The sequence below is a fragment of the Pseudophryne corroboree genome, chromosome 2 (genome assembly GCF_028390025.1).
Source record: "Pseudophryne corroboree isolate aPseCor3 chromosome 2, aPseCor3.hap2, whole genome shotgun sequence".
NCBI classification, from domain to species: domain Eukaryota; kingdom Metazoa; phylum Chordata; class Amphibia; order Anura; family Myobatrachidae; genus Pseudophryne; species Pseudophryne corroboree.
Genome location: NC_086445.1, coordinates 315626310 through 315914667, shown reverse-complemented (window position 1 = coordinate 315914667; position 288358 = coordinate 315626310). Strand labels below are relative to the sequence as shown.

At 46.4% G+C, this 288358-nt stretch overlaps 1 protein-coding gene and 1 long non-coding RNA gene across 2 annotated transcripts; both read right to left on the bottom strand.

Moving 5' to 3' along the window:
- Window positions 1-81919: 81919 nt before the first annotated feature.
- Window positions 81920-238890, bottom strand: UCHL3 (ubiquitin C-terminal hydrolase L3; the record flags this gene model as incomplete). The annotated part of the gene is made up of 9 exons (XM_063952949.1): window positions 81920-82265; window positions 87436-87494; window positions 89043-89118; window positions 111501-111574; window positions 144319-144436; window positions 167852-167899; window positions 182182-182267; window positions 182908-183064; window positions 238756-238890. Coding segments are annotated over 9 exons (837 nt in total), but the record flags the coding sequence as incomplete, so codon positions are not given.
- Window positions 104230-105127, bottom strand: LOC135050763 (uncharacterized). The gene is made up of 3 exons (XR_010241797.1): window positions 104948-105127; window positions 104677-104817; window positions 104230-104415 (listed from the first exon to the last, which is right to left on the bottom strand). It is a non-coding gene; the product is annotated as an uncharacterized LOC135050763 (long non-coding RNA).
- Window positions 238891-288358: the final 49468 nt, after the last annotated feature.

The following is a 288358-nucleotide window of genomic DNA, read 5'->3' as shown; positions in this document are numbered from 1 at the left end:
TGATGGCACCATTGTTTAACACCACGCCGGACATTGCAAAGTTATTTCTCTCTTACCACAGGGATGTTTATAAGTCTCGGCTGGCATGCTCAGATGAGGACCTATGCCTTTACTTGAAAAATATAACTCTACCCAAACTCTCATCTGAGGCTTGCGACTTCCTAGACATGCCTATAACTTTGGACGAGGTGACTGCGGCAATAGGTTTGTCTCCAAAACGTCAAGTCCCCATGTTGTGACGGAATCCCCACTGAAGTATACAAACAACATGTTGACTTTTTTGGCCCCAGGTTGCATAATATGTTTTTAGATATCTTTGCTGACAATCAATTTCCCCCTTCAATGTCTGAGGCTATAATTATAGTGCTGCCGAAACCCGGCAAGGATCCCATGCTTTTAGCTTCTCATTCCCACCGATGCTAAGATCCTGGCAAAAATGTTGGCGATTTGGCTTAACACGGTTATTTCTTACATAATTCACAAAGATCAATCTGGCTTTATGCCTGGAATGATCCCCTCTATTAACCTGCGCAGACTGCAAGCCCCACATGACTTCCTCTCAGACTCGTCGTGGTCTCTTTGGACGCGGCCAAGGCATTTGACAATCTGGAACGGTCTTACCTGTGGGAAGTCATGAAATGTATGGGCTTCGGCCCTAACTATATACAATGGACCAAATTGCTTTACCAAAATCCAAGTGCCAGGATCTCAGTAAACGGATATATTTCTTTCACTTTGTCCCGGGGCACCAGACAGGGATGCCCACTTTCACCCACATTGTTTGCCATAGCTATTGAGCCTTTGGCTTGTTTGATAAGATCACATCCAGACATTATAGGAATTGCTACAGGTCCTCGGATAGACAAGATTGCCCTTTGCACAGATGACCTGCTGTTGTTTCTGCATGACTATACCACATCTATGCCTATTCTATTACAGGTCATTGAGGACTTTGGCAGCTTCTCTGGCCTCCATATAAACTGAACCAAGTAATTTATCATGCCTGTCATTGGCCCCCCTCTCACTGTTCCAAAAATTTCTCTGCCGCTTTGCTGGACAGACCAATTTAAGTACCTCGGTATCCAAATTACGAATAACCCTTCTGACTTTATACCTCTGAACCTTGACCCGCTTATGTAACTGATTACATGCAAATAAAAACTTGGTGTAAACTCCCGTTAACAGTGACCGGCAGGGTTAGCCTCATTAAAATAATATTGTTGCCAAGAATTTTGTATATTATTTTGCAGTCTCCAGTATATATTTTCCTGACATTGTTTAGGAAATTGAATAGCATATTATCGTCTTTGATATGGGCCAATAAGAGACCTAAAATACAGTTGAATATCCTCCAGACAAAAAGATGATGGTGGATTAGCTTTACCCAATTTTCAATTGTATTACTATGCTGCTCAGTTGTCACACATTAGTACTTGGATACAGGATGGTGATGTTGGCTCTCTACAATGGGTGTTTCTCCAATGCTACTATCCAGGCCTTTCTCCTACTGAGCGGGAATATATCCCAGTTTTCACCTCCCATTGTCTTTCAGGCTACAAAAATTTGACTTGCCCTAAGGGTTCTTCTCAAATTTGACAGCCTGGACCCAGATACTCCCATCTGGTACTCTGCTTGGCTCCCTGAATTGAAAACTCTTGAGGAAAGGGAGGTTTGGGCTTCTAAATCAATAGTCTCCATATCCCAATTGTATAGTGATGGCACTTTAAAATCTTTCCAGCAATTGAAGGACAAGTTTAATTTACTCAACTCATACTTCTATAGATACCTACAACGTTGGCATGCCCTACAGTCTCAGTTCAAGAATTCACCCCCTGTAGTCCTCCCATTTCCCATTAAAACCTTTGTAAGCACACTGGGTAGAGTCAAGGCGATTTCTTTCACCTACTCATACTGTACATACTTACTAAACTTCATACAGACTCTCTCGTCTCCATGAGAAATGGTAGGGTGATTTGGGCCCCATAGACAAAGAAGACTGGGAATTTGCCCTGGAGTTTCCGTGTATGGTCACTAAAGTCCCCTAAATTTCAACAGATACAGCTTTTTATTGTACATAGAACTTACATGACACCAGCCAGGCTGGCTAGGTTTGGGGCTGGTCACTTGGATGTTTGCCCTAAATGTGGGGTTGCTGGAGAGGACAGGGATATCTTGAAGCGTGCTTACCCCAAGGTTTTGTCTCTTGGGAATAGGAGGCCCTGACTCCTTGTCTAAATGGGAGAGCCTGTATGCTCGTAATATATGCGCCTTGGCTAAGGTGTGTCTTGCGAGATTGTGGATGGCTTCTACGTGTCCTTAATTAGCTGCTTTTAAGGCCTTGGTGAATGACTCTAATTTCAAAGACCGTTACATATATATGAAAAACAATGCTATTTCTAAATTCGAGAAAATCTGGCCCCCTTGGCTCGAATCTTCATACTCCTCCCCTGACCTTACACTATAGAGGGCAATGAAAGCCTATAACGAACTGTGCCCTGGGTTGATGCCGTGCTCGGTGTACTCTATAAATGCAATGCTACTTCACGTTCTCTCTTCCCTTCTTTCGCTCAATTTTTTGAGTGGTTTTATTTCTTCTATTGTCATTGGGTTTTATTTAGGTTTGTTAGTTAATTGCAAATGCAAATTAAAGGGGAACATTTTTTAATGATGACTACTATAATGCTTACAGATTTCGCTACCTCTTTACATTGTATGTATTTGCCTGCCAACACGGGCAACTATAGATATGGTGCCTATTTCTTTTTTTGATATGGGATGACTTCCCAGGCACATTGCTTCAGATGTATTATATTACATTTTATACAGTATTATATGCTGGCTATGTTATGTATATGTTCCAAAATCTTGTAATACAATTGTGTGCTGCATTTGTTTTCATGTGAAACATGCGATACTGTATCTGTATATGACTATCTATTTTGAATTAAAAAAATTACTCTATTTAAAAAAAAAGGAGACTGTGCCGAAGACTGAATCCACGGTGGCGCTGCTGTAAACAAATGGGCCACCTGCGCAGGTCTGGCACTAACTGCAGGCACAAAAGAGGACGCACTAACAGGGGTGGTGGATTGTGGATCAGACAGACGGTTTACCAACTGAAAAATTATCTGTGTCAACGTATCAACCCCAGTGGGTTCCTGAGAAGTTGATGCAGCAGAAGTGATTCCCGAGTAGGAGCAGTGAATCAACAGACACACAGGCCCTTGTCGTCTGGATCTGCGGAGAGAGAATATTGACACAAACTCTGCAAGTGCGAGGTACTGGAGTAGCATCCTCCACGGTAGTTATTCGTCTGGAAGACATATTAACACAATCTAACAGAGACCACCCCACACTGGGCTGCAACACCAGAGAGTGATGTGAGGCAGTGTAAGAGAGTCTTACCTGAACTACAAGTAGTGGGGTAGCAACAGAAGATCTATAAGCAATGCACAATAATAAGATTTTACTTACCGGTAAATCTATTTCTCGTAGTCTGTAGTGGATGCTGGGGACTCCGTAAGGACCATGGGGAATAGACGGGCTCTGCAGGAGACATGGGCACTTTAAGAAAGAATTTAGATTCTAATGTGCTCTGGCTCCTCCCTCTATGTCCCTCCTCCAGACCTCAGTTAGAGAAACTGTGCCCGGAAGAGCTGACAGTACAAGGAAAGGATTTTGGTAATCCAGGGCAAGATTCATACCAGCCACACCAATCACACCGTATAACTTGAGATAAACATACCCAGTCAACAGTATGAACAACAACAGCGCAACAGGTCAACCCTGATGCAACCTTAACATAACCCTTATTTAAGCAATAACTATATAGAAGCATTGCAGAAGAAGTCCGCACTTGGGACGGGCGCCCAGCATCCACTACGGACTACGAGAAATAGATTTACCGGTAAGTAAAATCTTATTTTCTCTAACGTCCTAGTGGATGCTGGGGACTCCGTAAGGACCATGGGGATTATACCAAAGCTCCCAAATGGGCGGGAGAGTGCGGATGACTCTGCAGCACCGATTGAGCAAACACAAGGTCCTCCTCAGCCAGGGTATCAAACTTGTAGAACTTTGCAAAAGTGTTTGAACCTGACCAAGTAGCCGCTCGGCAAAGTTGTAATGCCGAGACCCCTCGGGCAGCCGCCCAAGAAGAGCCCACCTTCCTAGTGGAATGGGCCTTAACTGATTTTGGCAGCGGCAATCCAGCCGCAGAATGAGCCTGCTGAATCGTATTACAGATCCAGCGAGCAATAGTTTGCTTTGAAGCAGGAGCACCAAGCTTGTTGGAAGCATACAGGATAAACAAAGACTCTGTTTTCCTGACCCTAGCCGTTCTGGCTACATAAACCTTCAAAACCCTGACCACATCAAGCAACTCGGAATCCTCCAAGTCATTAGTAGCCACAGGCACCACAATAGGTTGGTTTATATGAAAGGATGAAACCACCTTCGCAAGAATTGTGGACGGGTCCGCAATTCTGCTCTATCCGCATGGAAAACCAGATAGGGGCTTTTATGTGACAAAGCTGCCAACTCTGATACACGCCTAGCCGAAGCCAAAGCTAGCAGCATAACCACCTTCCACGTGAGATATTTCAATTCCACCGTTTTGAGTGGTTCAAACCAGTGGGATTTCAGGAAACTCAACACCACGTTAAGATCCCAAGGTGCCACTGGAGGCACAAAAGGGGGCTGAATATGCAGCACTCCCTTTACAAACGTCTGAACTTCAGGTAGAGAAGCCAGCTCTTTTTGAAAGAAAATGGATAGGGCCGAAATCTGGACCTTAATGGAACCCAATTTTAGGCCCAAATTCACTACGGACTGTAGGAAGTGGAGGAAATGGCCCAGCTGGAATTCCTCCGTAGGAGCATTTCTGGCCTCACACCAGGAAACATATTTTCTCCATATACGGTGATAATGTTGAGCTGTCACGTCCTTCCTAGCCTTTATCAGCGTAGGAATGACCTCCTCCAGAATGCCTTTCTCCGCTAGGATCCGGCGTTCAACCTCCATGCCGTCAAACGCAGCCGCGGTAAGTCTTGGAACAGACAGTGCCCCTGCTGCAACAGGTCCTGTCTTAGAGGAAGAGGCCACGGGTCCTCTGTGAGCATTTCTTGCAGATCTGGATACCAAGTCCTTCGTGGCCAATCTGGAACAATGAGGATTGTTCGCACTCCTCTTTTTCTTATTATCCTCAGCACCTTGGGAATGAGAGGAAGAGGAGGAAACACATAGACCGACTGGAACACCCACGGTGTCACCAGGGCGTCCACAGCTACCGCCTGAGGGTCTCTTGACCTGGCGCAATACCTCTGTAGCTTTTTGTTGAGGCGGGATGCTATCATGTCCACCTGTGGCAGTTCCCACCGCGTTGTAATCTGTGCGAAGACTTCCTGATGAAGTCCCCACTCTCCCGGGTGGAGGTCGTGTCTGCTGAGGAAGTTTGCTTCCCAGTTGTCCACTCCCGGGATGAACACTGCTGACAGTGCGCTTACGTGATTTTCTGCCCAGCGAAGAATTCTGGTGGCTTCCGCCATCGTCACCCTGCTCCTTGTGCCGCCTTGTCGGTTTACATGAGCCACTGCGGTGATGTTGTCTGATTGAATCAGAACCGGTTGGTCTCGAAGCAGGGTCTCCACTTGATGTAGGGCGTTGTATATGGCCCTTAGTTCCAGGATGTTGATGTGAAGGCAAGTCTCCTGACTTGACCACAGACCTTGGAAATTTCTTCCCTGTGTGACTGCGCCCCAACCTCGGAGGCTTGCATCCGTGGTCACCAGGACCCAGTCCTGAATGACGAATCTGCGGCCCTCGAGAAGGTGAGCACTCTGCAGCCACCACAGGAGCGACACCCTGGCCCTGGGGGATAGGGTGATTAACCGATGCATCTGAAGATATGATCCGGACCACTTGTCCAGTAAGTCCCATTGAAAGGTCCTCGCATGGAACCTGCCGAAGGGAATGGCCTCGTACGATGCCACCATCTTTCCCAGGACTCGAGTGCAGTGATGCATAGACACCCGTTCTGGTTTTAATAGGTTCCTGACCAGTGTCATGAGTTCCTGAGCTTTCTCTATTGGGAGATAAACCCCTTTCTGGTCTGTGTCTAGGATCATGCCCAGGAAAGGCAGACGAGTCGTAGGGACCAACTGCGACTTTGGAATATTTAGGATCCAGCCGTGTTGCTGTAACACTTCCAGAGAAAGCGCTACGCTGATCAGCAACTGCTCTCTTGATCTCGCTTTTATGAGGAGATCGTCCAAGTATGGGATAATTGTGACCCCTTGCTTCCGCAGGAGTACCATCATTTCCGCCATTAGCTTGGTAAATATTCTCGGTGCCGTGGAGAGACCAAACGGCAACGTCTGAAATTGGTAATGACAATCCTGCACCACAAATCTGAGGTACACCTGATGAGGTGGATAATAGGGACATGAAGGTATGCATCCTTTATGTCCAGAGACACCATAAAATCCCCCCCTTCCAGGCTTGCGATGACCGCTCTCAGCGATTCCATCTTGAACCGGAACCTTTTCAGGTACATGTTCAGGGATTTTAAATTCAATATGGGTCTGACCGAACCGTCCGGTTTCGGGACCACAAACATGGTCGAATAATAACCCCTTCCTTGTTGAAGGAGGGGAACCTTGACCACCACCTGTTGAAGATACAATTTGTGAATTGCAGTTAACACTAATTCCCTCTCGTGGGGGGAAGCTGGCAGGGCCGATTTGAGGTATCGGTGAGGGGGCATCTCTTCGAATTCCAGCTTGTATCCCTGAGACACAATCTCTATTGCCCAGGGATCCAACTGGGAGTGAACCCATTTGTGGCTGAAATTTCGAAGACGCGCCCCCACCGGGCCTAGCTCCACCTGTGGAGCCCCAGCGTCATGCGGTGGATTTCGTAGAGGCCTCGGGAGGACTTTTGTTCTTGGGAACTAGCTGTGTTGTGCAGCTTCTTTCCTCTGCCCCTGCCTCTGGCAAGAAAGGACGCACCTCGGACTTTCTTGTTTTTCTGAGATCGAAAGGACTGCATTTGATAATACAGTGCTTTCTTAGGCTGTGAGGAAATATATGGCAAAAAATTTGACTTTCCAGCAGTAGCTGTGGAGACCAGGTCCGAGAGACCCTCCCCAAACAATTCCTCACCCTTGTAAGGTAAAACCTCCATTGCCGAGTCCACACGACCCTTCTGGCAGAAATCCCAGGGTCATTAATATAGTATCCTTGTCTAAGGTATCAAGTTCCTCAGACAAGGTATCCGTCCATGCTGCTACAGCGCTACACACCCAGGCCGACGCGATTGCCGGCCTCAGTAAGGTACCTGAATGTGTATAAATGGACTTCAGGGTACCCTCCTGTTTTCTATCCGCAGCATCTTTGAGGGAAGCCGTATCCTGTGTCGGCAGGGCTACCTTCTTGGACAGGCGTGTTAAAGCCTTGTCCACTCTAGGGGAGGATTCCCAGCGTAACCTGTCCGTTGGCGGGAAAGGATACGCCATAAGAATCCTTTTGGAAATCTGCAGTTTTTTATCTGGAGATTCCCAACCCTTTTCACATAACTCATTTAGCTCATGTGAGGGGGGAAAGGTTACCTGCGGCTTCTTTTCCCCATACATATGAACCCTCCTGTCAGGGACTGGGGTTTCGTCTGTGATGTGCAACACATCCTTAATTGCTATAATCATATAACGGATGGATTTAGCCAATTTTGGCTGTAACTTTGCATCATCGTAATCGACACTGGAGTCAGAATCCATGTCGGTATCCGTGTCAACAATTTGGGATAGTGGGCGCTTCTGAGACCCTGACGGCCTCTGCGACACAGGATCAGGCATGGGTAGGGACCCTGACTGTCCTAAGGCTTCAGCTTTTTCTAACCTTTTATGTAAGGAATTCACATTATCATTTAAAACCTTCCACATATCCATCCAATCAGGTGTCAGCGCCGTCGGCAGAGACACCACATTCATTTGCTCCCGCTCTGCTTCCACATAGCCTTCCTCATCAGACATGTCGACACAAGCGTACCGACACACCACACACACAGGGAATGCCCTTTTTGAAGACAGTTCCCCCACAAGGCCCTTTGGAGAGACAGAGAGAGAGTATGCCAGCACACACCCCAGCGCTATAACCCAGGAATAACACAGTAACTTAATGTTAACCCAGTAGCTGCTGTATATTGTGTTTTTTTGCGCCTAATTTATGTGCCCCCCCTCTCTTTTTACCCTCTTCTACCGTGAATCTGCAGGGGAGAGCCTGGGGAGCTTCTTCTCAGCGGAGCTGTGGAGAAAAAATGGCGCTGGTGAGTGCTGAGGGAGAAGCCCCGCCCCCTCGACGGCGGGCTTCTGTCCCGCTCAAATATGCATTTTCTTGGCGGGGGCTCATACATATATACAGTGCCCAACTGTATATATGTGTACTTTTGCCAAAAGAGGTCCATATGCTGCCCAGGGCACCTCCCCCTGCGCCCTGCACCCTTACAGTGACCGGAGTATGTGAGGTGTGTGGGAGCAATGGCGCACAGCTGCAGTGCTGTGCGTTACCTCAGTGAAGAACGGAGTCTTCTGCCGCCGATTTCGAAGTCTTCTTGCTTCTCATACTCACCCGGCTTCTGTCTTCCAGCTCTGCGAGGGGGACGGCGGCGCGGCTCTGGGATCGGACGGCGAGGGTGAGATCCTGCGTACGATCCCTCTGGAGCTAATGGTGTCCAGTAGCCTAAGAAGCAGGACCTATCTTCAGAGAGATGGGCTGCTGCTCTCCCCTCAGTCCCATGATGCAGCGAGTCTGTTGCCAGCAGATCTCCCTGAAAATAAAAAACCTAACAAAATACTTTCTCACAGCAAGCTCAGGAGAGCTGACTGAACAGCACCCAGCTCGTCAGGGCACAGTCTCAAATTGAGGTCTGGAGGAGGGACATAGAGGGAAGAGCCAGAGCACACCAGAATCTAAATTCTTTCTTAAAGTGCCCATGTCTCCTGCGGAGCCCGTCTATTCCCCATGGTCCTTACGGAGTCCCCAGCATCCACTAGGACGTTAGAGAAATAATATAATTTATTATTATTATTACTACTACCAGTTATTTATATAGCGCGCACATATTCCGTAGCACTTTACATTGAATATTTGTCCATTCACATCAATACCTGCCCCAGTGGAGCTTACAATCTACATTCCCTACCACATATACAGTACATGCACACACATTCACGCTAGGGTTAATTTTGTTGGGATCCAATTAACCTACCAGTATATTTTTGATTGTGGGAGGAAACCGGAGTACCCAGAGGAAACCCAGGCAAGTACATGGAGAACATACAAACTCCACAGTTACGGCCATGGTGGGATTCAAACCCATGGCCTCAGTGCTGGAAGGCAATAATGCTAACCATTACACCATCCATACTGCCCACATAATAATATAATATAACAGGCACCAACCAAAGGTTGTTCATATAAAGTGAGAGGCTGACTAGGGGGGTAATTCAGACCTGATCGCTCGCTAGGGTTTTTTTGCAGTCCAGCCTTTGCATAGTCGTTGCCCACCGGGTAGTGTATTTTAGCTGTGCAAGTGTGCGATCGCATGTGCAGCCGAGTGGTACAAAAAGAGTTTGTGCAGTTTCTGAGTTGCCCAGAACTTACTCAGCCGCTGCGATCACTTCAGCCAGTCCGGGCCCGGAATTGATGTCAGACACCCGCCCTGCAAACGCTTGGGAACTCCTGCGTTTTTCCAACCACTCCCTGAAAACAGTCAGTTGCCACCCAAAGACGTCTTCTTCCTGTCAATCTCCTTGCGAACGGCCGTGCGAATGGATTCTTTGCACAAACCCATCGCTGAGCGGCGATCCGCTTTGTACCTGTGTGACGTGCCTGCACATTGCGGTGCATACGCATGCACAGTTGTGTCCTGATTGCAGCACTGCAAAAACGCTAGCGAGCGATCAGGTCTGAATTACCCCCAAGGGCACAAGAATTTACAAATGCACATAAAATAGTGGCCAATAAATACTCAACCTTTCCATGCTATGTACAGCAGAAAGGAGACAGCGGCCTAGCCTCCCTCTGTGTGTAATGCTGTAGCAACCAGTAAATACAGCCAGCCTGGGATCCAACACCTGCCCTTCAGTTTGTTAGGCAGGTACATTACCACAAGTCTAAGTGGTCTGCTGCTTAAAATGGCTGCCCCGCGTTCAGATAGTGAGGGAGAAGTTACCCTGAGACAGGCAGTCAATTGTGTTTACAGCAAGCCTCAGTGGCGGGGGAGAGGCTGTAGGCTTGGCTTACCTCCGCCTCAGGTGCAAAAACCACCAGGGACCTACCGTTCATGCCCTAGTGTCCAATGGGAAACACAGAGTCCTGGGCACCCACCGCACCTCCCCCCCACTGTCTCCCACCAACTGGGGGGATTGCAGCAGTGTCGCGGCTCCCTGCAGGTTCGGGAATGGGTGCTAATAGTGCAAAAAAAAACTAAGCGTGATGTGGGTTGCTTGCTCTGCTGGTGGGCCTCCTGAGCCGCAGGGCCCGATAGCAAGCGTACCCCTTGCACCCTCTATAGTTACGCCAGTGCTTTTGAGTGAATGGCACACGGTACACTGATCTATATAATGTAAGTGCCAAGTTTTCACTGTATATGTATATATATATATATATATATATATATAAACAGCAGGAACTCTGCACCCACATTATATACAGTAGATCAGTGTCCCCAGGTGACATCCACTCGGAAGGATTAATAAACATGTATATAGTCTGTTCCACTTGGTTGGTGTGTGAGGTGCTCTGTGCCTTGAAAGAGCCCTGGCTTAGGACTGAAACGTCAGATAATGTAATGTATACTGGAGGCATGTAGATAATAAATTACACTACTTTTTGCATGGAGAGAAATGGTGAGTGTCTCCCTTCTGCTTTACATAATATATAAACAGTTTATCTAATCTATCTATCTATCTATCTATCTATCTATCTATCTATCTATCTATCTATCTATCTATCTATCTATCTATCTATCTATCTATCCAGAGAAAATGTGAAAGTCATCAATAGGGAACCAGTAGATGCTGATAACAGGCTTATGGCCCTCTGCAATGAGCTCTTGTACCAAGTGACTAAAAGGGGTGACGATGTAGTAGAATAGCTCGTGGTTCCCTTGCCGTATAGGAGAACAGTGTTGGACCTAGCTCATGGTCACATCACAGCAGGACACTTAGTAGCTGCAGTTGTTCTTTTGGCCCGGGGTGTATAAAGATGTGTCTGAATATTGTTATTCCTGCCCTGAGTGCCAGTATGATGCTCCTAGGCCCCATTTCAAAAGCCCTCTAGTGCCCTTACCTGTTATAGAGGTTCCATTTGACAGAATAGCCATGGATCTGGATGGAATCTTGTTAAAGTCCGCTCGGGGTCATCAGTATATTCTCGCAATAGTGGATTATGCTACTCCATATCCTGAGGCAATCCCTTTGCAAAATATGTCAACCAAGACAATAGCAAGAGAGCTGGTGCATGTTTTTAGTAGGGTGGGAATACCAAAATAATTTTTGACTGACCAAAATACCCCTTTTATGTCTAGAATTATGAAATAATAATGTAAATTGTTTAAAGTTACTCACCTGAGAACCTCAGTTTATCATCCCCAGACGGATGAGTTGGTAGAGAGGTTTAACTAAACCTTAAAAAGTATGCTGAAAAAGGTTATTGATAAGGATGGAAAAAAACAGGGATTACTTATTACCATATTTGATGTTGGCTCTTAGAGAAGTACCTTAGTCTTCTACGGGATTCTCTTCTTTTGATCTGTTGTATAGGAGACATCCCAGACGGTTTACAGATGTTGCTAAAGAGACATGGGAAGGGCAGCCCACACCCTATAAAAGTGTAATTGAACATCTATCGCAGATGTAGGACAGAATTGTGGCAGTGGCGCCCACAGGTGGAACTGCCGGAGACAATGGAGTCGTACGCCGCCGGGCGTCAGCCCTGAAGGGGGCACTTCCTCCATTGTCCCCTTTTCCGCACGTAGCCTGCTATTCACCTGGGTCCCCCTTCCTGATCTGTTCTCCTTATTCACTTATGCAATTGCAGAGGAGTCAGGTCCCAGGGGACAGATGCAGCGGCTTCCAGCGGAGGGCAGAGGCGGCGGGTCCCAGGGCACAGAGTTTGCGGCTCCCGGCGGAGGGCAGAGGTGGTGGGTCCCAGGGACAGATGCAGCGGCTTCCGGCAGAGGGGCAGAGGCTGCGGATCCCAGGGCACAGAGGCTGTGGTTCCCGGCGAAGGGCAGAGGTGGCGGGTCCCTGGGACAGATGTAGCGGCTTCCGGCAGAGGCGGCGGATCCAAGGGCACAGAGGCTGCGGCTCCCGGCGGAGGACATAGGCGGCGCGTCCCAGGGGACAGATGCAGCGGCTTCCAGCGGAGGGCAGAGGCGGCAAGTCCCAGGGGACTGAATGCCGCGGCTCCCGACGGAGGGCAGAGGTAGCAACTGTGGCTCCCGGGGAAAAGAACCTGCACGGTACCTGTAAGACTGACTCACTGGAGGAGAAAAGTACCCTCACTGCATGGTGCAGCCTGCCCAACAGGGTACTCTGCGGCATTTACTAGGCTACCCCTCTGCACTGTTATGTCCTGGACATAGTGTGTGACATAAGCAGGAATGCCAAAGCCAGTATGGCAACTCAATCATAAGTATGTGACCCACTGTACTGTTAGGTACCCCCAGGGATGGTTAGGGTTAGGTTGTGGGGGGGAGGGGGGTAGGTTTAGGCTGCTAGGAGGGGGTTAGGTTTAGGTACCACAGGTGAGGGTTAGTGTTAGGTTGCAGGGGATGGGAGGGTTTAGGTTTAGGCACCCCGGGTGAGGGTTTGGGTTAGATTCTCTCCTTTGGGATGCTGCGTCGGTCTTCTGACCGCTAGCATCACAAATGCCGGTAAAGCGTATCACACCCAGCGTATATGTGTGTGTGTGTGTGTGTGTGTGTGTGTGTATATATATATACATGTGTGTGTATGTGGGGACCCCAGGAGACTGCAGCATGTATCAATTCATAAAAATGTATCAGAAATCCAGGGAGGGGACACTTCCTGACTTTCGCCTCCGGGCGCCTGGTATGAACTTACGCCACTGGTGGCGCCCATTATCAAGGAACATATGGAGCAGGGCCAACAAGCTCAACAGAGAGTGTATAATCGAAATGCACAAATACGTACATTTGCCCCCAAGGATAGAGTTCTTGTTGATACCCACAGTAAAAACATACGTTATGGTAAGAACTTACCATTGATAGCGGTATTTCTCCTAAGTCCACGGGATCCACAGGATAATGATGGGATATGATGAAGCGACAGCGGATTTGCACCAATCGGTCAAAGCTTTTCTGGCCTCCCAGCATGCAATGGGCCAGTCCATATATTCCCAGCTCCTTGCTCAGGCAAAACAGTTGTATTCCAAAGCTCAAGGCAGGAGCATCATAGATAGCCCTAATCAGGCGATAAGAACACACATGCACACCCTTCCGTACAAGAAGGAAGAGGTTAGTGAGTAAAAGGATCCTCATATCAGGTGTGTCAGGGTGGAATCACTGTATATCCTGTGGACTTAGAAGAAATACCGTTATCAACGGTAAGTTCTTACCATAATGTATATTTCTCCAGCAGGGTCCACAGGTTATCCACAGGATAAGGAAGAAAAGATTGGTCTTAGGTGGCGCACTAATACAAATGATTTTACATTTCAAATATAACTTTTATTTCATATACTTAAAAAGCCTGTAACTGTGAAATATTAAAATAAATTAAAGGACAAGTGAAAGACAAAATGCAACCTGTGATTATTAAAAAACCACACACTACACCCATTATGCTGTGCAATGTCTCTTTATAAAATACTTCAATTATTGGTGGTCATTCCGAGTTGTTCGCTATTTCTTTCGTTCGCACAAGGTATGCGCAAAATTGCGAACATGTTGCAAAATAGCGAATATCTGCCTCAAACGTATTTTTGCTAATTCGTCCGCAGTATTACACAAAGTGGGCGTATGCCAAATGACATCGCACTAATGCGAACCCATCGCAATACCACAAACCTCATCGTAAAAAACCTAACTTCTCGTAGATTTACACATTCCTCTTAAAATTGCACACGTTTTTGCTAAAAAACGCACAGCAATGGTTTTTTTTTCACTTTTAAGTTAAATAAGGCTCCACAAGCCTTCCTCAATTACGAATCCAATTAGTGTAATGATTGTTAATGGTCATGACCAATGAAGTCTACAAATAATACCTGAAGAACACTTTGTAGGCATAATAAGCCTTTAACATTGTAAATAAGTTATTTTTAATATAGATGTGGGAAATGTGGCTTGTTTTTTTTTTGTTTTGTTTTTTTTTGTAGAGGTGTAGTGTGTGAATAAATGTGTTAACATGTTTTTAAAATCAATAAGCTCATAACTATTTTTAATGTTTATTTTCGGTATAAATTTTAAATTCACATTCTTAAGTTACATGTCAGAAATGTTTAAGCTAACCAATTTCTGCTAGGAAATCTGCAGTTCCTTTATTGCATAAATAAACACAACACCCGATTAACTTGAAACAAAAATGTTTATTTTTTGTTTTTGTTTTTTTAAACAAAATTTTTATAATTGTTTTTTATTTTTTTAAACACATTTTTCCATCAAATCCACAGTGGCCAGTAAATGTTGTAGTTGCTGGCGCATGCTGCCCAGAATTTCGCCCAAACTTGTGGGATCTCCAACCGCAACATCTGAAATTAAGATGCAAAATAAACATTAATAACTTCCTCACATTACCTATTATACAAACAAGGCACAAAGCACACTTTAATGCAGGCATGTCCAAACTGCGGACCTCCAGCTGTTTGTAAAATACATATCCCAGCATGCCTTGACCCAGTTTTGCTGTCCGAGAATGCAAAAGCTGTGTCTGGCCATGCTGGGATGTGTAGTTTTTCAACAGCTGGAGGGCCGCAGATTGGACAGGCCTGCTTTAATGGCCAAGTAACTACATCATGGATGTTTTAATGAGAAAACATTAGCAGAATAACACACAAGCCTGCTCAGCATGGTATTTTATTTTTTACTTAAACAAAGTGTACGACACCATGGGGTACCAACAGTAATATGGGAGTTATATTGTAGATGGAATGTTACCCATAGCAACCAATCAAAATCAACATATTATCTTGTAGAAGGTGCAAAATAATGGAAAAGTATGATCTGCTTGGTTGCTATGGCCAAAATTCCAAATTAAATTGTAATACCATTTTAGTAAATGTAGCCTCATGCAGGGATTCATTCACATCTGGAGTGAAGCAGTCTTTTCTTTTTTGTTTTTGGCCCTGCATCATCACACTGCATATCCACATCTTCAGAAGGACCACATATCGTAGCATGCCCACACTCCATGAAAGCCTGCCTTACAACATAAGGTCTAACAGCTTTCTAAATGTATAAATCCTAAATAGTAGGAGTGTAACTTTAACAACACAAATCACTGTGTCCTTAGCCTGCCTAACAAACTGACTCCTGCGACTTTAATGAGAAAATATTGCAATACCCAGGCACAATTGTAAAAGTAAAACCACACAAAAAGTACCACTCAGGTCTAAATGTTTGGCATATAATGTATCACATACAAACCCTGTTGTGCAGCCAAACCTGTCGACATAGTGATTGGCGACCCAGAGTGGGCATCCTCAACATTGCAGATGTAGAACTGTACATATAATATTCCTCACACAAATGTAAATGCATCATCCATACCATGATGAAGAAGACAAGCATTTAACCTTGACAAAAGATTTCCCACAGTACAACACTGCATTTATTTGAATTTGTGGTATTTTTTTTAAAAACAATAAAAAAATGAATGTGTGTGAACTTACTCTCCTCTGCCACTTGCTCACCTCCCTCAAGTGGCTCCGGGGCCTCTGCTGCCCACTCGGATGGTGGCGAAGGTGGCTGGCTGGGGGATGTACACTGGATTGGTGTTGTTGGCTGGATGGGCGATGTGGGCTGGATGGGGGAAGAAGGCAGGATGGGGGAAGGAGGGTCTATTTCTGTAAGAGGATGGAAGGGGGAGGACCACACAGAGGGGGTTTGAGAATGATAGGGTGAGGGTGGTGGAGAGGATTTTTGGGACACAGAGGGGGAGGGGGGCAGAGAGGGGAATTGTGAAAGATAGGTGTATTGGTCCGGAGAGGGTGATTGGTCGGGAGAGGGGGATTGGGAAAGAGAGTGGGATTTGGCCGGAGAGGGGGATTGGGAAAGAGTGGGATTGGGCCGGAGAGGGGGATTGAGAAAGAGAGTGGGATTGGGCCGGAGAGGGTGAGGTGGCCGGAGAGGGTGAGGTGGCCGGAGAGGGGGTGTGGACCGGAGAGGGGGCCTGAGAATGGGCGTGGGAAGAAGAGGGGAATGGGGCAACAGAAGGGGAGGGGGCCTGAGAATGGGCGTGGGAAGAAGAGGGGGATGGGGCAACAGAAGGGGAGGGGGCCTGAGAAGGGGCGTGGGAAGAAGAGGGGGATGGGGCAACAGAAGGGGAGGGGGCCTGAGAAGGGGCGTGGGAAGAAGAGGGGGATGGGGCGACAGAAGGGGAGGGGGCCTGAGAAGGGGACTGGTGTGGGCTCCCAGCAGCATCTGCAGCTTGCCGTTGTGCTCGCCCTAGAATGACATATGTAATATTTAGGTTGTAGCATATAAATTTATAACATCAGCATATTCCTATTACTCTGTTCTGTCCCATGTTAAAGAGACAGGGGTAACATTAATATTTTTTTTTTAATGTTAAAACTGGTGATGTTGGCCATAGCAACCAATCAGATTATACGTAACATTTATTAAGCTGCTTCTATCAGATAATATATAGAATCTGATTGTTTGATATAGGCAACATCACCAGTTCCAAAAACCTCCCACATTAGAAAATTAAACCCACTGAGCAAGTTATTGGGTTTAAGTTGACAGGCTGTGTAGCAACTCTGCACAACAACATTCACTTTTGCAGAAGCACCTTGCTACACAGTCAGTACTGCTTGCCCTACCCACACACACTGTGTCATGTTTATTCTACAATAGTCTAGTGTAATTGTGCAAAATTTCACACTCTCAGTTAGTGAAAGTATGCAAAGTTTGTGCTAAAATTCTGTGTTATATACTATAATATTTTACTTACTGCGCCTACATAAGTCACGGATTTGTTGGCGGAGCTCCGCCAACAGGTCCGGCGTTCGCCTGCGGAGGTCGCTCCAGCGCCTCTCCAGTTGAATGATGGTCCTCCTGCTGCGGACGCGGGATCTCAATATGCGGCGGACCTCCGCGTAGGTCTCACGCTTTACCCTATTTGGGATAAAGGGCCTGCGTGGCCTACGCGGCGGTCCATTACTGCAACAAGAACGCGCAGCTCCCAGCGGGTAAAAGCTGCTGCACGCATGATGGCAATGGCGTTTTCCATATATGGGCTTATATTTATAGTGTGTGGTGGCATGTGATTGGTTGTAATTGCATGGTGTCATCTGTAATAAACTTTATTGAAATGTGTACATTAATGTGCAGGACAGTTTGTACAGTTCTCATGGGCGGAGATTCGCACCCGCGGACACACACACACACACACACACACACACACACACACACACACATACACACACATATCATTGAGATATGGCTTCAAATCATAAACATATTAGTCTTCACAGATATATATAAAAAAAAAATTATAAAAAAAAAAACATTGTATACAACAATCTTACACAACATACATGAAAAGAAGAACATTACATAAAAAAAACTGTACTGAAACAATATAAAATACTCTCAAAACTCACTCAGAAATGTGCTCACTCAGAAATGTCCACCTTGCTTCAGTAATTTTCAGCATACACACACACACACACACACACACACACACACACACACACACACACACACACACAGGCTGCATGCAGGGCGTTTATATAGCCAGTGCAACAATTACTGGACAAATTTGCATAATATACACCTGCGCGGATTTTCGCACCGGAAAACACACGCAGCTATAAATAGATAGACACTCGTGCATACACACATGCCACCAGCAACATGGCTACTCGTGAGCACATGGCAGCAGAGATGGACGAGGTGCAGAAGCAGATAGCAGCTTTGGCACATAGAAGCTTAGCACTGCAGAGGCAGATGCTTGACTTTAGGAATGCTGAGTTAGAAATAGCAGGACCCAGTACTATACAAACTCCATCTTCTGATACCCAGGAGTTAGGAGTGAATCCCCTGCCAGACATAGCTAGTGGGGAAACTGAGGGTGATTCCAGACTAGCAGCTGAAACACAAACTACACAAGCAGCTAGTGAAGAGGAAGATGGTGAGGAAGGTCAGGACGATAGCTCACAGGCTACTTCCAAAAAAAAGAAAAGACAGCCCGCCTTCACTAAGAGGGAGTTACGGGTTTTGGTCACACAGGCCATGCAAAAAATACATCGAGGACCCAAAAACATGGGTGCTGCAACCAAAGACAGAATTTGGAGGGACATCACTGATTCTGTTAATGAAGTCGGCTCAATAGTCCGCACCTCGCAGGAAGTTCGAAGACGGTAAGTGTATATTGCCAGTCCATTTTCTGTGCCAAGTATTCTTAAAAAGTTACTTAGATGTGATGTTGCCTATAGCAACCAAATGCATAACATGTGTACTATATATTAAAGCAGGTTTTCATCATTTAACACTACCTTGCCCCTATTTTTTACCACATATGTAGTTGGGCCGACTTCAAATCCCGCCTGAAGGGCAAGAGGTCTGTGGAGTGGAATGCCTCGAGGGCAACAGGGGGAGGTCCTGCTGCCACTGTGGAATACACAGATCTTGATGAGATAGCGATGGACTGTGTGAGCTACGAGGAGGGGGTTGGGGTGTCTCATATGGACACGGACCTGCCTGAAATACTCCATGCACATGACTTGCCAGGTAAGTTTACACACATATTTGTATTTTAATGTAGAGGGAGAAAGGGGATATGGGAAACTTGAGCACAGGTGGTGAAATATGATATGACACTAAATGAATTGGAAAAAACCACAGTAGTTTAGAATTTAATTCTTCATTGAAGGATACTATAGCAGTAACTCATGTGGAGGTGCACCCCTGAGAGTGAACACTAGTATACCAAAAAAGAAGAGGAAAAGACTCTCGTTTTTTGGGGGGCACTCATTGAAAAATATTGCATAAAATCTAACTTTTATTAATTACCATTAAAAGCTGTTGCCACCAACCAGGACTGGGACAAAAACATACACACATAAATACAAAAATGACAAAACAATAGAAAACAACAAAAAAATGACAAAAAAACCACACCTAGGTTTGCGTGTGGTATGAACACGCCATGGGGAGATATGCCTGACGCAGTCAGGGCCAATATGATAAATACTGACACTAGTTCCTGCAACAGTTAGCCTTAACAGTCCCCTAACAGAAGGAGACAAATAGTGGGCTGGTATAGTCGGCTAACACAGGAAACAGAAACACTGTAGATAGATTTACCATCAATACTTATATACTTATATATTGATAGGGAATGGGAGACTAATATTGACACCTGGACGTAATGCACACACCAGGTCTCATCAGGCACCAGCACAGTCTAAATTGATAGCCACACACCTTTGCTCCTGATTGGATATTACCTAGTTATAAACAACTCCAACACCCGGTTACAGGGTGTCTCACTGAGGAAGCCAGAAAGCGAAACAGCTGTCTGAGGAGACTCAGTGCAGTGCAGCCAGAGCCGGAACCACACACCCTGATATCTACGCGCAATCTTAGGTACCTTTCCATTCAAGTGACAGCCGGCGGGTCCACATGGTGGGTAACGGATCCTGCAATACCCTGCGGCATCAGGACCGTTACTACCATTAGGGTCCCAGCACTGTTACCAAACTACTTTCTTCCAGGCACTATAGGCAAAAAAGAGGTACCGCTCACCTTGCATCAATGTATTTACACATGCAAGGAAGCAGCATACACTCATAAGGGGATTGGTGCTCTTTATTTCATCTTACTGATAACATGTATCTTTAAATCACCCTTTTTTCAATGCTCTCTCATTGTCGCAAGGAGAACTCAGAGGACATCCTGCGCTGTTACATCAGGGTGCCCGTGGGTGATCTTTTCAAAAGCAGAAGCATTCTACCTGTTTCTAACCCTTAGGTGCAGATGGGACACGCTCATTCACTGTATTAATGCATGTCACACGGTGAACAGTAGCCACCCCACTACATCTATGATAGGAGTGCCTTTTTCTTCCCCTTTTCTGCAATCTGCAGCAGCTAATTTGCTCTTCACCTCTCTAACTCACCAATATGACACATGTGTCAGAGGATAGATTGGATATTTACCCTGGTTACATTGATTCCTGCATATTGAAATGATGGATATATATGAAGAGCAATAGTGATATATATATATATTTTTTGCTACAGCTTGTTTTTGAGGCATACTAGATACGTCTGCCCAGACAACTTCAATTAGTAATAGCCTGCCTGTACCTGAGATACGGATCAGGGTGTTTTTTATAGTGGATACTCGATACCAAGAAATTATTTACTAATATAAGGCTTACCGGTTTACTGCACTGAGAAAATTAACAGTATTTGCACTGTAACATTTACAAGATTATTATCATATTTTTCAATGAGTGCCCCCCAAAAAACGAGAGTCTTTTCCTCTTCTTTTTTGGTATACACATATTTGTATTGTAAATTTTTTTGGTATCCAAAAGTCGCATATTGTTTTTTTCTACTCTTTTTCCACTCATTCTTCTATTTGCTTTGAACATAACATAGCACAGGGGGGTGAGCAGGTAGAGTCACAGGAGGGTTATGTGGCTGAGGCTGAGGTGGAGGGACCTAGTGTCTCTGGCACTGTGGGACCACAAATCCCACCCATCCAGATTCCAACTAGCCCCCCCACCCAACCCTCTGCTATCCCAGAAATCCTGACTGAAATAGCCAGGTATGGTGAGAGCCTGAATGCTTTTCAGGACAGGATGCTCCGGGAGGTAAGCCAGATACCTGTCCGGCTCACTGAGCACAGAACCAGTGTGGAGCAAGGTGTAGCTCAACTCTGCCAAGGTCTGGCAGAAATCAGGCAGGGCCAAGATCAACTCGCCTCCTTCTTCCAAGAACTTGCCAATTCGATTCGGCAAGGGCTCCAGGACATCGCTGTCTCCCTTGCCCACAGTGGCAGAGAGCCAGCCACATCGGCTCCCTCCCCTCCCCCTGCCCAGGAAGAACATCCCACTGGGCAGGGCCCTCGAAGGTCGCTCCGCAGACCAAGCCAAGAAGAACTACATCAGGCGGGGAAAAAAAAGAGAAAGTGATGTCTCTCCAGATGGGCAGCACCCATGTTTTACATGTTGCCTCAATGTATTTTTTTATTTTGGCTTGTGTGGCCAGAATGTAGAACTCCCTCAAAGTGAAAGGTTTTCTTTAAATTGTAGCCTGTGAGTTATTTGTGCCTACACCTGAGCCATCTTCCTCTTCCTACCGTGCTGTGTATGTTTGTGTTTGTGTGTTTGTTCCGGAATCTACCTCAGTTCCCCTAAAAGTTTAGTCTGGCTGGGGGTTCACTTACTTAATTTAAAACATCATATTTTGTCAGAAGATGGGGATACCATAGTACTGGGTTCTGCTATGTGCATTTGGCCAATGCCATCTGCTTGCTGCTATGTCCATCTCTGTATGTGATGCTCATTTGTAGCCATGTTGTGTTGGTGAATTTGTTCTTTTTTTGAAGTAAAAAAAAAATTACTTTACAATTGTTTGTGTGTTTTATTAAAGGATATGCACTCATGAAAACTGTGCCCTGTAAACTTGAACATGGCATATTGACATTTGTGGAACAAGGGAACAATCAGAATATTAAGACAAACATTGCATAGTGTAATTTTAAATCTGTATGCCTTGCACAACACTTAATTGGCCATATAAAAAACCTAAAAATAAAAAAAACTTGGGTTACTAGGGGCAACATGCCATAGTATTAGATATGGACACATATTCCCCCCAAAAAACTAACACAAACATATTAAGACACATTAAATGTAGGCTGCATTATGGTGCTCATGTTATTTGGTATGTACAAAGGAATATGTCTATGTCGAGAAGATTTAGCTGATGTAGTTTATAAGTTTGTTTAGTCAAATTTGAGATTATTAAACAAATAATTAAAACATGCATTTAACATCAGTTAATTTTTATTTGTCCAAAAAATACAGTGCATTATTTGTGAGTGTCATATTTATTTGTGGTAACAATACAAATATTAAGTGGCCATATAATTGCTGTTTGTATTATTTTGTAAGAGCAGTGTTTGGCGAGTAATTGCTCACCAGGTGAATTCAGTTGCTAATTAATTGCTAATTAGAGCAGACACACACTTGTAACAGTACTTCGCAAGTGCTGAGTAGCTGCAGACTTACTCTTCGGCTGCATTAAAGATAGCGAACATTTGATATGTACTTTTAACATAGGATACGCATTTTTGCCAAAAACACGCCTACTGCTGGATGCATACTCCCACACTAGCCGCCCACTTTCACGCCCATTTCGTAGGATTGCGAAGCCGTGCCTCTGCCACGCCTCCGTCACTCCCTGTTTTCGTTTGTGTATTACGAGCAGATTTTTGTATAGGAATTCTGCACAAGTGTCGTATCGCTAGCTTTGCGCATGCGTATTTCCGCTTTTGCGCATGCGCAGTTTGAGATTTTTTTGCCGTTTGCGATGCGATGATCTGCTGCGAACAACTCGGAATGAGGGCCATTGTGTACAATGACCTCGAATATGAATATGCGTGCTTATCAGAGAAACAAAAGTTCCACCTAAGTGAACCACAATTCTGTCAATCAATTTAATATGATATGGTCTCCTTAAGTGTACTGTAACATGTATGTTATTAGATGTTAGATCTGATAGGATAGACCGGATAAACTCAATATGTCCCAATTAGCTCCTTGCCTGTCAAAATTGTGACTACATCATCCGATGTTCCCACAATATTCGCTATACCACTATCCTTCTTGATACTAATTGATCTCTTTATATTAACACATAATGCTGTATCACCACTGATGAGCATCAATCAAATTTGTACTGACAATTATATAAAAGTATAATGTTGGTCAGCATTTCCAGACTCTGCTGTCAGTGCTGTCCCATATGGTACATTGTACTGTATTGTAGAGTGCTGTTCTTGTAATTTCCTTCTACAAATAACTATTGGAAGCTTGCCCAACCGTATAGATAATCTGGGGACAGAACTATTGTACCTGGCTAGCGTTCTCATTCTCTGCTGTCAACGCTGCCTCATGCAATGCAATTGTACTGGTATAGCACACAATACGTAACTTTCAGTGCCCTCTTGTTAGTTGCTGTTGGCAAATTGCCTATTCAAACAGCATGAATGTAATAAAAATTCCTCATGTGGCTAGCATTCTCAATCTCGGTTGTCGATGCTGCCTAGTATAGCGCTATGTATCCATCTGGGCACAATAATTCTGGTTAAATCCCCTCTTGTTAATTACTGTTGGCAAGTAACCTGTTAATACAACTTTATCTGGGAATACAGATCAAAAATTAATAAATTGTCAGTATTCTACTCAATTTCTTATTAACAGTGAGAGTTGTCCTAGTAAATAGTAATGTGGGAGTAATGTGTTTTAGTATCAATGCATTTTAGATCAGGTTCAGGAGCTAATTAGGATATTCCATACACAAGAGATGCACTAAAAAATAATATTGTGAAATAAGCTTAAATAAGCTTTATGTGCTAAATACCCCTCCTGTATATCTGTATATATATGATTTCAATCATCATAGTTGACAGAATCCAGGCCAGCAGCTTACTGTTATCAGAACTAACGTCTAATAACATACATGTTACAGTACACTTAAGGAGCCCATATCATATTAAATTGATTGACAGAATTGTGATTCACTTAGGTGGAACTTTTGTTTCTCTGATAAGCACGCATATTCATAATCGAGGTCATTGTACACAATAATTGAAGTATTTTATATAGAGACATTGCACAGCATAGTGGGTGTAGTGTGTGGTTTTTTAATAATCACAGGTTTCACTTGTCCTTTAATTTATTTTAATACAGGTTGAGTCTCCCTTATCCAAAATGCTTGGGACCAGAGGTATTTTGGATATGGGATTTTTCCGTATTTTGGAATAATTGCCTACCATATTGAGATATCATGGTGATGGGACCTAAATCTAAGCACAGAATGCATTTATGTTTCATATACACCATATACACACAGCCTGAAGGTAATTTTAGCCAATATTTTGTATAACTTTGTGCATTAAACAAAGTGTGTGTACATTCACACAATTCATTTATGTTTCATATACACCTTATACACACAGCCTGAAGGACATTTAATACAATATTTTTTAATGACTTTGTGTATTAAACAAAGTTTGTGTACATTGAGCCATCAAAAAACAAAGATTTCACTATCTCACTCAAAAAAGTCCGTATTTCGGAATATTCCGTATTTCGCAATATTTGGATATGGGATATTCAACCTGTATTTCACAGTTACAGGCTTTTTAAGTATATGAAATAAAAGTTATATTTTAAATGTAAAATCATTTGTATTAGTGCGCCACCTAAGACCAATCTTTTCTTCCTTGTTCCAAAACCTATCTATATATATTGGCAACAATATATGTGTGGCAGCACCCCCAGTTGATACATAAGACAAGGAATTGTTATGAATTGTAACAATGGGGTTTCTTCATTGTTCAATTTAGAATACGGTACTAGTGCAGTAGTTTACCCATCCCCCCTTTTCCTTTGTAAAATTTATCCACAGGATAACAATGGGATTTCCCAAAGTAATTTAGCGGTGGGGAAGCTCCTGATTGGACAGGAGAATTCTTTGCCCTAATTCAGTGTCATGAGAGGCAAAGGTATCCAAGGCATAATGTCTAATGAATGTGTTAATGGAAGACCATGTGGCTGCCTTACATATCTGTTCTGCTGTAGCACCACGTTGTGCTGCCCATGATGGACCTACCTTACGAGTAGAGTGAGCAGAGACATTAGCCGGAATAGGAAGATCAGCCTGAGAATATGCTTCTAAAATCGTCATCTGAAGCTATCTTGCCAGTGTCTGCTTATCAGCAGGTCATCCTCTCTTGTGAAATCTGTAGAGAATAAAGAGAGAATCTGTTTTTCTGATGGCACTGGTACGATCCACGTAGATCCTTAATGCATGGATCACGTCCAGCGATGCATCTCCCGCAGAAAGGCCCAGTACCTGGAAAGCCGGGACTACAATTTCTTAATTAAGGTGGAATTTAGACACCACCTTCGGAAGATACCCAGATCTAGTTCTGAGAACTGCTTTATCGGGATAAAAAAATAGGATTTTAATTACCTACCGGTAAATCCTTTTCTCGTTGTCCGTAGAGGATGCTTGGGTCCACATTAGTACCATGGGGAACAGACGGGTCCACCAGGAGCCACTGGCATTTTAAGAGTTTGAAAGTGTGGGCTGGCTCCTCCCTCTATGCCCCTCCCGAGGAGACGGACAACTTCGAGAGAAGGATTTTACACAGATAGTGGCGAGAGTCACACCAGCTCACACATACAAGGCAAACCAAGCTAACCAGCTTGAAAAATCAGCAACAGCTGAACAAGAGATTACTTAACCAAGTAACAAAACAGTACTTAACCAAGAACGAAGCAGTACTGAGTTAAACAACCACTGCAGGATCACGAAGCGCTGGGCGAGCGCCCAGCATCCTCTGAGGACTACAAGAAAAGGATTTACTGGTAGGTAATTAAAATCCTATTTTCTCTTATATCCTAGAGGATGCTAGGGTCCACATTAGTACCATGGGGATGTACCAAAGCACCCAGAACGGGAGGGAGAGCGCGGAGGCTCCTGCAGAACTGATTGAAACTTCAGGTCTTCACAAGCCAAAATATCAACCTTGTAGAACTTAGCAAACGTGTTCAACCCAGACCAAGTAGCCGCCCGGCAAAGCTGTAAAGCCGAGACACCCCTGGCAGCCGCCCAGGAAGAACCCACCTTACGAGTAGAGTGGGCCTTAACAGACGTAGGACACGGTAATCCTGTCGTGGAATACGTATGCTGGATAGTGAACCCGATCCAGCGAGATATAGTCTCTTAGAAGCAGGACACCCAATTTTCTTGGGATCATACAGGACAAACAGAGAGTCCAATTTTCTGTGATGAGCAGTCCTCTTCACATATATTTTCAGAGCCCTTACAACATCTAAGGACTTTGATGAAATTGAGGAGTCAGTAGCCACTGGCACACAACCTTCGGAAGAAACTGCTGACGTGTCCGGAGCTCAGCCCTATCTTCATGGAAAATCAAATAGGAGCTCTTACAAGACAAAGCCCCCAACTCCGACACACGTCTAGCAGAAGCTAAGGCCAACAAAGTGACAGCCTTCCACGTGAGAAACCTGACCTAAACCTCCGGTAGAGACTCGAACCAATCCGATTGGAGGAACTGCAACACCACGTTAAGATCCCAGGGTGCCGTAGGTGGCACAAAGAGAGGCTGGATGTACAGAACCCCTTTCAAGAAAGTCTGAACCTCAGGGAGGGAAGCCAGTTGTTTCTGGAAGAAAATGGATAGGGCTGAAATCTGTACCTTTACGGATCCCAACCTAAGGCCCATATCCACACCTGCTTGCAGGAAAAGGAGAAACCGTCCAAGTTGAAACTCCACCGTAGGAAACTTCTTGGATTCACACCAAGAGATATACTTTTTCCAAATGCGATGGTAATGTTTAGACGTTACTCCTTTCCTAGCCTGTATCAGGGTAGGAATAACCTTGCTCGGAATGCCCTTCCGAGCTAATATCTGGCATTCAACTTCCATGCCGTCAAACGTAGCCGCGGTAAGTCTTGATAAGCGAACGGCCCCTGTTGCAGTAGGTCCTCCCGAAGAGGAAGAGTCCTCGGAACTTCCAGCAGAAAACCCAGAAGATCCGCGTACCAAGCCCTTCTTGGCCAGTCCAGAGCAATGAGGATTGCCTGAACTCTTGTTCTCCTTATGAGTTTTAGAACTCTTGGAATGAGTGGAAGTGGAGGAAACACGTAAACCCCACGGAGTCACCAGGATGTCCACCGCCACGGCTTGCGGGTCCCTCGACCAGGAACAATACCTCCGAAGTTTCTTGTTGAGACGGGATACCATCATGTTTATTTGAGGTACACCCCAAAGGTCTGTCACCTCCGTGAACACCTCCGGATGGAGTTCCCAGTCTCCTGGATGGAGATCGTGTCTGCTGAGGAAGTTCGCTTCCCAGTTGTCTACTCCCGGAATGAAGATTGCTGACAGCGCCACCGCGTGCTTTTCTGCCCAGAGGATGATTCTTGTTACCTCTGACATTGCAGCTCTGCTCTTCGTTCCGCTCTGTCGGTTTATGTAGGCCACCGTTGTTACATTGTCCGACTGCACTTGAATGGCTCGATCTCGCAGAAGATGAGCCGCTTGGAAAAGATTCTTAGTTCCAGAATGTTTATTTGAAGACTGGATTCCAGGCTTGACCACCTTCCTTGGAAGGTTTTCCCCTGAGTGACTGCGCCCCAGCCCCGGAGACTTGCATCCGTGGTAAGAAGGACCCAGTCCTGAATCCAGAACCTGCGGCCCTCCAGAAGGTGAGGCATTTGCAGCCACCAGAGGAGTGAAATCCTGGCTTTCGGTAATCCTGGTGCATGTGTAGGTGAGATCCCGACCATTTGTCTAGGACAGACATGTCCAAACTGCGGCCCTCCAGTTGTTGTGAAACTACATATCCCAGCATGCCCTGACACAGTTTTGCTGTTAGAGAATGCTAAATCTGTGTTAGAGCATGCTGGGATGTGTAGTTTCCTTCCAACTGGATCTCCTAGACATGCCTGGTCTAGGAGATCCAGTTGGAAGGACCGAGCATGAAACCTTCTGTACTGTAGAGCCTCGTAGGAGGCAACCATCTTTTCCAGAAGGCGAATGCACTGATGAACTGATACCCGGGTTGGCTTCAGGATATCCCGGACCATTGTTTGAATCACCAACGATTTCTCCTTCGGCAGAAACACCCTCTGCACCTCCGTGTCGAGGATCATCCCCAGAAAAGACAATCTCCTTGTAGGCTCCAAATGTGACTATTGAAGGTTCAGGATCCAACCGTGTTCCCTGAGCAGATGAGTCGTGAGAACAATGGACAGCAACAACGTCTCCCGGGACGATGCCTTTGTCAGCAGATCGTCCAGATATGGAATTATGTTCACCTCCTGTCTGCGGAGAGCCATCATCTCCGCCATCACCTTGGTGAACACCCTCCGTGCTGTGGAGAGGCCGAATTGCAGTGCCTGAAATTGATAGTGACCGTCTAACAGTGAAAATCTGAGATAAGCCTGGTGCGGCGGGCAAATCTGAATTTGAAGGTACGCATCCTTGATATCCAGGGATACCAGAAACTCTTCCTCCTCCAGACCTGAAATCACTGCTCTGAGATACTCCATTTTGAATTTTAACACCCTCAGGTAAGGGTTCAATGATTTCAAGTTCAAAATTGGTCTGACCGAACCATCCGGTTACGGTACCACGAAAAGGTTTGAATAATAACCCTTGTTTTGCATATGAGGTGGAACTGGGACAATGACCTGTGACTTTTCCAATTTTAGGATGGCTTCCTGTAGGATAGCCCTGTCTGTCAGCAACGCTGGCAAGCCTGATTTGAAGAATCGGTGAGGCGGGAGTTCTTGAAACTCCAGTCTGTACCCCTGGGACACAATATCCTGTACCCAGGGATCCAGGCCGGACAATACCCACCACCCCGTCCTCCAGGCTGTGCGGTCCACCGTCATGCTGAGGATTTTGAGGAACCTGAAGCAGGTTTCTGGTCCTGGGAGCCTGCGGGTGCAGGCTTTTTGGATTTTGCACGACCACCTCTAAAGAAAGTGGTAGAAGGCTTGGACTTTTTTGCCTTAGCGGTCCGAAAGGACTGTGACACAGCTGAAGAAAATGGTTTCTTCGTAGGTGTAGCAGAGGGAAGGAAAGGACTTACCCGTGGAACCCGTGGAAATCCACGCATCCAACTCTTGCCAAAATAGAGCCTGACCTGTGTAGGGTAGGTTCTCCACACTTCTCCTGGATTCCGCGTCTGCAGACCATTGGCGTAGCCAAAGTCCCCTGCGAGCTGAGACCGACATGGAAGATATCCAGCATACCCAGGTCCATCATAGATTCCACCATGAACCCTGCAGAATCCTGTATGTTATGTAAAAACAATTTAATGTCACTTCTATCCATTGTATCCAAATCTTATAGTAATGTGCCTGACCACTTTTACTATGGCTTTAGAAATCCATGCACAGGCAATAGTGGGCCTAAACGCCACTCCTGAAGCAGTGTATATTGATTTGAGCGTAGTGTCAATCTTACGATCAGCCGGTTCTTTTAACGTGGTAGATCCAGGGACAGGTAAAACCACCTTCTTTGACAGTCTGCAGACAGATGCGTCAACTATGGGTGGGTTTTCCCATTTTTTCCTATCCTCCTCAGGGAAGGGAAAAGCAACCAGAACCCACTTTGGGATCTGGAGTTTTTTCTCCGCGTTTTCCCAGGATTTTTCAAATATAGCATTCTATTCTTTAGATGCAGGGAAGGTTAGCGAGGCTTTCTTGTTGTCAGTGCAGTAAGCCTCCTCAACCTGCTCAGGTGTTGTCATTAATGTTTAACACATCTCTAATGGCCTCAATCATGAGCTGCACCCCCTTTGCAAGGGATGTCGCCCCCCTCAGCACGTCCCCATCACGTCTGCTGTATCAGAGTCGGTATCCATGTCATCTTGAATAATCTGGGAAAGTGCACATTTCTGCAGGAACATACTAGGGGAGTTTGCAGGAATAGGAACAGAACCTGACCAAACTGCCAAGGAATTCTTTAATACCCGAGTTTCAGTCTCAGTATGAGCTACCTTAGTAGAGATCTTAGAGATCATACCCTTAATAGAGGTTAACCACTCAGGCGCATTAATGTACATGGAATGGATTCCTCCTGAGAGGAAACATCCTCTGCAGCATATGACACAGAGTCCCTAGACATGGCTATATGAGACAACAAACACCCACAAACACAGGGAAATGTCAGACACAGTTTCCCCCCAAGTATGCCACAGAGAGACACAGAGAGTGGAGCCAAACCACACACAGCGCTTACTGAGGTAGGTATAATACAGCTACCTAGCGCTTATTGTGTACCTTAATAGACTACACAGTATTTACACAGCCTCCCCCCCTTCTGCAGCCCCCTGGTATCACACAGGATAGCTGGAGTTGCTTGGAGGGACAGCTCTCCCTGTCAGCATCTCTGTACCGGATCTGCAGGCAGGAATATGGCGCTGAACGCTGCTGGGTCCGCTCTGAGGAGAAGCTCCACCCCCTAAATATGGCGCTGCTTCCCGCTCTTCATTTCTTTATACTGGCCTGAGGATTTCTGCTGGCAGTGTCACTGAGGTCCCAGACAGACTTACTGACCTGTGTAGGGCATCAGCACTGGCTCAGGGTGCCCCTCACAGCACCGCACTATTTTACCGCTGAGCCTCCGGAGCGCAGTTAATACTGCGCTCCCACCCTGTTGCCTCCATCTTCACACCGGCTCCCCGCTTGCTGAGGGGGCCGGTGACTCACTCGCCACTGGAATCATCTGGCTCTGTTAGGGGGTGGCGGCATGCTGCGGGAGTGAGCGGGCGCCTGGGCTAATCACCCTCAGGAGCTAATGTCCTGTCAGAGGAGATAGTGGCTCAAAACCCCTCAGGGAGGACACTACTCCCCCCCTAAGTCCCACGAAGCAGAGAGGCTGTTGCCAGCAGCCTCCCTGTGCCTATCTGAGAAAAATAATAAAACTAAAGAAGCTCTAGGAGCTCCCCTAGCTGTGACCGGCTCCTCCGGGCACATTTTCTAAACTGAGTCTGACAAGAGGGACATAGAGGGAAGAGCCAGCCCACACTCTCAAACTCTTAACGTGCCAGTGGATCCTAGTGGACCCGTCTATACCCCATGTTACTAATGTGGACCTCAGCATCCTCTAGGACATAAGAGAAATCAGAAATGGGGAACGACATGCTAATGCCCCTAAATCTGATACTCTTCTAGCTGACGCCATAGCCAGTAGAAAGAGAACTTTAGCTGTCAACCATTTAAGATTCACTTTATTAAGTGGTTCAAACGGGGCAACTTGAAGGGCTTTCAGGACTAGTCTTAAGTCCCAAAGCACTGTAGGAGGAACAAAAGGAGGCTGAATGCGCAGAATTCCCTGGAAAAAAGTACACACATCCTGTAAATTAGCAAATTTCTTTTGTAACCATACAGTCAATGCCGACACTTGCACTCTCAAGGAAGCCACCTTCAAACCTTTATCCATTCCTGCCTGAAGGAATGCTAAGACCCTGGAAACTCTGAAAGCCTTAGGGTCCATTTTCCGTTCACTGCACCAATGAATATAGGTTTGCCATATTCGGTGATAAATGCGAGCTGAGGTTTCCTTGCTCTGAGCATAGTTTGAATTACCTGTTGTGAGAATCCTCTTGTCTTCAGGATAGAGGTTTCAAGCGCCACGCAATCAAAGACAGTCGATCCAGATGTCTGTGATAACAAGGACCCTGCATCGGTAGATCTGGACGTTGAGGGAGCAGAAGTGGAACATCCATCGACATCCTCTGCAGATCTGTGTACCAATGTCCTCTGTTTCAAGCCGGAGCTATTAGTATCACGGCACTTTTCCTTGCTTTATCTTTCTCACCACCCTGGGTAATAGGGTGATTGGAGGAAACACATAAGCCAGATGAAAGTCCCATCTCACCGACAGGGCAGCCACAAAGATCGCTCTGGGATCCTTTGTTCTTGACCCGTATGCAAGAACTTTCTTGTACAGACGGGACGTCATGAGATCTATCTCTGGCAATCCCCACTTGTCTACTAGAGTCTGGAAGACCTCCGGGTGTAGAGACCATTCACTTGCCTGAATGGCGTGTCGACTGAGAAAGTCCGCTTCCCAGTTTAGGACTCTCGGAATGAACACTGCGGACAAGGCTGGATGATGAAGTTCTGCCCACTTTAGTATGTGACTTACCTCCTTCATCGCTTTTCGGCTGCGAGTTTCTCCCTGATGGTTGAGGTACGCTACTGTCGTCGCATTGTCCGAGCAGATCTGGACTGGTTTTCCCCGAAGAATGTCCTTTGCCTGAATCAATGCCATGTATATGGCCCGAAGTTGCAATATATTTCTTGGCAGGCAACTTTCTTCCTTGGTCCATTGCCACTGAAAACACAACCTTCCTGACACTGCTCCCCAGCCTGGAGACTGGCATCTGTCATCAGAATTTCCCAATCTGATATCCAAAGGGGTCTCCCCTTGTCCAGACGGAATGTCTGTAGCCACCAGGCTAATGACCTTCTTACTTCTATCGTAAGAGACATAGGGGCAGATGTATTAACCTGGAGATGGCATAAGGAAGTGATAAACCAGTGATAAATGCAAGGTGATACACGCACCAGCCAATCAGCTTCTAACTGTTCATTTACATATTGGAGCTGATTGGCAGGTGCATGTATCACCTTGAATTTATCACTGGTTATCACTTCCTTATGCCTTCTCCAGGTTAATACATCTGCCCCATGGTCTGTGTTTTTATCATCTGATGCAACCCATTCCATTTGGCAAGAATCAGACGTTGCAGAGGCCTCGAGTGGAATTGTGAATACTCCACCATGTCGAATGTTGACAACATCAAACCCATCACGCGCATTGCTGTGTGAATGGATACCTTTTGACTGTGTAACAAGTCCTGAATTCTTGACTGGACCTTGGTTATCTTGTTCAGAGGTAAACTTACTCTCTGAAGACCTGAATCCAGTACAGCCCCCAAGTGAGTCATCCGTTGTGACGGAACCAGAGACGATTTTGCCCAGTTTATGAGCCACCCGTGGTTCTGCAGACACGTTATTGTCTGTTGCAGATGACATAAGAGCAAATCCTGCGTCTGTGCCAGGATTAAAAAATCGTCGAGGTATGGAAAAATTCTTATCCTCTGCTGGCGGAGATAAACTGCCATTACCGCCATAATCTTGGTAAATACTCTGGGAACTGTGACTAACCCAAAAGGTAGGGCCTGGAACTGAAAATGCTGTTGGAGGATAGCGAACCTGAGATAGCACTGATGGGACAGTGCTATAGGAACATGTAGGTAAGCATCCTGTAAATCCAGGGATACCATATAATCCCCTGGTTCCATGGCCAAAACGATGGATTGTAACGTCTTCATGTGAAACCGAGGTAACCAAATGTATTTGTTCAGTACTTTGAGATTGAGAATGGCCCGAAAAGACCCATTTGGCTTCTGAACTAAAAACAGGTTGGAGTAAAAACCCTGTCCCGGTTGTGTAGGATAAACTGGAATGACTGCTCCTGAGTGAAGCAATTTCTGAACTGCCTTTAACAAAGCCCTGGCCTTCGTCTCTACCCGAGACGGACTGGTACAAATAAAACCTTCGGGGAGGGTGCTTCTTGAAGGCAAAAGCATAACCTAGAGATACCGCTTCCTGCACCCAGGCATCTGTTGTAGACTGCTGCCAGATCTGTGCAAACTGAAGAAGTCGGCCCCCCACCCTGGGGTCCCCCAGGTGGAGGCCCGCACCATCAGGCTGATGGTTTATTATCTGTCTTCCCAACCGGTCCTCTAGTAGCCCAATGCTTTTTAGTCTTACCAGACTTGTTGTATTGGGCCTGCTTGCCATCACTTTTACCTTTAGCTTTTCCTTGAGACCGAAAGGGCCGAAAAGCCGTAACTTTAGGTTTGAAATTGTATGTGGAAGGAAAGTTGACCTTCTTGGAGTCTGCTTCTGACTCCAGAATAGCTGTCAATTCTTTACCAAAATGAATATCTCCAGAAAGTTAATGATTCCAAAACCTTCTTAGATTCTGAATCAGCTTTCCATGTACGTAGCCAAACTGCTCTGAGAGCAGCTATTGTTGAAGCTGATGCCGTGGAGGCAATAGTATCCATATCCAATGCTGCTTCTTCCAGGAACATTGCAGCCTGTTTTATATGAGCTATATGGGAACTTTGCTATGTAGAAGCTATAGAAAAATCCCCCTCCAATGCATCAGCCCAGGCAGCCACTGCCTTTGCCATCCAAGCTGAAGCCATGCCCCAGACAGGGCAAAAATGTTTTTTTAGAAAACCATTCACTCTCCTATCCGTGAAATCATTTAATGATGTTGAAGGCAAAGTTAATGTAGATTTTCGCACTAATCGAATTACATGCATATCTACTTTAGGAGCCACCTCCCTTTTTAAACAATCCCCAGCTGGAAGAGGATAATTGGAATTCCATTCATTGGGAATACTAAACTTCTTATTGGGCATAGCCCATGCCTCTTCCATAATTTCTATCAGCTGATCTGACCCTGGAAACTCAGTCTTAACTGTTTTGGGATGTTTAAACACAGGTGCCTTGGTTTTTAACACAGGCTCTGCTGAATCCTCTAAGGATAGAATGGCTTTCATTGCTTTAATTAACTCAGCTATATCCACTGAGTTGAGACCTTCCTCCTCCTCTTCGTATGCCGAAGTAGAATTAATTGATCTTTCATCTTCCGATGAATCCTCATCTGAATCATGTGTAGCCTGTGAAGGTGAAGATTTACTTACCACCAGTTTATCAGCTTGTTTCTTTTTAGAAGCTGCTGCTGGAAGTGATACACCATAGGTGGGGAGCTGCATGTAAGGGTTAATAGTGTAACCTATCCCTGGTACAGGAGTTGGAGGAATTATCTGTTCAGCTATACTGGATAAAGTCTGTGCAAACATAGCCCAATGTGGATCCATCTGTACCTGAATCTGCCTTGTATTTTTAATTAACGCCTGATGAAAGCTAAAAAATTTGCACATAAACCATCTGCACCAGATCCTGAGAGGATAACACAGCTTTGCAAGACAAACATGATATGAGTGTTGGTATTGCTGTGAGTGTACATTCCTCACCTTTGCCGCTCTTAGACATGATAAATAATCTACACTTCCACAGTGTACTACACAATTTGTGACTGTAATCACTTTAAATTTCTTAAAGTGATACACAATCAGACCCTACCCATGCACCAGCATTGAGGATCGGAATAAACAAACGAACAGAAATATAGTAAAGTCAGCAATCACACTAGCAGTCACTCATATGTTATACATTAGTATATGAAACAATATGAGCACATCATCAACTGCATTTTAAGTATGTAGGAGAACATATTACTGCATCATGTTTAAACAGATCTAACGTATTCAGATGCAAATGCGAAAAAAACAACAGTAAATGTATACAGACTCATATGCAATAGGCACTTATCTAACTATTCGTACTCAAAAGGTAGAGACTTTAGTGCTGTATAACCCATACTCAGTAGAGTGGGATACAGGGAGACTCACCTCGCTTCAATGATCGATCAATATGTATAGCGAATACTGAGTGGATTCAGATGCTACTAGTGTACACTGCCGCTCCATTAACCTATAGTGAACACAGCTGCCTATGCTGCGACTGGGTCCCCTACGTATACAGCGTCTGAGACGGAAGCGGGAAACAGTTCATGGTGGGAGACTCAGCGGAAACTGGTCATGAACCGGGGTGAGGGGCGACCAGTAGAGCGTCTGACTCCCCACTACTGACATCAACCCTAGGGATTGCGGCCTCATACTTATCCTGGAGCCTCTGATCCCTAAGGCCTAGCGCTGGTGCACCCGAGGTGGCAGCTGCGTCAGCGACTGTTTGGTGGTCACAGTGCGGCTGTGTCCGTATTCCCCTTCTAAGCGGAATCGATGCCTTACCTTCTCCCCGTGCTCTGGCCACAGCCTGGTAACGTCTGCTGGACCTGCTAGTATATCAGGACGCCCCCCAAAAAGCACTGTACTCGTGAGTAAGCATTGTCGCGACCCGGCGATGAGTTGTTGGAGCGACTCTTTCTAAGGTATGTATAAGACGCTGTTTAGAAAGATCACTCAAAAAAAATAGTAAGACTATAAAAATAAAATAAGAAAGCTTAGGGCTGCTGAAAACCAGCAGCCCCCTGACTATGGTCCGGCTCCTGCCGCACCAAACAAAAAACGGATTTGCCTGAGCAAGAGGCGGGGATATATGGACGGGCCCATTGCATGGTGAGAGGCCGGAAAAGGTTTGACCGATTGGTGCAAATCTGCTGTCGCTTCTGTCATGATCCGTGCCATATATCCTTTCTGCCTCTAGGTGTCACTCTCTGCCTCCTGGTCTGTCTAGCAGTTCCCACTCTGTGACCTGGCAGCATTGATTATCTAGTTATGTGCAGCTGTGGTTTGCACCTGGGAAGCTGCTATTTATCCTCTGTTCACAAGCACTCCTGTGCCAGTTCATCAAGTCTATCTTTGAGGCTGCAATATCTCAGCTCATAGTTAATGGGCTACTGAGCAGCTGACCGGCATTCTCCCAGTACTCAGGTAACCTGTATTCCTTCAGCTTGTTGTTAAAGAACTGAGTAGCTGGCCTGCATTCTCCCAGTACTCAGGTAACCTGTATTCCTTCAGCTTGTTGTTAAAGAACTGAGTAGCTGGCCTGCATTCTCCCAGTACCCAGGTAACCTGTATTCCTTCAGCTTGTTGTTAAAGAACTGAGTAGCTGGCCTACATTCTCCCAGTACTCAGGTAACCTGTATTCCTTCAGCTTGTTGTTAAAGAACTGAGTAGCTGGCCTGCATTCTCCCAGTACTCAGGTAACCTGTATTCCTTCAGCTTGTTGTTAAAGAACTGAGTAGCTGGCCTGCATTCTCCCAGTACTCAGGTAACCTGTATTCCTTCAGCTTGTTGTTAAAGAACTGAGTAGCTGGCCTGCATTCTCCCAGTACTCAGGTAACCTGTATTCCTTCAGCTTGTTGTTAAAGAACTGAGTAGCTGGCCTGCATTCTCCCAGTACTCAGGTAACCTGTATTCCTTCAGCTTGTTGTTAAAGAACTGAGTAGCTGGCCTGCATTCTCCCAGTACTCAGGTAACCTGTATTCCCTCAGCTTGTTAAAGAACTGAGTAGCTGGCCTGCATTCTCCCAGTACTCAGGTAACTTGTATTCTCTCAGCCTATGGTTAAAGAACTGAGTAGCTGGCCTGCATTCTCCCAGTACTCAGGTAATCTGTATTCTCTCAGCCTATGGTTAAAGAACTGAGTAGCTGGCCTGCATTCTCCCAGTACTCAGGTAATCTGTATTCTCTCAGCCTATGGTTAAAGAACTGAGTAGCTGGCATGCATTCTCCCAGTACTCAGGTAATCTGTATTCTCTCAGCCTATGGTTAAAGAACTGAGTAGCTGGCCTGCATTCTCCCAGTACTCAGGTAATCTGTATTCTCTCAGCCTATGGTTAAAGAACTGAGTAGCTGGCCTGCATTCTCCCAGTACTCAGGTAACCTGTATTTCCTCAGCTTGTTGCTATCCTGTGATCCAGCTACCATAGTGCAATCCTGGCATCCCGTGTATTCACAGTCTCCTGGTATCCTATGTGCCCTCAGTTTTCCCTTTCTTTTTGAGTTCTCTAGTTACTCCTGGTTTATATTTATTGTTTACAGTTGTACAGTGCTTAATAAACTTGCTATTATACCATGAACATCAGTCCCTGCTAACATGTTCTCACAATGGGAGATCCAAACGGATTCTGACAGCTTCATCATATCCCATTGTTATGTGGATAACCTGTGGACCCTGCCGGAAAAAGCCAGTTTTTGGCTAAATGGTAAGGTCCGTTTGAGATCAGGGAAAAAGTGAATGAGGTTAACTATATACCAACCAGGCAAAAGAAAGCTTGAACAAATTTACAATGTTTAACCTGATTAAACCTGGGAAGGATAGGGCAGCCCTGTCAGCTGAACCTTGCCCACCTGTAACTTCAACCCCCATTGTTCCTGAATTAAAGATGTCAGAGACACTGTCAGCTATTCAAAAGAACAAGGCTAAAGAATTCCTCATTAGGAACAGGGATATGTTCTCAGTGCTGCCTGCATAAATGCCCATAATAATGGATGAGATCATAGTCACAGAACTAGGGGTCAAGGTCAACATAAAACCATATTGAATTCCTGAAGCACAGCAAGTGGCTGTCTCTAAAGAGATTAAGAATATACTAGGACTTTGTGTCAGAGGAGTCTAACAGTAAATGGTCCAACTCCATAGTTCTAATTACGAAACCAGATGGCAGCCTACACTTCTGCAGTGATTTTCATAAGTTAAATGCAGTGTCCATGTTTAATGTGTACACCGTACCGTGTGGAAGAGTTGACAGAAAGGCTAAGAACTACTAGATATCTAACCACACTGGACCTGACAAAAGGTTACTGGCAGATCTCATTAACAGATAGGACGACAGAAAAAACAGCTTTTGTTGTTCCAGAACAGCTGTTTCAGTACAGCATGTTGCCTTTTGGGTTGCATGGGGCACCAGCAACCTTCCAACAAGCAAAGGGTAGAATTTTGAAGCCTCACAGGTTGTATGCAGCATACTAACTGGATGATGTGCTAATCCACAGTCCAGACTGGGAGTCTCATTTACTGTATACCATTTTTATATTGAAATGCCAAGTTGCACCGCAATTAGTTCATGGCTCCTTGACGGGTGCTACTCAGCTGAGATCTCTTTCAGATAGGTGGCCCAACCAGGCAATATGCCGGATTGGCGACGTCCCCTCCAAAGCGTGCAGAGGTTTAAATGAGATTAAATGATATTGTAAACGTTGATTTACATACAGGACTAAAAGCAACACTTTGAAAACACAGTAAATACACTTTAAAATGGATCCGCTGCGGCCGTTTGTGATCAACCTTAGCCTACGTACTTTTTACACCATTAGCGTACAAAGCCCCGTACCGTGTACGTACTTTGCGTACAAACGCCGCGCTGGCCATACAAAGTACACGCAGTGCGTACACACCTAAAGACACGCCGTGAGCACTCTGCAGCTACACGTGTGACTGAAATACACTTATAACCTTAGCAGGGAAAAGAGACACGACACCAGTTTGTATTTAAGATGCTGGGTTCCGACACACCAACATATTATTGCTGAAAGGGGGTTACAATAACAACAATACAATACAATAGAAAAATGGCTACAGTCAATGGTACATACGTTTGGTTTCGCCAGCGCCACGCAGTCCCAGTGCTCTGGTCTATCAGGCAAGATGACCCTTCAGAGAGAGAGATTACCATCCGGCTAGGCAGCTTGGCTTTTTATACAGTGGATCAAAACATAATACAATAGACACTGTGTGCTCTTCTTCCATTGGTTCGGAGGTGGAACATATCCTGTGCACCGGGGATCATTGGTCAGCTCAAGAGGTGGGCGATGGCTAAGACTTGAGATGTGATTTCTGTTGTTTGCATCTGAGATCCCGCCCCATGACCAGTTAAACCCAGCACATTAATCAGACATAAATCTGGTATTATTAATAACTTAATGTTGCAATATGTGACAATATTCTTATACCCACCAGATTAATGCTTATGTGACTTTGAACAATATGATCCCACACATATGATTATCTATTTCCATCCTCAAGATATACGTATATATATATATATATATATATATATATATACACACACTCCTGCTATTACAATTTGTTAGGAAATTATATATATATATATATATATATATATAGAATACTAAAAAATCCCCTTGACGCGCTCTAAAAATGAAAGATGCTACAAATTTAACATTGTCAAAGTCGAAAAATATTGTAGTACATACATTACGTACAAACTATGCACAGATGGCCTCCGCACGTGTACTTGTTCTGCTGTGCGTGCACATATCCGCAATTTGCGTTTGGTCGCTCCCGCGGTCCTGCGCATTAGCGCGTGGTATGAGTATTTACGGTAGAGTTTGTGAACGCATGGAAAGCTATCAAAACACATTACATATTTAATCCAGATAGTGCACACTGTACACATAGTCTCCCTGCACCACATCAGAAAGTAACAGCAGTTTAAATGGTAACAGAACAAAGGGATTCACCTTTACAGGATAGGAGGGGACAGAACAAGGTTATAAGGTGGTGTTTGGTATCCAGCTGTAGGGTATTTTAAGGGTAACATTCCAGTGTTGGTTTGAGGAAGATCGCATGTTCCTGCGGATAGTTATGTGCAGGAGCAGAATATAGATAAAAACTGTATTTACTGTACATTATGTATGCGGCGGGAATCCAGAGGAGACCACCCACAAGAGCAGTTGGAACAGACATCGCCCACCTATTCAAACCGACCTATGACCTCTCCTGTACTGTAAATTACCATCCCTGTGTCCAATGGACAAAGAGATTACAGTATCCATTGTAAGTTTTGGATAAATTGTATAAAGAGAGCCTGCTGCAGGCCTGGTTAGACACCAGACTCACAAAGTTATCTATTAGATGACCGAGGACCGGACCGGGTAGCGCGGCGAATGCAATCAGTATGAACCATTGAATGTAGCCATTATTCTGTTGTATTGTATTGTTTATATTGTAACCCCCTTTCAGCAATAATACGCTGTGGTGTCAGAACCCAGTGGTTTGACTACAGACTGGTGTTGTGTCTTTCTTTCCCTGCTAAGGTTTAAAGTGTAATAGCATCGCACTGCATTGCTGCACAAGGTTTAAAGTGTATTCATTGGATGTGTACGCGCTGTGTGTACTTTGTACCGTCAGCGCGGCGTTTGTACGCAAAGTCCGTACACGGTACGGGACTCTGTACGCTAACAGCGTAAAAGGTGCGTAGAGTGTGTATTAAGTTTAGCAGCCGCAGTGGCTCCATGGTAAAGTGTATTTAAAGTGTGTATAAGGCATAGCTTTTTCATTCCTGTATATAAATCAGCATTATCAATTGGGGGCTCCGTCCGGTTTTCCACATACTCACAGCCTAACAGGTCACAGCAGACTTAATCTATCAGCAAAAGGGTGGACAGAAAGTATCCTACGTATCCTTTTCCTGGTCGATGGATACACTGAAAACCCTACTTATTTGCTGATTAGATGGCGTCTGCTCTGTATGGTTTGTAGAGATGCTGGTAGAACCCGTAAGGTAAACAGAAAAAAGCTATTTAAAAATCTGTGAATTTTTTTTTGGCGCCAAAAGCGTACACAGCACCCATACTCTTTGTATACCCTCACATTGTTGCCATAACACTCAGATTGCTAGATTCATTTAGATCTGTGTGAAACCGGAGATATTTGTTGCTATAGTTAAAACTAAAATAAATATTTGAGGAAGTAAGCGTAAGGCACAAACGCAGTCTGGCCTAGTTGTAAAGGTTTATACAGAAAGAAACTGTGTTGTGTTTAGTGGGCAATAGTAGTTTATTGCTCACATTTATAGAGTTGTATGATTTGTGTTATTGCGGACGTACGGTTTTGTACACGTGTCTCGGACAAAGTACGGAACACGGTCGCGTGTTTACGCAAATTGCGTAAGAGTACGGGCGCTAAGTACAAATTACACAATAGTTCATTTAGTTTAAAGGTGGGACAGTAGCCACGCTACAATAGCACAAAACTACCCGGTTTCTAAAAAAAATTTTAGTATAAAAAAAAACACAAAATTTAGTATAAATAATTTTTATTTAAATTGCCTCTGGGGGGTAAAGCTGCCAACCTGAATGAATCCAAATTTTCTGTACAGAAAAACAAAGTATATGTGAGTGAGCGAATGTAAGAGTGAACGTATTGAACTCCGGAAATCGGGTCCCATGGTACATCAAGTAAGTAGAGGCTTGGTGGCGTGAGGCGGCTGACTCACGTTAATATAAATTGAAATACGCAAATCGTGAGGTGATTTGCAAAGGAGCGTGATAGTGCATAAGTATTGCGAAGTATTGAAGTAAAAAGGTTTTTGTATTACGCTTCGGGCTGAGGGTTGCAGTTTGTACATCGACCCGTGGTTGTAAGGCAGATAGGTAACAAGTACCTATACGCTGTGCGATTGGACCGCGCATTTGTGGGTGCAATATATATAGCGCAACTGGATACCCCTTTACGAGCTTTTGCGTAAAATCGCGGTACCATTAGCGCTGTATAGAGCATACGCAAGTGTGATTTGTGTATAAGGTTATAGGGAGTTTTCGCTGGTCTCTCTCAGGAGAATCTCCAGCGGTGTATATTTACTGGAATAGGTAAGTCACTCCTAAACACTTCCAGTAAATAGAAACCAGATAGGGCCTCGCTGGGTACGCAGTGTTCACTATTGGAGTGAGTCGTGGTACTCAGTGGAGGAGCGAGTGAAAGCGCTAGGTGTCTTTCACCGTTTATCTGCGGTGTGCATTGGGGATTGCGTTTATTGGCAAAAAGTCCGCGATGGGATCCAATTGCACAAGCAGTGGGCATTCAGTAGCCAGGGTTCAGGCTGAAGAAGTGGGACCGAAAAGGTCAGATTTGCGACCGAGAGGGTCAGCAAGGTTTATTATGTGTGAAAAGTATGGTTCACACACGGAGGCTTTTTGCAATGAATGGGTATGTATGACTAACAAAGATAGGGAACCATTCCCTAGGGTGGGCAGCTTTGAACCAGAGGTATTACAGAACTTAAGGATTAGGATATGTCTGATAAAATCCAAGAAACAAAGGATTAGACATACAGATTGTTTAAATTTATGGCAACAGGAGGGGGATATGCAAAGGGAATTAGCTCGCGCAGCAGGTTCCAAACCTAGCGGGAAAACAATGGTGACCGCACCACCACCACCATATATTGTGGGGGAGAAAGTAGCTACAGACAATTGTACATTGGTACAGGATAGGAGAGTAATTGATAAATGTACTAACGCTAACCATTGCCAGTTGTATCCCATTTTAAGTTTTCCCCAGGACTGCGAGTAGGAAGATGAGCCCAGCATGATATCGGCACTCTCTCTAGCAGCCACCATACAAGACACTCAGGTGGGCACGATCCAACCAACAAGAGCAGTAGTCAGGCCCCCTAGCGGAGGGATAAGTGAGGTTGTGTCCACAGGTAAGTATGGTACCGTACATTATGCAGAAACAATAGCACCTCACATTGTAGAATCAAACCAGAATGATGTAATTGAATTAAATCCTGTCAGGGTGATTGCAGTCCCCAATGGGAAGACTGACGCTCAGGGAGTCACTCCCATCAGGAACATTGCCATGCATTGTCCTTGGTCCCGAGCAGAGTTAAAGTCAATTATGTCAGAATTTCCCGATCCCAGAAAAGATCTAGTCGCATGCCAGAGGTTCATTAAAGAGTTAGGTAATGCCAACGAACCCACGAACAAAGATTGGCGAATAGTGGTACGGGTATGTTTACCCTCAAATATTGACCCCGCAAAATTCATAACCGATTGTAAGTTAAACGCAGAAGTACCTCTCACTGATGAATACATTTAGGAGAATGTACGGCAAATCAATCTGCAATTAGAAGTATATTTCCCTACTGTTGTCAAATGGAAAAAAATCTTTTCCATAAGACAAAAGGAAGGTGAAACGGCATCCGAATATTTCCATCGAGCACTGCAGGAAATGTCTAGATACACTGGGATCCAGGACATAAAAGATAATGTGCATCACAGGGAGGTAGCTGTCACTGTATTAATGGATGGGTTAAAGGAGGCATTAAGAACAAGGGTACAGACCTCTCTACCAAACTGGAAAGGTATCTCGGTGGCTGCATTGAGAGAGTCCGCTGTCGAGCATGATAGGAACATCATTAAGCACAGGGAGTTACAGGGGGAAAGGCTGATGACAGTAAGTATAGACGCACTTACAAAAAAGCCATATCAGCCGAAACCCCAGACCCCTGATGGTAAGTCACGTGTAGTAACATGCTATACTTGTCACAAGGTAGGACATTTTGCAAGGGACTGTAGGAATAAAGGTACACATAATGTATACCGACCCCCTAGACCAGGATATGAACCACACTACAAAGCACATAATTGGGATCAGGGACCACCTAGGAGAAATTATGAGCCACATACAGGGGAAACAAGGAGGTACCCACCAAGGAGAGACTGGCAGGCCTCTGAAAATTCTCAGCTACCCCCTCACATATTGTAGCTGCCAATGCGCTGCGGGGGGGTCTCACCACACAATAGGGGTTGGGCCACACCTGTAGTCTGCAGCCAGTGAAGTTGATTGCTAGCCTTGGTAGCGAACCTGAGGTCACAGTTGATGTAGCTGGTGTACCATTACCTATTCTTGTAGATACAGGGGCGGCCAGGTCAGTGTTAAATTCGACAGTAGGCATAAAAACCACGGGTAAAACAATTTTGGCAATTGGAGTAACAGGAACTGTGCAACAATACCCTTTGAGTAGACCTGCAGAGATTACGATAGGGCTCTTGCAAACCAAACATTCTTTCCTGTTGGCTGCATCGGCTCCGACTAATCTACTCGGGAGAGATTTATTGTGTAAAATGCGGTGTGTCATATACTGTACTCCTGAGGGTGTCTTCTTGGATATACCTGGGAACCACGCTCAAGAAGTACAAGATATATTAGACACCCCTCAAAGGCTAATGTCGCATTCTACTGTTATAGACAAGTGTCCATCAAAGGTAGAGGAAATGATCTCACAAATACCGGGTTCCCTTTGGACCAAAGATGGACAAGACACTGGATTGATGGCGAATGTAGCTCCAGTAATAGTGCAAGTTAAAGATGGTAGGATAGCTCCAAAAATCCCTCAGTATCCTCTGAAGCCAGAGGTAGAATTAGGAGTGTACCCCGTCATAGAGCGGTTGCTACAACAGGGCATCCTAGTCAGGATGTCCAGCACTGCCAATAGTCCCATCTTCCCTGTGAAAAAGAGTGGGGGAAGGGGTTACAGGCTAGTGCAGGATCTAAGGGGGATAAACAAGATAGTTGAGAGCCAATTCCCCGTAGTGCCCAATCCAGCTGTCATCCTCATGCAAATTCCCTCTACTGCAAAATTCTTCACTGTCACCGACCTCTGTTCTGCCTTCTTTTCTGTCCCTTTGCAGCCTGACAGCCAATATCTTTTTGCTTTTACATACAGGGGAGTACAGTACACCTGGACTCGTCTCCCCAAAGGTTTCATTGACAGCCCAAGTATTTTCTCCCAGGCCTTGCATGACTGTTTACAATCCTTTCAACCTGAGAGTGGATCAGTACTAATACAGTATGTCGATGACTTATTGTTGTGTTCTGACTCACTCGAATCGTCCTTGAAAGACATGAAACAGCTTCTGTTTCATCTTTCCCAAACGGGACACAAGGTTTCAAAGGATAAGTTGCAGTTGTGCAAGACCAGGGTAAAATATTTGGGACATTGCTTGACTCAAGGACTTAGACACCTCACCGCTGATAGAATACAGGCGATTCGCGACATGACTCTGCCACAAACGCAGCAACAGATCCGCACTTTCCTTGGAATGTGTGGGTACTGTCGAAACTGGATTCCAGGGTTCTCTATACTGGCTTTACCTTTGCAAGAAATGGTCTCTTCGAACAAACCAGAATGGGTCTCACACACAGATGAGTCCGAACTGGCATTTGAGAGACTCAAACAGTGCCTATAACAGGCACCTGCATTAGGTATGCCAGATTATGAGAAGCCCTTTGAATTATATGGTACAGAAAGTGCCGGGTGCGCGGCAGGATTTTTAACCCAGAGACATGGTGCTGCCAGCAGGCCGGTAGCTTACTACAGTGCACAGTTGGACACCGTAGCGCGGTCTCTCCCCACATGCTTGCGAAGTGTTGCAGCAATAGCTTTGCTAGTAAGTAAAAGTGAGGACGTAGTGTTAGGACACAAACTGACCATCCATACACCTCATGCAGTATCAGCCTTATTGAACGCCGCCCAAACCAGACATGTCTCATCTGCTCGGTTTACAAAGTGGGAATTATCACTGATGGCCCCTGTAAACAACACCATTAAGAGATGCAGCTCACTAAATCCTGCAACTTACTTGCCAAGTGTGCCTGGACAGGCACAAAGGGTGGAGGATGAGAATGATGGTGAAGGATGATTTAGTGCAGACACTGATAAGCATGATTGTATGGAATACCTGAATCAGACTTTCACTGCGAGGCCTGACATCAGTGACAACCCACTGGAAGGAGTAGACTTTACCTTCTACACTGAAGGTAGTTGCCACAGACAGACGGACTCAGGAGACCTGTGTACTGGATATGCAGTTGTAGACGACAGAGATATCATAGAAGCTGAACCCCTGGGCCCACCGCACTCAACACAAGTTGCTGAGTTGGTCGCCCTAACCAGACCGTGTGCATTGGCCAAGGGTAAGTCAGCTAATATATACACAGATTCTAGGTATGCCTTTGGAGTGGTGCATGATTTCGGGGCCCTATGGCACCTCAGAAATTTCATGACGGCAGCTGGCACACCTGTAGCGCATGCGTCCCACATAAAAAGGCTTCTAACAGCGATACGGGAACCAGAGTGGCTGTTATCAAGTGCAAAGCACATACTTACAACCAAGACCCAATTTCACTTGGTAACAGCCGGGCAGACGAAGCTGCTAAATCAGCAGCCAGCACCCCCGTACAAACGAACATCACACCACTGATGACATTTAACACGATCAACACACAACAATTAATTGAAATGCAAGATTTGTGTTCTTTACAGGAAAAGGCAGTCTGGAGGTCAAAGGGATATGGCCAGGCATCCTCAGGACTGTAGACAGGTGGACAAGGTAAACCAGTGGCCCCCAGAGCATATCTTCCAAGCCTAGCTGAGGCGGCACACGGTCTGACTCATCTGGGTAAAGAGGGTATGTGTAAGCTGGTGAGAATGCAAAAAAATTATATAACAAGTATATAATAGACAGGCGCTGAAATGAGTGGCGCTGTAATTTTTATATCCTTTTGTAAGCTGGTGAGAGCCTACTGGTGTGCGCCAGGATTCTCTTCTCATGCAGGTAAGAGAGCAACGACATGTTTTACTTGCTTGAGGAAGAATATTGGAAAGTCAATACCAACAGAGCCATCCCACATCCCTCCAACAGACGGACCTTTTCAGGTAATACAAATCAATTTCATACAGTTACCACCCTGTAGGAATTTTAAATATGTGTTAGTTTGAAACAATGTATTTTCCAACTGGGTAGAAGCGTTCCCTGCTGCCACAAATACTGCTACGTTCACTGCAAAGAAAATTGTGCAGGAATTTGTGTGTAGATATGGTATCACTGGAATAATTGAAAGTGATAGGGGTACCTATTTTACAGGTGAAGTCTTTCAGGTGACGTGCAAGCTCATGGGAATTAATAGCAAGCTGCATACTCCGTACCGTCCACAGGCGAGTGCAAAGGTGGAGAGAGTGAATAGCACTATTAAGAACAAGCTGAGCAAATTAATGGCTGAAACTGGATTGTCGTGGCCAGAAGCTTTGCCACTAGTGTTGTACAGCATCAGAACCACTCCCAGGTCTCTCCTTAACCTATCACCCTTTGAAATTCTTTTTGGTCGACAACCTCATGTAATGATAGACCCCCAGAATGATTTGAAATGTAATAATGAAGTGACTGTGAAATATTTGGTTGGGATGAGCCAGCAGCTGAGAAATCAACAAAGAAATCTAAAGCTGGTGATTCCTGACCTACCGAACAGTAATTGTCATGACATTGAACATGGGGATTATGTGATGATTCAAAATTTCTTACGCTCAGGTTGCCTCATAGACAGGTGGGAAGGACCATATCAAGTCTTGTTAACCAGCACAATAGCATTGAAGGTCGCCGAAAGAGAGACTTGGATCCACTCGTCCCACTGGAGGAAGGTCGTTGACCCGGAGAGAACTCGTGACAAAGAGCAGAGTGTAGAGAATCTCGTATCACTGGAGTGTCTGTTCCGGGAAAGTTGAGAGGCAGGACTGTTGAAAGGCATCTGAGCACAGAGAGTAACAAGAGCTAGAACGGTTGTCGTACCACTTTCTTTTTTTCACCTTCCCCTGCATTTTTCCTTTCTTTTCTCCTTCTTATTTTCCTCCTTTCCCCTAACGAAATGGATCGATCACAAGAGACTGCGTTTCGGGTTCTGTTAGTAATTCTGGTTTTGATAAGGACAGTTTGTTTTGGTGAGGGTCCCAGAGGGGTCGAGCAGGGATCTGGAATGGGTTCTGATGGCAAGTATGAATTTGTAGGATCTCAGGATCAGCGCATCACTTTAGTAAAGGCTGGCATCAGTAAGCGCTCTGGTAGTCAGGGAGCTCTGAGGCACTGTGAGGGGTTATTGTCTGATGAATATTGTATTTGTAGGAATTGTGAGAATATAGTTGAGGATGGGTGCATCCAGAGATGTCAGTCCAACCTTAATATCGACATGGACCGTCATCCGTTGAGTGATTACCACTCACCTAGTGGGTAAGGTCTTAAACCAGACAGAATGCTGGTTGTGCTCACAGGTACATCAAGGTCAGAGCAAATCAGGATTAGTACCGTACCCTTTAGCAATAGATGAGGTACTCGAATTACGGGGTGGGAGACTGGTGGACAAGAAATTCAATATCTCTAGGCCCCCTAGTTTGAAGCTTCACTAGTATCATGTAGATAGGTCCTTATTGTGTTTTAATATTTCCAATTACCGAAAACTGGGAAATTGGGAAGTGACGTGGAATAACCAATGACCTTTTCACACAGAGCTGATAGGATACCCATAGACTCTGAACTTGTACACCAAATAGCCAACAGTGGGAGGTATTTTCGGTATAGGTATACTCATGGAAGCAATACCATGTGGGTTGGAAAAGTATCACCAGGGTATTGTGCTCATATCATCCAGCCCGATACTTGTACTGAGCAGATGGGAGAACTAGGGATTGGTTTCTTCACTTGGAAAGTTTGTAATATGGTGATGTTATATTTTGTCCCCTATGTTCTCCCAGATGATGCCTATTTCATATGTGGGAGGAAGGCGTACAAGTGGCTTGCCCCGAGCTCAGAGGGATTGTGCTATATTGGGAGAGTACTGCCAGAGGTCATGACCATAACCCATGATAAGATGAAAGACGTTCACCGCAGTGCTCAGGCTCCTTATACTCATACTCACTATGAACACATCAAGAGACACCTCATAGATAGGACAGAGCAAGCAGCCTCTGATTTCATCCACGAATCCACCGGGATTCAATTCCTTCTCGCATTAGACATCACCCGTACTGCCAGAGGAATTATAAATTATAGGTATATCCATGCGCTAGCGAACTTGATAGATAATATCACTGAGATGTATGACGACACCTTCAGGTATACGGGAAGGGAGTTACAAGCTTACAAGAAGGAACTGATTCAGCACAGGATGGTCCTTAATCATATCACAGCCGTGACAGGTGGGTACTGTGTTACTCTGGCAACTCAATATGGTGTGAAGTGCTGTACGTATATTAAGAACTGCACTGACGACCCCACGGAGATCATCGATCAAAAGATGGACGATATCTTGCAGTTGAAGTGGGAGTTGAGGAGGAAACACAACCTTACCTTAGCGACTGTGAGTAATGAACTGACCGGCTGGGTCTCATGGTTGAACCCACGAAATTGGTTCTCAGGTTTAGGAGAATGGGCTCAAAATGTTATTATGAGTGTAGGGAAGCATCTCCTTTGTATCCTGGGAGTCGTCATAATTATTGGTTCGATATTTAGGTGTGTTTGAATTCTGACGCGGCGCAAGCACGGCACAAAGTTGATGAGTCTAAGGAGCGAGGGCGATGTTATAGCAGCAGAATTAATTTATGACCCATCCATAGAGACAGTGTTATGATAAGGACTGCAAATGAATTTCATGGCCTGTTTCTTTCACCCATTTTTCTTTTGTTTCCCCCTCTGACCAGATACATCCATCCGGAAAAGACATCAGCCCTACCCAAAATGTTTATGTGAATGTATTTTAGATGTGTCCTATCTTCATCTCTGCAACCTCCAGTTAACAGCACACATAGCCGACAGGTGGTATCCACATATACTAGCACTCACATATGTTCCCCCTCCATGTATCATTAACTAAATGTGCACCCCATTTGTTGGAACAAGAAGCCGAAAAGAGCTCGGTAGTGTTTGTTGGCCCATTTACAGACCCTTAGTACGGGATGAGAAGGATTTAATGTATACTTCGCAGTACCTCGAAGCTGATTTAGAACATATACGGCACGATGATACATGCCCCTCAGACATGGATTCATACATACATGCTTTTTACTATCCCACTAGGTCATACATTTCCCACCTACAACTCTCCCCGATCATCAAAGCTTCTGTAGATATTGTATAGATATTTTTCTGTTTAGTGATTAGATAGTAGCAGTTATTGGTGACTGCCAAAGGGTGGACTGTCAAAGTCGAAAAATATTGCAGTACATACATTACGTATAAACTACACACAGATGGCCTCCGCACGTGTACTTGTTCTGCTGTGCGTGCACATATCCGCAATTTGCGTATGGTCGCTCCCGCGGTCCTGCGCATTAGCGCGTGGTACGAGTATTTACGGTAGAGTTTGTGAACGCATGGAAAGCTATCAAAACACATTACATATTTAATCCAAATAGTGCACAATGCACACATTGTCTCCCTGCACCACATCAGAAAGTAACAGCAGTTTAAATGGTAACAGAACAAAGGGATTCACCTTTACAGGATAGGAGGGGACAGAACAAGGTTATAAGGTGGTGTTTGGTATCCAGCTGTAGGGTATTTTAAGGGTAACATTCCGGTGTTGGTTTGAGGAAGATCGCATGTTCCTGCGGATAGTTATGTGCAGGAGCAGAATATAGATAAAAACTGTATTTACTGTACATTATGTATGCGGCGGGAAACCAGAGGAGACCACCCACAAGAGCAGTTGGAACAGACATCGCCCACCTATTCAAACCGACCTATGACCTCTCCTGTACTGTAAATGACCATCCCTGTGTCCAATGGACAAAGAGATTACAGTATCCATTGTGTTAAGTTTTGGATGAATTGTATAAAGAGAGCCTGCTGCAGGCCTGGTCAGACACCAGACTCACAAAGTTATCTATTAGATGACCGAGGCCCGGACCGGGTAGCGCGGCGAATCCAATCACGTATGTACCATTGAATGTAGCCATTATTCTGTTGTATTGTATTGTTTATATTGTAACCCCCTTTCAGCAATAATACGCTGTGGTGTCGGAACCCAGCGGTTTAACTACAGACTGGTGTCGTGTCTTTCTTTCCCTGCTAAGGTTTAAAGTGTAATAGCATCGCACTGCATTGCTGCATTAGGTTTAAAGTGTATTCATTGGGTGTGTACGCGCTGTGTGTACTTTGTACCATCAGCGCAGCGTTTGTACGCAAAGTCCGTACACGGTACGGGACTCTGTACGCTAACAGCGTAAAAGGTGCGTAGAGTGTGTATTAAGTTTAGCGGCCGCAGCGGCTCCATGGTAAAGTGTATTTAAAGTGTGTAGAAGGAATAGCTTTTTCATTCCTGTATATAAATCAGCATTATCAACGTGTATTAATTTCTCTAAACCTATACCTTAATTGATGGGCAAGCATTCACACAGAGATAATCCCCCGTCGAAAGAGACCAATAATAAATAGAAACAGAATGTATCTCTGTGGAGCGCACTTAGTGTAATATATTTTAATGTAAAACTATCTGAAAATTCAATTTAATATTATATTCGGTTGCTGATGAAGAGAGGATAACTGTACAAAAACACCTTTTTTTCTTCAAAACACTTATTTTTTATTGCTAAAAATTATTTAAGATTTTCATCTCATTAAAATAAGTTGATAAACATTTTCACAATATGTTATTGTTCATTATAAATACAATATTAAATTTCAACTTTTCCAAACAATAAAGCATGTATTTTCACCCAACGCGTTTCGTCTTATAAAGACTTCTTCAGGGGTGTTTTTTTTTTTTTTATAGATAACGGATAATTATTTAATTTGAAACGGCTGTTTTTTCATGAAAATCAAATATGGTCCATATTAAACTGGAAGTTATTAAAAAAACTCCCATAAATTTAGCTGTATATGTAGAGCTTTCTATTTGAAACCACTGAAAATTTGTATTATTCTTTTAAATGACTTAACTGACTTTTTATTTATAATCTTCCCATAATTTTTTCATATATCAATAAAAATAAGGATCCCGAAGTGAACTGAATATTATTAGGCTTCTTTTAATTACCAGCAGCTCTCATATATGACCGCATACATAGGGATCCAAAAATGGAATGAGCTAAAAAAAATTGTGGGAAGATTATAAATAAAAAGTCAGTTAAGTCATTTACAAGAATAATACAAATTTTCAGTGGTTTCAAATAGAAAGCTCTACATCAGGGGTGGGGAACCTTTTTTCTACCGAGGGCCATTTGGATATTTATAAAATCCTTCGGGGGCCATACAAAAATTCTCAACTTAAAAAATTACCCTGCCCCCCCAGTAGGTCTGCCCCTTAGAGGTACTGTGTGTGCGCGTTAGAGGCGCGCACGCGCCAAAAAATTGTGTGTGGCCAGTTAAAATGGGACGTGATACACATATGCCCCCAATAGTGCGGTGCCAGATCCACAATTGCCCCCACAGTGCCAGGTATACAGATGCCCCCACAGTGCCAGGTATACAGATGCCCCCACAGTGCCAGGTATACAGATGTCCCCACAGTGCCAGGTATACAGATGCCCCCACAGTGCCAGGTATACAGATGTCCTCACAGTGCCAGGCATACAGATGTCCCCAAAGTGCCAGGTATACAGATGCCCCCACAGTGCCAGGTATACAGATGCCCCCAAAGTGCGAGGTATACAAATGCCCCTCACAGTGCCAGGTATACAAATGCCCCTCACAGTGCCAGGTATACAGATGCCCCCACAGTGCCAGGTATACAGATGCCCCCAAAGTGCGAGGTATACAAATGCCCCTCACAGTGCCAGGTATACAGATGCCCCCACAGTGCCAGGTATACAGATGCCCCCACAGTGCCAGGTATACAGATGCCCCCACAGTGCCAGGTATACAGATGTCCCCACAGTGCCAGGTATACAGATGCCCCCACAGTGCCAGGTATACAGATGCCCCCACAGTGCCAGGTATACAGATGTCCCCACAGTGCCAGGTATACAGATGCCCCCACAGTGCCAGGCATACAGATGTCCCCACAGTGCCAGGCATACAGATGTCCCCAAAGTGCCAGGTATACAGATGCCCCCACAGTGCCAGGTATACAGATGCCCCCACAGTGCCAGGTATACAAATGCCCCTCACAGTGCCAGGTATACAAATGCCCCTCACAGTGCCAGGTATACAGATGCCCCCACAGTGCCAGGTATACAGATGTCCCCACAGTGCCAGGTATACAGATGTCCCCACAGTGCCAGGTATACAGATGACCCCACAGTGCCAGGTATACAGATGCCCCCACAGTGCCAGGTATACAAATGTCCCCCTCCCCTCCGTGCTGCTTACCTTGCTCCTTTCGGCGGAACACGGAGGAGAGCGCGGCTATGTTGGGCGGCGGCGGCATGTAGGACTTGAAACCAGCCGCCGGTTCGAGAGCCAATCAGAGCTCGCGGACCGGCAGCCGCGGCTCCTGATTGGCTGCCGGTCTGCGAGCTCTGATTGGCTCACGGACCGGCGGCTGGTTTGAAGTACTACACGCCGCCGCTCCCACCCGACAGCCGCGCTCTCCTCACTGTTCTGACAGCTGAGACACGCTGCCGCCGGACTGAGCGGCGTGTCTCACTGACACAAGCTGGTGGGCCGGACCAAACGACTTTGCGGGCCGTATACTGCCCGCGGGCCGGAGGTTCCCCACCCCTGCTCTACATATACAGCTAAATTTATGGGAGTTTTTTTTAATAACTTCCAGTTTAATATGGACCATATTTGATTTTCATGAAAAAACAGCCGTTTCAAATTAAATAATTATCTGTTATCTATAAAAAAAAAACACCCCTGAAGAAGTCTTTATAAGACGAAACGCATTGGGTGAAAATACATGCTTTATTGTTTGGAAAAGTTGAAATTTAATATTGTATTTATAATGAACAATAACATATTGTGAAAATGTTTCTCAACTTGTTTTAATGAGATGAAAATCTTAAATCATTTTTAGCAATAAAAAATAAGTGTTTTGAAGAAAAAATAAGATTTTACTTACCGATAAATCTATTTCTCGTAGTCCGTAGTGGATGCTGGGACTCCGTCAGGACCATGGGGAATAGCGGCTCCGCAGGAGACAGGGCACAAAATTTAAAAGTTTGACCACTAGGTGGTGTGTACTGGCTCCTCCCCCTATGACCCTCCTCCAAGCCTCAGTTAGGATTCTGTGCCCGGACGAGCGTACACAATAAGGAAGGATTTTGAATCCCGGGTAAGACTCAAACCAGCCACACCAATCACACCGTACAACTTGTGATCTGAACCCAGTTAACAGTATGATAACGTAGGAGCCTCTGAAAAGATGGCTCACAACAATAAACAACCCGATTTTTTTTGTAACAATAACTATGTACAAGTATTGCAGACAATCCGCACTTGGGATGGGCGCCCAGCATCCACTACGGACTACGAGAAATAGATTTATCGGTAAGTAAAATCTTATTTTCTCTGACGTCCTAGTGGATGCTGGGACTCCGTCAGGACCATGGGGATTATACCAAAGCTCCCAAACGGGCGGGAGAGTGCGGATGACTCTGCAGCACCGAATGAGAGAACTCCAGGTCCTCCTTAGCCAGGGTATCAAATTTGTAGAATTTTACAAACGTGTTCTCCCCTGACCACGTAGCTGCTCGGCAGAGTTGTAATGCCGAGACCCCTCGGGCAGCCGCCCAAGATGAGCCCACCTTCCTTGTGGAGTGGGCCTTGACAGATTTAGGCTGTGGCAAGCCTGCCACAGAATGTGCCAGTTGAATTGTGCTACAAATCCAACGAGCAATCGTCTGCTTAGAAGCAGGAGCACCCAGCTTGTTGGGTGCATATAGTATAAACAGCGAGTCAGATTTTCTGACTCCAGCCGTCCTTGAAATATATATTTTCAATGCTCTGACAACGTCCAGCAACTTGGAATCCTCCAAATCGCTAGTAGCCGCAGGCACCACAATAGGCTGGTTCAGGTGAAACGCTGATACCACCTTAGGCAGAAAATGAGGACGCGTCCTCAATTCTGCCCTGTCCGAATGGAAAATCAGATATGGGCTTTTATATGATAAAGCTGCCAATTCTGACACTCTCCTGGCTGAAGCCAGAGCCAGTAGCATGGTTACTTTCCATGTAAGATATTTCAAATCTACCGATTTGAGTGGCTCAAACCAATGGGATTTGAGAAAATCCAAAACTACATTGAGATCCCACGGTGCCACTGGGGGCACAACCGGGGGCTGTATATGTAGTACTCCTTTTACAAAAGTCTGAACTTCAGGAACTGAAGCCAATTCTTTCTGGAAGAATATCGACAGGGCCGAAATTTGAACCTTAATGGACCCTAATTTGAGGCCCATAGATAATCCTGTTTGCAGGAAATGTAGGAATCGACCCAGTTGAAATTCCTCTGTCGGGGCCTTCCTGGCCTCACACCATGCAACATATTTTCTCCAAATGCGGTGATAATGTTGTGCAGTCACCTCCTTCCTGGCTTTGACCAGGGTAGGGATGACCTCTTCCGGAATGCCTTTTTCCCTTAGGATCCGGCGTTCAACCGCCATGCCGTCAAACGCAGCCGCGGTAAGTCTTGGAATAGACACGGTCTCTGCTGAAGCAGGTCCCTTCTTAGAGGTAGAGGCCACGGATCTTCCGTGAGCATCTCCTGAAGTTCCGGGTACCAAGTCCTTCTTGGCCAGTCCGGAGCCACGAGTATCGTTCTTACTCCCCTTTGCCGTATAATTCTCAGTACCTTGGGTATGAGAGGCAGAGGAGGGAACACATACACTGACTGGTACACCCATGGTGTTACCAGAGCGTCCACAGCTATTGCCTGAGGGTCTCTTGACCTGGCGCAATACCTGTCCAGTTTTTTGTTGAGGCGGGACGCCATCATGTCCACCATTGGTCTTTCCCAATGGACCACAATCATGTGGAAGACTTCTGGATGAAGTCCCCACTCTCCCGGGTGAAGATCGTGTCTGCTGAGGAAGTCTGCTTCCCAGTTGTCCACTCCCGGAATGAACACTGCTGACAGTGCTATCACATGATTTTCCGCCCAGCGAAGAATCCTTGCAGCTTCTGCCATTGCCCTCCTGCTTCTTGTGCCGCCCTGTCTGTTTACGTGGGCGACTGCCGTGATGTTGTCCGACTGGATCAACACCGGCTGACCCTGAAGCAGAGGTTTTGCCAGGCTTAGAGCATTGTAGATTGCTCTTAGCTCCAGTATATTTATGTGAAGAGACGTTTCCAGGCTTGACCACACGCCCTGGAAGTTTCTTCCTCGTGTGACCGCTCCCCAGCCTCTCAGGCTGGCATCCGTGGTCACTAGGACCCAGTTCTGTATGCCGAATCTGCGGCCCTCTAACAGATGAGTACTCTGCAACCACCATAGCAGAGAGACCCTTGTCCTTGTCAACAATTTTATCCGCTGATGCATCTGCAGATGCGATCCGGACCATTTGTCTAGCAGATCCCACTGAAAAATTCGTGCATGGAATCTGCCGAATGGAATCGCTTCGTAAGAAGCCACCATTTTTCCCAGGACTCTTGTGCATTGATGCACAGACACTGTCCCTGGTTTTAGGAGGTTCCTGACTAGTTCGGATAACTCCCTGGCTTTCTCCTCCGGAAGAAATACCTTTTTCTGAACAGTGTCCAGAATCATCCCTAGGAACAGCAGACGTGTCATCGGGATCAGTTGGGATTTTGGAAAATTCAGAATCCACCCGTGCTGTTGGAGCACTACTTGAGTTAGTGCTACTCCGACCTCCAGCTGTTCTCTGGATCTTGCCCTTATCAGGAGATCGTCCAAGTAAGGGATAATTAATACGCCTTCTCTTCGAAGAAGAATCATCATTTCGGCCATTACCTTGGTAAAGACCCTGGGTGCCGTGGACAATCCAAACGGCAGCGTCTGAAACTGATAATGACAGTTTTGTACCACGAACCTGAGGTACCCTTGGAGTGAAGGGCAAATTGGGACATGAAGGTAAGCATCCTTGATGTCCAAGGACACCATAAAATCCCCCTCTTCCAGATTCGCTATCACTGCTCTGAGTGACTCCATCTTGAACTTGAATTTTTGTATGTACAGGTTCAGAGATTTCAGATTTAGAATAGGTCTTACCGAGCCGTCCGGCTTCGGTACCACAAATAGCGTGGAGTAATACCCCTTTCCCTGTTGTAGAAGGGGTACCTTGACTATCACCTGCTGAGAATACAGCTTGTGAATGGCTTCCAATATCGTCGCCCTGTCGGAGGGAGACGTTGGCAAAGCAGACTTTTGGAACCGGCGAGGGGGAGACTTCTCGAATTCCAACCTGTAACCCTGAGATACTACCTGCAGGATCCAGGGGTCCACCTGCGAGTGAGCCCACTGTGCGCTGAAATTCTTGAGGCGACCCCCCACCGCCCCTGAATCCGCTTGTAAGGTCCCAGCGTCATGCTGAGGCCTTTGCAGAAGCCGGGGAGGACTTCTGCTCCTGGGAAGGGGCTGCTTGGTGCAGTCTCTTACCCTTTCCTTTGCCTCGGGGCAAATATGAATGTCCTTTTGCTCGCTTGTTCTTATAGGAACGAAAGGACTGCGGCTGAAAAGACTGCGGCTTTTTCTGTTGGGAGGGGACTTGAGGTAAAAAGGTGGACTTCCCGGCTGTTGCCATGGCTACCAAATCCGATAGACCGACCCCAAATAATTCCTCTCCTTTATACGGCAATACTTCCATATGCCGTTTGGAATCCGCATCGCCTGACCACTGTCGTGTCCATAGACTTCTTCTGGCAGATATGGACATCGCACTTACTCTTGATGCCAGAGTGCAGATATTTCTCTGTGCATCTCGCATATAAAGGAACGCATCCTTTAATTGCTCTATAGTCAATAAAATACTGTCCCTATCCAGGGTATCAATATTTTCAGTCAGGGAATCCGACCAAGCCACCCCAGCACTGCACATCCAGGCTGAGGCGATTGCTGGTCGCAGTATAACACCAGTATGTGTGTATATACTTTTTAGAGTATTTTCCAGCCTCCTATCAGCTGGATCCTTGAGGGCGGCCGTATCAGGAGACGGTAACGCCACTTGTTTGGATAAACGTGTGAGCGCCTTGTCCACCCTAGGGGGTGTTTCCCAGCGCGCCCTAACCTCTGGCGGGAAAGGGTATAATGCCAATAACTTCTTTGAAATTAGCAGTTTTTTATCAGGGGTAACCCACGCTTCATCACACACGTCATTCAATTCCTCTGATTCAGGAAAAACTACAGGTAGTTTTTTCAGACCCCACATAATACCCCTTTTTGTGGTACTTGCAGTATCAGAGATATGCAAAGCCTCCTTCATTGCCGTGATCATATAACGTGTGGCCCTACTGGAAAGTACGTTTGTTTCTTCACCGTCGACACTGGATTCAGTGTCAGTGTCTGGGTCTGTGTCGACCGACTGAGGTAAAGGGCGTTTTACAGCCCCTTACGGTGTCTGAGACGCCTGGACAGGTACTAACTGGTTTGCCGGCTGTCTCATGTCGTCAACCGACTTTTGTAGCGTGCTGACACTATCCCGTAATTCCATAAACAAAGCCATCCATTCTGGTGTCGACTCCCTAGGGGGTGACATCACCATTACAGGCAATTGCTCCGCCTCCACGCCAACATCGTCCTCATACATGTCGACACACACGTACCGACACACAGCAGACACACAGGGAATGCTCTGATAGAAGACAGGACCCCACTAGCCCTTTGGGGAGACAGAGGGAGAGTTTGCCAGCACACACCCAAGCGCTATAAATATATATAGGGACAACCTTAATAAGTGTGTTCCCTTTATAGCAGCTCAAATATTATAAATATCGCCAATAAGTGCCCCCCCTCTCTGTTTTTACCCTGTTTCTGTAGTGCAGTGCAGGGGAGAGTCCTGGGAGCCTTCCTCGCAGCGGAGCTGGGCAGGAAAATGGCGCTGTGTGCTGAGGAGAATAGGCCCCGCCCCCTTTTCGGTGGGCTTCTTCTCCCGTTTTTTTTGGAACCTGGCAGGGGTTAAATACATCCATATAGCCCCAGGGGCTATATGTGATATATTTTAGCCAGAATAGGTATATTACATTGCTGCCCAGGGCGCCCCCCCCCAGCACCCTGCACCCTCAGTGACCGCTGGTGTGAAGTGTGCGGAGAGCAATGGCGCACAGCTGCAGTGCTGTGCGCTACCTCATGAAGACTGAGACGTGTTCTGCCGCCGGTTTCTGGACCTCTTCTCTATTCGGCATCTGCAAGGGGGTCGGCGGCGCGGCTCCGGTGACCCATCCAGGCTGTACCTGTGATCGTCCCTCTGGAGCTAGTGTCCAGTAGCCTAAGAAGCAAATCCATCCTGCACGCAGGTGAGTTCACTTCTTCTCCCCTAAGTCCCTCGTTGCAGTGAGCCTGTTGCCAGCAGGACTCACTGAAAATAAAAAACCTAACAAACTTTTTCTAAGCAGCTCTTTAGGAGAGCCACCTAGATTGCACCCTGCTCGGACGGGCACAAAAACCTAACTGAGTCTTGGAGGAGGGTCATAGGGGGAGGAGCCAGTACACACCACCTAGTGGTCAAACTTTTAAATTTTGTGCCCTGTCTCCTGCGGAGCCGCTATTCCCCATGGTCCTGACGGAGTCCCAGCATCCACTAGGACGTCAGAGAAAAAGGAGTTTTTGTACAGTTATCCTCTCTTCATCAGCAACCGAATCCAATATTAAATTGAATTTTCAGATAGTTTTACATTAAAACATATTACAATAAGTGCGCCCCACAGATACATTATATATATATATATATATATATATATATATATATATATATAATCTCCAAGAGTTTAGACTATGAATGTTATTGCCTCAGATTTCTAAATTTCTGGTTTGTAATTTGTTAGCTATTACTAATTGAGTTTCTCTTCAGTCAACCTAGGTTCCTGGATATTGTCTTTTTGTTTGTCCTGTCTTCAGATAAGACAATAACAATCCAGTATTTATTGACTTCGACAGATACTGGACAAGTCTAGAATAGGGGTAACCAAAGGTATTTGCCTTCTTCATAGGATTTCAAAGCTTTGCGTAAATAAGGCCATCTGGTACATTTATTTGAGTTTCTTGGAGGATAATTTATGTGCGAACTATCTTCATGCTATTAGAAGGATGAGCAGACAGTGGGTGATTTATGCAATATATATGATATTTCTTTGTGGCTTTTCCATGCGAGTACAAATGCCTCCGTAATTACTCATACCACGCGCTAACACGCACGACCGCGTGAGCGATCATACGCAATTTACGAATGTGCACGCACGGCCGAATAAGTACGCGGACCGAGGCCATCTATGTGGTGTTTGTTCGTGATGTGTGTACTGTAATATTTTCCGACTTCGACAATATCCAAGCGCCGCCTCTTCCAATTCAGTGAACGGGTGCTGGGTCACAACGACCCGGTTTATCTGTTTACACTGCACCACAACCCAGGTCCTTCCCAGGACCAACCCTGCAAGCTAGCCGGGTTGGATTCCCAGGTCACTGGACCCAGGTAAACCCTTTTACACAGTCACAACCCAGATTAATCTGGCAATAACCTGGGGCAAAAGCTCAGTATAAAAGGGATATTAGTGAGAGCACAGGCAGTGTTGGACTCAATCTGAATGGCAGCTAACAGCCAACCCAAAGAAACGCTGGTAAGCGATAGTTTACCACGTGTAGAGGTCTGATTAAGCCTCAATTGAACAAAATTGAGCTATCCAAAACTGGCCCCGTCCAGTAAATAAAAAAACAGGTGAGAGCCTTCTTTGGGATCACCAGGTTTTGCCGACAGTTTATTTCCAATTTTGCTACCACTGCAGTTCCTTTATCAGATCCAGCAGTGGATGATGGATGCCTGGGATGATCTGCTTTTTGGTATTATCACCTGATGTGTAGTTGCTTTATATAGCCTCCTGAGGAAGGCCCGTTGAGGGCCGAAAGCGCTTGAGGATACTATTCAAGTGGATTATGTAACGTATATCATAACAAACGGGAACTTTTTTTGCATAGTTGTAAAATCTGGAGAGTGCCTCTATCAATTCATTCTCTCTCTCTCTCTCTATATATATATATATATATATATATATATATTCCAATAAACGGCACTCTTCACAGAAAATCAAGCAGTCAGCTTCATAAGCAACGTTTTGGGTTTAGTGCCCTTTTTCAAGCGGCATTGGTTCAGGTAATAAACCCAAAACGTTGCATATGAAGCGGACTGCTTGAATTTCTTTTAAGAAGAGCGCCGTTTATTGGAAAATAAATTTTATATATATATATATATATATATATATATATATATATATAAAATGAGATTTATGGTAAGAACTTACCTTTGTTAAATCTCTTTCTGCGAGGTACACTGGGCTCCACAAGGATAGACATTGAGGTGTAGAGTAGGATCTTGATCCGAAGCACCAACAGGCTCAAAAGCTTTGACCTTCTTCCCAAGATGCATAGCGCCACCTCCTATATCACCCCGCCTCCATGCACAGGAGCTCAGTTTTGTTAACCAGCCCAATGCAGTAGCAAGTAAAAGAGACGACAACTGCAAGTTGCCACAAACACCACACTCTCCCAACAGGAGAAAGTGTCAGCGGCTATAGCCACACCAACCCAAAGAAGCCAAGTGCGTCAGGGTGGGCGCCTTGTGGAGCTCAGTGTACCTCACAGAAAGAGATTTAACAAAGGTAAGTTCTTACCATAAATCTCGTTTTCTGCTGCGGGGTACACTGGGCTCCACAAGGATAGACATTGGGGATGTCCTAAAGCAGTCCCTTATGGGAGGGGATGCACTGTAGTGGGCACAAGAACCCAGCGTCCAAAGGAAGCATTCTGGGAAGCGGCAGTATCGAAGGCATAGAACCTTATAAACGTGTTCCGAGGACCACGTTGCCGTCTTGCACAATTGTTCAAGGGTCGCACCACGGTGGGCCGCCCAAGAAGGTCCAACAGACCGAGTAGAATGGGTCGTAATGTGAGCAGGAGCTGACAGACCAGCCTTCACATAAGCATGTTCAATCACCATTCTAATCCATCTGGCCAAAGTCTGCTTGTGAGCAGGCCAGCCACGTTTGTGAAAACCAAACAGAACAAAGAGAGAATCAGAGTTCCTAATAGAAGCAGTTCTCTTCACATAGATACGGAGAGCCTGTACCACATTCTCTTTGGGAGACAAGTCAGGAGAGACAAGTGCCGGAACCAAAATCTCCTGATTAAGGTGGAACGAAGACACCACCTTAGGTAAATATCCGGGACGAGTCCGAAGAACCGCCCGGTCACAGTGAAAAATCAGATATGGGGAACTACAAGACAATGCACCCAAATCCGACACTCTTCTAGCGGAGGCAATAGCCAGCAAAAACACCACCTTAAGGGAAAGCCACTTAAGGTCACCTGGGCCAAGAGGTTCAAATGGAGACTCTTGTAACACCTCCAAAATCACCGAAAAGTCCCAAGGAGCCACAGGCGGGACCTAGTGAGGTTGGATACGCAACGCACCCTGATTAAAGGTATGAACATCAGGTAAGGTTGCAATTTTTCTCTGAAACCACACCAACAAGGCAGAAATATGAACCTTGAGGGAGGCCAGACGCAGTCCTAAGTCTAGGCCCTGCTGAAGAAAAGCCAAAAGCTTGGCTGTACTAAACTCAGAAGCGTCATAATTGTTAGATGCACACCAAACAAAGTAAGAATGCCAGACCCTATGGTAAATCCGAGCAGAAGCCGGTTTCCGTGTCCCGCAACATAGTTTGAATGACCGCCTCAGAAAACCCTTTAGCCCTCAAGACGGAAGCTTCAAGATCCACGCCGTCAAAGACAGCCGGGCCAGGTCCTGGTAGACACAGGGGCCCTGAACGAGGAGGTCTGGGCGTTGTGGAAGTAGAACTGGACACTCTAACGAGAGGCCCTGGAGGTCTGAGAACCAGTGCCGTCTGGGCCACGCTGGAGCTATGAGGAGCAGGATTCCTCCTTCCTGCTTGAACTTCCGAATTACCCTGGGCAGGAGTGACACCGGAGGGAACATGTACGGCAGCCGAAACCTCCATGGCACCGCCAGCGCATCCACGAATGCTGCGTGAGGATCCCTTGTTCTTGCTCCGAAGACCGGAACCTTGTGATTGTGTCGAGACGCCATCAAATCCACATCTGGAAGGCCCCACCTTTCCACTAGGAGTTGAAACACTTCTGGATGGAGGCCACACTCTCTGGCGTGTACGTCCTGACGACTGAGAAAGTCCGCTTCCCAATTCAGGACTCCCGGAATGAATATTGCCAATATGGCCAGTAGATGGCATTCCGCCCATTGAAGAATCCGTGAGACTTCCTTCATTGCCAAGCGCCTTCGAGTGCCGCCTTGATGATTTATGTAAGCCACTGTGGTGGCGTTGTCCGACTGTACCTGAACAGGACGGTTCTGTATTAAATGCTGGGCCAGGTTCAATGAGTTGAAGACCGCCCGCAATTCCAGAATGTTGATCGGGAGGAGAGACACCTCTTTGGTCCACCGACCCTGAAGTGTTGCTCCAGCACCGCGCCCCAACCCCGTAAACTGGCATCCGTTGTTAACAGGACCCAGTTGGGTATCCAGAAGGGACGACCCCTGCACAATCGTTGGTCCTGGAGCCACCAGCACAGCGACAGACGGACCTCCGAAGTCAAAGAGATCATGCGAGACCTGATCCGGTGAGGCAGGCCATCCCACTTGGCCAGAATCAGCCTGGAGAGGGCGAGAATGGAATTGAGCATACTCCCCCATGTCAAATGCTGACACCATGAGGCCCAGCACCTGCATCGCCGAATGTATCGACACTTGCGGACGAGAGAGGAATCAACGAATCCTGTCCTGAAGCATCAGGACTTTCTCCTGAGACAAGAACAACCGTTGGTTGTGAGTGTCCAATAGTGCTCCCAGGTGCACCATGCACTGAGCAGGGACCAGGGAGAATTTCTTACAGTTGATGAGCCACCCGTGGGCTTACAGAAACCAGACAGTCAGATCTAGGTGACGTAGGAGAATTTCTGGGGAATTTGCCAGGGTCAACAAGTCGTCCAGATACGGTAGGATCCTGACCCCTTGACAGCGGAGTACCGCCGTCATTACCGCCATAACCTTGGTGAAGACTCGCAGAGCCGTGGTTAAACCAAAAAGTAAAGCCCGAAACTGGTAATGGAGGTTGTCAACTGCAAACCTCAGGTATTGCTAATGTGACACTGCTATAGGGATATGCAGGTAAGCATCCTGTATGTCCAGGGAGACCATATAATCCCCAGGTTCCAAGGCCAGAACGATAGAGCGAAGGGTTTCCATACGGAACTTGGAGATTCTCACAAACTTGTTCAATGCCTTGAGATTGAGAATGGGCTGGGAGGACCCATTCGGTTTCGGGACTAGAAACAGCGGAGAATAATACCCCTGGCCTCTCTGAGCAAGAGGCACCTGTACTACCACTCATGTGTCCAGGAGGGTCTGTACCACCGAATGAAGAGTCTTTGCCTTTGTCTGGTCCGAAGGGACTTCTGTCAGGCAAAATCGATGAGGGGGACGGTTTTTGAAGATTATGGCGTAACCTCGAATGACGACTTCCCGTACCCAGGCATCTGAAGTGGTCTTCAACCATTCCTGGGTATACCCTAGAAGCCGGCCCCCCACCCTGGGGTCCCCCAGGGGGAGGCCTGCCCCGTCATGTGGCAGGCTTATCGGTCTTGGAAGCTGGCTGACGGGCAGTCCAGGCTCTTTTGGGCTTTGGCTTACCAGGTTTGGAAGTGTGGGCCTGTTTGTGGTACGCCTGACCTTTTGCTTTACCTGAAGGACGAAAGGGACGATAAGAAGTACTTTTAACCTTCGTCACAGAAGGAGCAGTACTTGGCAGACAGACTATTTTGGCAGTAGCCAAATCAGCCACTATCTTACTTAAGTCCTCTACAAACAGGATATTTCCCTTAAAAGGTAGTACCTCCAGGGTTTTTCTGGAAACCAGATCCACAGACCAGGATCTCAGCCACAATATCTGGCGAGCCAGGACTGACGTAGTAGAAGCCTTGATTAGAAGCATGTAACGAGCGCTACTGTTTATAAAAATATATAAAATGTATATTTGTCATAGAAAATATATATATATAAAATATATGTAAAAAGGTATGTAAAAAAGAATAGTGGCACCTGTAAAGAAAGAATTTTCTGTTAGTTTAGCGATATGTTTACAACTCCTTTTGGAGTAAGTGGTTTGAGCTCAGTCCGTTCCGGTTCACAGTTTGAATTGTGAAAAAACTAACTGTCCCTACCTCCTAGTCAGTCCCGTGCACAAGTAGATGTTGTGGTCCTTCAACCTCAACCCGCTGCGTCCAGCGGTAGAGGATCACGGCTTGTGATCGGGTCGCGGCTCGATGACGTCACGCTGCGGCTAGGCGTCGGGAAGTTCGGGCCGGGAAGATGATGGTCTGTAGCTCTATGCCTCCAACGCGTTTCGTGCGTCCCAGCGCACTTAATCATGGATGGCATATCCATTTCCTGATCCTCTATTTATATTAAAAAAACTTTATTGTTCATTGTTAAAAAAAAAACGGAAGTACGTACAGGAAGTTGGATAAAACAGGCGGCAAGCATGTGCTCCTGTTTATATATATAAAATATATTTCTTTTTTCTTTTTTTGGTGCCACTTGTATATAATGTAAAGAAATTGTGTTTAAAATGACAAATAACTTGTATATATTATAAAAAAGCGTTTAATTCGATGTCAATATTAAGTCCCTGAGGTATTAATGTTTTTATTTCAAATATCCATCTTGTTTCATTTTTCAATAAATCTGTCACGATATTTCCCCCTCTCCAATTGTTTGGAACTTTTTTTATTCCCAAGAATTTTAAACCACGTGGATCTTTATTATGAAAATCAAGGAAATGTTTTGACACACTATGTGTGACAAGTCCTCTTTTTATGTTGTAAATATGTTCGGCCAATCTTATTTTAATTTTTCTTTTTGTTTGGCCGATATATTGTAGCCCACAAGGGCATTCAATGAGGTAAATCACTTTGTTCTCTTTGTTGTTCTTATTCCTCCTCTTCGTCCTCTCTTTCTTTTTCTCTGGCGAAGTTCTCCCTGTATTTTTTGTTCGGGATTCTTTTGTAATCCGGAGGTTTCTGTGAACCCTGGTTGAAGTCTAAAAAAACCAGCTGACAAAGGTGGAGGTATCGTCATCTTGAATAAGGAACAATATGAAAGAGAGGTGACACGGCTCCTGGAAGACCAAGATACATATGAAATACTGGATCAAGACCCCACCAGTGTTTATGAAAATAAACTTCGAGAACAAATCCAAGAAGGTTTAGAATTGGGAATTATTACCATGAAAGAATTCAATTACATAATGGAAAAAAATCCTAAAATTCCAACCTTTTATTGCTTACCAAAAATGCATAAAGACCCCATAAATCCGCCTGGACGTCCCATAGTGTCAGGAATTCAATCCATTACTTCAAATCTATCCAGATATACCGACTTCTTTCTTCAAGACATCGTAAACTCACAAAGAAGCTACCTCAAAGATACCATCCACATTATACAGATTCTTTCAGAAACACAATGGAAAGATCATTACACTTTGGGAACTTGCGATGTCAAATCATTATATACATGCATTAATCACGAAATAGGTTGTGAACACACTGAATTCTATTTGAATAAATCCAATCTTCCTACCCGACAGGTGAACTTCATCATGGCAAATATTGATTTCATTTTGAACCATAACTATTTTTGGAACAACGGTCAATTCTATCGCCAAAAGTGCGGAACAGCGATGGGCACATCATTCGCGCCCAGCTACGCGAATTTGTTCGTAGCAAGGTGGGAGGACCAAAATATTTGGACAAATAATCCTTTCAAAGAGAGCCTAATTTGTTGGTATAGATTTATCGATGATATCTTCTTCATTTGGGGAGGAACCAACATAGATCTGGAGAAATTCAAACTGCACATAAATAATAACAACATCAACCTTGTTTTTACAATAAATACAAGCAAAGATGAAGTAACCTTTTTGGACCTGGAAATTTTCATTAAGAATAATCAAATCAACACCAAAACACATATAAAGGAAGTCAGTGGTAATAACATCTTACCGAATTCAAGTAACCATCATAAAAACTGGAAATCAAGCATACCATCAAGTCAATTACAAAGAATTAAAAGAAACTGCAGCCAACATGAAACTTATGAAGAACAGAGTAAAAATATGATGCAAAACTTCATTCAAAAAGGATATAAAGTGGAGGAACTGAACAAACAGAAAATTAGAATTGACAGCATGGATAGAAAAGATCTTATAAAATATAAAGACAAAAAGCCTGATGAACACACAGAAAAAATTACATTCATTACCCAATATAACAGCAATCACCACATGATAGAAACCATGCTGAATAAACATTGGCATGTTCTAAAATTGGACAATGAACTGAAAGACTGCCTAACAGATAAACCAAAAATCATATATAAAAAGGCAAGAAATATTAAACAGAACCTTGTGAAAAGTCATCAGAGAAACTCGCCAATGAAAAAAGAAACAAAAGGCTACCATTTCTGTCTCAAATGCAAAGCTTGTAAAAATCTCAATAAATCCACAACTAAACCAGAGGAGCAATTTAAATCAAACCAAACAGGAAAAACATATGAGATTAGAGACCATTTAAGCTGCGAAACAGAACAAGTGATTTACCTCATTGAATGCCCTTGTGGGCTACAATATATCGGCCAAACAAAAAGAAAAATTAAAATAAGATTGGCCGAACATATTTACAACATAAAAAGAGGACTTGTCACACATAGTGTGTCAAAACATTTCCTTGATTTTCATAATAAAGATCCACGTGGTTTAAAATTCTTGGGAATAAAAAAAGTTCCAAACAATTGGAGAGGGGGAAATATCGTGACAGATTTATTGAAAAATGAAACAAGATGGATATTTGAAATAAAAACATTAATACCTCAGGGACTTAATATTGACATCGAATTAAACGCTTTTTTATAATATATACAAGTTATTTGTCATTTTAAACACAATTTCTTTACATTATATACAAGTGGCACCAAAAAAAGAAAAAAGAAATATATTTTATATATATAAACAGGAGCACATGCTTGCCGCCTGTTTTATCCAACTTCCTGTACGTACTTCCGTTTTTTTTTTAACAATGAACAATAAAGTTTTTTTAATATAAATAGAGGATCAGGAAATGGATATGCCATCCATGATTAAGTGCGCTGGGACGCACGAAACGCGTTGGAGGCATAGAGCTACAGACCATCATCTTCCCGGCCCGAACTTCCCGACGCCTAGCCGCAGCGTGACGTCATCGAGCCGCGACCCGATCACAAGCCGTGATCCTCTACCGCTGGACGCAGCGGGTTGAGGTTGAAGGACCACAACATCTACTTGTGCACGGGACTGACTAGGAGGTAGGGACAGTTAGTTTTTTCACAATTCAAACTGTGAACCGGAACGGACTGAGCTCAAACCACTTACTCCAAAAGGAGTTGTAAACATATCGCTAAACTAACAGAAAATTCTTTCTTTACAGGTGCCACTATTCTTTTTTACATACCTTTTTACATATATTTTATATATATATATTTTCTATGACAAATATACATTTTAGATATTTTTATAAACAGTAGCGCTCGTTACATGCTTCTAATCGTATCAATTTTAAACTGAGCAGCTTTTTTTCACATACAGCGCAGTTGTCATATATTTCTTACTGTATCTTTGCCTATCAACTGCTGCAGTATAACATGACACAATATACCTCTCGTCATATTTCACACAAAAGGAACGATTTGGGAAATATTTTTACCAAAAATATTATACCCATTGACCCCCCCGCAGGAGATGAACGGTTTTGCACCCAATTTTTAAAACTAGAAAAACATTATACTCAAGAAGTGCGACAATGGTGGGAAATTACAACCTTGCAAAAATATTTAGAAAATGGAATGATACCAAAAGGTCTGAGGATTGCAAAAGCAGCAACCTTCCTACCAATACAGGAAAATTTCCACGAAAAATGGAATAAAATTCTGGACACATGTTCGATAGAATTAATAAAATTGATCATTGAAGATAGATCCATTACACTAGTAAAAACCAATGAAAATATTCAAGTTTTTGAAAAAAGATTTGAAAGTCTATCAACTATGGAGGACTTCAAGAACCTTATGGTTATGACGAATGAAAAAATAGGAAAACTTGAAGATGACATCATCCTCCAGAAACAACGAAAATTCAAGAGGGATCTACAAGAAATGGAATTTTACCTCCAGAATAAAAATACAAAGAGAGAGCCTCCCTCACGTAAATTTCAAGAAAAAGATAAGCCAACAAGAAACATCTATACCAACACACAGAGGAATAGGACATATCAGGATCAGCAGCAATCCAAGTTTAAACAAACAAAAGAACCATTAATTAAACAATATCCAAAAAATAAAGGATATACAAGGAATTATCAACCATACAATCAAAGGAATTTCAGTTTTAGTACAAACCAATATAAACTTATAAAAGACTCATTCACATCAGGAAAAAAGGCAGCAGAGAAAGAAGAAAATGAAGAAATTCAATCACTTATACAGACAATCCAAAAAAAAAGAACAGGAAAAACCACATGGAAGAAAACAATCGACTAAAAGAAATTATTGTGAGGATTCAGATGAAGAAACAGATGAAGACTATTTTTTAGACTTCAACCAGGGTTCACAGAAACCTCCGGATTACAAAAGAATCCCGAACAAAAAATACAGGGAGAACTTCACCAGAGAAAAAGAAAGAGAGGACGAAGAGGAGGAATAAGAACAACAAAGAGAACAAACATCACATCTGAAACTAAACCAACAATATTTAATTTGAGCAATAAAACACTGTCAAAAGCACAAACTTCAATCTTACAGAAGGGACTTAATTTTGCCCCACAGTCAAAAATCAATAAATTTGACTTATATATTGATGTGCACAAATTCGTAAGAAAGTGCAACATCAAAAAATTCTTCACAAAAAATAATAATCCACAACAATCCATACAAGATGAATTTAAACACACTAAATTTGGACCACCGTCGACTTTCAATCCCACATATTGTAAAGGGCCACACCTAGAGACATTTCAAAAGCTGTTGGAAGAAGAAATAGAAAAAATACCAGAGAAGCCGAAAATGAAATTAAATATTACTAAGGAGGAAAGATTAGGACTAAAAGAATTGAAACAAGACAAAAGCATCACAATAAAACCAGCTGACAAAGGTGGAGGTATCGTCATCTTGAATAAGGAACAATATGAAAGAGAGGTGACACGGCTCCTGGAAGACCAAGATACATGAAATACTGGATCAAGACCCCACCAGTGTTTATGAAAATAAACTTCGAGAACAAATCCAAGAAGGTTTAGAATTGGGAATTATTACCATGAAAGAATTCAATTACATAATGGAAAAAAATCCTAAAATTCCAACCTTTTATTGCTTACCAAAAATGCATAAAGACCCCATAAATCCGCCTGGACGTCCCATAGTGTCAGGAATTCAATCCATTACTTCAAATCTATCCAGATATACCGACTTCTTTCTTCAAGACATCGTAAAATCACAAAGAAGCTACCTCAAAGATACCATCCACATTATACAGATTCTTTCAGAAACACAATGGAAAGATCATTACACTTTGGGAACTTGCGATGTCAAATCATTATATACATGCATTAATCACGAAATAGGTTGTGAACACACTGAATTCTATTTGAATAAATCCAATCTTCCTACCCTGAACTTCATCATGGCAAATATTGATTTCATTTTGAACCATAACTATTTTTGGAACAACGGTCAATTCTATCGCCAAAAGTGCGGAACAGCGATGGGCACATCATTCGCGCCCAGCTACGCGAATTTGTTCGTAGCAAGGTGGGAGGACCAAAATATTTGGACAAATAATCCTTTCAAAGAGAGCCTAATTTGTTGGTATAGATTTATCGATGATATCTTCTTCATTTGGGGAGGAACCAACATAGATCTGGAGAAATTCAAACTGCACATAAATAATAACAACATCAACCTTGTTTTTACAATAAATACAAGCAAAGATGAAGTAACCTTTTTGGACCTGGAAATTTTCATTAAGAATAATCAAATCAACACCAAAACACATATAAAGGAAGTCAGTGGTAATAACATCTTACCGAATTCAAGTAACCATCATAAAAACTGGAAATCAAGCATACCATCAAGTCAATTACAAAGAATTAAAAGAAACTGCAGCCAACATGAAACTTATGAAGAACAGAGTAAAAATATGATGCAAAACTTCATTCAAAAAGGATATAAAGTGGAGGAACTGAACAAACAGAAAATTAGAATTGACAGCATGGATAGAAAAGATCTTATAAAATATAAAGACAAAAAGCCTGATGAACACACAGAAAAAATTACATTCATTACCCAATATAACAGCAATCACCACATGATAGAAACCATGCTGAATAAACATTGGCATGTTCTAAAATTGGACAATGAACTGAAAGACTGCCTAACAGATAAACCAAAAATCATATATAAAAAGGCAAGAAATATTAAACAGAACCTTGTGAAAAGTCATCAGAGAAACTCGCCAATGAAAAAAGAAACAAAAGGCTACCATTTCTGTCTCAAATGCAAAGCTTGTAAAAATCTCAATAAATCCACAACTAAACCAGAGGAGCAATTTAAAATCAAACCAAACAGGAAAAACATATGAGATTAGAGACCATTTAAGCTGCGAAACAGAACAAGTGATTTACCTCATTGAATGCCCTTGTGGGCTACAATATATCGGCCAAACAAAAAGAAAAATTAAAATAAGATTGGCCGAACATATTTACAACATAAAAAGAGGACTTGTCACACATAGTGTGTCAAAACATTTCCTTGATTTTCATAATAAAGATCCACGTGGTTTAAAATTCTTGGGAATAAAAAAAGTTCCAAACAATTGGAGAGGGGGAAATATCGTGACAGATTTATTGAAAAATGAAACAAGATGGATATTTGAAATAAAAACAATAATACCTCAGGGACTTAATATTGACATCGAATTAAACGCTTTTTTATAATATATACAAGTTATTTGTCATTTTAAACACAATTTCTTTACATTATATACAAGTGGCACCAAAAAAAGAAAAAAGAAATATATTTTATATATATAAACAGGAGCACCTGCTTGCCGCCTGTTTTATCCAACTTCCTGTACGTACTTCCGTTTTTTTTAACAATGAACAATAAAGTTTTTTTAATATAAATAGAGGATCAGGAAATGGATATGCCATCCATGATTAAGTGCGCTGGGACGCACGAAACGCGTTGGAGGCATAGAGCTACAGACCATCATCTTCCCGGCCCGAACTTCCCGACGCCTAGCCGCAGCGTGACGTCATCGAGCCGCGACCCGATCACAAGCCGTGATCCTCTACCGCTGGACGCAGCGGGTTGAGGTTGAAGGACCACAACATCTACTTGTGCACGGGACTGACTAGGAGGTAGGGACAGTTAGTTTTTTCACAATTCAAACTGTGAACCGGAACGGACTGAGCTCAAACCACTTACTCCAAAAGGAGTTGTAAACATATCGCTAAACTAACAGAAAATTCTTTCTTTACAGGTGCCACTATTCTTTTTTACATACCTTTTTACATATATTTTATATATATATATTTTCTATGACAAATATACATTTTATATATTTTTATAAACAGTAGCGCTCGTTACATGCTTCTAATCGTATCAATTTTAAACTGAGCAGCTTTTTTTCACATACAGCGCAGTTGTCATATATTTCTTCTTGTAGTAGAAGCCTTGGCTGCCAGAATACTGGCATCAGAAGCCGCCTCTTTAATATAGTGAGAAGCTGTGACAATAAATGACAAGCCTTGTCTAGCATGGTCAGACTAGATTTCAGCTTCCAACTCCTGTGCCCACGCTTCAATAGCTTCTGCAGACCATGTCGTTGCAATGGTGGGATATGCGCAGCACCCGTTAGGGTGTAAATCGCTTTCAGACAACCCTCCACACGTTTATCCGTAGGCTCTTCTAGGGACGTGACGGTAGTGACAGGTAGAGCTGAGGAAACCACCATCCTTGCCCCATGCGAGTCCACTGGAGGTGTCTCCCAATTTTTAGACAGCTCTGGCGCGATGGATAGCGAGCAAGCAGCTTCTTGTGAGGCACGAACTTCTTACCTGGATTTTTCCCAGGATTCCTGACGTATATCAACCAGGTGATCAGAGTGAGGTAAAACTTGTTTAACCACCTTCTGACGCTTGAATCTATCTGGTTTCTTAGGCGGAACGGATGGCTTGGGATCATCCGTAATCTGTAGAATCAATTAAATAGCCTCCAATAGATCAGGAACATCCACTTGTGAACTACTATCCCCATCAGTATTATCAGTGTCAGAATCTGTGGGGTCAGTGTAAACGCTATCCTCATCAGACGAGGTGTCAGTGACAGCAGTGGTTTGTGAGGAAGTAATGGCCCGCTTAGAGGACTCCTTGGTCTTAGGCGGGTAAGGGTTAGACTTTATAGTAGTCAGGGACTGGTTCATAACTGAGTGAACAATCTGCCATGGGGACCATATACTGTTGGACCGGCATAGGAGGTCCCATAGGGAGCGTTAGTTTAGTAACTAGCGTATGCAGTAGCGTAGAGACGGTAGCCCATGGCGGGTCATTCTGGACCCCCGTTGCTATAGTCCCACTTAGGGGCAAGGAACCCCCAGAACCAGAACCCTCAGCTGCTGTAATTTCCTCAAAAGTATCTGTGGCCTCAGCACCACTACCAGTGTGTTCAGCCCCAGAACCGTTACCCTCATAAGCAGACATGTTATAACTTGCAGTAAAAGGTAACATAGTACAAATTGTCAGCAGCACAATACCTGACCCAAACCCCTGCACAGTGTTGTCAGCACAAACAGGGATTCAGGAGAGATATGGTGACTAAAATCACAGAGAAAAATACAATTTAAGTATATCTTGTGAATATCCTATATCATGTATTACAAACCTGACGCACCTAGCCCCCTCAGGTTATAGAATATAGGGATAGCAAGCTGAGTGAGAGACACGAAATGGAGGTCACACAGCAAGCCAATGCACACACATATAGTCACCGTTTGTACAATGCAGAAGTTATGACAAGCAATAATACTGCATTGGACTAGCTTATATATAGCTATGCAATCCATAGATATAACACTGCACAGTAAAGACTGGATGTATATCACAGGGTACTTGTACCAGATAGCCCTGACTAAATGCACTTTTTCTTAACTAACACTGTCTAAACGACATGTAGAATACTTAAGTGTCATGTAAAGGCACAGCGCTGACTATCAGGCGGCTTTACAAAGGAGGATTTGCCCAAGCAGTCCCAGGAACAGTGTAGCTGGGGAAATGGTGCCCAAACACCGACAGGGAGTGAGGGAGAGACAGATATGCAGCTCCTGGGCGGGAACATTTACTGTAAATGGTGCCCTGGGGCTGGGGGAGGGTCTCCAGGTCTAAGGCCTTATCCCCTCTGCTGGCAAAACCACCTGGTACTGCGGGCTACTTGTAAAAAGGTTTAGAGAGAAAACCTGACCTGCACCCATGCCCTGGTGATCTAGTGGGATCGCCTGTATGCCACAGTGTCCACCGCCAGCGCGCGGATCGCGGAGAGCCCCAGCCGTGTGTGACTGACTTGGAAGAAAACCGGAGCCTCCTGCTGTAGGTACCCGGCAACCAGGGCGCGGGAGTTTACAGTGCCGCTGGGGGAGAGACGGAGCTGCAGCTGGTAATGTCTACTGACATCTACCACAATCTGTGCCTCTGCTGCAGCCCTTGTAGTCTTCTTTTTTCCTCAGAAAAAGCTTTTTCTAGAGCTGCTGTGAGCATGTTACATGTTACATGCTTGCACTGCAAGCACCAACTACAAACTGAGCTCCTGTGCACGGAGGCGGTTATATACTGGGTAGATTGTCCCAGTAGATTCCACTCTTATGGTAGAGGCTGGGTTGATTTCTCCATATATCCTGGACACACAGCATGCAGATGCATGACAGGGGTGTGGCTTAGGGAGGAGATATAAATAGATTGTTTGGTTTTGGGGTCAGCGCGACCAATGCTGGGTAAGCTGGCCTGTCACTAGATAGGTGAACAGTGTATAGCCAGTGACAGGGTCACAGGAATATTTGGCAGATGACTGCTGTAGCCACAACGGATGCTGTTTTGTGGCATCCTGACAGTTTGATGAATAAACTATAACCCAGTGGTACAGCAAGAGGCTTTAATTCTACTATCTCTACTCCACTATCTGAAATATTAACTGACACATTATGAGCAGCGCAGAGTTTTAAAAATAAGATTTTACTTACCGGTAAATCTATTTCTCGTAGTCCGTAGTGGATGCTGGGGACTCCGTAAGGACCATGGGGAATAGAAGGGCTCAGCAGGAGACATGGGCACTTTAAGAAAGAATTTAGGTTCTGGTGTGCTCTGGCTCCTCCCTCTATGCCCCTCCTCCAGACCTCAGTTAGAGAAACTGTGCCCAGAAGAGCTGACAGTACAAGGAAAGGATTTTGGTAATCCAGGGCAAGATTCATACCAGCCACACCAATCACACCGTATAACATGAGTTTATAACAACCAGTCAACAGTATGACAACAACAGAGCATCAGGTCCAACCCTGATGCAACCATAACATAACCCTTATCGAAGCAATAACTATATACAAGCATTGCAGAAGAAGTCCGCACTTAGGACGGGCGCCCAGCATCCACTACGGACTACGAGAAATAGATCTACCGGTAAGTAAAATCTTATTTTCTCTAACGTCCTAGTGGATGCTGGGGACTCCATAAGGACCATGGGGATTATACCAAAGCTCCCAAACGGGCGGGAGAGTGCAGATGACTCTGCAGCACCGATTGAGCAAACACAAGGTCCTCCTCAGCCAGGGTATCAAACTTGTAGAACTTTGCAAAAGTGTTTGAACCTGACCAAGTAGCCGCTCGGCAAAGCTGTAATGCCGAGACCCCTCGGACAGCCGCCCAAGAAGAGCCCACCTCCCTAGTGGAATGGGCCTTAAGCGATTTTGGCAGCGGCAATCCAGCCGCAGAATGAGCCTGCTGAATCGTGTTACAGATCCAGCGAGCAATAGTTTGCTTTGAAGCAGGAGCACCAAGCTTGTTGGAAGCATACAGGAGAAACAAAGACTCTGTTTTCCTGACCCAAGCCGTTCTGGCTACATAAACCTTCAATGCCCTGACCACATCAAGCAACTCGGAATCCTCCAAGTCAGTAGTAGCCACAGGCACCACAATAGGTTGGTTTATATGAAAGGATGAAACCACTTTCGGCTGAAATTATGGACGGGTCCGCAATTCTGCTCTATCCGCATGGAAAACCAGATAGGGGCTTTTATGTGACAAAGCCGCCAACTCTGACACACGCCTAGCCGAAGCCAAGGCTAATAGCATGACCACCTTCCACGTGAGATATTTCAACTCCACCGTTTTGAGTGGTCCAAACCAGTGGGATTTCAGGAAACTCGACACCACATTAAGATCCCAAGGTGCCACTGGAGGCACAAAAGGGGGTTGAATATGCAGCACTCCCTTTACAAACGTCTGAACTTCCGGTAGAGAAGTCAACTCCTTTTGAAAGAAAATGGTTAGGGCCGAAATCTGGACCTTAATGGAACCCAATTTTAGGCCCAAATTCACTCCTGCATGTAGGAAGTGAAGGAACGGCCCAGCTGGAATTCCTCCGTAGGGGCATTCCTGGCCTCACACCAAGCAACATATTTTCGCCATATACAGTGATAATGTTGAGCTGTTATGTCCTTCCTAACCTTTATCAGCGTAGGAATGACCTAATCCGGAATGCCTTTCTCTGCTAGGATCCGGCGTTCAACCGCCATGCCGTCCAACGCAGCCGCGGCAAGTCTTGGAACAGACAGGGCCCCTGTTGCAACAAGTCCTGTCTTAGAGGAAGAGGCCACGGGTCCTCTGTGAGCATTTCTTGCAGATCTGGATACCAAGTCCTTCGTAGCCAATCTGGAACAATGAGTATTGTTCTCACTCCTCTTTTTCTTATTATCCTCAGCACCTTGGGTATACATAGACCGACTGGAACACCCACGGTGTCACCAGGGCGTCTACAGCTATCGCCTGAGGGTCTCTTGACCTGGCGCAATACCTCTGTAGCTTTTTGTTGAAGCGGGATGCCATCATGTCCACCTGTGGCAGTCCCCACCGACTTGTAATCTGTGCGAAGACTTCCTGATGAAGTCCCCACTCTCCCGGGTGGAGGTCGTGTCTGCTGAGGAAGTCTGCTTCCCAGTTGTCCACTCCCGGGATGAACACTGCTGACAGTGCGCTTACGTGATTCTCCGCCCAGCGAAGAATTCTGGTGGCTTCCGCCATCGCCACTATGCTCCTTGTGCCGCCTTGTCGGTTTACATGAGCCACTGCGGTGATGTTGTCTGACTGAATCAGAACCGGTTGGTCGCGAAGCAAGTTCTCCGCTTGACGCAGGGCGTTGTATACGGCCCTTAGTTCCAGGATGTTGATGTGAAGGCAAGTCTTTTGACTTGACCACAGACCTTGGAAATCTCTTCCCTGTGTGACTGCTCCCCACCCTCGGAGGCTTGCATCCGTGGTCACCAGGACCCAGTCCTGAATGCCGAATCTGCGGCCCTCTAGAAGGTGAGCGCTCTGCAGCCACCACAGAAGAGACACCCTGGCCCTGGGGGATAGGGTGATTAACCGATGCATCTGAAGATGTGATCCGGACCACTTGTCCAGTAAGTCCCATTGAAAGGTCCTCGCATGGAACCTGCCGAAGGGAATGGCCTCTATGATGCCACCATCTTTCCCAGGACTCGAGTGCAGTGATGCACTGACAACTGTTTTGGTTTTAATAGGTTCCTGACCAGTGTCATGAGTTCCTGAGCTTTATCTATCGGGAGATAAACCCTTTTCTGGTCTGTGTCTAGAATCATGCCCAGGAAAGGCAGACTAGTCGTAGGAACCAACTGCGACTTTGGAATATTTAGAATCCAGCCGTGTTGCCGTAACACTTCCAGAGAAAGTGCTACGCTGATCAGCAACTGCTCTCTTGATCTCGCCTTTATGAGGAGATCGTCCAAGTATGGAATAATTGTGACCCCTTGCTTCCTCAGGAGTACCATCATTTCCGCCATTACCTTGGTAAATATTCTCGGTGCCGTGGAGAGACCAAACGGCAACGTCTGAAATTGGTAATGACAATCCTGTACCACAAATCTGAGGCACGCCTGATGAGGTGGATAAATGGGGACATGAAGGTATGCATCCTTTATGTCCAGAGACACCATAAAATCCCCCCCTTCCAGGCTTGCGATGACCGCTCTCAGCAATTCCATCTTGAACTTGAACCTTTTCAGGTATATGTTCAGGGATTTTAAATTCAATATGGGTCTGACCGAACCGTCCGGTTTCGGGACTACAAACATGGTCGAATAATAACCCCTTTCCTGTTGAAGGAGGGGAACCTCGACCACCACCTGTTGAAGATACAATTTGTGAATTGCAGTTAACACTATTTCCCTCTCGTGGGGGAAAGCTGGTCGGCCCGATTTGAGGGATCGGTGAGGGGGCATCTCTTCGACTTCCAGCTTGTATCCCTGAGACACAATTTTTATTGCCCAGGGATCCACCTGGGAGTGAACCCACTTGTGGCTGAAATTTCGAAGACGTGCCCCCACCAGGCCTAGTTCCGCCTGTGGAGCCCCAGCGTCCTGCGGTGGATTTTGTAGAGGCCGGGGAGGACTTCTGTTCCTGGGAACTAGCTGTGTTGTGCAGTGTCTTTCCTCTGCCCCTGCCTCTGGCAAGAAAGGACGCACCTCAGACTTTCTTGCTTTGTGATCGAAAGGACTGCATTTGATAATGTCGTGCTTTCTTAGGCTGTGCGGGAATATAAAGCAAAAGATTAGAATTACCAGCTATAGCTGTGGAGACCAGGTCCGAGAGCCCTTCTCCACACAATTCCTCAGCGTTGTAAGGTAAACCTTGCATATGCCTCTTTTAGTCGGCACCACCTGTGCATGTTCCACAGGACACGTCTAGCAGAAATCGACATAGCGTTGACTCTAGAACCCAGTAGACTAATGTCTCTTTGGGCATGTTTATATATATATATATATATATATATATAAAGACAGCATCTTTATATATATATATATATATATATATATATATATATATACATACATATGTATACACATACTAGGGTCTCAATATCCACGCTGCTACAGCGCTATAACCCCATGCCGACACAATCGCCGGTCTGAGTAGTGTACCAGCATGTGTGTAAATGGACTTCAAAGTACTTTTACTGCATGCTATCTGCAGGATCCCTGAGGATAGCTGTTAAGTCAGTGCTACCTTTTGAGTAAACGTGACAAGCTTTGTCCACCCCAGGGGAAGATTCCCATCGTATCCTGGCCCTAGTAGGGAAAGGATACTCCCTGAGAATTCTTTGTGGGAAGCTGCAGCTTCTTGTCTGGAGATTCCCGCTCTTTTTCTTCATGAGAGGAGGGAAATTTACCTTAGCTTTCTTCCCCTTAAACATGTGTACCCTTGTGTCAGGGACAGATGAGTCATCAGTGATATGCAAAACATCTTTCATTACAATAATCATATATTGAATACTTTCCTGCCATTTTGGCTGTAGCTTTGCATTATCGTAGTCGACACTGGAGTCAGACTCTGTGTCAATATCAGTGTCTATTATTTTGGATAGTGAGCATTGTGAGACTCTGAATGTCTCTGCGACATAGGGACAGACATGGCTAGATTCCCTGTCTGTTCTCTAATCTTTTGTGCAATAAATTTACCTCAGCACTTAATTTCACATATCCAATCAGGTGTCGGCGTTGTCGACGGAGACACCACACACACACATTTGCTCCATCACCTCCTTAGGAGAGCCTTTTACCTCAGACATGTCGACACACACGTACCGACACACCACACACTCAGGGAATGCTCACTGAAGATAATTCCCCCACAAGGCCATTTGGAGAGACAGAGAGAGAGTATGCCAGCACACACCCCAGCGCTATATGACCCAGGGAAAAAACACAGCAATTTAATGTTTACCCAGTAGCGATGTTATTATCTGCGCCGAATTATGTGCCACCCCTCTTCTTTAAAACCCTCTCTTCTACCGTGGTATAAGCAGGGGAGAGACCGGGGAGCTTCCTCTCAGCGGTGCTGTGGAGAAAAAACATGGCGCTGGTGAGTGCTGAGGAAGAAGCCCCGCCCCCTCGACGGCGGGCTTCTGTCCCGCTTAAATATACATTTTCTTGGCGGGGGCTCATACATATATACAGTGCCCAACTGTATATATGTTTACTTTTGACAAAAGGAGGTCCAAATGCTGCCCAGGGCCCCCCCCTCCCCCCCCCTGCACCCTTACAGTGACCGGAGTATGTGAGGTGTGTGGGAGCAATGGCGCACAGCTGCAGTGCTGTGCGTTACCTCAGTGAAGAACGGAGTCTTCTGCCGCCGATTTCGAAGTCTTCTTGCTTCTCATACTCACCCGGCTTCTGTCTTCCGGCTCTGCGAGGGGGGCGGCGGCGCGGTTCTGGGATCGGACGGCGAGGGTGAGATCCTGCGTACGATCCCTCTGGAGCTAATGGTGTCCAGTAGCCTAAGAAGCAGGACCTAGCTTCAGAGAGTAGGGCTGCTTCTCTCCCCTCAGTCCCACGATGCAGGGAGTCTGTTGCCAGCAGAGCTCCCTGAAAATAAAAAACCTAACAAAATACTTTCAGCAAACTCAGGAGAGCTCACTGAAAAGCACCCAGCTCGCTCTGGGCACAGTATCAAACCGAGGTCTGGAGGAGGGGCATAGAGGGAGGAGCCAGAGCACACCAGAACCTAAATTCTTTCTTAAAGTGCCCAGGTCTCCTGCGGAGCCCGTCTATTCCCCGTGGTCCTCACGGAGTCCCCAGCATCCACTAGGACGTTAGAGAAAGGAAATTATTTTTACACTATGTATAGTCATGCACCAATCCAACATGTCAAACACTAGACCAGTGTTTCCAAAACTTTTTTGAATCACGGCGTCCTAGAGTATCACAATTTTTTTCGCGGCACCCCTAGGCTAAAAGTTTCTTATCGAGACATTTAGGAAAAAATATTAAATTTAAGTAAATTGTGTTTATATGTCACTTAGGTTCAACTGTGTAGTTAGGGCCAAGATTAACTTCTGTTTGTCCACATATTTTATGACTGGTAGCCACAAGCACTGGTTTTGCCTATTCCATTGACCATAAATAACTTGAATTGGTCCTGGATCACCAATCCAAGACACCTCGACACACAGTTTGGGAACCACTACACTAGACCATACACTTTATATTACATTATACACTCTGTACAGATATAAACCACAACTTTCTATTATGACCAAACAAATGGACAAACAAGGGTAGTTGTATCCGGCCATAAGTAAATTATGAGAAATATTAATATGGACCAATAATTGAAATCTGAGAAAACTATGAATACACAGGTATTATAGTGAAATATTACATTTATACTGTCTTTGCACAGTGTGTCTGTAACAAGTCTTGATTGTTTGGCTTTTCCAAGTTTATTGGCATCATCACATTGAACATCTCATGAAGACTTTAAATTAAGGACAAAAGCAGCAGGATGAAGTCACCATAATATAATATATCAGACTTCATAAACGTAAATTTATTTATATTTTTTTTATTAATGTATAGTAATCTGAGATTTGCACACAAAGATTATAAAATTCCATTTTCACCACCTGGCATTCTATCCAAATCCTTTTGGGCAGTTTTAGGGTTATGCTGAAATTCAGATTTTGTTATACTTTCGAGAAAGCCACGACGGTAAACCTCAGTTCATCTGGATCACGCTGCATAAACTTTCTGCAAACTTCAATAGCGTCCTGGAAAGTGAGAGAGAGAACAAAAAGATCAGAATGTACTCTTAATATCAAAAGGAGATTAACATGCTCTATTGCATGGTCAGACATTATCAAAAATATGCATCTGTGGTTAATAAAAGATCAACAGGAGTGTATCCTTACTGTACAGTTGAAACATGTGAAGACAAAGGTTTTGAAAGAACGGTTTTAGTTAATGCACAGATTGCTTCAGTGGGGGGGAACTGACGTTGCATGCTTTCATCTTCTATCACTTGTAAATGTATGTTACACATTGATGGCAAATGTTTATCCTTACAAAATGTAATGCCTGCACGGACAGAACATAGATGAAGTAACTATGCACAAGACTGCATTTTCTATCATCCTATTTTCATCTGTGTGTAATGGCTAAGTGGCAATTGCAGGTTTCGCACACCACCTTCTCAGGCTGCATATACCCGATTTACACTGTGCAGAATGCCTAAACATTTTTCACTGTACTGTTCAATCAAGGTACACCATTTAATAGAAGATATATATTTTTTTCCTCTAATCAACTTATCTGTCACAGTTTCTTATGTGTAAGACTTTTCTTCCATATATTGGATGTAAAGTGGTATGTACCTTCCTAGTTTCGATACTAATAGGCAACTGCTAATTATAGCGTTTGCTAAGGATACACTTACTGCCAAAAAAAGAGATTTATGGTAGACTTACCATTGTTAAATCTCTTTCTGCGAGGTACACTGTATTCCACAGGGAATAACATCGGGGTGTTGAGTTGGATCTTGATCCGAGGCCCCAACAGGCTAAAGCTTTGACTGTTCCCAGGATGCACTGCACCGCCTCCTCTATAGCCGTCTCCAGGCACTGGAGCTCAGTTTTGTTAACCAGTCCAATGTAGTAGCAGGTAAGAGAGACGGTAGATGTTAGTCACATAGAACCACATTCTCACGACAGGAGAAGGGACCAGCGGCTAATGCCATACAAACCCAAAGAAGCTAAGTGTGTTAGGGTGGGCGCCCTATGGAATCCAGTGTACCTCACAGAAAGAGATTTAACAATGGTAAGTCTACCATAAATCTCCTTTTCTGCTGCGGGGTACACTGGTATTCCACAGGGAATAACATCGGGGATGTCCTAAAGCAGTTCCTCATGGGAGGGGATGCACTGTAGCGGGCACAAGAACCTGGCGTCCAAAGGAAACATCCTGGGAGACGGAAGTATCAAAGGCATAGAACCTGATGAACGTGTTCACTGAGAACCACGTAGCCATCTTGCACAATTGTTCTGTGGACGCGCCACAGCGGGACGCCCAAGAAGGTCCAACCAACCGAGTAGAATGGGCCTTGATAGCAGCAGGAGCTGGGAGCCCAGCCTGCGCATAAGCATGTGCAATCACCATTCTAATCCATCTGGCCAAGGTTTGCTTATTCGCAGGCCAGCCACGTTTGTGGAAACCAAAAAGTACAAAAAGGGAATATTACCTGATTGAGGCAGTCCTTTCCACATAAATACGGAGCACCCGTACCACATCCAAAGACCTTTCTTTGGAGGACAAACCAGAAGAGATGAAGGCTGGAACCACAATCTCCTGGTTAAGGTGAAAAGATGATACCACCTTAAGCAAATAACCTGGGGAGTTCGAAGAACTGCCCGGTCATGGTGAAACATCAGAAAGGGTGGGCGACAGGACAAAGCGCCTAAGTCCAACACCCTCCTAGCAAAGGCAATAGCCAGCAGAAACACAACCTTAAGCGTAAGGCATTTAAGGTCCACAGACTCAAGAGGTTCAAATGGAGACTCTTGCAGGGCATTTAAGACAACAGACAGATCCGATGGAGCCACAGGAGGGACATAGGGAGGCTGAATCCGTAGAACACCCTGAGTGAAAGTGTGAACGTCAGGAAGAGACGCAATTTTTCTCTGAAACCACACCGACAAGGCAGAGATATGAACCTTGAGGGAGGCCAGACGAAGGCACAAGTCTAGGCCTTGTAGAAAAGCCAAAAGTCTGGAAGTTTTGAATGTATATGCATCATAATTCTTAGCAGTACGCCATGTGAAGTAAGAATTCCAGACCCTGTAATAAATTCGAGCCAAAGCTGGTTTATGGGCTTCCAACATAGTTTGAATAACCGCCTCAGAGAATCCTTTTGCTCTCAGGAGTGATGCTTCAAGAGCCACGCCATCAAAGCCAGTCTAGCCAGGTCCGGGTAGACACAAGGGCCCTGAAAGAGGAGGTCTGGGCGATGAGGAAGTAGAAGAGGACGCTCAATGGCTAGATCCTGCAGGGACCCTTTGCTTTACTTTGACTTCGAAAGGAACGAAAAGTGGTAATCTTAGCCTTCTGAGCAGAAGGATTAGTACTTGGGAGAAATGCAGTCTTGGCCGTCGCCAAGTCAGTCACAATCTTATTCAGATCTTCCCAAAACAGGAAGTCTCCTATAAAAGGGAGTACCTCCAAGGTCTTTTTAGAGTCCAGGTCCACTTTCCAGGACCTCAACCACAAAATCTGGCGGGCCAGGATAGACGTAGTAAAAGCATTGGCCGCCATGACACCTGCATCAGAGGCCGCCTCCTGAATATAGTGAGAGGCTGTGGTAATATACGATAGGTATTGTCTGGCAGTGTCAGAAAATCCTGAGGTAGCTTATCCTCAATTGCCTGAACCCATGCTTCAATTCCTTTTGCCACCCAAGAGGCAGTCATAGTGGGTCTATGTACAGCACTGGTAAGAGTGTAAATAGACTTCAGGTATCCCTCCACATGCTTATCTGTCGGTTCCTTCAGTGAGGTGACAGGCAGAGTAGAGGGCAACACAAGACGGGTGACATGAGAGTCCACCTGCGGTGGAGTTTCCCACTTGTTGCTCAACTCCGTAGGGATAGGATAAAGAGCTAGCATCTTTTTAGACAGGGAAAACTTCTTTCCTGGAGATGACCAGGATTCCTGACGTATGTCAATTAAGAGGTCAGAATGTGGTAAAACTACTTTAGCAACCTTCTGACGTTTAAACTTCTCAGGTTTCTTAGATGTAACAGTAGGCTCAATATCATCATCAATTTGGAGAATCAGCTTGATAGCCTCCACAAGGTCAGGAACATCAACCATGGTTGCAGATTCCTCATCAGAAGCAACTGTATCAGTGTCCGACGGATCAGTATATTCCCCTTTTTCATCTGAAGAATTATCCGAAATATTAGTGGATTGTGAGGAAGAAATGGCCCGCTTAGATGACCCCTTGGCCCCAGAGGGACGTGAGGTGGACTTTTGTATAACCAAAGTCTGATTTAATTGCTGTAACTGGGTAGACAAAGTATCCGCCCAGGGCGGATTACCTACAGGGACAATATGTGGCTGCAATGGCACAGGAGGCCCCACAGGGGGCGTGAGACACAAGCGTAGTCAGCATATTTGAAAAAGCTGCCCAAGGAGGGTCTTGATTGACCACAGGTGCCACAGATTGACTGGGAGATGTGACAGCACTGCATGCGGATGTCCCACCCTGTGTAGCAGACATCATGTGGGATGTAGCCTTAGGATGTAATAGTACAATATAGCCAGACAAACGAACCCCCCCCCTCCCCCAGCAAATAATCCCCTGTGTTTTGTGACAGTAAATACAGATAACAGACAGAGGATATAAGCAGTGTGGGGTGACTGAAAAACACAGTAAGAAATACAAACAGTATACCCTGTGTAGCACTATATATTATATGGGGTTCACTATGGTATGCTGGCGGTCGGGCTCCCGGCGACCAGCATACCGGCGCCAGGAGCCCGACCGCCGGCTTACCGACAGTGTGGCGAACGCAAATGAGCACCTTGCGGGCTCGCTGCGCTCGCCACGCTACGGGCACAGTGGCGCGCTACGCTATTTTATTCTCCCTCCAGGGGGGTCGTGGACCCCCACGAGGGAGAATAAGTGTCGGTATGCCGGCTGTCGGTATTCCGGCGCCGGTATAATGTGCGCCGGGATCCCGTCAGTCGGCATACTGAAGACCACCCATTATATGAGACCCTGACGCACCTAATTCCCCAGGGTACAGAATATAGTGACAGCAAATGTATGATACAGAAGAGTGGAATCCACACAGCAGCTATAGGCATACTCAGTCACAAGTACAATGCAGGAATTATCACATATAACAATAAAACTGCACTGGAATAGTAATTACATACAGATATGTATGTATACAGATATAACAATGCACAGTAAACACTGGATGTATATCACAGAATACTTGTACTAAATATTCAGATAGCAGTACACTTGTTCTTAACTAACACTGTCTAAAATGACATGTAGAATACTTAAGTGTCTGTAAATGCACAGCGCTGATGATACAGGCGGATTTACAGAGGAGACAGTACCCAGCAGTCCCGGAGATCAGCCCAGCTATGTAATGGTGCCATAATCTCTTCAGGGAGTGTGGGAGAGAGAGATGCAGCTCCAGGGCGGGAACACCAGCAGTAGATGGTGCCCAGAGCTGGGGGAGGAGCTACAGGTCAGCACCTTATCCCCTCTGCTGGACTTCACCACCGGGTACTGTGGAGCCTTTTGCAAATGGATTTGAAAAAATCCGACCTGTGCTCCTTGCCCTGGTGGATATAGGCTTCCTGTGCGACCCAGTGTCAACGCCAGCGGTGCCGTCCGTCTCCTGGGACTGCGACCGGATTGCGATTTACCTTACCTCCCCCCTTCAAGTGCAGCCACGCGATTCTGGAGAATAACAGCTGTGGTGTGCCTGAAGAAAACTGGTGGGTCTCCGCTGCAAGTAGCCGGGAACCAGGCCGCGGGAGTATGCAGCGCCGCTGAGGAAGGTGGTGGAGCCACATCACAACATGTCATAAAGTTATAGAAAGTGCTGCGGCCCTTGAAGTCTTCTAAAAAAGCTCTTTTCAGGGCTGCCTAGCGCAGCGCCGCCTGTTAGTGACCTGCACTGTAGGCACCAACTTACAAACTGAGCTCCAGTGACTGGAGACGGGGCTATAGCGGAGTCGGTGCAGTGCATCCTGGGAACAGTCAAAGCTTTAGCCTGTTGGTTCCTCGGATCAAGACACAACTCTACACCCCGATGTTATTCCCTGTGGAATACCAGTGTACCCCGCTGCAGAAAAAGAAAATACAAAAAAAGGATATTTAAAGCACTTGAAAAAATCATTGTAAGTTAGATGATGTCCTTACTTCTAACAATGTGTCCTCACTAGTGCGTCCGTGATTTACCGGAAAAGGCTTGCTTCCATCTGAGATAAAAAGTAAACACATAATGAATGACATTTATTAAGTCAACATGAAGCAACTGTCAAAAACACTCTCTGATCATATTCTGCCTTTTCCAACCAAGAAACATTGTACCCAACTATTGTGAAACAATTATTTTTTTTCTTTAAATTTGCAACATAGAAACAGAATTTGACGGCAGATAAGAACCACTTGGCCCATCTAGTCTGCCACTTTTTTTTTTATCCTTCAGGTAATCTCAACCCTTTTTGAACCTTTTTTCTTTGTAAGGATATTTATATGCCTATCCCAAGCATGTTTACATTGCACTACAGTCTTAGCCTCTACCACCTGATGGAAGGCTATTCCACTTATCCACTACCCTTTCTGTGAAGTAATTTTTCCTTAAATTTCCCCTGAACCTGCCTCCCTCCAGTTTCAGTGTATGTCCTCAAGTTCTAATACTTCTCCTCCTTTGAAGAATGTTTCCCTTCTGAACTTTGTTAAGACCCTTGCTATATTTGAAAGTTTCTATCATGTCTCCCCTTTCCCTTCTCTGCTCCAAACTAAACATGTTAAGATCTTTTAGCCTTTCCGGGTAAGTTTTGTGATGTAGGCCATGCGCCATACTAGCTCTTCTTTGTACACTCTCTAATGTATTTATAGCCTTCTGGAGATATGGTCTCCAGAACTGGACACAGAATTCCAGATGCAAGTATATGCAAGTATAGCAATAACACTTAATTGAAACAACTTCTGAGATACTCAGTGGTGCAGCCAAGTGCAATCTGCTGATTTATCAGCCATAGCAGGGAGCAGGGTGACGGACGTGCTCGTCAACAGAATAATGCTTCTTTCAGACCGCAAATGCCGGATCCTACCCGGTAAGACAAACGTGTACTTACCGGGTGGGATCCGGCATTTGCGCTCCGCTGCTGGCTTTCCGACCCGGCAATATACCGGGTCGGTTGCCATAGCAGCGGAAGGAGCAGCAGCAGCAGGGGCGGGGGTGGAGGCGGCGTCGGGAGATGAGCTCATCTCCTGCGCCGCCTCTCCCTATGCTGTGAATGGGAACCGTGTCCTATTAGCCCCGATAAACCAGCTTATTAGTGGGGCAGGCAAAACCAAATCCCCAGAAACAGCCCTGTAATTCAAGTGAAAACAGCGCTGTTTCTAGCTAAAACACATAGGTTTGCGGGAGAAAGGGCATGAGCGTTTCAAATAACGTCCATTTTTCACAACCAATGTTTTACCGCAGCTTAAAGGATACAGCCTTCATTGGAGTCACAGGTGATGAAACATATAAAATGACACAAAAAACCCTAAACTTGTGTTGTGTGTCAACCATTTCTATGCTGACCTTTTGACCATGTCAACCATATGGTGTCCACCTACTGACTGCCTATCTAATAATTGTAGATCTTCTACACCACTCCCCCCTTACTGACAGGGAAGGAAAGTCAATGCTACAGCATACTGTACATTTACATTTAGAGCGTTGTGTGCTGCCACCTTTATGGAAACAGTTTGGAGAAAGCAGATTTCCATTTTTAATGTAAACAAAAAATTACCTAGCTCATAAAGATGACCTTGTTGATGGACAAAAGCAATGAAGTGTAGGTCTACTTTATCATCTATATTGGGTGCCTGTGAAAAGAAGTAAAATGACATGTAAACCACACTTATATTTACATATAATCTTTTTATTGAATGTAGACATAACAGCTGGTTACAGCAAACCTGTCAATATAAAATCCAATAAAAGCATTAAGCTGTACGCACAGAGGAGCACAAAAGCATTTTGGGACAAGCTAAATTGCTCCTGTGGCATCTCTCATTCTAGATATCTCATAAGTCAGAGGTTCTCAAGGCACCTCAAAGTCCAGGTTTTAAGTATATCCAAGGCTCAGCACAGATGGTTAAATCAAATTGACTGAAGTACCGATTAAGTCACCTGTGGCCAAGCATGGATATACTTCAAACCTGGACTGTTGGGGTGCCTTGAGGACAGCGTTTGAGAACCTCTGTCATAAGTATTAAAAAATATTTTAATCTATATGAAATGCTGTACTTTCAGAATCCCAACTCCACAGGCCCACTCCCACAGAAGCACAGCCTGGAAAACAACTATCACCGCTGAAAAACTGTGGTGGATGGGAAACCTAAGGTATAGCATTATCCTCATTAATTATTCTTGTCTGATTGCATATTGTGTTTCTCAAACTATGGCAAAAGCGTGCTTTTGGTATGTTTTGGCAGTACTCATAACATACATACATATAATAGGATTTTAATTACCTACCAGTAAATCCTTTTCTTGTAGTCCGTAGAGGATGCTGGGGTCCACATTAGTACCATGGGGTATAGATTGGTCCCTTGGGAGCCATGGGCACTTTAAGAGTTTAATAGTGTGGGCTGGCTGCTCCCTCTATGCCCCTCCTACCAGACTCAGTCTAGAAACTGTGCCCGAGGAGATGGGACATCTTCGAGAGAAGGATTATACACAGATATTGGTGATATTCATACCAGCTCACACATAAAAGGCATGTCAAGCCAACGAAGCTTGAACACTCAGCAACTGCTGAAACATTACTTACCACGTAACAATGCAGTACTCAACTAAAACGAAGTTGTACTGAACCAAATAACGTTTGCAGGAAAAGAAGCGCTGGGCAGGCGCCCAGCATCCTCTACGGACTACGAGAAAAGGATTTACCGGTAGGTAACAAAATCCTATTTTTTTTTTTTTTTACGTCCTAGAGGATGCTGGGGTCCACATTAGTACCATGGGGATGCACCAAAGCTCCCAGAACGGGAGGGAGAGCACGGAGGTTCCTGCAGAACTGATTGAGTGAACTTTAGATCATCAGAGACCAAAGTATCGAACTTGTAAAACTTTGCAAATGTGTTCGACCCAGGCCAAGTTGCAGCTCGGCAAAGTTACACTGCCGAGACACCCCCAGCAGCTGCCGAGGAAGACCCCACCTTACGAGTAGAGGGGCCCTAACAGATTTTGAACACGGCAGTCCTGCTGTAGAATAAGCGTGCTGGATAGTGAACCTAATTCAGCAAGAAATAGTCTGCTTAGAAGCAGGACACCCAATTTTCTTGGGATCGTATAGGACAACAGAGAGTCCGACTTTCTGTGACGAGAAGTTCTCTTCACATATATCTTTAGAGCTCTTACAACACCCAAGGACTTTGATGTGATTGAGGAGTCAGTAGCCACTGGCACCACAATAGGTTGGTTGATATGAAATGCTGACACAACATTCGGAAGAAACTGCTGACATGTCCGGAGCTCAGCTCTATCTTCATGGAAGATCAAGGGCTTTTACAGGATAAAGCCCCCAACTCGGACATGCGTCTAGCAGAAGCTAAGGTCAACAACGTGACCGCCTTCCATGTAAGAAATTAGACCTCAACCTCCTGTAGCGGCTCAAACCAATCCGACTGGAGGAACTGCAACACCACGTTAAGGTCCCAAGGCGCCATAGGCGGTACAAAGGGAGGTTGGATGTGCAGAACTCCCTTCAAAAAAGTTTGAACCTCAGGGAGGGCAGCCAATTGTTTCTGAAAGAAAATGGACAGAGCCGAAATCTGGACCTTCACAGATCCTAACCTCAGGCCCATATCCACACCTGCTTGCAGGAAGAGGAGAAAACGTTTGAGTTGAAACTCCACTGTAGGAAACTTCTTGGATTCATACCAAGAGACATATTTCTTCCAAATACGATGGTAATGTTTAGACGTTATCCCTTTCCTAGCCTGTATCAGGGTAGGAATGACCTTCTTCGGAATGCCCTTCCGAGCAAGTATCAGGCGCTCAACTTCCATGCCATCAAACGTAGCCGCGGCAAGTCTTGATAGGCGAACGGACCCTGTTGCAGCAGGTTCTCCTGAAGAGGCAGAGGCCTCGGATCTTCTTGCAGTAGATTCAGAAGGTCCGCGAACCAAGCCCTTCTTGGCCAGTCTGGGGCAATGAGGATCGCTTCAACTCTTGTTCTCCTTATGAGCTTTAGGATTCTTGGGATGAGTGGGAGTGGTGGAACCACGTACACTGACTGGAACACCCACGGAAACACCAGTGCGTCCACTGCCACTGTCTGTGGGTCCCTCGACCTGGAACAATAACGCTGAAGCTTCTTGTTGAGATGAGAGGCCATCATATGTCTATTTGGGGTAATCCCCAAATGTCTGTTATTTCTTTGAACACCTCCGGATGGAGACCCCACTCCCCTGGATGGAGATCGTGTCTGCTGAGGAAGTCTGCTTCCCAGTTGTCTACTCCCGGAATGAAGATGGCTGATAGCGCCAACGCGTGCTTCTCTGTCCAGAGGAGTATTCTTGTCACCTCTGACATTGCCGCTCTGCTCTTCGTTCCGCCTTGCCGGTTTATGTAAGCCACTGTTGTTACGTTGTCCGACTGCACTTGAATGGCCCGATTTCTTAGAGGTGGGGCCGCCTGAAGAATACCGTTGTAGACGGCTCTTAGTTCCAGGATGTTGATGGGCAGGCAGGCTTCCAGGCTTGACCACCGTCCTTGGAAGGTTACTCCTTGAGTGACTGCTCCCCAGCCCCGAAGTCTCGCATCCGTGGTTAGAAGGACCCAGTCCTGAATCCCAAACCTGCGGCCCTTCAGGAGGTGAGGCAATTGGAGCCACCAGAGGAGTGAAATCCTGGCCTTTGGCGACAGACAAATTCTCTGGTACATGTGGAGATGAGATCCTGACCACTTGTCCAGGAGATCCAGTTGGAAGGTCCGAGCGTGGAACCTCCCGTACTGGAGATCCTCGTAAGAGGCCACCATCTTTCCCAATAGGCGAATGCATTGATGAACCGACACCCTGGCTGGCTTTAGGACATCCCGGACCATAGCTTGCATCACCAATGCTTTTTCCTGCGGAAGAAACACCTTCTGCACTTCCGTATCCAGGATCATTCCCAGAAAGGACAACTTCTGGGTTGGTTCCAAATGTGACTTTGTAAGGTTCAGAATCCAACCATGACTCCTGAGGAGGCGTGTTGTGAGAACAATGGACTGCAGCATTTTCTCCTTGGACGATGCCTTTATCAGCAGATCGTCCAGATATGGAATGATGTTCACACCCTGTTTGCGGAGGAGAACCATAATTTCTGCCATCACCTTGGTAAACACCCTTGGTGCTGTGGAGAGGCCAAATGGCAGGGCCTGGAACTGAAAATGACAGTCCAGCAATGCGAAACGGAGATAAGCCTGATGCGGCAGCCAGATCGGAATGTGGAGGTACGCATCCATGATATCCAGTAATGCCAGGAATTCCCCCTCTTCCAGACCTGATATCACCGCCCTGAGAGACTCCATCTTGAACTTGAACTCCTTTAGAAAGGGGTTCAATGATTTTAGATTCAGAATGGGCCTGACCGAACCATCCGGTTTCGGTACCACGAAAAAGTTCGAATAGTAACCTTTGTTCTGCATGTGAGGTGGCACTGGCACAATGACCTGTGCCTCCACCAGTTTTTGGACAGCGTCTTGTAGTACAGTGCTGTCTGTCAACAGAGTTGGTAAGCCTGATTTGAAAAAGAGATGAGGGAGACTTTGAAATTCCAGCCTGTATCCCTGGTATACAATATCTATCACCCAGGGATCCAGGCTGGACGATACCCAGACCTGACTGAAATGTCTGAGTCTCGCTCTCACTGGCCCCACCTCCAGGCTGCGCGGTCCACCGTCATGCGGAGGACTTTGGCGTACCTGAAGCAGGCTTTTGTTCCTGGGAACCTGCAGGTTTCTTGGACTTAACTTGACTTCCCCTAAGGAAGGTTCTGGCCTTTCTAGGCTTGTTAGGCCGAAAGGACTGCGTTGCAGATAAAGAGAAGGATTTCTTCGGAGCAGGTGCTGCTGAGGGATGAAACTGAGATTTACCCGCTGTAGCCGTGGATATCCACGCGTCTAGAGCTTCAACAAAAGAGAGCCTGTCCTGTATAGGGTAGGGACTCCACACTGATTCTGGATTCTGCGTCGGTCGACCACTGGCGCAGCCACAGTCCCCGACGAGCTGAAACAGACATGGAAGATATTCCCGCAGCCATGGAACCCAGGTCTTTCATGGATTCTACCATAAAACTTGCTGAATCATGTATATTGCGTAAATATAATGCAACATCATCCCTATCCATCGTATCCAAATCCTCAAGCAAGGCAGCAGACCACATTACTATTGCCTTTGCAATCCATACGGTAGCAATAGTGGGACGTAACATGGCCCCTGAAGCAGTGTACATTGATTTAAGAGTGTTATCAGTTTTTCTATCAGCCGGCTCCTTTAAAGCTGTAGATTCTGCAACAGGCAAAACCACCTTCTTTGAGAGTCTGGACACAGATGCATCAACAATCGGCGGGTTTTCCCTTTTTTTCCCTATCCTCCTCAGGGAAAGGAAACGCCACCTGCACCCTTTTAGGGACCTTGAATTTTTTCTCAGAGTTTACCCATGCTTTTTCCAATATAGCATTCAATTCCTTTGACGCAGGGAAGGTTAGCGAGGCTTTTTTATTTTCAGTGAAAAAAGCCTCCTCAACCTGCTCAGGTGTGGTATAATTAACATTCAACACATCCCTGATAGCCATTATCAACAATTGCACCCCCTTTGCAAGAGATGGAGACCCCCGCAACACATCACCATCACCGTCTGTGGTGTCAGAATCGGTATCCGTGTCGTCTTGTGTGACATGCACAAGCGCACGTTTGTGGGGGTATATAGCGGGGCGTCATGAGGTACCAGAAACCGGCCATACTGCCATAGAGCTCTGTAATACCTGGGTTACAGATTCATTACTTGCAACCCTGTCAGTAATCTGAGAAATCCAAGATTTGATAGAGGAAAACCACTCAGGCTCCCTTGCTGGTATCTGTGCTAAACCAGTGCTATCCTAATTACATGGAATGGGATCATCCTGGGAGGATAAAACCTCTGCAGCATATGACACAGTGTCCCTGGACATAGCTAAAGGAGACCACCAAACACTCCACACACACACACACACACACACACACACACACACACACACACGTGAGGGCAGACAGAGGTTCCCCCCCAAGAATGGCAAGAGAGACACAGAGACTGGAGCCAACCCACACACAGCGCTTTTAGCAAAGGGAGACACCTTGTCAGCGCTGACTGTGCACCTTAATAGGACAGGGCCCTGTGATGAAGTCCAAGTGACGAAACGCGTTGGAAGACCTGTACTTACCTCATACTCAGATAAGGAAAAATCTGCTTACTTGTTCTTATTGTAGTTTTTATACATTCATTTTTAAGTGTTTTAGTTCAGCTGAGATTGTATTGTTGTCCCATTTTATATATATGTCTTTTTATGTCTCATTTTTATGGTAATAAATAGTTTTTTTATATTTATTATTGGCAATTGTACTTTATTGAGAGACACCGTTGGTCGCTAACTATCCCTCATCCCCCCCTTTACAAATGTATGTATGTATGTATGTATGTATGTATGTACACACACACAGACATACAGACATACATACCACAGTATATATACACATACCCTCCAACATGACCCGCCCCACTAGGTACAAAATGCTCTGTTTCTGGACTTCCCTCTTAATTTATTATTTCCATCACCTGTGAAGAAACAGCTTTCTTATCATTTAACTAGTTCAACACAGGTGATGGAAATCATAAATTAAGAGGGAAGTCCTGAAACGGAGCATGTTGTACCTAGTGGGGCGGGTCATGTTGGAGGGTCTGCATATATACATACATATATATACTGAATGACAAGGTTATCAGCTGCCTGCCCTGCTCATGTAATTTGCTGCTTATGCAGTCACATCATTGCTGTGCAGACTGCCTTTTAAAAGCAGGTACAAATTGATTGCTGATTGCAGGGTGTGCAAGACAGAACATTTGAGTGACTGAACATGGAATGAACTCCGGATGCAAAGCTGTGAGAAACTGCAATCAACACTTTTGTGTTTGGGAAATGCTGAAAGACAGGCTGCAAAACTACTGGCCTAAATCCTTAAATAGCTACACAAACTGGCCTTATGTGAACTTGCTCCTGTAACCAATGCTCTAGATTTTAGGCTTTATGGGGTATATGCAATTGCGGTCGAATTCCCGAAAATGTCGAAAAACGGGACATTTTTGCCCCCCAAAAAAAATCGACAATGCAATTCAGTACTTTTCGTCAAAAAAACGGACTTTCCAAATTCGACTTTTTGAAATCAGAGATTTGACAAATTCGAAATTTCTGCAATGGTACAAATGCGGCATTTCGACAAAAGTATATTCAATTGAAGATTGTAAATTCGACAACAGTGCTTTTTGACAGAAAATTCCTAATTTTCAATCCGCCTCACTTTGCTGGCGGAATCTAATAAAAAAAATTTAAAACATGTTTTTTTGTGTGTTTTTTTTTATTGGTAATAGCATATCTATTTATATTAGAAGGGATTAGGTACTTGGTTTGTCTATTTTATATATTTTTTAAAATATTTTTTTTATTTTTATGGAATGGGTTAAAAATCAGAAGAAAAAAATGCGTGGGGTCCCCCCTCCTAAGCATAACCAGCCTCGGGCTCTTTGAGCCGGTCCTGGTTGTAAAAATACGGGGGGAAAAATGACAGGGCATCCCCCGTATTTTTAGAACCAGCACCGGGCTCTGCGTCCGGTCCTGGTGCCAAAAATACGGGGGACAAAAAGCGTAGGGGTCCCCCGAATTTTTGGAACCAGCACCAGGCTCCACTAGCTGGGGAGATAATGCCACAGCCGGGGGACACTTTGATATTGGTCCCTGCGGCCGTGCCATTAAAACCCCAACTAGTCACCCCTGGCCGGGGTACCCTGGAGGAGTGGGGACCCCTTCAATCAAGGGCTTCCCCCCTCCAGCCACCCAAGGGCCAGGGGTGAAGCCCGAGGCTGTCCCCCCCATCCATGGGCTGCGGATGGGAGGCTGATAGCCTTTTGTGAAATTAAAGAATATTGTTTTTTTGCAGCAGAACTACAAGTCCCAGCAAGCCTCCCCCGCAAGCTGGTACTTGGAGAACCACAAGTACCAGCATGCGGGGGGAAACGGGCCCGCTGGTACCTGTAGTTCTACTGCAAAAAAAAATACCCAAATAAAAACAGGACACGTACACCTTGAAAGTACAACTTTATTACATACATGTCGACACACACACATACTTACCTATGTTGACACGACGTTCGGTCCTCTTGTCCAAGTAGAATCCACGGGGTGTACCTGAAAATAAAATTATACTCACCTAAATCCAGTGTCCAGTGATATTTGTAATCCACGTACTTGGCAAAATAAAAAAAACGCATTTACCCGATCCACACGGACTGAAAGGGGTCCCATGTTTACACATGGGACCCCTTTCCCCGAATGCTGACACCCCCTGTGACTCCTGTCACAGAAGGTCCCTACAGGCAATCAGGGAGCGCCACGTGCTGGCACTCTCCTGATTCCCTATGCGCGTCTGAGCTGGCAGACAGCGCATCGCACAGCACCTCCATTAGTTTCAATGGTGGGAACTTTGCGGTCAGGGGTGGGGTTACCCGCGGTCAGCGGCTGACCTCACCGCTGACCGCAAAGTTCCCACCATTTAAGATAATGGAGGGGCTGTGCGATGCGCGTCTGACAGCTCCGACGCGCATACAGCCAATCAGGAGAGTGCCACGACGTGGCGCTCCCTGATTGGCTGAAGGGACCTTCTGTGACAGCAGTCACGGGGGGTCTCTGCATTCGGGGAAAGGGGTCCCATGTGTAAACATGGGACCCCTTTCAGTCCGTGTGGATCGGGTAAATGCGTTTTTTTGTTTTGCCAAGTACGTGGATCACAAATATCACTGGACACTAGATTTAGGTGAGTATTAAGTTTATTTTCAGGTACCCCGACGACATTGGAGACGTGGCAGTCGGCGTGTCAACATAGGTAAGTATGTATGTGTCGGCATGTGTGAAATAAAGTTGTATTTTCACGGTGTGCGTGTCCTGTTTTTATTTGGGTATTTTTTTTGCAGAAGAACTACAGGTACCAGCGGGCCAGTTTCCCCCCGCATGCTGGTACTTGTGGTTCTCCAAGTACCAGCTTGCGAGGGGGAGGCTTGCTGGGACTTGTAGTTCTTCTGCAAAAAACAATATTTCTTTCATTTTTACACATGGCTATCAGCCCCCCATCCGCAGCCCTTGGATGGGGGGGGGGGGGGACGGGACAGCCTGGGGCTTCACCCCTGGCCCTTAGGTGGCTGGGGGGGGCCCCTTGATTGAAGGGGTCCCCACTCCTCCAGGGTACCCCGGCCAGGGGTGACTAGTTGGGTATTTAGTGCCACGGCCGCAGGGAGCGGTATAACAGTGTCCCCCGGCTGTGGCATTATCTGTCCAGCTAGTGGAGCCCGGTGCTGGTACAAAAAATACGGGGGACCCGTACTCTTTTTGTCCCCTGTATTTTTTGCACCAGGACCAGGCGCAGAGCCCGGTGCTGGTTGTTAAAATACGGGGGATCCCCTGTCATTTTTTACCCCGTATTTTGGCAACCAGGACCGGCTCAAAGAGCCTGAGGCTGGTTATGCTTAGGAAGGGGGGACCCCACGCAATTTTTTTTCGGGTTTTTTACCGTTTTTTTTTAATTTTTAAAAATCGAATCAAAATCCGTCAATTGGCCCGTTTTTCGACAGCAGGACTGTCGAATCCGTTTTTTATATAATGTGTCGAATTCCGGCACCCGCCGGCCGGAATTCGACGGTCGAATTGTGTCGAATTAAAAAACGGGCGAAAAATTGCCGCAATTTGCCCGGAATTGCATATACCCCTATATCTTGCATAGTGGAAGGTATGCCTTAGATGGTATTTCTATACAAGGTATGTGTTAAGCAACAAATTAACTTATTGCTGAAAATTATGTAGATATTAGAATATATTAGAACTTAAACGAGTTTTGTGAACTTACTAAAGCATGGGACTATCTGCCAATTACTTCTTACAAAGTACACTGAAATCCTAGGTGACACATAGGGGGTAATTCAGAGTTGATCGCAACAGCAAATTTGTTAGCAGTTGGGCAAAACCATGTGCACTGCAGGTGTGGCAGATATAACATGTGCAGAGAGAGTTAGATTTGGGTGGGTTATTTTGTTTCTGTGAGGAGTAATAATAAATACTGGCTGCTTTATTTTTACACTGCAATTTAGATTTCAGTTTGAACACACCCCACCCAAATCTAACTCTCTCTGTACATGTTATACTGTATCTGCTCCCCCTGCAGTGCACATGGTTTTGCCCAACTGCTAACAAACTTGCTGCTGCGATCAACTCTGAATTACCCACACAGGGTGAGATTCAATTGTTTTCCACACTCCAGCACCCGCTCACAAGCAGCAATTCAATGTTTTTCGACGACGGCCGCAATAACATCATTTCAGCTCACTACCCCCTGGGGAGGCGAGCTAAAAATGCGCTGTCCAAACAGCACTCTTCACGATCGCGCACAGCACTATGATCAGGTTTAGCTGCTTTTACACGGCTAAACCAGACCTCTATGGGCACAATCAGCTCGAAAACCAGATAAAATTGAACATCGCCACTTTAGATGGGAGATTGGACACGATAATAATGTGAATACCGCCCAAAGTGTCTCTACCTTAAACTAAGGAGTGCTGTATTTCATAAAAGCTTTTCTTACTAACATGGAAACAATTACATATCTTGTTTATTTACAGTAGACTATGGGGTATATGCAATTCTGGCCGAATTGCGTCTTTTTTTCGTCCGTTTTAGGATTCGACTGTACTCGACAGCCGAAACCCTCCAACCGGGACCATGAATTCGACATATTCAATACAAAACGCATTCGACACTCCCCTTGTCGAATAACTGACCAATCGTCGAGTAGTGGGCATCCTGGATTCGACTTCCCGCCGTTTGGAGCCCTTTATAGGGCTTGTTTGCTGCGTGCTCAGCAGCCATTTTATGAACCTTCAGAGTGAGGTGGAGGTGCTGCAGAGCTAGCAAATTGGTTGTTTGCTGTGGTATCGTTTGGACACCCAGCAGGCTTTAATCCAGGACGGACAGGAGATCTGTTACCCTGGAGGAGAGTCGTTTTTGGAGCGATTTCTACATTTGTAGGCAAGTACCACATGTGGTCTGGCGTTGCATGTATGAGTTTGTGTAGTGGGGGGGGGGGGTGCCATGAGGTGTACATGTGGCTTTGCTTTGGGGTGTTTGGGGTATGTATATGTGTGCAGGTATGTGTATATAGCTCCTGCTTGTATTGCTGCATGTTTTTGTTTTTTGGAGGTTTGTGTTTGGGGGTAGTTTTTCACGTTTTTGTTTCTTTTCATAAAATGTTTTTTGGGTCATGCTTTTGCATTGGTGCACCTCCAGCATGTGCAGGAATGATTTTTGTCTTGTTTGGGGTGATTTTAGACCGTGTCGGTATCCACCATGTGGTCGACAGGTGATGTTGTTTGTTTTCAAAACATGTTTTTTGGATCCTATTTTAGCACTGGTGCATCCCTGAACATGCTGGAGGTACTTTTTGGCTTGTTTGGGGTGATTTTCATTGTGTTTGTATCAGCCATGTGGTCGACATGTGATGTTGTTTGTTTCCAAAACATGTTTTTTTGCTCCTATTTTAGCACTGGTGTACCTCCAGCATGTGCAGGAATGATTTTTGGCTTGTTTGGGGTGATTTTAGACCGTGTCGATATCTGCCATGTGGTCGACATGTGTCGTTGTTTGTTTCCAAAACATGTTTTTTTGCTCCTATTTCAGCACTGGTGCATCCCTGCACATGCTGGAGGTAATTTTGGCCTTGTTTGGGTTGACTTTGACTGTGTCGGTATCTGCCATGTGGCCGACATGTGGTGTAGATTGTTTCCAAAACATGTTTTTTGCTCCTACTTTAGCACTGGTTGACCTCCCGCATGTGCAGGGATGCTTTTTGGCTTGTTTTGGGGTGATTTTAGAGTGTGTCGGTTTCTGCCATGTGGCCGACGTGTCGTTGTTTGTTCCCAAAACATGTTTTTTTGCTCCTATTTTAGCACTGGTGCATCCCTGCACATGCTGGCTGTAATTGTGGCCTTGTTTGGGATGACTTTGACTGTGTCGGTATCTGCCATGTGGCCGACGTGCTGTAGTTTTTTCCAAAACATGTTTTTTTTGCTTCTTTTTTTAGCACTGGTTGACATCCAGCATATGCAGGGATGCTTGTACAGGGGTTTTGGCTTGTTTGGCTGAGGTTTTTTTAAATTTTTCATTTTTTTTGGGTTGTGTTTGGTCCTGCTTGAGCACTGGGGTCCCAGCAGCATGACGTGTGGTTGCATGTAATTAAGTAATGTGTGTGAAATTTGTAAAAATACGTTTTTTTTTGCTTTTTACAACAGAGATGTCCAGGGACAAGTGGCCCCGATCCCCCCCTTCCCCCCACACCTTAGAAGCATTTTCCCTGCACAGCAATGAGGAGTGGGAGCCGACCCAGGAGGAGGATACGACCGACCAGGCATGCAGTGAACAGCCGCGGTCGTCAAGGGACCAAAGACAGAAGCAAAAGAAAAAGAAAAGGCCTAGACAGGTAAATACTGACAACACCTGCAGACACAATAGCATCCAACTTGACACACCCTAGTTTGCGCACTGCCATGCACACCTACAGGTATCTTTGCGCACTGCCAGGGATACTGACACTCACAGGTACATACCGATCTTATTAAATGCATGTTTTTTTATATCCATAAAGGCAAGAAGCCAGCCAGAGGATCAGTCAGAGGAGGAAGCCTCTGGTGAAGACGCAGGACAGAAGAGGCCGCGTGGACCCAGATACACTGAGGCGGAAAACTGTGCCCTAGTGGATGGCGTCGACAGGTTCTACGACGTTCTGTATGGACCAAGGGCACAGACCACAGCAGCTAAGACCAAGCGAAACATCTGGGATGCCATTGCGAGACAAGTCACTGCAGTATCTGGAAACCGCCGGAGCACCAGAAACTGCATGAAGCGGTACAGTGATTGCCGCAGACAGACCAAGAAGAAGATGGGGATGCAGCGCCGACATGAGACAGCTACGGGAGGTGGTCCGGCTCTCAATCTGAAGTGGCTACCCTGGGAGAACGTTATTAAAAGGCGCATGAACCCTGTCATGGTCCAAGGAGTTCGCGGAGGTGTGGACTCTAGCCATCCTGCTGGCTTTCCCGAGGAGGAAGAACCGCCCAGAAGACGGAAGACAAGCAGTCCAAAAGGAGGCCCGATGGTAAGAATACATTCAGATGAGCTGCACTAATCTTTTTTTTTTCTTTTTTTTCTTTGCTAATGTGTTTGTTCTTTTTCCCCAGACACGCCTGCCCAGAGGACATTACCTGCGCGCAGGACATCGGCTGCGCGGACCATCACCTGCGCAGCAGGCATCGGCAGCGCGCAGATCCTCACCTGCGCGCCACACATCGTCAGGACGCAGAAAGTCACCTGCGCGCCAGACATAATCAGCGCGCAGACCATCACCTGCGCGCCAGACATCAGCGCGCAGAATGTCACCTGTGCGCCAGACACCGTCGGCGACCACACCACCAGCTGGGCGCCAAACTACATCTCCTGCGCGCAGGCCATCACCAGCTCGTCATCTCTCCAGGAGCTCTGGGACTGTGACCGAAGAACCTCAACAAGACAGTACCATTGTGGACCCATCACCCGAACTGTTTGAGTCTACAGGGTTAACGGACGAGACTTTTCTTGGGTTTGAAGACAGCCGTGCAGACGTATCCAGCCATACCCTTGAAAAGTCTCCAGAATTGAGGACAAGTGAAGCTCCTGGAGCAGCGGCACCACCGGATGGAGAAGGTTTTTATTTTGTTTTGGGAGGGGGGGGGGGGGGGGGGGAGTCGCCGGACTTGCGTCGGGGATTGGTTCCTTCTTCAGGCCGGATCTCCTACAGGATTCGTCGGACGACGAGGTGGAAGTGCAGCAGTCCGCTGTTTCTACATCCCTGTGTGAGTATTTATCAAATTGTGAGCCTTCAAACAAATGTATGAATGTGTATACTAATTTCTAATTTTCTTTTCAGCTTCACAAATGCAATTGGTGGCAGACGTCCAGCAAGGGCAGGATCCCTCAAATATTCAGAGGGTAAACACCCTTGCAGCAGAGATGAATGTCAGCCAGGATAGTTTTCGGGTTGTCGTTGGAACCAGACTGGACGCCATTGAGAAGACAATGGAGAAGATGGCAAACGGTTTGGTTGACATGCAAAAGGCTCTTGCCGACAGCACGGTAGAAACGCAAAAGACCAGACGAGAAGATCACAGGGAGACTATGGACATCCTTCACGTTCTGGCCACATCCATCAACCGGCTGGTGGACAACACATCATGCCTGGCACACAGCGTTGACAACATGTTGGAGAGCCATCGACATTCCGCATCCAGCCAACAGATCATCGCAACAACGCTACAGATGATCTATGATAAGCTCCCAGAGCCAGCTCAACAACACGCTGGTGAACCACCACATCCGCCACCACAACGCCTCCTGCCCTTGCTCCACCACGATCCTGGTATGGACGGTCACAGCTGTACCAAGGATATACAGGGATGTACCACCCCTACCAGATGCCTCCACCACCGGCTGCCACGTCTACACCAGCACAGCCACCGAAGCCAATTCAACACACCCCACAGCCGCCCAGGGCATCGACGCCACATCAAGAGGAAGAAGAGGATCCGGATGGCCAACAACCACCATAAGCCCGGTCGTATTGTTTTATTATTTACTCTTGTTTCCCTTTCTCCCCCTGCCATTAGTTTTTTTATTTTCTTAATATTGTCTTATATGTGTGTTGGGCTCCCCCACCCCCGACCGGATACTACCAAGGAGCTTTATGTCTAGACATACATGCGCGGGCATGTATGCGGGCGCGTGTGGTAACTGATGAAAGCTCCTTGTGGTTACATGTATGATGGGCCAAAGAGCTATTCTGATACCACTTTTTTTTTTTTTTTTTAAAAACCTCCTTTTTGTATTGGTGTAAAATAGGCTTTCACTGTTGTGTGAATTTACTATTCACTAGTGTTTATTTTTGGCTTCTTCATAGGATTGGGTGGAAAATTTAAGTGGACGGCGTAGTTCGTGTTGTGCGTACCAAGGTGAGTAAAGCCATGTTTCAATGTATATATTCAAGAAACTTTGGACCGCCTGCACTTGGGGAACAACACAGTCCAGCAATGGGTCATGCTGGGCTGTGTGGTTCCCCAAGTGCAGGCGTGTCAAAGTGCTGACCACTGACACCACTCTGCCACTTTGGACCGCCTGCACTTGGGGAACAACACAGTCCAGCAATGGGTCATGCTGGGCTGTGTGGTTCCCCAAGTGCAGGCGTGTCAAAGTGCTGACCACTGACACCACTCTGCCACTTTGGACCGCCTGCACTTGGGGAACAACACAGTCCAGCAATGGGTCATGCTGGGCTGTGTGGTTCCCCAAGTGCAGGCGTGTCAAAGTGCTGACCACTGACACCACTCTGCCACTTTGGACCGCCTGCACTTGGGGAACAAAACAGTCCAGCAATGGGTCATGCTGGGCTGTATGGGTCCACAAATGTTCTTGGGAAAGAAATGAACATGACATCAATAGTGTCTTTACTTAATATGAATTTTTTTTTATTTCACAGATCTCTACACAAGAAAAGAATGTAAAGAACACACACTACTTTTTTTGTTTTTATTACATTATTTTTTTAATAAATTTTTTTTTTCAATTCTTCAATAAATTTTTTAAATGAGAAGTTTTGTGTGGTTTTTCTTTACATTATTAGTTGATAAAATGTAAAATAGTGTATTTCAGAGATGCAGTGGTATTATGGTAGGTTGCCCATGGTACAGCAGGGGGACTGTCTTGTCCCTTGACATCCACGCTGGTAGCTGCACCTTGGGAAGGATACTCCGCAAGACCTGTGGAAGAGAATAGTATGGTGTCATCCAAAGACAAGGTACAAGCAACACTTGAACACAAGCAGGTTACATTGGCCTTTGTCCCAAATGCAACCCTCCCGCACTTGAGAAACTACACATCCAAGCATGCCCTGACACAGCGTAAGCATTGCTGTGTCAGGGCATGATTGGATATGCAGTTTTGCAAATGCCGGAGGGCCGCAGTTGGGACATGCCTGGGTTACTTTTAGACAAGAGGGAGTTTTGGGCAATACATCTCACCTGAGGGGGGGGGGGATGTCTGCAACATGGCGGAGGTTCAGGTCCACATCCCAAGTAGGTCACCCATGGTACAGCAGGGGAACTGTCCGGTCCCTTCATCCACGCTGGTTCCTGCAAATCGGGAAGGATACTCCACAAGACCTGCGGAAGAGAATAAGGAGGTAATTTGAGAGTGTTTCTTCCACCCTGGGAAAGAACAAAAGGTCCCAGCAACACTGCGCATATACACAGGTTACTCAGACAAGATGGCGTTTTGGCCAATACATCTCACCTGAAAGAGTGACTCTAACATGGCGGTGGTTCAGGTCCACATCACAAGTAGGACATCCATGGTGGAGTGGGGTAAACTGGTCCAATACTGGAGTGGTTTTGCAGAAGTGTATCCTGGGTAAAACTGTTGAAGCATGGGTACATTCCCCTCAGCAGAGTGAAGAAAAAAATATTCTTTTTAAAAATCTATAAAAAAATACTTGCGAGTCAAAGATAGACAATCCAAGTACATAATCCCTTCTAATAAAAATAGATATGCTATTAGCAATAAAAAAAACAAAAAACAAAAACATGTTTTTAATTTTTTTTATTAGATTCCGCCAGCAAAGTGAGGCGGAATGAAATTGATGGAATTACTGTCGAAAAGCACTGTTGTCGAATCGACAATCTTCAATTGAATATACTTTTGTCGAAAAGCCGCATTTTGACCATTGCAGACATGTCGAATTTTGAAAATGTCGACTTACAAAAAGTCGAATCTGAAACGGCAGGTATTTTGACGAAAAGTACTGTATTGCATGGTCGAATCCAATTCGACAGGTTTTTTTTTGTCGAAAATGCCCCGTTTTTCGACTTTCGCGACAATTCGACCGGAATTGCATATACCCCTATACTTGTGTTATCATTATGTAATATAGCCAAGTCATGAAAATCTAAAAATATTAATAAAATCTGGTGTAAAGCCTTAAAACTGTGTCCACTTACAGCACGGGCTTTGATAAAGATTGATCATACCACTGGAGGAAAAGGTTAATAAAGCAATTACAGTTTCAAGAAAAAGTATGTGAACCCTTTGGAATTTCCTGGATTTGTGCATAAATTGGTCATAAAATGTGTTCTGATCTTCATCTAAGTCACAACAATAGACAAACACAGTCTGCTGAAACTAATACCACACAAACAATTACATGTTCTCATATTTTTATTGAAAGACAGGCTGCAAAACCACTGGCCAAAATACTTAAATAGCTACAAAAACTGACCTTATGTGAACTTGCTCCTAGATTTTAGGCTTTATATCTTGCATAGTGGAAGGTATGCCTTAGATCACAGGTTCTCAAACTCGGTCCTCAGGACCCCACACAGTGCATGTTTTGCAGGTAACCCAGCAGGTGCACAGGTGTATTAATTACTCACTGACACATTTTAAGAGGTCCACAGGTGGAGCTAATTATTTCACTTGCGAAAACATGCACTGTGTGGGGTCCTGAGGACCGAGTTTGAGAATCTGTGCCTTAGATAGTATTTCTATACAAGGTATGTGTTAAGCAGTAAATTAACTTATTGCTGAAAATTATGTAGATATTAGAATATATTAGAACTTAAACTAAGAGTTTTGTGAACTTACTAAAGCATGGAACTATCTGCCAATTTCTTCTTACAAAGTACACTGAAATCCCACATTCACAGTGCAGGGTGGATAAAGTATGTGAACCCCTAGTCTAATGACTTCTCCAAGAGCTAATTTGAGTCAGCCAACCTGGAGCCCAATCAATGAGACGAGATTGGAGGTGTTGGTTAAAGCTGCCCTGCCCTATAAAAAACACACACCAGTTTTGAGTTTGCAATTCTCAAGAAGCATTGCCTGATGTGAACCATGCCTCGCAGAAAAGAGCTCTCAGAAGACCTACGATTAAGAATTGTTAACTTGCATAAAGCTGGAAAGTGTTACAAAAGTATCTCTAAAAGCCTTGATGTTAATCAGTCCACGGTAAGCCAAATTTTCTATAAATGGAGAAAGTTCAGGACTGTTGCAACTCTCCCTAGGAGTGGGCGTCCTGTAAAGATGACTGCAAGAGCACAGTGCAGAATGCTCATTGAGGTGAAGAAGAATCCTAGAGTGTCAGCTAAAGACTTACAGAAATCTCTGGCACATGCTAACATCTCTGTTGACGAATCTACCATACGTAAAACACTGAACAAGAATGGAGTTCATGGGAGGATACCACGGAAGAAGCCACTGCTGTCCAAAAAAAAAAAACATTGCTGCAGGTCTGAAGTTTGCAAAAGAGCACCTGAATGTTCCAGAGCACTACTGGCAAAATATTCTGTGGACAGATGAAACCAAACTTGAGTTGTTTGGAAGGAACACACAACACTATGTGTGGAGAAAAAAAAGGCACAGCACAACATCATCAAAACCTCATCCCAACTGCGAAGTATGGTGAGGGGGCATACTGGTTTGGGGCTGCTTTGCTGCCTCAGGGCCTGGACAGATTGCTATCATCGATGGAAAAATGAATTCCCAAGTTTATCAAGACATTTTGCAGGAGAACATAAGGCCATCTGTCCACCAATTGAAGCTCAACAGAAGATGGGTGATGCAACAGGACAAACGACCCAAAGCACAGAAGTAGACCAACAACAGAATGGCTTCAACAGAAGAAAATACACCTTCCGGAGTGGCCCAGTCAGAGTCCTGACCTCAACCCAATTGACATGCTGTGGCATGACCTCGAGAGCGCAATTCACACCAGACAACCCAAGAATATTGCTGAACTGAAACAGTTTTGTAAAGAGGAATGGTCCAAAATTCCCACTGACCGTTGTGCAGGTCTGATATGCAACTATAGGAAATGTAGGGTTGAGGTTATTGCTGCCAAAGGAGGGTCAACCAGTTATTAAATCCAAGGGTTCACATACTTTGTCCACCCTGCACTGTGAATGTTTACATGGTGTGTTCAATAAAAACATGAGAACATATAATTGTTTGTGAGGTATTAGTTTCAGCAGACTGTGTGTGTGTCTATTGTTGTGACTAAGATGAAGATTAGAACATATTTTATGACCAATCCAAGGGTTCACATACTTTTTCATGCAACTGTATATAAAAATTTCAGGAAATACACAAGCTACAGTATGTAATGTGTACTCCCAGGATATGATTCCAAGACTGTTTTCCAGATCACAAATTACTGTTATGAGGTCACGGGGTGGGTTGGGGTGTGTGGGTGTGTGTGTGTGCTCACATTTTCTCTCTCTCCGGTATTTGTCAAATACCCGCCTAGGACTTTTTATGAATAGAAAAGGATCAAATTCAAATAAAACAAAATAAAGTAGTGACACCCACCTTAATTTAATGATGCTGGAATGGGAGAGGTCTGGGTGTTAGAACGTTACATCTATGGATTTAACACTTTCTGTAGTTTATGGTGTTACTGGGACTAAGTGCCACATCTTGGACGAGATGAAGAAAGACTTTCAAAAGGTTTGTACAGGTTGAGTATCCCTTATTCAAAATGTTTGGGACCAGAGGTATTTTGGATATTGGATTTTTCCGTATTTTGGAATAATTGCATACCATAATGAGATATCATGGTGATGGGACCTAAATCTAAGCACAGAATACATTTATGTTTCATATACACCTTATACACACAGCCTGAAGGTCATTTAATACAATATTTTTAATAACTGTGTATTAAACAAAGTTTGTGTACATTGAGCCATCAAAAAACAAAGGTTTCACTGTCTCACTCTCGCACAAAAAAGTCCGTATTTCGGATAATTTGGATATTAAATACTCAACCTGTATTAGAAAGTCACTTGTTATTCCAACGTTTCGGAGTGCTAAGCACCTTTGTCAAGGTGTAACATATATACACACAGATAAAACTTTAAACAACCTGCTTAATATAGTGTAGTTGCAGGGTGGGGCCTCCATGGCTCGGACTTGTTTTTCCAGCACATCCCACAGATGCTCAATTGGACCTCTTAAAGCTACCTTTAAAACAACATCCACATGAATGCCAGGACCTAATGTTTCCCAGTAGAACATTACCCAGAGCCGGATCGGACGTCCAGGTGCCCCCACACAAATATTGCCCTGGACGACTACCAATACCATATGTCCATATGATGTAAAAGAAACCCAGCCGTTCACATGACCTTCCAGTGCTCTATGGTCCAAGTTCTGGTGCTCAAGTGCCTATTGCATTGGAGGTGAACACGGGATAGCATGGGCACTCCGACTGGTCTCCAGCTAAGCAAGCTACAATGCACTGTGCTCTGACACCTATCATAGCCATCAACTTTTTCTGCAATTTGTGCTACAGTAGTTCTTCTGTGGGACTGGACCGGATGGACTAGCCTTCAGGGTTCACTACGGCTGGCCGGCGGTCGGGCTCCCGGCGACCAGCATACCAGCGCCGGGAGCCCGACCGCCGGCTTACCGACAGTGTGGCGAGCGCAAATGAGCCCCTTGCGGGCTCGCTGCGCTCGCCACGCTACGGCACGGTGGCACGCTACGCGCGCCACACTATTTTATTCTCCCTCTATGGGGGTCGTGGACCCCCACAAGGGAAAATAAGTGTCGGTATGCCGGCGGTCGGGCTCCCGGCGCCGGTATACTGAGCGCCGGGAGCCCGACTGCCGGCATACAGAAGACCACCCAGCCTTCACTCATGTGTGCATCAATGAGACTTGGACACCCATGACCCTGTGTCCTTTTTGGATCACTTTTGCCCATTTTTCCTGCTTTCAACACATCAACGTCAAAAACAGACAGTTCACTTGCTGTCTAATATATCCCACCTGTTGAAAGGTGCCATTGTAATGAGATAATCAATGTTATTCACTTTACCGGTCAGATAATGTTATGGCTCATTTATTTATTACCAGTTATTTATATAGCGCACACATATACCGCAGCGCTTTACAGAAAATATTTGGCCATTCACATCGGTTCCTGCCCCAGTGGAGCTTACAATCTATGGGGTCATTCCGAGTTGATCGCTCGCTAGCAGCTTTTAGCAGCCGTTCAAACGCTATGCCGCCGCCCACTGGGAGTGTATTTTACCTTAGCAGAAGTGCAAATGTTTTTATCGCAGAGACCCTGCAAAAAAAAATTGTGTAATTTCAGAGTAGCTCAAAACCTACTCGGCGCTTGCGATCACTTCAGACTATTCAGTTCCGGATTTGACATCACACACCCGCCCAGCGTTCGCCCAGCCACGCCTGCGTTTTTTTCAAACACTCCCTGAAAACGGTCAGTTGCCACCCAGAAACTCCCACTTCATGTCAATTACTCTGCAGCAACCAATGCTACTGAAATGCTTCGCTAGACCCTGTGCAAAACTGCATCGTTCATTGTGCCCGTACGTCGCGCATGCGCAGAACTGCCGTTTTTTAGCCTGATCGCTGCGCAGCGAACAAATGCAGATAGCGATCAACACGGAATGACCACCTATATTCCCTACCACATGTACACAAGCACACATTCATACTAGGGTTAATTTGTGTTGGGATCCAATTGACCTACCAGCATATTTTTGGACTTTGGAAGGAAACCAGAGTACCCGGAGGAAACCCACGTAAGTACAGGGAGAATATACAAACTCCGCACAGGTACAGTTAGAGCCATGGTTAGAATCGAACCCATAACCTCAGTGCTGTGAGGCAGTAATTCTAACCATTACACCATCCGTACAGTACACATACATATATTTTCTTACCAGTTATTTATATAGCACACACATTCCGCAGCGCTTTACTGAGGTACACCTTGATGAAGTCTTGTGGATGAAACGCATTGGATGTATCACGTTTGACTCTCCACTTTTAAAGATAAGCAGCGCTCTCTTATCCCAGAATTTTATTAACGTTTTATATCTTGGTTTTTATATTTTCATGTTTTATGGTTCTAGCTTTTACCTAGTACTGAAATACTCTGTACCCTCCATTTTTTATCCCACCTTAGTATATAATTTTATACATCTACCTAAATACATTTTTTGTTATATTTTATCATGCCGTATCTTCATATTGATATACATGTACTCAGACACCGTTGGTCGCTGTCCCCCTATCCCCCCTTCCATATATATATATTTATATATATATACATACACACATACATACATAATGGCTAAGCAGACTACATAAACAGGCATTTTCTTAATGACACCTCCGAACTCATCATAAAGCGGCTTTATGTAATAAAGTTCCTCTCTTCCAGCAGGCTTTAAAGGCACACACACACACACACACACACACACACACACACACACACACACACACACACACACACACACACACACCAGCCGCCTCCTCTGTCAGGTCAATCAGCCACATTCTCCACAGCATATTGGTTTCTCCTTTATGGGGACTCCCAACAGCAGTGTGTGTCTTTACAGAAAAAACTGCCATACTGTGAACACAATAATATAATGAAATGGTCAATAAATAGTAAAAATTTACTAACACTTGTTTAACTAGTTTGTTATTCGTTGGCCAATGTGATGTCTGCTAAATAAGTTTGGTACGAAATACTGGCGGTCAGAATACAGACAGATGAATCCCGATGGTCACAATGCAGACCCACCCCTCACGCAGCCTAACCCTAACCATCCCCTAGTGCAGCCTAACCCTCCGCCTATTGCCTAACCTTCACACTCACCTTTGGGATTCTAACTTACATTCCCTGCTAAATATGTATTAACAGTACTGAACTATCTTAACTGGACATTCTGATCCCTTATGCAGTCTGTAATTCAGACTGCAAAATAGAATAAAAATTGGGATATAAATATTAGAATATTTTGATTCACACTTACATCAGATTGATTGCTCTGTTTTTGCCAGCGGGTGAAGTAATGAAAGTCATAGAGCAGTGACAGGAACTCTCCATCTAAAACATGAAAAATGGAATAAGCACCTTTTTCCGTCTTTAAATGGAGTGTGCCTACTGTACGTTAAATATTAGAAAAAGACACTATAGATAAAAAGAAAACCACATATAGGCACATAAATGAATGTATCGTCTATACTCTACAGGGGCAAACACAGGATTTCCAGAGTGGGGTTTCCCACTTTTTGACTTTAGAGTGAGTGTGGCCCCCCCATGAAGAGGGCATAATTGGTATGTAACAGACGATATAGCCCGCCTCATACAAAGTGCAGTGTATGTAATATAACAGACATACTGTATACAGGGCCAGCGATCACCGTACACTGTTAGATGTGACAGTAGGGACTGCCCGCATTCGCTGAATGGTTGTTTTTTTCTGGATGTGGACACCATTTCACAATCTATGTTCCCTGCTCTGTGGAGCACTTGCGCAATTCTGGGAGTCTGGAGGAGTGGTGGAAGAACTTGGACATATATGTACAAAATGGTCTCCTTATACACTGCACAGTGTATGTTATACAGTATTAACAATACTGATGACCTATAGCAGTGTACTCCTAACAGTGCATGTTTTTCAGATCTCACAGTTGGGGAGCATGTGTGTATTCTTTACTTGCCGACACATTTTAAAAGATTCACAGGTAGTACTTATGATTTAATTTGTGATACGGAGGAGATCTGTAATACATGCAGCTCTAGTAAAATGATAAACACGCTATTGCTATTGTGGTCAAAGTGTGGACCAGAAGGGGGGGGTTTCCAGTCAACAAAAAAAACCCTTGTGCTTGTCTATGCTCTATTAGTAGATTAACGTTACAACAAGTTGCTCCTGTGGAGGCACTAGTATATGGAGGGGGCAAAACTAGTATGTGTGAGTAATAGTATGATAATATTATTACACAGAGGAGACATATATAAAGCTGAGGCATCAGTATAATGGCACTGCTATAATGTGCGATAACAGCTGAGTAGACTGCAGTTAATTTAAGCCAATATCTTTTGCATAATAGCCCATCTCTCTTACTAATGGACACTGCACATTTTTGTGCACAAAATAGGAGGCTTCTAAATTTTTCCTTAACCCCAACTTTTGTATAAATTTATCCATAGTCCGGTCCTCAAACCTACATGAAAATAGAATTATTTTTTTCATAAAACTTCCGTATAATAAACGTAAAAATGTACACTGAAAGTGTTGTAAAGCACAAGCGAAGTATTGTGTATAAATAGAGCAGGTGCTAGCCAGAGGTGTAGGGAGGGCGGTTCTGGTGGAGCGTGAGCTCTATGCGCCGAAAATACCATAGGGTGCATGAGCTGCTGCCAGGACCCTTACCCACGATGCAGCTCACTTGCAGCCTGGCCGGGCATGACCCTACAGTCAGCGGTGCAAAGTCATAGGTCACATCGTGCTGAAGCAGGTTGCAGACTGCGGTGGAAGGTGATGGGCCAGGGGGCTGTGGAAGGTGATGGGACTGTTGTAAAAGGATGATGATGGGGCCGAGGAAGGTGATGGGGGCTGGGGCCGAGGAAGGAGATGGGGGCTGGGGTCGAGGAAGGAGATGGGGGCTGGAGCCGAGGAAGGTGATAGGGGTTGGAGCCGAGGAAGGTGATGGGGGTTGGGGTGCCGAGGAAGGTGATGGGGGTTGGGGTGCCGAGGAAGGTGATGGGAGATGGGGCTGATGATGGCTGAGAAAGGTGATGGAGATGGGGCTGAGAAAGGGGCTGTGGCTGAGGAAGGTGATGGGGCTGTGTCTGAGGAAGGTTATAGGGCTGGGGCTGAGGAAGGTGATGGGGCTGAGGCTGAGGAAGGTGATGGGGCTGAGCCAGGTGATGGGGCTGAGGATGGTGCCGAAGAAGGTGATGGGACTGTGGGCTGAGGATGGTGATGGGCTGAGGAAGCGGCTGTGGGCTGAATGCTGAAGGTGGTGATGGGGCAGTGGCTGAGAAAGGTGATGGGGACAGCGGCTGAGAAAGGTGATGGAGGCAGCAGCTGAGAAAGGTGATGGAGGCAGCAGCTGAGAAAGGTGATGGAGGCAGCAGCTGAGAAAGGTGATGATGGGCTGAGAACAGTGTTGAAGGACTGAGGAAGGTGATGGGAGCGGAGGACGGCGAGGGCTAAGGACAGTGAGGGAGTGAGACCAAGATCCAACCCACTGGCATGGTCTGGACTCTTTGGAGGAAGGCACTCATTGGTCTGGACTTTCTGGAGCAACTGAAGGCTGGTCGTCTGCGATTGGCTCTGCTGCTATCTGTGACAGCCCAGCACGTAAGGTTAGCCTTCTGTAGGGTGCTGGGGGAATCAATGTTTCATATTTTTTCCCTGGCTGTGGGGGCAATGAATCAATATGTTAATGTTTTCTGCTGTGGGAGCAATCATTGAATCTAGGTGTCTAATTTTTTGTGTAAGCCAATGTGTGTGTTTTCCCACCTGGTAGGGGCCAATGTGTGTAATTTTATTTTTTCCCTGTCAGGGCGTGTGTTTTATTCCTCTGTGGGGGCTTATTGTGTATTTTATTCCTCTGTGGGGACCTATATATGTATGTGGGGTGGGGGCACTGTGACATGAGCCTGCTCTTGGTGCCATGGCTCCACGATACACCTCTGGTGCTAGCATTAGAGGAACATAGGCATCTGTCTAGGGCACAAATGGTCTTTGGAAGCTAAAAACACTGAATGTTACTCATCCAGTGTTTAAGGCGCATCCACACAGTTGTCCTATTAGCCGCGAAAAATTACCATGGCTAATTACCTCACCCAAGGCTATCCAATTATCCCCAAAGCAGTCACTTATCTGGGAGTTTCTTTGCCTGCCTCAGGCATACAAAACCAAATCCAAAATAAGAAATCTATTTTCCCACGATCGCTGCCGTGAAAACAAATAGGATCTATGAAATGTTGCAGATCTGTGTGTTTCTGCATGAAAAATATATTGTTTTTTTACCAGAAAAAAAATGGAGTATGCGACGCCGCTTGGGAGGTGATGGAGCTGCAGCACTGAAGTGTCACCCTGACATACAGTGCTGACAGCCTAGAGGAGAAATCTTCTTAGAAGCTTTTTCAGGGCTGCCTAGCGCAGCCCTCCTGTTAGGTGACCTGATGCTGCAGGCACCAACTCGAAATGGAGCTCCAGTGCCTGGAGGCGGGGTTTATAGAGGAGGCCCCAATGCATCCTGTGACAGCCTAAAGCTTTAGGGGTATATTCAATTGAAGTCAAAAGCTGCCGTCTGTCGAAAAGACAGCAGTTTTTAAATTTTTAAGGTCGAATCGTGATTCGACCTATTCAATATATCCCCAAATTTTTCGACAAGTCGATGAATTCGACTTGTCGAAAAGCACGTGGATCGGCGGAATAGCTGCCGATCCATGTGCTTGTGTCGAAAACAGGGCCAAAACAGACAGGTTTTGGCCCCCTTTTCGACCATCTCAGTCCGACATGAAAAAAATGTCGGACTGAGATGAGGGATTACAGAAGGAGAGGGGGAGAGCCGAGGCGGGGACGGGGTGAGCAGCGCTGGAGGACAGCCGCCGCTCACAGCAGCGTCCACCCGGCTCCAGCAAGCGAGGTCTCCTGAGCGGCGGCTGTGTGAAAGGGGGAGACGGGGAGCGGGACGGAGCGGCAGCTGTGACGGGGGACGGAGCGGCAGCTGTGACGGGGGACGGAGCGGCAGCTGCGAGACAGGAGGGACGGGGGAGAGCTTCGCTACAGCAGCGGCTGCTGCTGTAGCGCGGGTCACCCCCGTCTCCCCCCCCACATCTCAATACGACTTTTGTAAAAGTCGAATTGAGATGTCCATTGAATAGGCCAGGTCGGATCCATTCCGACAAATGAATGTCGGAATGGATCAGACATCAACTGAATATACCCTTTAACCTGTTGGTGCCTCTGGATCAAGATCCACTCTACACCCCAATGTTTTCTTATGGAAACCAATGTATCCTGCTGTCTTAATTTATGTATCAATGCAACATAATAGGATATAGGATATTACACTCAAGTTTAGTAAATGTTTGTGCTTAAACAGTATATATTTATTCAACTTTAAAAAATAATTAAAAAAAGGATCCACTTTAATGAGGTACATGTTTACATACATACAGTATACACACTCTGTGCTTGCACAGCTTCTTGTACTATCTGCTCCCTTTATTTTGCAAGTCATTAAGGAAGAAAGCTAAGAACTTTTTGTGCAAGACTAACAGTTACACATCATTTTGCAGACTAAACAATCTGTCTATGAACAGGTTGTAACTTGAGTGTGACAACAAATTTATTTTCCTCACATTCAGTATAATAGGTCAGCTAGAAGGATGTGTTCTTCACTGAAATAGGTGCAGTCTTCAAGTAATCGTTTACCATTTATTTTTCTAAAACATTCAATAAAACATAGCAACAATTCTTTATGTAGAAAATGCTACCATAATGGCAGATCCCACTTCTATATATTAACCTGTTATTGACGGTTTGTAATGTTTTAACCAGATCATTTGTAGTATTTGACCAATGGTTACTTTTTGCCAATTAAGTTTGTTTATATTGTGGCTCATATACAAGCTCATCTTCAAGGGACATAAACCAGCAATTTTTTGCACTTCTGCATAACTCAGGATAATACGAGGCAGACACAGGTTAGATTATATCAGGGCAGGCTACGAGCAATTGTAAGGAGTCGTTAGCCACCTCTCTGCATGCTCTTGGTCATATGTTTAGACTTTTCTGGGCCTGGCAACATCTGTAATTACTGTATGTAATGCCCTATCGATGACAGTACTAAGGTCATGGTTTCAGTTCCCACCATGGCCCTAGCTGTGTGGAGTTTGTATATTCTCCCGCACTTGCGTGGGTTTCCTCCAGGCACAGGAAGGTTAAATGGTTCCTGACAAAAAATGTAACCCTAGTCTGTAAGTGTGCGCGTGTACATGTGTTTAAGGCAGACTAGATTGGCCAATCGGTTGTTAACTGCTGTCAAATTCTATGTTACAATACATATCCCTTGCCATAAAACTAGACACTAAGCCAGTGCTTCCCAGACTCAGTCCTCAAGGCAAACTAACAGTCCACGTTTTAAGGATGTCCATGCTTAAGCACGGGTGACTTAATTAGTACCTAAGTTAGTTTGATTATACCATCTGTGCAAACATGGATAGCCCTAAAACCTGGACTGTTAGGGTGCCTGAGAACTGAGTTGGGGAACCGCTGCACTAAGCTATTATGTAACCTCAATTTTTAGTGTTCTGGGGAGAACGTGAACGGTGCCAAAAAGGGAGCGCCATCACAAAAGCATGTACAGATGTGTCCCCTTACATCCTTGATGCAGTCACCCTGAACAGCCCTTCAAGTAGCCCCATGCCGTGGCTGGACTCTGCAGAGCAGAGCGTATTTTGCAGCACAAATGCATCTTGGATTAATAGAATACACAAGCAGCTTCTGCTGATTAAAATGATATGTAACATGCCTATATTGTGTGTGTAATAGCGGCTCTATCTGCATCCAAAATGAAACATTAGTGTTTTCCCAGGAAAAGACTGTAACATAGCATTATGTATGCAAATACAGTCGCAGTTACATACAGAATCTCACAGGACCTGGTGCGCCAAAAGGGGCTGTTTTGCGAGACTACAGCTATAGTGTATGAGGATGCATCTGTAAGTAAACAAAGATGCAAAGTTGCGGAAAACATACACAATCCAGGTTAAACAGTACTTTGGCCCTCATTCAGGTCCGCATTTTCCCATACTCAGGTCCCTTTCTATGCGTGCGCTGATTGACAGGCAGAAGTGTTCACAGGGCGGGGACACGGCATTGTGGAAATAGGGGCGAGTCAGCGCAGTTTCCGTGGTGGCTGTGTGACGTCACAAGCAGCCACTCTGATTAAAAATGAACGGCGGAGCGACTGCCTTCGCAGCTAGGCTGCGATGGCAGGAGTCAACAATAGTTTTCATGCAATCGCAATCTGATTGCAGTATGTTCATAATTAGATTAAGAACGCATGGCAGGGTGGACCTTCTCATGCTGGGCGGCTTTGCCCTGCATTGGGCGGCCTCCAGCTGAGATTTTTTTCAGTCACAGTTTCTGCTAAGAGTGCAGAAATATAAATATAAATATAAATAAATAAATAAATATAAAGGTCCTTTATACCCATTGCTTTGCAACTATATTACTAACCCCAAGTACCTAGCACACTATTTGAGAACGGAGATTCAAAATTTAAAAAAATATATATAACACAATGAAGGAAATTGTAACAAAGTCAAAGAAAAAGTACTCTGGAATAGGGTCATCTCGCGTCAGTAGAAGTGCAAATAATTGCAATTTTTGGGGGGAGTATCTGTATATAAAAAAAGGAAAAAAAATAAGATTTTACTCACCGGTAAATCTATTTCTCATAGTCCGTAGTGGATGCTGGGACTCCGTAAGGACCATGGGGAATAGCGGCTCCGCAGGAGACTGGGCGCAACTAAAGAAAGCTTTAGGACTACCCGGTGTGCACTGGCTCCTCCCACTATGACCCTCCTCCAGACCTCAGTTAGGATACTGTGCCCGGAAGAGCTGACACAATTAGGAAGGATTTTGAATCCCGGGTAAGACTCATACCAGCCACACCAATCACACCGTATAACTCGTGATACTATACCCAGTTAACAGTATGAAACATACCTGAGCCTCTCAACAGATGGCTCAACAATAACCCTTTAGTTAGGCAATAACTATAAACAAGTATTGCAGACAATCCGCACTTGGGATGGGCGCCCAGCATCCACTACGGACTACGAGAAATAGATTTACCGGTGAGTAAAATCTTATTTTCTCTGACGTCCTAAGTGGATGCTGGGACTCCGTAAGGACCATGGGGATTATACCAAAGCTCCCAAACGGGTGGGAGAGTGCGGATGACTCTGCAGCACCGAATGAGCAAACTCTAGGTCCTCCTCAGCCAGGGTATCAAACTTGTAGACTCTTGCAAAAATGTTTGAACCCGACCAAGTAACAGCTCGGCAAAGTTGTAAAGCCGAGACCCCTCGGGCAGCCGCCCAAGAAGAGCGCACTTTCCTCGTGGAATGGGCTTTTACAGATTTAGGCAGCGGCAGTCCAGCCGCAGAATGTGCAACTTGAATCGTGCTACAGATCCAGCGAGCAACAGTCTGCTTAGAAGCAGGAGCACCCAGCTTGTTGGGTGCATACAGGATAAATAGCGAGTCAGTTTTCCTGACTCCAGCCGTCCTGGAAACATATACTTTTCAGGGCCCTGACTACGTCCAGTAACTTGGAATCCTCCAAGTCCCAAGTAGCCGCAGGCACCACAAAAGGTTGGTTCACATGAAAACTGATACCACCTTAGGAAGGAATTGGGAACGAGTCCTCAATTCCGCCTTATCCATATAAAAAATTAGATAAGGGCTTTTGCATGACAAAGCCGCCAATTCTGATACACGCCTGGTCGACGCCAAGGCCAACAGCATGACCACTTTCCACGTGAGGTATTTTAGCTCCACGGACTTAAGTGGCTCGACCCAATGCGACTTCAGGAAATCCAACACCACGTTGAGATCCCACGGTGCCACTGGAGGCACAAACGGGGGCTGACTATGCAGCACTCCCTTAACAAAAGTCTGAACTTCAGGCAGTGAAGCCAGTTCTATTTTTGGAAGAAAATCGATAGAGCCGAAATCTGGACCTTAATGGAACCCAATTTTAGGCCCATAGTCACCCCTGACTGTAGGAAGTGCAGAAATCGACCTAGCTGAAATTCCTCCTTTGGGGCCTTCCGGGCCTCACAGCACGCAACATATTTCCGCCATATGCGGTGATAATGGTTTGCGTTCACTTCTTTCCTAGCTTTAATTAGCGTAGGGATAACTTCCTCCGGAATGCCCTTTTCCTTCAGGATCCGGCGTTCAACCGCCATGCCGTCAAACGCAGCCGCGGTAAGTCTTGGAACAGACAGGGCCCCTGCTGTAGCAGGTCTTGTCTGAGCGGCAGAGACCACGGGTCCTCTGAGATCATCTCTTGAAGTTCCGGGTACCACGCTCTTCTTGGCCAATCCGGAACCACGAGAATTGTGTTTACACCTCGCTTTCTTATTATTCTCAATACCTTTGGTATGAGAGGTAGAGGAGGGAACACATAAACTGACTGGTACACCCACGGTGTCACTAGAGCGTCCACAGCTATCGCCTGAGGGTCTGTTGACCTGGCGCAATACCTCTCTAGTTTTTTGTTTAGGCGGGACGCCATCATGTCCACCTGTGGACGACCCCACTGATTTACAATCATTTGGAAGACTTCTGGATGAAGTCCCCACTCTCCCGGGAGGAGGTCGTGCCTGCTGAGAAAGTCTGCTTCCCAGTTGTCCACTCCCGGGATGAACACTGCTGACAGTGCTAGTACATGATTTTCCGCCCATCGGAGAATCCTTGTGGCTTCTGCCATTGCCATCCTGCTTCTTGTGCCGCCCTGTCGATTCACATGGGCGACTGCCGTGATGTTGTCTGACTGGATCAGCACCGGCTGGTGTAGGAGCAGGGATTTTGCTTGACTTAGGGCATTGTAAATGGCCCTTAGTTCCAGAATATTTATGTGAAGGGAAGTCTCCTGACTTGAACATATGCGGTGATAATGGTTTGCGTTCACTTCTTTCCTAGCTTTAATTAGCGTAGGGATAACTTCCTCCGGAATGCCCTTTTCCTTCAGGATCCGGCGTTCAACCGCCATGCCGTCAAACGCAGCCGCGGTACGTCTTGGAACAGACAGGCCCCCTGCTGCAGCAGGTCCTGTCTGAGCGGCAGAGGCCATGGGTCCTCTGAGATCATTTCTTGGAGTTCTGGTTACCAAGCTCTTCTTGGCCAATCCGGACCAATGAGTATAGTTCTTACTCCTCTCCTTCTTATTATTCTCATTACCCTGGGTAAGAGAGGCAGAGAAGGGAACACATACACCTACTGGTACACCCACGGTGTTACCAGAGCGTCCACAGCTATCGCCTGAGGGTCCCTTGACCTGGCGCAATATCTTTGTAGCTTTTTGTTGAGGCGGGACGCCATCATGTCCACCTGTGGCCTTTCCCAACGGTGTACAATCATTTGGAAGACTTCTGGATGAAGTCCCCACTCTCCCGGGTGGAGGTCGTGTCTGCTGATAAAGTCTGCTTCCCAGTTGTCCACTCCGGGAATGAACACTGCTGACAGTGCTAACACATGATTTTCCGCCCATCAGAGAATCCTTGTGGCTTCTGCCATCGCCATCCTGCTTCTTGTGCCGCCCTGTCGGTTTACATGAGCGACCGCCGTGATGTTGTCTGACTGGATCAGCACCGGACGGTGTTGAAGCAGGGGTCTAGCCTGACTTAGGGCATTGTAAATGGCCCTTAGTTCCAGAATAATTATGTGTAGGGAAGTCTCCTGACTTTTCCATAGTCCTTGGAAGTTTCTTCCCTGTGTGACTGCCCCCCAGCCTCGAAGGCTGGCATCCGTGGTCACCAGGACCCAGTCCTGTATGCCGAATCTGCGGCCCCCTAGAAGATGAGCACTCTGCAGCCACCACAACAGCGACACCCTGGCCCTTGGAGACAGGGTTATCTGCCGATGCATCTGAAGATGCGACCCGGACCACTTGTCCAACAGATCCCACTGGAAGATCCTTGCATGGGACCTGGCGAATGGAATTTCTTCGTAAGAAGCTACCATCTTTCCCAAGGCTCGCGTGCATTGATGCACCGACACCTGTATTTGTATTAGGAGGTCTATGTCTAGAGACGACAACTCCTTGGACTTCTCCTCCGGGAGAAACCCTTTTTTCCTGTTCTGTGTCCAGAACCATACCCAGGAACAGTAGACGCGTCGTAGGAACCAGCTGCGACTTTGGAATATTCAGAATCCAGCCGTGCTGTTGTAGCACTTCCCGAGATAGTGCTATTCTGACGAACAACTGCTCCCTGGACCTCGCCTTTATAAGGAGATCGTCCAAGTACGGGATAATTATTTCGGCCATTACCTTGGTAAATACCCTCGGTGCCGGGGACAGACCAACGGCAACGTCTGGAATTGGTAATGACAATCCTGTACCACAATTTTGAGGTACTCCTGGTGAAGAGGGTAAATAGGGACATGCAGGTAAGCATCCTTGATGTCCAGTGATACAATGAAATTCTCCAGGCTTGCAATAATCGCCCTGAGCGATTCCATTTTGAACTTGAACCTTCGTATAAAAGTGTTCAAGGATTTCAATTTTAGAATGGGTCTCACCGAACCGTCTGGTTTCGGTACCACAACATTTTGGAATAGTAACCCCGGCCCTGTTGAAGGAGGGGTACCTTGATTTCACCTGCTGGAAGTACAGCTTGTGAATTGCCGCCAGTACTACCTTTCTCCGACGGCAGCAGGCAAGGCTGATGTGAGGTAACGGCGAGGGGGAGTCGCCTCGAACTCCAGCCTGTATCCCTGTGATACTACTTGCAGAACCTAGGGATCCACCTGTGGGCAAGCCCACTGGTCCCTGAAGTTCCCGAGATGCGCCCCCACCGCACCTGTCTCCACCTGTGGAGCCCCAGCGTCATGCGGTGGACTCAGAGGAAGCGGGGGAAGATTTTTTGATCCTGGGAACTGGCTGCCTGGTGCAGCTTTTTCCTTCTTCCCTTGTCTCTGTGCAGAAAGGAAGCGCCTTTGACCCGCTTGCTTTTCTGAAGCCGAAAGGACTGTACTTGAAAATACGGTGCTTTCTTAGGCTGTGAGGAAACCTGAGGTAAAAAAATTTCTTCCCAGCTGTTGCTGTGGATACGAGGTCCCAGAGACCATCCCCAAACAATTCCTCACCCTTATAAGGCAGAATCTCCATGTGCCTTTTAAAGGCAGCATCACCTGTCCACTGCCGGGTTTCTAATACCCTCCTGGCAGAATGGACATTGCATTAATTCTGGATGCCAGCCGGCAAATATCCCTCTGTGCATCCTTCATATATAAGACGACGTCTTTAATCTGCTCTATGTTAGCAAAATATTATCCCTGTCTAGGGTATTAATATTATCTGACAGGGTATCAGACCACGCTGCAGCAGCACTATTTATGCTGAGGCAATTGCAGGTCTCAGTATAGAACCTGAGAGTGTATATACAGACTTCAGGATAGCCTCCTTCAAGGTGGCCGTATCCTAAGACGGCAGTGCCACCTTTTTTGACAAACGTGTGAGCGCCTTATCCACCCTAGGGGATATCTCCCAACGTGACCTATCCTCTGGCGGGAAAGGGTATGCCATCAGTAACTTTTTAGAAATTACCAGTTTCTTATCGGGGAAACCCACGCTTCTTTACACACTACATTCACTCATCTGATGGGGGAACAAAACACTGGCTGCTTTTTCTCCCCAAAAATAAAACCCCTTTTATGTGGTACTTGGGTTCATGTCAGAAATGTGTAACACATTTTTCATTGCCGAGATCATGTAACGGATGTTCCTAGTGGATTGTGTATATATCTCAACCTCGTCGACACTGGAGTCAGACTCCGTGTCGACATCTGTGTCTGCCATCTGAGGTAACGGGCGTTTTTTGAGCCCCTGATGGCCTTTGAGACGCCTGGGCAGGCGCGGGCTGAGAAGCCGGCTGTCCCACAGCTGTTACGTCATCCAGCCTTTTATGTAAGGAGTTGACATTGTCGGTTAATACCTTCCACCTATCCATCCACTCTGGTGTCGGCCCCACAGGGGGCAACATCCCATTTATCGGCCTCTGCTCCGCCTCCACGTAACCTTCCTCATCCAACATGTCGACACAGCCGTACCGACACACCGCACACACACAGGGAATGCTCTGACTGAGGACAGGACCCCACAAAGTCCTTTGGGGAGACAGAGAGAGAGTATGCCAGCACACACCAGAGCGCTATATAATGCAGGGATTAACACTATAAGTGAGTGATTTTTCCCCCAATAGCTGCTTGTATACATATATTGCGCCTAAATTTAGTGCCCCCCCCTCTCTTTTTAACCCTTTGAGCCTGAAAACTACAGGGGAGAGCCTGGGGAGCTGTCTTCCAGCTGCACTGTGAAGAAAAAATGGCGCCAGTGTGCTGAGGGAGAAGCCCCGCCCCTTTTTCGGCTGACTTTTCTCCCGCTTTTTTATGGATTCTGGCAGGGGTAATTTATCACATATATAGCCCTGGGACTATATATTGTGATGATTTGCCAGCCAAGGTGTCTTATATTGCCCTCAGGGCGCCCCCCCCCCCAGCGCCCTGTACCCATCAGTGACCGGAGTGTGAGGTGTGCATGAGGAGCAATGGCGCACAGCTGCAGTGCTGTGCGCTACCTTGTTGAAGACAGAAGTCTTCTGCCGCCGATTTTCCGGAACACTTCTTGCTTCTGGCTCTGTAAGGGGGCCGGCGGCGCGGCTCCGGGAACGAACACCAAGGTCGGGTCCTGCGGTCGATCCCTCTGGAGCTAATGGTGTCCAGTAGCCTAAGAAGCCCAAACTACCACCTGTTAGGTAGGTTCGCTTCTTCTCCCCTTAGTCCCTCGCTGCAGTGAGTCTGTTGCCAGCAGATCTCACTGTAAAATAAAAAACCTAAATATACTTTCTTTCTAGGAGCTCAGGAGAGCCCCTAGTGTGCATCCAGCTCAGCCGGGCACAAGATTCTAACTGAGGTCTGGAGGAGGGTCATAGTGGGAGGAGCCAGTGCACACCAGGTAGTCCTAAAGCTTTCTTTAGTTGTGCCCAGTCTCCTGCGGAGCCGCTATTCCCCATGGTCCTTACAGAGTCCCAGCATCCACTTAGGACGTCAGAGAAAGAAAAATTCTGTCTCAGCATCCACTCAGGTATGTCTGGTATAATGTGTGAAGAGATGACCACCCTACTGACTGCACAGTCTGCTAAACCCTGGTATCTTACATCCGTTCCTCTTGTAAGTCTGCATAATGACATCCTTGTTCCCTCTTGCCAGAGTATGTTAGGATGATGCATGTGCTTTATGGGGTACTACAGGCATGACAGAATAACGAATCTGTTTTCCCAAATTCATTTTGTTCAGGACAAGTACACAGAAATTACCCTGACAAGATCCACAGTATGTAACAGTTTATCATTGGTTGGTTGCATACAAAGGAAGGAAGGAAGTGTGATTTTCTGATTGATGCCACCCTAAACAAGCAAGTAGGATTAGTGCACAACACAAACATGTCCACATAATTGATCAAAACAGGCTACTTTCACTATTAAACAGGTAGTAGTCCCATTCCACAGGCAGATGTTATTGCTAATAGAAACTACACCAAGGGTGTAAGTCACACAAAAAATATCTTACAGCAGTTCAAAGTGATAAGGAATGACAACCTTCACACTAACATCGACAGTTGACATTATATACAGGGTCGGACTGGCCCACAGGGGAACAGGGGAAACCACCGGCGGGCCCCACTGCCTGTGGGCCCTCCTCCTACTCTAGGGATCAGGTTCCAGACTCTATCCTAGTGCATAGAATTATGCATTATACTTCTGTTACATTATACTTCCCAAGAATATGGTTTATTATATATTTACCAAGGGGAACAGAACATGTACTCTGTAACGGTTAGCCAAATGTCTGTGTCACAACTGAGGGCCTGAGCTGACGGGAGGCAGCCTCAGTTGTAGGGGCTGAGATGTACCGGAACCTGGGAGGTTGTATCAGACCCCTGGACATGTAAGTAACATGAAGAAGAACCGCCCGAAGGCGTGACCACGACAACTTGAATAAAAGTCAATGATGTTTATTTATGACAAACTCCATGCATCACAGTAGCAGTAAAAGAAACATAAAATCATCAGAGAAATAATACAGTTCCTGGGTACTACAGGGTGGCAGGGGCCACAGAGCTCTGGTAGTATGAGACAGTTCTTATTATCTGCGAGTTGGAAAGTCCTTACCAGGCCGGACTGTAGCAATGAAGAAAGCCCAGGATCGTACCAGCTGGTGTTCCAGGGAAAGCTGGACTGCTGTAAATAAAAATAGCTGCTGTGGGTTCTGGTTGGAACCAGACAGATGTTGGCACGGAGTGGATACTGGCTGGAACCAGTTAGATAATAAATGAAGCTTGAGAGCGATGCAATATAAATGAAATGTAGAGTTTGAGAGCGGAGAAATAATAATACCGGTGGAGAGTGGTAAACTGTAGAAAGGACACCGGCCCTTTAAGAGAAGCTGTACTCTGCTGGAAGCTGGGCTGGAAGCAGGTAATGTTGTAGCTGGAAACAGATGAATCCACAATGGATCGGAGAGTCAGGCTACACCGCAGGTGGAATGCTGGTGCGGGTCTCTATGGTGGAAGTCTTGAGACAGGAGCTGGAACCTGGAAGACAATCACAGGAGAGAGACAAATAGAAACTAGGTTTGACAACCAAAGCACTGACGCCTTCCTTGCTCAGGCACAGTGTATTTATACCTGCAGCTAGGAAGGGATTGGCTAGGCAATTATGCAGATTATCAATACTGAGAACAGATTGGTGGAAATGATCAGCTGACAGAATCCAAGATGGCTGCGCCCATGCAGACACTTGGAGGGAAGTTTGGTTTGTAATCCATGTGGTAATGAAAACAGTAATGGCGGCGCCGGCCACCGGAGACAGGAGGCGCCAAGCTGACAGGTGCACATCCAACCACGCGGACACAGCGGAGGCTGCGGCTGACGTAATCGCCACTCAGACACTCTGCATGCAGAAGCTCAGGGACGGCGGAGGAGGCCGCGGAAGACGCCATGCCAGGTGTAATATGGCGTTTACTGTGACCGCGTCTCAGAGTGACAGGAGAGGATACTGGAATGTAAACATCAGGATAACAGATGGGATCCGGTCCTGGAGCGCTGAGCCAACCTTAGGAGGCATCTGATGGGTAAGAAATGGCGTCCAGATACCCGGATCGTGACAGCACCCCCCCCTTTAGGAGTGGCCCCAGGACACTTCTTTGCCTTTTGAGGAAACTTGGAATGGAATCTCCGGACCAAGGCAGGAGCATGGACATCAGAAGCATTGGTCCATGAACGTTCCTCAGGGCCATAACCCTTCCAGTCAATAAGATATTGTAGTTGACCGTAACGGTGACGTGAGTCCAGGATCTTGGCTACTTCATACTCAACGCCTCGTTGAGTTTGGACTTTCGGAGTTGGAGGAAGTGAGGAATGAAACCGATTCAAGATCAGCGGTTTCAACAGGGAAACATGGAATGTCCTGGGTATTTTTAAGAAGGGAGGCAACTGGAGTCTGTAAGCAACAGGATTGATGACTTGTTCAATCTTGAAAGGACCGATATAGCGAGGTGCAAACTTCATACTGGGAACTCTTAACCTCAAATTCTTCGTGGATAACCATACCCGATCACCCACCTTGAGAGCAGGAACTGCTCGACGCTTCTTATCCGCAAACTTCTTGTACCTGAACGATGCCTTGAGCAGAGCTGATCGTACGCTCTTCCAGATATTGGCAAACTGATGCAAGGTGATATCCACTGCGGGAACAGAAGTTGCTGGAAGCGGTTGGAACTCAGGGACTTTAGGGTGGAATCCAAAGTTAGTGAAGAATGGTGTTGAAGCAGATGAAGAATGATACTGGTTGTTATGATAGAACTCGGCCCAGGGAAGTAATTGAACCCAGTCATCTTGAGAGGAGGACACATAGATGCGGAGGAAGGCCTCCAAGTCCTGATTCACCCTCTCGGTTTGACCATTGGTCTGAGGATGGTAAGCCGTGGAAAACTTTAGCTTGACTTGGAGGACTTGACATAAACTTCGCCAGAATTTGGCTGTGAATTGAACTCCTCGATCTGAGATAATTTCTTCAGGAAGACCGTGGAGTCGGAAGATCTCTTGTATGAATACTTGAGCCAACTTGGAAGCTGACGGAAGACCGGTGAGAGGAATGAAGTGTGCCATCTTGGTGAACCGGTCAACTACCACCCAGATGGTATTGAACTTGTTGCACATGGGTAAATCTGTAATAAAATCCATCGACAAATGGGTCCAAGGTCGACGGGGAACAGATAGTGGAACCAGTTGCCCCGCAGGCGACTGGCGGGATACCTTATGTTGAGCACACTTTGGGCAAGATGCAATAAACTCCAAGACGTCCTTTTTCAGAGTTGGCCACCAATAGGACCTAGAGATAAACTCCAGGGTATTTTTGAAAACCTGTATGTCCGGCAAAATGGGAAGCATGGGCCCAATGCATGAGCTTCTTCCTTAGCATCGGTTTCACAAAACTTTTCCCTGATGGGGGCGTAGAGTCCATCCCTACCGTGGAGAATGCCAACGGATTTATAATAGGATGCTTGTCTGAAGACTCTGACTCATTTTCTTGCTCCCATGAGCGGGAAAGGGCATCGGCCTTGCGATTCTGAGAACCCGGACAGAACTGGAGTTTAAAGTCGAACCTGGAAAAGAAAAGTGCCCATCTGGCCTGACGAGGGTTGAGACATTGTGCGCCTTTCAGATATAAAAGGTTCTTGTGGTCTGTAAGTATGGTGATTGAATGAGAAGCTCCCTCCAACAGATACCTCCACTCTTCTAGAGCGAGCTTGATGGCTAGCAACTCCTGGTCGCCAATGGCATAGTTGCGCTCAGCTGGGGAGAACTTCCGGGAGAAGAAACTGCAAGGGTGTAAATGGCCATCTTTAGCCCTCTGAGATAACACCGCTCCTACTCCAACGGAGGAGGCATCCACCTCTAAGATGAAAGGGGAGTCGATGTCAGGCTGTTTCAGAACAGGCGCAGAGATGAACCTTTGTTTTAAAAGATGAAATGCTTGCATGGCTTCTTCAGACCACTTGGACGGGTTAGCACCCTTCTTAGTGAAAGCAGTAATAGGCGCCACAATGGTGGAAAAGTCTCGTATAAACTTTCGGTAATAGTTGGCAAACCCCAAAAACCTCTGGACCCCTTTGAGGGTTAAGGGTACCGGCCAATTTTGAATTGCTTGTAGTTTCTCAGGATCCATCTCTAATCCGGAACCGGACACAATGTACCCTAGAAACGGAATGGACTTGACTTCAAAGACGCATTTCTCTAATTTACAATAGAGATGATTGACACGGAGACGGGACAGAACCTCTTTAACCCAAAACCGATGTTCCTCTAAATCGTTGGCAAAAATGAGGATATCATCTAGATAGACCACGACATGACGGTATAAAATGTCTCTGAAGACCTCATTGACAAAATGCTGGAAGACAGCTGGAGCATTGCTCAATCCGAAGGGCATGATGAGGTACTCATAATGTCCGTCACGGGTGTTAAAGGCGGTCTTCCACTCGTCACCCTCACGGATCCGGATGAGATTGTATGCACCTCTCAAGTCCAACTTTGTAAAGATGGTAGCTCCGCTAACTCTGTCAAAGAGCTCAGTAATCAAGGGTAAAGGATAGCGGTTCTTGATGGTAATGTCGTTCAAACCTCTGTAGTCGATGCACGGCCGCAGACCACCATCTTTCTTCTTTACAAAAAAGAAGCCTGCGCCGGCTGGAGAAGAAGAAGGTCGAATGAACCCCTTTGCTAGGTTCTCTTTAATGTATTCCTCCATAGAATGCGTCTCAGGCAGAGACAACGGATAAGTTCGGCCTCGAGGTGGAACCTTCCCTGGAACGAGATCAATCGGGCAGTCCCATTATCTATGAGGAGGAAGGATATCAGCAGAAGCTTTACTGAACACATCCGTGAAATCTTGATATGGAGGAGGTGGAACATCAGACGACCTGGGGGAGGAAGAACAGACAGGCAATACTTTAAACAAACATGTCTCAGCACAGGAGGAACCCCATGCCAGGATTTGCGTAGTCGTCCAATCAATTGTAGGATTGTGAAGACGGAGCCATGGAAGGCCCAGGACCACAGGATGTGTGGCTCTTGGAATCACTAAAAAAAGAAATAAGTTCGGAATGAAGAACTCCCACTCTCAGACGAACTGGTAGAGTCCTTAAAGAAATGACTGCATCAAAAATTTTGCTGCCATCCACGGCAGTTAAAGAAATGGACGAAGGAAGTCTCTCGGTGGGTAGGGACCACCGTTTAACATAGGCTTCGGTAATAAAGTTCCCAGCTGCTCCGGAATCAAGGAGGGCAATGACGTTCCGATAACGTTGAGCAACTTGAAGCGAGACTGGGAGATTACAATCTTGAGGAGATGGAGAGGAGATCATTACTCCTAGCCGGCCCTCTCCTTGGCGAGCTAGGATTTGGAGTTTCCCGGACGTTTGGGACAGGCATTAATGGTGTGAGACGGAGCTGCACAATAAAGACAGAGAGACTCGGAGAGACGTCTTCGGCGCTCAGCAGGAGTTAAACGGGAACGACCAATTTGCATGGGCTCATCTTTAGTTGGTGACAGTTGGCGAGGAGGAGGAGCAGAAGATTTTGGAGCAGATGATCTTCCACGCTCAGTTGCTCTCTCTCTGAAACGTAAATCAACTTTCGTGCAGAGTGAGATTAGCTCATCTAACTTAGAGGGTAAGTCTCTGGTAGCTAACTCATCTTTAATACGCTCAGATAAGCCATGCCAGAATGCAGCATACAGGGCCTCGTCGTTCCATGCCAGTTCGGATGCCAGGATCTGGAACTGTATCAGATATTGTCCTACAGTACGTGACCCCTGGCGTAAACGGAGAATCTCGGATGAAGCTGAGGTTACCCGGCCTGGCTCGTCGAAGATGCGCCTGAATGTTGACACGAATGGAGTGTAAGAAGATAGCAGGGTGTCGGACCTCTCCCATAACGGTGATGCCCAATCAAGGGCTGAGCCACTGAGAAGAGAAATAATGTAGGCAATTTTTGCACGGTCACTGGGAAAATTGCCAGGTTGTAGCTCAAACTGAATCTCACACTGGTTGAGAAATCCCCTGCAGAATCTTGGAGATCCGTCAAATTTTGCTGGCGTTGGAAGATGAAGACGTGGAGCTGAAATGGGTAAGGTGGGTGGGGTTATAGCTGGAGTCACTGTGGTTGACGCACCAGAAGCGCCTGATCCACGGAGAGTTGTCTGAATCCCATCCAGCCGAGTAGAGAGATCCTGGAGACAGCGGATGATGTGGCCCTGTGCAGCCTCCTGATGTTCTAGTCGGGCTGCCAGTTCTTGCATCGGCCTGGCCGCTTGATCCTGGTCTCCGGCTGGATTCATTAGGTCAGTGCTTACTGTCACAACTGAGGGCCTGAGCTGACGGGAGGCAGCCTCAGTTGTAGGGGCTGAGATGTACCGGAACCTGGGAGGTTGTATCAGACCCCTGGACATGTAAGTAACATGAAGAAGAACCGCCCGAAGGCGTGACCACGACAACTTGAATAAAAGTCAATGATGTTTATTTAAGACAAACTCCATGCATCACAGTAGCAGTAAAAGAAACATAAAATCAGCAGAGAAATAATACAGTTCCTGGGTACTACAGGGTGGCAGGGGCCACAGAGCTCTGGTAGTATGAGACAGTTCTTATTATCTGCGAGTTGGAAAGTCCTTACCAGGCCGGACTGTAGCAATGAAGAAAGCCCAGGATCGTACCAGCTGGTGTTCCAGGGAAAGCTGGACTGCTGTAAATAAAAATAGCTGCTGTGGGTTCTGGTTGGAACCAGACAGATGTTGGCACGGAGTGGATACTGGCTGGAACCAGTTAGATAATAAATGAAGCTTGAGAGCGATGCAATATAAATGAAATGTAGAGTTTGAGAGCGGAGAAATAATAATACCGGTGGAGAGTGGTAAACTGTAGAAAGGACACCGGCCCTTTAAGAGAAGCTGTACTCTGCTGGAAGCTGGGCTGGAAGCAGGTAATGTTGTAGCTGGAAACAGATGAATCCACAATGGATCGGAGAGTCAGGCTACACCGCAGGTGGAATGCTGGTGCGGGTCTCTATGGTGGAAGTCTTGAGACAGGAGCTGGAACCTGGAAGACAATCACAGGAGAGAGACAAACAGGAACTAGGTTTGACAACCAAAGCACTGACGCCTTCCTTGCTCAGGCACAGTGTATTTATACCTGCAGCAAGGAAGGGATTGGCTAGGCAATTATGCAGATTATCAATACTGAGAACAGATTGGTGGAAATGATCAGCTGACAGAATCCAAGATGGCTGCGCCCATGCAGACACTTGGAGGGAAGTTTGGTTTGTAATCCATGTGGTAATGAAAACAGTAATGGCGGCGCCGGCCACCGGAGACAGGAGGCGCCAAGCTGACAGGTGCACATCCAACCACGCGGACACAGCGGAGGCCGCGGCTGACGTAATCGCCACTCAGACACTCTGCATGCAGAAGCTCAGGGACGGCGGCGGAGGCCGCGGAAGACGCCATGCCAGGTGTAATATGGCGTTTACTGTGACCGCGTCTCAGAGTGACAGGAGAGGATACTGGAATGTAAACATCAGGATAACAGATGGGATCCGGTCCTGGAGCGCTGAGCCAACCTTAGGAGGCATCTGATGGGTAAGAAATGGCGTCCAGATACCCGGATCGTGACAGTCTGGGGTGGCTGGCCACACCCCAGTGGAGCCTGGCCACATCCTTAAGCATGGACCCTACAACAGTATCCCCCCGGTGGGCCCTTCATGCCCAAACCGACACTGATTAAAGGGAGCTCGGTATATAAAGACAGGGCATTTGGATTAGGATACAGAATTGGTCCCTGATGCAGGAGATTTGCCCGAGGTGGCAGAGACCAATGGCTACCCAGAAGCGTACGACAGGTGGCGTGGCCAAAGCAGAATCAGCAATATGATCTCTACGGCTTCTCCCAACCCCCCCCCCCCCACCCACCCTAGAGTGCAGGCAATGACAGATAAAGAGGAATCACAATACTTTGGTGTTTGATGATGCTGCAGTCAAATCTATTTGAAGGTCTGGAGAGCAATATTACCCAGTCTTTAAAATCTTTGATCTTGCTAATATTCCAAGGATATCTTTCAGACATTTGCCAAGTCTGATTATCAGAGTTATACAAATTTGGTTGTAATCACACTGAATGAGTAAGTAGCCTTCACGATCTGTCATAGGACACCTTACCCAAGGAAGAACACTTAGACAATTTCTTATAAGCACCACTTGTGGAGACTGAAGGTGATAAACAAGATGCTGAAGTTTGACACCTTTTCCTTCTGACAATAGTAAAGTGACTTTTTCTGTATCTATTTGTTCCCCAAAGTACTGTAACTGATTAGAAGGCATTTGATGGATTTTTTGCTGGGTTGATGATCTAGACATGTCCCTGTAAGAAATACCCGAGTTGTTTTGAATCTGATGATATGCACAAACTTTGGAGGTTATTCAGATCTGATCACTGCTGTGCGTTTTCGCACAGCGGGAGATCAGGTCATAACGGCGCATGCATCGAAATGCATATGTGCGTCGGCCAACAACGGGCATCGCTGGTCAGCGACAGGATGGTGCAAAAATTCCATTCACATGGGCGTTGGCAAGGTGATTGACAGGAAGAGGCAGTTTGTGGGTTGCAACTGACCGTTTACTTGGAGTATTCGGAAAAATGCAGACGTGCCCAAGCGTTTTTAGGGAGGGTGTCTGACGTCACCCCCGGCCCCGTTCAGTCTGATGTGACCGGACAGGGCTGCGCAGAGACTGGACAGAATGGATTTAAGCAGCTCAGCGTACACATAGAACGGAAAAACGTGGGATGGCTCCTCCCACTTGGCGCTAATCCAATGCTACAATGTAAAATGTACTTCAGTTTTCATTATGGATATGAAATACCAGTGATAGATAAAAGTAAACAAATGTTTAATACTGTACAATTTTTTTTAAAAAGAGGACAGAGAATGACCCCAAATGGGAAACAAATCCTACCAGGATGACAATAGGAGCCGCAGGTGTGATATGCAAGGCATTCCCGGGAAAAATACCCTGCATGTGGCTCCTGCAGGTGTGTTTCCCACTCGTCCTTTCCCCAGTCCAAATGTCCTGAAAGTCCAGAAGGCACTGGAAGGCAAAAGCTGATGCGTTTCGAGACGTCAAGGTCCCTTTTTCAAGGTTGTATGCCTCCAGTGCTGTGTGTGTGTCATTATATTGTCCATAAAGGAGTCACATGTCCCAAAAAACGGGACTTCCTGTCTGCCGTCAACCGGAAGTGACTTTTTTTTCCTTCTTCTTGCATTCCACCTGCCGACCGGAAGTGAGATGCGTTCCATTGACCGGAAGTTGGCTATAAATGACTCCCGCTGATTGATGTAAGGGGACCTTTTTTCTCAGAATGGGTAAATTGGTTCCAGATGGAAAATTTAGTTCTTTAAATGATGGAACTTCTTCCAGGATGTATTTTACTTCCAACGTTATACCATAAAAAATAGAAAGATAAACAATTTATTTAGTAAAATAAAGTAATTTTAAAATTAAAAATAAAATAAAAACAAACTTTTAATAAAACTTAATGAAAAGAATTTAGCAGTCTCTCATATTGGGCAATGGAAAGAAATTTGAGGATGTGGATATTTATAAGAACCACTTAATTTCAAAGTCCTGGTTGAGACCCATGCGTGCGAGTGTTTGTAGATTAAAAATTGTTTTAATTTCTTCTTTGGCATGATTATTATCAAGATTTCGGTTCTTCCAGGTAGCTTTGATATGCATGAGACCAATGAAATTTGATATAGAATTGGTAGAGCATTGGTGTTCTACTCTGAAATGTTCTGAAAGATGATGAGTTGTTAAACCTTTGCGGATATTACGAAGATGTTCGCTTATATGGGTTTTTAATGATCTAGATGTCCTGCCTATATAGCTTTTGCCACATTTACATGTGATCATGTATACAACATTGGTGATGTTACATGTAATAAAGTCACGAATTTTCATAGTGGTTCCATTGACAGTTACTTCTGTATACTTTGAATTCTCAGATTTAATATTTCTACACCCTAGGCAAATTCCACAGCGGTGGAAGCCTGATGTCCTCATGGGGTTCGAATTTTTGAAAGGTAGGGCACTTTGTAGTAGATGATTTCTTAGATTCGGAGCTTTGCGATATATGGATTTCGGTCTGGGAGGAATGATGTCCTTCAGTATCGGATCACCTAATAAGATATGCCAATTTTTTCTTATGATTTGTTCAAAGCGTTTATGGTCAGAATCAAAGCCCGAAAGGAATGCCCACTGTGTGTCCTTTGAAGCTGTAGAAGAGACTTTAGCATGTTTAGCATATTGCCCCATATGAGACACTGCTAAATTATTTTCATTAAGTTTTATTAGCTTGAATTAATTTTATTTTTAAATTTTAAAATTATTTTTCTTTATTTTACTAAATAAATTGTTTATCTTTCTATTTTTTATGGTATAATGTTGGAAGTAATACCTCCTGGAAGAAGTTCCATCATTTAAAGAACTAAATTTGTCCATCTGGAACCAATTTACCCATTCTGAGACAAGAAAAGTTCCCCTTACATCAGCGGGAGCCATTTATAGCTAACTTCCGGTCAATGGAACGCAAAAAAAAAAAAAAAGGTCACTTCCGGTTGACGGCGAACAGGAAGTTCCGTTTTTTGGGACATGTGACTCCTTTTTGGACAATATAACGACACACAGCACTGGAGGCATACAGCCTTGAAAAAGGGACCTTGACGTCCCGAAACGCGTCGGCCTTTGCCTTCCAGGACATTCGGACTGGGGAAAGGATCAGTGGGAAACACACCTGAAAAAGCCACATGCAGGGTATTTTTCCCGGGAATGCCTTGCATATCACACCTGCGGCTCCTATTGTCATCCTGGTAGGATTTATTTCCCATTTGGGGTCAGTCTCTGTCCTGTTTTTTAAATTTGTACAGTATTAAACATTTGTTTACTTTTATCTATCACACTGGTATTTCATATCCATAGTGAAAACTGAAGTACATTTTACATTGTAGCATTGGACTAGCGCCAAGTGGGAGGAGCCAGCCCACGTTTTTCAGTTCATTCAACTTGGAGTCTTTTAGGGGAATCCTAGACTTCCCCCAGGCTTGCTAAGAGTCCTCACAGACCAATCATCCACCTCTATTTTCTATATTTGTTCAGCGTACACATAGCATTGCACACTTTCACAGTGAATTTACATTTTCCCTGGAGGCAGCGACTATCTGAACGCAGGACAGCAGCTCAGCGATCAAGTCTGAATGACCCCCTTTGTTAGAAGAATGTTGTCAAAATAAAGCCATACCATCATTTATTTTGCAGTTACAGCCAGTGGAATCATCAGAACTTTGGAAAAACTTCTTGGCAAACCTTAAAGGCTGAATTGAAGAATTGTGAACTGGAAAGGTTGACAGTATAAGGAATGAGAGAATCCAACGATGCTGAGCAACAAAAAAAATAAATAAATTTGGAAATATAGATGTTCTAGATTTATTGAAGAAAATCTCTTGTCTATTATATGTAGAATTGATTGTATTTACTCAATACAAAAATGTTTGTTTACATAATTTGATGAAGTAGTCTACAAACCGAGAACTGTTTGAAAACCCCCTTGTTGCTTTATCTGCTATAAACAAACAAAAAATATATAAAATCACGTGTTCCTCTGTGTCACAGGAAAAAATTCACTACTTCTGACAGTCTGTACACTGTTCTGTAATGCTTTCAATTCCACTGAAGAGGATGAGATTTCACAAAGATCTTTTCTTCTTGGTACAGAGTGGAATTCTATTTTGTACCCGTGGTTGATGATGTTGTGTAACCATTGAACTTGAATCTTGAGCATCCATATTTCCACATACCTTAAAATTCTGCCACTCACATAATTCTATATGAATGTTGGTCTAAACAAGAGTAATTTTGAGGTCTTTCGTCATTCATTAAAGATAAGGCTGTTTAAATGTAAACACACCAAACGTTGAAATATTGTTCCCCTGTTTAATAACTTCATGCTTCTCCGAAGAGCTTGTGAGAAGAAAATTAAGAAAACTTCATAGTATCTATCCGGTTGCAAATAATGAGGATTCAGCTACAATGACTTTTTGAATCATGTAGTACACCTTTTCAATCATGGTGTAACAGGTCTCTCCTATGTACTACTGCTAGAGGGAGACTTATGAATGAGAAATACATTTGATCCAGTCACTTTTCAAAGAAAACTCAGTTTAACAAGATTTAATGCCATTTATTAAGCATTTGCTTGTGTATCTTCAAGAATCTAAACCTATACTCTAAATGCCCTAGAGAATGAGATCATAACCTCACCAGACTTATGTAGTGCTCATAAAAAAAAGATGATATTTAAAGCAATTCTTCATTTGACATCTGCCAACTATTCCTAATCTTTATTAATGAGATCTCTAATAGACCACTATACTTTAAAGCCAAAAGGCTTATTGGTATGTCAAAAGACAAACATTTAATGATCTAAAGAAACAAAAAGTATATATAACCACACTTGACACATTTCAGTATGTAGGCTACATTTTTGTTTTAAGAGAAAACAAGATTCGACTGCGCTAATCCCTAGGTGATTCATCTGAGCAACTTCAATCTGTCTAGTGGAGTCCTCTCCTTTTCTTTTTACAAATGTAGGTATCTATAGAGGTGCAGAGAGCGCTAAGCTGGATAAAAATTATTATAGTATATATTGCTATCCTTGAAAGAAAGGCTTGCCCAGTATTTAAAATATAGCTTTTATTATGGAAAATACAGGATACATATAAAAAAAAAAATTCCTGTGGCTGCTTTCTTACTTGGCTTAGCAAGATATTCATAATACAATGTAGCAATAGTTATATTCCTGCTGGAAAATTGAATTAATCTCAAACTTATATCTGCCAGCGTGTACCCAGTTTATCAGCCATTCTATTGAAAGACCGATATATCGCTGTCCCATTGGCCAGTGTGTACCAACAATATGTCTTTGAATGCCGTCAATTCACATACATCTTGCGTCAGCCCTGACCAATGACCAATGTATCTACAGAAATACTGGTGCATCGTTGTGTGTACACATGTGGTCAGCCAACCCGCCGCTGCAGAGGCCGCCAGTGACTGACGGCTCAACCAGGCAGCTGCATGTAGATGCCTACCCAGTTTGTGATGTCAGTCACGTCGGATCGGGCAAGTGTGTATGTACCACACACTGCCTGATCCGCCTAGAGCTATAGCTATCAGTGTGTACCCAGCACAAGTCTAAAACATGATACAAATAATGTTTACTGGCATATCAATAGTAATCCTACAGTAAATATAGGATAATCCTGTAAATAAATGTATAGTACTATAATATGTATAGTATATAATAAATGTAATACTATAAATAAATGTATAGTAATCCTGAATGGTACCTTTACCTCAATAATTGTATTAGTGTCAATCTTAAAGAGAGTGCATAATTACATGTACAACGAAAACAAATTTATAATTAAAAGTATATATGAAAATATATATGTATATATACACAGTTTTAATAGCTAGGATGGAGGAGAGGATACATGCGTATGCATGGCAATTAGTAATGGCCTGTAATCTGTGCAAATAGGATTACTAATATTAAAGTATCCTTTTTATGTGTATCCTTTATTTTCCATAATAAAAGCTAAATTGTAAATACTGAACAAACCTTCCTTACAAGGGCAGCAATATAGAACTAGAATAATTGTTATCCATCTAAGCACTCTCCGCACCATTATAGATTCCTATATTTTTGTTTTGGCTGGGACAACTGACCACATAGTTTGGACAGTAATATAAACAGGTACTGATTCAAGGACAGGCTTCTAGCCCAGTGGCTCCCAAACTTTCTTGAATCGCAGCGCCCTAGAGTATCAGCATATTTTTTTCACGACACCCCCTAGGTTGTGTTTTTTTATTGAGAAATGTGGGGGAAAAATTGAAATGAGGTAAATTGTGCCTACCTGTCATCCGTAGGGTCAATTATGTGGTGACGTACAGTTATGCTTCTGATTGTTCTCATGTTTTATGATTGCGAGCCACTAGGACTGTTTTTTTGCCTGTAATATGACCATAACCAATTTGATTTTGTCCTGGACCATCAACCTGAGGCACCTGTGCAAGAGTCTCGTGGTACCCCAGGGTGCCTTAGCACACAGCTTGGGAACCAGAGTTCTAGCCTTATCACCCCCCCAAAAAAAAAAAAAAAATAAGAATTTACTTACCGATAATTCTATTTCTCGGAGTCCGTAGTGGATGCTGGGGTTCCTGAAAGGACCATGGGGGGATAGCGGCTCCGCAGGAGACAGGGCACAAAAAGTAAAGCTTTAGGATCAGGTGGTGTGCACTGGCTCCTCCCCCTATGACCCTCCTCCAAGCCTCAGTTAGGATACTGTGCCTGGACGAGCGTAAACAATAAGGAAGGATTTTGAATCCCGGGTAAGACTCATACCAGCCACACCAATCACACTGTACAACCTGTGATCTGAACCCAGTTAACAGTATGATAACAGCGGAGCCTCTGAAAAGATGGCTCACAACAATAATAACCAGATTTTTGTAACTATGTACAAGTATTGCAGATAATCCGCACTTGGGATGGGCGCCCAGCATCCACTACGGACTCCGAGAAATAGAATTATCGGTAAGTAAATTCTTATTTTCTCTATCGTCCTAGTGGATGCTGGGGTTCCTGAAAGGACCATGGGGATTATACCAAAGCTCCCAAACGGGCGGGAGAGTGCGGATGACTCTGCAGCACCGAATGAGAGAACTCCAGGTCCTCCTTAGCCAGGGTATCAAATTTGTAGAATTTAGCAAACGTGTTTGCCCCTGACCAAGTAGCTGCTCGGCAAAGTTGTAAAGCCGAGACCCCTCGGGCAGCCGCCCAAGATGAGCCCACCTTCCTTGTGGAATGGGCATCTACAGATTTTGGCTGTGGCAGGCCTGCCACAGAATGTGCAAGCTGAATTGTACTGCAAATCCAACGAGCAATAGTCTGCTTAGAAGCAGGAGCACCCAGCTTTTTGGGTGCCTACAATATAAACAGCAAGTCAGACTTTCTGACTCCAGCCGTCCTGGAATTATATATATATATATATATATATTTTCAGGGCCCTGACAACGTCTAGCAACTTGGAGTCCTCCAAGTCCCTAGTAGCCGCAGGCACCACAATAGGTTGTTTCAGGTGAAACGCTGACACCACCTTAGGAAGAAACTGGGGACGAGTCCGCAGTTCTGCCCTGTCCGAATGGAAAATCAAATATGGGCTTTTGTAAGACAAAACCGCCAATTTTGACAATCGCCTGGCCGAGGCCAGGGCCAACAGCATGGTCACTTTCCATGTGAGATATTTCAAATCCACAGATTTGAGTGGTTCAAACCAATATGATTTGAGGAATCCCAACACTACGTTGAGATCCCACGGTGCCACTGGAGGCACACAAGGGCTGTATATGCAATACTCCCTTGACAACGTCTGGACTTCAGGAACTGAAGCCAATTCTTTCTGGAAGAAAATCTATAGGGCCGAAACTTGAACCTTAATGGACCCCAATTTGAGGCTCATAGACACTCCTGTTTGCAGGAAGTGCAGAAATCGACCTAGTTGAAATTTTTTTTTTTTTTTTCGTGGGGCCCTCCTGGCCTCACCCACGCAACATATTTTTACCACATGTGGTGATAACGTTGTGCGGTCACCTCCTTCCTGGCTTTGACCAGGGTAGGTATGACCTCTTCCGGAATGCCTTTTCCCTTAGGATCCGGCGTTCAAACCGCCATGCCGTCAAACGCAGTCGCGGTAAGTCTTGGAACAGACAAGGTCCCTGCTGGAGCAGGTCCTTTCTTAAAGGCCGATGCCACGGTTCCTCTTGGAACAGACATGGTACTTGCTGAAAGCAAATCCCTTCTTAGCTCCCGAGGCCATTAGTCCTCTGTGAGCATCTCTTGAAGTTCCGGTTACCAAGTCCCTCTTGGCCAATCCGGAGCCACGAGTATAGTTCTTACTCCTCTATGTCTTATAATTCTCAATACCTTGGTTATGAGAAGCAGAGAAGGGAACACATACACCGACTGTTACACCCACGGTGTTACCAGGACGTCCACAGCTATCGCTTGAAGGTCTCGTGACCTGGCGCAATACCTGTCCCATTTTTTATTTTTTTTTCGGGCGGGACGCCATCATGTCCACCTTTGGTCTTTCCCAACGGTTCACAATCATGCGGAAAACTTCCCGATGAAGTTCCCACTCTCCCGGGTGGAGGTCGTGCCTGCTGAGGAAGTCTGCTTCCCAGTTGTCCACTCCCGGAATGAACACTGCTGACAGTGCTATCACATGATTTTCCGCCTAGCGAAAAATCCTTGCAGTTTTGTCACTGCCCTCCTGCTTCTTGTGCCGCCCTTTCTGTTTACGTGGGCGACTGCCGTGATGTTATCCCACTGGATCAATACCGGCTGACCTTGAAGCAGAGGTCTTGCTAAGCTTAGAGCATTATAAATTTGTTCTTAGCTCCAGTATATTTATGTGGAGAGAATTCTCCAGACTTGATCACACTCCTTGTGTGACTGCTCCCCAGCCTCTCAGGCTGGCCTCCGTGGTCACGAGCATCCAATCCTGAATGCCGAATCTGCGGCCCTCTAGAAGATGAGCACTCTGTAATCACCACAGGAGAGACACCCTTGTCCTTGGATATAGGGTTATCCGCTGATGCATCTGAAGATGCGATCCGGACCATTTGTCCAGCAGATCCCACTGAAGAGTTCTTGCGTGAAATCTGCCGAATGGAAGCGCTTCGTAATACGCCACCATTTTTACCAGGACTCTTGTGCAATGATGCACTGACACTTTTCCTGGTTTTAGGAGGATCCCGATTAGCTCGGATAACTCCCTGGCTTTCTCCTCTGGGAGAAACACCTTTTCCTGGACTGTGTCCAGAATCATCCCTAGGACCAGCAGACGTGTCGTCGGAACAACTGCGGTTTTGGAATATTTAGAATCCACCCGTGCTGTCGTAGAACTACTTGAGATAGTGCTACTCCGACCTCCAACTGTTCTCTGGACCTTGTTCTTATCAGGAGGTCGTCCATTTTCTTTGAAGACGAATCCTCCTTTCGGTCATTATCTTGGTAAGGACCCGGGGTGCCTTGGACAATCCAACGGCATCGTCTTGAAACTGATAGTGACAGTTCTGTACCACGAACCTGAGGTACCCTTGGTGAGAAAAGGCAAATTTTGGGACATGGAGGTAAGCATCCCTGATGTCCCGGGACACCATATAGTCCCCTTGTTCTTTGCTATCACTGCTCTGAGTGACTCCATCTGGATTTGAACCCTTGTAAGTGTTCAAATTTTTCAGATTTAGAATAGGTCTCACCTAGCCTTCAGTACCACCATATAGTGTGGGTAATACCCCTTTCCTTGTTGTCGGAGGGGTAAATTTATTATCACCTGCTGGGAATACAGCTTGTGAATTGTTTTCAATACTGCCTCCCTGTCGGAGGGAGACATTGGTACAGCAGACTACAGGAACCTGCGAGGCGGGAAACCTCTCGACATTCCAATCTATACCCCTTGGATACTACTTGTAGGATCCAGGGGTCCTGTACGGTCCCAGCGTCATGCTGAGAACTTGGTAGAAGCGGTGGAGGGCTTCTGTTCCTGGGAATGGGCTGCCTGCTGCAGTCTTCTTCCCTTTCCTCTATCCCTGGGCAGATATGACTCTTATAGGGACGAAAGGACTGAGGCTGAAAAGACGGTGTCTTTTTCTGCAGAGATGTGACTTAGGGTAAAAAACGGTGGATTTTCCAGCAGTTGCCCTGGCCACCAGGTCCCATGGACCGACCCCAAATAACTCCTCCCCTTTATACGGCAATACATCTTTGTGCCGTTTGGAATCTGCATCACCTGACCACTGTCGTGTCCATAAACATCTTCTTGCAGATATGGACATCGCATTTACTCTTGATGCCAGAGTGCAAATATCCCTCTGCGCATCTCGCATATATAGAAATGCATCCTTTAAATGCTCTATAGTCAATAAAATACTGTCCCTGTCAAAGGTATCAATATTTTTAGTCAGGGAATCCGACCAAGCCACCTCAGCTCTGCACATCCAGGCTGAGGCGATCGCTGGTCGCAGTATAACACCAGCATGTGTGTGTATACTTTTTAGGATATTTTTCAGCCTCCTATCAGCTGGCTCCTTAAGTACGGCCCTATCCGTAGATGGTACCGCCACTTGTTCTGATAAGCGTGTGAGCGCCTTATCCACCCTGAGGGGTGTTTCCCACCGCGCCTTAACTTCTGGCGGGAAAGGGTATACCGCCAATAATTTTCTATCGGGGGAAACCCACGCATCATCACACACTTCATTTAATTTATCTGATTCAGGAAAAACTACAGGTAGTTTTTTCACCTCACACATAATACCCTTTTTTGTGGTACTTGGAGTATCAGAAATATGTAACACCTCCTTCATTGCCCTTAACGTGTGGCCCTAAAAGAAAATACGTTTGTTTCTTCACCGTCGACACTGAAATCAGTGTCCGTGTCTGGGTCTGTGTCGACCGACTGAGGTAAATGGGCATTTTACAGCCCCTGACGGTGTTTGAGACGCCTGGACAGATACTAATTTGTTCGCCGGCCCTCTCATGTCGTCAACCGGCTTGCAGCGTGTTGACATTGTCACGTAATTTCCATAAATAAGCCATCCATTCCGGTGTCAACTCCCTAGAGAGTGACATCACCATTACAGGCAATTTGCTCCGCCTCCTCACCAACATCGTCCTCATACATGTCGACACACACGTGCCGACATATAGCACACACACACAGGGAATGCTCTGATAGAGGACAGGACCCCACTAGCCCCTTGGGGAGACAGAGGGAGAGTTTGCCAGCACACACCAAAGCGCTATATTTTACAGGGATAGCCTTATAATAAGTGCTCCCTTATAGCTGCTTTTATAAAATCACAATTTCGCCAAATTTTGCCCCCCCTCTCTTGATTTAACCCTGTTTCTGTAGTGCAGTGCAGGGGAGAGCCTGGGAGCCTTCCTGACCAGCGGAACTGTGTGAGGAAATGGCGCTGTGTGCTGAGGAGATAGGCCCCGCCCCCTTTTCGGCGGGCTCGTCTCCCGCTTAAAAATGGATTCTGGCAGGGGTTAAATATCTCCATATAGCCCCGGAGGCTATATGTGAGGTATTTTTTGCCAAAAAAAAAGGATTTTCATTGCTGCCCAGGGCGCCCCCCCCCAGCGCCCTGCACCCTCAGTGACTGCCGTGTGAAGTGTGCTGAGAGCAATGGCGCACAGCTGCAGTGCTGTGCGCTACCTTAAGAAGACTGAGGAGTCTTCTGCCGCCGATTCTGGACCTTCTTCTCTTTTCAGCATCTGCAAGGGGGCCGGCGGCGAGGCTCCGGTGACCATCCAGGCTGTACCTGTGATCGTCCCTCTGGAGCTAATGTCCAGTAGCCAAAGAAGCCAATCCATCCTGCACGCAGGTGAGTTCACTTCTTCTCCCCTAAGTCCCTCGATGCAGTGATCCTGTTGCCAGCAGGACTCACTGTAAAATAAAAAACCTAAGCTAAACTTTTCTAAGCAGCTCTTTAGGAGAGCCACCTAGATTGCACCCTTCTCGGCCGGGCACAAAAACCTAACTGAGGCTTGGAGGAGGGTCATAGGGGGAGGAGCCAGTGCACACCACCTGATCCTAAAGCTTTACTTTTTGTGCCCTGTCTCCTGCGGAGCCGCTATCCCCCCATGGTCCTTTCAGGAACCCCAGCATCCACTAGGACGATAGAGAAAAACAAGTAGTTTAAAGGATTAATAATTAGATTAACTATAATATATGCATGGAAACAGTGAGTTAAATTGTATCACCTTGTGCACTAAGGGTAGAGACTTACAGAGAAATCTAAATATCTTAGCTGCAGAATGAAGACACTTGATAGACAAGGTAGATGGGCGTGGGAAGGCTTCCCTGACATGCTTTCTAGGAGACAGTAACACACTACAGGCTTGTAGCTGTATGGAGTAAAACAAGATGAGAGGAAGTGTCAATCTCTGAGAACCAAAAGCTATCTATCTATACTAGGCTAACAAGAATGTGACATGCTGAGAACTTAAGTGTACATTTGGACAGCGAGAAAAAATACAGATAGGAAATCGTGAAAAAAATTATATTTTAAATGGTGAAATTGCATATTTTAAAAGAGCAATTATCCACTTATTGTTCTATTAAGACAGTTTTAATAAAATATTCTATTTAAAAGAAAAGTTAAAACCAAACACTGTGTATTCAGCCTAGTCCTTTCAGGTTATAAATCAGTGCGCAGGAAAGGAGAGCAATGAGTGGAGCAGAGCAGCTGGTATCAGGCTGTCCTCACTCTTCCTGACACATACCAGCTGTCTGCTCCAAGCAGCAAACTGAATTCCTCTAGTTTATCTGCCTGACCCAAGTAATTGTGACTCTGGGCTCAGAAACACACAAATCTATTCTGGGAGCTTCCTGTGGTCACTGCCTTCAGGAATCTAGATGTATTCTGAAATATTCAGCAAAATACCAGAAGAAGTGTAAATGCAGCCAGAATTGCAGTATAGCCAACTGGCAGACATGGCCTCCACTGGTTCCCAAACCAGACAGTAAAGTTTACTGCACGTCTGAAACATTTCATTAAATGCTTTCTAGCATTCACACATGAGTGTGCAAAGCTTACTTTCATTTCTGGACCGGTTAGGAGCTTTCATATAGCTAGCCGGGAGCATGATTTTCAAATTATTTAAATAAAATTAAATGTATCTGAAATGACAGCGGAAGTGCAAGCTGGGGTAAGATCTGCCACCAGACTTCACTATTACCCTGATTTGTATAACCCAAGATTTAATAAGTGCACGTTTATCATTCTAACAGGCCCTACACACTACGTGATAACACTGAAAGATATGAATGATCGCAATCATTAATGAACGAGATATCGTTCATATCTTTCAGTGTGTAGGCACCAACGATTAACAATGCGCGGCCTCGCGCTCGTTCATCGTTGGTGCCGGGTCACTTATACATGCTACACCCCCCCCACCCCACTGCCGGGTCGCCCGTATCAGTCGTTGGGCACCTCAGCGGCCAATTGGCAGGTGTGTAGGGCCCATTACATTGACTATGGCTGTAAATGTACAATTAGTACTTCCAGTATCAAATTCCTATTCCCTAAAGATTGTAAGCAGGGCCTTCTTACCTTATGGGATATAAAATACACAAAAAGAAACCAACAGCGCTTGAGTTTTGGGATATGAATATAAAATAAACTGCGGTTTAGATTAAAAAATAGTTTACATTTATTAAAAAAATAAGAATTTACTCACCGGTAATTCTATTTCTCGTAGTCCGTAGTGGATGCTGGGAACTCCGTAAGGACCATGGGGAATAGACGGGCTCCGCAGGAGACTGGGCACTCTAAAAGAAAGATTAGGTACTATCTGGTGTGCACTGGCTCCTCCCTCTATGCCCCTCCTCCAGACCTCAGTTAGGGAAACTGTGCCCGGAAGAGCTGACACAACAAGGAAAGGATTTGGAATCCAGGGTAAGACTCATACCAGCCACACCAATCACACTGTACAACTTGTGATAACCATACCCAGTTAACAGTATGAACAACAACTGAGCCTCACTCAACGGATGGCTCATAACAATAACCCTTTAGTGAAGCAATAACTATATACATGTATTGCAGAGAGTCCGCACTTGGGACGGGCGCCAAGCATGCACTACGGACTACGAGAAATAGAATTACCGGTGAGTAAATTCTTATTTTCTCTGACGTCCTAGTGGATGCTGGGAACTCCGTAAGGACCATGGGGATTATACCAAAGCTCCCAAACGGGCGGGAGAGTGCGGATGACTCTGCAGCACCGAATGAGCAAACTCAAGGTCCTCCTCAGCCAGGGTATCAAACTTGTAGAATTTAGCAAATGTGTTTGAACCCGACCAAGTAGCAGCTCGGCAAAGCTGTAAAGCCGAGACCCCTCGGGCAGCCGCCCAAGAAGAGCCCACCTTCCTTGTAGAATGGGCTTTTACTGATTTAGGATGCGGCAGTCCAGCCGCAGAATGTGCCAGCTGAATCGTGCAACAGATCCAGCGAGCAATAGTTTGCTTTGAAGCAGGAGCACCCAGCTTGTTGGGTGCATCCAGGATAAATAGCGAGTCAGTTTTCCTGACTCCAGCCGTCCTGGAAACATACATTTTCAAAGCCCGGACTACGTCCAGCAACTTGGAATCCTCCAAGTCCCGAGTAGCCGCAGACACCACAATAGGTTGGTTCAGATGAAACGCTGATACCACCTTTGGGAGAAATTGGGGACGAGTCCCCAATTCCGCCCTGTTCATATGGAAGATCAGATATGGGCTTTTACACGACAAAGCCGCCAATTCTGACACACGCCTAGCCGAAGCTAAGGCCAACAGCATGACCACCTTCCACATGAGATACTTTAGTTCCACGGTCTTAAGTGGCTCAAACCAGTGTGATTTCAGGAAATCCAACACAACGTTAAGATCCCAAGGTGCCACTGGAGGCACAAAAGGGGGCTGAATATGCAGCACTCCCTTAACAAACGTCTGAACTTCAGTCACTGAAGCCAGTTCTTTTTGAAAGAAAATAGATAGGGCCAAAATCTGGACCTTTATGGACCCCAATTTTAGGCCCATAGACACCCCTGACTGTAGGAAGTGCAGAAATCGACCCAGCTGGAATTCCTCTGTTGGGGCCTTCCTGGCCTCACACCAAGCGACATATTTCCGCCATATGCGGTGATAATGCTTTACTGTCACATCCTTCCTAGCTTTTATCAGCGTAGGAATCACTTCATCTGGAATGCCCTTTTCCGTTAGGATCCGGCGTTCAACCGCCATGCCGTCAAACGCAGCCGCGTTAAGTCTTGGAACAGACAGGGCCCCTGTTGTAACAGGTCCTGTCTGAGAGGCAGAGGCCATGGGTCCTCTGAGATCATTTCATGTAGTTCTGGGTACCAAGTTCTTCTTGGCCAATCCGGAACGATGAGTATAGTTCTTACTCCTCTCTTTCTTACTATCCTCAGTACCTTGGGTATGAGAGGAAGAGGAGGGAACACATAAACCGACTGGTACACCCACGGTGTCACTAGTGCGTCCACAGCTATCGCCTGAGGGTCCCTTGACCTGGTGCAATATTTTTTTTAGCTTTTTGTTGAGGCGGGACGCCATCATGTCCACCCGTGGCAGTACCCAGCGATTTACAATCTGTGTGAAGACTTCTTGATGAAGTCCCCACTCTCCCGGGTGGAGGTCGTGCCTGCTGAGGAAGTCTGCTTCCCAGTTGTCCACTCCAGGAATGAACACTGCTGACAGTGCTAGCACGTGATTCTCCGCCCATCGAAGAATCCTTGTGGCTTCTGCCATTGCCATCCTGCTTTTCGTGCCACCCTGGCGGTTTACATGGGTGACCGCCGTGATGTTGTCTGACTGAATCAGAACTGGGTGGTTTTGAAGCAGGGGCTGTGCTTGACTCAGGGCGTTGTAAAGGGCCCTTAGTTCCAGTATATTTATGTGTAGTGAAGTCTCCAGACTTGACCACTGTCCTTGGTAGTTTCTTTCCTGATTGACTGCCCCCCATCCTCGGAGGCTTGCATCCGTGGTCACCAGGACCCAGTCCTGTATGCCGAACCTGCGGCCCTTGAGAAGATGAGCACCCTGCAGCCACCACTACAGAGACACCCTGGCCCTTGGGGACAGGGTGATCAACCGATGCATCTGAAGATGCGATCCAGACCATTTGTCCAACAGATCCCACTGAAAGATCCTTGCATGGAACCTGCCGAAGGGAATTGCTTCGTAAGAAGCCACCATCTTTCCCAGGACTCGCGTGCAGTGATGCACCGACACCTGTTTTGGTTTCAGGAGGTCCCTGACCAGAGATGACAATTCCTGGGCCTTCTCCACCGGGAGAAACACCTTCTTCTGTTCTGTGTCCAGAATCATGCCCAGGAAAAGCAGACGCGTCGCAGGAATCAGCTGCGACTTTGGGATATTCAGAATCCAGCTGTGCTGTTGCAACACTTCCCGAGAGAGCGCTACGCTGACCAACAACTGCTCTCTGGACCTCGCCTTTATGAGGAGATCGTCCAAGTACGGGATAATTATATCTCCCTTCTTTCGAAGGAGTATCATCATTTCGGCCATTATCTTGGTAAATATTCTCGGTGCCGTGGAGAGACCAAACGGCAACGTCTGGAATTGGTAATGACAGTCTTGTACCACAAACCTGAGGTATTCCTGGTGAGGTGGGTAAATGGGGACATGCAAGTAAGCATCCTTGATATCCAGCGACACCATAAAATCCCCCTCTTCCAGGCTTGCAATAACCGCCCTGAGCGATTCCATTTTGAACTTGAACTTCTTTATATAAGTGTTCAAGGATTTTAAATTCAGGATGGGTCTCACCCATCGTTCTTCTTCTGTCTTCTGGCTCTGCAAGGGGGACGGCGGCGCGGCTCCGGGAACGGACGATCCAGGTCAGGCCCTGTGTTCGAACCCTCTGGAGCTAATGGTGTCCAGTAGCCTAAGAAGCACAAGCTAGCTGCAAGCAGGTAGGTTTGCTTCTCTCCCCTCAGTCCCACATAGCAGTGAGTCTGTTGCCAGCAGATCTCACTGAAAATAAAAAACCTAACAAATACTTTCTTTTCTAGCAAGCTCAGGAGAGCCCACTAGGAGCACCCAGCTCTGGCCGGGCACAGATTCTAACTGAGGTCTGGAGGAGGGGCATAGAGGGAGGAGCCAGTGCACACCAGATAGTACCTAATCTTTCTTTTAGAGTGCCCAGTCTCCTGCGGAGCCCGTCTATTCCCCATGATCCTTACGGAGTTCCCAGCATCCACTAGGACGTCAGAGAAATAACATGTTTCACTTGTAAAAGGACACAGATACATGATATAATAATGGTAAATTCTGATGTTTAGAGAGACCGATCTCAGCATAAGCAAGGCTTACCAGGTTAAAGCCCATTATTCAGTCCGATGAAGGCCCTACCCTGAGCTCACACCTGAATAAGGTGGAGGGAGGTTACAATAACATCTCTTCTGGATTGGCTGTGCCCCACTGATTTTGTTTGTTTTTGTAAACATTGTATTTAAAAGTATATTAAATTATGTTTTAACATTGTAAATAAATATTTGGTATTTTCTAATATTTAGCCCTACTTTATTTGGGTTATTCTTTCTGGTGGAGAGGGCATCTCCACAGGATTGCCTTACTACCCAGTATGGGATCGGACTGGCAATATAACAAGAACAGCACATTTATAAGAAAGCAATAACTGTTCTCCAGAAAATGTATTATCACTATGAATTCTCAAGTGTGATCTTTCAGATATGAATTCATGTCATTCTACCACTTATAAGCGCACTATGGAAGTGTGTGTGTGTGCATGTGTGTGAGTGAGTATGTATATATATATATATATATATATATATATATGAACTTGGTTTGGTAGGCACTCTGTTAAATCCACATCTGCCCGGGTGCCTTCCACAGAGGTGATGAATAACAAGCAAAATGTTCCTATTAGAGGTGGTGAAATATCAGTCCAATCCCCCAATCATAAGAACAGGCGGCACTCCTGGGTCTTGGTGAAAATAAATTCAAGTGTATTGACAAAATCAATAAGAAAGATGGCACATTACGCCAACGTTTCAGCGCCGCAGCCACAGCACACAGCCTTGAAAAAAGCGCCCTGCGCGGCGCTGAAACGTTGGCGTAATGTGCCATCTTTCTTATTGATTTTGTCAATACACTTGAATTTATTTTCACCAAGACCCAGGAGTGCCGCCTGTTCTTATGATTGGGGGATTGGACTGATATTTCACCACCTCTAATAGGAACATTTTGCTTGTTATATATATATATATATATATATATAATGGTTGGCACTCCAGACAAGAAAAGCGAAAGCACACACGGACACGTGTAGTTGTGGCTGACGTTTCAGGGACCGCGGTCTCCCTTTTTATCGTCGACCACAACTACACGTGTCCTAGTGTCCTTTCGCTTTTCTTGTCTGGAGTGCCAACCATTACGTTCTTTCTACATTACACCTGCCAGGAGTTGGTAGGGCACCTGTCACATTGTCATACTAGTTTGTGAGAGTGTCGGACCTTTTACCAAATCTCTCTCATTATATTATCTTCCTCTCCCGCGGCACCACATCTGCCACTTCCCTTCGCCAAAATCTACACTAGCTCCCATTCCCCTACAGAATCCTCTTCAAACTCCTCCCCCTCACATACAAGGCCATCTCTAATTCCACTGCTCCCTACATCTCCAACCTCCTCGCCCTTCATACTCCCTCCCGCCCCCGACGGTCAACCAATGACCGTCGCCTCTCCACCGCCCTGGTCACTGCTTCCCATGCTCGTGTTCAAGACTTTGCCCGTGCTGCACCCCTTCAGTGGAATGCACTCCCCCGCTCCATTAGACTCTCCCCGACCTTGCAAAGCTTCAAACGGGCACTAAAAACCCACATATTCATCAAAGCATACCCTCCCGATGCATAACCCAGTCCGGAAGCCGCGCCTCCACCCCCCTGCCTCATGCCGTGAACATCTCAGCTTTGCTTACATACTGCCATCAGGCTAACTCCCGCTTGCCTGCACCTCTTCTCATCTGTCTGTTACCCCACCCCACTAGATTGTTAGCTCTTCAGAGCAGGGCCCTCTTTCCTCTCGTTATCTAAGCCCTCGTCTCGACACATTTCACTCGCAGCTCTCCACTACTCAAAGACCATCTTTACCCTGCTAGTAAAGGCTCATCTCCCTCTATGGCCACCAGCCTCTAGTAGTATGATGATCACTCCCTCAATACTTACATCTTAGCTGTTTTATGTCTTGAGAATGGGTGGCACTCTATGTTACAGTACCTGTACTCTATTTCTGTTAATTATTTACTGTAATGCTATGTTTTGTCTCCCTGTACTGTCCTTTGTACGGCGCTGCGAAACACATGTGGCGCCTTATAAATAAAATGTAATAATAATAATTTTATATATATATATTTATATATATATATATATATATATATATGTGATCATATACACGCTAGCGTGCTGAAGACTTTGGCCAAAGCTTATAGGTTTACTTGTCATGCTGTATCTTACGGACTATCAACTTTAATTGCTCCCTAAAATCATTATCAAGATTAGATGACCGAGACTTTAGGACTTTACGTCAAATGTACTATAAAGATGTGTCCCTATACATTATTGCTGCGGGAGGTAACTTACTGTGGCGCTGCCACAGGGCATGACCTCCCATAGAGTCCAGCCACCATTGAAAAGTGCATGGAAGCGAAAGCGTGCCCACTACCTTAGTCGACAACTTTTCTATAAACTAGGGGCAGCGGGAGCTTACCCTCTCTGGACACCTTCCACCGGATTCCCATGTTGGCAAGGGTAGTGGGAGCATAGTTCACCGCTACTTCCTTGGCTACTGTGCTTTGTACTTCTCGGGTTAGTGGTCCAGTGATAGACTAAACCAGCGCTTGTAGCTTCCCATGATAAAATATATGTGGACAAACAAGCAGAACCCTGTCCACCACCAGATAACTGAACCTAAGGAAGACAGGTAAGCATGGTACAAGATACTCAAATGTATCCAACATTTGTTTTATTATTTTTTTACACTGGAAATCTGCAATCTCAAGACACAATGTACTGTACATGAATTAATTTGAGGAGTCTTCTGTATCCCAGATCATTTACAGAGCACTAATAACTCAATGAATGTGTGTCCTACAACAAGTATGTGACTAAATGACATCAAAGCACAAGGGCAGTTTAAGGGCTTTAGAGAATATACCTATTAAACAGAAAAATAGGCAACAGATAAGAAAATATTTTTTACAACTTGATATATCCATTCAAAAGATCATCATAAATAACATCACTCAATAACGCAATACACAAAACATGAGTGTACATCTGAGATGGCTAAAAGGTATATAGACATCTGGTATTCAAGAAGTAAGAAAAGCAAATGTCTTCCTCTCAAGTTGCATAATAAAAGAAAAGCACGCAACTGAAACAGTAAATGTTTACTCAGTCAAGTTGTTTTTTTCTGCCTACACCTACGTTAAAAGAGTTACAACAATAACCAGGGATTACAAGCATTCCAACACATTATCTAGCAACTGCAGAATCGCGTTCAGAAGCATTCTTCATTTTATAAGCCATCAGTCAGCTAGAAATATCTGCACTGAATAGTAGGTTTCTAAGAAAACCAACTCAAACATATGATTCATTTCTGCTGTATAGAAGAGTTTATTCATAGCTGCACTCTATATATGGTGCAAATCTACTTTCATGGTAAGGCGAGACAGTTCCAGTTGGGAGACACTGCAGGTGTTGCTGAAAGCAACAAGACTAGATACTGTTTGGATAAAGCCCATGCATCATTTAAGGCATTAACTCTGCAAAAACACCTGCAGTCCCACAACCCTCCAGGGTTACAAAGCATGGAGTTTGTAAACTGGTGCAGATGGAGGTTGTCAACACAGTTTATTGGACAAGCTGTATTATGAACCTTCACCTGCAGTAACTAGAGGATTATCCAAGTGTCACACACTATTTCCTCAGTAGTTTTATCTCAGGTATGGTAACCTAGTTAGTATACATGCTAGTTGTATTATCGGCGCAAAAACATTTCTGTCAAGTCATTTTTCTTTTCATCACCATACCTTTTGTTTATCTTGTTCTAAGCAGAATTTTTAAGAAACTCAGGGGGGGTATTCAATTGTTTGCTAATAGACAGGAGTTTACAAAGGTTACCATCAAAATTGTGAATGCTTTTGCTCATTTGTGGGTTCACTAGCTTAAGGTTCTTCTTTTCAGCTATATTCTCTTCCTCCACCTTCACATCTCCCATCCTTGAGTTTCGCACTCTCTCGTCATCACTTTGCTCTCCCTCCACGTGTGTCTTTTGGTGAGAGACGCCACACCCCGTACTCCTCACCCTGTGATTGGACCACATGCATCCCTGGCACATCATCAGGCTGGCAATGGAGATCCATTCCAGGCTCCCGGAAAGTGGAGCTGGTCGATTGGCACACTACTGCAAGCCTCACTTCCCTCACTTTTTTCTTTTCTGATGTATAAGGAAGTTTGAAGCGGACAAAATCGCCTCCCTCCTGGACGTCGCACATTAGTCGAGTCTGGTTGCATCCATTCACGAAGGAAATGGTGCAGTTCTCTTTGGATGACCTTGGTGAATACATTAATCACCAGGCAGTGGAAGTTAAGGACAGGAGGAGGTGGGGCGGTCACAGCCTCAATGACTAACATGGGCAAAGTTGAGCTAAGATGGTGGTGGGTAAGGAGTGAGCGTAGTGCCAGAGAGGTGTGTTGCTGTTAAGGAGAGTGGGAAAGTAGCATTTCTTATGCAGGTACAGCAGCAGCCGCTCACCGAATATAGGCATGCAGCATTACATTTTAATTAGCAGAGTATGCTTGTGCAACTTATTCACATAGCAACGTGAATAAGACATTTTTAGCAAAAAAAAGAAGACTCCCATCATTAGCAGAGCTGCCCGAGAACCGCTGGCTCACTCATGCCAGGCATCGCTCGGTGCATGGTGTATTGAGGCTAGATTTATGAGGACACATCTGTATATGCTGCAGCCGGAATTAGGTCACTACACAAACATGAGTATCGAATTTTGATCATGGTCCAATTTATCATATATTCCCTCCCATTATACTTACCTCTGTTCCAGTCCTCTTCTGTCCCATCACTACGATGCACGCATGTTACACTTAATGTGTGGCAAGCACAATGGGAGCTAGAGGGTCTGCTGTGCAAATCCAGTGTTGCGTGCACATGCCACAGCAGTCATTAGGTCATCAAGCAAACGTGATGACCTCATGTTTATCAGGGCCCAATCTTATAAAAGGCTAAACGTGCCCCTCTCCTCTATTGGGGTAATTAAAGTGTTTTGCGCGCTGCAGCCTGAGAGGAACCAATGAAAAAAAAAAAATTTTTTAATTGCATGCAGCTTTTTTATTCTAGGTTAGTGTAAAAGCTGGACAATGCCGTAAAAGGTGTTTGCTAAGGACAGTGGGGGTCATTCCGAGTTGTTCACTCGTTATTTTTTTGTCGCAACGGAGCGAATAGTCGCTAATGCGCATGCGCAATGTCCGCAGTGCGACTGCGCCAAGTAAATTTGCTATGCAGTTAGGAATTTTACTCACGGCATTACAAGGTTTTTTTCTTCGTTCTGGTGATCGTAATGTGATTGACAGGAAGTGGGTGTTTCTGGGCGGAAACAGGCCGTTTTATGGGTGTGTGCGAAAAAACGCTACAGTTTCTGGGAAAAACGCGGGAGTGGCTGGAGAAACGGAGGAGTGTCTGGGCGAACGCTGGGTGTGTTTGTGATGTCAAACCAGGAACGAAACTGACTGAACTGATCGCAGATGCCGAGTAAGTCTGGAGCTACTCAGAAACTGCTAAGAAGTGTCTATTCGCAATTCTGCTAATCTTTCGTTCGCAATTTTGATAAGCTAAGATTCACTCCCAGTAGGCGGCGGCTTAGCGTGTGCAAAGCTGCTAAAAGCAGCTTGCGAGCGAACAACTCGGAATGACCACCAGTATGCATTTATTCTTCCTCCTGTGATTGAGCAATATTTAAATAGAACATAATATGTAAATTTGCACAATATCCATTACGATATGTTAGCTACACTCATTTTATAAAGATTGCTGATAGAAGAGGTGGCTCACTGGGTGAAAAGTGAATACAAAGTAATAGGGGGCATGCTGTATTCATGATTCATCCAGTGGTATCTGAAGTACTGGTTAAGCTGCACTCTCCATGCTGAGAGTATGTGACATACTGTAGGCACACGAAGTGCACACATGTGCAGGAATCCAAAAAACACAATGCAAGCCAGGTCTCTTGTGAGCCTGAAATGGTGATAACAGAATAACTTTCACTCTTAAATAGAGCAAATGTATATACAAATGTGAAATCTAAACATCTGCCAAGGTATAAAAACTTTTACCTATAGATATATACATTTTATTACATGCTTTTATTTATAGAAACTTGTAGCTGTATTAGACCGTTAAGATAAACCTACAGTAGTATTGAACAGTCACTAGAATGTAAGGGATAACAGTTTATTGGTAGAAAACTGGCAGTGAGGCAAAACATCTAAGTACAGGTTGAGTATCCCATATCCAAATATTCAGAAATACGGAATTTTTTGAGCGAGACTGAGATAGTGAAACATTTGTTTTCTGATGGCTCAATGCACACAAACTTTGTTTAATACACAAAGTTATTAAATATATTGTATTAAATTACCTTCAGGCTGTGTGTATAAGGTGTATATGAAACATAAATGTATTCTGTGCTTAGACTTGGGTCCTATCGCCATAATATCTCATTATAGTATGCAATTATTCCAAAATACGGAAAAATCCAATATCCAAAAATACTTCTGTTCCCAAGCATTTTGGATAAGGGATACTCAACCTGTACACTGTATTTCCTGAACTGCACCTTCTAGCTCTGTCAATTTCCGTTGACCTAGAGTAAAGCGCCCCATACACTAGAACGATATGTCTAGAGGCTGAAGTCGGGGCGATTTCCCTTGAACTCTCCTGGGAGCTTCCCGGGAGTGTTTACATAAGATTCCAAATGATTTTGTAAATTTGACTTTTTTGAGCATGCTATACATCGCATACGATATGTCAAGTGCCTATATACCGCATGGGATGTATAGCACGCATTCCCAGGTACCATCAGATACAGTCTGAGAATGCCAGTCAACCTTCCTACTATAGATGGCATGCAATATATCACGAGCACAAAAACCACACTTTTTTCCGTTCAATTCCAAACAATTTCATTTGATCACGACAAATAACGTGTGCAGCACCAACGACCTGGAGGAGTAGACCAGACGCTCACGGGGACGCGCATCGGATTGGATTGGATCAGATACACAGCAAAAATGCACGATTTCCCCCTATATATCGGCCCGAATGACCAAATTGAGCTGAAATTGAGCAAAATCGTTCTAGTGTATGGGGCCCTTAACAGTGATTTGTAGTAGCAATTTAAATGTCTGCGCACTATGTATAATTATTTATACACACATATAAAATACTACAGTAAGCTGAACATAGATACATTTTCCATATGAAAATGCATCTAATGGAACAGCAGTATCCAGTGGTCAAGCCACCGAGTTCCTAATTACATTTTTGACATGTGAACTTGAATGTATACTGTATGTCTAGAGTTATGTGCAGTGGTGGAAACAGTGATGGACTTGACATTTGCACTAGCATACAGATGTGCCCTCACGCATTGTTGCTGCAGTTGCGCCAAACAACCCCTCTCGGCGCACCAGGAACCATAAGACTTTGTTTACCCAAAAATGCCTCTTAGTCGCAATGTGATTCGATTTGGACGATAATGTGCCTAGGATCAGCCTGGACTCTAAATCCGCTGATGGCTGTAGTACAATTTCCATACATAAACAAGTTTTATTCAAGATCCAATAATTTGGCCAGTCCTTGGGGTAGAGTTCTGAAGAGGTTGTCAAAGCTGCCCCATTGCAGGAATAAATGCTAAACAAACTAGAGGTTTTGACAAACAGCTCCTTAGTAAATGTGCCCCGTAGTATTTATGTCCTAGCATTTGCTTCAATTCAATTACAAAATGGACTATGCCAGTAATAGTGCATAAAATGCACAGACAGTATGTGTAGGCTAACCTCTAACCCTTTCTATCTAACCTGAGTGCACATACTATTTCTACTGCATTTCCTTTGTTGGGCTAACGTGTCAAACATTCTTTGCGTCACTTCACAATTGGAAAAACCTTACACAATACTATAAATAATTTTGATCAGTAAATACAGTTAATCTCATCCTAAGTATCCATAGCTGGCTACCACAGGTCATATAGTCACTTTAATATTCTCAATGTCATTATAACAACATGACATTGTGCTGTAAAACTGGGCTGACATCTCTCGCTCTCTCTGAAAGAACCTTTTGTGCAGAGTGAAAATACAGAACACAGGATAATGAGACCATTTCAGGCTTCAGGCAAAATGATAGCATTTGCTTTCTACAAAGTGAAGATTCACTTCTAAACCGGATTTCCCAGCTGTATGTGTCTGATCAGAGTACAGAACAGAAGACATAAGGTCTGCTTGTTCCAGAAGCATTTGGGGAAAACAGCCTTTTGAAATATTGGCTCACAACTACAGGAATAAGTCTGCAGATTAGGAAAGTTATGTGCTGCCGTCTCTAAATCAGGGTTTCTCAACCTGTGCTACACGTAGCCAAGAGGACAGAAATTCAAGAGGTACTTCAATCACTTAAAGTCAAACTAATGGTTTAATATATAAAAGTAACAAAAACATTCAAACAAAATATTCATGGAATAACTTTTAAAGCTATGGTATCAGGACTGTGGCTCGTGAATGGCTTGCCACGGCCCTGATTTAAGACTGGGGCTGTAAGTTGATCCCTGGAAACGGGTGGTCTTCAGGTTGCCGAATGTCGGGATCCCGGCGCACAGTATACCGGCACCGGAATCCCGACACCCGGCATACCGACAGATATTCTCCCTCGTGGGGGTCCACGACCCCCCTAGAGGGAGAATAAATAGCGTGGCGCGGGTAGCGCGCCACCGTGCCCACAGCGTGGCGAGCTCAGCGCTGGCATACCATACTACACCTCTGGAAACGGTTGCTTGTAGCAGTGGGGACACTAGGTAGTAATTCTGTTATAGAGACAAAGGATTACTTCAAGAGTATTTGGAAAATAGGTTAACACTCTAGGACAGGCATTCCCGACCACGGTCCTCAAGGGACACCAACAGTCCAGGTATTAGTGATATCCATGCTTGAGCACAGGTGACTTAACTAACAGCTCAGTTATTTTGATTTAACCATCTGTGCTGAAGCCTGGATATCACTAAAACCTGCACTGTTAGTGTGCCTTTAGGACCGAGGTTGGGAAAGACTGCTCTAAGGGGTATATTGATACACAATATGAAGTACTTCATCTAAAAAGGCTGAGAAATCCTGCTTGGATCAGTTTGTTACAGAAACAGGACAGCCAATTCGTGAATGTGAGAAGACACCTGTACTATGCATTTTGTATTATAACACTAGTTATGTAGTCTTCAAGTACTAATACAAGTTAAATTAACTGTTATATTGTAGCGGCAGCATGTTTTCTTTACAACTAATATTTACTGGTTCACAAAGATAAGTACTGATAGAAAGCTAGTCTAACGATTATCTATTTGCCAGCAGAAGTCAGAAGAGGAGTGTATGGAGTATACATGCATGGAATCTATTATACATGATTAGGGGTATATTTACTAAGGGATATGTTTGGTGGCTGTGTGAAACATACATCATCGTCCGTTTTTGACCATCAAATTGGTGGGTGTGCAATACAGTGGTTTGGATGGTAATTCCTAAACCACTGACAACGAAGTGGTTTGGTCATCACTGCCCGAAAACACCAGCTGCAAAAACGTCATAACTATCTCACCACATAGAATGATAGGAATCACAATACTCTTATAATGAGGGCAATCACAATACTCTTATAATGAGGGCAACCATGTATTACTTAAGAAGGCAGTAATATTAATAATTCTCTATTGGTGGCCATATTATTTTATTCATTTATTAGGGGCAAAAATGAAGGTTGAATATTATTGAGCAATATTCATTATATTAAAGGGGCATTATTAATGAATGGTTAGCTGGTGTAAACAAATATGTACAACAGGAACTTCATTATGAATTAAAAATTAATATTGCCCCTTGAATATATGATTGCCCTGAATATAATCAGTTTTGCTCCAGGATTCATTAATAAAACACTGCCACCATCACTGAGGTTCCCAAACTCTGACATTACAGTCCAGGTTTTAAGGATATCAATCCTTAAGTCCACATGGTTAAATTAAACTGACTGAGGTACTAATAAAGAGGTCTATTTACTAAGCTGTGGAGACAGACAATGTACCAGCCAATCAGCTCCTAACTGCCATGTTACAGGCTGTTTGAAAAATGACAGGAGCTGCTTGGATGGTTGTTTATTTCTCTAGACTTTATCTCTCTCCAAGGCTTAGTAAATACAGTGTTAGCAAAAACGCGCTATTGCGCGTATTTTACCCTGTTTTGATGACCAGGGACTCACATTTTAAAAGTGGGCGGGTCCATGGGGACGCGCTCCGCTACAGCCAATCGGATGCTCTCTGGTTATAAAAATGGTAGGGTGGAGCCTTGGCGGTCCTGGTGTGGCAGCCGCAGCAGGGGTGAGATTATGTGCAGTGACTGTTATTTCACTGTTGGTGGAGCGCCGACAAAACTTTGTGCGGAGGTGATGGGGACAGAGTCCTCCCGCAGCAGGGTGTTTTCTTAGCGGTGGAAATCTGTGTGTGGTCTGTGTTACTGCGGCTGGGAGGGGTCCCGATGCTCAGCGCTCCGGGGGGACGGACGGACTATGATGGGCCTGGTGTTCCCGGGTGGGGAGGCTGTGTGAATAGTTTTCCTGCGGGCGGGAGGGGGGATCCGTACAGTCGGCGTCCCTGTGGCTGGGGGAAGGGGTGTCTGGATGCTCAGCACTCTGGTGGGGGGTGTCTGTGTGCATAGTTTTCCCGTGGGGGTGGGGTCTGGATGCTAAGTGGTGGCAATACATGCATCAGATCCAGTATCACCCCCAAAGCTCATACTTTAGTTGCCATCTGATGTCCAAAAACATTACAGTAATGCAGCGACTATGTTGTACAGCCCTAGGGAGACGGCTTTTATTGAGATGTACAATGTAAAGGATACTAACTCCAACCACAGTGATCTCTGTTCTTTCACTGCTCTGTGGTTTTCTAGATGTTCTAGAATTACACGCCTCAGCGTGTCCGCCAGCCAGAGGCACAGAATGTCAGGGCATTGTGTGACATGTAGTTCCACAACAGAGCCACAGGTTGTTTAAGTCTGTTCAAGAGGGACAACATTCAGCTCCATGCAGTGTAACACATAAGTGCCCTCTTCAATACTTGCCCCAGAGGGATGTAGTTAAAATGCCGCCGGACAGGATCCCGGCGGTCGAAATACCGACGCAGGAGTCCCAAACAACGGCATAAGGCCATCGGCAAAATCCTGACAGAGCTCGGGATACCGGCAATAAAATACCAATGCTCGGAATCCTGATCGTTCTTCCAGCGGGACGCGCTCGCGTCCTGCCGTGGAGGAGTGGGGGGAAAGAGGTTAGGTTTAGGCATTAGAAGAGGGGTTAAGGTTAGGGTGCAGGGAAGGTTATGGTTAGGTACCAATGAGGGGGGGTTAGGCACTTATGAGGGGAGGTCAGGGTTAGGCACTAAGCGGGGAGGGTTAGGGTTAGGCACTAAGCGGGGAGGGTTAGGGTACTTTTGGAGGGGCTGTCAGGATTCTGATGGCCAGGATGCCGCTCGCCGGCATCCCGTCCATCGGGATATCATACTGAATCCGACCCAGACAGTTACTGTGCTAGTACTGTTACGCCATGCATAGGACACATTATTATGGACAGTGCCAACGCTAGCTTCTTGTCCCACAGCTCCTAATATGTTGTAATACAGTGTAATAAAACTATAGAATGCTTTACAAAAAAACTGTAGCTTTCATTATTTCTGTTTAAATTGGTAGATTAATATGAGAACCTTCATTCTGATGGGACCCAGAAAAGGTAAGGTAGGACCCCAATTTTTGATAGTGAGTGGTCCTTGGGACCCACTCTTTTTTTGTCTTACTGTAAATAGACCACCTAAGCAGGGTTGGCTAGTTTAAACTGCCTTGGTTTAATTAAACCAAATATTCTTTTTGGGCTGTTTACCATGTCTTCTTAAAAAAGCCTAATATACAAAAAAAAAAACTAGTGTTTTTATTCAAAATGTTCAATGCCAGCGTCATTCCCAGTGTTCCTCTGAAATGTCTTTTGCGTAACTATTCAGATTTAATTAATTATAAGTAACAAGCAGGACTAATGCTTAGCATTAACTTGTTATTCTTATTTTCAATGTCTTACTTCACATGTTTTAATATGTTTAGACTACCTACATATATTCAGATGTAACAGTAATAATAAGCAGTAAAACAACTGAAAGATGTAAAATAAATCATATCAAAGCCTAATAACTTTGGATTGTTAATGTTAGAAAGCATTAAAACAAGGTCAATCGATGTTTGTAATATAAAGCAATATTACACAGTATTAATATAGTAAGCAAGATTAATTTTTTTTCCATTAAAAGATTAATGCACAGACAAAAAAAAAAAAAAACCCACCAAAAACTTGTTTAAACCAAAATAACCGGTTTTTGTGTTTTTTTTTCACCTTTTTTCCAACCCTGCCCTAAGTCACAAGCATGGGTATCCTTAAAAACCTGACTGTAATGGTGGAGTTTGAAAACCTCTGCACCATAAGATTCAGTGGCGTAAGTTCGTCCCAGTTGCCCGGAGGCAAGATAAATATTGGTGCCCCCCTATTTCCTATATTAAGATAAATATATGTATGTATGTGTGCGTATATATGTATGTATGTATGTATGTATGTATGTATGTATGTATGTATGTGTGCGTATGTGTGTGTGGTGTTCTGAAACAAATGTATATACTGTATTTAATACATTTAATTGTCTTTTATTTTAAATCACACATTTCTTAGCAGTCATACCCAGGATTAGAACCCATGACCTGTTACACTAACAGCAGACACTTTACTGATGGAGTTTTTTTGCTCCTGTAGAGGAAGCATGAGAATTCTAACTATATGAAGTTACGTGTAATTGTCAGAGAAGTATCTTCATATAGTTAAAATGCTCATATTTCCTATACAGGAGCAAACAACTTCATCAGTAAGTTGTCTGCTTCCAGTGTAATAGGTTGTGGTTTCTAATCCTGGGTATGATACTTGTAAAATGTGTATATTCAGTATAATAAAGAGGGCAGGGACGTGCGGTGAGCTAAATGGATCAGGAGGCACTGGCTGACCCCAGGGCCAGATTACCATGCAATATATAAGCCAAAAGGTACATCTAGGCATTATACACAGGTGCAGCAGTATAAACTCCTGGAAATTTGGTGAGTTTTGATCAGAGATGTGCGGAAAAGATAAGCAGGTGAGGCACTGCCTCACCTGCCATAGACTTTTTACTCCAGAGTTTGGGCTACAAAAATTATTAGAATAATACAAAGAAGATATTTCAAACAAATTATTAGTATTTTTCATATATATTATTCAATCAAAACTCTGGTTTAAACGTAAGTATGACAGGAAAGGCTCTGCCTCACCCCACCGCACGTCACTGAAAGGGGGTGTGATGTGTAAGGTGCAGGGACCAGTGAAGAAGTCGGCCACTGAAAAGACAGCAGCAGGTATCAATTAACTTAATTCAATGGTGCCACAGAATGGGAGGAGAGGTGCCCCCTTCAGAGCAGGAGCCCGGCGGCAGATGACGCCGTTGCCTCCCAGAGTTCTGCCTCTGATAAGATTATTAATGCCATTTGCCTCCTTATTATAGGATTGTATAAAACATGCTAAACAGTGACTACGTCACCGGTGTGAACAACATTATAATCAAGTAACAGCAATTATTTCCTTTTTTACATTTCAGCGTAACAGGTCCCAGAATAACAGATACCATACCTTTACATTATAGAATAGCTAATGTATAAATCATTATTTTATTTCTGTCTGTGACGCAAAAAAGGAAAGCTTGAAAAGCTAAAGTTAAATCAACACTTTTCTTCTAGTCTCCATTTTTGCTGAACAAAGGTTATACAGCCCACACAAAGGCTTGGCCAGCCATTGTAATGGTACAGTAAGAATGCAAGATAGCTGTACAAAGCCACAACACATAAAACACATTTTAAACCACAAAACATTTCCAGCATTTGAATAAGAGGAAATATGCAGTCTCGAGAATTTTAAACCATGCTGGCTAACAAGAGCAGGAAATAAACAGCGCACATAGGAGATTGGATTTCTAGCTATTTTACAATTCCAAACACCATTCCGGAATTCCAATTCTCAAATAACTAGTACTATATTGCTCTTTTACTCCACTTTCATAAAGTTCCCAAGGTGTCCATCACAACTTCACGCTTCCTGGTTAATTGTTTTGGGGCCCAAAAAAATAAAGTGATAATAATTAGCCCAAAAATTAATCAGCTATAAAAACAAACAAACAAACAAAAAAAGACAACAAAAAATATATCTCTACCTATCTATCTATATACATATTATATATATATATATATACACACACATACATATATATATATATAGATATATATATGTGTAAAAAGGTTAGATATTGTATGTAAAATATGCATACAAAATGCAACATCTAAACTTACTCTGCCATTTTCGTTAACCAATAAAGTGTGTGGATTATTTCTGCCCATCATCTCACAAATAATGACAAAACGCATGATTATGCAGGGCAAGACTTTGAAATGACAAAGCAAGCTTGTAGTTACAACCCTGTTAACCAAAAAGATGTAAGCAGGTCATCCAGACTCCGGCATCTAGCCTAGAGTAGTGTCAAGTGCAGAAAAGCTACGTTCCTAAAGCTGGGTAACCACTATGGGGTATATTCAATTATGTCGGGTCCTTTCCGACGGAAAGGATCAGACATGTGAGTATTCAATAAATCGACCAAACTTGACAGGTTTGGCCCGTTCCCGACAATGCCAAGCCGACTTATTTTTTTCACAGTCGGACTGACATTGTCGGAAGCGGGGCTAAAACCTGTCTGGTTTGGCAGCGTTTCCAACAGTACACATAGATTCCGACAATCCACGTGTTTTCCGACAAGTCGGGAATTCCCGACTTGTCTGAAAAAAACCCCAAGAGTCTTCGAATCGGTCGGAACCCCTTCCGACTTAAACCTGTTGGAAACTGGCGTCTTTCCGACAAGACGGCAGTTTCCGACAAGAATTGAATACACTCTTCTATATGTGCACCTGGCAATATCAACGGCGACGTGACCTGGTGGGCTGCCGACATCGGCAAGTGCATACACGCTTGTTTATGTGGCCAGCTGCAGATGGGGGGGGGGGGGGGGGGGTGGAGTTGGCAGGGTCATGTTGTTTGGCAGAATGGCATCGCTATCAACATCCCCAGATTGCATGTACAGCTGACAGAGGATGTTGCTAGCGACACGCGGGAGCGCGTATCATTGACAATCTAGTGGGTATACACTAGACTATTGTAAATAAGTGCGTTCCGATCCATCAGAATCGGCCACAGCGTTAAGATAATCGTGTACCCAGCTTAGGAGTGCATACTGGCGAGATTAAATTCAGCATACAAAAACATTTAAATATAACACATTTATGAGGCAGGGTCTCCGATATATATAAATGAGGAACAGTGGTGTTAATTGTTCCTTAAATAATAATAAGAATGATAATATTACAAAGCCTTGTAAGTAATTCAGCATAACAATAGACAGAATTTATGTACCAAACACTATGAATTACTATTCAGTACTAATATCTAAATGATATTAGTCTGGGAACAATTTCCCCCTGCAGGGAAAGGTGGACACCCTGCCCGGCCTGAGAATGTGTGTCTCACCAGGTAATCTCTGGCCTGCAGCTCAAGCATGTGAATGGTTTAGGAAATAGGCACCAAGCAGCATGGTGGAGACATGTGCCTTACACATCCATTACCCGACCCTCAAACTACAGTACACTTGCATTCTTCTTCCTATGCAACGCTTACCGAATATCGCCCAACTGTGAGAAACTAATTCATTGCAGAGGCTCTTCCACCAATGGGAGCGAGCAGCACTCTTATGTTAAGTTTGTGGAAGTGGATCTGCCCCTAGCAATATCTGAACGGACAGCAATAATGCTAATTTCAAAATAAAAACACTACATGCAGCATTTTACCATTTTACATATGTGCGCTGTTCAGCATATTACAAATGAGCCTTTTGTCACTCAAAGCTCCAGTGTAGAACGATTGCCCACTAGAATCAGATACCTGTTAGAAATGCACTAACTCTAAACAATGTAGTTCATATTTCGGTAAAATACGCTTAACCAACCCTCAAATTCACTCCATACAGAAGGCCTGCCCAACCTGTGGCTCTGCACACACACACACAACACAGCACGCCCTGTCATAGTTTTAGCATTCTTGGGCAAAGCATGCTGGAATTTGTAGTTTCACAACAGCTGGAGAGCCACAGGTTGTCCAGGCTTGCCATACAGCTTACACGTTTTCCCAACACAATCACCTGTTTTACATCTCTCCTCTTGGCTGACAATACATATACAGACTTCCCTTCCTATATCATCTTCCTGATTCAAGCGTGGAAGTTAAAACAATTCATCATCCTACATTGTAGAGCTGCCGTTGTTATCCAAGTAACTTCCCTCTTTCAACCTGAATTGTTTTTCTCTGTACTGCAAGCAATAGATAAGCTTGGATCGCAACTATATCAAATCAACAGATTTGTATAACCACTGCCAACGCTCAAAGCAGACTTCAATAGTATATATATTTCTATATACTTTGGCTTCTTAAGCCAGGTACACACTGAGAAAATATTGGCCCAAAATGTTGTTTTGGGGCAATTCGGAACGACATATCGCTCAGTGGGTGGTATTCAATGCTTTTCACTCCCTTCCACACCCATTCTGTTTCTGCTGACTGGCGTGATATAATCATTTCAGCTTGTTACCCCTGTGGTAAAGAGGGGGCACAACCCTTTATGCAACTAAACCTGATTACTATGGGCGCAATATGCGCGATAACAGGGATCACTTTAGAAAAGAGATTGGGCGTGATATATCATTTGAATACCACCCATATTGTATGCTTGATACGCAGGCGCCCGCAGTTGCTAGTGATGGTTTCATGCGCTCCACAATGAAACCTAGCAGCCGTGGCATGTGTAATGAAGGAAGGAGCGAAAGGTTTCTCCAACCTTCATCACAATGTTCAATGTGTACCCAGGATCCGAAGTCGGCCCTTCAGGCAGACATATCCGCTGGGGACATATCGTCCCAGTGTGCACCCAGCTTTAATGCCACAAGAACTCATGGCAATCTATGTATGCCAATGTGGTGTTTACCTTCCAGTAGTGAGAGCTCAGGGTAATGCTACACAGTGGCTATACAATGTCACAAAACACCCCAAGGCTCTTATAGAGACACAGTGGCCAAGTGAATAAATATCTTAACTATCAAAATAATAAACTGATTTTGCAACATTACAGGAAAAACAATGGATTTTTAGCAAACTACTGCGCCCTAGCGGCTGCAGTGGAGGTACAAACAGAATAGGTTACAAACAAAACTGGTGTAACTCTACCGCGCACAGCTAAAACACTAAATAGAGGGTGAAACCATGTGTCTGTAGTACAATATGACCGATAAAAAATGAGGAAGGTCTGTATGGACCCTTAATTTCTAAATGTACAGTCTTCACAATAACCAACGTCCCTCAAAAAAAATCAAATAAAAGAACTATAGATATCAGTGAAATCTATTACAAGATAGTTCTTTTATTTGATTTTTTTGAGGGACGTTGGATATTGTGAAGACTGTACATTTAGAAATGAAGGGTCCATAAAGACCTTCTTCATTTTTTATTGGTCATATTGTACTACAGACACATGGTTTCACCCTCTATTTAATGTTTTAGCTGTGCGCGGTAGAGTTACACCAATTTTGTTTGTAACGGATTTTGCAACATTGTTTACAAAATCTAAGCCCTGAAACGGAACATTTTGAAAAATTCTTTAAAGCACTATAACCTGCGCCTTGAAACCTGTTGGAAAAACCAGCACATTATAAATGAAATTATTATTATTATTATGACCAAAAGTTTTTTCCATAACAAATAGATTTCTTAAGTGCTTATGAGACACAGCACCCCCATATGCATGAATATCTTTATATCATCTCTGTGCAGAATATGACCAAAGAATAAAGGCATGCATCCTCTGTCCTCTGCTCTGATATCTTCTCAGCCCGCAGTACCTGCCATGCTTCAAGTGAAATCATACTGAGCCCATGATGATGTCACACCTTCCCTTTGTCAGTAAACCACTGTAATATGAGGGGATTATTTCCCACAGGTAAAACAGGCGCGTGTATGAAAGTGGAGAGGTTTTACATCATATGGACTATGTAGGCCACTGGAATCTTTTTCTGCTATTAGTCATGTCACATTGAGTGTCCTGCCATAGGAATGACCTTTTTCACATTTTTTAATCAGTTATCTATGAAAAGCATTTCTTAATTTAGATGCAGTGATCCTTCAATGAAAATGTATTAACCATAGTGAAATTATGACCCAAGTAAAAAGTCCCTCAGTTACCTCAGACTGTCCTTCCTGAGCACTGCTCTCATGTGTAACCCGAATACTCTGAAACAGAATAGCAAAACAAATTTTGTTAATAGCTACAATAACGGTTTGCAAGGTACACCACAATAAGCTAGGCCACAGACAGACTTTGTACAGTACAAGAAAGCGAAAATACAATTAGTTTTTCAGGACACAAAAACATAATATATTCTGTACATAGGACAGCTCTTTATATATATAATTTGCAATTTGGGAGGAGAGACATTCACACACTGATTGGATTCCACTATATTGCACCTTATGAAAGGATTCACCTGATTATTGCTGGATATTCTTAATGGTCCTATACCTTTTTTTGGAGAGAGGACTAACCACTCATGTCATCGTCTTTCCATGCACAATAATTCAGCTCTTACTTACAACTTCTACATATAATAAGATTTTACTTACCGATAAATCTATTTCTCGGAGTCCGTAGTGGATGCTGGGGTTCCTGAAAGGACCATGGGGAATAGCGGCTCCGCAGGAGACAGGGCACAAAAAGTAAAGCTTTTCCAGATCAGGTGGTGTGCACTGGCTCCTCCCCCTATGACCCTCCTCCAGACTCCAGTTAGGTACTGTGCCCGGACGAGCGTACACAATAAGGGAGGATTTTGAATCCCGGGTAAGACTCATACCAGCCACACCAATCACACCGTACAACCTGTGATCTAAACCCAGTTAACAGTATGATAACAGCGGAGCCTCTGAAAGATGGCTTCCTTCAACAATAACCCGAATTAGTTAACAATAACTATGTACAATTTATGCAGATAATCCGCACTTGGGATGGGCGCCCAGCATCCACTACGGACTCCGAGAAATAGATTTATCGGTAAGTAAAATCTTATTTTCTCTATCGTCCTAGTGGATGCTGGGGTTCCTGAAAGGACCATGGGGATTATACCAAAGCTCCCAAACGGGCGGGAGAGTGCGGATGACTCTGCAGCACCGAATGAGAGAACTCCAGGTCCTCCTTAGCCAGAGTATCAAATTTGTAAAATTTTACAAACGTGTTCTCCCCTGACCACGTAGCTGCTCGGCAAAGTTGTAATGCCGAGACCCCTCGGGCAGCCGCCCAAGATGAGCCCACCTTCCTTGTGGAGTGGGCCTTTACAGATTTAGGCTGTGGCAGGCCTGCCACAGAATGTGCAAGTTGGATTGTGCTACAGATCCAACGAGCAATCGTCTGCTTAGACGCAGGAGCACCCATCTTGTTGGGTGCATACAATATAAACAACGAGTCAGATTTTCTGACTCCAGCTGTCCTTGCAATATATATTTTTAATGCTCTGACAACGTCCAGTAACTTGGAGTCCTCCAAGTCACTTGTAGCCGCAGGCACTACAATAGGCTGGTTCAGATGAAATGCTGACACCACCTTAGGGAGAAAATGCGGACGAGTCCGCAGTTCTGCCCTGTCCGAATGGAAAATCAGATATGGGCTTTTGTAAGATAAAGCTGCCAATTCTGACACTCTCCTGGCAGAAGCCAGGGCTAGAAGCATGGTCACTTTCCAAGTGAGATATTTCAAATCCACCTTATTTAGTGGTTCAAACCAATGAGATTTTAGAAAGTCCAAAACCACATTGAGATCCCACGGTGCCACTGGAGGCACCACAGGGGGCTGTATATGCAGCACTCCCTTAACAAAGGTCTGGACTTCAGGGACTGAAGCCAATTCTTTTTGAAAGAAAATCGACAGGGCCGAAATTTGAACCTTAATAGATCCCAATTTGAGACCCATAGACAATCCTGATTGCAGGAAATGTAGGAATCGACCTAGTTGAAATTCCTCCGTCGGAGCACTCCGATCTTCGCACTACGCAACATATTTTCGCCAAATTCGGTGATAATGTTGCACGGTTACTTCCTTCCTTGCTTTAATCAAAGTAGGAATGACTTCTTCCGGCATGCCTTTTTCCTTTAGGATCCGGCGTTCAACCGCCATGCCGTCAAACGCAGCCGCGGTAAGTCTTGAAACAGACAGGGACCCTGCTGAAGCAAGTCCCTCCTTAGAGGTAGAGGCCACGGATCTTCCGTGATCATCTCTTGAAGTTCCGGGTACCAAGTCCTTCTTGGCCAATCCGGAACCACTAGTATCGTTCTTACGCCTCTTTGCCGTATAATTCTCAATACTCTTGGTATGAGAGGCAGAGGAGGAAACACATACACCGACTGGTACACCCAAGGCGTTACCAGCGCGTCCACAGCTATTGCCTGCGGATCTCTTGACCTGGCGCAATACCTGTCCAGTTTTTTGTTGAGGCGAGACGCCATCATGTCCACCATTGGTCTTTCCCAACGGGTTACCAACATGTGGAAGACTTCTGGATGAAGTCCCCACTCTCCCGGGTGAAGATCGTGTCTGCTGAGGAAGTCTGCTTCCCAGTTGTCCACTCCCGGGATGAACACTGCTGACAGTGCTATCACATGATTCTCTGCCCAGCGAAGAATCCTTGCAGCTTCTGCCATTGCACTCCTGCTTCTTGTGCCGCCCTGTCTGTTCACATGGGCGACTGCCGTGATGTTGTCCGACTGGATCAACACCGGTTTTCCCTGAAGCAGAGGTTCTGCCTGGCTTAGAGCATTGTATATTGCTCTTAGTTCCAGAATGTTTATGTGAAGAGACGTTTCCAGGCTTGTCCATACTCCCTGGAAGTTTCTTCCTTGTGTGACTGCTCCCCAGCCTCTCAGGCTGGCGTCCGTGGTCACCAGGATCCAATCCTGTATGCCGAATCTGCGGCCCTCCAATAGATGAGGACTCTGCAACCACCACAGAAGAGACACCCTTGTCCTTGGAGACAGGGTTATCCGTAGGTGCATCTGAAGATGCGACCCTGACCATTTGTCCAACAGATCCCTTTGGAAAATTCTTGCGTGGAATCTGCCGAATGGAATTGCTTCGTAAGAAGCCACCATTTTTCCCAGGACTCTTGTGCATTGATGTACAGACACCTTTCCTGGTTTTAGGAGGTTCCTGACAAGCTCGGATAACTCCTTGGCTTTTTCCTCCGGGAGAAAAAACCTTTTTCTGAACCGTGTCCAGAATCATCCCTAGGAACAGCAGACGAGTTGTCGGCATTAACTGGGATTTTGGAATATTCAGAATCCACCCGTGCTGTTTTAGCACTTCTTGAGACAGTGCTAATCCCATCTCTAGCTGTTCTCTGGACCTCGCCCTTATTAGGAGATCGTCCAAGTATGGGATAATTAATACGCCTTTTCTTCGAAGAAGAATCATCATCTCGGCCATTACCTTTGTAAAGATCCGAGGTGCCGTGGACAATCCGAACGGCAGCGTCTGAAACTGATAGTGACAGTTTTGTACAACGAACCTGAGGTACCCCTGGTGTGAGGGGTAAATTGGAACGTGGAGATACGCATCCTTGATGTCCAAGGATACCATAAAGTCCCCCTCTTCCAGGTTCGCTATCACTGCTCTGAGTGACTCCATCTTGAACTTGAACTTCTTTATGTACAGGTTCAAGGACTTCAGATTTAGAATAGGCCTTACCGAGCCATCCGGCTTCGGTACCACAAAAAGAGTGGAATAATACCCCTTCCCTTGTTGTAGAAGAGGTACCTTGACTATCACCTGCTGAGAGTACAGCTTGTGAATGGCTTCCAAAACCGTCTCCCTTTCGGAGGGGGACGTTGGTAAAGCAGACTTCAGGAAACGGCGAGGTGGATCTGTCTCTAATTCCAACCTGTACCCTTGAGATATTATCTGCAGGATCCAGGGATCTACCTGCGAGTGAGCCCACTGCGCGCTGTAATTTTTGAGACGACCGCCCACCGTCCCCGAGTCCGCTTGAGAAGCCCCAGCGTCATGCTGAGGCTTTTGTAGAAGCCGGGGAGGGCTTCTGTTCCTGGGAAGGAGCTGCGTGTTGCTGTCTCTTCCCTCGACCTCTGCCTCGTGGCAGATATGAATAGCCCTTTGCTCTCTTATTTTTAAAGGAACGAAAGGGCTGCGGTTGAAAAGTCGGTGCCTTTTTCTGTTGGGGAGTGACTTGAGGTAGAAAGGTGGATTTCCCGGCTGTAGCCGTGGCCACCAAATCTGATAGACCGACTCCAAATAACTCCTCCCCTTTATACGGCAAAACTTCCATATGCCGTTTTGAATCCGCATCGCCTGTCCACTGTCGCGTCCATAAAGCTCTTCTGGCCGAAATGGACATAGCACTTACCCGTGATGCCAGTGTGCAGATATCCCTCTGTGCATCACGCATATAAAGAAATGCATCCTTTATTTGTTCTAACGACAGTAAAATATTGTCCCTGTCCAGGGTATCAATATTTTCAATCAGGGACTCTGACCAAACTACCCCAGCACTGCCCATCCAGGCAGTCGCTACAGCTGGTCGTAGTATAACACCTGCATGTGTGTATATACTTTTTTGGATATTTTCCATCCTCCTATCTGATGGATCTTTAAGTGCGGCCGTCTCAGGAGAGGGTAACGCCACTTGTTTAGATAAGCGTGTTAGCGCCTTGTCCACCCTAGGAGGTGTTTCCCAGCGCTCCCTAACCTCTGGCGGGAAAGGGTATAATGCCAATAATTTCTTTGAAATTATCAGCTTTTTATCAGGGGCAACCCACGCTTCATTACACACGTCATTTAATTCTTCTGATTCAGGAAAAACTATAGGTAGTTTTTTCATACCCCACATAATACCCTGTTTAGTGGTACCTGTAGTATCAGCTAAATGTAACGCCTCCTTCATTGCCAAAATCATATAACGTGTGGCCCTACTGGAAAATACGGTTGATTCGTCACCGTCACCACTGGAGTCATCGCCTGTGTCTGGGTCTGTGTCGACCGACTGAGGCAAAGGGCGTTTCACAGCCCCTGACGGTGTTTGAGTCGCCTGGACAGGCACTAATTGATTGTCCGGCCGCCTCATGTCGTCAAACGACTGCTTTAGCGTGTTGACACTATCCCGTAGTTCCATAAATAAAGGCATCCATTCTGGTGTCGACTCCCTAGGGGGTGACATCCTCATATTTGGCAATTGCTCCGCCTCCACACCAATATCGTCCTCATACATGTCGACACACACGTACCGACACACAGCAGACACACAGGGAATGCTCCTAACGAAGACAGGACCCACTAGCCCTTTGGGGAGACAGAGGGAGAGTTTGCCAGCACACACCAAAAGCGCTATATATATATCAGGGATAGCCTTATAATAAGTGCTCCCTTATAGCTGCTTTGTTATATCAAAATATCGCCATAAATTTGCCCCCCCCTCTCTGTTTTACCCTGTTTCTGTAGTGCAGTGCAGGGGAGAGACTTGGGAGCCGTCCTGACCAGCGGAGCTGTGAGAGGAAATGGCGCCGTGTGCTGAGGAGATAGGCCCCGCCCCTTTTCTGGCGGGCTCGTCTCCCGCTATTTAGAAAAATCAGGCAGGGGTTAAATATCTCCATATAGCCTCTAGGGGCTATATGTGAGGTATTTTTAGCCTTTATAGGTAATCATTTGCCTCCCAGGGCGCCCCCCTCCCAGCGCCCTGCACCCTCAGTGACTGCCGTGTGAAGTGTGCTGAGAGGAAAATGGCGCACAGCTGCAGTGCTGTGCGCTACCTTTTGAAGACTGCAGGAGTCTTCAGCCGCCGATTCTGGACCTCTTCTGACTTCAGCATCTGCAAGGGGGCCGGCGGCGCGGCTCCGGTGACCATCCAGGCTGTACCTGTGATCGTCCCTCTGGAGCTTGATGTCCAGTAGCCAAGAAGCCAATCCATCCTGCACGCAGGTGAGTTGACTCCTTCTCCCCTCAGTCCCTCGCTGCAGTGATCCTGTTGCCAGCAGGAATCACTGTAAAATAAAAAACTTAGCTAAACTTTTTCTAAGCAGCTCTTTAGGAGAGCCACCTAGATTGCACCCTTCTCGGCCGGGCACAAAAATCTAACTGGAGTCTGGAGGAGGGTCATAGGGGGAGGAGCCAGTGCACACCACCTGATCTGGAAAAGCTTTACTTTTTGTGCCCTGTCTCCTGCGGAGCCGCTATTCCCCATGGTCCTTTCAGGAACCCCAGCATCCACTAGGACGATAGAGAAAATAAAATTGGGGTACCACCAGATAAAAAACTAGGGTATCAGGTCGTTTACCCTTCACGATTATATAGAATAACCCCTCTCATCTTTTTGCACCTATAGGGTATCTCCAAGACGTTTTGTAATTTCTAAAGAGGACCGTTCTAATAAAGAGTCAGCAGAATAGTCTCTCATAAACCAGTTCCTCTGATGAAGTCCTTTTAAGGACGAAACGCGTTGGGTTTAAAGTTCTACTCTCCTTGTTTTAATCTGAACATCAGTTCCTGAATATCATCAAAGGGGACCATTATTGCATTGATTCTATTATATGTACTGTGAGTTATAGTCTCAAGTTGCACTTGAATCCGTATTTTAATAAAGGTTTTGTTTATAATTGGTTGCTGGATATAATCTGTATTCTAACAGCATAATCCTAATTAGTGCACCCTCAGAAATCTGGTGTGTGTGTGTGTGTGTGTGTGTGTGTGTGTGTGTGTGTGTGTGTGTGTGTGTGTGTGTGTGTGTGTATATATATATGTAATAGATATATATATATATCTATATCTATCATACACACATGCATATACACAGTGGTGCAAGTAGAAAAAATGTCTTACGGGTACTGCGTGCGCGCGCCGAAGGCACGCGTGCAAAAAAATGGGTGTGGCAAAATGCCACATGGGGCGTGGCCAATGAAAATGGGGGCGTGATACACATATGGGGGAGGGGCAGATACACGTATGACCCCAATAGTGCCAGATACACGTTGCCCCACAGTGCCAGATATACATTGCCCCACAGTGCCAGATACACATTGACTAACAGTGCCAGATACACATTGCCCCACAGCGCCAGATACAGAAATGCCCCCAGAGTGCCAGATATACATTGCCTCGCAGTGTCAGATACACGTTGCCCCACAGTGCCAGATATACATTGCCCCACAGTGCCAGATACACATTGCCCCACAGTGCCAGATACACAAATGCTCCCACTGTGTCAGATATACATTGCCCCCCGTGCCAGATACAGAAATGCCCCTACAGTGCCAGATATGCCCCCAGTGCCAGGTATACATGCCCCCCCAGTGCCAGATATCCCCCAGTGCCAGGTATACATGCCCCCCTGTGCCAGATATCCCCCAGTGCCAGGTATACATGCCCCCCTGTGCCAGATATCCCCCAGTGCCAGGTATATATGCCCCCCAGTGCCAGATATCCCCCAGTGCCAGATAGAAATGCCCCCCCCCCCCAGTGCCAGATATCCCCCAGTGCCAGATAGAAATGCCGCCCCCCAGTGCCAGATATCCCCCAGTGCCAGATAGAAATGCCCCCCCAGTGCAGGATCCCCCAGTGCCAGGTATAACATGCCCCCCCCCCGCACCGCGAGCTCTGATTGGCTCACGGATCGGCGCTGAATTAAACTATGACACCCGCCGGAGACTGAGGGGAAGGAGAGGCACAGGCTGCGCTCTCCTTCCCTCACATCAGCGGCGGTGCGAGGAGCGGCGGCCCGTCGGTGTGGGTACGGCGTACCCACGGCTAAATTCTTACGGGTACGCCGTACCCACCCGTACCCGCCCACTTGCACCACTGCATTTACACACACACACATTTGTAACTAAGCAATTTACAGGTTTTTCCCTTAAGTGTATAAGCCGAAAAAAGAAACCATAGCTACACTATATCTCAGAGACATTTTGTTAAGATGAATAGAAACTCACCAAAAAAATAATAATAGGATTTTAATACCTACCGGTAAATCCTTTTCTCCTAGACCGTAGAGGATGCTGGGGACTCCAAAAGGACCATGGGGTATAGACGGAATCCGCAGGAGCTTGGGCACACTATAAAGACTTGAACTGGGTGTGAACTGGTTCCTCCCTCTATGCCCCTCCTCCAGACCTCAGTTATAGGAACTGTGCCCAGGAGAGACGGACATTTCTAGGAAAGGATTTTTGTTTAAACAAAGGGCGAGAAACATACCAGCCCACACCAGAACATACCATACAACTGGATTAGTATAAAACCAGATAACCGTATGAATTAACAGCAGCAACAAGCTGAATAAACTAATACACAACCCATGTGTAAACAAATACAACCAGTAATACTACAACTGCAAGTAACAGTCCGCACTGGGATGGGCGCCCAGCATCCTCTACGGACTAGGAGAAAAAGGATTTACCGGTAGGTATTAAAATGCTATTTTCTCTTACGTTCTAGACCTAGAGGATGCTGGGGACTCCAAAAGGACCATGGGGTCTATACCAAAGCTCCAGACCGGGCGGGAGAGTGCGGACGACTCTGCAGCACCGATTGAGCAAACATGAGGTCCTCATCAGCCTGGGTATCAAACTTGTAGAACTTAGCAAATGTGTTTGAACCCGACCACGTAGCTGCTCGGCAAAGCTGAAGTGCCGAGACCCCTCGGGCAGCCGCCCAAGAAGAACCCACCTTCCTAGTGGAATGGGCCTTTACCGACTTCGGCAACGGCAATCCAGCCGAAGAATGAGCCTGCTGAATCGTATTACAACTCTAGCGAGCAATAGTTTGTTAGGAGCAGGATTTCCAATCTTGTTGGAAGCATACAGGACAAACAAAGCTTTTGTTTTCCTGGTACGAGCCGTTCTGGCGACATAAAATCTTCAAAGCTCTTACAACATCAAGAGACTTTGGAATCGCCACAGCATCCGTAGCCACAGGCACCACAATAGGTTGGTTAATGTGGAACGAAGAAACCACCTTCGGCAGAAATTGTTGACGAGTCCTCAATTCCGCTCTATCCGAATGGAAAATAAAAAACGGGCTCTTGTGAGACAAGGCCGCCAACTCTGACACTCGCCTGGCCGACGCCAGAGCCAAAAGCATGACCACTTTCCAAGTGAGAAACTTTAACTCAACCTTACGCAAAGGTTCAAACCAGTGAGACATAAGGAACTGCAAGACCACTTCAAGATCCCACGGCGCCACCGGCGGCACAAATGGAGGGTGGATATGCAACACTCCCTTCACAAAAGTCTGAACCTCGGGAAGGACGGACAATTCTTTCTGAAAGAAAATAGATAAAGCCGAAATCTGCACTTTTATGGAACCCAATTTCAGGCCTGCATCTACGCCAGCCTGCAAAAAATGGAGAAACCGACCCAAGTGAAACACCTCCGCCAAAGCTGCTTTGGTCTCACACCATGAAACATATTTCCTCCAAATACGGTGATAATGTTTTGCCGTAACCTCCTTCCTAGCTTTAAGGAGAGTGGGGATGACCTCCCCTGGAATACCCTTCCGAGCTAAGATTTGGCGCTCAACTTCCACGCCGTCAAACGTAGCCGCGGTAAGTCCGGAAACACACAGGGTCCCTGCAACAACAGGTCCTCTCGTAGAGGAAGCGGCCAGGGATCTTCCACTAGTAATTCTTGAAGATCCGGATACCAGGCCCTCCGTGGCCAATCTGGAACGACGAGTATCGCCTGAAACCCTGTTCGTCGAACGATCCTCAGCACCTTCGGAATGAGAGGGAGCGGAGGGAACACATACACTGATGGAAACACCCACGGAGACACCAGGGCGTCCACTGCGCTGGCCTGGGGGTCCCTCGACCTGGAACAATACCTCGGAAGATTCTTGTTGAGGCGAGACACCATCATATCTATCAAAGGAAGTCCCCAACGCTTTGTCACTTCTGCAAACACCTCTGGATGGAGATCGTGTCTGCTAAAGAAGTCTGCTTCCCAGTTGTCGACTCCCGGGAGGAAGACTGCTGACAGAGCGCTCATGTGCTTTTCCGCCCAGCGTAGGATTCTTGTGGCCTCCTCCATAGCCACCCTGCTCCTTGTTCCGCCTTGGCGGTTTACGTACGCCACTGCTGTTATGTTGTCCGACTGGATTAGGACAGGGAGACCCTGAAGAAGGTTCTTTGCTTGCAGTAGGCCGTTGCAAATGGCTCTCAACTCGAGAGCATTTATGTGGAGACAAGATTCCTGGCTTGACCATTTTACCTGGAAATGTCTTCCTTGCGTGACTGCGCCCCAGCCTCGGAGACTTGCATCTGTTGTCAGGAGGACCCAGTCCTGGATTTCGAATCGGCGTCCCTCTAGAAGGTGAGAGCCTTGCAGCCACCACAGGAGAGAAATCCTGGCCCTGGAAGATAGAGTTATTTTCTGGTGCATGTGCGGGTGAGACCCGGACCATATTTTCAGCAGATCCCACTGAAACACCCGGGCATGAAACCTGCCAAACGGAATGGCTTCGTAAGCCGCAACCATCTTCCCTAGTACCCGAGTGCATTGATGAATCGACACACTTGTCGGCCTCAGGAGCTCCCTGACCATGGTTTGGATTTCCAGAGCTTTGACCTCCGGAAGAAACACTCTCTGTATCTCCGTGTCCAGGACCATGCCCAGGAAGGGCAGCCGAGTGGCCGGGATCAACTGAGACTTTGGCAAATTTAGTATCCAACCGTAATGTTGCAGAACCGACAGGGAGAGATCCACATTTCTTAACAACTGCTCCTTGGACCTCGCCTTTATCAGGAGATCGTCCAAGAACGGGATAATTGTGACCCCTTGCTTGCGCAGGAGGACCATCATCTCTGCCATTACCTTGGTGAAAACCCTTGGGGCCGTGGAAAGCCCAAACGGCAACGCCTGAAATTGGTAATGACAATCCTGTACCGCGAACCTCAGGAAGGCTTGATGAGGAGGGAATATCGGGATGTGTAAATAAGCATCCTTTATGTCGACTGACGCCATAAAATCTCCCCCTTCGAGGCTGGAGATCACCGCTCAAAGAGACTCCATCTTGAACTTGAAAGTTTTTCAAGTATGGATTGAGGGATTTTAGGTTCGGAATCGGTCTGACCGAACCGTCCGGCTTCGGCACCACAAAGAGGCTCGAATAGAACCCTTTCCCCCGATCTGACGGGGAAACCGGCACCACGACCCTCTGTTGACACAACTTTTGTATCGCATCTCTTACCACCTCTCTTTCGGGAAGAGAAATTGGCAAGGCCAACACGAAAAACCGTTTGGGGGGCATCTACTGCAACTCCAGTCTGTACCCTTGGGATACTCTGTCTAAGACCCAAGGATCCAGAGCCGAACGAACCCAGACCTGACTGAAGAATCGGAGATGGCCCCCCACCGGTAGGGACTCCCCCAGGGGAGCCCCAGCGTCATGCGGTGGACTTGGTAGAGGCAGGGGAGGACTTTTTGTCCTGGGTGCCTGATACTGCAGGCGACTTCTTTCCCCTTCCTCTACCCTTTGAAGCGAGGAAGGACGAGCCCTTACCTTTTTTGTATTTATTAGGCCGAAATGACTGCATCTGCTGATGGGGTGCCTTCTTCTGTTGTGTGGGAACATAAGGAACAAAAGATGACTTACCCGCCGTAGCGGTCGACACCAGGTCAGCCAGGCCTTCACCGAACAAGACACTACCTTTAAAAGGAAGAGCTTCCATATTCTTCTTGGAGTCGGCATCAGCATTCCATTGGTGAATCCACAGCGCCCTCCTGGCCGAAATCGCCATGGCATTGGCTCTTGATCCCAAGAGACCAACATCCCTCGTCGCATCCTTTAGGTAATCTGCAGCGTCCTTAAGAGTCAGAAGAATATTATCTTTATCAAGAGCATCCATATCAGAAGCCAAATTTACAGCCCACTTCGCAATAGCACTACTCACCCATACCGACGCCACAGCAGGTCTGAGCAATGCACCAGTATTGACGAAAATGGACTTCAAAGTCGTCTCCAGCTTACGATTCGCCGTATTCTTGAGGGCAGCCGTGTCAGGAGACGGAAGTGCCACCTTCTTGGACAATCGGGATAGAGCCTTGTCCACATTTGGAGACTACTCCCATTTTTCCCTATCGTCAGAGGGAAAAGGATAAGCCACCAAAATTTCATTTGGGAATCTGCCACCTTTTTTCAGGTAACTCCCAAGCCTTTTCACAAAGCGCATTCGTTTCATGAGAGAGGGGAAATTTTACCTGTTTTTTTCCCCTTAAATAAACAAACTCTTGTGTCAGGAACGGCAGGTTCCTCAGATATACGTAAAACATCTTTAATGGCTATAATCATGTACTGAATACTCTTGACAACCCGTGGATGCAAAGAAGCCTCATTTAAATCGACATCGGCGTCAGAGTCCGTGTCGGTACCTGTATCTGCCATCTGGAAGCTTCTGTGACCCCGAGACTGTTTGTACCTGAGACAATGCGTCCTCTACTGACTGTCTCCATGTTTGTGTCTGAGAATCAGATTTATCCAGTCTCTTTGACAATAAAGCCACATTTGTATTCAGTGTACTCAGCATAGTCATCCAATCAGCCGTCGGCTGTGCCGACAGACACATACTTAAATCTTTTTCTGCAGCCCCCATAACTTCCTCCGGGGATGAACACCCAGGCTCAGACATGTCAACACCTCGTGCCGACACACTTACACTCACACAGTCCACAACCCCGGGGACAGACCCACAGAGAAGCCCTTAGGGAGAACACAGAGAGAGTATGCAAGCTCACACCCCCAGCGCCCATACACTAACCGAAGCTTGTAATATGCTCAGAGCCGGCAATATAATCGAAAACCACCAATTTTATGTGCCCTCCCTCCCCCTTTTTTCCTCCCCATGTACTTGCGGGAGCTTGGAGGTCCGGCCAACGTCTCTGCAGCGCTGTAGAGATAGGAGAAAATGGCGCTGGTGAGCAACGGCGCGCTGTAGCCCGCTAAAATTTGAATCTTTAAACTGGCGGGGGTACTCTATACAGTGATCGGACATTGTATAGCCCTTTCTTTGCCAGCCAAAACCTCAGTAACTGCTGCCCAGGGCGCTCCCCCCTAGCGCCCTGCACCCTGTGAGTGCTGTTGGTGAAGTGTGTGGGAGCATGGAGCGCTGCGCTGTACCTCCGTTACTGAAGTCTTCTGCAGTCACTGAAGTCTTCGGATCTTTTAATACGCACTCGGCTTCTTTCTTCTCGCTTCTGTGAGGGGGTTGACGGCGCGGCTACGGGAACAAGCAGCTAGGCGAACCAAGTGATCGAACCCTCTGGAGCTAATGGTGTCCAGTAGCCTAAGAAGCAGAGCCCTTGAACTAAGAAGAAGTAGGTCTGACTTCTCTCCCCTCACTCCCACGATGCAGGGAGCCTGTAGCCAGCAGGTCTCCCTGAAAATAAAAAACCTAACAAAGTCTTTTAGAGAAACTCTGTAGAGCTCCCCTAGTGTATGTCCAGTCACTCCTGGGCACAAAGTCTGAGGTCTGGGGGAGGGGCATAGAGGTAGGAGCCAGTTCACACCCAGTTTAAGTCTTTATAGTGTGCCCAAGCTCCTGCGGATCCAGTCTATACCCCATGGTCCTTTTGGAGTCCCCAGCATCCTCTAGGACGTAAGAGAGAAAAAAAAAATACATGTGAGCCATACTCTAAACCTTGCGATTTGTGATAACACTGAATACCATTTATTTAGGAATACGGTTATGTGACCGGCAGTCAATAGACTGCCGGTCACAATGTGAGCGCTGGGATCCCGAACACTGACTAGCCCACCGATCAAAATACGCCATACAGAATGCCTACCAACATGGACTATTACCACTCGTGGGAACAGAACCTGTGGCGAGCGCAGCGAGGCCGCTACGTGGTAAGCGCAGCAAGCCTGCAAGGGGCTTGTTGCGCTCGCGCCGGCCATCTGACAGACGGGATCCCGGCGTCAGTATGGTGACCAGTGGTCTCCCAACCGCCGGTCACCAGATACCAACCCTTTAATTAAGCTACTGCAGCATGATCTAGAACCTCTCATAAAGGGGACTATCATGCTTTGCAGCTCCAAACTTGCTGCACTAACATCCTAACAGCTCTCACTGCATGCAAAGAGAAAGCAGGACAGCGCACTAAAGCAGCTCTCTGGGACTGAGAAAGCACATCTTTGCGGACGCAGGTTAAAGAAGGGGAGGTCGGGACCAATGACATCAAAATAAACAAATATATTTAGAAGATTGTGTACATACACAAAGAAACAAATATCCATGAACAAGAGGTTTAGACTAAAAAAATTTTTTTTTACTTTAACATCAACTTATAATATCAGTTCTCAAATCCCATACACAAGATATAAAGTATACTTTGCTTTTGTTTTTTATTCAGGAGGAACAGGGAGTACATACTGTATAAATGAGAACACCACAAGATACATAAGTGGCAACCTGAGCACTTACAGAGTGAGGAATTGTGAGGTATAAAACATAAGTCAGAACCGATATAATCATGCTTACCTCATCTCTCTCTAAAAACTTGGCTCTATCCTCGGGGCTCATTGAGATGGACTCATCAATAAACTTTTTCAATGGAGAGTCACTTTCTGGAACAAAAAATAAATAAATAAAAGAATGAAAAAAGGGTAAAGCCATAAATCCCACAGAGCAGACTGATGCTAAACACAGGTACACCACAGACAGAACCTAGATACAGTAGCTTTGAAGAAAAACTCAAAACTAAGAACCCCACCCCCCCAAATAAGTGATGGCGGTAAGTCTGAATGGAAGATCTTAATTGTAGAAATAATATTTTACAGCTTGTAGAACAAATATTTAGTAAGCCTGTCTTTGATCACGATTCCTATGTAATGGGAGAAAGGACCTCTACAGTTTGTTTAACTATTACCAGTGTGACAACAAATAGCTGCAACCATAAAAACATGTACGGGAATATGAATAATACTCACATACCTGTATATACATTATCAAAACACATACACATTATTACCCACACAACAACCACTTAATACAGGGAAGGTGGATATGTGTACAATGCTATATAAAATCATTTAAACAACAAAAACAAAAAAATTACTTATTTTTCAGTAGTAAAAGTCTGGAGCTAGAGCGTATAACAAGCCTTTGTAAAATAACAAAAACAACACAGTATCACAGTTATCCTAGCAGTATATCATGGTACTATAGCGCCACTTAGTGGCCACAGTATGAAAAACAAATATTTACCAAAACTGAGCTTCTCCCGGTTGTTTGCTACTGCATGAATAAGACCCATTGTTCCACAGGCATTTCTTATGGTTTGCTTCATAAAGTAAACAGAGGAATCAACATCTTGACCATGGGATTTAATTTTTTCTTCCTGATCTGCCCTGGACAACTCATACTGACCGGGAGGAAAGAGAGAGAGAGAGGCTTATCAATCGGTTAATGTCACTCATGATATTCTCAAATGTCTTATCTGCAAAATGTATTATGGTGAAACTTAACTAATGCAATGTTCCTTCTCACACTATAGTCAACTAATATATTCCCCACTCTCACTGGTTTAATATATACTATTTACAGTATACTGCTCACAAAAATATTAACACCCAAAACTGTATACATAAAGTGGAGACAAAGCAGACCATCTACTCACAACTGATAAACTGGGGTACAAAGAGGCCCTGTCACAAATTAATATATTTTATTTGAATGTGCCTTCAATAAACTGCATTCTGATTATTGCAACAGGTCAAAGTTCTGTACTTTCATTGCTCTGGATACGACCTATGTTCTTCCTAGATACAACTCTGTCAGATGCATAAAGAATAACAAAGTTGTCTTACTCTAGTTCAACAAAAATAACAGCCTGGATTGTAAATGAGTTTTATGGTAAGAACTTACCTTTGTTAAAACTCTTTCTGCGAGGTACACTGGGCTCCACAAGGATAGACATTGGGGGGTGTAGAGTAGGATCTTGATCCGAAGCACCAACAGGCTCAAAAGCTTTGAACTTCTTCCCAAGATGCATAGCGCCGCCTCCTATATCACCTCGCCTCCGAGCACAGGAGCTCAGTTTTGTTAACCAGCCCAATGCAGTAGCAAGGAAAAGAGACGACAACTGCCAGTTGCCACGAACACCACACTCTCCCGACAGGAGAAGTGTCAGCGGCTAATGCCATACCAACCCAAAAGAAGCTAAGTGCGTCAGGGTGGGCGCCTTGTGGAGCCCAGTGTACCTCGCAGAAAGAGTTTTAACAAAGGTAAGTTCTTACCATAAAACTCATTTTCTGCTGCGGGGTACACTGGGCTCCACAAGGATAGACATTGGGGATATCCTAAAGCAGTTCCTTATGGGAGGGGACACACTGAAGCGGGCACAAGAACCCGGCGTCCAAAGGAAGCATCCTGGGAAGCGGCAGTATCGAAGGCATAGAACCTTATGAACGTGTTCACTGAGGCCCACGTAGCCGCCATGCACAAATGTTCAAGGGTCGCACCACGGCGGGCCACCCAAGAAGGTCCAACAGACCGAGTAGAATGGGCCGTAATGTGACCAGCAGCTGACAGACCAGCCCTCACATAAGCATGTGCAATCACCATTCTAATCCATCTGGCCAAAGTCTGCTTGTGAGCAGGCCAGCCCCGTTTGTGAAACCCAACCAGAATAAAGAGAGAATCAAATTTCCTAACAGAAGCAGTTCTCATCACATAGATACGGAGAGCCCATACCACATCCAAAGACCGCTCTTTGGGAGACAGATCAGGAGAGACAAAGGCCGGTACCACAATCTCCTGATTAAGGTGGAACGAAGAAACCACTTTAGGCAAATAACCGGGACGAGTCCGAAGAACCGCCCGGTCACGGTGAAATATCAGATATGGGGAACAACAAGACAAGGCACCCAAATCCGACACTCTTCTAGCTGAAGCAATAGCCAGCAGAAACACCACCTTAAGGGAAAGCCACTTAAGATCAGTTGAACCAAGAGATTCAAACGGAGACTCTTGTAACGCCTCCAAAACCACCGACAAGTCCCAAGGAGCCACAGGCGGGACATAGGGAGGTTGGATACGCAACACACCCTGAGTAAAGGTATGAACATCAGGTAAGGTCGCAATCTTTCTCTGAAACCACACCGACAAGGCAGATATTTGAACCTTGAGGGAGGCCAGACGCAGGCCTAAGTCCAGGCCCTGCTGAAGAAAGGCCAACAACTTGGCTGTACTGAACTTGGAAGCGTCATAATTGTTAGATGCGCACCAAAGAAAGACTGCCAGACCCTATGCAAAATCCAAGCAGAAGCCGGTTTCCGGGCCCGCAACATAGTTTGAATGACCGCCTCAGAAAACCCTTTAGCCCTCAAGGCGGAAGCTTCAAGAGCTACGCCGTCAAAGACAGCCGGGCTAGGTCCTGGTAGACACAGGGGCCCTGAACGAGGAGGTCTGGGCATTGTGAAAGTAGAATTGAACACTCTGACGATAGGCCCTGCAGGTCTGAGAACCAGTGCCGTCTGGAGCTATGAGAAGCAGAATTCCTCTTTCTTGCTTGAACTTCCGAATTACCCTGGGCAGGAGTGACACCGGAGGGAACACGTACGGCACCCGAAACCTCCACGGCACCGCCAGAGCATCCACGAAAGCTGCTTGAGGATCCCTTGTCCTTGCTCCGAAGACCGAAGCCTTGTGATTGTGTCAAGACGCCATCAGATCTACGTCTGGAAAGCCCCACTTTTCCACTAGGAGTTGAAACACTGCAGGATGGAGGCCCCACTCTCCGGCGTGTACGTCCTGACGACTGAGAAAGTCCGCTTCCCAATTCAGGACTCCCGGAATGAATATTGCCGATATGGCCGGTAGATGGCGTTCCGCCCATTGCAGAATCCGTGACACTACCTTCACTGCGAAACGGCTTCGAGTGCCGCCTTGATGATTTATGTAAGCCACTGTGGTGGCGTTGTCCGACTCTAGTTGAATAGGACGGTTCGGAATTAAATACTGGGCCAGGTTCAACGAATTGAAGACCGCCCGCAATTCCAGAATGTTGATCGAGAGGAGATTCACCGGCCCTGAAGGGAGTGTTGCTCCAGCACCGCGCCCCAACCTCTTAGACTGGCATCTGTCGTCAACAGGACCCAGTCGGATATCCAGAAGGGACGGCCGCTGCACAATTGTTGGTCCTGGAGCCACCAGTGCAGTGACAGACGGACCTCCGGAGTCAATGAGATCATGTGAGACCTGATCCGGTGAGGCAGGCCGTCCCACTTGGCTAGAATCATCCTCTGGAGAGGGCGAGAATGGTATTGAGCATACTCCACCATGTCGAATGCGGACACCAAGAGGCCCAGCACCTGTATCGCCGAATGTATCGACACTTGCGGACGAGAATGGAAGCAACGAATCCTGTCCTGAAGCTTCAGGACTTTCTCCTGGGACAAGAACAACCGCTGGTTGTGAGTGTCCAATAGCGCTCCCAGGTGCACCATGCTCTGAGCAGGGACCAGAGAAGATTTCTTCCAGCTGATGAGCCACCCGTGGGCTTGTTGAAACCGGGCAGTCATATCCAGATGACGTAGGAGAAGTTCTGGGGAATTTGCCAGGATCAACAAGTCGTCCAGGTGCGGCAGTATCCTGACCCCTTGACGGCGGAGTACCACCGTCAGCACAGCCATAACTTTGGTGAAGACTCGCGGAGCCATAGTTAAACAAAAAGGTAACGCCCAAAACTGGTAATGGAGGTTGCCAATCGCAAACCTCAGGTATTGCTGATGTGACACTGCTGTAGGAATATGCAGGTGAGCATCCTGTATGTCCAGGGAGACCATATAATCCCCAGGTTCCAAGGCCAGAACTATAGAGCGAAGGGTTTCCATACGGAACTTGTAAACTTACACAAACCTGTTCAATGCCTTGAGATTGAGAATGGGCCGGGAGGACCCATTCGGTTTCGGGACTAGAAACAGCGGAGAATAGTACCCCCGGCCCCTCTGAGCAAGAGGCACCTGTACTACGACTCCTGTATCCAGGAGGGTCTGTACCACCGAATGTAGAGTGTTTGCCTTTGTCTGGTCCAACGGGACGTCTGTCAGGCAAAATCGATGAGGGGGACGGTTTTTTGAAGGCTATGGCGTAACCTCGAGTGACGACTTCCCGTACCCAGGCATCTGAAGTGGTCTTCAACCATTCCTGGGTATACCCTAGAAGCCGGTCCCCCACCCTGGGATCCCCCAGGGGGAGGCCCGCCCCGTCATTCGGCAGGCTTATCCGTCTTGGAAGCTGGCCGACGGGCAGCCCAGGCTCTTTTGGCCTTCGGCTTACCAGGTTTGGAAACGGGCCTGCTTGTGGTACGCCTGACCTTTTGCTTTACCTGAAGGACGAAAGGGGCGAAAGGGAGTACCTTTAGCCTTCGACACAGAAGGAGCGGTACTTGGCAGACAGGCAGTTTTGCAAGTAGCCAAGTCAGCCACTATCTTATTTAAGTCCTCCCCAAACAGAATATCTCCCTTCAAAGGGAGTACCTCCAGGGTTTTTCTAGAGTCCAGATCCACAGACCAGGATCTCAGCCACAATATCCGGTGAGCCAGGACTGATGTAGTAGAGGCCTTGGCTGCTAGGATACCGGCATCAGAAGCCGCCTCTTTAATATAGTGAGAAGCTGTGACAATATATGACAAGCATTGTCTAGCATGGTCAGAAGAGATTTCAGCTTCTAACTCCAAGGCTCATGCTTCAATAGCATCTGCAGCCCATGTTGCTGCAATAGTGGGCCTTAGTGCAGCACCCATAAGGGTGTAAATCGCTTTCAGACAACCCTCCACATGTTTATCCGTAGGCTCTTTTAGAGACGCGACGGTAGTGACAGGTAGAGCTGAGGAAACCACCTTCCTAGCCATATGCGAGTCTACTGGAGGAGGCGTTTCCCAATTTTTAGACAGCTCTAGCGCGAGGGGATAGCGAGCCAGCATCTTCTTTTGAGGCACAAACTTCTCTTTCCCGGGTTTCCCCAGGGTTCCTGACGTATATCCACTAGGTGGTCAGAGTGAGGTAAAACTTGTTTAACCACCTTCTGACGCTTGAACCTATCTGGTTTGTTAGGAGGGACGGATGGCTCAGGATCATCCGTAATCTGTAGAATCAACTTAATAGCCTCCAAAAGATCAGGAACATCCACATGTGAACTACCCTCCCCATCAGCAGTATCTGTGTCGGTGTCAGTGACAGCAGTGGATTGTGAGGAGGTAAGAGCTCACTTATACCCCTTTCACACCGCAGCTTTAACCCGGTAAATTGCAGATTTTTCAGCCTTCCTAAACGATTCTAGCTGCGATGTGAAAGGGCCACCTTGAATTTACCGTTTTCAAAATACTGGTATTTTGAAACGGTTAAAAAGCAGGTCCTACCCGGTTCAGAACCGTTTCACTGTGCAGTGTGAAAGGCTCTGAAACGGTATTTCCAAGCCACAGGAGGTGATAGGCTATCTCCATGTGTGATGTCACCAGGCAGAAGCAGGAAGCTGGAGGAAAAACACATCAGACACATGAGAGTGGGTTTAGAAGCGTTTTCTTACTGCAAATATATTATACAATGGCAACTTGGAGTGATGAAGAGGTGAGGGAGCTGCTAAGAATCAGAGGGGATGAGGAAATCTGCAGACAAATAACTGGGACAGTGAAGGATGCACTCATATATAAAAACATGGTTAAAATGCTTCAAGCTGCTGGGTTCCATCGTACGAGTATCCAAATTATTAATAATGAATCAATTAATAATTATTAATAATGTGTGGGCCAGAAAAGTCCATTTATAATGACAACCACTGGTTTCTATGGGTGAAACGGGTTCAGAGTGAAAGGTACCAAAACGGTAATGAAATGGTAATATACTGGTTACAACATGCGATGTGAAGGGGGTTTAACTGCCCAGACCCGTTTAAAGAACCGTTTCAAAAGCAGGTTTTGCAATGTGAAAGCAGCATTAGAGGACCCCTTGGTCTTAGGCGAGTGAGGACTTTTTAGTAGTCAAGGACTGGTTCAATTTCTTCAATTGAGCAGACAAGTTATCTGCCCACGGCGGGTTAGCTGCGGGGACCACATACGGTTGAACCGGCATAGGAGGTCCCATAGTTAGTTTAGTAACTAGCAAATTTAGAAGCGTTGAGAAAGTAGCCCACGGTGGGTTATTATGGACCCCCGTTGCCACAGTCCCACTGAGGGGGCAAGGAGCCCCCAAAACCAGAGCCCGCAGCTGCTATAGTCTCTTCATAGGGATCTGTGGCTTCAGCAACACCGGCAGTGTGTTCAGCCCCAGAACCGTTACCTTCAGAAGCAGACATGATATAACTTGCAATGTCAGGTAACACAGTACAATTATCAGCAGCACAATACCTCATGCCCAAACTCCTGCGCAGTGTAGTCAGCACAAGCAGAGATACAGGAGAGATATGGTGACTAAAATCACAGAGAAAAATACGTATTAGAGTATATCTCGTGAATATCCTATATTATTATAAAACCGGACTCACCAAGCCCCCTCAGGTTATAGAATATAGGGATAGCAAGGTGAGTGAGAGACACGCAATGGAAATCACTCAGCAAGCTAATGCACACACATATAGTCACAGTTATACAATGCAGAGGTTATTACCAACAATAATACTGCACTGGACCAGCATATATATATATATATATATATATATATATATATATATATATATCTCTATAATCAATAGATAAAACACTGCACAGTAAGAACTGGATGTATATCACAGGGTACTTGTACCAGAGAACCCGGACTAAATGCACTCTTTCTTAACTAACACTGTCTAATTGACATGTAGAATACTAAAGTGTCATGTAAAGTCACAGCGCTGACAATCAGGCGGCTTTACAAAGGAGGATTTGCCCAAGCAGTCACAGGAACAGAGTAGCTGGGGAAATGGCACCCTGGGGCTGGGGGAGGGGCTCCAGGTCTAAGCATTATCCCCTCTGCTGGCAAAAAATAAGATTTTACTCACCGGTAAATCTATTTCTCGTAGTCCGTAGTGGATGCTGGGACTCCGTAAGGACCATGGGGAATAGCGGCTCCGCAGGAGACTGGGCACAACTAAAGAAAGCTTTAGGACTACCTGGTGTGCACTGGCTCCTCCCACTATGACCCTCCTCCAGACCTCACTTAGGATACTGTGCCCGGAAGAGCTGACACAATAAGGAAGGATTTTGAATCCCGGGTAAGACTCATACCAGCCACACCGTATAACTCGTGATACTATACCCAGTTAACAGTATGAAATATAACTGAGCCTCTCAACAGATGGCTCAACAATAACCCTTTAGTTAGGCAATAACTATATACAAGTATTGCAGACAATCCGCACTTGGGATGGGCGCCCAGCATCCACTACGGACTACGAGAAATAGATTTACCGGTGAGTAAAATCTTATTTTCTCTGACGTCCTAAGTGGATGCTGGGACTCCCTAAGGACCATGGGGATTATACCAAAGCTCCCAAACGGGCGGGAGAGTGCGGATGACTCTGCAGCACCGAATGAGCAAACTCTAGGTCCTCCTCAGCCAGGGTATCAAACTTGTAGACTCTTGCAAAAGTGTTTGAACCCGACCAAGTAACAGCTCAGCAAATTTGTAAAGCCGAGACCCCCTCGGGCAGCCGCCCAAGAAGAGCCCACTTTCCTCGTGGAATGGGCTTTTACAGATTTAGGGTGCGGCAGTCCAGCCGCAGAATGTGCAAGTTGAATCGTGCTACAGATCCAGCGAGCAATAGTCTGCTTAGAAGCAGGAGCACCCAGCTTGTTGGGTGCATACAGGATAAATAGCGAGTCAGTTTTCCTGACTCCAGCCATCCTGGAAACATATTTTTCAGGGCCCTGACTACGTCCAGTAACTTGGAATCCTCCAAGTCCCAATTAGCCGCAGGCACCACAATAGGTTGGTTCACATGAAAAACTGATACCACCTTAGGAAGGAATTGGGAACGAGTCCTCAATTCCGCCCTATCCATATACAAATTTTTAGATAAGGGCTTTTGCATGATAAAGCCGCTAATTCTGGTACACGCCTGGCCGACGCCAAGGCCAACAGCATGACCACTTTCCACGTGAGGTATTTTAGTTCCACGGATTTAAGTGGCTCAACCTCAACTTCAGGAAATCCATCACCACGTTGAGATGCCACGGTGCCACTGGAGGCAGAAACGGGGGCTGACTATGCAGCACTCCCTTAACAAAAGTCTGAACTTCAGGCAGTGAAGTCAGTTCTATTTTGGAAGAAAATTGATAGAGCCGAAATCTGGACCTTAATGGAACCCAATTTTAGGCCCATAGTCACCCCTGACTGTAGGAAGTGCCGAAATCGACCTAGCTGAAATTCCTCCGTTGGGGCCTTCCTGGCCTCCCAGCACGCAACATATTTCCGCCAAATGCGGTGATAATGGTTTGCGTTCACTTCTTTCCTAGCTTTAATTAGCGTAGGGATAACTTCCTCCGGAATGCCCTTTTCCTTCAGGATCCGGCGTTCAACCGCCATGCCGTCAAACGCAGCCGCGGTACGTCTTGGAACAGACAGGCCCCCTGCTGCAGCAGGTCCTGTCTGAGCGGCAGAAGCCATGGGTCCTCTGAGATCATTTCTTGGAGTTCTGGGTACCAAGCTCTTCTTGGCCAATCCGGAACAATGAGTATAGTTCTTACTCCTCTCCTTATTATTATGCTCATTACCCTGGGTATGAGAGGCAGAGAAGGGAACACATACACCGACTGATACCCCAACGGTGTTACCAAAGCGTCCACAGCTATCGCCAGAGGGTCCCTTGACCTGGCGCAATATCTTTTTAGCTTTTTGTTGAGGCGGGACGCCATCATGTCCACCTGTGGCCTTTCCCAACGGTGTACCATCATTTGGAAGACTTCTGGATGAAGTCCCCACTCTCCCGGGTGGAGGTCGTGTCTGCTGAGAAAGTCTGCTTCCCAGTTGTCCACTCTGGGAATGAACACTGCAGACAGTGCTAACATATGATTTTCCGCCCATCGGAGAATCCTTGTGGCTTCTGCCATCGCCATCCTGCTTCTTGTGCCGCCCTGTCGGTTTACATGAGCGACCGCCGTGATGTTGTCTGACTGGATAAGCACCGGCCGGTGTTGAAGCAGGGGTCTAGTCTGACTTAGGGCATTGTAAATGGCCCTTAGTTCCAGAATATTTTTGTGTAGGGAAGTCTCCTGACTTGTCCATAGTCCTTGGAAGTTTCTTCCCTGTGTGACTGCCCCCCAGCCTCGAAGGCTGGTATCCGTGGTCACCAGGACCCAGTCCTGTATGCCAAATCTGCGGCCCTCTAGAAGATGAGCACTCTGCAGCCACCACAACAGCGACACCCTGGCCCTTGGAGACAGGGTTAACCGCCGGTGCATCTGAAGATGCGACCCGGACCACTTGTCCAACAGATCCCGCTGGAAGATCCTTGCATGGGACCTGTCGAATGGAATTTCTTCGTAAGAAGCTACCATCTTTCCCAGGGCTCGCGTGCATTGATGCACCGACACCTGTATTTGTATTAGGAGGTCTCTGTCTAGAGACGACAACTCCTTGGACTTCTCCTCCGGGAGAAACCCTTTTTTTTTTCTTGTTCTGTCTCCAGAACCATACCCAGGAACAGTAGACGCATCGTAGGAACCAGCTGCGACTTTGGAATATTCAGAATCCAGCCGTGCTGTTGTAGCACTTCCCGAGATAGTGCTACTCCGACGAACAACTGCTCCCTGGACCTCGCCTTTATAAGGAGATCGTCCAAGTACGGGATAATTATTTCGGCCATTACCTTGGTAAATACCCTCGGTGCCGGGGACAGACCCACGGCAACGTCTGGAATTGGTAATGACAATCCTGTACCACAATTCTGAGGTACTCCTGGTGAGGAGGGTAAATAGGGACATGCAGGTAAGCATCCTTGATGTCCAGTGATACCATGAAATTCTCCAGGCTTGTAATGATCGCCCTGAGCGATTCCATTTTGAACTTGAACCTTCGTATATAAGTGTTCAAGGATTTCAATTTTAGAATGGGTCTCACCGAACCGTCTGGTTTCGGTACCACAAACATTTTGGGATAGTAACCCCGGCCTTGTTGAAGGACGGGTACCTTGATTTCACCTGCTGGAAGTACAGCTTGTGAATTGCCGCCAGTACTACCTCCCTTTCTCCGAGGGCAGCAGGCAAGGCTGATGTGAGGTAACGGCGAGGGGGAGTCGCCTCGAACTCCAGCTTATATCCCTGTGATACTACTTGCAGAACCTAGGGATCCACCTGTGGGCAAGCCCACTGGTCCCTGAAGTTCCCGAGACGCGCCCCCACCGCACCTGTCTCCACCTGTGAAGCCCCAGCATCATGCGGTGGACTCAGAGGAAGCGGGGGAAGATTTTTGATCCTGGGAACTGGCTGTCTGGTGCAGCTTTTTCCTTCTTCCCTTGTCTCTGTGCAGAAAGGAAGCGCCTTTGACCCGCTTGCTTTTCTGAAGCCGAAAGGACTGTACCTGAAAATACGGTGCTTTCTTAGGCTGTGAGGAAACCTGAGGTAAAAAATTTTCTTCCCAGCTGTTGCTGTGGATACGAGGTCCCAGAGACCATCCCCAAACAATTCCTCACCTTTATAAAGCAGAATCTCCATATGCCTTTTAAAGTCAGCATCACCTGTCCACTGCCGGGTCTCTAATACCCTCCTGGCAGAATGGACATTGCATTAATTCTGGATGCCAGCCGGCAAATATCCCTCTGTGCATCCCTCATATATAAGACGACGTCTTTAATATGCTCTATGTTAGCAAACTATTATCCCTGTCTAGGGTATTAATATTATCTGACAGGGTATCAGACCACGCTGCAGCAGCACTATTTATGCTGAGGCAATTGCAGGTCTCAGTATAGTACCTGAGTGTGTATATACAGACTTCAGGATAGCCTCCTGCTTTTTATCAGCAGGTACCTTCAAAGTGGCCGTATCCTAAGACGGCAGTGCCACCTTTTTTGACAAACGTGTGAGCTCCATATCCACCCTAGGGGATATCTCCCAACGTGACCTATCCTCTGACGGGAAAGGGTACGCCAGCAGTAACTTTTTAGAAATTACCAGTTTCTTATCGGGGGAACCCACGCTTCTTTACACACTTCATTCACTCATCTGATGGGGGAACAAAACACTGGCTGCTTTTTCTCCCCAAACATAAAACCCCTTTTATGTGGTACTTGGGTTAATGTCAGAAATGTGTAACACATTTTTCATTGCCGAGATCATGCAACGGATGTTCCTAGTGGATTATGTATATGTCTCAACCTCGTCGACACTGGAGTCAGACTCCGTGTCGACATCTGTGTCTGCTATCTGAGGTAACGGGCGTTTTTTGAGCCCCTGATGGCCTTTGAGACGCCTGGGCAGGCGCGGGCTGAGAAGCCGGCTGTCCCACAGCTGTTACGTCATCCAGCCTTTTATGTAAGGAGTTGACATTGTCGGTTAATACCTTCCACCTATCCATCCACTCTGGTGTCGGCCCCACAGGGGGCGACATCCCATTTATCGGCCTCTGCTCCGCCTCCACGTAACTTTCCTCATCCAACATGTCGACACAGCCGTACCGACACACCGCACACACACAGGGAATGCTCTGACTGAGGACAGGACCCCACAAAGTCCTTTGGGGAGACAGAGAGAGAGTATGCCAGCACACACCAGAGCGCTATATAACACAGGGATCCCACTATAAATGAGTGTTTTTTCCCTTATAGCTGCTTATATTATATATACTGCGCCTAAATTTATTGCCCCCCTCTCTTTTTTACCCTTATGTAGCGTGACACTGCAGGGGAGAGCCAGGGAGCGTCCTTCCAGCGGAGCTGTGAGGGAAAAATGGCGCCAGTGTGCTGAGGGAGATAGCCCCGCCCCTTTTCCGGCGGACTTCTCCCGCTTTTTCTGGAATTCTGGCAGGGGTATTTTTACACCTATATAGCCTTCCTGACTATATATGGTGTAGATTTGCCAGCCAAGGTGTATTATATTGCCCTCAGGACGCCCCCCCCCCCAGCGCCTTGCACCCATCAGTGACCGGAGTGTGAGGTGTGCATGAGGAGCAATGGCGCACAGCTGCAGTGCTGTGCGCTACCTTGTTGAAGACAGAAGTCTTCTGCCGCCGATTTTCCGGAACACTTCTTGCTTCTGGCTCTGTAAGGGGGCCGGCGGCGCGGCTCCGGGACCGAACATCGAGGTCGGGTCCTGTGGTCGATCCCTCTGGAGCTAATGGTGTCCAGTAGCCTAAGAAGCCCGTGAGTCTGTTGCCAGCAGATCTCACTGTAAAATAAAAAACCTAAAATATACTTTCTTTCTAGGAGCTCAGGAGAGCCCCTAGTGTGCATCCAGCTCAGCCGGGCACAAGATTCTAACTGAGGTCTGGAGGAGGGTCATAGTGGGAGGAGCCAGTGCACACCAGGTAGTCCTAAAGCTTTCTTTAGTTGTGCCCAGTCTCCTGCGGAGCCGCTATTCCCCATGGTCCTTACGGAGTCCCAGCATCCACTTAGGACGTCAGAGAAACACCGGGTACTGCAGGCTACTAGTAAAAAGGTTTAGAGAGAAAACCTGACCTGCACCCATGCCCTGGTGATCTAGTGGGATCGCCTGTACTGCCACAGTGTCCACCGCCAGCGTGCGCGGCCCGCCTACCACCGGCCGCGCCGGATCGCGATAAAGTGTGGGACCCACTTAACTCCTCCCGAAGTGCGGCCACGCGATCCCGGAGAGCCCCAGCCGTGTGTGACTGACTTGGAAGAAAACCGGAGCCTCCTGCTGTAGGTACCAGGCAACCAGGGCACGGAGATGGAGCTGCAGCAGGTGATGTCTACTGACATCTAACACAATCTGTGCCTCTGCTGCAGCCCTTGTAGTCTTCTTTTTTCCTCAGAAAAAGCTTTTTCTAGAGATGCTGTGAGCAGCTCTTCCTGTTACATGCTTGCACTGCAAGCACCAACTACAAAACTGAGCTCCTGTGCACGGAGGCGGGGTGATAAATTTTGAGCCTGTTGGTGCTTCGGATCAAGATCCTACTCTACACCCCCCAATGTCTATCCTTGTGGAGCCCAGTGTACCCCGCAGCAGAAAAATAAATGGCTGACAAGATGTTCTAACACCCATTTGTGCAGCGACAAAAAATAAAAAGGAAGCAAGTCACGTAAAAAAAAAAATGTAAAAAAATAAAGATGGTGGCTATGCTGAAGTCAACAAAGGAATTGTAGTGTATATATATATATATATATATATATATATATATATATATATAAACAACACTTGACTCCGGCACTCCAGACGTCCCTTAGGACCTGCTTGCTGCGGTGCCTTCCTCCGGGGGGTCGCCCCAATGGACAAAGGAGAATAACGAGGCGGCACTCGGAGACTTGCAAAAATATCAAACGTGTATTAAAGTGCTGTCAACGTTTCGGGGACCACCTCCCCTTCGTCAGGACGAAGGGGAGGTGGTCCCCGAAACGTTGACAGCACCTTAATACACGTTTGATATTTTTGCAAGTCTCCGAGTGCCGCCTCGTTATTCTCCTTTATATATATATATATATATATATAGAGAGAGAGAGAGAGAGAGAGAGAGGAGAGAGAGTCAAAAATATTGCAGCCATACGCACCAAGTACAAACACCACACAGATGGCCTCCGTGTGCGTACTTAGTCTGCCGTGCGTGCACATACTCGCAAGTTGCGTATAACCGCTCACGCGGTGGTGTGTATTAGCGCATGGTATGAGTAATTACGGTAGCATATGTATTTGCATGGAAAAGCCACAAGGACACATTTCATATTTAATTCACATAGTGCACGATTTACACATAGCCTGCATGCACCACACCAGCGAGTTACACTTGCTTAAAAGGTACAGTAACAAAGGAATTCACCTTTACAGGATATGAGGAGACAGAATCAGGGTAGGAGGTGGTGTTTGGTATCCAGTTGTACAGTATTTTAAGAGCAATATTCCAGTAGCAGTTTGCAGAAGACAGCACGCTCCTGCGCATAGATCTGCGCAGTGTCAAAGTCAGAAAAATATCACTATGCACACTGCCACATTTGCACCTCATGCGTGTCCTCGCTGCGCGTGCATGTGCTCTCCCGTGCGTGCGCATACTCGCTGTTGCGTGCACCCGCAGGCGCACGGTATGCGCATTTACGGTAGAGTTTGTATGCGTCTAGCGTGCGACTCAATCGTTACATATTTTAGCCATATAATGTATTTTGTAGATTATGGTCCCTTTCAGGGCCGTCTTTACGTATGGGCTCAATGGGCTCTTGCCCAAGGGCCCCAGGAGTATAAGGGCCCTAGGCTGATAGCTGAGGGTCCCCTCTTTCCAGGGGTACCAGATTTTTGAAAATCGGCCCTGGGGAACAGGAGATATTCAACGTGAAAGCAGTGGTCCCCATCCGAGCCTGTTAATTGCTCTTCCCAGCCAGATATCTCAGGTTCTGTCTGACATAGAGTTTTTCTGAGGGTATAATCCAAAATCTGAGACTCTCCCCTTTTGCTGGACACTGTCAGCTTGTCTCTACTATGCCCAGAACCAGAGATATCAGCCTTCCAGCAGCTGGTCCCTGCTCCAGCTCCACACGCCTGGTATACAGGCCCTCATTCCGAGTTGGTCGGTCGCAAGGCGAATTTAGCAGAGTTGCTCACGCTAAGCCGCCGCCTACTGGGAGTGAATCTTAGCTTCTTAAAATTGCGACCGATGTATTCGCAATATTGCGATTACTAACTACTTAGCAGTTTCAGAGTAGCTCCAGACTTACTCTGCCTGTGCGATCAGTTCAGTGCTTGTCGTTCCTGGTTGACGTCACAAACACACCCAGCGTTCGCCCAGGCACTCCCACCGTTTCCCCGGCCACTCCTGCGTTTTTTCCGGAAACGGTAGCGTTTTCAGCCACACGCCCCTGAAACGCCGTGTTTCCGCCCAGTAACACCCATTTCCTGTCAATCACATTACGATCGCCGGAGCGAAGAAAAAGCCGTGAGTAAAAATACTTTCTTCATAGTAAAGTTACTTGGCGCAGTCGCAGTGCGAACTTTGCGCATGCGTACTAAGCGGATTTTCACTGCGATGCGATGAAAAAGAACGAGCGAACAACTCGGAATGAGGGCCACAGTTTTATATATTCATTGGAGGATTACTCTCGCTCCTGACCTCTGATCCCCAAGTTCCCAGAACCTTCTGAAAGGTGGGACTTTCTAGTTTTTTTATCCCATTCAAAGCTAAGAAATATATTTTCAGGAACTTGAGATATCTGCAGTCAAGCAAGCTGCCCTCCCACCAGAAAATGATGAATATTAAGCCCACTCCATTATCCACCCCTCCCCTACGTATTAAACACCCCCTACCACCCCGGAAGTCATGTACCAGGGCTTCTTTATTCAACCCAATGGCCCCTCTACAGTTTAGTCCCATCTGTGCAGTAAAGGAGTAATTAGCAGAAATTACTGCTCCAGGTCCTACATGCTGAGCGGAAGATAGAACACCCCCTACCGCCCGTGGGACATCAAAGCTGCCACTGATAGCACACCCCACCCCTACCGCTGGAGGATGGGTAGGGGGCCCAATGCATTGCTGTGCCCAGGGGCCCACACTGCTGTTAAGACGGCCCTGGTCCCTTTGATAGAATCTGAAAGTTTAGTTAATATAGCATGTTCATAGACAAAGAGATCCCTCTTTGTTTGATACGAAGGGTCAGACAGGGGTTATACAGTGGTGTTTAGTATCCATCGGAAGAGTATTTAATTAGCAATATTCCGGTGTTGGTTTGAAGCGGACAAATCGCTCGTGCGAATAGTTATGGACATAAGAAGTTTATGGACATTTACTATATTTGCACTTTATTATCCATGCGGCGGGAAACCTAGTTTCCCACCCACCTGAGCAGTTGGAAATAGTCACAGCCCACCTGTATGAACCAACCTATGACCTTTTGTTATAATGCGAAGACGAATTCCTGTGTCCAATGAACAATAAGAATATAGGGACCATTGTACTGTATTGTGTGCAGTGTACATAAGGTTCACCGTCCCCAGACCGGCCAGTACTCTCTCTTCAACAGTTATCGCCGATAATTGGAGGACTGGATTCCGGTTGCGCCTGCGAGTGTTCCCCGTATGGTATGTTTCTCTGTTGCCACTTTGTTATCCGTATAACGTTAGCCATTCACACTTAGTCTATGTATTTGTAATTGCGATTAATCTCAATTGTGTATATTTCTGTCTAGTTATTCTGTTAGAAATTATATGTTAGCTTGTAGTGTATGACTTGTAAACTGTTTTTCCCCTTTGCGATATAACTTAAAGATTGTTAGTAAAAGGTGTTGGATCCTTAGCACGGTATAGTGTGTTCATTATATTTCAGAGGGTAATAGGAGCGTCTCTATCGCTCAAACAGCTTTAGTGTAAACAAGGTTAAGCAGCGTTATATCGCTACAGGGTTTCATTACAAGGTCTACAGTATAAGAATATCATTTCTGTGTGTTACGTACAAGGTCTACTGATTGTTATCTTGTGAGCGTCTGCGCCGCTCGTGATCTCCTCGTGGTCTCGAGCGTATGCTACGCTGATAGCGTAGCATTACGGTAGTAGCTTACCTATAGTGTGCCCGATACCCACAGCGTATTCTCGCGAGCGTTTGTGTCGCTCGAGCGGCTCGCTCCCGATACAGCGTCCGCTACGCTAAGAGCGTACCCTTACGGTACCTCGTGCGCCAATTGCGTACTGTGTCTCTTAACCTCTTTATAGTGTTATATATAGGATTAATATTAGGCTTTATCAGCAGGAACAGAATATTACTATTACACTGTATTTACTGTACTTTGATATTCGGCGGGAACCCAGTGGAGACCATCTGCAAGTGCACCTGAGCCAGGCATCACCTACCTATTCAAACCGACCTATGACCCCTCCTGTACTGTAAATGACCAGCCCTGTGACCTATGGGTGAAGAGATTACAGTTTCTATTGTATCATGAACTAGACAAATGTATAAAAAGCCAAGCTGCCTGGCCGGTCACACATTCTCTGAACGTCATCTATCTTGATTGACCAAGGACCGGGACCGGGTGGCGCTTGCGAACAAACGTATGTATCATTGATTGTAGCCTGTATCTCTTATTGTGAATTTTATTACTATTGTAACCCCCTGTTAGTTAATAACTGTTGATGGGTCAGATCCCAACTTATTTAAACACAATTGCTGTCGTGTCCCTTTCCTGCTAAGGTTTAAGGTGTATTTCAGCCACACGTGTAGCTGCATTGTTACAGCGTGTCAGTGTGTGTGTACGCAAAGTGTGTACACGGTATGGGCCTGTGTATGCTAATTGGGTAAAAAGGATCACATCCAGCAGCGGCTAGGGTTTTAGTGTAAAAGGTATAGCTTTTCCATTCTGTATGTTAATCAGCTTTATCAATATATACACACACACACACACACACACACACTACGGGTACAGCTGTAGTCTCCCAACTCTTATGTCCTCTAAAAGTTACTAATTGTGGAGAACTGTTGCCAATCATTTTATTGTGGGAAACAAACTTCTTAGTGAATAATATTCTCTTTATTATTGCTATACAAATAGTAATCAAAAATTCAATCACCAGTATTTAACTAAGTAACATATTGTTATTTGCACTGTTGAATTTGAATCAGTTTTTTTTATTGTGCTATCATGATATTGTAGAGTATGCCGGGCGGCTGATGCTTATTTCTATATTGTATAAATGTTGCAGACAATATATCTTCTTAAAAAAATAAAACATTTTACTATATACCAGCGCTTTTCTTCTTTGTATATATATTTCATGTTTATTTTGGGTTGAGTATACCCACAGAAAAGCAGCAGGTATCTGGGTAAACCAATAGGCGCCCGATCAATTCTTGTTTTTGTCTAATGTAAAAAGGAAAACTGGCGCTTGTAGTGTTTCTCCAATAATAAAAGTGGATGGATAATAAATGTATTTATTAAAAATTACCACTTATACAATATATTATAAAAACATATAAAAGAAAATAAGATTTTACTTACCGATAAATCTATTTCTCGTAGTCCGTAGTGGATGCTGGGACTCCGTAAGGACCATGGGGAATAGCGGCTCCGCAGGAGACAGGGCACAAGAATAAAAGCTTTAGGATCAGGTGGTGTGCACTGGCTCCTCCCCCTATGACCCTCCTCCAAGCCTCAGTTAGGATACTGTGCCCGGACGAGCGTACATAATAAGGAAGGATATTGAATCCCGGGTAAGACTCATACCAGCCACACCAATCACACCGTACAACTTGTGATCTGAACCCAGTTAACAGTATGATAAAACGAAAAGGAGCCTCTGAAAAGATGGCTCACAACAATAATAACCCGAATTTTTGTAACAATAACTATATACAAGTATTGCAGACAATCCGCACTTGGGATGGGCGCCCAGCATCCACTACGGACTACGAGAAATAGATTTATCGGTAAGTAAAATCTTATTTTCTCTGACGTCCTAGTGGATGCTGGGGACTCCGTAAGGACCATGGGGATTATACCAAAGCTCCCAAACGGGCGGGAGAGTGCGGATGACTCTGCAGCACCGAATGAGAGAACTCCAGGTCCTCCTCAGCCAGGGTATCAAATTTGTAGAATTTTGCAAACGTGTTTGCCCCTGACCAAGTAGCTGCTCGGCAAAGTTGTTAAGCCGAGACCCCTCGGGCAGCCGCCCAAGATGAGCCCACTTTCCTTGTGGAATGGGCTTTTACCGATTTTGGCTGTGGCAGGCCTGCCACAGAATGTGCAAGCTGAATTGTACTACAAATCCAACGAGCAATCGTCTGCTTAGAAGCAGGAGCACCCAGCTTGTTGGGTGCATACAGGATAAACAGCGAGTCAGATTTTCTGACTCCAGCCGTCCTGGAAACATATATTTTCAGGGCCCTGACAACGTCAAGCAACTTGGAGTCCTCCAAGTCCCTAGTAGCCGCAGGTACCACAATAGGTTGGTTCATGTGAAATGCAGAAACCACCTTAGGTAGAAATTGAGGACGAGTCCTCAATTCTGCCCTGTCAGAATGAAAAATTAAGTAAGGACTTTTATATGATAAAGCCGCCAATTCTGACACACGCCTGGCTGAAGCCAGGGCTAACAGCATCGTCACCTTCCATGTGAGATATTTGAAGTCCACAGTGGTGAGTGGTTCAAACCAATGTGACTTTAGAAAACTCAACACAACATTGAGATCCCAAGGTGCCACTGGAGGCACAAAAGGAGGCTGTATATGCAGTACCCCTTTTACAAATGTCTGAACTTCAGGCATTGAAGCCAGTTCTTTCTGGAAGAAAATCGACAGGGCCGAAATTTGAACCTTAATGGACCCTAATTTTAGGCCCATAGATAGTCCTGTTTGCAGGAAATGGAGGAAACGACCCAGTTGAAATTCCTCTGTAGGGGCCTTCTTGGCCTCACACCACGCAACATATTTTCGCCAAATGCGGTGATAATGTTTTGCGGTTACGTCCTTCCTGGCCTTGACCAGGGTAGGGATGACTTCATCTGGAATGCCTTTTTCCCTCAGGATCCGGCGTTCAACCGCCATGCCGTCAAACGCAGCCGCGGTAAGTCTTGGAACAGACAAGGCCCCTGCTGGAGCAGGTCCTTTCTCAGAGGTAGAGGCCACGGTTCGTCCGTGAGCATCTCTTGAAGTTCCGGGTACCAAGTCCTTCTTGGCCAATCCGGAGCCACGAGTATAGTTCTTACTCCTCTCCTTCTTATGATTCTCAGTACCTTTGGTATGAGAGGCAGAGGAGGGAACACATACACTGACTGGTACACCCACGGCGTTACCAGGGCGTCCACCGCTATTGCCTGAGGGTCCCTTGACCTGGCGCAATATCTGTCTAGTTTTTTGTTTAGACGGGACGCCATCATGTCCACCTTTGGTTCTTCCCAACGGTTTACTATCAGGTGGAAGACTTCTGGGTGAAGTCCCCACTCTCCCGGGTGGAGGTCGTGTCTGCTTCCCAGTTGTCCACTCCCGGAATGAACACTGCTGACAGTGCTATCACATGATTTTCCGCCCAGCGAAGAATCCTTGCAGCTTCTGCCATTGCCCTCCTGCTTCTCGTGCCGCCCTGTCTGTTTACGTGGGCGACTGACGTGATGTTGTCCGATTGGATCAATACCGCCTGACCCTGAAGCAGGGGTTTCGCTTGACTTAGGGCATTGTAAATGGCCCTTAGTTCCAGAATGTTTATATGAAGAGATGCTTCCATGCTTGACCACAAGCCCTGGAAATTTCTTCCCTGTGTGACTGCTCCCCAGCCTCTCAGGCTTGCATCCGTGGTCACCAGGATCCACTCCTGAACGCCAAATCTGCGGCCCTCTAGTAGATGAGCACTCTGCAGCCACCACAGAAGAGACACCCTTGTCCCTGGCGACAGGGTTATCCGCTGATGCATCTGAAGATGCGATCCGGACCATTTGTCCAGCAGATCCCACTGAAAAGTTCTTGCATGGAATCTTCCGAATGGAATCGCTTCGTAAGAAGCCACCATTTTTCCCAGGACCCTCGTGCACTGATGCACTGACACCTGGCCTGGTTTTAGGAGGTTCCTGACTAGCTTGGATAACTCCCTGGCCTTCTCCTCCGGGAGAAACACCTTTTTCTGGACTGTGTCCAGAATCATTCCTAGGAACAGTAGACGTGTCGTAGGAATCAGCTGCGATTTTGGAATATTTAGGATCCACCCGTGCTGACGTAACACTACCTGAGATAGTGCTACTCCGACTTCTAACTCTTCCCTGGACCTTGCCCTTATCAGGAGATCGTCCAAGTAAGGGATAATTAAGATGCCTTTTCTTCGAAGAAGAATCATAATTTCGGCCATTACCTTGGTAAAGACCCGAGGTGCCGTGGACAACCCAAACGGCAGCGTCTGAAACTGATAATGACAGTTTTGTACTACAAACCTGAGGTACCCTTGGTGAGACGGGTAGATTGGGACGTGGAGATAAGCATCCTTGATGTCCAGAGACACCATATAGTCCCCTTCTTCCAGGTTTGCTATCACCGCTCTGAGTGATTCCATCTTGAATTTGAACCTCTTTATGTAAGTGTTCAAGGATTTCAGATTTAAAATTGGTCTCACCGAGCCGTCCGGCTTCGGTACCACAAACAGCGTGGAATAATACCCCTTTCCCTGTTGTAGGAGGGGTACCTTGATTATCACCTGCTGGGAATACAGCTTGTGAATGGCTTCCAAAACTGCCTCCCTGTCGGAGGGAGACTTTGGTAGAGCAGACTTTAGGAACCGGCGAGGGGGAAACGACTCGAATTCCAGTTTGTACCCCTGCGATACTACCTGTAGAATCCAGGGGTCCACTTGCGAGTGAGCCCACTGCGCGTTGAAATTCTTGAGACGGGCCCCCACCATGTCTGAGTCTGCTTGTAAAGCCCCAGCGTCATGCTGAAGACTTGGCAGAAGCAGGGGAGGGCTTCTGCTCCTGGGAAGCGGCTGCATGGTGCAGTCTTTTTCCCCTTCCTCTGCCCCGGGGCAGGAAGGAATGGCCTTTAGCTCGCTTGTACTTATGGGAACGAAAGGACTGAGTTTGAAAAGACGGTGTCTTTTTCTGCTGATGTGAAGTGACCTGGGGTAAAAAGGTGGATTTTCCAGCCGTTGCCGTGGCCACCAGGTCCGATAGACCAGCCCCAAATAACTCCTCCCCTTTATACGGCAATACTTCCATATGTCGTTTGGAATCCGCATCGCCTGACCACTGTCGCGTCCATAACGCTCTTACCCTATCCAGGGTATCAATATTTTCCGTCAGGGAATCCGACCACGCGACTCCAGCACTGCACATCCAGGCTGAAGCGATTGCTGGTCGCAGTATAACACCAGTATGTGTGTATATACTTTTAAGAATATTTTCCAGCCTTCTATCTGCTGGTTCCTTGAGGGTGGCCGTATCAGGAGACGGTAACGCTACTTGTTTAGATAAACGTGTGAGCGCCTTATCTACCCTAGGGGGTGTTTCCCAACGCGTCCTAACCTCTGACGGGAAAGGATATAGTGCCAATAATTTTTTAGAAATTAGCAGTTTTTTGTCGGGGGAAACCCACGCTTTATCACACACCTCATTTAACTCATCTGACTCAGGGAAAACTATTGGTAGTTTTTTCACACCCCACATAATACCCTTCTTTGCGGTACTTGTAGTGTCAGAAATGTTCAATGCCTCCTTCATTGCCGTGATCATGTAACGTGTGGCCCTACTGGACATTACGTTTGTCTCCTCACCGTCGACACTAGACTCAGTATCTGTGTCTGGGTCTGTGTCGACCCACTGAGGTAACGGGCGTTTTAGGGCCCCTGACGGTGTCTGAGACGCCTGGACAGGCACTAATTGATTTGCCGGCTGTCTCATGTCATCAACCGTTTTTTGCAAAGTGCTGACATTATCACTTAATTCTTTAAATACGATCATCCAGTCAGGTGTCGACACCCTAGGGGGTGACATCACTAACCCAGGCAATTGCTCCGCCTCCACATCATTTTCCTCCTCATACATGTCGACACACACGTACCGACACACAGCACACACACCGGGAATGCTCTGATAGAGGACAGGACCCCAAGAGCCCTTTGGAGAGACAGAGGGAGAGTCTGCCAGCACACACCAAGCGCTATATATATATACAGGGATAACCTTATATAAGTGTTATTCCCTTATAGCTGCTGTTTATATAATTTTTAGCTGCCAATAGTGCCCCCCCTTCTCTTTTTTACCCTGATTCTGTAGCAAGTCTGCAGGGGAGAGTCAGGGAGCCGTCCTTCCAGCGGAGCTGTGAGGGAAAATGGCGCTTGTGTGCTGAGGAGATAGGCTCCGCCCCTTCACGACGTCCTTATCTCCCGCTCTTTTCTGTAATAATGGCAGGGGTTAAAATACATCCATATAGCCCAAGAGCTATATGTGATGTATTCTTTTGCCAACCTAAGGTATTATCTGTTATATTGCGTCTCAGGGCGCTCCCCCCCAGCGCCCTGCACCCTCAGTGACCGGAGTGTGAAGTGTGCTGAGAGCAATGGCGCACAGCTGCGGTGCTGTGCGCTACCTTAGTCTGAAGACAGGATCGTCTTCTGCCGCCGATTTCACCGGACCTCTTCGCTCTTCTGGCTCTGTAAGGGGGCCGGCGGCGCGGCTCCGGGACCCATCCAGGCTGAACCTGTGATCGTCCCTCTGGAGCTAATGTCCAGTAGCCTAAGAAACCCAATCCACTCTGCACGCAGGTGAGTCCGTTTCTTCTCCCCTTAGTCCCACGATGCAGTGAGCCTGTTGCCAGCAGGACTCACTGAAAATAAAAAACCTAAAATACACTTTTATTCTAAGCAGCTCAGGAGAGCCACCTAGCCTGCACCCTTCTCGTTCGGGCACAAAAATCTAACTGAGGCTTGGAGGAGGGTCATAGGGGGAGGAGCCAGTGCACACCACCTGATCCTAAAGCTTTTATTCTTGTGCCCTGTCTCCTGCGGAGCCGCTATTCCCCATGGTCCTTACGGAGTCCCAGCATCCACTAGGACGTCAGAGAAAGGGGGATATGATAGCTGAGAAGTAAAGAAATTAATTCTTGCTGCTCAAATAATATCCACATAGGATCCCGGACTAGATGGCAAATGTTCCCTGGGGGGGTATCATAAATTACAGCTGGTTTTACCCATGGTATACAGAAACCCCTCCTGACTTACCATATAATGTTTTCAGAGACGGAGACATCCTTGTCTCCGTCTCTGCAACACCCATGGGACATCCACACCCATGGGACAGCCACTTCCCGTCTGTTTAGATGTCAGCGCTTCAGTGTCAGTCCACAGAAGTGCTGGCTTCTGTACAAGCTGGTTGCGGGCAGCTCTCCCAGAGGGAACAGGAGAGAGAGACGCTGCACCGTCAGCATCCCGGCACCCAGAGGAGGTCACATCAAAGGACAAGCCGCGTTGTGTGTATGTATGTGCGGGGAGTGGGATGCTTACTGTGTTTGTTCTGTGCGTGTGTATATTTTATACACACACAGTATAATGGCCGGCACTCCACTAATTACAGTAATGCCTGGGTGCATTTCCCTGACCCCCTTACAGCAGTAAATCACTACAGTACTGAGATTATATATATATATATATATATATATATATATATATATATATATAGAGAGAGAGAGAGAGAGAGAGAGAGAGAGAGAGAGAGTGAGAGTGTGTGTGTGTGAGTGTGTTAAATAAAACAAAATATGTCTTAACCATTGCGCTCAAATTACCAGCAGCAATTTGAAGCAAGTCCCTGTTAGTGGACTTCTAAAAGATAACACATACAACAAAAACCAAATGCGCTCAGTATAGCCTTCTAAGACACTCTAAAGGTTTTTTGGGGATATTCTTCAGCGGTGTGGGTTCACAGAAGCGGTGTCACCTGTAAGTACACCCTCACACCAGAAAACAAACCCGAAACAGAAAAAGGCCAAATCGGCCTAATTAAATATGATACCAATTCGATTTTATTAAAAATGTACAATAAAAATACATAAATTCATATGAACATTAAAATACATCCAGAAACAGTCGATGCATTTTTTTTAAAAATCAGTTTAAGCCTTTAAAACCTTTGAAGAAACACCCTCACACATACAGGTGTGCAACTCTATGTGGTACAGTGGCAAACTAGGCAAGAGACTGTTCCTGATTTGACCCAAATCAGGAACGGTCTCCTGCCTAGTTTGCCACTAGGAAGAATATTCAGAAAAAAACCTTTAGACTGTCTTAGAAGGCTATACTGAGCGCATTTGGTTTTTGATATATATATATTTGTCCGATCATTAGCCTCCTGAGTGCCGCAATATCTTGCACAATATTTATATACATATATAAAATATATATGTGTTCACTATTCCTGTACTGGTCCTGGAAACTTTGACTGTTGGACTATTGTATTACACTACTTTATACCGGTTTGCTGTCTCTGAGTGCTGTTCATTTCATGGGGGGAGGGAGGGTGTGTGTGTGTGCGTGTGTGTGTGTGTGTGTGTGTGTGTGTGTGTGTGTGTGTGTGTGTGTATAAACTCCCCTCAATAAATCCTGCATTTGCCCCTGTTATGTGCTGCTTGCACTTTTGTATATTGTGTGTGAATACTGTATTACATGATTATTTGTTATCAAACACATAACTACAACTGCAGATGTTTTTTCCTTTTTATTTTATACTACATCTGCTTGACTTAACAGGTAGAAATTCAGAATTCAATCATTGGGGATTGTGAAAGAACATATTCCGCTAGCTCGCACCTCAATTTCCCCTGTCTGCCCCCCTCCACCCCCTAGATTGAGAGCGCCTTGAGCAGGGCCCTTTTCCCTCAAAAGATAAGGGCATCTTCACTCAATGTTCACTTAGTTGTGCGTTTTGCTACTGCATGCAAAATTCCCTAAGAACTCCCATGGTGTATGCGCTACACAAAGTGTACGCACAAAGACACTGTTGCGATCGAGATTAAGAATATTAGAAGCGTCTTGGAAAAGTGATGGGCGTTCCTGGGATGTGATTTACAGATTTTTATGGGAGTGTTAGTGAAAGTGGCTACGTGCACAGACCCTCAACCAGTCACATAGGGGGCCATACTCAGACTGGAAAACTGCACTTACCATAGGGCTGGTGCAAGATCTGATGGTGTGACCGATAGTGCGTCTAAACAGTAATCAGTATTTCAGCATATACAGATGCTGGCAGTGTGCGTCTCAGTCGCTGTACAGTCAGACGCATGGATGCACACCAGGGAAAGGCTATATAGCAGCATTTGCATAAAGTCACAGACGGGCGACCGCCAATAGGTGCAGCTGTGGCTACATCTCGATTCACCTCTGACTCAGTCACTATATCTATCCTCTGCTTATTGGGGGCATTTTTCACCCTCCCAAGGAGCAGAGTCTGCCTGTCAAATGAATGTTCTAGAGCGGCTGCTGTATGTACAACCAGGACACTTTCTCTATTACCAACGCCAAGTCACTAACTCTATTTGGGCAGGATAAGACTTGACACTTTGCAAAGTATGGAGACCTCCATATACCTAATCTTCAGTTCTATTTCTATGTCATCCATCTCACTCAGGGCTAGATTTATTAAGCCTGGTGAAGTGATAAAGTGGAAGGTGATAACGCACCAGCCAGTCAGCTCCTAACTGTCATTTTTCAAACCCAGCCTGTAACATGACAGTTAGGAGCTGATTGGCTGGTGCTTTATCACCTTCCACTTTATCACTTCACCAGGCTTAATAAATCTACCCCTCAGTGTTTATTGTGGCGCTCTTCAGCTGACGCGAGACTCATTGCACTCGAAGTCTGCCAATAGCGCAAGACCCCAAAGTCCCAACAAGTATTTACATACTCTCACTCAAAATCTGGTACAGGATGCATTCAATTTGCTTGCTGTCGGGATCCTGGCGGTCAGGAATCCAAAGCCAGAATCCTGAAAGCTGACAATGCCGCTAGCCAAGATCCCGGAGCAACAGGACTATTCCTACTCATGGGTGTCCACGACACCCATACAGTGGGAATAGATCCTGTGGCGCTCACCCCGCTGCTGGCATTCTGGCGGGATGCTGGTGTTGTTGTATGGACAGCCGGCATCCTGTCCGCTGGTAAATCATACTGAATCCTCTGGTACAGGCAGACATGGAAATGTAATCTAATGTCCAATCCATCAATCCTGCTCGTAGTCAGGAATAATTCTGAATTCCACCTGGCTTTGAACATGCTCCGTTCTCCACATGGATTTACAGTGGATTCAACTTCCATATGGATATAGTCAACATTTGCGTTGAAGAAAAAACACCTTATCTCTACTGTGGGATTTTTCCAGTATCTTAAGATACTGCACCTAATTCATAGTTGTACACAAATGCAATTTCGATTCTCTAGGCTACAGAATTGCTAATGTTAGTAAGTGCTGCTGCCATCCAGAAATGAAAGAAGACGCCAACTCATCGCAAACTCATTCGCAATTGGGTTCACATTAGCAGCCTATAAGAGCTCGCAGCTGACGGCAGATACACTCACCAAACACGGCCATGACACCTGCGTTTTACCAACCACTTCCTCTCCCTGTTAACACCTCCAAATGGTCACTTTCCTGTCAATTATTTTTCCAAGAAATCCTCATTGCAAGCGAGATCGTAACACATGTGCAGTCTGACGATAATTGCTCTCGTGTGATAATCGGCCATTAAGTACAAACATGAATTAGACAAACAGTCTCCAAATCTATATAGGTATCGTAGTCTCCCTCACCACACTGCTCTGGAATCCTTATACTGGCTGAGATGCACCTCCAAAGGGGTCTACTACGAATGGCCGGCTGTCAGGATCCCGGCACCCAGCATACCGACGCCGGGATCCCGACAACGGGGCGAGCGCAAAAGAGCCCCTTGCGGGCTTGCTGCGCTCGCCACGCTATTTATTCTCCCTTCGTGGGTGTCATGGACACCCCAAGAGGGAGAATAGTTGTCTATATACCGGCGGTCGGGATCCCGGCACCGGTATGCTGAGCGCCAGGATCCCAACAGCCTGTATATCGAGTGCCACCCCCTCCAAAGTGCTGCTATTCTCCATCTACCACGTTTTGCTGGTAGCTCTCACTCCAGAAAAAGGTTTCCACGACACTGCCTAGGAAAGACATTGGGAAGACCATGGAAACCTATTAGGTCCAATGTTGTCACCTTTCGACTACTCATTTGCAAATATTCTGCTAAGGTGTTCCTTCAATGGTACCTAGCAAAATCTTCTGTGACTTCTCAAATTTAGCCCCTCTCTGCAGAAAAGGCCACACAGTACTCATGGTCCTTCTTTCTCTCTTCCTCTACCATAACAACCACAAACATGCCCATCATTTGATATGTCAATTTCTCAATACCACACGCAGCGAAATGTAATCGTCCTGAAAAAAAATCTAATATTCCATTGTGGAGAATATGTGGTTTGTTTGTACAATGATATAAATCACCTATAATATTTTTAACACACCACATAGACTTGTTGCTGTAGTTGCGTCATTACAAAGGCGCTTATCCAATTTCCAACGGCCTCTGAGTAGATCTAAATTATTACCCACTAGTCTGAGTCTGGGCCTTGTCATTTGTTTGACAATCGATCTAGTGCCATTACACAGGGTTTGGCTAGGGTTCAAGAGGTCACAGAAGAATAACTACTGCTCCAACTTTAAGATTAAGGTAATGAAGTGACATTGGCCCTCATTCCGAGTTGATCGCTCGCTAGCTGTTTTTAGCAGCAGTGCAAACGCTAAGCCGCCGCCCTTTGGGAGTGTATCTTAGCTTAGCAGAAGTGCGAACGAAAGGATCGCAGCGCTGCTACAAAAAATAAGAATTTACTTACCGATAATTCTATTTCTCATAGTCCGTAGTGGATGCTGGGGACTCCGTCAGGACCATGGGGAATAGCGGCTCCGCAGGAGACAGGGCACAAAAAGTAAGCTTTTAGGATCACATGGTGTGTACTGGCTCCTCCCCCTATGACCCTCCTCCAAGCCTCAGTTAGGTACTGTGCCCGGACGAGCGTACACAATAAGGAAGGATCTTGAATCCCGGGTAAGACTCATACCAGCCACACCAATCACACCGTACAACTTGTGATTTGAACCCAGTTAACAGTATGATAACAACGAAGAAGCCTCTGAAAAGATGGCTCACAACAATAATAACCCGATTTTTGTAACAATAACTATGTACAAGTATTGCAGACAATCCGCACTTGGGATGGGCGCCCAGCATCCACTACGGACTATGAGAAATAGAATTATCGGTAAGTAAATTCTTATTTTCTCTAACGTCCTAAGTGGATGCTGGGGACTCCGTCAGGACCATGGGGATTATACCAAAGCTCCCAAACGGGCGGGAGAGTGCGGATGACTCTGCAGCACCGAATGAGAGAACTCCAGGTCCTCCTTAGCCAGAGTATCAAATTTGTAAAATTTTACAAACGTGTTTTCCCCTGACCACGTAGCTGCTCGGCAAAGTTGTAATGCCGAGACCCCTCGGGCAGCCGCCCAAGATGAGCCCACCTTCCTTGTGGAGTGGGCATTTACAGATTTAGGCTGTGGCAGGCCTGCCACAGAATGTGCAAGTTGGATTGTGCTACAGATCCAACGAGCAATCGTCTGCTTAGACGCAGGAGCACCCATCTTGTTGGGTGCATACAGGATAAACAGCGAGTCAGATTTTCTGACTCCAGCCGTCCTTTCAATGCTCTGACAACGTCCAGCAACTTGGAGTCCTCCAAGTCGCTAGTAGCCGCAGGCACCACAATAGGCTGGTTCAAGTGAAAAGCCGAAACCACCTTAGGCAGAAACTGAGGACGCGTCCGCAGTTCTGCCCTGTCCGAATGGAAAATCAGATATGGGCTTTTGTACGATAAAGCCGCCAACTCTGATACTCTCCTGGCTGAAGCCAGGGCCAGTAGCATGGTTACTTTCCATGTAAGATACTTCAAATCTACCGATTTGAGCGGCTCAAACCAATGGGATTTGAGAAAATCCAAAACTACGTTGAGATCCCACGGTGCCACTGGAGGCACAATCGGGGGCTGTATATGTAGTACACCTTTGACAAAGGTTTGTACTTCAGGCACTGAAGAAAATCGATAAGGCCGAAATTTGAACCTTAATAGACCCCAATTTGAGGCCCATAGACAATCCTGCCTGCAGGAAATGTAGGAATCGACCCAATTGAAATTCCTCCGTTGGGGCCTTCTTGGCCTCACACCACGCAACATATTTTCTCCAAATGCGGTGATAATGTTGTGCGGTCACTTCCTTCCTGGCTTTAATCAAGGTAGGAATAACTTCCTCTGGAATGCCCTTTTCTTTTAGAATCCGGCGTTCAACCGCCATGCCGTCAAACGCAGTCGCGGTAAGTCTTGGAACATACAAGGTCCCTGCTGAAGCAGATCCCTTCTTAACGGTAGAGGCCACGGCTCTTCCGTGAGCATCTCTTGAAGTTCCGGGTACCAAGTCCTTCTCGGCCAATCCGGAGCCACGAGTATTGTTCTTACTCCCCGTTGCCGTATAATTCTCAGTACCTTTGGTATGAGAGGCAGAGGAGGAAACACATACACGGACTGGTACACCCACGGTGTTACCAGAGCGTCCACAGCTATTGCCTGAGGGTCTCTTGACCTGGCGCAATATCTGTCCAGTTTCTTGTTGAGGCGGGACGCCATCATGTCCACCTTTGGTTTTTCCCAACGGTTCACAATCATGTGGAAGACTTCTGGATGAAGTCCCCACTCTCCCGGGTGGAGGTCGTGTCTGCTGAGGAAGTCTGCTTCCCAGTTGTCCACTCCCGGAATGAACACTGCTGACAGTGCTATGACATGATTTTCCGCCCAGCGAAGAATCCTTGCAGCTTCTGTCATTGCTCTTCTGCTTCTCGTGCCGCCCTGTCTGTTTACGTGGGCGACTGCCGAGATGTTGTCCGACTGGATCAACACCGGCTGACCCTGAAGCAGCGGTTTTGCCAGGCTTAGAGCATTGTAAATCGCTCTTAGCTCCAGTATATTTATGTGAAGAGACGTCTCCAGGTTCGACCACACGCCCTGGAAGTTTCTTCCCTGTGTGACTGCTCCCCAGCCTCGTAGGCTGGCATCCGTAGTCACCAGGACCCAGTCCTGTATGCCGAATCTGCGGCCCTCTGCAACCACCACAGAAGAGACACCCTTGTTCTTGGTGACAGTGTTATCCGCTGATGCATGTGCAGATGCGATCCGGACCATTTGTCCAGCAGATCCCACTGAAATATTCGTGCGTGGAATCTGCCGAATGGAATTGCTTCGTAAGAAGCCACCATCTTTCCCAGGACTCTTGTGCATTGATGTACTGACACATTTCCTGGTTTTAGGAGGTTCCTGACAAGTTCGGATAACTCCCTTGCTTTCTCCTCCGGGAGAAACACCTTTTTCTGAACAGTGTCCAGAATCATTCCCAGGAACAGCAGACGTGTCGTCGGGGTCAATTGAGATTTTGGAAGATTCAGAATCCACCCGTGTTGTTGAAGCACTACTTGGGTTAGTGCTACTCCGACTTCCAGCTGTTCTCTGGACCTTGCCCTTATCAGGAGATCGTCCAAGTAAGGGATAATTAATACGCCTTTTCTTCGTAGAAGAACCACCATTTCGGCCATTACCTTGGTAAAGACCCGAGGTGCCGTGGACAAACCAAACGGCAGCGTTTGAAACTGATAATGACAGTTTTGTATCACGAACCTGAGATACCCTTGGTGTGAAGGGTAAATTGGGACATGCAGATAAGCATCTTTTATGTCCAGGGACACCATGAAGTCCCCTTCTTCCAGATTCGCTATCACTGCTCTGAGTGACTCCATCTTGAACTTGAATTTCTGTATGTACAGGTTCAAGGATTTCAGATTTAGAATAGGTCTTACCGAACCGTCCGGCTTCGGTACCACAAATAGTGTGGAATAATACCCCTTTCCCTGTTGTAGGAGGGGTACCTTGACTATCACCTGCTGAGAATACAGCTTGTGAATGGCTTCCAATACCGTCGCCCTTTCTGAGGGAGACGTTGGTAAAGCAGACTTTAGGAACCGGCGAGGGGGAGACTTTTCGAATTCCAACTTGTAACCCTGAGATACTACCTGCAGGATCCAAGGGTCCACCTGTGAGCGCGCCCACTGTGTGCTGAAAATCTTTAGTCGACCCCCCACCGCCCCTGAGTCCGCTTGCACAGCCCCAGCGTCATGCTGAGGGCTTTGTAGAAGCCGGGGAGGGCTTCTGTTCGTGGGAAGTAGTTGCTTGCTGCACCCTCTTACCCCTTCCTTTGCCTCTGGGCAAATATGACTGTCCTTTTGCCAGCTTGTTCTTATAGGAACGAAAGGACTGCGGCTGAAAAGACGGTGTCTTTTTCTGTTGGGAGGTGACCTGAGGTAAAAAAGTGGATTTTCCGGCTGTTGCCGTGGCCACCAGATCCAATAGACCGACCCCAAATAATTCCTCTCCTTTATACGGCAATACTTCCATATGCCGTTTGGAATCCGCATCACCTGACCACTGTCGCGTCCATAAACTTCTTCTGGCAGATATGGACATCGCACTTACTCTCGATGCCAGAGTGCAAATATCCCTCTGAGCATCTCGCATATAAAGAAAAGCATCCTTTAATTGCTCTATAGTCCATAAAATACTGTCCCTATCCAGGGTATCAATATTTTCAGTCAGGGAATCCGACCACACCACCCCAGCACTGCACATCCAGGCTGAGGCTATTGCTGGTCGCAGTATAACACCAGTATGTGTGTATATACTCTTCAGGGTAGTTTCCAGCCTCCTATCAGCTGGATCCTTGAGGGCGGCCGTATCAGGAGACGGTAACGCCACTTGTTTTGATAAGCGTGTGAGCGCCTTATCCACCCTAGGGGGTGTTTCCCAGAGCGCCCTAACCTCTGGTGGGAAAGGGTATAATGCCAATAACTTCTTTGAAATTAGCAGTTTTCTATCGGGGTTAACCCACGCTTCATCACACACGTCATTCAATTCCTCTGATTCTGGAAAAGCTACAGGTAGTTTTTTCACACCCCACATAATACCCCCCTTTGAGGTACCTGCAGTATCAGAGATATGCAAAGCCTCCTTCATTGCCGTGATCATATAACGTGTGGCCCTATTGGAAAATACGTTTCTTTCTTCACCGTCGACACTAGATTCATCTGTGTCGGTACCTGTGTCGACTGACTGAGGTAAGGGACGTTTTACAGCCCCTGACGGTGCCTGAGACGCCTGGACAGGTACTAACTGGTTTTCCGGCCGTCTCATATCGTCAACTGACTTTTGCAGCGTGCTAACATTATCACGTAATTCCATAATTAAAGCCATCCATTCCGGTGTCGACTCCCTAGGGGGTGACATCACCATTACCGGCAATTGCTCCGCCTCCACACCAACATCGTCCTCATACATGTCGACACACACGTACCGACACACAGCAGACACACAGGGAATGCTCTTATCGAAGACAGGACCCCACTAGCCCTTTGGGGAGACAGAGGGAGAGTTTGCCAGCACACACCAAAGCGCTATAAAAATGTATATAAACAACCCTAAAAGGTGTTGTTTCTGTTATATGCGCTTAATATATATAAATATCGCCAAAATATGCCCCCCTTCTCTGTTTTACCCTGTTTCTGTAGTGCAGTGCAGGGGAGAGTCCTGGGAGCCTTCCTCACAGCGGAGCTGAGCAGGAAAATGGCGCTGTGTGCTGAGGAGAATAGGCCCCGCCCCCTAAATCGGCGGGCTCTTCTCCCGGAGTTTGCGATATATGGCAGGGGTTAAATACATCCATATAGCCTCAAGGGCTATATGTGATGTATTTTAGCCATAGAAAAAGGTATTATACATTGCTGCCCAGGGCGCCCCCCCCAGCGCCCTGCACCCTCAGTGACCGCTGGTGTGAAGTGTGCCGACAACAATGGCGCACAGCTGCAGTGCTGTGCGCTACCTTATGAAGACTGAAAGTCTTCTGCCGCCTGTTTCCGGACCTCTGGACCTCTTCAACTTCGGCATCTGCAAGGGGGGTCGGCGGCACGGCTCCGGGACCGGACTCCATGGCTGGGCCTGTGTTCGATCCCTCTGGAGCTAATGGTGTCCAGTAGCCTAAGAAGCAAATCCATCCTGCACGCAGGTGAGTTCACTTCTCTCCCCTAAGTCCCTCGTAGCAGTGAGCCTGTTGCCAGCAGGACTCACTGAAAATAAGAAACCTAAAAAACTTTTTCTAAGCAGCTCTTTATGAGAGCCACCTAGATTGCACCCTGCTCGGACGGGCACAAAAACCTAACTGAGGCTTGGAGGAGGGTCATAGGGGGAGGAGCCAGTACACACCATGTGATCCTAAAAGCTTACTTTTTGTGCCCTGTCTCCTGCGGAGCCGCTATTCCCCATGGTCCTGACGGAGTCCCCAGCATCCACTAGGACGTTAGAGAAAAAGAGATTGTGCAGTTTCTGAGCAGCTCGAAACTTGCTCCTAGCTAGCGATCACTTCAGACTATTTAGTTCCTGTTTTGACGTCACAAACACGCCCTGCGTACGGCCAGCCACTCCCCCGTTTCCCCAGCCAATCCTGCGTTTTTATCGGGCACGCCTGTGTTTTTACACACACTCCCCGAAAATGGGCAGTTACCACCCAGAAACACCCACTTCCTGTCAATCACTCGCCGATCAGCAGTGCGACTGAAAAGCGTCGCTAGACCTTGTGTGAAACTGCATAGTTTTGTGTGAAAGTACGTTGCGCGTGTGCACTACGCACCATACGCATGCGCAGAAATGCAGCTTTTTCACCTAATCGCCGCGCTGCGACCGAAAGCAGCTAGCGAACAACTCGGAATGACCCCCATTAAACTGAACTGGGTAGTTGTTATTCAGTATTTGCACTAGTTCAATATCTTTCCCTCTGTTGTAGGGAAAGTACTTTTGCTTTTTTTTTTATTTTATTATCAGTCTACTCCCCCTACATTCTGAGGGGAAATGTATCAAACATTTGAGAGAAATTGGATAAGTTGCTCATAGCAACCAACCAGCTTCTGTTATTTTATATACTGTGCTAGATAAGTGATAGCTAGATTCTGAATGGTTGCTATGGGCAACTTCTCCACAGTCTCTTTCAATGGTTTGATACATCTTCCCTTGAGTATGTTTCTTCTGTTCAGGTGGTCTGAATTATTTTATGTTTTCTTTAGTCTCCCTCCATCCCACACCCCTTGTGTGCATCTTTTTTTTCCTTTCGCTTAATGTTTCTCCCTTTTGGATAGTGAATTTTCTGCTTTCGTATGTTTTTGTGTTTGCAAGCTTTCTATTTTATTAGATCTGTTTCCTTTACAGGGGGATATTCAATTTGGCCCGGGGTGCCGGGTGATAAGTATCGGCCGGTGGGGGCTATTTAATTGGCCCCGATAAGCCGGCGCTTATCGGGGCCTCCGGCAGGCGAAGCAAAATGCCCGATAACAGCCCCGTTTTCAACCGAAAACGGGGCTGTTTCACCCGAAAACACACAGGTTTCACTGAACCTGTGTGTTTTCGGGTGTAAGAGGACTTGTTACCGGCCGAGCAAATTAAATAGCCCGACCGCAGCACCCGAAGAAACATCGGGAGTTTTTACTCCCGATGTCTCTTCGGACCAAATTGAATATCCCCCACAGTCTCTGTCTCCTGTTTAATGTAGGTGCTGCTATTTTGTTTTCTATCACCATATTGTGTGTTATTGTTGTTATTTCTTTGTCTCTCCTTTACGGTCTCTTTCTCTCTTTAGTATCTTTATTTCTCTCTGTGTTAATATCTTTTTGGGTATTTTTACACTCTGTCAAAAGCATACATACATAAGTTGTATCTACAATAATAAACAAAGCCCTGTAGAAGCAGCACAGTCTGCTATGTCTATAGTTACACTCTTGGTTGGATGACTTCCATGATGACTGATATATAAAGTGTATATAGGACGACAGTAACAGAGTACGAATTTAGGGAGACTTACAGTAAGCAGCAAAAAATAGGATTTTAAATACCTACCGGTAAATCCTTTTCTCTTAGTCCGTAGAGGATGCTGGGGACTCCAAAAGGTCCATGGGGTATAGACGGGATCCGCAGGAGACATGGGCACTTTAAGACTTTAAAAGGGGTGTGAACTGGCTCCTCCCTCTATACCCCTCCTCCAGACTCTAGTTAAAGAACTGTGCCCAGGGAGACGGACATTTCGAGGAAAGAATTTATCATTTAAACCACGGGGAGCGTCAAACCAGCTCACACCTCCAGCATGCCGCAGAACGTGGCATTCAATAGAACACCAGCTGAGGCATGAAGAATATGCTGCCAGAAAACGTAACACAACCTGCGTGTAAACACCACCAATAATAGCATAATGTATGCCACGGCATGAATAACGTCAGCAACAGGCCGACTAAAAAGTAACACAGCATGTGTGTAACCAAAACTGATAACTACAGTACGCACTGGGACGGGCGCCCAGCATCCTCTACGGACTAAGAGAAAAGGATTTACCGGTAGGTATTAAAATCCTATTTTCTCATACGTCCTAAAGGATGCTGGGGACTCCAAAAGGACCATGGGGTTTATACCAAAGCTCCAGAACGGGCGGGAGAGTGCGGATGACTCTGCAGCACCGATTGACCAACATGAGGTCCTCATCAGCCAGGGTATCAAACTTGTAACCCTTGCAAAGGTGTTTTAACCCGACCAAGGAGCCGCTCGGCAAAGCTGTAATACCCAGAACGCGCCCACCTTTCTGGTAGAATGGGCCTACACCGATTTCGGTAACGGCAATCCAGCCGTAGAATGAGCCTGCTGAATCGCATCACAGATCCAGCGTGGAATCCAAATATCGTTGGGAACATACAGGATAAACAGAGCGTCTGTTTTCCTAATCTGAGCTATTCTGGCAACAGAGAGTTTCAAAACTTAGACTACATCGAGATATTTCGATGTCGCCCAGGCGTCAGTAGCCACCGGCACCATACTAGGTTGGTTCATGTGAAGCGATGAAACCACTTTTGCAGAAAGTGCAGACGAGTTCTCAACTCTGCTCTATCTTCGTGAAAGATTAAACAGGGCTCTTGTGCGACAAACCGCTAATTCAGATACCCGCCTTGCGGATGCCGAAGCCAACCGCATGACCACTTTCCAAGTGAGGAATTTCCACTCAACCTTATTGAACAATTCAACCAATGAAATTGCAGGAACTGCAACACCACGGTAAGCTCCCATGGTGCCACAGGGGCACTGTCACACCTCGCGGGCAGCGGCGGCCGCGCTTGCCTCTGCGGGTGTCCTGGATGGCCTGGCGCCTCTCTCCTCCGGCGGTCTCGGGGTTCCGGCGTCGGGTCGGTGGGTCTCCTCGGCGGCTTCCCGGAGCGAGGGCGCCGCCATGTTGACTGAGGTCAGGTAGGCGGAGCGGGGCTGACGTTACCTGCCCGCTCCGCCAATCAGGCAAAGGCGGGAGGTTTAAAGTCAGACGCCGGGCAGAGATCCGGCGCCTGTGTATCATCAATTCTGCCTGTCAGAAACCATGATCTCCAGAGCTCCCTTGTTCCTGCTACTTCTGTGTCTCCAAACATATCTGTGTTTCCAGCATCTCAGTGTTCCCAAGCATCTCCGTGCCTCCCAGCATTACAGTGTCTCCAAGCGCCCGAGCGCCACCACGCACCTCCGTGCCTCCAAGCACATCAGTGCCTCCAAGCGCCCGAGCGCCACCACGCACCTCCGTGCCTCCAAGCACATCAGTGCCTCCAAGCGCCCGAGCGACACCACGCACATCCGTGCCTCCAAGCACATCAGTGCCTCCAAGCGCCCGAGCGCCACCACGCACCTCAGTGCCTCCGAGCGCCACCACACACCTCCGTGCCTCCAAGCACATCAGTGCCTCCAAGTGCCCGAGCGCCACCACGCACCTCCAAGCACATCAGTGCCTCCAAGCGCCACTACGCACCTCCGTGCCTCCAAGCACATCAGTACCTCCAAGCGCCCGAGCGCCTCTACGCACCTCTGTGCCTTCAGCACCTCCGTGCCTCAGCACCTCAATATCTCCAGCACCTCTGTGCCTCAGCACTCAACACTTTTACAAGTCTTGTCTTTCAGGAGACCTTCAAGCATTCCTCCGTGCCTCCTGCCTACCGTCTTTATCCTGTATGAGGAAGACCTACATCCGGTCATCTCTACTGCGACCAAGTAGCGGTTCCTCTTCCCGGTCACCGGAAGAAGCCCCGAGTCCACAACACTCTCCAACCAGGTCAGTGATAGTATACACAGGCCACATGGACCCGGGGAATCGGAACCCAGAAGCGAGTGCCACCCAAGATCTGGCTTCCCATGTTCAGAGTCAAGAGGCGGCGCAAAACCAGGTGATGCGGTATCTCCAAGAACTATCCGGCAGGCTGGATCAAATTCAGGTTTCCCTGGCTTCAGTAGTTCTGGTTCCAGCTCCGGTGCCTGCTCCGGTAGTCGCTCCCGATAATGCTCACGCTGTGTCCGGAACCAGGTCACGCCTTCAGCTTCCCACTCCCTCTCGCTACAACGGCAACCCGAAGAATTGCCGTGGTTTTCTTAACCAGTGCGAGGTACAGTTTGAACTCCTCGCACACAACTTCCCCACGGATCGATCCAAAGTAGCATACATTATTTCCTTGCTTGAGGGCTCAGCGCTGGAATGGGTGTCTCCGTTATGGGAGCGATCGGATCCTTTGGTTTCCAGCTACACCAATTTCATCTCATCTTTCCGCAGGATCTTTGATGAGCCTGGCAGAACGACCGCTGCCTCTTCAGATCTACTCCGAGTTCGACAAGGCTCCCGTTCAGTAGGTCAGTATGTGATTCATTTTCAGACCATAGCCTCCGAATTGCGCTGGAATAATGATGCCTTACGGGCCGCTTTCTGGAACGGGCTGTCCGACCATCTTAAAGACTAATTGATTACAAGGGATTTGCCAGATTCTTTGGAACAGTTGATCTCGCTCTGTGTGAAAGTGGATCTCCGCATGTAGGAACGAGTTGGCAAACGTTCTCGGTCTGATCGATGCAGATTCCGGGCTCCTCCGTCTAAACAATCGGTTACGACAGCTCCAGACGAACCCATGCAGATTAATCGGTCTCGACCGTCTCCAGAGGAGCGACAGCGGCGGCGTGAGAATAGACTTTGCCTCTACTGTGGAGCCGCGGATCACTTTCTCAAGCTTTGCAAGTCTCGCCCGGGAAACGGGCAGTCCCAGCCTGTTCCGGGGAAGTCAAGCTGGGTGTGGTTTCTCAATCTTCTCCAGTAGTGGACTGTTTACTCTCAGTATCTTTGTCTACTGAAACAGAAGTCAAAACTGTTATGGCTCTATTGGATTCAGGAGCTACGGGGAATTTTATTTCTCTCTCCTGCGCCCAGAGTTTGGGCTTGAAGTTACAGTTGGTCGAGCGACCTATTACGATCACAGCAATTAACGGTGTTCAAATTCCTAACGCCTTGATTACGAGTCAGTCTGAGTCAATTCAGCTACAAGTGGGAGCTTTGCACCGAGAACAACTGGAGTTTCTGGTTATTCAGGAGATGTCTCATGATCTCGTTTTGGGTCTTCCCTGGCTCAGGCTTCACAACCCTCATGTCGACTGGGGGTCGACACAAATAATTTCTTGGAGCCCTTTCTGTCGATTGAATTGTCTTGCTCCTGTCGTTCCACTCCATGCATCGGCCAAGTTGGACGTGGAGTCTATTCCAGAGGCTTATCGAGAAAGTTTAGATGTCTTCTCGGAACAGGCGGCTGATAAATTATCTCCGCATAGGCCCTGGGACTGTCCTATTGAGCTTATTCCTGGAAAAATGCCGCCTCGAGGTCGCACTTATCCTTTGTCGGTTCCAGAGACACAAGCTATGTCAGAGTACATTAAGTCGAATTTGCAGAAAGGGTTCATCCGTCCCTCCACTTCCCCAGCGGGAGCTGGCTTCTTCTTTGTAAAGAAAAAAGATGGAGGCCTGAGACCATGTATTGACTATCGTGGTTTAAATGAAGTCACCATTAAGAACAAGTATCCTCTGCCGCTCATCACAGAGCTTTTTGATAGAGTGCGTGGAGCTCGAGTGTTTACTAAGCTTGACTTAAGGGGAGCATACAATCTGATACGTATTCGACAAGGGGATGAGTGGAAGACCGCTTTCAATACTAGAGATGGGCATTACGAGTACCTGGTAATGCCATTTGGCCTCAGCAACGCCCCCGCCGTCTTTCAGGGATTCATTAATGAAGTTTTTCGGGACATGTTGTATCTGAATGTAGTAGTCTATTTGGATGACATTCTGATATTTTCGAAGAATCTTTCTGAGCACCGACTACAAGTTAAGGAAGTACTCCTTCGGTTGCGCGAGAACCATCTTTATGGCAAAATCTCCAAGTGCACCTTTGAGGTTCCTTCTATTTCATTTTTGGGCTACATTATTTCTGGAACTGAATTGCGTATGGATCCGGAGAAACTCTCAGCCATCCGAGATTGGACTCAACCTCTTTCCTTGAAAGCAGTGCAACGATTTCTAGGATTCACGAATTATTATCGAAAATTTATAAGAGGTTTCTCTACTATCGTGGCACCTATTACTGCTCTGACTAAGAAAGGGGCTGACCCAAGCAATTGGCCTTCTGAAGCAGTAGCAGCGTTCAAACAGCTGAAGATAGCCTTTATGTCCGCTCCCGTACTTCAGCAGCCAGATTTCCTAAAACCATTCTTTCTGGAGGTTGATGCTTCCACGGTAGGCATAGGTGCTGTACTTTCGCAGTACGCCTCAGATGGGAAGTTGCATCCGTGTGGTTTCCATTCTCGCAAGTTCTCCCCTGCTGAATTAAATTACACCATTGGAGACAGAGAGCTGCTGGCAATTAAATCTGCTTTAGAAGAATGGAGATATCTTCTGGAGGGTACTAAACACTTAATTACAATTTTTACGGATCACAAGAATTTACTGTACCTAAAGACGGCCCAATGTTTGAATCCCCGTCAGGCAAGATGGGCGCTCTTCTTTGCCAGATTTTCCTTTATCATCAAGTATCGGGCTGGAACTCTTAATACCAAGGCGGATGCCTTATCCCGTTCAGTGATGGCTTCGGATGAGGAGAATACAATGGAGAAGGCATTAATCCTTAGTCCCATCTCTATTTCTGCAGCTCCCACTGGGTTGGGCCCTCCTCCTGGAAGAATGTCGGTACCAGTTAAATTTCGACCAAGACTGTTGCAGTGGGCTCACACTTCTAAGTTTTCTGGTCATCCGGGAGTTCAGAAAATGTGGGAATTTCTGCGAAGATCGTACACTATGAAAAAAGATGTTCAAGAGTATGTTAATTCGTGTCCTCAATGTGCTCAGCACAAAACTCCACGTCTGCCGCCTGCGGGCTTGTTGCATCCTTTATCCATTCCTAAAAGGCCTTGGACTCATATCTCGATGGACTTTGTTACTGAACTACCTCTCTCTAAGGGTCATAACACCATTTGGGTGATTATTGACCGATTCTCTAAGATGGCACATTTTGTTCCGTTGACCGGATTACCATCCGCTTCCAAGTTGGCCCTGTTATTTATCCAGGAGCATTTCCGCCTGCACGGGTTACCTCTAGAAATAGTCTCAGATCGAGGGGTACAGTTTACAGCAAGATTCTGGAGAGCCCTCTGTTCAGCTCTACAAATTAAACTCAAGTTCTCTTCTGCTTACCATCCACAGACTAATGGGCAAACTGAATGTGTCAATCAGGATCTAGAGACTTTTCTCCGTGTTTACCTTTCTCCTTCTCAAGATAACTGGGTGGAGTTATTGCCTTGGGCTGAGTTTGCCCACAACCATCTATATCATTCTTCAACTGGTGAGTCTCCATTCTTTATTAATTATGGATTTCATCCCCAAGTTCCGGAGTTGCCCATTTGTCCTCCAGAAGAAGTTCCTGCTGCAGCCTCTACTCTCCGACATTTTAACCAAATCTGGAGTCGAGTTCATGCCAATCTCAAGAGAGTTTCCGGTCACTATAAATTCTTTGCGGATAGGAAGCGACGAGCAGCTCCTCAATATAAGGTTGGCGACAAGGTATGGCTCTCTACCCGCAATCTTAGTTTGAAAGTACCAACTATGAAATTTGCCCCAAGGTTCATTGGTCCTTTCTCAGTGCTGCAAGTCTTGAACCCGGTCGTTTGCAAATTAGGGTTGCCTTCCCACCTTCGAATTCCAAACTCCTTTCACGTCTCTCTCCTCCGCCCCCTTATTCTGAATCGGTTCCACTCAGCATCCCCTAGACCAACTTCTTTAGTGTCTGAAGCTGGGACAGAATTTGAAATCAAAGCTATTCTTGACTCTCGTTATCTTCATAAAAAACTACAGTACTTGGTAGAGTGGAAAGGTTATGGTCCTGAGGAGAGAAGTTGGATCAATGCTACTGAGGTAACGGCTCCCCGACTGGTTCGGATCTTCCACTCCAGACATCCAACTAAGCCCGGAAAGTGTCCAGGGGCCACTCCTGGAGGAGGGAGTACTGTCACACCTCGCGGGCAGCGTCGGCCGCGCTTGCCTCTGCGGGTGTCCTGGATGGCCTGGCGCCTCTCTCCTCCGGCGGTCTCGGGGTTCCGGCGTCGGGTCGGTGGGTCTCCTCGGCGGCTTCCCGGAGCGAGGGCGCCGCCATGTTGACTGAGGTCAGGTAGGCGGAGCGGGGCTGACGTCACCTGCCCGCTCCGCCAATCAGGCAAAGGCGGGAGGTTTAAAGTCAGACGCCGGGCAGAGATCCGGTGCCTGTGTATCATCAATTCTGCCTGTCAGAAACCATGATCTCCAGAGCTCCCTTGTTCCTGCTACTTCTGTGTCTCCAAGCATATCAGTGTTTCCAGCATCTCAGTGTTCCCAAGCATCTCCGTGCCTCCCAGCATTACAGTGCCTCCAAGCGCCCGAGCGCCACCACGCACCTCCGTGCCTCCAAGCACCTCCGTGCCTCCAAGCGCCCGAGCGCCACCACGCACCTCCAAGCACATCAGTGCCTCCAAGCGCCCGAGCGCCACCACGCACCCCCGTGCCTCCAAGCGCCCGAGCGCCACCACGCACCTCCGTGCCTCCAAGCGCCACCACGCACCTCCGTGCCTCCAAGCACATCAGTACCTCCAAGCGCCCGAGCGCCTCTACGCACCTCCGTGCCTCCCAGCACCTCTGTGCCTCAGCACCTCCGTGCCTCAGCACCTCAATATCTCCAGCACCTCTGTGCCTCAGCACTCAACACTTTTACAAGTCTTGTCTTTCAGGAGACCTTCAAGCATTCCTCCGTGCCTCCTGCCTACAGTCTTTATCCTGTATGAGGAAGACCTACATCCGGCCATCTCTACTGCGACCCAGTAGCGGTTCCTCTTCCCGGTCACCGGAAGAAGCCCCGAGTCCACAACACTCTCCAACCAGGTCAGTGATAGGCACAAGGGAAAGTTTGACCTCTGGAAAAGAGGCTAATTGTTGTAGGAAGAAACCCGATAAGGCTGAAAACTGAACCTTAATCGAGCCCAACTTAAGACCCGCATCCACACGATCTTGTAGGAAAAGAATGGAGAAAACGACCCAACTGGAATACTTCCGTAGGAACTTTCTTGGATTCACACCAAAACACATACTTTCTCCAAAAATGGCGGTAATGTTGTAACGTTACTTCTTTTCTGCCTGAAGAAGAGTAGGGATGACTTCACTGGGAATACCCCTTCGGGTTGGGATCCGGCGTTCAACCCTTAGGCCGTCAATGGAAACCGCGGTACGTTCTGGAACACACACGGCCCCTGCTGTAACAGATCCTCTTTCAGAGGAAGAGGTCAGAGAACTCCTATGAGTAATTCCTGAAGATCCGGATACCAGCCCTTCGTGACCAGTCTGGAAGAATGAGGATCACCTGAACCTTTGTTCTTCGTATGATCTTTTAGCATCTTTGGAAAGAGTGGAAGTGGAGGGAACACATAGACCGACCGAAACACCCACGGTGTCACTAGGGCGACCACCGCTATCACTTGAGGGACCCTCGACCTGGAACAATATCTCTGAAGTTTCTTGTCGAGGCGAGACGCCATCTTGTCTATTTATTGAATTCCCCAAAACTTGTCACTTCTGTGACACTCGCTTGATGAAGACTCCACTCTCCTGGCTGGAGAACGGGTCCGCCGAGGAATTTTGCTTCCCCGTTGTCCACTCTTGGAACGAACATCGCTGACAGAGCGCGTAAACGTTTTTGTCGCCCAGAGACAAAGCTTTCTGGCTTCTGCCATTTCATCTCCGGTCTTTGTTTGTAGAAAACCGCTATAAACGGCCCTTAACTCCAGACCGTTATCGTGGTGACAAGTGTCCTAACTTGACCCTTGTCCTGGTGAGAATTGCGGCGCTACCACAGGAGTGATATTCTGGTCTTGAAACCATGATTATCCCAGGTGGGAACCGGACCACTTGTCCAACAGGTCCCGCTAACACTCTGGCATGCAAGCTGCCCACTGAATGGCCTCGTAGGCCGAAACCCTCTTTTCCAGTAACTGAATATATTGAAGGATTGACCCTGTTGCAGGTCTGACCAGACTCTGAATCCTCAGGGCTTTTTTTTTTTTTTTTTACTGGAAGCAAATAATATTTCCCAAGCCGACCACCGCATCGTTGGAACCAACAGGGATTTTGGCAAGTTCTGTTGTCGAAGAACTATCAGGGAGAAACAACGTTTTTCACCATTTGGCTTCTTGATCCCTTCGTAATCCGGAGAGCGATCCAGTACAGAATAATTAGGTCTCCTTACTATCGAAGGAAACCCCTCATACCATCACCACTCTGGTGAATTGGTAACGACAATCCTGAATCGCAAACCTCAGGTAAGCCTAATGCGAAAGAAACCGTAATTAGGCCTCCTTTCTCCATTTTCGGAGTAGAGAATCCTGCCATGAGAGAATCCCTCATAGATTTTAAGTAGGAAATTTGAGATTTCAGATATAGGATTTGGTCTGACCGAGCCGTCCGGCCTCGGAAGCATGAAAAAGCTTGAATAACAGCTTCTCATCTTTTTTTTTATTTTTGTGACCGGGACAGCAGGACAATGACCTCATCCTGACACAACTCTTGTATTGCGTCACTTACTACCTCCCTGTCCAGAGGAGAATCGGTAAAGTCTATTTGAAAAAATCAGTGAGGGGAAACGTCTGGAAAAACTCCCGTATGTCCCACTAGGGACTCTATCCTTTACTCACTGGTCCATGTCCTTTCCAGGGCTGACTGAAGAGTTTTAGACGTGGTCCCACCGGTGTGGGCTCCCGCAAGATAGACCCAACGTCCTGCGGTGGACGTGGCAGAAAACATAGGACGAGTTCTGCCTGTGAACTTGAAAAAGGTAGCTGACCTCCTACCTCTTTTAACCTTCCTTTACCTGTAAAGAAAAGGGAATCCTTATCCTTTCGGTCGAAATGACTGCATCCTACCATAATGCGTCCCCAACCGTAGTGAGGCATCCTAGGCCAAGAAGGTAGACTTACGAGTGGTATCTGCCGCGAGCAAATTAACAAAGCCATCACCAAACCAGGCTTCACCTTCATAGGGAAGAGACTCCGCTTCTTCTGGGAGTCAGCACCAGCATCCCCTTAGTGAATCCACAACGCCCTCCTAGCCGAGAACGCCATCGAATTGGCTCGCGAACCCAAAAGTTCCAAATCCCTTGTAGTCGCACGGTAGTATGCTACACTGTTCTAGATATGACCCAACTTAAGGAGTATCCCATCTCTCTCCAGGGTAATTATATCGGATGACAAAGAAACCGACCATTTCTGAACACAAGCACTCCCCCATACGCATGTAATGCAAGTATAATCAACGTATATATAATTAAAATATCACTTAGTTTCCTGTATCCTCTGTGACAGGGCCCCGTGCAGGACAGGGGTTGACTCTCACTTTATTCTATCCACGGCGGGAAAAGAATAAACACTCAGGCCTCCTCGTGAGGATTTGAAACCATCTTGTCACGGCTGACCTAGAGTTTTTTCAACAGAGCGACCAGCATATGAAAAGGAATAGCTTTTTCTTCAGCATTCATTATAAACCCTTATGCACATTTAAATACACATATACACACATATATCTATATATATATATATATATCTATATATATATATATATATATCTATATATAAATATATCTATATATATATAAGAATTTACTCACCGGTAATTCTATTTCTCGTAGTCCGTAGTGAATGCTGGGGACTCCGTAAGGACCATGGGGAATAGCGGCTCCGCAGGAGACTGGGCACAACTAAGAAAGATTTAGGACTCCCTGGTGTGCACTGGCTCCTCCCTCTATGCCCCTCCTCCAGACTTCAGTTAGGAAACTGTGTCCGGAAGAGCTGACACAATAAGGAAAGGATTTGGAATCCCGGGTAAGACTCATACCAGCCACACCAATCACACCGTACAACTCGTGATACTATACCCAGTGAACAGTATGAATAACAACTGAGCCTCTCAAACAGATGGCTCCAAACAATAACCCTTTAGTTAGGCAATAACTATATACAAGTATTGCAGACAATCCGCACTTGGGATGGGCGCCCAGCATCCACTACGGACTACGAGAAATAGAATTACCGGTGAGTAAATTTTTATTTTCTCTGACGTCCTAGTGGATGCTGGGGACTCCGTAAGGACCATGGGGATTATACCAAAGCTCCCAAACGGGCGGGAGAGTGCGGATGACTCTGCAGCACCGAATGAGCAAACTCAAGGTCCTCCTCAGCCATGGTATCAAACTTGTAGAATTTAGCAAATGTGTTTGAACCCGACCAAGTAGCAGCTCAGCAAAGTTGTAAAGCCGAGACCCCTCGGGCAGCCGCCCAAGAAGAGCCCACTTTCCTCGTGGAATGGGCTTTTACAGATTTAGGATGCGGCAGTCCAGCCGCAGAATGTGCAAGTTGAATCGTACTACAGATCCAGCGAGCAATAGACTGCTTTGAAGCAGGAGCACCCAGCTTGTTGGGCGCATACAGGATAAATAGCGAGTCAGTTTTCCTGACTCCAGCCGTCCTGGAAACATAGATTTTCAGGGCCCTGACTACGTCCAGCAACTTGGAATCCTCCAAGTCCTTAGTAGCCGCAGACACCACAATAGGTTGGTTCAAATGAAAAGCTGATACCACCTTAGGAAGAAATTGGGGACGAGTCCTCAATTCCGCCCTATCCATATGGAAAATCAGATAAGGGCTTTTACATGACAAAGCCGCCAATTCTGACACACGCCTGGCCGAAGCCAAGGCCAACAGCATGACCACTTTCCACATGAGATATTTTAGTTCCACGGTTTTAAGTGGCTCAAACCAATGTGACTTAAGGAAATCCAACACCACGTTGAGATCCCAAGGTGCCACTGGAGGCACAAAAGGGGGCTGAATATGCAGCACTCCTTTAACAAACGTCTGAACTTCAGGCAGTGAAGCCAGTTCTTTTTGGAAGAAAATCGACAGAGCCGAAATCTGGACCTTAATGGAACCTAATTTGAGGCCCATAGTCACCCCTGACTGTAGGAAGTGCAGAAATCGACCCAGCTGAAATTCCTCCGTTGGGGCCCTTCTGGCCTCACACCACGCAACATATTTTCGCCATATGCGATGATAATGGTTTGCGGTCACCTCCTTCCTAGCTTTAATCAGCGTAGGGATGACTTCCTCCGGAATGCCCTTTTCCTTCAGGATCCGGCGTTCAACCGCCATGCCGTCAAACGCAGCCGCGGTAAGTCTTGGAACAGACAGGGTCCCTGCTGCAGCAGGTCCTGTCTGAGCGGCAGAGGCCATGGGTCCTCTGAGATCATTTCTTGAAGTTCTGGGTACCAAGCTCTTCTTGGCCAATCCGGAACCACGAGTATAGTTCTTACTCCTCTCCTTCTTATTATTCTCAGTACCTTGGGTATGAGAGGCAGAGGAGGGAACACACAAACCGACTGGTACACCCACGGTGTCACTAGAGCGTCCACAGCTATCGCCTGAGGATCCCTTGACCTGGCGCAATATCTTTTTAGCTTTTTGTTGAGGCGGGACGCCATCATGTCCACCTGTGGCCATTCCCAGCGATTTACAATCAGCTTGAAGACTTCTGGATGAAGTCTCCACTCTCCCGGGTGGAGGTCGTGCCTGCTGAGGAAGTCTGCTTCCCAGTTGTCCACTCCCGGAAAGAACACTGCTGACAATGCTATCACGTGATTTTCCGCCCATCGGAGAATCCTTGTGGCTTCTGCCATCGCCATCCTGCTTCTTGTGCCGCCCTGACGGTTTACATGGGCGACCGCCGTGATGTTGTCTGACTGAATCAGCACCGGCTGGTGTTGAAGCAGGGGTCTTGCCTGACTTAGGGCATTGTAAATGGCCCTTAGTTCCAGAATATTTATGTGTAGGGAAGTCTCCTGACTCGACCATAGTCCTTGGAAGTTTCTTCCCTGTGTGACTGCCCCCCAACCTCGAAGGCTGGCATCCGTGGTCACCAGGACCCAGTCCTGTATGCCGAATCTGCGGCCCTCTAGAAGATGAGCACTCTGCAGCCACCACAACAGCGACACCCTGGTCCTTGGAGACAGGGTTATCAGCCGATGCATCTGAAGATGCGATCCGGACCACTTGTCCAACAGATCCCACTGAAAGATCCTTGCATGGAACCTTCCGAAAGGAATTGCTTCGTAAGAAGCCACCATCTTTCCCAGGACTCGCGTGCAGTGGTGCACCGACACCTGTTTTGGTTTTAGGAGGTCTCTGACTAGAGATGACAACTCCTTGGCCTTCTCCTCCGGGAGAAACACTTTTTTCTGTTCCGTGTCCAGAACCATCCCCAGGAACAGTAGACGCGTTGTAGGAACCAGCTGCGACTTTGGAATATTCAGGATCCAGCTGTGCTGTTGTAGCACTTCCCGAGCTAGTGCTACTCCGATCAACAACTGTTCCCTGGACCTCGCCTTTATAAGGAGATCGTCCAAGTACGGGATAATTAAAACTCCCTTTTTTCGAAGGAGTATCATCATTTCGGCCATTACCTTTGTAAATACCCTCGGTGCCGTGGACAGACCAAACGGCAATGTCTGGAATTGGTAATGACAGTCCTGTACCACAAATCTGAGGTACTCCTGGTGAGGAGGGTAAATGGGGACATGCAGGTAAGCATCCTTGATGTCCAGTGATACCATGTAATCCCCCTCGTCCAGGCTTGCAATCACCGCCCTGAGCGATTCCATCTTGAACTTGAACCTTCTTATATAAGTGTTCAAGGATTTTAAATTTAAAATGGGTCTCACCGAACCGTCCGGTTTCGGTACCACAAACATTGTGGAATAGTAACCCCGTCCTTGTTGAAGGAGGGGTACCTTGATTATCACCTGCTGAGAAAACAGCTTGTCAATCGCCTCCAGCACTGCCTCCCTGTCCGGGGGAGCTGTCGGCAAGGCAGATTTGAGGAAACGGCGAGGGGGAGACGTCTCGAATTCCAGCTTGTACCCCTGAGATACTACTTGTAGAATCCAGGGATCCACCCGTGAGCGAGCCCACTGGTCGCTGAAGTTCTTGAGACGGGCCCCCACCGTACCTGGCTCCGCCTGTGGAGCCCCAGCGTCATGCTGTGGACTTAGAGGAAGCGGGGGAGGACTTTTGTTCCTGGGAACTGGCTGTATGTTGCAGCTTTTTCCCCCTACCTCTGCCTCTGGGCAGAAAGGACACGCCTCTAACCCGCTTGCCTTTATGGGGCCGAAAGGACTGTACCTGATAATACGGTGCTTTCTTTGGCTGTGAGGGAACATGGGGTAAAAATGCTGACTTCCCAGCTATCGCTGTGGAAACGAGGTCCGAGAGACCATCCCCAAACAACTCCTCACCCTTGTAAGGCAAAACTTCCATGTGCCTTTTAGAATCTGCATCTCCTGTCCACTGCCGAGTCCACAATCCTCTCCTGGCAGAAATGGACATTGCGTTTATTTTAGATGCCAGCCGGCAAATATCCCTCTGTGCATCTCTCATGTATAAGACAGCGTCTTTAATATGCTCTACGGTTAGCAATATAGTGTCCCTATCTAGGGTATCAATGTTTTCCGACAGGGAATCTGACCACGCAGCTGCAGCACTGCACATCCATGCTGAAGCAATAGCCGGTCTCAGTATAATTCCTGAGTGTGTATATACAGACTTCAGGATAGCCTCCTGCTTTCTATCCGCAGGCTCCTTTAGGGCGGCCGTGTCCGGAGACGGTAGTGCCACCTTTTTTGACAGACGTGTGAGCGCTTTATCCACCCTAGGGGATGTCTCCCAACGTGACCTGTCCTCTGGCGGGAAAGGGTACGCCATTAGTAACTTTTTAGAAATTACCAGTTTCTTATCGGGGGAAGCCCACGCTTCTTCACACACTTCATTTAATTCATCAGATGGGGGAAAAACCACTGGTAGCTTTTTCTCCCCAAACATAATACCCTTTTTTGTGGTACCTGGGGTAATATCAGAAATGTGCAACACATTTTTCATTGCCGTAATCATATAACGAATGGCTCTATTGGAATGTACACTAGTCTCATCGTCGTCGACACTGGAGTCAATATCCGTGTCGACATCTGTGTCTGCCATCTGAGGTAGGCGTTTTAGAGCCCCTGATGGCTTTTGAGACGCCTGGGCAGGCACGGGCTGAGCAGCCGGCTGTCCCACATCTGCTATGTCGTCAAACCTTTTATGTAAGGAGTTGACACTGTCGCGTAATTCCTTCCACATGTCCATCCATTCAGGTGTCGACCCCGCATGGGGTGACATCACATTTATCGGCACCTGCTCCGCCTCCACATAAGCCTCCTCATCAAACATGTCGACACAGCCGTACCGACACACCGCATACACACAGGGAATGCTCTGACTGAGGACAGGACCCCACAAAGTCCTTTGGGGAGACAGAGAGAGAGTATGCCAGCACACACCAGAGCGCTATATAATGCAGGGATACACACTAGACACAGTGATTTTTCCCCTATAGCTGCTATAAAACACAATTTGCGCCTAAATTTAGTGCCCCCCCTCTCTTTTTTACCCTATTGAGCCTGGAAACTGCAGGGGAGAGCCTGGGGAGCGTCCTTCCAGCGGAGCTGTGAGAGGAAATGGCGCCAGTGTGCTGAGGGAGATAGCCCCGCCCCCTTCACGGCGGACTTCTCCCGCTTTTTTCAGGATATTTTTGGCAGGGGATTTTACACATATATAGTCTTACTGACTATATTATGTGTTTTTTTGCCAAACTAAGGTATATTTATTGCAGCCCAGGGCGAAAAGTTTATACCGGCACTCCAAGTAGTGAAGAGTTGCTTTGCTGCGGTGCCCTCCAGGTCAGATGATGATTACAACAGGATAAAGAAATCGGCGGCACTCAAGCAGGCTAGTGGAAAGATGCAAAATAGTGTTCCTTTATTCGCCTACATGTTTCGGGGAAGCTCCCCGTCCTCAGGGCTAGACAACAGTGAAAACCCACATATAAAACATTTATATACAGCACAGACAAAGACATCAGTGTAACAATTGTACTCACCTCTCCTCACGGCGCTGCCGCCCGCCTGCACACGCTGCTTGCTTCACACTAGGGTTAACAACATAGGGGACCATGTGGTTCGTCTGGATGTTACTAATATGACTAGATCTGATCAAGCTCATTTTCTTAGACCCAAGATGGGGTGCTATAAGTGTCTGGGATGTGCCACCTGCAATACTTTGCAGACGGGCACTACCTTTAATCATCCACAAACGGGCAAGAAAATACCCATTAGACATCGGCTTACATGTACCACTACTCATGTGATATATTTGCTCACATGTCCGTGTGGTCTTGCCTATGTGGGCAAGACCATACGACAATTTAGGGAAAGGATGGCACTCCACAGGAGCGCAATTAAAAAGGCGCTCGAGAAGGGTTCCAGTGACCAGCCATTTGCTCGCCATTGCCTGTTGGCAAAACATGGGGTGGCCAGCATTCGAGCTATCCTTATTGACCATACCCCCATCATGTTGAGGGGTGGCAATAGGGATAAGTTACTTTTACAAAAAGAGTCACGTTGGATCTTTAGACTGGGAACACTGTCCCCTGGTGGTCTTAATGAAAATTTGGGGTTACAGTGTTTTCTTTAACCCAATTAGAGAGTACTTATTTGTTTAACCTTCATGTTATTATATATTCCTTATATGGGAGGTAGCGTAGCACTGGGTTAATTTTGTGTCTCCAGTATCAGAATAGTATGCCACTATAGATAGGCTTATAAACTAGCCAATTTGTGGGATAGTTTTTGCATATGGTATAATAATATAATAATATAGCGATTGATAGGGGCTATTTTGATATTCTCCCTTGCGGTGATATTTATGTATTTTAAATGTGCTGTTTCATGCTATAAATGTATGTATGTTTTTTACAGGCTCTACAGAGATGTGGGAGCCTGCGATCTTGTTTTACCTGTTACCATGACAACCTCCCCGTCCCGCGGCGCATCGTGACGTCATAGCCTGGCGACGCGGAAGCAAGCAGCGTGTGCAGGTGGGCGGCAGCGCCGTGAGGAGACGTGAGTACAATTGTTACACTGATGTCTTTGTCTGTGCTGTATATAAATGTTTTCTATGTGGGTTTTCACTGTTGTCCAGCCCTGAGGACGGGGAGCTTCCCCGAAACATGTAGGCGAATAAAGGGACACTATTTTGCATCTTTCCACTAGCCTGCTTGAGTGCCGCGGATTTCTTTATCCTATATATATATATTGTCAAAGTCGAAAAATATCATGATTCACATGCCTTGTACTAACCCCAATGCACATGCCCGCTGCTCGTGCACCCACTCCCCTGTGCGTACGCATCCCCTCAGGTTGCGTAGGGGACGCTCCAACGTCTCCTGCGCATGGAGATGTGTATTTACGGCGGAGTTTGTAAGCGTCTAACGAGCGACTCGATCGCAACATATTTAACCCATATAGTGTGTTTTATAGATAATATTCCCCTTAACAATGTCAGCAAGTATGTTTAGTTTAAACGGTTCTTGGACAGAGAGATCCCTCTTTGCATGATAGGAAGGGTCAGATAAAGGTTGAAAGGTGGTGTTTAGTATCCAGCTGTAGTGTATTTTATGAGTAACATTCCGATGCTAGTTAGGAAAGGATCGCTCGCTCCTGCGTATAGTTATGTACAAAAAGTAGTTTATGGACATTTACTGTATTTGCTGTTCATTATCCATGCGGCGGGAATCCTGAGGATACCTCCCACCTGAGCAGTTGGAGAAAGACACAGCCCACCTGTTCAAACCCACCTATGACCTTTTGTTATAATGCAGACACACATTCCTGTGTCCAATGAACAATGAGATTATAGGGACCATTGTATTGTTACTGTATGCTGTGTATATAAGGACCACCATTGCCTGGGCCAGTCACTCACTCTCTCTGAAAGGCTTTCTCGTTGAATGCTGAGGGCTGGATCCAGGACGCGCTTGCGAATCATTCCCACGTATGTATTGTTCTCTGTAGCCATTTTATTATCCTTAGTGTTTGCCATTTATTCTCATTCTGTTTGCTTGTGTTTGTAATTGTATGCTATTGTTCATATTATTCCTTGTTATTCTGTTTAGATTTTGATGTTAGTTTTGTAGTGTATAACCTGTACTGTTTTTTCCCTTTTTACTCTAAAGAATCATCCACGAAGGTGTTAGAGCCGGAATGGTTTTTAAATCCAAACCAGGTCTTGTGTTTTCACTAGTTACTGTAAAGGGTTTTCTTAGCGTCTCAATCGCTCAAACAGCTTTCATATTATCAAGGTTAATAAGCGTTACATCATTGTAGTATTACATTGCTAAGGTTTTGAGTATAAATATACCCTTACTGTGTGGTGTTAACAAGGTTTACTGTGTGTCATTCTGTGAGCGTCTGCGCCGCTCGTGTCCCACTCGCACGGCGCAGCGTCCGCTACGCCGATAGCGTAGCATTACGGTACTCGGGACGCCTTTAGCGTGTTCGATACTAAGCGTGAGTCTGTGAGCGTACGTGTCGCTCGTGCGTCGCGCCCACGGCCTAGCGTCTGCTACGCTAAGTGCGTACCCTTACGGTACTCTGTGCGCCAATAGCGTACTTAGTCCGTAAATAGTATATTGCTTATGTTTAAAGGTAATATTTGACATTATCAATATATATATATATATATATATATATATATATATATAGAGAGAGAGAGAGAGAGAGAGAGATATATATATATATATATACACACACAGGTTGAGTATCCTTTATCCAAAATGCTTGGGACCAGAGGTATTTTGGATAACGGATTTTTCCGTATTTTGGAATAATTGCATACCATAATGAGATATCATGGTGATGGGACCTAAATCTAAGCACAGAATGCATTTATGTTACATATACACCTTATACACACAGCCTGAAGGTAATTTTATGCTAATTTTTTTTATAACTTTGTGCATTAAACAAAGTGTGTCTACATTCACACAATTCATTTATGTTTCATATACACCTTATACACACAGCCTGAAGGTCATTTAATACAATATTTTTAATAACTTTGTGTATTAAACAAGGTTTGTGTACATTGAGCCATCAAAAAACAAAAGTTCCTATCTCACTCTCACTCAAAAAAGTCCGTATTTCGGAATATTCCATATTTCGGAATATTTGGATATGGGATACTCAACCTGTATATATATATATATATATATATATATATATATATATAGAGAGAGAGATATATATATATATATATATATATATAGATAGATATATAGAGAGAGAGAGAGAGAGAGGGAGAGTCAGGAACAGCAGGGTCCCTAGTGACGTTAATACGTTCTTAATGTGTATGAAACATGTACTGAATGCTGATTTTTGTGGATCTAATCAGGAAACAATATGGTCGACATAAGAAATAGAATTTGTGTCGATATCAGGGAGTAGTAACTGGGCAAAATAATTTTTCTTTTTTTCTTTTAACAACCCCGAGGGGTCTGAGGGAAATATATTATACATATACACATACAGGTATAGCTTTGTCAATTTTTACCCAGTCAGATTTGTTGGTGCCGACAGGGTCACCCACCCACGTCTGTGTCTCCCATATAGTTTTCTCTTTGGAAAAACATACATCTACTGACATGTGGACACTTATTTACATGAACCAAGTACCATCAGGCGTTGGCAGTGTCGACTGAGACATTCCCATAGCCGTTTTTGTGGCAGAGTACTCAGATATGCCGACACACATGTACTAAACACCCGCCGACCTTACACTGACTATTTTGTGTCAGGGATACACAGAAGACGTTCACCAGCTCTTTTACACCATGCTCCCTATCTATTGTGTTTTACTTTTCACATATATTGCACTAAAACACTGTGCCGTTCCCGCCCCTCTCTGTGAGGAGAAAATGGCGCTGGTTAAAGCTGTGAGGGCTAAGCCACGCCCCCTTAATGGCGCGCTTTAGCCCCGCAATTTTCTAGATATTTATACTGGCGGGGGTCTGTATACAGTGCCTATGCACTGTATACCTCTTATGCCAGGATAGATAGTGAGGTTTTATTGCCGCCCAGGGACACATGGAGTGGGGTGTGGCCAAAATGGTGCACAGGGCTGCTATGCCAAAAATGTGCGGGTAACAAATTCCAAAGGATTTAAGGGAGTACTATATTAATTATTGAAATAGGGGTCTGGGAGTTTATTAAAGGATAAGTTTATAATGGACTGTATTCCCCTGTTATAAAAAAAAAAAGTAGAATAGAACATATATATAATTATATATATCATTTTTCTTTTTTTTTTACCATTTGATATACAGGTACCAGTGGGTCCAGTCTACCATGCCACTTGTGGCGCTCCAAATGCTTACAATGCTATGACGGGCCTTAAAATTGTGTATGCTGTTTGTTCACCAATCAAAAAAATAAATCAGATGACTGCCGCCAAGTCAGGTTGGTTTCTGGCGACTTTCCATATACATGTGCATTTTAGTACATTAGGTGACCAGATTTCTATTTGACATGCTGCCTCACCCCAACAGGGAGAATTGTGGTGTTCTGGGTCACAGCTCTGTTCAGCCAGTAGCAGTGCTAAATACTTACATTCCATAGTTTGGGTCTCCTCTATTTACAAAAAATGACAACTAAAAGGGGTGCAGCATTAGTTTGGGAGAATTCTTTGCTGGGGTGTCCCTGGGATGGAATCCCCACAACAGATAGATACTTCAGTGGAGAGGTATGTTTAGTAAAACTAAATGTAGGTGTGAAGATCCTTGGGATGCATTAACATAGAGATTTGCTTTGCAAGCTTTGATCATAGTGTAGAAATGTATAAGCAATCAGATGCAAATCTTTCAAAGTGTACGGTTTTTAAATTCTCATTAACTATAAAGCAGACAGTATCCTTCTTATGGTATATTAGGGACACTAGCTCTGTATACCACTGTAGACACTCACCTTTCCTGTTACTGGGAAGAGAAGCAACACCGCACACACAGGCCGAGGGACCAGGCTGAGCAGGTCAGCGTCGAGACCATAAACATCTACAAACTGCCAGCTGGCTCCAACACCCAACTGTTTGAGAAACTGGAAAAATTTAAATATTAGAAAACAGACAGCACATAAAAACAGACAGAGAACAACATGAAATTAAATGCAAAATGTGCAATTTTGAGGCACTATTTCCAAACTTTTTATTTTCTGAAATCTGCCAAATACAGTAGAGTGTATACACATGATAATTTAGATAAAAATGTAATGCGATTCCACTCTGCAGACTTCTGCTGTAAACATAAGGATTGTATGTAACAGCTGCCTGCTCTCATCTTATGTAGTCAAGTTAAAAAAAAAAATTAAAAAAAAATTATATATATATATATAAAAACACACTCTATATATATATATATATATATATATACAAATAAATATCTATCTATATATCTCTATCTATAATATATATATATATATATATATATATATATATATATACACACACACACACACACACACACACATATGCATACATACATACATACACTGCTCAAAAAAATAAAGGGAACACTAAAATAACATCCTAGATCTGAATGAATGAAATATTCTTATTAAAAACTTTGTTCTTTACATAGTTGAATGTGCTGACAACAAAATCACACAAAAATGATCAATGGAAATCAAATTTATTAACCCATGGAGGTCTGGATTTGGAGTCACCCTCAAAATTAAAGTGGAAAAACGCACTAAATGCTGACCCAACTTTGATGTAATGTCCTTAAAACAAGCCAAAATGAGGCTCAGTAGTGTGTGTGGCCTCCACGTGCCTGAATGACCTCCCTACAACGCCTGGGCATGCTCCTGATGAGGTGGCGGATGGTCTCCTGAGGGATCTCCTCCCAGACCTGGACTAAAGCATCCGCCAACTCCTGGACAGTCTGTGGCGCAACGTAGCGTTGGTGGATGGAGCGAGACATGATGTCCCAGATGTGCTCAATTGGATTCAGGTCTGGGGAACGGGCGGGCCAGTCCATAGCATAAATGCCTTCGTCTTGCAGGAACTGCTGACACACTCCAGCCACATGAGGTCTAGCATTGTCTTGCATTAGGAGGAACCCAAGGCCAACCGCACCAGCATATGGTCTCACAAGGGGTCTGAGGATCTCATCTCGGTACTTAATGGCAGTCAGGCTACCTCTGGCGAGCACATGTAGGGCTGTGCGGCCCCCCCAAAGAACTGCCACCCCACACAGTTACTGACTTACTGCCAAACCGGTCATGCTGGAGGATGTTGCAGGCAGCAGCACGTTTTCCTTGGCGTCTCCAGACTCTGTCACGTCTGTCACATGTGCTCAGTGTGAACCTGCTTTCATCTGTGAAGAGCACAGGGCGCCAGTGGCGAATTTGCCAATCTTGGTGTTCTCTGGCAAATGCCAAACGTCCTGCACGGTGTTGGGCTGTAAGCACAACCCCCACCTGTGGACGTCGGGCCCTCATACCACCCTCATGGAGTCTGTTTCTGATCGTTTGAGTAGACACATGCACATTTGTGGCTTGCTGGAGGTCATTTTGCAGGGCTCTGGCAGTGCTCCTCCTGTTCCTCCTTGCACAAAGGCGGAGGTAGCGGTCCTGCTGCTGGGTTGTTGCCCTCCTACGGCCTCCTCCACGTCTCCTGATGTACTGGCCTGTCTCCTGGTAGCACCTCCATGCTCTGGACACTACACTGACACAGGGCCGGCTCTACCATTAGGCAGCTTTAGGCGGCTGCCTAGGGGGGCCGGCTCCTGGAGGGCGCCACTAAATTCATCTAGCAAAAACTGAAGGATGACTCTGTGTGCGGCCTCCTCCTTACACTGCGCTGGCTGCTGCTTCGGGTCTAATCAGGTGCAGCCGGCGCTATCAGGCTGTACCACAGAGTGCCTCAGCACTTCCTACGTGCTAACAAGTGTAACATCATGTCATATGAAGGCACATAGGAGGCGGATGTAACTATGGCTCCACAAGGGGCGCCCCCACGGCCGCTGCTCATAGTCCTGATCCCGACTCTCTAGCAGCAAGCAGCACCTGACTACATGTCTGTCTGTACCTGCAGCGTCGCTTTAATGCTGCTGCCAGCTATAAGAGGAGCCATACCAATTATGAGGGAAAACTCCCGAGCCCTGGTTGCCGGGTAACTACAGCAGGAGGCTCCGGTTTTCTTCACGTCAGGCACACACGACGGGGGCTCTCCGGGATCGCGTGGCCGCGCTTCGGGAGGTAGTGAGTGGGTCCCGCTTGCGGGACCCGGTCTTTATCGCGATCCGCCGCGGTCAGTGGGAGGCGGGCCGCGCGCGCTGGACACTGTGGCAGTACAGGCGATCCCACTAGATCACCAGGGCATGGGCGCAGGTCAGGTTTTCTCTCTAAACCAGTTTACTAAGAGCCCGCAGTACCCGGTGGTTTTGCCAGCAGGGGGATAAGGCTTAGACCTGAAGCCCCTCACCCAGCCACAGGGCGCCATTTCCCGCAAATGTTCCCGCCCTGGAGCTGCATATCTGTCACTCCCTGTCAGTGTCTGGGCGCCATTATCCCTCAGCTACACTGTTCCTGGGACTGCTTGGGCAAATCCTCCTGTGTAAAGCCGCCTGGTTGTCAGTGCTGTGACTTTACATGACACTTAAGTATTCTACCTGCTTTTTCAATCAGTGCTGGTTAAGAAAGAGTGCATTTAGTCAGGGTTTTCTAGTACAATTAGTCCAGTGCAGTTTTATTGTTAGTAATAACCTCTGCATTGTACAAACTGTGACTATCTGTGTGTGCATTTGATAGCTGAGTGGTGTCCATTTCGTGTCTTTCACTCAACCTGCTATCCCTATATTCTATAACCTGAGGGGGCTTGGTGCGTCAGGTTTTATATTGATATAGGTTTTTCACAAAGATATACTCTAATACGTATTTTTCTCTGTGATTTAGTCACCATGGCCCTCATTCCGAGTCGTTCGCTCGTTCTTTTTTTTCGCATCGCAGTGAAAATCAGCTTAGAGCGCATGCGCAATGTTCGCACTGCGACTGCGCTAAGTAATTCTGCTATGAAGAAAGGATTTTTACTCACGGCTTTTTGTTCGCACCGGCGAACGTAGTGTGATTGACAGGAAATGGGTGTTACTGGGCGGAAACACGGCGTTTTATGGGCGTGTGGCTGAAAACGCTACCGTTTCCGGAAAAAACGCAGGAGTGGCCGGAGAAACGGGGGAGTGTCTGGGCGAACGCTGGGAGTGTTTGTGACGTCAAACCAGGAACGACAAGCACTGAACTGATCGCACAGGCAGAGTAAGTCTGGAGCTACTCTAAAACTGCTAAGTTTTTTTTGTTCGCAATATTGCGTAAACTTCGTTCGCACTTTTAAGATGCTAAGATACACTCCCAGTAGGCGTAGACTAAGCGTGTGTAACTCTGCTAAATTCGCCTTGCGACCGATCAACTCGGAATGAGGGCCCATATCTCTCCTTTATCTCTGCTAGTGCTGACTACACTGCGCAGGGGTTTGGGTAAGAGGTATTGTGCTGCTACCAATTGTACTGTTGTTACCGGATACAGCAAGTTATATCATGTCTGCTTCTGAGGGTAACGGTTCTGGGGCTGAACACACTGCCGGTGTTGCTGATGCCACAGATCACTATGAGGAGAATATAGCAGCTGTGGGCTCTGGTTCTGGGGGCTCCTTGCCGCCCAGTGGGACTGTGGCAACGGAGGCACATAATGAACCACCGTGGGCCGCTTTTTCCACGCTTCTGCATACGCTAGTTCATAAACTCACACCCCCTATGGGACCCCCGATGCCGGTACAACCGTATGTGGTCCCTGCAGCTAACCCGCCGTGGGCGGACGATTTATCTGCTCAATTGAAGAAGTTGAACCAGTCCTTGACTACTAAAAAGTCTGACCATCGCTCGCCTAAGTCCAAGGGTTTCTCTAAGCAAGCGCTTCTCTCCTCACAATCCACTGCTGTCACTGACACCTCGTCTGATGAAGACGGCACTTACACTGACCCCACAGGTTCTGACTCAGATACGGCTGATGGGGAGGGTAGTTCACATGTGGATGTTCCTGATCTTTTGGAGGCTATTAAATTAATTCTACAGATTACGGATGATCTCGAGCCATCCGTCCCTCCTAAGAAACCTGATAAGTTCAAGCGTAAGAAGGTGGTTAAACAAGTTTTACCTCACTCTGATCACCTAGTGGATATATACGTCAGGAACCCTGGGAAAACTCGGGAAAGAAGTTTGTGCCTCAAAGGAAGATGCTGGCTCGCTATCCCCTCGCGCCAGAGCTGTCTAAGAATTGGGAAACGCCTCCTCCAGTGGACTCACATGTGGCTAGGATGGTGGTTTCCTCAGCTCTGCCTGTCACTACCGTCACGTCTCTAAAAGAGCCTATGGATAAACGTGTGGAGGGAAGTCTTAAAGCGATTTACACCCTCACGGGTGCTGCACAAAGGCCCACTATTGCAGCTACATGGGCTGCAGAGGCTATTGAAGCATGGGCCTTGGAGTTAGAAGCTGAAATCTCCTCTGACTATGCTAGACAATGCTTGTCATATATTGTCACAGCTTCTCGCTATATTAAAGAGGCGGCTTCTGATGCCGGTATCCTAGCAGCCAAGGCCTCTACCACGTCAGTCCTGGCTCGCCGGATATTGTGGCTGAGATCCTGGTCTGTGGATCTGGACTTTAGAAAAACCCTGGAGGTACTCCCTTTCAAGGGAGATATTCTGTTTGGGGAGGACTTAAATAAGATAGTGGCTGACTTGGCTACTTGCAAAACTGCCTGTCTGCCAAGTACCGCTCCTTCTGTGTCGAAGGCTAAAGGTACTTCCTTTCGTCCTTCAGGTAAAGCAAAAGGTCAGACGTACAACAAGCAGGCCCGCACTTCCAAACCTGGTAAGCCGAAGCCAAAAAGAGCCTGGGCGGCCCGTCAGCCAGCTTCCAAGACCGATAAGCCTGCCGCATGACGGGGCGGGCCTCCCCCTGGGGGATCCCAGGGTGGGGGGCCGGCTTCCAGGGTATACCCAGGAATGGTTGAAACCACTTCAGATGCCTGGGTACGGGAAGTCGTCACTCGAGGTTACGCCATAGCCTTCAAAAACCGACCCCCTCATCGATTTTGCCTGACAGACGTCCCGTCGGACCAGACAAAGGCAAACACTATGCATTCGGTGGTACAGACCCTCCTGGATACAGGAGTCGTAGTACAGGTGCCTCTTACGCAGAGGGGCCGGGGGTAGTATTCTCCGCTGTTTCTAGTCCCGAAACCGAATGGGTCCTCCCGGCCCACTCTCAACCTCAAGGCATTGAACAGGTTTGTGAAGGTTTCCAAGTTCCGTATGGAAATCCTTCGCTCTATAGTTCTAGCCTTGGAACCTGGGGACTACATGGTCTCCCTGGACATACAGGATACTTACCTGCATATTCCTATAGCAGCATCACATCAGCAATACCTGAGGTTTGCTATTGGCAACCTCCATTACCAGTTTTGGGCGTTACCTTTTGGTTTAACAACGGCTCCGCGAGTCTTCACCAAAGTAATAGCGGTGATGACGGTGGTACTCCGCCATCAAGGGGTCAGGATACTGCCGTATCTGGACGACTTGTTAATCCTGGCAAATTCCCCAGAACTTCTCCTTCGTCATCTGGATATGACAGTCCGGTTTCTACAAGCCCACGGGGTGGCTCATCAACTGGAAGCAATCCTCCCCGATTCCTGCTCAGAGCATGGTGCATCTGGGAGCGCTATTGGACACTCACAACCAGAGGTTGTTCTTGTGTCAGGAGAAGGTCCTGAAGCTTCAGGACAGGATGCGTTGCTTCCTTTCTCGTCCGCAAGTGTCGATACATTCGGCGATGCAGATGCTGGGCCTCATGGTATCAGCATTCGACATGGTGGCGTATGCTCAATTCCATTCTCGCCCCCTCCAGAGGCTGATTCTAGCCAAGTGGGACGGCCTGCCTCACTGGATCAGGTCTCAAATTATCTCATTGACTCCGGAGGTCCGTCTGTCGCTGCTCTGGTGGCTCCAGGGCCAACAATTGTGCAGGGGCCGTCCCTTCTGGATATCCAACTGAGTCCTGTTGACGACAGATGCCAGTCTAAGAGGTTGGGGCGCGGTGCTGGAGCAACACTCCCTTCAGGGTCGGTGGACCAAGGAGGAATCTCTCCTCTCGATCAACATTCTGGAAATGCGGGCGGTCGTCAATGTATTGAACCTGGCCCAGCATTTAATTCAGAACCGTCCTGTTCAAGTGCAGTCGGACAACGCCACCACAGTGGCTTACATAAATCATCAAGGCGGCACTCGAAGCCGTTTGTCAATGAAGGAAGTCTCACGGATTCTACATTGGGCGGAATGCCATCTACCGGCCATATCGTCAATCTTCATTCCGGGTGTCCTGAATTGGGAAGCGGACTTTCTCAGTCGCCAGGACGTGCATGCCGGCGAGTGGGGCCTCCATCCAGCAGTGTTTCACAAGGTTCCGGTCTTCGGAGCAAGGACAAGGGATCCTCCAGCAGCAATCGTGGATGCGTGGGCGGTGCCGTGGAGGTTTCGGCTGCCGTACGTGTTCCCTCCGGTGTCACTCCTGCCCAGGGGAATTCGGAAGTTCAAGCAAGAAAAAGGAATTCTGCTTCTCATAGCTCCAGCGTGGCCCAGACGGCAATGGTTCTCAGACCTGCAGGGCCTATCGTCAGAGCGTCCAATTCTACTTCCACAACGCCCAGACCTCCTCGTTCAGGGCCCCTGTGTCTACTAGGACCTAGCCGGCTGTCTTTGACGGTGTGGCTCTTGAAGCTTCCGTCTTGAGGGCTAAGGGTTTTTCTGAAGAGGTCATTAAAACTATGTTGCGGGCCCGGAAACCGGCTTCTGCTCGGATTTACCATAGGGTCTGGCATTCCTACTTTGTTTGGTGCGCATCTAACAATTATGACGCTTCCAAGTTTAGTACAGCCATTTCTGAAACAGGGCCTGGATTTAGGCCTGCGTCTGGTCTCCCTCAAGGTTCATATTTCTGCCTTGTTGGTGTGGTTTCAGAGAAAAATTGCGACTTTACCTGATGTTCATACTTTCACTCAGGGTGCGTATCCAACCTCCCTATGTCCCGCCTGTGGCTCCTTGGGACTTGGTGGTTTTGGAGGCGTTGCAGGAGCCTCCGTTTGAACCCCTTGGTTCAGCTGACCTTAAGTGGCTTTCCCTTAAGGTGGTCTGTTGGACCTTCTTGGGCGGCCCGCCGTGGTGCGACCCTTGACAAATTGTGCAAGGCGGCTACGTGGACCCTTGACAAATTGTGCAAGGCGGCTACGTGGTCCTCTGGGAACACGTTCATAAGGTTCTATGCCTTCGATACTGCCGCTTCCCAAGATGCTTCCTTTGGACATCGGGTTCTTGTGCCCGCTACAGTGCGTCCCCTCCCATAAGGAACTGCTTTAGGACATCCCCATTGTCCATCCTTGTGGAGCCCAGTGTACCCCGCAGCAGAAAACGAGATTTATGGTAAGAACTTACCTTTGTTAAAACTCTTTCTGCGAGGTACACTGGGCTCCACAAGGCGCCCACCCTGACGCACTTAGCTTCTTCGGGTTGGTATGGCATTAGCCGCTGACACTTCTCCTGTCGTGAGAGTGTGGTGTATGTGGGTACTAACCGTTGTCGTCTCTTTTCCTGCTACTGCATTGGGCTGGTTAACTAAAAACTGAGCTCCTGTGCAGGGAGGCGGGGTTATAGAGGAGGCGGCGCTGTGCATTCTGGGAACAGTCAAAGCTTTGAGCCTGTTGTTGCCTCGGATCAAGATCCTACTCTACACCCCATTGTCCATCCTTGTGGAGCCCAGTGTACCTCGCAGAAAGAGTTTTAACAACGGTAAGTTCTTACCATAAAACTCGTTTTTTCCCATAGCTCAAGGCAGGAGCATAATAGAGAGCCCTAATCAGACGAGAAGAACATACACACACTTCCATACAAGGAAAAGGTTAGTAAGTGTAAGGATCCTCAAATCAGGTGTGTCAGGGTGGGATCCCTGTGGATACTGTGGACTTAGGAGAAAAAAAAAAAGAGAGTTAGACTGTAAGTCTACCATAACGTCTTATTTCTCCTGCATAGACCACAGTAGTATCCACAGGATATACCTTGGGGCGTCCCAAAGCAGAATTTAGTGGAGGGGGCGCTCCTGATTGGACAGGAGAATCCTTCGCCCCAAAAAGCAGCATCCTGAGAGGCAAAGGTATCAAAGGCATAATGTCTAATGAATGTGTTAATGGAAGACCATGTGGCTGCCTTACATATCTGTTCAGCTGAGGCACTACGTTGTGCTGCCCATGAAGGACCTACCTTACGAGTAGAGTGGTCAGAGACATTAGCCGGGATAGGAATATCAGCTTTAGTGATCGCCAGTGTTTGCTTGTCAGCAGGCCATCCTCTCTTGTGAAATCCGTAGAGAATGAAGAGTGTCTGTATTTCTGATGGCACTGGCACGATCCACATAGATCCTTAAAGCACGGACTACGTCCAATAATGCATGTTCCGCAGAGAGGTCTGGTCCCTGAAAAGCCGGAACAATAATCTTTTCATTAAGGTGGAATTTAGAAACTACCTTTGTTCTAGTTACAGACCTAGTTCGGAGAACTGCTCTATCTGGATGAAATATCAGAAAAGGAGGGCGACATGATAACGCTCCTGAATCTGAAACTCTTCTACCTGAAGCAATTGCCAGTAGAAAGAGATCTTTTGTTGTTAACTATTTCAAATTCACTTTATTCAGTGGTTCAAATGGGGCAACTTGAAGCGCCCTAAGGACTATTTCTAGCTCCCAAGGGGCTGTAGAGGGGTTGAATGTGAAGCATTCCTTAGAAAAAAGTGCGAACATCCTGCAGGTTAGCAATTTTCTTGTTTTCATACAGTTCATGCCGACATTTGTACCTTCAAAGAAGACACACGTAGACCTTTATCCATTCCTGCTTGAAGGAATGCTAGAACTCTTGAAACTCTGAAAGACATCGGGTCATAATTTCTGGCAGTGCACCACTAAATATAAGCATGCCCTACTCGGTAATAAATGCGAGCAGAGGACAGTTTCCTTGCTCTAACCATTGTTTGAATTACCGGTTGTGAAAACCCTTTTGCTTTCAAGATGGATGTCTCAAGAGCCATGCCGCCAAAGACAGTCGACCTAAGTGTTTGTAGAAACAAGGACCCTGGGACAGTAGATCTGGACGTTGAGGCAGTAGAAATGGAGTATACGCGGACAGCCTCTGCAGATCCGTGTACCAATGTCATCTGGGCCACGCCGGAGCTATTAGTATCACGGCGCCCTTTTCTTGTTTGAATTTTTGGAATCACCCTGAGCAACAGGGAGATCGGTGGAAACACATATTCCAGATGAAACCCCCCATTTCACTGACAGTGCATCCACGAAGAGCTCTTCGGGATCCTTTGTTCTTGACCCATATACGGGTACTTTGTTGATCTGGTGAGAAGCCATGAGGTCTACTTCCAGCAGTCCCCACTTGCTCACCAGAATCTGAAAGACTTCTGGGTGTAAAGCCCATTCGCTTGCATGAATGGCGTGCCGACTGAGAAAGCCTGCTTCCCAATTTAGGACTCCCAGAATGAACACTGCAGACACAGCTGGATGATGAAGTTCTGCCCACCTTAACGTGCGTGTTCCCTCCTTCTTTGCCCTTCGTCTGAGTGTTCCTCCTTGGTAATTGAGGTACACTACTGCCTTCGCACTTTCCGAGCGAATCTGAATCGGCTTGCTGTGAAGTATTTCTTTTGCCTGGGTAAGTGCCATGTATATGGCCCGAAGTTCCAGTATATTGATTGTTAGGCAGCTTTCTTCCTTGGTTCACTGCCCCTGGAAGAAGCACTGTTTTGTCACAGCTCCCCAACCCTGAAGGCTGGAGTCTGTTGTCAGAACCTCCCAATCCGAGATCCAAAAAGGGTCGTCCTTTGTCCAGATGGGAGGTATGTAGCCACCAAGCTAATGACCGCCACACTTCCTGAGAAAGAATCATAGTCTGGGTTTTTGTTGTCTTATACAGTCCATTCCATTTGGAAAGATAGAATCAGAAGTTGAAGGGGCCTTGAATGGAATTGAGCATATTCCACCATGTCGAACGTCGACACCATTGATCCCATCACTCGCATTGCTGTATGAATGGATACCCTCCGACTGTGTAGTAGCACCTGAATCCTTGTCTGGAAAGTGGATATTTTGTTCAGAGGTAGGAAGATTCTCTGAAGCCTGGAATCCAATACAGCCCCTAGGTGTGTCATGTGTTGTGACGGAACCAGAGATGACTTCACCTAATTTATGAGCCAGTCATGGTTTTGTAAACAGGCTATTGTCAATTGCAGATGGCCCTGAAGAGTTTCCTGGGAATGAGCCAGGATTAACAGGTCGTCCAGGTATGGAAAAATTCTTATCCCCCGACGACGGAGATAAGCCACCATCACCACCATATTTTTGGTAAACATTCTTGGAGCTGTAGCCCGTCCAAAGGGTAGAGCCTGAAACTGAAAATGTTGCCGGAGGATAGCAAACCTGAGATAGCACTGATAAGACAGTGCTACAGTTACATGCAGGTAAGCATCCTGGATATCCCTATAATGGAACGTAAAGTCTCCATATGAAAACGAGGCACCCAAATGTATTTGTTCAGAGCTTTGAGATTGAGAATGGGCCGGTATGACCCATTCGGTTTCTGTACTGGAAACAGGTTGAAATAGAAACCTTGTCCCTGCTGTGCAGGAGGGACAGATACTATCACCCCTGATTGTAGCAACTTCTGAACTGATTCCTGTAAAGCCCTGGCATTCGTTTCCACTGAAGACGGGCTGGCACAAAAAAAATCTTTGTGGAGGGTGTTTCTTGAAGGCAAACGCATAACCGTAAGATACCGCTTCTTGAACCCAGGTCTGTGCAAATAGAAGAAGTCGGCCTCCCACCCTGGGGTCCCCCAGGTGGAGGCCCGTGCCATCAGGCTGATGGTTTATCTTCTGGTTTGGAAGCATGCCTTCTGGTAGCCCAAAACATTTTAGTCTTTTCAGATTTAACGGATTGGGATTGTTTGCCGTAACCCTTTCCTTTCGCTTTTCCTTGCTTCCGAAAGGACTGAAAAGCTGGAAAACTAGGTTTAGACTTGTAGGCAGAAGGAATCTTTACTTTCTTAGAGTCTGCTTCTGATTCCAGAATATATTTTAATTCTTTACCAAAAGAATATCTCCAGTAAAAGGCAAGGACGTCCCAAGGACGGGACATAGTAGCCAAGAGTCTGCCAGCCTTGTTACCCCATCTATAATATTTATGTTTGGAGATTTCCAACGCGTTCTTAGCTTGGGTTAGAAGGAAATTTTCTAGCAGCTGTCTGGCTTGTTTATAAGCGTCCCGTGTCACCTCGCCAGGAGCCGAAGAGTATGCCGCAAAGCTAGAGGAGACATTTGTTCTGAGGGATTTGTATACATCTGCAGATTCTTTTTTCCGTTTGGCCATGTAACTTATGATATGACCCCTCATGACCGCCTTCGAAGACTCCCAAAACAGAATAGGAGAGTCCCAGTGTTCGATGTTATCGTCCACGTACTCTGCCCACTTTGCATTAAGAAAAAGCTTAAAGTCTTCAAAGGAAGTCATATGAGATGGGAATCTCCAAAAGCAGTCCACTGTCGGAGCACACGGGAGGCTGAGTACTAGCGAGATAGGGGCATGGTCTGAAATAATAATGTTGTGTAGCTGCGATTTGAGAAGATTATTTATCAAAATGTCTGAGATTAAGAAACAATCTATTCTCGAAAATGATCTGTGTACCCCCAAGTGAAAAGTGAAAGATAATTCCGAGGGATTAAGTAGACGCCACGGGTCTGATAACAGAAGCACTCCAGTTACAGATGAGACTATGACCCAATGTGGAGTGTGTGGGTTGGTAGCTGCGGGTGATTTATCCAGACAAGGGTCTGCCATCGTGTTAAAGTCACCTCCTATTATCAGCGGGAAGTTGTCTTGTTGTGTTAGGACCTGGAGCAGCGTGCGGAAAAATGATTGGGTATCTACATTTGGTGCATAAATATTAACCAAGGTGTAATTTGAGCCATAAATAGAGACATCTAATATTATAAACCGCCCATCTGGCTCAATGACCTGATTATGTATAGTAACTGGTAAAGATCTACGAAGTAATATGGCAACGCCTCTGGACCTGGATCGATAAGAAGCAGCTATGCAGTGATCTAACCACGGAGCTCGAAGAGATGAGTCACCTACCCTCTTCCAATGATTCTCTTGAACAAACACAACATCAGATTTAAATTTGTGGAGATGTGTAACAATGCGTTTGCATTTAATTGGGCTGTTAGCTCTTCCAACATTCCACGATAACAGCCGAAGATCAATCGGAGTATTGGGAGTGGAAGTGTTACAGGACGACATGTCTAACCCACCCCCTCACGGGGCCTCAGAATGTGCAGATTTGAGGAACAGTGATAAAGAGTGTGATGAGACTCCATTAGTAGTGCCAACATGAATAAGTTTTCCCAAATCCCGATGGGGATGCAACTGAACAGCGGGTGTCACAACATCTGTACATAATAAAAATAACAAAAGTGTAATGCAATGCTTCAATCCTCCACATTTTCTAATTTTCCTAACCAATAAACCAAACCAATTAAGACCTTGCAGCATTACAGCTGACTTAGGTCGCCGAATAAACCAATTGCAAAAGAAAGAAAAAAGGGAGGAAAACAGGATTTTAATACCTACCGGTAAATCCTTTTCTATAAGTCCGTAGAGGATTTTGGGGACACCAAAAGAACCATGGGATATAGACGGATCCGCAGGAGACATGGGCACTTTAAGACTTTCAAAGGGGCGTGACCTGGCCCCTCCCTCTATATCCCTCCCCACACTCAGTTTGGAACTGTGCCCGGAGAGATGGACATTTTGAGGAAAGGACTTAAACAAGGTGAGCATCATACCAGCTCACGCCATAAACATGCCGAATATCATGGCATTCAACTGAACACATGCCAACGGACATGAACAAAATTCAGCAACAAGCTGAAGAAACCATAACACAATATGTGTGTAACCAGAACTAAACTGCAGATACAGTACGCACTGGGACGGGTGCCCAACATCCTCTACGGACTTATAGAAAAGGATTTACCGGTAGGTATTAAAATCCAGTTTTCTATTACGTCCTTGAGGATGTTGGGAACACCAAAAGAACCATGGGATCATGCCAAAGCTCTATAACGGGCGGGAGAGTGCGGATGACTCTGCAGCACCGATTGACCAAACTTTAGGTCTTCATCGGCCAAGGTATCAAACTTGTAAAACTTAGCAAACGTGTTTGACCCCGACCAAGTAGCTGCTCGGCAAAGTTGTAATGCCGTGACACCCCAGGCAGCCGCCCAGGACGAGCCCACCTTTCTAGTGGAATGGGCATTTACCGATTTAGGTAACGGCAAACTTGCCGTGGAATGAGCCTGCTGAATCGTGTCACATATCCAGCGGGCAATGATCTGCTTGGAATAAGGATACCCAAGTTTATTGGGAGCATATAGCACAAACAGAGACTCTGTTTGTCTAACTGGAGCCGTTCTGGCAACGTAAATTTTCAAAGCTCTGACGACATCCAGAGACTTTTCCTCAGCCAAAGTGCCAGTAGCTACTGGCACCACAATAGGTTTGTTACTATGAAAAGAGGAAACCAACTTTGGCAGAAATTGTTGCTGAGTTCTCAATTCTGCCCTATCCTCATGGAAGATCAAATAAGGGAAGGCCGCCAATTCAGACACCCGCCTTGCGGATGCCAATGCTAACAAAATGACAACCTTCCAAGTGAGGAATTTCAACTCCACTTTACTTAAAGGTTCAAACCAATGTGATTTTAGGAAAGTTAAAACCACATTAAGATCCCAAGGTGCCACAGGTGGCACAAAAGGAGGTTGGATGTGCAGGACCCCTTTTACAAAGGTCTGCACCTCAGGAAGTGAGGCCAATTGTTTCTGAAAGAAAATTGACAAAGCAGAAATCTGCACTTTAATGGAGCCTAATTTAAGGCCAGCATCCACTCCATTCTGTAGAAAATGGAGAAAACGTCCAAGGTCAAACTTCTCCACTGGAGCTTTCTTGGACTCGCACCAGGAAATATATTTCCTCCAAATACGGTGATAGTGTTTCGACATCACACCCTTCCTAGCAAGAATAAGAGTGGGAATGACTTCATCAGGAATACCCTTACGGGCTAAAATCTGGCGTTCAACCGCCATGCCGTCAAACGTAGCCGCTGTAAGTCTTGATAGATGAACGGCCCCTGCCGCAGCAGATCCTTGCGAAGAGGAAGAGGCCATGGATCTTCGACAAACAACTCCTGAAGATCCGGGTACCAAATTCTCCTTGGCCAGTCTGGAACTACAAGGAGCGCTGGAATCTGTGATTTTCTTAGGATTCTCAGAACCTTTGGAATGAGAGGAAGCGGAGGGAAAACGTACACCGACGGATACACCCAAGGTGACGTCAGTGCATCCACTGCCGCCGCCTGAGGGTCCCTGGACCGGGAACAATACATTAGTAGTTTTTTGTTGTGGCGGGACACCATCATGTCTATGTGGGGAATCCCCCAAAGATTGGCGATCAGAGTGAAGACCTCCTGATGGAGGCCCCACTCCCCTGGATGTAGATCGTGTCTGCTGAGGAAGTCTGCTTCCCAGTTGTCTACTCCCGGTAGGAATATTGCTGACAGAGCGCTTACCCGAGTCTCTGCCAGCGAAGAAACCTTGTGGCTTCTGCCATTGCTGTTCTGCTCTTTGTGCCGCCTTAGCGGTTTATGTACACTACTGCTGTCACATTGTCCGATTGGATCAGGACAGGCCGGTTTCGAAGAAGATGCTCCGCTTGTAGAAGGCCGTTGTAAATGAACCTCAACTCCAGCACGTTTATGTGAAGAAGTTTCCTGACTTGACCATCTTCCTTGGAAGGTCACCCCTTGTGTGACTGCTCCCCAACCTCGGAGACTTGCATCCGTGGTCACTAGGATCCAGTCTTGGATCCCAAATCTGCGTCCTTCTAAGAGGTGAGAGCTGTGGAGCCACCACAGGAGTGAGATCCTGGTGTTGGGGGATAGAACTATCCTCCGGTGCATATGGAGGTGGGATCCGGACCATTTGTCCAACAGGTCCCACTGAAATACCCTGGCATGGAACCTCCCGAATTGGAGGGCCTCGTATGCCGCCACCATTTTCCCTAGCAACCGAATGCATTGATGAATGGAGACTGTTGGTGGTTTCAGAATGAGTTTTACCAAACTCTGAATTTCCAGTGCTTTCTCCGGAGGAAGGAACACTCTCAGCTGGACTGTGTCCAGAAACATACCCAAAAATGCTAACCGGGTTGTTGGAACTAATTGTGATTTCGGCAGGTTCAGGAGCCAGCTGTGCTGTTGTAGAAGCGACAGAGACAGTGTAATCTCCTGTACCAGTTTTTCCTTGGACCTCGCCTTTATCAAGAGATCGTCCAAGTACGGGATAATTGTAACTTCTCTTTTCCTGAGGAGAACCATCATTTCTACCATGACTTTTGTGAAAATCCTCGGAGCCGTGGACAGGCCAAACTGCAACGTCTGAAATTGGTAATGAGTATCCTGGATTGCAAACCTGAGATAACTCTGAGGGGGATAAATGGGAACATGAAGGTAGGCATCCTTTATGTCCAAAGACACCATGAATTCCCCCTCCTCCAGGCTGGAGATCACCGCTCGGAGAGACTCCATCTTGAATTTGAATTTCTTCAGGAAAAAATTTAGAGATTTTAGGTTGAGGATTGGTCGTACCGAGCCATCCGGCTTTGGCACTACAAATAGGCTTGAATAAAAACCTTCCCTTTGTTGCTCCCGGGGACCGGGATCACAACCTGATTTTGACATAATTTTTGTATTGCTCCACAGACTATAGCTTCGTCTGGAAGTGAAACTGGTAAGGGTGATTTGAAAAAACGGCGGGGGGGGGGGGGGGGGGGGGCGGACGTCTTGAAATTCCAGTTTGTACCCTTGGGTCACAATTTGTAACACCCAAGGGTCCAGGTCAGAGCGAACCCAAAGCTGACTGAAAAGCTTTAGACGTGCCCCCACCGGTGCGGTCTCCTGTAGGGGAGACCCGGCGTCATGCGGTGGATTTGGCGGAAGCCGGGGAGGACTTCTGCTCTTGTGAACTCGAGGAAGCGGGAGTTCTCTTGCCCCTTCCTCTACCTCTGGTAGCGAGGAAGAAGTTACCTCGGCGTTTTCTATATTTGTTGGGCCGAAAGGACTGCATTTGATAGTGCGGTTTCTTCTGTTGCGCAGGAGCATTAGGTAAATAAGTAGACTTACCCGCAGTGGCCGCTGATACTAAATCAGTAAGGCCGTCACCAAACAGTTCCCCACCCTTAAAGGGAAGGGACTCCATGTTTTTCTTGGAATCCGCATCAGCATTCCATTGATGAGTCCATAGCGCATGCCTAGCCGCAATAGACATAGCATTCATTAGCCTTAGCACCCAGGAGGCCAGCATCTCTTGCAGCCTCTTTCAAGTACGCAGCCGCGTCCCTGATATAACCAAGCGTCACTAGGATGCTATCCCTATCCAGAGTATCTAAATCAGCAGATAAACTTTCAGCCCATTTTTCAATGGCGCTACTAACCCACGCTGACGCAATAAGCAGTCTAAGCTGTGTCCCCGTGGTAGTAAATATAGCTTTTAAAGTAGCCTCATGCTTACGATCAGCCGGCTCCTTAAGAGTCGTCGACTGCGCTGCAGGGAGCGCTACCTGTTTTGACAAGCGTGCTAGGGCTTTGTCTACTGTGGGTGGTGTTTCCCACTTATCCCTATCAGCTGCGGGAAAGGGTGTATGCCACCTTGATCCTAATAGGGATGAGAAAATTCTTATCAGGTGTATTCCAAATGCCATCAAAAAGGTCATTTAGTTCAAAACAAGGAGGAAAAGAAACCGAGCGTCTCTTTTCCTTGTAAATAAGGACCCTCGTTTCTGGTGTAAAGGGGTCCTCATCAATACGTAATATGTCTTTGACAGCCACAATCATATATTGAATACTCTTAGCCAATTTAGGATCTAATCTAGAATCAGCATAATCGGCACCGGTATCAGAGTCCGTGTCGGTATCTGTGTCATCTAATTGGTCAACACCACGTTTCAGTGACCCTTGTAATAAAGCGTCATCTACTGATTTCTTCCAAATCTGCAGTTGAGAGTCAGATTCAGTAAACTTTTGATTTAACAGTGTAACATTAGCATTTAAAGCAGTTAACCAATCAGCCGTCGGCGGAGCCGACAGGACCCCCAAAACATTTGGTGTCCCCAATAAATTATCCCCCTGAGAGGAAAATTCTGCCTCAGACATGTTGTCTCCCTAACAGCACCCAAAGAAAAGCCTGTGAGGGAACAAAAGGAAAGGAGCCAGCTCACATCCCAGCGCCAAAGTGCAGGTCTGAAAAACACCCTCAAGTGTCACAGAGCTGCGGCGCTATACATCTGTATAAAAATAATCTGCCCCCCCCCCCCTCGTTTTTATAGCCCCTGGTACTTGTCTGCTGTGAGGAAGGACCAGCGCTGCTGCTTGGAGGAGGAAATGGCACCGAGTGAGCCTGGAGGAAGAAGCCCCGCACCCAACATGGCACGCTTCTTCACGCTTATTTTTACATGTTTATCCTGGCGGGGGTTTGCGGGCAGTGCCAGGGCACTGTACAGATATGCCAGCCTTATTTATGAGGTATTTTTAGCTCCCCAGGGGCCCCCCCACCCAGCGCCCTGCACCCAGCGGTGTGTACAATCCAGGAGCCTGGCGTGCACTGAGCAAATCATGCTGCGCGGTACCTCTACATGCCGTCTTTGTTGAAGAGAAGATGTCTTTTCCTCACATACTCACCTGTCTTCTGGCTTGAAGAGGGGGGACGGCAAGCTGTGGGAGCGAGCATCCAGGAGAGCCCGGCGTTCATCTCACCTCAGGAGCTGAAGGCATCCTGTCAGCAGCAGCAGAGCCCTGAAACTCATTAGAAGTGGGTCTAGACTGCTCTCCCCTCTTTCCCACGAAGCAGGGAGTCTGTAGCCAGCAGATCTCCCCAAAATAAAAAACCTAACATTAAGTCTTTTCAGAGAAACTCTAAGAGCTCCCCCGAGTGCCTCCATTTCGCAGGGCACATTTTCTTAACTGAGTCTGGGGAGGGATATGGAGGGAGGAGCCAGGTCACGGCCCTTTGAAAGTGCTCATGTCTCCTGCGGATCCGTCTATATCCCATGGTTCTTTTGGTGTCCCCAACATCTTCAAGGACGTAACAGAAAAGGGGAGGGGGAAAAAAAAACACAAATGGGAGAAGAAAAAAATAATTGAGGGGGGATCTATTCGTACAAAGAAGAAACGAAACAGGTATTGTGTTCTTGTGTTTCCGTATCATTACCCCAACCAAACATCTCAAAGGTATATCCGAGGGTGAGGGGATTACCTTTACGGTCATTCCAAATTAAGCATAGTAATAGTTTCTAAGCGGTCGTGGAACTGGCCAATGGGATTATTTGAACACATAAAAAATAAAAATAAAAAATCAGACTGTGAGCGGGGCAGTATCTCAGGGAGAGTTAAGCGAGCAGGACAGGGAGCAAGGAGCCATTAAGCGGCGTTTAGCCAACATAGGGTCATCAAAGTATACTGGTTGGCCGTCTATCAGAATCCCCGCTACTCTCAGTCCCTCAAACCCAGCCACCAAAAGCACAGGGGTGCCCAGAGTACTTACATACGCTAGAGAGGTAGCAGGGGAACCAGCTCAGCAGTTGCAAGGACACGCCAGAGGCTCCAATCACAGGATCGCAGGGAGAGAGCTGCACCGTAGCTCCGCAGCAGCACCGCACCCCGCCGGACTCCGGAAAGGCTCAGATGGGAGAGTCCACGAGGCAGCACAACACCGCCGGTGAGGGGCAGCTCCAGCAGCCCGCCCCAGGGAACCAGCAGCCTAGCAGACACAGGCGGGTTAATCCGGGGAGCAGGACAGCACTACCAGCAGGAGAAGGACGAGAGTCCTGTCGCCACAGCACACCGGGAGTCCAGCCGAAACATGTGTGGCGGGCACAGGCAGGCAGGTCCAGGGAGCAGGTCAGCAACGCCGGCAGGAGAGAAATGGTCCCGTGCTGCAGCACACCGGCAGCTCAGACACCAAGCGCGCAGCAGATACAGGCAGGTAGATCCGGGGAGCGGGTTAACACCGCCGGCAGGAGGGAAGGTGAGGGTCCCGTCACCGCCGGCCAGGAAAATCACTGAGATCCCGTCTTAGTAGTTCTCCCGAGGACACAGCGGGTATGAGCGGGTGGGTTCAATCGGCATTACAGCGCCCGAATCCAACTCCAGCATAAGGTGACGGGACTGGGGTCTTTCGCTGGGGAGGCAGGTGAGAATGATGACTTCTAAGAGATCCGCTGCATGGAAAGCTCTGGCAGGAGCGTTCCGACCACCACGCCAGGTTTCGCGCCAAAGAGATGGCGGTCATACGGGCCCATCAGTTCTGTGGGTTACAAGATCTCCCGACTCATTAGACGTACAGAGGATCCACACCATTTGGGCTAACCGATGAGGTATTGTCACAACTGAGGGCCTGAGCTGACGGGAGGCAGCCTCAGTTGTAGGGGCTGAGATGTACCGAAACCTGGGAGGTTGTATCAGACCCCTGGACATGTAAGTAACATGAATAATAACTGCCCGAAGGCGTGACCACGACAACTTGGATAAAAGTCAATGATGTTTATTATGACAACTCCGCAACACAGCAGCAGTAAAAGAAAACGTAAAAATCAGCAAAGAACAAATACAGTTCCTGGGTACTACAGGATGGCAGGAGCCACAGGGCACTGGTAGTGTGAGATAGTTCTTATAATCTTCTAGATGGAAAGTCCTTACCAGGCCCGACTGTAGCAATGGAGATAACCCAGGATTGTACCAGCTGGTGTTCCAGGAAAAGCTGGGTTGCTGAAGATAAAACGGCTGCTGTGGATACTGGCTGGAACCAGACTGTTGTTAGCACGGAGTGGATACTGGCTGGAACCAGTTAAATAATAAATGAACTTGGGAGCGATGAAATATGAACTGAAATGTAGAACTTGAGAGCGGAGAAATAATAATACCGGTGGAGAGTGGTAAAGTGTAGACAGGACACCGGCCCTTTAAGAGAAGCTGTACTCTGCTGGAAGCTGAGCTGGAAGCAGGTAATGTTGTAGCTGGAAACAGATGAATCCACAATGGATTGGAGAGTCAGGCTACACCGCAGGTGGAATGCTGGTGCGGGTCTCTATGGTGGAAGTCTTGAGACAGGAGCTGGAACCTGGAAGACAATCACAGGAGAGAGACAAACAGGAACTAGGTTTGACAACCAAAGCACTGACGCCTTCCTTGCTCAGGCACAGTGTATTTATACCTGCAGCAAGGAAGGGATTGGCTAGGCAATTATGCAGATTAACAATACTGACAACAGATTGGAGGAAATGATCAGCTGACAGAATCCAAGATGGCTGCGCCCATGCAGACACTTGGAGGGAAGTTTGGTTTGTAATCCATGTGGTAATGAAAACAGTAATGGCGGCGCCGGCCACTGGAGACAGGAGACGCCAGGCTGACAAGTGCACATCCAACCACGCGGACACAGCGGAGGCCGCGGCTGACGTAATCGCCACTCTGACACTCTGCATGCAGAAGCTCAGGGACGGCGGCGGAGGCCGCGGGAGACGCCATGCCAGATGTAATAAGGCGTTACTGTGACAGCGTCTCAGAGAGACAGGAGAGGATGCAGGGATGTGAACATTAGGATAACAGATGGGATCCGGTCCTGGAGCGCTGAGCCAGCCTTAGGAGGCATCTGATGGGTAAGAAACGGCGTCCAGATACCCGGATCGTGACAGGTATATTATTGCCCCAAAATAGCACACCAAATAGGGGATATGGGTGGAGTTTAGATGCCTCCGTCGGGAGAGTAGCTAAAATGCGGCCAATACCAGATGCCCTGCCCAACGGAAGTCGACTAGAATGGCTTTCATAGCATTAATTAGCTTAGGTAAATCTACTGAGCTGGGACCTTCATCCTCGTCTCTGTAAGCAGACTCAGAATACGAGGAGCCTTCTGAAATGTGTCGACTGTGAAGATGTTGTTTTATGTCTGTGTGATTTACTTTCCACAGGCCTTTCAGCCTGTTTTTGTTGAAAGGCTGCAGATTCCTGGACTGGATGTGATAAGACCCATGGGAAATGTTGCATGTAAGGGTTAACTGGGTAACCTATCCCTGGTATGGGAGCTGGCATTATCTGCTCAGCTATACTGGATGTTTGTGCAAATGAAGCCCATGGGGGTTCTGACTGAACCTGTACCTGCCTGGGATTATTAAGGAGGTTTTGGTGAAAGCTATAGCAGTTTGCACATAATCCATTTTGTACCAGAGCTTGAGAGGTTAACCCTGCCTTGCATGACAAACATGATATCAATGTCTGTGCTGCTGTGGAGAGCGTATCCTCCTCACCCTTGCCTCTCAGACATGGTAAACAAATCACACACCTGTATGGTGTTAATCTACACAATTTGTGACCGTATTCACTTTAAACTTGCTAAAGTGATATACAATCCGATCCCTCCCTGCCTTGCACCAGAATTGAGGATTGGTATATACAAAGACAGCAGAACTGACAGAAATATAGTACAGTATAGTTAAGGTCAGCAGCCGCACTAGCTATCAGTCACAAGTTATACATTAGTATAATAAGCAATATGAGCATATATTCAACTACAAGTACATTTCAAGTATGTAGGAAAAACAAATTACTGCATTACCTTATATAGGATATTTAATGTATTCAGTAGCACAGTGAAAGAAACAGCAGTAACAGTTTATTAAACTCAACTATTCGTACCCATTGGTAGGTAGAGACTTTTTGCTGTATCACCTGCCTCAGGATAGCGGGATACAGGGAGACTTAACCCCGCTTACAGGATTGATCAATACGTTATCAAATGCTGAGTGGATCCAGATGCAAACAGTGAACACATATGCCCAAGTGAACACAGACGCACCAGTGACACAGCTGCCTATGCTGCGACTGGGTCATTTAGATATCTAGCGTCTCAGACAGAAGCGGAAAATCAGTTCATGGTGGGAAACAAAGGAAACTGGCCATGAACCAGATTGGGGGGAGACCAAGGGAGCTTCTTACTCCCCACTGCTGGCATCAACCCCAGGGATCGTGGCCTTACACTAACCCCTGGAGCCTATGATCCCTGAGGCCTAGTGCTGGTGCACCCGAGGTGGCAGCCGCGTCAGCAACTGTTTGGTAGTCTCCTCCTGAAAACAGTGCTGCTGTGTCTCGCGTCTCACCCGCTAAGCAGAACCGACACCTTATCGTCTCTGCGTGCTCCGGCCACAGCCTGGTAACATCAGCTGGACTTGCTAGTACTCCCATACAGATGCCCGCAGAAACAGCACTGTACACGTGGGTAAACGTGGTCACGACCTGGCAGAAAGTATTTGGAGCGACTCTTTCTAAGGTGCGTATAAGACGCTTTTTATAAAGATCGCTCAAATGGCTGCAAAAAAACAGCAGCCCCATGACTGTGGTCCGGCTCCTGCCGCACCAATCAAAAAACTGAATTGCCTAAACCAGGAGACTGACCCTTTGCATTCTGGGAGGCTGAAAGCTTTTGATAGATTGGTGCCATTCCGTGACGCTACCTCATATCCCAATGTTATCCTGTTGATAAACTGTGGACCCTGCAGGAGAAATTAAAAAAAAATATATATATATTTTAAAAAGGGATAACGGGGGGAATCCAATTATACCCCTTTCATACCGTCAGCTATGAAAACGGGTTATTGGCACATATTCGAGCGATCCGGTATTCCAGCTAGGGTAGCAAGCAGGGTTGAACCCGTGTTCACCCGGTATTATGCCGGGTTGCTTACAGCGCCGGCTGGGCGCCTGAGGCGGGTCGCACCCTAGGAGCTCTCGTGTCAGGCTCCCAGGTGCAACCTGCCTCAGTCTGAAAGTGGTATATGCCACGGTAAAATACTGCAAATAAATGAACCACCAGGGTTTTTTCAGTTAATCCCGGCACTATCAGGGATTTTTTTCAGTCTCGATTGTGAAGACACATAGATCTGAGAATTTGTGTGTTCTTTTCACGAAAATGGGCGGGGGGGGGGGGGGGGGGGGGTGTAAGTGTCACATGGTAAAGGCTGTATAAAAATAAGATTTTAAACCTACCGGTAAATCTTTTTCTCGTAGTCCGTAGAGGATGCTGGGGACTCCGTAAGGACCATGGGGATAGACGGGCTCCGCAGGAGACACGGGCACTTTAAGAAAGACTTTGGATCTGGGTGTGCACTGGCTCCTCCCTCTATGCCCCTCCTCCAGACCTCAGTTAGAGAAACTGTGCCCAGAGGAGACGGACAGTACGAGGAAAGGATTTTAGTTAATCCAAGGGCAAGATTCATACCAGCCACACAAATCACACCGTATAAGTTGTGATATACTATCTAGTTAACAGTATGAAAAAACAACATAGCATCGGTCCAAAACCGATGAAACTATAACATAATCCTTATGTAAGCAATAACTATATACAAGTCTTACAGAAGTAGTCCGCACTTGGGACGGGCGCCCAGCATCCTCTACGGACTACGAGAAAAAGATTTACCGGTAAGTTTAAAATCTTATTTTCTCTTACGTCCTAGAGGATGCTGGGGACTCCGTAAGGACCATGGGGATTATACCAAAGCTCCCAAACGGGCGGGAGAGTGCAGATGACTCTGCAGCACCGATTGAGCAAACAGGAGGTCCTCCTCAGCCAGGGTATCAAACTTATAGAACTTTGCAAAGGTGTTTGACCCCGACCAAGTAGCAGCTCGGCACAGCTGTAGTGCCGAGACCCCTCGGGCAGCCGCCCAAGAAGAGCCCACCTTCCTAGTGGAATGGGCCTTATCCGATTTTGGTAACGGCAATCCTGCCGTAGAATGCGCCTGCTGAATCGTGTTACAGATCCAGCGAGCAATAGTCTGCTTTGAAGCAGGAGCGCCAACCTTGTTGGCTGCATACAGGACAAACAGTGCTTCTGTCTTCCTGACTCTAGCCGTTCTGGCCACGTAAATTTTCAAAGCCCTGACCACATCAAGGGACTCGGAATCCTCCAAGTCACGCGTAGCCACAGGCACGACAATAGGTTGGTTCATATGAAAAGATGAGACCACTTTAGGTAGGAATTGAGGACGGGTCCGCAATTCCGCCCTATCCATATGGAAAACCAGACAGGGGCTTTTATGTGATAAAGCCGCTAATTCCGAAACTCGCCTAGCCGAAGCCAAGGCTAACAACATGACCACCTTCCAAGTGAGATATTTCAACTCCACCGTTTTGCAACAGGTCCTGTCTTAGAGGAAGAGGCCACGGATCTTCTGTGAGCATTTCCTGCAGATCCGGATACCAGGTCCTTCGTGGCCAATCTGGAACAATGAGGATTGTTCTCACTCCTCTTTTTCTTATTATTCTCAACACCTTGGGTATGAGAGGAAGAGGAGGAAATACATAGACCGACCGGAACACCCACGGTGTCACTAGGGCGTCCACAGCTACCGCCTGAGGGTCTCTTGACCTGGCGCAATACCTTTGTAGCTTTTTGTTGAGACGGGACGCCATCATGTCTTTCTCTGACGTCCTAGTGGATGCTGGGACTCCGTAAGGACCATGGGGAATAGCGGCTCCGCAGGAGACAGGGCACAAAATAAAAGCTTAAGGATCAGGTGGTGTGCACTGGCTCCTCCCCCTATGACCCTCCTCCAAGCCTCAGTTAGATTTTTGTGCCCGGCCGAGAAGGGTGCAATCTAGGTGGCTCTCCTGAGCTGCTTAGAATAAAAGTTTAGTTAGGTTTTTTTATTTTCAGTGAGTCCTGCTGGCAACAGGCTCACTGCATCGTGGGACTAAGGGGAGAAGAAACGGACTCACCTGAGTGCAGAGTGGATCGGGTTTCTTAGGCTACTGGACACTAGCTCCAGAGGGACGATCACAGGTTCAGCCTGGATGGGTCACCGGAGCCGCGCCGCCGTCCCCCTTACAGAGCCAGAAGAGACGAAGAGGTCCGGTGAAATCGGCGGCAGAAGACATCCTGTCTTCAGACTAAGGTAGCGCACAGCACCGCAGCTGTGCGCCATTGCTCTCAGCACACTTCACACTCCGGTCACTGAGGGTGCAGGGCGCTGGGGGGGGAGCGCCCTGAGACGCAATATAACAGAATACCTTAGGTGGCAAAACAGAATACATCACATATAGCTCCTGGGCTATATGGATGTATTTTAATCCCCTGCCATTTTACACAAAAAAGCGGGAGATAAGGACGTCGTGAAGGGGCGGAGCCTATCTCCTCAGCACACAAGCGCCATTTTCCCTCACAGCTCCGCTGGAAGGACGGCTCCCTGACTCTCCCCTGCAGTCCTGCTTCAGAATCAGGGTAAAAAAGAGAAGGGGGGGCACGTTTGGCAGCAAATAAATATATTAACAGCAGCTATAAGGGAGTAACACTTATATAAGGTTATCCCTGTATATATATATAGCGCTGGGTGTGTGCTGGCAGACTCTCCCTCTGTCTCTCCAAAGGGCTAAGTGGGGTCCTGTCCTCTATCAGAGCATTCCCGGTGTGTGTGCTGTGTGTCGGTACGCGTGTGTCGACATGTATGAGGAGGAAAATTATGTGGAGGCGGAGCAGTTGCCTGTGTTGGTGATGTCACCCCCTAGGGAGTCGACACCTGACTGGATGATTGTATTTAAACAATTAAGTGATAATGTCAGCAATTTGCAAAAAACTGTTGACGACATGAGACAGCCGGCAAATCAATTAGTGCCTGTCCAGGCGTCTCAGACACCGTCAGGGGCGCTAAAACGCCCGTTACCTCAGTGGGTCGACACAGACCCTGACACAGATACTGAGTCTAGTGTCGACGGTGACGAGACAAACGTAATGTCCAGTAGGGCCACACGTTACATGATCACGGCAATGAAAGAGGCATTGAACCTTTCTGACACTACAAGTACCACAAAGAAGGGTATTATGTGGGGTGAGAAAAAACTACCAATATTTTTTCCTGAGTCAGAGGAAATAAATGAGGTGTGTGAGAAAGCGTGGGTTTCCCCCGATAAAAAACAGCTAATTTCTAAAAAATTATTAGCATTATATCCTTTCCCGCCAGAGGTTAGGGCGCGTTGGGAAACACCCCCTAGGGTGGATAAGGCGCTCACACGTTTATCAAAACAAGTAGCGTTACCGTCTCCTGATACGGCTACCCTCAAAGAACCAGCTGATAGAAGGCTGGAAAATATCCTAAAAAGTATATACACACATACTGGTGTTATACTGCGACCAGCAATCGCCTCAGCCTGGATGTGCAGTGCTGGAGTCGCATGGTCGGATTCCCTGACCGAGAATATTGATACCCTGGATAGGGACAATATTTTGTTATCTATAGAACATTTAAAGGATGCATTACTATATATGCGTGATGCACAGAGGGATATTTGCACCCTGGCATCAAGAGTAAGTGCTATGTCCATCTCTGCCAGAAGAGCGTTATGGACGCGACAGTGGTCAGGGGATGCGGATTCCAAACGGCACATGGAAGTATTGCCGTATAAAGGGGAGGAGTTATTTGGGGCTGGTCTATCGGACCTGGTGGCCACGGCAACGGCTGGAAAATCCACCTTTTTACCCCAGGGCACTCCACATCAGCAGAAAAAGACACCGTCTTTTCAAACTCAGTCCTTTCGTTCCCATAAGTACAAGCGAGCAAAAGGCCATTCTTTTCTGCCCCGGGGCAGAGGAAGAGGAAAAAGACTGCACCATGCAGCCGCTTCACAGGAGCAGAAGCCCTCCCCTGCTTCTGCCAAGTCTTCAGCATGACGCTGGGGCTTTACAAGCAGACTCAGATATGGTGGGGGCCCGTCTCAAGAATTTCAACGCGCAGTGGGCTCACTCGCAAGTGGATCCCTGGATTCTACAGGTAGTATCGCAGGGGTACAAACTGTAATTCGAGGCGTTTCCCCCTCGTCGGTTCCTGAAGTCTGCTTTACCAAAGTCTCCCTCCGACAGGGAGGCAGTTTTGGAAGCCATTCACAAGCTGTATTCCCAGCAGGTGATAATCAAGGTACCCCTCCTGCAACAAGGAAAGGGGTATTATTCCACGCTGTTTGTGGTACCGAAGCCGGACGGCTCGGTGAGACCAATTTTAAATCTGAAATCCTTGAACACTTACATAAAAAGGTTCAAATTCAAGATGGAGTCACTCAGAGCAGTGATAGCAAACCTGGAAGAAGGGGACTATATGGTGTCTCTGGACATCAAAGATGCTTATCTCCACGTCCCGACATACCCTTCTCACCAAGGGTACCTCAGGTTTGTAGTACAAAACTGTCATTATCAGTTTCAGACGCTGCCGTTTGGATTGTCCACGGCACCTCGGGTCTTTACCAAGGTAATGGCCGAAATGATGATTCTTCTACGAAGAAAAGGCATTTTAATTATCCCTTACTTGGACGATCTCCTGATAAGGGCAAGATCCAGGGAACAGTTAGAAGTCGGAGTAGCACTATCTCAGGTAGTGTTACGTCAGCACGGGTGGATTCTAAATATTCCAAAATCGCAGCCGATTCCAACGACACGTCTACTGTTTCTAGGAATGATTCTGGACACAGTCCAGAAGAAGGTGTTTCTCCCGGAGGAGAAGGCCAGGGAGTTATCCGAGCTAGTCAGGAACCTCCTAAAACCAGGACAGGTCTCAGTGCATCAGTGCACGAGGGTCCTGGGGAAAATGGTGGCTTCTTACGAAGCGATTCCATTCGGAAGATTCCATGCAAGAACATTTCAGTGGGATCTACTGGACAAATGGTCCGGATCGCATCTGCAGATGCATCAGCGGATAACCCTGTCACCAAGGACAAGGGTGTCTCTCCTGTGGTGGCTGCAGAGTGCTCATCTACTAGAGGGCCGCAGATTTGGCATTCAGGATTGGATCCTGGTAACCACGGATGCCAGCCTGAGAGGCTGGGGAGCAGTCACACAGGGAAGGAATTTCCAGGGCCTGTGGTCAAGCTTGGAAACGTCTCTTCATATAAACATTCTGGAACTAAGGGCCATTTACAATGCCCTAAGTCAAGCAAAACCTCTGCTTCAGGGTCAGGCGGTGTTGATCCAATCGGACAACATCACGTCAGTCGCCCACGTAAACAGACAGGGCGGCACGAGAAGCAGGAGGGCAATGGCAGAAGCTGCAAGGATTCTTCGCTGGGCGGAAAATCATGTGATAGCACTGTCAGCAGTATTCATTCCGGGAGTGGACAACTGGGAAGCAGACTTCCTCAGCAGACACGACCTTCACCCGGGAGAGTGGGGACTTCACCCAGAAGTCTTCCACCTGATTGTAAACCGTTGGGAAAAACCAAAGGTGGACATGATGGCGTCACGTCTAAACAAAAAACTGGACAGATATTGCGCCAGGTCAAGGGACCCTCAGGCAATAGCAGTGGACGCTCTGGTAACGCCGTGGGTGTACCAGTCAGTGTATGTGTTCCCTCCTCTGCCTCTCATACCAAAAGTACTGAGAATCATAAGAAGGAGAGGAGTAAGAACTATACTCGTGGTTCCGGATTGGCCAAGAAGGACTTGGTACCCGGAACTTCAAGAGATGCTCACGGACGAACCGTGGCCTCTACCTCTAAGAAAGGACCTGCTACTGCAGGGGCCTTGTCTGTTCCAAGACTTACCGCGGCTGCGTTTGACGGCATGGCGGTTGAACGCCGGATCCTAAAGGAAAAGGGCATTCCAGAAGAAGTCATCCCTACTCTGGTCAAAGCCAGGAAGGAAGTAACCGCAAAACATTATCACCGCATTTGGCGTAAATATGTTGCGTGGTGTGAGGCCAAGAAGGCCCCTACAGAGGAATTTCAACTGGGTCGTTTCCTGCATTTCCTGCAAACAGGACTGTCTATGGGCCTAAAATTAGGGTCCATTAAGGTTCAAATTTCGGCCTTGTCGATTTTCTTCCAGAAAGAACTGGCTTCAGTACCTGAAGTTCAGACATCTGTGAAAGGGGTGCTGCACATACAGCCTCCTTTTGTGCCTCCAGTGGCACCTTGGGATCTCAATGTTGTATTGAGTTTTCTAAAATCACATTGGTTTGAACCACTTTCCACTGTGGACTTAAAATATCTCACGTGGAAGGTGTCGATGCTGTTAGCCTTGGCTTCAGCCAGGCGTGTGTCAGAATTGGCGGCTTTATCATATAAAAGCCCTTACTTAATTTTCATTCTGACAGGGCGGAATTGAGGACTCGTCCTCAATTTCTACCTAAGGTGGTTTCTGCATTTCACATGAACCAACCTATTGTGGTGCCTGCGGCTACTAGGGACTTGGAGGACTCCAAGTTGCTAGACGTTGTCAGGGCCCTGAAAATATATGTTTCCAGGACGGCTGGAGTCAGGAAAACTGACTCGCTGTTTATCCTGTATGCACCCAACAAGCTGGGTGCTCCTGCTTCAAAGCAGACGATTGCTCGTTGGATTTGTAGTACAATTCAGCTTGCACATTCCGTGGCAGGATTGCCACAGCCAAAATCAGTAAAAGCCCATTCCACAAGGAAAGTGGGCTCATCTTGGGCGGCTGCCCGAGGGGTCTCGGCTTTACAACTTTGCTGAGCAGCTACTTGGTCAGGGGCAAACACGTTTGCTAAATTCTACAAATTTGATACCCTGGCTGAGGAGGACCTGGAGTTCTCTCATTCGGTGCTGCAGAGTCATCCGCACTCTCCCGCCCGTTTGGGAGCTTTGGTATAATCCCCATGGTCCTTACGGAGTCCCAGCATCCACTAGGACGTCAGAGAAAATAAGATTTTACTTACCGATAAATCTATTTCTCGTAGTCCGTAGTGGATGCTGGGCGCCCATCCCTAGTGCGGATTGTCTGCAATACTTGTATATAGTTATTGTTACAAAAATTCGGGTTATTATTGTTTGAGCCATCTTTTCAGAGGCTCCTTTGCATTTATCATACTGTTAACTGGGTTCAGATCACGAGTTGTACGGTGTGATTGGTGTGGCTGGTATGAGTCTTACCCGGGATTCAAGATCCTTCCTTATTATGTACGCTCGTCCGGGCACAGTATCCTAACTGAGGCTTGGAGGAGGGTCATAGGGGGAGGAGCCAGTGCACACCACCTGATCCTTAAGCTTTTATTTTGTGCCCTGTCTCCTGCGGAGCCGCTATTCCCCATGGTCCTTACGGAGTCCCAGCATCCACTACGGACTACGAGAAATAGATTTATCGGTAAGTAAAATCTTATTATTTGGGGCAGTCCCCAATGACTTGCAATCTGCGCAAAGACTTCCTGATGAAGTCCCCACTCTCCCGGATGTAGGTCGTGTCTGCTGAGGAAGTCTGCTTCCCAGTTGTCCACTCCCGGAATGAACACTGCTGACAGTGCGCTTACATGATTCTCCGCCCAGCGAAGAATTCTGGTGGCTTCCGCCATCGCCACTCTGCTCCTTGTGCCGCCTTGGCGGTTTACATGAGCTACTGCGGTGACGTTGTCTGACTGGATCAGAACTGGTTGGTCGCTTGACGTAGGGCGTTGTATATGGCCCTCAGTTCCAGGATGTTGATGTGGAGACAAGTCTCTTGACTTGACCAAAGAACTTGGAAATTTCTTCCCTGTGTGACTGCTCCCCAACCTCGGAGGCTCGCGTCCGTGGTCACCAGGATCCAGTACTGAATACCGAACCTGCGGACCTCTAGGAGGTGAACACTCTGCAGCCACCACAGGAGAGATACCCTGGCTCTGGGGGACAGGGTGATCTGCTGATGAATTTGTAGATGTGACCCGGACCACTTGTCCAGTAGGTCCCATTGGAAAAAGTCCTTGCATGGAACCTGCCGAAGGGGATGGCTTCGTATGTCGCCACCATCTTTCCCAGGACTTGAGTGCAATGATGTACTGACACTTGTTTCGGCTTCAACAGGTTCTTGACTAGAGTCATGAGTTCCTGCGCTTTTTCTATCGGAAGAAAACCCCTTTTCTGGTCTGTGTCCAGAATCATGCCCAAGAAGGTCAAACGAGACGTAGGATTCAGCTGCGACTTTGGAATATTGAGAATCCAGCCGTGTTGCTGTAACACCTTCAGTGAAAGTGATACGCTGTTCAGCAACTTCTCCCGTGATCTCGCTTTTATGAGGAGATCGTCCAAGTATGGGATAATTGTGACACCCTGCTTGCGCAGGAGCACCATCATTTCCGCCATTACCTTGGTGAAAATCCTCGGGGCCGTGGAAAGCCCAAACGGCAACGTCTGAAATTGGTAATGACAATCCTGTACCGCAAATCTCAGGTACGCCTGATGAGGAGGATATATGGGAACATGCAGGTATGCATCCTTTATCTCCAGAGATACCATAAATTCTCCCCCTTCCAGGCTGGCGATGACCGCTCTGAGCGATTCCATTTTGAGCTTGAACCGTTTTAAGTAAAGGTTCAGGGATTTTAAATTCAAAATGGGTCTGACCGAACCGTCCGGTTTTGGGACCACAAACAGAGTTGAGTAGTATCCCTTCCCTCTTTGAAGCAGGGGAACCTAGACCACCACTTGTTGAAGACACAATTTGTGAATCGCATGTAACACTATCTCCCTTTCTAGGGGAGAAGTCGGTAGCGCCGATTTGAAAAACCGGCGAGGGGGCTCCTCTTCGAATTCCAGCTTGTATCCCTGAGAAACAATTTCTATTGCCCAGGGATCCACCTGTGAGTGAACCCAGATGTGGCTGAAAAGTCGAAGACGTGCCCCCACTGGAGCGGACTCCCTCAGGGAAGCCCCAGCGTCATGCGGTGGATTTTGCAGAGGCCGGGGAGGACTTCTGTTCCTGGGAACTAGCTGTGTTGTGCAGCTTTTTCCCTCTGCCCTTACCTCTGGCAAGAAAGGACGATCCACGTACTCTTTTGCTTTTATTTGAATGAAAGGACTGCATTTGATAATGAGGCGCTTTCTTAGGTTGTGAGGGAATATAAGGCAAAAAATTCGATTTACCTGCCGTAGCTGTGGAGACGAGGTCCGAGAGGCCTTCTCCAAATAATTCCTCACCCTTGTAAGGCAAAAACTCCATATACCTCTTTGAGTCGGCATCACCTGTCCACTGTCAGGTCCATAAGACTCGCCTAGCAGAAATAGACATAGCGTTTATTCTGGAACCCAGTAAACTAATGTTTCTTTGTACATCCCTCATATATAAGACAGCATCTTTTATATGCCCTAGGGTCATTAAAATGGTATCCTTATCTAGGGTCTCAATTTCCGCTGATAAGGAATCTGTCCATGCTGCTACAGCACTACAAACCCAGGCCGACGCAATTGCCGGTCTGAGTATCGTACCAGAATGTGTGTAAATGGACTTCAAGGTAACCTCCTGCTTGCGGTCAGCAGGATCCTTGAGGGTAGCCGTATCTTGGGATGGCAGCGCTATCTTTTTTGATAAGCGTGTCAATGCTTTGTCTACCCTAGGGGAGGATTCCCACCGTATTCTGTCCTTTGGCGGGAAAGGATACGCCATAAGAATCCTTTTGGGAATCTGCAGTTTTTTGTCTGGAGATTCCCAAGCTTTTTCGCATAATTCGTTCAGCTCATGTGAGGATGGAAAGGTGACCTCAGGCTTCTTTCCTTTATACATGTGTACCCTCGTGTCAGGGACAGGGGGCCCCTCTGTGATATGCAAAACATCTTTTATTGCAATAATCATATCGAATACATTTAGCCACTTTTGGCTGTAATTTTGCATCATCGTAGTCGACACTGGAGTCTGAATCCGTGTCGGTATCTGTGTCAACTATTTGGGATAGTGGGCGCTTCTGAGACCCCGAAGGTCCCGGCGACATTGGGACAGACATGGTTTGACTCCTTGACTGTTCCCTAGCCTCAGCTTTGTCTAATCTTTTGTGCAATAAATTTACATTAGCACTTAAAACATTCCACACATCCATCCAGTAAGGTGTCGGCGCTGCCGACGGAGACCTTACATTCATACACTCCGCCTTAGGTGAGCCTTCAACCTCAGACATGTCGACACACGCGTACCGACACACCACACACACACAGGGAAGCTCTTTTCTGAAGACAGGTTCCCCACCAGGCCCTTTGGAGAGACAGTGAGAGAGTATGCCAGCACACACCCCAGCACTATATGACCCAGGAAAAACACAGAATGTTTACCCAGTAGCGCCTTTATGTATGTATATGCGACAATTATGTTCCCCCCTTCCCTCTTGAAAACCCTCTGTCACCGTGAGTAAGCAGGGGAGAGTCCGGGGAGCTTCCTCTCAGCACTGTGCTGTGGAGAAAATGGCGCTGGTGAGTGCTGAGGGAGAAGCCCCGCCCCCTCGGCAGCGGGCTTCTGTCCCGCTCAAAATTCTTAAAAACATGGCGGGGGCTCTTTATATACATGTACAGTGCCCAGCTGTACATGTATATATGTACTTTTGCCACAGGAGAGGTTTATATTGCTGCCCAGGGCGCCCCCCCTGCGCCCTGCACCCTTACAGTGACAGAAGTGTGTGAGGTGAATGGGAGCAATGGCGCACAGCTTCACTGCTGTGCGTTACCTCTATGAAGATCAAGATGTCTTCTGCCGCCTCTGAAGTCTTCTTTTCTTCTCATACTCACCCGGCTTCTATCTTCCGGCTCTGCGAGGAGGACGGCGGCGCGGCTCTGGGAAGGACGGCGAGACCTGCGTACCGATCCCTCTGGAGCTAATGGTGTCCAGTAGCCTAAGAAACAGAGCCTTGCAACTCAGAGAAGTAGGTCTGTTTCTCTCTCCTCAGTCCCTCGATGCAGGGAGTCTGTTGCCAGCAGGCTCCCTGAAAATAAAAAACCTAACTAAAATACTTTCTGACAGGAAACTCAGGAGAGCTCCCTGAAAGCACCCAGTCTCCACTGGGCACAGTACCAAACTGAGGTCTGGAGGAGGGGCATAGAGGGAGGAGCCAGTGCACACCCAGATCCAAAGTCTTTCTTAAAGTGCCCATGTCTCCTGCGGAGCCCGTCTATCCCCATGGTCCTTACGGAGTCCCCAGCATCCTCTAGGACGTTAGAGAAATAATTTTGCAGATATTCGACACTTGTATATCTGTGTGTAACAGAGTCTCTGAATATGTACACAAAGTGCTACAATGTACCAGTCGCAGCTTTTTTCCAACACAGTTCTGTTCTGCTCCGTATGCAGACTCAGTCACACACAATATACAAGTTCCCAATGCTAGCAGAGTTGAATGGGACCTGGCGGCTCACTTGGGCCGCCATCTCCAGCTGCATGGCGTGTTGAGGCTAGAAGTTTGAGGACACATCTGTAACTTAGAAATAATGAAAAAGGTATGAAGGACATTACATTTAAGTCCTTCGTAAAAGTATAGAGGTAAAAGACAAATAAAACAAGAAATGGGGGAAATTAGAAAAAAAAGAGATCTGAAAATAGTCAATGCTGTATGTCCTAGCAAATAGATTCTCAGTATATATGAGCTACTGTAGTAATATAGGCATGGTAAAAAGGGGATCAATCAGGGATCCTGGCGTACGTGATGCTGGCTGTCACTATACCAACAGCAGCATCTCGTCTGCCAGAATACCGGCAGCGGGGCAGGCGCATCATGGTCTTGGTCGCCACAGGTTCTATTCTCTCTCTATGGGTGTCGTGGACACTCACAGAGGGAGAATCACCTACCTCGCCGGTATACCGGCGGCAGCATTGTACCCCCTATCGGGAATTCAGCGTCAGTATTGCGATCGCCAGGATCCTGATGGGCGGTATTTTAAACACCTACTGTAATAAAAACTGCAGACATCATCTGGAGGGGTATGATGCATCTTGTCAACATTCACAATGTCTACATGGCTGTAATGTTGATATTAACCATGTCAACATTCGACAGTGCACGGTTAGGCTAACTCTGTCCCGAACAGAAATGTTGACATTATGATCTCAACAATTCCAATGTCGTCCTTGACCTTCTGTTGTCCACATTGTGAAAGTTGATGGTTTGAACATGGACATGCTGACTGCATACTATTTGGAGACTCAGGAAAACTAGCTTTACTGCAGCAAAAGTAATTTAGCAACCACCAGGTCAGGTACTGCAGGTCCTAACAGTCATACTGTATAAATACTGTAATAATAACAGTGTCTGGGAGCGGGACCTGGTCTGGATCCCGGCAGTCAGAATACAGACGCCGGAATCCCGACACTGCTTAAAATACAGATGACAGACATGAATAACAATGACAGCATTGGAATCCCGAACGAAGGTCTTCGGGTACTGCAGGTAAGCTGCAGGAGGAGGGGGTTAGGTTTAGGCTACAGGGGAGGGTAAGGCACCAACGGGTAGGGTTAGGCTGCGGGGTAAGGAGGGTTAAGGATAGGCTGCGGGTAGGGGGTGCAGTGGGGTTGGAGTTAGGCACAACCGGGGAGGGTTAGGGGGATAGGGATAATAAGATTTTAAACCTACCGGTAAATCTTTTTCTCGTAGTCCGTAGAGGATGCTGGAGACTCCGTAAGGACCATGGGGTATAGACGGGCTCCGCAGGAGAGATGGGCACTCTAAAGACTTTAGATGGGTGTGCACTGGCTCCTCCCTCTATGCCCCTCCTCCAGACCTCAGCTAGAGAACTGTGCCCAGAGGAGACGGATAGTACAAGGAAAGGATCTTTGTTAATCTAAGGGCAAGATACATACCAGCCCACACCATCCACACCGTACAACTTGGAACAAACAAACCAGTTAACAGTATGAAACAAAACAGCATCAGCCTGAGACTGATCAAAACTGTAACATAACCCTTATGTAAGCAATAACTATATACAAGTCTTGCAGAAATATGTCCGCACTGGGACGGGCACCCAGCATCCTAGTGGAATGGGCCTTTAACGAATTTGGTGACGGCAATCCAGCCGTAAAATGAGCCTGCTGAATCGTGTTACAGATCCAGCGAGCAATAGCCTGTTTAGAAGCAGGAGCGCCAAGCTTGTTGGCTGCATACAGGACATACAGTACCTCTGTTTTCCTAACCTGAGCCGTCCTGGCTACATAAATATTTAAGGCCCTGACCACATCAAGGGACTTGGAATACTCCAAGTCACCCGTAGCCACAGGCACCACGATAGGTTGTTTCATATGAAAAGATGAAACCACCTTACGCAAAAATTGAGGACGAGTCCTTAATTCTGCTCTATCACATGGAAATCAGATAGGGGCTCTTGTGAGACAAAGCCACCAATTTGGACACCCGCCGTGCAAATGCCAAAGCTAACAACATGACCACCTTCCAAGTGATACATTTTAAATCCACCGTGTGAAGAGGCTCAAACCAGTGAGATTTTAGGAACTGTAACACTACGTTAAGGTCCCATGGTGCCACTGGGGGCACAAAAGGAGGCTGGATTTGCAGCACTCCCTTTACAAAAGTCTGGACTTCTGGGAGAGAAGCCAATTCCTTCTGAAAGAAAATTGATAGGGCCGAAATCTGTACCTTAATGCAGCCTAACTTTAGGCCCATATCCACTCCTGTCTGTAGAAAGTGGAGAAAACGGGCCAGATGGAAATCTTCAGTAGGAGCATTCTTGGCTTCACACCAAGATACATACTTCCTCCAGGTGCGGTGATAATGTTTCACCGTCACCTCCTTCCTAGCCTTAATCAGAGTAGGGATGACTTCCTCCAGAATACCTTTCCCCACTAGGATTTGGTGTTCAACCGCCATGCCTTCAAACGTAACCGCGGTAAGTCTTGGAACACGCAGGGCCCCTGCTGCAATAGGTCTTCCCTGAGAGGAAGAGGCCACGGATCTTCTGTGAGCATTTCCTGAAGATCTGAATACCAGGCCCTTCAAGGCCAATCCGGAACAATGAGTATTGTCTGCACTCTTTTTCGTCTTATGATTCTCAGTATTTTTGAGATGAGCGGAAGAGGAGGGAACACATAGACCGACTGAAACACCCATGGTGTCACCAGGGCGTCCACTGCTACTGCCTGAGGGTCCCTTGACCTGGCACGTAGGCCGTTGTATTTGGCCCTCAATTCCAGTACGTTGATGTGTAGACAAGCCTCCTGGCTTGACCATAGTCCCTGAAAATTTCTTCCTCGTGTGACTGCTCCCCATCCTCGGAGGCTCGCGTCCGTGGTCACCAGAACCCAGTCTTGAATGCCGAACCTGCGACCTTCGAGAAGGTGAGCACTCTGCAGCCACCACAGGAGAGACACCCTGGCCCTGGGGGACAGGCTTATTTTCTGATGTATTTGTAGATGGGACCCCGACCACTTGTCCAGAAGGTCCCACTGAAACGTCCTCGCATGGAACCTGCCGAAGGGGATGGCCTCGTAGGTCGACACCATTTTTCCCAGTACTCGAGTGCATTGATGGACTGACACTTTATTCGGTTTTAACAGGTCTCTGACCATGTTCTGGAGTTCCTGGGCTTTTTCCATAAGGAGAAAAACCCTCTTCTGTTCCGTGTCCAGAATCATGCCTAAGAAAGATAGCAGAGTCGTTGGAATCAACTGTGACTTTGGTAGATTTAGAATCCAGCCATGCTGCTTCAGCACTCTCAGGGAGAGCGACACGCTTTATTGCAATTGATCTCTCGATCTCGCTTTTATCAGGAGATCGTCCAAGTACAGGATAATTGTGACTCCCTGCCTGCGCAGGAGCACCATCATTTCCGCTATTACCTTGGTGAAAATCCTCGGGGCCGTGGAAAGCCCAAACGGCAACGTCTGAAACTGGTAATGACAGTCCTGTACAGCGAATCTCAGGTATGCCTGATGAGGGGGATATATGGGGACATGAAGGTATGCATCCTTTATGTCTAGAGACACCATAAAATCCCCCCCTTCCAGGCTGGAGATAACTGCCCGGAGCGATTCTATCTTGAATTTGAACTTTTTCAAGTACAGGTTTAGGGATTTTAGATTTAGAATGGGTCTGACCGAGCCATCCGGTTCGGGACCACAAACAGGGTTGAATAGTACCCCTTCCCCTGTTGCACTAGGGGAACCTTGACAATCACTTGTGTTGACACAGTTTTTGAATTGCAGCTAAAACTATCTCCCTTTCTAGGGGAGAAGCTGGTAAAGCCGATTTGAAAAATCGGCGAGGAGGCACGTCTTCGAATTCCAGCTTGTAGCCTTGGGATACAATTTCCATCGCCCAAGGATCAACGTCTGACTGAACCCAGACGTGGCTGAAGAGTCGAAGACGTGCCCCCACCGGCGCGGACTCCCTCAGAGGAGCCCCAGCATCATGCGGTGGATTTAGTAGAAGCCGGGGAGGACTTCTGCTCCTGGGAACTAGCCGTAGCAGGCATTCTTTTCCCTCTACCCTTACCTCTGGCGAGGAAGGAAGAGCCCCGACCTCTTCTGGACTTATGCGACCGAAAGGACTGCATCTGATATTGTGGTGTTTTCTTTTGCTGTGGGGGAACATAAGGTAAAAAAATAAGAATTTACTCACCGGTAATTCTATTTCTCGTAGTCCGTAGTGGATGCTGGGAACTCCGTAAGGACCATGGGGAATAGCGGGCTCCGAAGGAGGCTGGGCACTCTAGAAAGATCTTAGACTACCTGGTGTGCACTGGCTCCTCCCACTATGACCCTCCTCCAAGCCTCAGTTAGGTACTGTGCCCGGACGAGCGTACACAATAAGGAAGGATATTGAATCCCGGGTAAGACTCATACCAGCCACACCAATCACACCGTACAACTCGTGATATGAAACACAGTTAACAGTATGAAACAATAGAGCCTCTCAACAGATGGCTCAACAATAACCCGATTTAGTTAACAATAACTATGTACAAGTAATGCAGATAAACCGCACTTGGGATGGGCGCCCAGCATCCACTACGGACTACGAGAAATAGAATTACCGGTGAGTAAATTCTTATTTTCTCTAACGTCCTAGTGGATGCTGGGAACTCCGTAAGGACCATGGGGATTATACCAAAGCTCCCAAACGGGCGGGAGAGTGCGGATGACTCTGCAGCACCGAATGAGAGAACTCCAGGTCCTCCTCAGCCAGGGTATCAAATTTGTAGAATTTTGCAAACGTGTTTGCCCCTGACCAAGTAGCTGCTCGGCAAAGTTGTAAAGCCGAGACCCCTCGGGCAGCCGCCCAAGATGAGCCCACCTTCCTTGTGGAATGGGCATTGACAGATTTTGGCTGTGGCAGGCCTGCCACAGTATGTGCAAGCTGAATTGTACTACAAATCCAACGAGCAATAGTCTGCTTAGAAGCAGGAGCACCCAGCTTGTTGGGTGCATATAGGATAAACAGCGAGTCAGATTTTCTGACTCCAGCCGTCCTGGAAACATATATTTTCAGGGCCCTGACAACGTCTAGCAACTTGGAGTCCTCCAAATCCTTAGTAGCCGCAGGCACCACAATAGGCTGGTTCAGGTGAAACGCTGACACCACCTTAGGGAGAAACTGGGAACGAGTCCTCAATTCTGCCCTATCCATATGGAAAATCAAATAAGGGCTTTTACAAGACAAAGCCGCCAATTCTGATACTCGCCTGGCAGAAGCCAAGGCAAATAACATAACCACCTTCCATGTGAGATATTTCAGATCCACGGTTTTTAGTGGTTCAAACCAAAGTGATTTTAAGAAAACTCAACACCACGTTGAGATCCCAAGGTGCCACAGGAGGCACAAACGGGGGCTGACTATGCAGCCCTCCTTTTATAAATGTCTGAACTTCAGGTACTGAAGCTAGTTCCTTTTTGAAAGAAAATCGACAGAGCCGAGATCTGTACCTTAATGGAACCCAATTTAAGGCCCATAGTCACTCCTGCTTGCAGGAAATGCAGAAATCGACCTAGTTGAAATTCCTCTGTTGGGGCCCTTTCGGCCTCACACCATGCAACATATTTTCGCCATATGCGGTGATAATGAGTTGCTGTAACCTCTTTCCTGGCTTTAGTAAGCGTAGGAATTACTTCCTCCGGAACACCCTTTTCCTTCAGGATCCGGCGTTCAACCGCCATGCCGTCAAACGCAGCCGCGGTAAGTCTTGGAACAGACAGGGCCCCTGCTGCCGCAGGTCCTGACTGAGTGGCAGAGGCCATTGGTCCTCTGATATAAATTCTTGAAGTTCTGGGTACCAAGCTCTTCTTGGCCATCCACGAGTATCGTTCTTACTCCTCGCCTTCTTATTATTCTCAGTACCTTTGGTATGAGAGGCAGAGGGGAGAACACCTAAACCGACTGGTACACCCACGGTGTTACCAGAGCGTCCATAGCTATCGCCTGAGGGTCCCTTGACCTGGAGCAATATCTTTTATAGCTTTTTGTTAAGGCGGGACGCCATCATGTCCACCTGTGGCCTTTCCCAATGGTGTACAATCCTATTGGAAGACTTCTGGAGGAAGTCCCCATTCTCCCGGGTGGAGGTCGTGTCTGTTGAGAAGATCTGCTTCCCAGTTGTCCACTCCGGGAATGAACACTGCTGACAGTGCTAACACATGATTTTCCGCCTATCGGAGAATCCTTGTGGCTTCTGCCATCGCCATCCTGCTTTTTGTGCCGCCCTGTTGATTACATGGGCGACTGCCGTGATGTTGTCTGATTGGATCAGTACCGGCTGGTTTTGAAGCAGAGGCCTTGCTGGCCTCAGGGCATTGTAAATGGCCCTCAGATCCAGAATATTTATGTGTAGGGAAATAACCTGACTTGACCAAAGTCCCTGGAAGTTTCTTCCCTATGTGACTGCCCCCCAGCCTCAAAGGCTGGAATCCATGGTCACTAGGACCTAGTCCTGTATGCCGAACCTGCGGCCCTCTTGAAGATGGGCACTCTGCAGCCACCACAGTAGAGATACTCTGGTCCTTGGAGACAGGGTTATCAGCCTATGCATCGGAAGATGCGATCCGGACCACTTGTCCAACAGGTCCCTCTGAAAAGTTCTTGTATGGAACCTGCCTAATGGGATTGCTTCGTAAGAAGCTACCATTTTTCCCAGGACTCGCGTGCAATGATGCACCGCTACCTATTTTGGTTTCAGGAGGTCTCTGACTAGAGATGACAACTCCTTGGCTTTCTCCTCCGGGAGAAACACTATTTCTGGTTTATGTCCAGAACCATCCCCAGGAACAGTAGACGTGTCATAGGAACCAGCTGTGACTTTGGACTGTTTAGAATCCACCTATGCTGTTGTAGCACTTTCCAAAATAGTGCTACCCCGACTACCAACTGCTCCTTGGACCTCGCCCTTATAACGAGATTGTCCAATTACGGGATAATTACAACTCCCTTTTTTTTGAAGGAGTATCATCATTTCGGCCATTACCTTGATAAAACACCCTCGGTGCCATGTACAGTCCAAACGGCAGTGTCTGGACTTGGTAATGGTAATCCTGTACCACAAATCTGAGGTACTCCTGGCGAGGATGGTAAATGGGGACATGCAGGTAAGCATCCTTGATGTCCCGGGATACCATGTAATCCCCCTCGTCCAGGCTTGCAATAACCGCCCTGGGCGATTCCATCTTGAACTTGAATTTTTTTTTTTTTTTTATGTTCAAGGATTTTAAATATAAAATGGGTCACACCGAACCATGCGGTTTCGGTACCCCAACCCGTGTGGAATAGTAACCCCGTCCTTGTTGAAGTAGGGGCACCTTGAGTATTACCTGCTGGGAATACCGCTTATTAATTGCCTCTAGCACAGCCTCCCTGCTTGAGGGAGTTGTCAGCAAGGCATATTTTAGGAAACGGCTGGGGGGAGACATCTCTAATTCCAGCTTGTACCCCTGAAATACTACTTGGAAGAAACAGGGATCCACCTGTGAGCGAGCCCACTAATTGCTGAAATTTTTGAGGCGGCCCCCCACCGTACCTGGCTACACCTGTGGAGCACCCGCGTCATGGTGTGTACTCACAGGAGGCGGGGGAAGAATCTTGATTCTGGGAACAGGCTGACTGGTGCAGCTTTTTCCCTCTACCCTTGTCTCTGTACAGAAAGGAAGCGCCATTTGACCCGCTTGCTTTTCTGAAGCCGAAAGGACTGTACCTTTTTCTGTGAGGAAACCTGAGGTAAAATTATTTCTTCCCAGCAGTTGCTGTGGATACGAGGTCCCAGAGACCATCCCCAAATAATTCCTCACTCTTATAAGGCTCTCTATGCGCTTTTTAAGTCAGCATCACCTGTCCAGTGACAGGTCTCTAATACCCTCCTGACAGAATGGACATTACATTTATTTTGGATGCCAGCCGGCAAAATATCCCTCTGTGCATCCCCCATATATAAGACAACGTCTTTAATATGTTTTTATGTTTGCCAACTATTATCCCTGTTTGACAGGGTCACCAACCACGCTGCAGCAGCACTATCTGCAGGTCTCAGTCTAGTACCTGAGTGTGTAAATACAGACTTCAGGATAGCCTCCTGTTTTTTTTTTTTTTTTTATCAACAGGTACCTATTAAAGTGGCCGTATCCTAAGACGGCAGTGCCACCTTTTTTGACAAACGTGTGAGCGCCTTATCCACCCTAGGGGATATCTCCCAGCGTAACTTATCCTCCTGGCGGGAAAGGGTACGCCATCAGTAACTTTTTATAAATTACCAGTTTCTTAACGGGGGAACCCACGCTTTTCACACACTTCATTTATTCATCTGATGGGGGAACAAAACACTGCCTGTTTTTTCTCCCCAAACCTAAAACCCATTTATAGAGGTTAAAGTCAGAAATGTATAACACATTTTTTATTGCCGGGATCAAGTCACGGATTGGATTGTGTATATGTCTCCACCTTGTCGACACTGGAGTCAGACTCCGTGTCGACATCTGTGTCTGCCATCTGAGAGAGCGGGCGTTTTTGAGCCCCTGATGGCCTTTGAGACGCCTGGGCAGGCGCGGGCTGCGAAGCCGGCTGTCCCACAGCTGTTACGTCATCCACCCTTTTATGTAAGGAGTTGACACTGTCGGTTAATACCTTTTACCTCTCTATCCACTCTGGTGTCGGCCCCACAGGGGGCGACATCACATATATCGGCCTCTGTTCCGTCACCATATAAGCCTCCTCATTCAACATGTCGACACAGCCGTACCGACACACCGCAGACACACAGGGAATGCTCTAAACGAGGACAGGACCCACAAAAGCCCTTTGGGGGGACAGAGTGAGAGTATGCCAGCACACACCAGAGCGCTATATACTGCAGGGACTAACTGAGTTATGTCCCCTATAGCTTTATATCTATATATATATAATGTATACTGCGCCTAAATTTAGTGCCCCCTCTCTCTTTTTTTAACCCTTGTAGACTGCAGGGGAGAGCCAGGGAGCTTCCCTCCAACGGAGCTGTGAGGGAAAATGGCGCCAGTGTGCTGAGGAGATAGGCTCCGCCCCTTTTTCGCGGCCTATTCTCCCGTTTTTTATGGACTTCTGGCAGGGGTATTTACCTCATATATAGCCCCTGGGGCTATATATTGAGGTATTTTTGCCAGCCAAGGTGTTTTTATTGCTGCCTCAGGGCGCCCCCCCCCCAGCGCCCTGCACCCTCAGTGACCGGAGTATGAAGTGTGTGAGAGGAGCAATGGCGCACAGCTGCAGTGCTGTGCGCTACCTTGGTGAAGACTGAGTCTTCATGCCGCCGATTTTCCGGACCATCTTCTTGCTTCTGGCTCTGTAAGGGGGACGGCGGCGCGGCTCCGGGACCGAACATCAAGGCTGGGCCTGCGGTCGATCCCTCTGGAGCTAATGGTGTCCAGTAGCCTAAGAAGCCCAATCCGGCTGCAAGCAGGCGAGTTCGCTTCTTCTCCCCTTAGTCCCTCGCTGCAGTGAGCCTGTTGCCAGCAGGTCTCACTGAAAAGAACAAATTCTAAGACTATAACTTTCTAAGAGCTCAGGAGAGCCCCTAGTGTGCATCCAACCTCGGCCGGGCACGAAATCTAACTGAGGCTTGGAGGAGGGTCATAGTGGGAGGAGCCAGTGCACACCAGGTAGTCTAAGATCTTTCTAGAGTGCCCAGCCTCCTTCGGAGCCCGCTATTCCCCATGGTCCTTACGGAGTTCCCAGCATCCACTAGGACGTTAGAGAAAGTAGATTTACCCGCGGTAGCTGTGGAAACCAGGTCCGCGAGACCTTCCCCAAATAAAACCTCACCCTTGTAAGGCAAAACTTCCATATGTCTCTTTGAGTCGGCATCACTCGTCCATTGGCGGGTCCACAGGGCTCGCCTAGCAGAAATCGCCATGGCGTTGGCTCTCGAACCTAACAGCCCAACGTCTCTCGAAGCGTCTCTCATATATATGATTGCGTCTTTAATGTGACCTAAGGTCAATAAAATGCTATCCCTATCTAGGGTATCAATGTCAGATGACAAGGTATCTGCCCAAGCTGCTACAGCGCTACAAACCCAAGCCGACGCTATTGCCGGTCTGAGCAAGGCACCTGTATGTGCATAAATTGATTTTAAGGTAGTTTCCTGTCTGCGATCACCAGGATCCTTGAGGCCTGCCGTGTCTGGAGACGGTAGCGCCACCTTTTTGGACAAGCGCGTTAAAGCCTTATCCACCCTGGGCGAGGATTCCCACCATAACCTGTCCTGTGCAGGGAAAGGATACGCCATAAGAATTCTCTTGGGAATCTGCAGTTTCTTGTCTGCAGTTTCCCAAGCCTTTTCAAATAACGCATTCAGCTCATGAGATGGGGGAAAGGTTACCTCAGGTTTCTTTTCCTTAAACATGCATACCCTTGTGTCAGGGACCGAGGGGTCATCTGTGATATGCAAAACATCTTTTATTGCAATAATCATATAATGAATACTTTTGGCCACCCTTGGGTGTAACCTCGCATCATCGTAGTCGACACTGGAGTCAGAATCCGTGTCGGTATCAGTGTCTACTACTTGGGACAGGGGACGTTTCTGAGACCCTGGAGGGCCCTGTGATACAGCCAAAGCCATGGATTGACTCCCTGTCTTTTCTCTGGACTCTGCTTTGTCCGTTCTCTTATGTAATAAAGACACATTTGATTTAAAACATTCTACATATCCAGCCAATCAGGTGTCGGCGTCGCCGACGGAGACACCACAATCATCTGCTCCACCTCCTCCTTAGATGAGCCTTCCGCTTCAGACATGCCGACACACACGTACCGACACCCCCGCACACTCAGGGATAGATATATAGATATATAGATATATATATATATATATATATATATATATATATATATATATAGAGAGAGAGAGAGAGAGAGAGAGAGAGAGAGAGAGAGAGAGACAGTCCCCCAATAAGGCCCTTTGGAGAGACAGAGAGAGAGTATGCCAGCACACACCCAGCACCACCGGACACTGGAATAAAATCCCAGTCAGTACAGCGCTTTTATAAATATACTCACTGCGCCAATTAAATGTGCCCCCCCCCCCCCTCTTTTTTGCCCTCTGTACATGTGTTCAGCAGGGGAGAGTCCGGGGAGCAAGCTTCTCTGCAGTGTGCTGTGGAGAAAATGGCGCTGGTTAGTGCTGAGGAATCAAGCCAGCAGTGCTCCCTGAAAATAAAAACCTAACAAAAAGTCTTTTTTCAGAGAAACTCAGTAGAGCTCCCCTGCAGTGCACCCAGTCTCCTCTGGGCACAGGATCTAACTGAGGTCTGGAGGAGGGGCATAGAGGGAGGAGCCAGTGCACACCCATCTAAAGTCTTTAGAGTGCCCATGTCTCCTGCGGAGCCCGTCTATACCCCACGGTCCTTACAGAGTCCCCAGCATCCTCTAGGACGTAAGAGAAAGTATATTTACAAAGTAGGTGTTGAGATTCTGAGTGTTGGGAAGCCGCTGTTGGTATTCTGACTGCCGGCATCCCAAGCCGGCAGTCAGAATTCCCAAGCCGGATCTCTGAATTCTATTATTATGTGGAATTGATATCTGGTTACGGTTATCATTCAGGGTGCTGGGGGAAACAAATGCCTTTTTTTCTTGCTTAGAAATACCCCTCCCTTTCGAGCACCTGAATGATATCACTTCGCTAATTGAGCATCTACCAATATATATGTTTGTTGTGAGAGGCAGAGAGGTTCCTGCATTAGGAGGAGGTGCAGGCCCTGACATGCCACATGGAGCATTATGGGGTTGCTCCAAGGTAGGTAGCTCTTAGCTTAGACATATTGTAGTAAGGAGCCATTATCATGTGGCTCCTTGCTGGTTAATCTTAGACCCAGATTGGGGTAATGGAGGTGTGAGGTGTGGTGCCTCTGGACTGGCTGAGCTAGATGGCCTTAGTGTGGCATACCTTTACATTCTATTAACACTTTTCACTTATTAATTTTTTAACACTATTTCTCTATTTTAATTGCGTTTCATTTTTGTATCACTTTCTCTATAGCTTCGGCTTCCTAAATACTAATTTATTAACACTATAGTTTTTTCACTGGTATGCTACGCTGGGCTTTCTGGCCTATGCTGGTGTTTTGTGGTGCCACACCCTGCACCTAGATATAGCGCTAGGGACCCCAAATATACAGAGACGCCTTGATGCGGCTTTGGGGCTTATTCACACATTTGCGCAAATATGTGTAACGAAGATCTCTGAATTCTATTATTATGTGGAATTTATATCTGGTTACGGTTATCATTCAGGGTGCTGGGGGAAACAAATGCCTTTTTTTCAAATATTTAATGCCATGAAAATACAGAGTAGTAGGATTTTATTATAGCGTCTAAAATGGAAAAGTTGAAGTGTCGTCTATATATAAATCTACTTCAGACGTTTACTGAAGAGGAAATGACTTTCATCGAAAGTGTAGACACAGAATTAGGAATAGTAGGCTGCATAACATACAGCGCTACATTACAATGCTTCATACCTCAAACATAACCAATATCCATAATATATATTCTGTGATGAGTAATCAGGGCCGGCTGGGCACACACCCACTGTAGCTCTTCCAGATTATTACGTCATGTGTGTTTCACACCAGTTATTTCAATAGTTGTGATGCAGAGACAAGGGCTGGGAATTTGGCAGCTGCAGTGACAGAGATAGAGCTGGGATATATTCGGGACACCTATGATTTACATAGATTCTGTGGCTAGCTAAATTCAAGCCTTCATTTCACCTGTTTTCAACCACAGAACCTGTGTAAATCATAGGTGTCCCAGATTAAAGAGACATTATGGCAAACCTACCGGCAGCTGCAGAGACAGTGACAGGGCCGGGATACTGGGAGAGATGGCGACAGGGCGGGGGTACCGGCAGCTGCAGAGGTGGCGACAGGGCTGGGGTACCGGCAGCTGCAGAGATGGAGACTGGCCGGGGGTACCGGCAGCTACAGAGATGGAGACAGGCCGGGGGTACCGGCAGCTACAGAGATGGAGACAGGCCGGGGGTACCGACAGCTACAGAGATGGAGACAGGCCGGGGGTACCGACAGCTACAGAGATGGAGACAGGCAAGCTATACTGTCCCTCTCACACATGCAGTGCTACACATGGCAATGTACAGGAAAATGCTGCCAGTATCACTGGGGGGTAATGCAGGTGAGATACATATGGGCAGATCTGTTTCTGCCTACACTTACTAATGATGTTTATGTAATACTGTGGCCGGATAGACCCCCAGCGACATGGATAATGGCAGCCGCGGCACTGAAGAGGTTAACCATCAGCTGCCATGCCCCATTTTAAATGGACAATGGGCACTAGGTGCCATTTTAAAAAGGAACACTTGGCTCTAGGCACCATACATGACTAAATGTATGTTTAATAATGTGTCTTAATATGTTATATTGCTGCACTGTGTGTAGTTGGAGAATTATGGACTGCACAGTTATAGAACTGCATGGACAGAGCACTTATGAGAAAAGTACAAGGTATTTTGTTTCTAAAAGACCTTGACTATTCTTTTTGAGACACGTTTACATAGCAAGTTATATGTTAATTGTCCTAGTTAAAGCAGGATGTCGATTACCAGGCCTTTTGGTGGGCAAACATTTTCTTTCAGGTACAAACGAAGGTTTAGAAAGAAGACTGTGTTTTCAGCATCTCCTGTGGTGTGATAACTCAAAACTGGTTTTGCATGGAGACACAAGTGGCTGCTACATCAGATTGTGTCTTCCAAATGCAAACTAGCGGGTTTCGTCTAACAACAGTTTGATCTAATATTTCCTAGGCTGCATTATGTGTGATGCAGATTATGTTTAACTTATAAGAACACTGTCTATGTGTGAGAGGATGAATGCAATTGAAATTCAAGTTATATTTACATTTGTGAAAGAGACAGGAACATGGTAATCAGATTGTGTTTGGGAAAGCACACTGGTTTGGTTATATATGAAAAGGAGCAGAAATGTGCTTTATCTAATTCTTAACTTTTGAAATGTAACTTGTATTTATTTATATTTTGTGCGATAACCTGATTGGTTGGAGAAGACAGGGAGGGCTTACCCCCCCCCCCCCCCCCCCCTGTGGTACTGTGTGTAGAATTGAGATAAAAAGAGGAGGCCTGTGAGCATCGAGAGTGTATTATACCAACTAATTTCTGCTGTAACATCTTGCTGTATGCTGTTGCCCCTGGCAATAGGGAAGAGTTCTCTTTAGAACTATTGCAATTAAATCATTTGTCTCAAGAAGACCGCTTCATCTTGTGACCTGCAAGGCTAGGTGAAACCTAGCTCCATTCTCCGGCTGTCCGGGGTGTAACCAGCGTCTCCAAGCTTTGCCTTCAGCCAGCTACCGGTAGAGGCCTAGTCAAGCGACTAGTGGGGATTCGTCAACACCACACAGGTGTGGTAAGGCGACATGTCGACGCATGCAGAGCAGACCGTGGTTCCAAATGCCACGGCAGGTTAGGAGTTTGGTGGTGAAGGCAGCATAAACCCGTCCACTGCGCAGTGGGTGGAGTCAGTAACAGGCAGTTACTGACGGTAAGCAGGAATCCCCTATGTGGCCAGGTCCCGTGTGACCTAAACATCCATTCTGTGTACTGGGGACGGACGCAAAAGTAGTGAGGGCTTTCGTACGGGACCGTCCGGTCACAAATACTAGTTACCAGCCCGATCAAAATAACAGAACAACAGTAATGCAGGCGGCTGTGCGCACCGAATGGATCACCACTTGAATTGCTCCTTTGGGCGCCATTTAGTGGCAGCCAGTGCTCATAATACTTGAATTCCCCCCATAGAGTTTAGCAGCATTAGCCATTTATTATATAGGATACTTACAGCGTGTGAGGGTCTGGCAACACATGACACCTCCCCCTACAGCTACAGGGACATATAGCTCTGTGTATGCTGCTCACTCACCTGGTTCATTACCTGCAAGTACGGAGAACACAGGAGTTACTATACCACATACATACATTATATACACATATCTAGATAGATAGGAGATATATCTATCTATCTATATACACACACGGGTGTAGTACGGCTGACCGGCGGTCAGGAGACCGGCGGTCAGCTTACCGACGC